Source organism: Anas platyrhynchos, chromosome 18, assembly GCF_047663525.1.
Source record: "Anas platyrhynchos isolate ZD024472 breed Pekin duck chromosome 18, IASCAAS_PekinDuck_T2T, whole genome shotgun sequence".
Lineage (NCBI taxonomy): Eukaryota > Metazoa > Chordata > Aves > Anseriformes > Anatidae > Anas > Anas platyrhynchos.
The window spans coordinates 7533004-7802561 of record NC_092604.1 but is presented as its reverse complement, the minus strand read 5'-3'; the positions used below and the strand labels follow the sequence as shown (position 1 = coordinate 7802561).

Genomic DNA, 269558 nt, shown 5'->3' with positions numbered 1-269558 from the left:
TATGCTCTGATCTCACCTGTTCTCCATGCTTTTTGCTGCTGTCCCTTCAGCTGTGATCCACAACGATGCCCCAGGCAGAAAAAGCACTATGCTGAGCGCTCCGCCCTGCAGCCAGAGAGACCAGCCTCTCTCCGCTCCAAAGAAAATCTTATTTCCTGGACTTTAAAGCTTCAATTAGCACAAGAATCTGTGTTCCTGTGTGGGCAGACCTCCTAGCAGCTGAGGGCCCAGACTCCGCACGTGGCAGATGCCCTGGGGCCATTTCCACCACCTGTGGGCACACGCCAGGAGGTGGCATGGAGCATCGATGGGACCTCTGCACATGAGAGCAGCACACGATGCTTCCCCGACACCATGCTGCTCTGGGTTTGCACCCAGCCAAAAGGCTTTGCCAGCACAGAGATCTCATGCACCAAAATGCCCAGAAACGGATTATTTGCCAGGATCATGCCACAAACGCTTTGATGGCACGCTTGCTTCAAGGATTCACCACTTACTCCTGCCTGCGAGGCCCCATTCATCCCTGCTCATCACCAGATCATCTCCTCCTTCTGCTCCTCGGCCAGCATGGCCATGCAGCACCTCCACAAAACCCACCCTCCCTCTGCCCTCCCCCAAAACAGACCCACCTTAACGTGATTACAAATCTGCCCACCACAAAGCCCTTGCACTTGCCCAGTGCACACAGGGGCACCTGGCCTCCCCCCAGCAGTGCTCCCCAGTGAGTCCATGGGTGGGATGCTCCTGCTGAGATGACCTGGCAAAGCTGGAGATGAGGATAAAGGGGCCATTTTCCCCTTCCTGAGCCATTTCTGACCGTTTGTTCGCACGCCCGGAGCAGCCTTCCCACAGCCTGCACCCACAGGCAGCCTGGGAAGAGCCACTGTTGCCAGGAGGCGCACAGAAGAAGTAAAAGCTAATTATAAGTGATGGCTGGCTTGACAGCAAGGACTTTTAATACAAGCACCACACACAAGTGCCAACACACCGAGCTGTATCCCTTTCTCATCAGCCCTTTGTGCACTGCCGACTGTCCAAGGGAGCTCATCCAAGCTCGTGCAGCCCCAGTCCAACAGAGCCTGACCTCGGGTCTGCCTCTCTCCACAGGATCGGTGGGGAGCAGATGCAAATAAAGTCAACTGAGATATCACCAGCTGATTAAAGCAGTATGTTCTGTCTCAGTTACATCTTTCAGAAATCCTGGCAGCGCAGGAAGACTCGATAGTTCCCCAGCGCTGGAGGATGCCTTGGCCATCTGGAAGAGACGAGGTGTTTTTTGCCAATAGCACACTTACTCCTGAGAGCAGCGGTGAGATTTGGCACACAAGCACTATTGATTGAGTGGCTTTGTCATAATATAGATCCAGGCCCAGATGTGGGGGAAAAAATAAAATAAAAGACTCCTGGGACCAGTGTGAGAGCTCATCCCCTGCCAGGAGCATGGAGCATCCCAGGGGACAGAGGGCAGTGGCATTTGGGGCTCCCCATCACTGCTGCTCCAGGCACAGGACTCTTTCTTATTTTCTCTTTAACACACCTCTCCTCTTCCCCGTGAGCAGGGGAAGGTTGGTAAATAGACCCTGAGCTAGCACTGAAGCACAAGCCTGGCCTGTACAGGGTTGTTTTTTTAGAAACGCTCTCCACTGAGGCTTTTCTGTTCCCTCCAGTCTCTGCACCAGGACCCCAAGCTTTGGCCAAGCCTCTGCTCCTAACACTTTTTTGTTTTCTTAAATGGACTGAGAAGTTCTTTCATAAAGTTCACGTGGGGAAAACACATTTGTCCCAGGGTCCGGGCGGGTTTTCAGCTCAGCCCCTCACTCATGCCAGCAGCAAGCCCATCTCATGACAATGCCCAGGCAAAGACACGCACAAAAACCTCTTTCTGTGAAGTTTTCTGCATGCACAGGGCTGCTAGGAATTAAAGCAGCTCTCTCACTGTCAGGAGTCAGCCACAAGACACTCCCTCTACTGACTGCAGAGAGCCTTCGCCAGCCTGGTGCAGACAGTCTCGGGAGCACAAAGGATTGAGGACATTTCCCCTGTAACCTTTCAGGTCTGGGGACCTCAGTGTGAATGTAAGCATCTGGCTCTGTGAGAGCCCTGGAGTTTTCCCGGTCTTCTCTGTTGAAGGCAATGCTTAAAAACAGATGTAAGCACTTCTGTACCAGAGCAAGGTTTCAACTTTGGTTGTTCTACATTATAACTAATCAGGGTTTTTTTTTTTTTTTTTTTTTTTTTCCCCCCCTCTCCAAGTCCTTCTGCTCAAGGACCTTAAAGCACCGCATAGTCTTAGACATGCGAGACATCCTCACACCATCAGGTGAGCATCATCTACTCACGCCAGAGACTCTGGGGGGGAAAAAAACAACAACACAGCAGAAGTGAGCAGGAACTGGAATGAGAGCTCAGAACTCCCCTGAAGGTCTCCTCCAGACCCAGGGCTAGGTGTGCCTCCCTTTCCCAGGGTTTGGCCTTTGTGCAGACAGAAGAACAGTGCAGAAGCAAAACAGCCCCACCCTGCTCAAACTCATCTTGACACTCAGGCTGTGTCCTGGGCATCAAGACTTAAAACTGGTTCCTCTTCTTGGGTCCAACTGAACGCAGAAGCACCCTCAAAACCCAAAACATCCACGTCCTGTGGTTATTCCAGCCCAACAAACCAGCAGGAGACAACCTGGGAAATCTAGGAGCTGCCAGACACCGCAGACACTGGTGCACTGCTGTGAAGGAGCTCGACAATTCAGAGATTTTAAAGTTTAAAACACATATAGATAATCTATTTTCATCTTGGATGAGCACACTGACCTCCTTCCATTTTATTTACCCTGTGCACTGGACCTGGAAGAGGTATTATCCATAACACACAGACCTCTTCTTAGACCTTCTCAGCACTTGACCACAGGTCCCACCCAGTGTCACCGCTCCTTCCTGCACCTCCCCATTTCCTTGAATGCTTTTGAAGAATAAGCTCTCACTGCTGGTAAAGGAAGGCACAGTAAAGCCTAGACAAACTCAACAACACTTGTTTTATGGGGCAACACATCCTGAGGCAACACACACAGGTTCCAATGCTAACTCTGACCTTGCCACGTGGACCTTGGTGGACAACACCTCCATCTGACACACTAGATTCCCACCAGGAGCTGGGACAGGAGCAAGGAGATGCACAAACACCTGGATGATGAACTATTTTCCATGAAATAAAATAAAGCTGGTAAAAATGAATTTTCCTTCCTGGCAGCCCAGTGACAGGCACCTCCCAGGATGCACTAAACATCAGCATGGGATGGGGATGGGTTTTCCAGCAGCCCACGTCGGGAAGGATGGGGCATGGAGGCGATGGAGAGAGTTCAGTGCCCCAGGGGAGCTGCAGCACAGGGCTCCAGAAGCTGACCTTGCAGCCAGCCCCACTGGGGGGGGGGACTTTAACTCTGTGTGTAACAGCTACCAAAAGCAGTGGGTTGAGGATTTGTTAATTTTCGGGTTTTCCCTCCTGTATGGAGGAGTGTGGGACCACAGGAACCAGAAGCAGAGCTCACTGCAGAGGTGGAGCCTGCCTGAAAACTGGCACGACGCTTCCCTGGGCTGAAAGATTTTGGTTTTCACATGCTCCGTTTTTCCAGCCCGAAAAGATGAAATTTTCCACAGAAGCAGATGCTTTTCTTGAAAGATTTCTTTGAGTAGAAATGCCAAATTCTCCATCAGGAAACTGTTCTGATGGAAGCATTTTCAACAAGCCCTGTTCGAGATCTATTTCAGGACTGGCCTTCGCTGGCCTAAGTCAATTCTTTTAACTCATCGCGGCTTGTTTTTCCTGCTGTTACGTACTTCTAAATTCAGAGTGTCTTGGTTTTAATTGCGCTCCTGCCACCATTTAAACAAGCCCTTGTTCTGACTCAGGGCTGCTTGGCCCAGCATGACCCAGGGCTGGGAGCAGCCAGCCCCAGAAAGCCCCTTCCTCATGCAAAGTGCTTTTTTCCAGCTCCCTCTCTGAAAATCCACCCATTTTAAACCAGCTCTAAGGCTCTTTTTGCTCACTCCACCCATTTCCAGACTGACACTTCCTCTGTCAGGAGGGTTTAAAACCATTGTCTGCTTCCACAGGGTCATTTCCCCTGGCACTGCCGGTGGTGAGCTGAGAATTGTGTCTTCAATCCCAATTCCAGCTGAACTTGCTGCTGCAGTCATGCAGCATCCCTGGCCTTGGAGGCAGGATGAGGATGCAGGGGGTGGTGTTTGCTTTTGCATGGCCTCGAGCAGCCCAAGAAGCTCCACCACATCCCCATGACTGGCTCCAGCATTTGGCCACCCTTCCCAGAGAGGGCTTTTACCAAATATCTGATTGCAACTCCCTTTGCTGCAGTGGGATCCAGGCCATGACCCCTTCTCACTGCTTTCTGCTCCCCATGCATGGACCAGAGCCATTGCGGCCGTTCTGCAAGGGGACGGGGTCACACAGCTGACCTCCAGCCTGTTGCTGCTCCAAGACACGCAGCAATGTAATGCTGACAAGTTCTGCTAGGAAACGTGTCTCATGCCTTTGGTTTCAGCCATTTTACTGCTTTTGGCGTTGACAGATAGTAATTAACAGCACAGGGCACAGTACAGCACGCTAACCCCGGGCTGACAGCAGCAGCCTCTGCATTGATCCACTCGATGCTGAAGCAGTCGGAGTGAATGGAGCCAACGCCAACAGACTGCTCCCCCTGAGAAAGCCCCCTGGGATGGGCGCTGCTGCACAGACACCCACAAAACACACCACCACTGGCAGGTCCTGCTCTGCACCTGGGAAGCGGTGGCTGCATTTTTAGGTTGGAAATGAGGAGACATTTCTGCTCAGAAAGAGCAGTCAGGCATTGGGATGGGTTGCCCAGGGAGGTGGTGGAGTCACCGTCCCTGGGGGTGTTCAAGGAAAGGTTGGACATGATGCCTGGGGACAGGGTCTGGTGGTGACATGGGTGGTAGGGGGATGGGTGGACCAGGTGATCTTGGAGGGCTTTTCCAACCTTAATGATTCTTTGATTTTCCAGCATATCATCCTTCCCCAGATCTACCAGCATCTCCTGGGCTTGAGCAGAGCATTCATGGCCTCGGGTTGCCCTCTTGTGGCACAGCTCAAGTGAGATATTGCAGCAGCATCCAACGATATTCAACATTTCCTGCAACCCCCCAGGAAGTGCAGATCTCTGCATCATGTGTTCAGACCTACTGACACGGATTTGTTCTTCTCTTACCTCCCTGCACGGCTTTGATGTAGCGTGCAGATCGGCAGCTGGGGTCTGCTGTGCTGAGCTGCACCCGCTCTGCAGCACGGAACAACATCCTTCCACTCAATGCTGGTTTTCATCAAAACAATAAAAAAAACATGCGTAAGGCAACTGGATTTCCAATAACAAATCAAGCCAAAAAGCTATTTAAAAGTTTGTTTTTAAGAAAATACCAAAACAGCCGATGCTTTAGCCGGGAACTGAACCAAACGGTTATCCTTGTCCTTCCCCAAATAAGCCCTATGAAACACTAGGTCCTTTCAAACCAAAAATGAAAGTTGTACCACAAAGAAAGGTTGCTTGTTCTCACTTTTATCCTTTCCAATTACAAAGGTCCTTCACCTTTTATTGGGCTGAACCCTGTTAAAAACAAACAAAAAACCCCTTAAACTAGAAATATTGTTTTCCTTGCTCAGCAGTACATACTGGTGGGAGCTTGATAATATCAGTAGCAGTTAGGGCCCCCATGAGCTGTTATTCAGCCAGGCAGTTTGAGCCACAGCCCTTATAGAGGTGAGTTAAATACATTCCTACAGGGGGTGATGGGCACTGCCATGTCTCGTGCCTCCAAAGCCAAGCTCCTCGCCTCCTAGGCGATATACCACTGCAGCGAGCGTGCTGGATCAAGTGCATCACCTCCAGTTTATAGGTGCTTCCCTGGGATGCTTTTCCCCAGCACTGGGCCGGTCCACACAGCTACTTTCATACACTGCAGCACAATCTCAAGAGCTACCACACGGGGTTGGACCAAAGACATCTTTAATTCAGTGTCAAGCATCTGCTGCGAGCTCCCACCAACCCAACCAATAAATACGAGGTTAAAACCCAAGCAAAACAAAGCCACAAAGCCTGCAAATTCAGTTGCAGTCACGATTTAGTAAGAGATATTTGACAAACAAACAGAGACTATGAGGGAAATGGCCAGGTAACTAATCCATTTCCCCTAGACTACGCAGCCTCTAGGTTGGAGCAGGCTTCTCTTCATTTATCAAGCACCAGCTCAGCACAGAGCCCAAAGGACAGAGATGCAAGGACTGGGTTGTATGGGAGGTAAGACCAGATGATTTAAGAGCTGCCTCCAGCCCTGAAATCTGCTAATAGACTTGGCATTTCAGAGAAACAACGGTTCTAGTAAAATCAATGGCAACACACTTTGATGAAAAGCTTGCTCCTAAGAGCCAATCTGTCTTTTTACCAGCACATCAGAAGCACAGCGAGCACTTCAAAAAGCCGTCAGTGCTCCGACTTTTCTTTAAGCTGGTCTCAAAGTGAGAAGCATATTTAAAAGCCTGAGATGCACAGGAGCCAGGAGTGCTCTGCTGCCATCTCCAGTGCACAGGGCAAAAAACACACACAGAAGTCCAGTACGTGCCTTATCTGCTGGCACATACCACGTGCATTTTGCAAATTAGAGAAACCTGCTGGCATTTGCTACAGGAGAAGATCGGTGACTTATGCTGATGTCCCTCAGCAGCATCTCTGTCACTGATGGGGACTCGGCTCTCGTCACTTCTTGCTCTCCAGCTTGTGCACTGCCCTCTCTGCTCACACAGGGGGAGAGGTCACAGCGCTGATGTGCATGATGTTGTGGTGACAAACTGAATGGTGGCAGGCAGTTATCCATGGAGAAAGAGGACATGCTCCCAGCAGCTCCTCTCTCACATACACAGCACTGAACTCCCAGCAGGGGGACACAGGTGGCTTTTTTTTCCCCTGATCTTCACCCATTAATCAACCAAACAAGACACCCCAATCAGTCAGGCGCATGCTTAGGCCAGAGCTTCATGCTCCAGCTGGCCATCTCCTCCATCCTCCCCTCCCTCCAAGCAGACTGAGAGCCACAGGGATTTGAAATAACCCATGGAAAAGCACAGCTCAGGCTACATCGTGGGGGCACCCTGCAGCCACCAGTGCTACAGCACATCTGAGGGGCCAGCAAGGACAAGGAATTGGGGAAAGGAAGCTTGGGAATGCCCCAAGTTTGTATCTTCACCACCAGCCCAGTATCTATTTAAGTTGATGCCCAACAGCTTATTCCACTGCTAGGATTTTTAAAGTTACAACAAACCGAGAAACTTGGCACATTAATGAAATACAGGTCACAGAGTGGTAAAGAAAATAGAGAAGCCATCACTACCTTAAGTGGCACCAGCCCCCTCCACAGTGCCACTAAGCCTTGGAGCTAGGGAACAGGGATAGGCATTTCCATAAAGGAACAAGCCTCCTGAAACCCCATAGGAAAACCTCCAGCCCGCAGTCATTCCCCCACGCAAGGCTGTGTCCTGTGCCACCAGGGCACATCACCCAGTCTCACCTTACCTGCCCACAGCCAAACATGCACTCATCCTCATGCCAGCAATCCCAAGGAACCAACAGAAGGAGCTGAACCCCCCACAGCACCTCACTGGGACACACCTCACACCCCCAGTGCTCAGGAGCAAGTGCCAAAGCCCACCTCCAGCTTCCCCCAGCTGGTGGCAATTCATCCCACATCAGAGCACACAGCTTTGCGATTCGGGGCACCTGTGTCATTCTCAGCACCATCTGCTCTCCCTCCTGGCTCCTAAAACACCCTTTTTATTTTTCTCTCAGGTGTCACTGCACCTTCTGTTGCACGAACATGGCCACTTGCACCCCCTGCATGGACCTGCATGGAGCACAGCACTGCTGTCCCTGCAGGAACCGCTCAGCCATGCTGTGAACAGCCCAGCAGCTCATTTGTGATTAGCTCTTTGCACATCTAACACTTCCTTTCTGGGCTATCAGAGCAGCTTACAAGTGTAAAGGGCCCCAGGTGCTCCCCAGAGCTGCTGAGCAGCACAGCATGGTGCAGGCACCAGCTCTGACCCCAAAAACAGCTGCTGGGGCTGAGCCCTGGATCTTGGCCGCACCGCGTGTACCCTGAGATGTGGGCACGCCGCCTGCAGCTCCTCGTAGCAGTGGTTACACGCCAGCTCCTTGTGATAGCAATCCACCCACAGACAAGACAACAGCAGTAACCCCTTTCCTCCCCTCCGCTTTTTTTTTTTTTTTTTTTTTTTTTTTTTGTTAGACCAGATGTAAGCTTTACAGCCCATTCAAGCCACAAGTTAAGTGTTGAACAATATGACTGACCTGAGGACGTGGGCCACAGCAGTTTTCATATGTGCTAATGAGGGCTGCAGCACCCTGATCCTGATCTTCTGGGTGCTGCAGGGAGCTGCCTGTCTCTGCTGGGGAGCAGGTCACTGTTTCTTTGCAGCACTGTCCTCCTAAATAATAATCAATTCATAATTTTGTCAGAAGGACATGCATCACAAGCGAGCCGTCAGAAAAACAAACATCCTGCCGCTCCCTACGTTGCTGCTGGGGACGGTGAGGATATCCTTCATGTGGTAGGGGCAGGAGAAGGCCCCACCACATGGCTGAGGTCCCTCCATCACCCGGCCCATGGCCCCGCTGCGTCCTGTCAGCAGCCCTGCCATGAGTGGGGCATGGGGCACGTCTCTGCTACGGCTGCCCCCCACCACCTCCTGCAGACAGAGAAGGCCGCAGGTCACCTCCCCTCATGGGGCAGGGATGGACCTTACCCTGGGTCCCTTCACCATGTCTACAGGGGTTGAGGAAGCTTCCACAAGTAACCAGAGCTCGTGCCATGCCTAGCAGAGAGCCACAGGGTTTCACCCAACGCTGTTCTTCTGTAGCGCTTTCTGAGGGGAACCAGATGAGTTCACCATGGGGGATCCTGAAGCAGGACCTCTTCGTACACATGCACAGAGGGAGCGTAGGACAGGAGGCACCACCACTGCTTCCTCCCCTGTTAGAGACCAGGACCTCCAGCTGACACCAGCACGGCCCGACATACCTGCCAGCTGCTCTTCTTCCAAGCTTTTTTGTGTGTCTCTGTGGGCCAGGCTGATGCAAGAACCAACATGTGAAGCTCCCTGTCCCCACGTTCCCCTTTTCCTCCGATTTCTGGCCTCAGCCCACCTTGCCCACATCAAGCAGCCGGTGCCCTGAGCCTCGTGCGGGAAGTGCTGTTGGCCCAAATGAAGCGTAACGTGCCGGGCTGTCCCTAACAATGGGCTCCTCTGTTTGGCTTTCCCCCCGAGGGTTATTATAGCCGGCGTTTATCTTGGACCAGGGCCAAAACACGCATTAGTGCTCCTCATCCTGTGGGTTTCTGCACACAGCTCGGACGAGTGTAGGGGGTTTACAGCCACCGGGCCAAGCTGGGGGAGAGGTTTTCAGGGGGTTGAAATCTTCTCCCTGCACGTGCATTGCTCTGTGAAACAGGGAAGGTGAGGACTGGCCCCATCTGTGCGCTAGGGACAGGTTCAGGGCTCTGCCCCATATCCCAACAGTGCTATGGGGTTGTGCAGGCAGTCATTTTGTTTTCTTATGTTGGGAGGATGATCCTGAATCCCCCTCATACATATTTTGGGACTTAATGAGAAAGGTTCCTGCTGTCCTGGGAGGATGGATGTGCCATGTCTGGAGAGATGCTTCCACACCTGGTACTGTAGACACGTCTCCATGCCAGGCACTGTGTGTGCCATTTCTCTTGCTTTCCACAGAGGCCCAGCACAACTCAGGCAAAGCTGACACCCCAAAACCTTCTCCCTTTCCATCCCCGGCCCAAAGAAGCTGCTGCTGTTCCTACCAACCCCACCAGGGCAGCTCCTGCCCAAGGTCAGAAGACCTCGAATTGCTTTCTGCAGCCCCAAAAGAAGCACCATCAGCAGGGTGTTGGGCAAGCACGGCTTGCAGGAGGTACAGGAACAACACCAAGCTGTGCCACCACTGTGTCCCCTGTGTCAGCCGGTGCTTGCCACAGCTCCAGCACGTTCCTGGCTGAGTTCTGACCGTCGTACAGCCTGCATCTGCTCCCTCTGCTGGGCTGTAATTAGGAAACAATATTATTAAAACTCATTCCCATCTCCGCTTTCCTTTCATCTCCCCTCCTTCTTGTTGTTCATCTATTATCCTCCCTTCACAGCCTGTGGCCTTTGGACTGCATGCTGATGAGCCCTTGTTTAGTCTAATCGGCAGTGCTTGTTAATGGTGCTCTAAGTGCAGTTTGCAACCACCTGCTCTGCGTTTGCTTCCCCCCAAGTCCTGGCCTCAGAGCCAGCTCAGCTTCTGTGCCCCAGCCCCTGTTTCTACAAAGTCACAGGGGTTATTGCTGCTTTCATACCAAGATGCATGTGAGCACCAGTCTCACTGCCCACATGGAAGCTGAGCTCTTCCAGCACTGAGCAGAGGGGCCTTGGGGGGAAAAAGGTGGAGCAGAGGAACCAGAGGACCTTTGAGGAAGTGTTTTGGGGCTGGTGGAGATTGGCAAGGGACCCCTCTTGTGCCCCTCTGAAGGAGGACATCAGAGTTTGAACTACCAAAACTGCACGCTCCAGTGGGGTAATAACTCCTAATAGCAGCATGATTTGGGGCAAATCACTGCATGTAGGTTTTCCAGATGTAGTTTCATACCCATTAGCATATTCTTCACACCCTTACTTGTTTCCACAAGGTTCCTCTCAGGTCATCTTCTCCCCCTGCAGCCATCCATGTGCCACCCCTGGGTGCTGGGTGCTTGCTGTAATATTTCACACAGCAAAGATTTATCTTTGATTCATGCATTGTACAGTCAAATTTCAAGTCTTAAGTGTGGGCCCAACACCCACAAACACAAGTCCCTCTGCTGAATTCGTCGAGTGGGAAGAAACAGATGGGAGCTGATGACAAGTGGTGCTGCTGGAGGGGAAGGGGAGAATCGGGTGGCTCAAGAGCAGAAGTGCTCTGGTGGAGTTACTGAACCAGAGAAATGGATTCTCCTCTCTACAAGACAAAGGGTGACAGCAGGGCTGTAGGAGATGAGCACTATTTATACATGGCACTCCAGAGCATGCCAAGATGTCATTGCAACCCAGGTTCAAAGGCACAGCCACTCTACACACACTGCAGCATGGCAGCGATGCCCTGAGCTCCTGCAAGGGGCTGGGCATGGGAAGTGGCTCAGAGCTGCTGGACGAGCAGCTGGGAGCCATCCACCACCCGGCACAAGAAGCACAGTTCCCCTGCAGTCAAAGACCAGGTGTTTGGGTGGTTAAACCTGGCTCCTTTTCATGGACTGGGCAGCGCTCCCTCTGCAGCAGATGACTTAGGTTGGGTTTTGAAGGCCTCTCTCATTTTGGTGTCTGTGCTTACTGCAAGTAGATGGAAAGATCTAGAAACTGAGGTCGAAAGGAAAAGTTAGTAGTTATTTACAAAAACAACAAAAGCATATTGAAGACCTCTATACAATTTCCCTACCTAATTTTCTCCTTTTGTTTGGCTTCAGCTGGATGAGAACCTCTGTCTCTAACCACTGTGAGCCATCAGCTCCCAGTGACAGGGCGCTTGGAGACGGTTTGCTGGGAGCTGCAGAAAGCAATTTGCCAAGCACAATGCTGTCTTTGAACCTAGTAACTTGCAGACAATAGTACTCTTTTACATGCTAATAGATAGCATTGTTCTTCAAATGTCTGACATTTATAGCAATATAATATCTCTGTCGAAAAGCATGCCAGTAATGGGCACAACTTCCCAACGTGAGTGCTGAGGAAGCAGAAAGATGGAGCGGGAATTAATATATGAGATTTGTTACTGAATTCCACTTTAGGTTTCCTCCAATCACTGCCGTTTCCTTCCTGTATTTCAAAACTGATGACTGCTCTGAACGGTAAGTCACAAAAAACTCAGGGTAAATATAGCTGCAAACGGAGATGGGCTGTAAATCAGCAGCATCCACCTGGAGGCTTTGTTGGCTGGTTTCCAAACGAAAAATCAGGGACAGGCCTAAGCAGCCCTGCTCATTGTCAAAGAGAGACAGCAGGATGGAATAACCACCTGGAGAAGACGTTTGCTTGAACTAGATGAATTATTAATAAACTTATTGATATTTATTATTGTTCTTACTCAGTCTGTCTCACTCCACATTTTAAAATGGATTTTGGCCCTTCCTTATTATGTCTAGTAATGTCCAGATGTGAAATAAAGAGACGTTTCCCATGGGGATGGTACCTAAATCATGGTGTGACCGGCTCTGTGCTCTCCTGCTGGCTGCATTCCCTGTCCCAGCCATGAGGACCCACCTCCATGTCACCAATTGCCTCTTTGTACTTCAGAGGGAATTGCTGGGCATTCTGCAAGTGAGCCCGTGGGTTTGTTAAACTGCCTGGTTGTTGCCTGGCTGTGGTGAGAGGTCTCAGACCTGTTCCCAAATCTACATTCCCCTCAGGCAGCCTGTGCTGGTCCTGCTTGCTGTGGCCATGAAGCTGCAGTAGAGTAGGTTCTCACATATGTGCATCAAAACCTTCATAATATTGTTTGTATTACAATAAACAATCCCTTAACCAAGGGCTGCAGGACTGCATTGTTCTCTCCTAATGTCCTCGGCCTCCTAAACCCACAGAGTCTCTGCCCTGAAGCAGTCTCAGCCAAGCTGATAGATGCCCAGAGGTGGAGCAGTGAGTGGGGCAGGAGGTGGGGATTGGAAATCTGCCTCTCTGCCTCCCTGCTTGCCAGAGGAATAACCCTTTTTTTGCATGGGGTAAGCATCTTACAGGTGGCAGGTCAGTCCAGAATGTCACTGGAAAACCTACGAGGAAAAGACATGCAGCAGTTCAAAAGGGACAGACGAGGTGAAGTGCATGTGGACGAGGAGGCAGAGGGCAGAGCTGGCACTTGACCCCAAAACCCGAGGGACTTCTTCTGGGTCTCGGGTCCATGCATCCAAACAGTCTCACTACTGCATTCCCAAAGGAGAGGAGGACCTGGGAAACAGCAAGCCTTACATTCCTGGTGCTAGTTCTTGGCTGAGACAGGAGCAAAAATGTTGCCATGATGTCTACTGAATAAATATGTGCTACTGTTGCTCGCATTTGTCTTTACAGTTTGGAGGAGATGCAGATGGCCCTTTAAATACTTGCAAGGCCTGCAACTTTTCCAGAACGTTTTTTTTTTCCCCCTTTTTTTCCAAGCTACTTGGCTCCCTACGGTAATTAATATTATCTAATGGGGGAAGAAGCAAAGCGAAGCCTTCATATTTGAGATTATTCACACAAACAAAAATGTAAACAGCTGTCTGAGAGACAGAAAGAAATGGGCTCTGGGACAGGGCCTGGGGGGACCGCGCTGCCCGCAGCCGCAGCAGAAGCCGGTGCTGGGTGGTTGGTGCGGGCCTCAGGGCGGTGATCCTACATAGCCACAGCCTCCTCGGGGAGTGAGGCCACCACATCTGTGGGGTTTTGTTCCCTGGAGTGCCTCAGATCCCATAAATACAGGTCCTCTCCCACGCTGCCGTGCTGAGGCCCAGCGCCACGCTGAGTAGGGCTGGAAGTCCTCAAGAACTCAGGGGAGCACAAGGAGAAAACTCTCCCCCACCAACTACAGACGTTTGGCTTTGGATCTGTTCCTGGATAAGGGAGAGTGGGATCATAAGGCTGGGTGATTTCAGGACAGGTTGGAAGGATGTCTCTGGGGGTGATCATCAGTCCCCATGCAGGGCAGGTGGCCCTGGTTGGGCAGCCCCGGCAGAGGCCCGAGCACAAGCATCCCTGGCTGCAGAGCAGCTCTGTAATGAACTGGGCTGCAAGCTGATGCCCTGCACCGTATTTTTGAAGCATTAATGAAGCATTTCCCTTCATGTTCCCATGTCTGTCACCCTCTGGGAACAGTAGCCCCCTCCTGCATGTCTGTATTATTCATGCTGACTTTGCTTAAATTTTGAAGTGGTGCTTTTCCTCCCATAACACTCTTAAAAAAGCAATCTCTTTTTTTCAAGAGGTTTAACAACAAAAGCTTATGCCTCTGGGGCTTAGAAAAAAAAAAATCCATGGAGACATTTGGCTGGTGCTGGCATCTGCAGGGCTCTTTGCAGGGAGAGGGGCCTGAGGGGGAGCAGCAGGGATGGTGGAGGAGGAGAAGGCACCTGCAGGAGGCTGCTCCCAGAGAGCCCACAGCAAGGATGATATCCCAGGCAGTGCCGCAAGCACTGACTGCTGACTGGGGAGGTTGGGTTTGCTCAGAAATAGGTGGGTTGGCAGTGGCTCTGGGGGAATTAATGGGTATATGCACTGCAAGAGGTCCGCAGGAGCCTGTGGTAGCAGCCGGGGATTTCTCTTTGGCTGTGTGATTTTGAGCATCCCACCAGGGACCCTCAGATTCCAGGGAAAACCAGAGCCCTTCATCTGTGTTAAGCAGAAAGACAAAGCCCTGGTTTTACAAGGAGGAATGCCCACTTCCTTTCTTTCCACGAGGTTGGCCAGTCCTTCAACCATTTGAGCACAATAACCAAACAACCTGCAATATGGCATACGCTTGTGGGGGCCGTGACAGGACTCCTGTAGAAGTCGGGGCTCTTGCTCTTGCACTGGACACTGCCAAAGGGTGTGGGGAAGGGCTAGAGCAGGAAGAGGGGCTGCACCCCTCAGCAAAAAACAAGCAGCAGCAAGTTACCAGATACCAGATACCATCTTATTTTCATGGCTCTCATGGCCAAAGTGGGTCACCAGGCACAAGTTCTGGCTCTCTGCTCCCCTTTCTCTGTGTCAGGGCTGGCTGCCAGGCTGGCTTTAAAATCATGTGTCTGTATTTATTCATGGAGTATTGTCTATGCCTTGCTGAGATGAAATCCCTTTCACAATTTTCCTTGCAAGTCCTGATGGTGGTTAAATAGTGAGAGTGGACAAATCTTGGGAATACCAGCTATGTACTTTCTACTGCATAAATGTGAAGGTGTCTTTCAAGTCCAGTCACCTTCTTTATGTGAAGAGCTGGTGATGGCCCTTGTGCTTCCACCATCCAAGACTTCTGTGCCTCATAAGCCCTGAAGAACAAAATAATTCACATGCTCTGTGTGGATTCTGGTAACAGAGGTGTATGTCATAATGTCTTGCTCTTCTCAGGATGGAGTCTTGGTAGCAGAAGCAGAGGGTTTTAAAGCAACGCTCCACTATCTGTGCTTGCAGACCTTCTCTGAGCTGCTTGGACAGACAGTGTGGGTGACAGAGACCTGGCAGAGGAATTTTGTTCCAGCTGGGAGAGAAACTGGAAAGTTTCGAAGTTCTCTGCGAGAGACTGGAAAAAATATTTAGTGCTTGGTCAAAATGATTTTAATAATTAGAAACATTTTTGTTTTCATGTTAATTTGTTTTATATTCTAAAATTAGATTTAAAAAAATGTTTCAGAATGGAACAACTCAAGGAAACTTGTTCCAAAAGTTTGGGAAGAGGATGTTGTGACTCGGTAGGAGCAATGTGTTTCTCCTTCTGTCCCTGACATGACATTTCTGTCAAGTGGACATAGTCTTTTGATGTAGAAATGGACGCTGTCTTTTGATGTTTTCATTTTGACATGCTAGCATTGGCCGACAGAATAAAGACTCTGTTTCCTCACTTTTCCAAGCACCTGCACCTATTTAAATGAGAGCTGCACTCCTGCTATTTGCAGGCAGTATAGGCGAGATGCCGTGGGCACCATCACCATGGATATTCCTTGCATAGGCACGACCGTGCCGACAGAGAAGCCGTACACTGCAGGGAACACACTTTATATAACTTCAAGGCTCAGGGAATGTTTCCCAAGTTTATGTTAGACACCGAGCAAAGCTGTTGGCTGCACAGAAATGTCTGTGTTGCCCATGTTACCTGCAGGCTGCAGGGCACCACAGTGCATGGGCGATGTGCAGGTGATGCCCAGGGGCTCTCATGTCTCTGCTCTCTGCCTCCAGCACTGTGATCCAGCCCCCCATGGCCATCCTCCCCATTTGCTCATACTTATGGTGTGAGTAATCCGCAGCGGGGCACGGAGCCTGCAAGCTGACCACAACAGGGTCAGGACTTGCTGCTGCTTCCACAGCTCCGGCTTCATTGCTCCCTGTTGGGTTCAGACCCAAAGGGAGCCAGGATCTGGCCCGTTGTTTTCTGAAGCACAGCAGCGTTCTGCTGATACTGCACCAGCAAATGGATTTGAAAGGAGAAAGGAGCAAATTAACCCTCTTCTAGCAGAGCCACTTAGCACAGGGGCATCGTGAGGCTTTCTCCTGAAAGCAATATCTATGCCAGCAGGCTAAGGGTTAGCCACAGCATGGATTTAAGCTTCCCAGACCCCCCTGTCCTGTACATTTTTTGCCCCACTGAGCTCCATCATTCAGATGGCCTCCCAAGAGACAGCTGGGGACGTCTGCCATGTGATGGGGTGGTTGTTGCCCAGCCCTACCTGATGCTATCTGTGCAGGGGGCTCGAAAGGACAGCTTGGTCCAATGTCCCCCCAGGAGATTTTGCCTGTATGGTGACGGGCAGTGTGAGCCCAGGCCTGCAGACAGAACCTCCTGTGGCCATGAGTCTTTGCTCAGCACATTTTAAAAATATTTTATTTTATTATTTTATATTTTATTTTATCTTATTTTATTTTATTTTATTTTATTTAATTTTATTATTTTATTTTATTTTATTTTATTTTATTATTTTATTTTATTTTATTTTATTTTATTTTATTTTATTTTATTTTATTTTATTTATTTTATTTTATTTTACTTTACTTTAAGAAGTTTAACCAGCTGCTCTACTTTCTCAGCAGCAAACGGTGCCATGTAACAACGCTAGGGAAGCGCTGCCACAGAGAGGTTCAACAAATAAATCCTCAGGACCTTCCCAGAGGTCTGGAACGGTTTAGTTTGTTTGGATGCTCGTTTCCCTTTCGTGGAGACAAGGGAAGGGGAGCGCAGGGAGGCGCTGCTGATCCCGAGGATGGCCTCTCCTTCAGAGCCCAATGTTGGGCTTCTTGAACCGAGGGGGGGCAACCCCTGGGCTGCTGGGGCACATGTCAGGCCTTGAGAAACACCTGGGCAGGCTCTCCTGGCGGGCTGTAGCACTCAGGCACGCAGCCAACAAATCTGCAGCTTTTGAATTCAACACCTTCCCCCACCGCCAAGCCAACACGGGCTTTGTTCGCCTGTGGACAGCCCAATTTCCACTGCATAAACCCAGCCCGCTTCTGCCCCTGCGTGAGGCACCACCAGGACTGTTATTCCACTAAACCAAAGCAAAATTGATGTCTTTTGTCTCTTTTTTTTTTTTTTTAACAAAACCATTGGTCTGCCCAGCTGCCCATGGGGTTGATCCCGGGGCTGAGCCTGCGGCTGGAAGCTGTGGGGCTTCCTGGGGCGGCCACGCTGTGCTTCACCTTCCTCCTCCTGCCTTTGATGTGCGTTTTGTTGAGGTGATGGACGCGACAAGGAAACACGTTACCAAGGCAATGGGAGGAAAACCTGAGCCTCAAATTACAGATTTCTTCTCCAGCAGGGCCTGGAGGGGATGGGGGGAGCGAAAAGCACGCCTTGCTGTTGGCTTCACCAAGAGCTGTGTGGGGCTGTGTGGAGGACTGAGCACCCCACGCTGCTCACCCTGGGGACTGTTACCCATCACAGAGGGATTTTGTCTTTGTTCTGCAGTTCTGGGGGGGGGGTTTGTGGGCTGCTGATCCTTTATCCATGCAGCTGTGCTGAGCTAGGCCCCACGGAGGGATGTGGGGGATGCTATGCTGTGCAGGGGGCTCAGCCCAGGGTCACGCTCCCCTGCATGGCCAGCCGCCTTCTCCCGGAGCAGGGATGCAATTCCCAGCCTGGGAGCCTTGGGTAGGAGCTGGGGACCTCTGGCTGGCCGTGTCCCACCACCAGGCCTGCCTGGCTGTCCGCGAAGTGCTGTCACATCATGCTCGGAGAGCCCGGACTGGGAGGCAGATGTTGCACAGCTGCGCACTGCGTGGAGCAACACTGCCATGCAGCGGCCGCTGCTGTCCCCTCCTCAGGGGCTGGAGCCTCGCTGGATGGCAATTCAGCCATTTCCCAGGGAAAAAGGATCCTGCCTGGGAGTCTTCTTCCTGCAAAAGCGGTGTTTGCCACAGGGGGAATCCCCTGCTGGTTGAAGAGGAGGGAGATGTTAGCAGCTGTCCAGTGAGAAGTGTTTTGTGCAAAAAGATTTTTTCAGCATATTTAGCTTTCTTTAAAAAAAAATGTCTCATAGTGCTGCCACAGCACATGGCCAGGGCAATGACAGCAGGTCCCAGAGATGCTGGGCAGGGCCAGTTTGTGGCCAGCTGGCTCTGACCTGGGCTCCAGGTTCCCAGACCTGATCCTGGCTGCAGGCAGTGCCTGCGCCCTCGAGCAGCACCCACAGCGTGGCCCCACAGGGTGCTGGGGGCAGAAAAGGGATAACAGGGAAATGGTTACACCTGGCACAAAAAATATCCCTTTTCCAAGGTGGAATGCCAGCACCTGGTGTGTAACGAGCTGCACGCTTCCAGTAAGAGCCCAAACACCACTATTATGGCCCGAATAAATGTGAAATCACAGCAGTTCAGTGAGAATCACTTGGGAAGGAAGAAGCAGCTCAGACTTTAAGCAAAGGAGGGTAATTTGGGCTGGTTGGGTTCTGTAAAAAGACTTGAGGGGGTTATAGCAGGGCACCAGCTCCATGGGAGCTTCCAGGTGATGGGTGACTCAGCCGGGACTGAAAACCATTCCTGGATGTGTGAGAGGGGAAATGGTGAGCAGGAGGTGGGAGAGGATTTTGTATTTTATGGGGCCAGGGAGACTGATTTGGGAATTTTGCAGCCAGTTCAGGTGTCTGCAATTAAGAGAGGGTGTTGGAGAGTGTTGAAAAGAGCTGCAAAAATGATTGAAGGGATGGAGAACCAGCCATACACAGGGAGAACTTAAAGACCTCCATCTGTTTGTGTTATTAAAAAAAGAGCTTGAGAGGTGACTTGATGACAGCGGATAAATACCTGCACAGGGGGAAAAGGCTGGGTACTGCAGGTTCTGTAACCTATAAGGGAGAAAAACACAAAGGGGCGGCTGGAAGCAAGGGCCAGACGAAGTCAAACTGGAAATAAATCACCTCATTTATTTATTTATTTATTTATTTATTTTTAAAGAAACATAACAAAACCAGGTCTAACATTTTGGAACAAATCCAAAGCAAAATGTTTTTTTGTTTGTTTGTTTGTTTGTTTGTTTTGTTTTGTTTTGTTTTGTTTTTTTCATTCTTGGTGCCTTGGAATGAAGGCTGGGGTCTTTTCTAAAAGGCACGTGTTAGCTAAAGCTCCAGTACTTAATGGCCAGGGCCTCGTGCGGGGCTGGTTGGGTTAAACGGCTGCGGGGCTGCGCTCAGCCCTGCGGTGCCGTCAGGAAGGACACCCCAGCACATGTGTTTGGGCTTATCCACCAGGCTGCTAATAAATGATGTTAACTCAAAAGGAAGTATGTAGGCAAGAAAAGAGGTAAAAATTCCACTTGGGCCTTTGCATTTTGCGTATTGGCTTTTAAGAAAAAAAAATAAAAATAAATAAAATCACAGAGTATCCAAAGCAACCCCTTTACACAACCACCTGCATGTGCAGAGCAGCTGGCTGGGGTCCGGTCGGTCGGAATAGCCCCTTGCGTGCGGGCAAGTGGCTGTCTCGTGTTAATTAAATCAGTTTAAGAAGGGGTTTGCTGTGCTGATGCAGAATGTACAGATAACCACAGCCCTGAGGCCTCTCAGGGTAGAAATATCAGATCTGACTTTTGGAGAGTGGGTTGTGCATCAGCTCTGTTGTCCTGGGGCATACAGAGACCTCTTTGCTCCTGCTCTTCCCACCGTGTTCATGGTCCCATTCATATCTGGCTCAGCTGATTGCCCTTCAAATCTTAGTTCCTGGATCAGGCAGCCCAGAGCCTCCGGTCCCCCAAAATCATGGCTGGGTTTTGGGATGTGGAAGTGCCTGGCTGTGGCTTCTCCTCACAGTGACAAAACTCCCTACGCGATGCTGAGCGCCCCAGAGCTGTTCCCTGCAGTCAGTACAAGCCCCAGCCTCGGTTCAGCCCCATGGGGATTCATTAAAACAGAGACGTGTGGAAAAATGGGAAACACAAAACCTGCTCTGTTTAATTTGGGCTGCACCCCCTCCCCTACCCCCAAGCCCCAGTCCCTGCGTCCCAGGCAGTAATGCGCTTTCAGCATCAGTGACAAAACCCAAGCCCTGCAGTGAAAGGCAAAATGCTTGTACGTGGCAGAAAGTGGGAGAGATTGAAAGCGTTACTGCTGCTTTAGGGTGGGTAATAGCAGGAGATTTGCTGAAGGGATCTGGAAAAAAAGCCCTTTTTTTCAAAGGAACTGTATAATCCCTGGTAGCTCGGTGTCTCATGCTCAAGGGCTTGCCTGCACGATCTGCCGTCAGACAAGGGACGGATTTGCTGCTGTCTTCTGTGGATGTGCAGTACAGAAACTCTCCCACACTGCTTTTCTAAATCTCATTTGAAGGGATGCTCTGCTGCTCCAACCGAGCGACAGAGCTGCTCCCGTCTGTGCCCCACATCGCAGAAATAATCCGAACTGAAAAGGGAGCAGAAAGCAGCAGGCACGGAGGGATGCTCCTGAAGTCAGGAGTGCAGCATCCCTGGGGCTGCTGATGGGAGAGGGGCCGGGGGTGATTCTGGGGGCTGCGGGGCTGCAGTGAGAGGAAAAAGCTGGAGGTGAGGGAAAACATCTGGGTTTGAAACGTGGTGTGTATATGGGAATGATGCTTCCCACGGGGCCTGCAAGCTGCCCTGGGCAGCCCGTGGAGAAGGAGGAGCGAGGATCCTGCTGAGATGACTTTGGTGGAAAAAGATGGCTCAAGAAAACCCACCTCCTCCCCCAAACCCCACAGATTTGACCATCGCTGGCCTCATTTAGCTCAGAGCTGGAGCTGCTGGGAGTGGCAGAAATGCTGTAAATCAGAACCAACCCCAAGACTGTCCTGAATTAAAGCCCGTTCCCTGGAGCATGATGGATTGGGACAGTCCTTGCTGAGCCGTGGGTGCAGCTCCCTCTGGCTGGGAGACTCCTGCCCAGGTCTTGCTCCAGTGCTGAGGGAGGCACCAGGAGCCTGGGGGCCGTGGTGGTGACAGTTCCAGTGCCACCAACTGCAGCTCAATGGGGGGCCCAGCTGCAGGCAAAGCTGTGTTGGCAGCAGGAAGAGGAGAAAGCACTTCAGGAGGAGCAATTTTTATTAGGGAATGCAGTTTTGCTGAAATCAAACCCTTTTGTGGGAGCACGTAGGAAATTATTGACAGGGAAAGAAATCAGAGCCACTCATTTTGACCTTCCGAGGGCTTTTTATATTTTTTTTTTTCCAAAGCAATTTCAATGAGTTGCTTGATTTAGTTTTAACTTCCCTGCTCGGATTGATTTCATTTCAATCTTGTGAGGGCGTGAGCTGCTGTTTCCCGCATCGCCCCTTGGCACCGCGCGCGGTGCTGCACCAGCTGCACCCTCGGCAGCCTCCTGCTGCCGTGCTTCTGTTAGCACAGCAAACGCAGTCACCCTCGATCCAGGCCTCAGAAAACCTTCTCTGGGAAATTTTGGATGACTTTGGAGATGAAAGCACATTGCAAAGTGCCACAGTTTCTGAGCAGTTTGAGTCAGCAGTGCAGAGCTGTTTCAATCCAACCTCTCAGAGAGCAGTGATGAACATATGCAGGAGGCAATTTATTCGGTCTTTTACTTGTGCGGGAGATTTTTGATGTGGAAAGGAGCTTAGCTTTCCGTTTGTATGACCTTGATGTACTTAAAGTCAAGCCGCTCTTTAAGCGCGTGCAGAATTGGGACCTACAAGCGCTGCCTGCACCACCGCCACGTCCCGCTCCGTGCCACCGGTGCTCCCCCCTGCGAGGGAGGAGGGCTGGCTGCTAATTGCATTTATTCGAAATGACGACAGACCTGTGCTCATGCTGGCTTTGTTTATGCCCAGGTTGGGAGCAGCGGCTGCGGCGGCGTGTGGCATTTCGCAGCCCCGTCGGCTGGTGACTTGTGCTGCTGGCTGGGAAGTTGCAAGAAAGATGCCAGATGTTGGCTATTTTGGAGCAAGCACGTATGCGTTTTATTTCTAAAACACACAGAGATATAAAGCTACGTGTTCTGACGTCTTCTTTTTAACGTTAGGCCTGATCATAAAAACAGAAATGTTTTTTAAAATGTTTTGTGTCCCAGCACACATGCTGCTCGCATCTTGCTTGGCCCTGGCAGTGAAAATAAAGCCGTGGCTTTTGCTTCTGTTTTAAATCAGTTCCTGGTGAGGATCATTGTCCGAGCCCTGGGCTAGCTCCGCGCCGTGATGCGCTCGTTCATGAAGCCTCTCGGGAATTCCGAGTCTCATCCATCACGCCTTGGATTGTTTGAGGATTTTAAAAAATGGTGAACGTGCATGTGGATTAATGAAACTATTCACTGTGGAGGTGCAGCCTGGGGAACACAGCAGTGTCCCTAAAACCAGGGCTTTACCGGGCTCTGCAAGGGAGGGCAGGATGAGACACCAGTTCCTACAAAGAGCTGCTGGGTCCGGCTCTGGAGCAGAGCTGGAAAAGTTCTCAGTGCCGCACAGGGGAGACCCTTTGCATTTAAAGCATGATTTTCCCCAAAAAGATGACCGTGATATACCTAAAGCTGCCCATATCCTCTAGCAGCAGGCTTTTAAAAGAAGGGGCAGCCACCTGCCCTCGCCCACCATGCTGACCCCGTCCCATGGGTGCTGTGCATGGTGCTGGCATTTTGGGGCTCTGCCTACCAAGGAGCTGCCACAAATTCAGAAAAGACTCGGTACACCTTGGCCTAATGGGAGGTAATAAGGCTGCTGAGAAGATTCATTACTCCTGCATTGCAATTAATGATAATTAAAAAAAAAAAAAAAAAAAAAAAAAGGTTTTGTCTCGTGAGTTATGCTGGGTGTCAGAATTAACATCTCATTGAATTATCAAAGCTTTCGAGCACTGGGTGGTGGAGGGAGAGAGGCTTGGGGCTTGCAAATAGGTCAGAGAAAGCCGGTTGCTAAATAGCTCACAGAAACTTTCTGCTGGGGAAGAAAATCTTGCTGATTTGATGGAATAGGAACAATTCCAGGGAGGATGGCGATACCCTCCGAACTTGTGCAAGAAGCAGGCACGGCGGCTGGGCTGCCCCACACAACCCAGGCTGCTCTTTGTCAGCTCGTTCCCCGTGGTTCCACCTCGCTCAATGCACACCTCTCACTTTCTGATCGCAAACTGAGGTTATGGAGAGAAGGGAAGCGGGACTGCTGCAGGGCAGCGCTGTGCCCGAGGGATGCCAAAGTGGATTTGGGTTTTGGGGTGCTCATCTTTTGGGGCTCACGTTGGGCTGTGCAGCACTTGCCACCACACCAGACATCACCGGGGTGAGCAGCAAGTCCTGCATCGGGTTCCCTGCCGGCTGCTTCCCCAGCCCCTGCCCAGCATCAGGATGAATCCCCCCGGTGCTGGGCAGGTCACGGTGTCACCGCGAGGGCTCTGGGCCACCAGCAGAGCACGGGTGCCAAAGTTTTCTTTTTGCGACCCTTTCTAGGAGCTCTCATCAGCCAGCGTGGAAGGCAGCCAGCTGGGCCAGCTGTGCAGCAGCCCGCAGATGCCCACGGATGCTGGCCCACATGGGGTCTCCTTGAGCCTCCTCCAAACGGGGCAACGGCACGGGGCACGTGGGGATGCGGAGACGAGAGGGGTCACGATTTGCTTAATATTATATTCTCTCCTGCTTGGCTGCTCCCCAGTAGGAGACAATATAATATTTTGGAAACCAGAGACGCTGTGCTGCTCGTGGCTCCATCAGGAGCTGGGAGCTGGGCTGTCCGTCCCTGCAGCACCGACTGTGGGATCGGGGCAGCCACCGAGGCTGCCCGGCTTTTATTTAAAAGTAAGGAATTTCTTTGTTCCAGACAACCCACTCCTTGATGATCGTTCCTCTGCTCGGCTTCTTCCTTCCAATTTTTGTAGACAATAACCTGGTGGGAAAGGCTGGGGGAGACCCGGGACAGCAAACGGCCCCCTCCGCCGGCTGCGTGCCCCCAGGGGGGAGCCCCCACTCCCCAGGGCCGTGCCCGAACAAAGCCGGGCCCAGAAGGGATGGTCTCCGTGGGGGAAATGGCTCGGCAATAGCTGCTGGGGAATAATAATTATATTATGGGGCCGGAATAAAGCCCCATTCATTTCTGAGAAGGGGATGGATTTGGGGGAAGTGTAGCGAGTTACAGCGCCCGGAGCAGCCACGCTGACAGCGTTTCCCTCGTAGACAAACCCAAAATATTGTGCTAGAGAGGGGCTCACGGCCTGGGATGTGTGGTGGGCCCAGGTGAGGCTGTCTAAGCCCCAAGAGCCCCGTGTTGGCTCCCAGAGGAACGAGAGGCTCCAGTGCTCGTCCATGGACATCCCCATGGGATGGGGACGGGTGGCGGAGAGGTTCTGTGTGCCGCGTGCCATGCCACGATGCCCCTCCTGCAGTGGGGCATGAGGGGTGTATTGGGGTGTATGGGGGTGTATGGGGGTGTATGGGGGTGTAGGGGGGCGTAGGGGGGTGTATTGGGGTGTATTGGGGTGACCACTGCCCACCCAGCTCTGCCTGGCCCCCACGAGCTGCTCCCCAACCTGGCATCGCTGATGCGTTTTCCCCATCCCACAGATCTGTGAGGCACCGGTCTCCGGTGTGCATGAGGTAGCAGTGGCCCAGCGGGGCACTGTTAATAATTAATAATTAATTAATATCCGTATCCCCAGGCTTTCTGCCCCCCAGGCTGTGCTGCCGTAGCTCCTCGGGACAGGCCAAGGTGGCTCCCAACAGGACCGTGTGTGGGCCTGGCTTCGAAATAAACCACATGAAAATATAAAATATATAAAGTATGATATATACGAAAATAAAAAATGCGGAATATAGATATGTAAAATATAAACCATCAACACATAAAATATATAAATATAAAAATATAACATATATAACATAGAATATGTATAGGGATACAGAATAGACACATATAAAATATAAATAACAATAAAAGCCATAGACATAAAATATAGAAAAGGATCAAATATAGAAAAGGATCAAATATATGATTCAATGATTCCATGATCAAATTTATTAAAAGATAAAATATATAACATATATATGTATAAAAATACACAATATAAATATAAAATATGTATAGAAAGGGATCAAATATAGAAAAAGATCAAATATATAAATCGATTCTGTGATCAAATTTATAAAAAGATAAAATATATATGTAGAAAAATAAAAATATAAACATAATATAGACAATAATATAATATAATAATATAAACAGAATATAAACATAAAATATGAATAGAAATAAAGGCCATCAAGACATAAAATACATAAAAATATACAATATGGGAAAAGGTCAAATATATGATTCTATAATCAAATATAGAAAAAAAAATGTATACAATGTATGTATAAAAATAAAAATAGAGAATATAAAATAAAATATGTATAAAAATAAAAATAAAGGCTGTAAACCTATCAAATATTAAGTACACAACATATGAACCATAAAATACATAAACGTACGAGCCATGAAAACGTAAAATATAGAAAAATCTAAGCCCAAAACGTACAAAAAATGGGAAAATATGAATGAAAAATGTGGAAAAAGCCGAAATTCGCACGAGACGCGGGCAGGGGCAGGGCCGCCTGAGGCCGCCCCGCGTACAAAGCGCCGTGCCCAGCGCCCTCCCCCCCCCCCCATAGCTCCCGCACCGCGCGCGAGGCCCCGCCCCTCGCCCCGCCCCCTCCTCCCTCCCATTGGCTGCGCGGCGCGAAGCCGGCGTCGACGCGGGGCCGGGCGCGGCTGCGATTGGCCGGGCGGGGCCGCGGCGCTGTCAGCGGGGCCGGGGCGCGGCGGGCGCCGCCTGAGGGGCGCTGGGGCAGCGGCGGCCCCGAGGCGGGCGGGCGGGAGGGAGGCGGGAGCGGGGGAGCCGCCGCCGCCGCCGCCGCCCGGCCCGGCCCCGCGGTGCTGATGGAGGGCGGAGCGGCGGGAGGCCGGAGCGCTGCGTGACACCATGAGGCGCCGGGCTCGCCCCGCGCCCGGGCTCGCCCTGCTCTGCCTCGCCGCCCTGCTGGCCGCCGCCGCCTCCGCCCTGCCCCGCGGCTCCGCTCCCCCCGAGCCCGGCAGCGGTAGCGGGGGGACCCCGGCTGACGGAGCCCTTGGGGCTCGAGGGGCCCGGCCCGGCCCCGGTACCGCCGAGCCGCCCCCGGAGCGGCGGGAGGAGGGAGCGGAGGGAGAGCTGGAGGCCGAGGGGGACGACGAGGAGGCGGCGGAGGACGAGGAGGCCGCGGGGGGGAGGCCCGCAGGTGAGGGGAGAGGGGGTGTGGGGGGGGGATGCGGGGCCCTTTGTGTCTGATCGGGGGTGGGGAGCGGCGGGGGGCTGCCTGCAGGGGGGATGGAGCCGCCTGCCCTCCCCCTGTCACCCCCCTTCCCTCCCCTGTCACCCTCTTCCTTCCCCCTGTCACCCCTTTCCCTCCCCCTTGTCCCTCTCCTGTCCTCCCTTGTCCTCCCCCTGACCCCTCCTGCCCCCCCCATCCTCTCCTATCCCCCCTTGTCCTCCCCTGTCCCCTCTTGTCCACCCCCTTTCCCTCCCCCTGTCACCCTCTCCCTTCTCACTGTCACCCCATTCCCTCCTCCCACCCTCTCCTGTCTCCCCTTGTCCCTTTCCTGTCCCCCCTTGTCCTCCCCCTGACCCCTCCTGTCCCTCCCTATCCTCCCCTATCCCCTCTTGTCCTCCCCCCCATCCCTCCTTGTCTCCCCTTGTCCTCCCCTGTCCCCTCTTCTCCACCCCCTATCATCCCCTGTCCCCCTCTTCCTTCCCCTGTCCCCTCTTGTCCCCCTCCCCATCCTTCCCTGTCCCCTCTTGTCACCCCCAATCCTCCCCTGTCCCCCCCCACCTCCCATCCCTCCCATCCCTTCCCCACCTCATCCCCTGCTCCCACCGCCTGGGCCTCGCCCCTTTATGTTCAGGCACACGCAGATGCTGTTAGCCCTCCTTCTTTCCACCTCCTTCTCCTTTTTTTTTCTCTCCATATTTATTTTTCTCCAGCACCCGGTGGTGCTGGATTCATTAGAGGTGTGCTGGGTGTCCCCTAACGCCACGAGCATCCTGCTGCCCCGCGAGCTGTAGCGGCGCGAGCAAGTGCCGCCACTCAACCTGCTTTATTTGGCTGGCCTGGAACAGCTGAAGGGCTGCGTCCTCGCGGTTTCAGGCTTTAATTCCATCTCTTTCCATTGCGGTTTGGGTCTTTATGCTTTCCCCTGAACAGAGAGGCTGGCTTAACGTTGGGAGCTGCTGATAAGGACAGCAGGGGCTGCGTTCCCTTAAAGCAAAACTGATTTCAGCCATGGCACTGTGATGGGACCCCTCAGGCAGTCAGCATCCCATGGTGGGTCCCACAAGTGAGCATCGGGTGGGTTTTCACCTCCCGCATCCCCCCGGTGGGGCCGAGCATCGCGGTGGCCCTGCCTGGTGCCCAGTCCTGTTGATAGCCACAGCACCGAGCCCTGAGCTGTTCCCTGGCACCTTCATAGCGCCGGGTGCTGTGCAGGTTGTGCCGTGTCCTCTGGGGGCTAATTGCTTACTCGTTAGCACCGTGGGTTGGGATTAACCCTCAGTGGCGTGGCAGGGTGGGTTTTCAGGCATGTGTTCAGGGTTACTTCTTCAACGCAGGGTAGGGAATTAATGCTTTATATGCCTTTTTTTTTGTTCCATGAGGGAAGTGGGCCTGTTGGGATGGGCGTTAGAAGGGACTGCCTTAATGCTGGTGGGTACTGGTGATAAGGGATTGGGGTGAGAGCCCTCACATTCAGGGTCTGGTCGGTGCTACTGAGACTTCAGTTCTGACTTCAGTTCATTTTCCTCGCTGATTTAAGAAGCGCTTCAGCTACTGCCCAGCTGCCTGCTTGTTTTGTTCTCGTTCTCCCCCTCATCCAGTTTCACAGTGTTTATTTTTCTTTCCAATCCCGCGATCGCGTTAAAATCCCGGATTTTGTTTTGAAGAGAAGTAAATTGCTAATCCTCGTGTTTGTGGAGACAGGCTTAGAAGTATCCCCTGCCTTATCTGCGACGCCGGCGGTGGAGGCTTGCCATTTTCCTCCTCAGCAGAGCAGGAGGGCTGCTGCTCTTCGGATGCGCGGCTCCTGCGGTCGGCACGGCCCCGCTCAGGCTTTCCCTGCCCGAAGAACAAAACTTCTCTGTTCTGCCGTGTCTGCAGGGTGCTGCTGGACGACGAGGGTCTCTCTGGAGGATGTTGCGTCCTGGCTCCGTTCGGTATCCACCCCGTCCCGCTCCAGCCAACTGCCCGACCTCCCTGCCGTGCCCGTGAGCCCTCAGCTCTGCACCTTGAACCCTGCAGCAGGAAGGGCCAAAGGGCATTTCGTGCCGCAGCTGTAGGGCGGGCAGTGCCTGGTTTCGGGGTGGTGAGTGGCATGCAGGCGTCCTGCACCAAGGCAAGGCACGCAGTGGGACACGGGCATCGCAGCGGCTGAAGGCAGATTTGGGAAAATCTTGCCTGTTCTGCCCCCTCCGCAGCTCTGTGCGTGCCCTTGTCCTCGCCTCTCCCTGTTCAGCCTCTGGCACAGGTCATTCTGCCCCAAAATTCATTTTCCCTGTGCCCGCAGTGCTTTATCTCCCATCCAGGGCAGGGAAGAGGGTGCAGAGGGGTCCTGCTGAAGAAGTTCCCTGCCAGGGGAGGTGGCTTCAGCTTCCCTCATGCGAGGTTGTACCTCGGTGTGGTCACCGAGCTGGGCTTCCAGATGTCAGCGGGTTTGGATTTTTGTTAAAGAAATGGAAATGAAGTTAGAGGCGTGGCAGCTCATGGTAAGGAAGGTGTTCATATACATGGGATTGGTACAGGAGCAGCCAGGTCAGAGCCTTTCTTTGGCTGAGGAATAAATCCTGGGGTTTTACCTTGAGCTTAAAATGCAGGGATGTTGCCTACCACTCCCTCATCGCTCCCTTGCCTTTCTCCCTGTGTCTGAATCATTCCTGAATCAGATGCAGCCAACTGTCCCGACTCAGGATTTTGAGACGTTTGGCCTTACCCATGCTCATAAAGATGGGGATATTTTGGGGAAGACCCATGGCGCACCCAAGGTCTCACTTGGTAGCTTCCTTCTGCAGTGCTGGGACTTGGCTTTTATCTTCTGGCTGATCTCTGGGGCTGGGCAGCATCGTGTCGCTGCCAGGGGGAAAACTGAGATGGGAAGAGCTGGCGAGCAGCGGGGCTGTGCTGAAATTCCTCACCAGCTGCTGTCAGTGACACCCGGACACCCCCACGGGGAGGCCCCCGCCAGCCTCTGCCACGGAGGAGCCAAAACCCCAAAGGAGAGCGGCTGCGGGCAAGACCAGCGGCAGAGCCGAGGTTTGAGCCTCGACTTGTGGGTGGCGACGGGGCTGCTGTGGTTTGTGCTGGAGGTACAAGGGTCGTGCATGTCCAAACAACCGGGAAATTTGGGGCAGAGTGTGGGACTGTTGCTGGTTTCACCCCGAGCATCCCACTGGGGTGCAGCTGGACCCGAGGGTGAAGGATGAAGGTGCAAGAGCGCGGGGCTGGCTCATCCCTGGGATGTGACCTTGGGGTATGGATAGCTGTGTCCTGGGGGGACCCCAGTCCTTGTGGGGCTCTGCCATGGGCTGCTGGGTGGTTGTGGCGCAGTGGGGTCTATGTGGACATGGTGCTGCAGGAGGTGATGCTCAGCATCCTAACACTGTGCCCCAGTGAGCGCACGAGGCCGAGGACGGGCAGGCTTTGGGAGCACGGAACAAGCCGGCCCCGAGGACCAGAGGCACGCATCTGCTGAGGTCAGGGGAAAGATTTCGGAGCTTTTTGGTCTATAAATACCCAGGGATAAGTCATCGTGCCACTTGCAGTATTTGCAGCGTTGATGCCACTGCCTGCAGGATGTGCTTCTGCAGCCCCAGACTGCTCCTGGTGCCGCGGAGGTCCAGGCAGCGCCGTGCCTCTGCCAGCCTCCGAAGGACACCGCGCCTGTGCCGGCTGCGAGGCAGGGATTTCTCTCGCAGCCATCTGGCTGGGAGCTCTCTTTCTGCCTTCCCTCTGGCAAATACTTAAAATAAAAGCAGAAAACGTGGAGGTGCTGAAGGGCTGCGCAGCACCAGAGCCTTCGCTCGGCTTTTCAGTGAGGTTGCGGCGAGGGCTCGGGCTCGATTCAGGGGTCTTGGGAAGCCCCCACTGTGGGGCTGCCTTGTGCGAGGCATCGCTGGGTGTGAACGGGGGCCGAGGGGGGGCCGAGTCTGGCGCTTCATAATTAGCAGGGGATGTTAATGTGGTTTGCGACCCAAAGGCAGGATTGCAGGCTCGCCATCTGCCCGGCCTTGGGGGGGCCACGTGGCTCTGCGCCACCCCCAGGAGAACACAGCCTCCTTCAGGCTCCTTCAGCTGGCTGGGAACCAGGGTTTGAGCTTTGCGGGAAATTATTATTATTATTTTTTAATTTATTATTATTTTTAATTTGACTTTTAGGTCGACCCAGACTGAAATAACGTGGTTACGTGGCTGTTCTTCCATTGCTTTGAGTCAAATCGAGGGTCCTGAGCCTTGAGACCCCCCCGAGGCGCTGCCCTTGGACTTGGTGCTAATCCCCGGGGTCAAAAGTGGGGGCTCCTGGGACCCTGCCGCAGGGAAACACACCCCAAATCCCAGGGAAAAGTCCGGGAAGGTCTTTTGTTTGGTTAAATGTATCAGCCTGGAAGCATTTTCAACAAGATGCTCTGGGCTCGGAATAATTGAATCCCTCCTTTGTTCAGACAGAACATTTCTAAAATTGTTTCCTTGTTCAATAGGAAACCTTCCATCAGCGCCTGTCCCCTGCCACCCCTCCCTGGGGGGATGTCACCCGTGCTGGGGACGATCCTCCTGCTGTCCCCATCCATCTCCCTGCTGGCTGGCAGCCGGGGATGCTGGGGACGTGGTCCAGCTCCTGCACCCCATGGTGAGAGCGGAGCCCCCCGGCAGGGGGGTCCCTGTCACCACCTGGGTCCTGGGGGAAGCTCGGTGTGTGCATTGTGACAAACCATGGGCAGGGCTGGGTTCCTGCTCTGGTTGATGCTCTCCTGGATCTTCCCATGCTGAAGGAACTCGTGCTAGCTCTCAGTTCTGCCTTCTGCTGCTGCAGGGAGGACTCCGGGAGCACCTGCTGTCTGAGCCGCAATTTGCCTTGTAAATGGAACCGGTTCGGGGTCTGGGCGTGAAAGGTGGGTGCTTGCCTCGCCTGGAAGAAGAAAAAAGCAAAACCCCCTGAGGTTTTCCTCTTGATGCGGGCCAGCCGTGAAATCAGGGAGAAGCCCAGGCCGTTCCTTGCACCCTTTTTAATTCACTCGCCCCACGTCCTTATAAATAAGCCAGCAGAAACATGACGAGGCAAGCAGCTCTGCTATTTATAGCCCGCGCTGCTCCGCATGCCTGCCTTAAAAACCAGCCAGCTAAATGGCTCTGCAGTCTTTCAGCAAAAGCCTTAATGACACAGGCATTTCACGGAGGGGTCTGGGGGTGTTTGAGGCTGTTGGTGGCGGAGCCTTCCCCGGGCAGCCGGGGTCCCCCCATCTGTGCTCCCACCGCCACCATCCAGCCCCAAACTGGGACCAGTACCACGGGATGCTCCCACCCGGCCCCATCCTGCTGCTTGGGGCAGTCATCGCCAGACCAGATACACCTCCATATGCCCCAAGTTACATTTATTTTCCTTTTTTTCCCCCTGTTTTTATTTTGGAAGCTACGTTAACCCTTCATTTCCATCCGTTGGCATCGCCCCTTGTAATTACGAGGCTGCCGGTAGCCTTCTCCTGTTGAACTGGTCGTGCTGCTTCCCAGCTGCTTTATTCCTGGCGAATTATGCCGTTTTCGGGCAGCTTCCCTCTATTTTGACTGACTGGCTGCCTAAATTAACTGATAGCACTGCTTGGGCTGCTTTGATCCCGCATTATTTATGGAAATGATGCTGTGTGGCTCCGCGTGGCTGATTAATGCTGCATGTATTTTTAATGTGCGACTTCTGCTGTTTGATCTGCGCTAAATGATTATTCTCCGATGCGTTCCCGGGTTCGTTTCTGTTGCTCGTGGAAATGCTATCGAAACGGACTGTTTGTTTTGGTGCTTTTTTTTTCCCCCCCCTTCCCAGTGGTCCCATCTTGTGCTGGTTTTTAAGCTCTCGCAGCTCCTTTCCCCGAGCACCGCTCTGCCGCCCGCACGTGGCACACTTAGGCTTTATTGCTATTAATTTGAGCATTTCATCGCTCAGAATTGCCTGCTCTGATGTTTCGGGGCCGCCGAGGTGCTGCTGCAGCCCTCCTGGTGCTCAGCACCAGCACCCATCCTGCGACGCCTGATTGAGGCAGAAACCGGCCAGAATGGGGCAGGCACAATGAATATTTTTGGTAGCCTGTCACAGGACGTCTGGGGCTGGTCTCTATTAACAAAATGGCTTTTAATTGCCAGGGTGGCATCTGCTGGACCCGCAGTTTCCCTCCCTGTGGGGCCAGATGTGGTCGTGGCCAGGTTCATCCTGGGGAATGCCACCGTGGTGCCGCTGGTGCTGAGCTCACCCTTCCCGTAGGACCCGGGGTGGGAACCAGGAGGTGGCTCCAGGAGCGCCAGCTGGGAGCCGAGGATCCTCATTTCCTTTCCCCGAGGGCAAAGCAGAGGGCGGATGGATGCTTTTTATTTATTTACTCTTTTCCTGCCCTGTCTCCCACCTGCTCGATCCATGGTGAGGGTTTGTCACTGCAGCTTTTCTCGGGGCGTGCCACGTGCCAGGAGTAGCAGGGCTGCGAGGATGCTCTCCTGCTTTGCATCTTCACTGTGCTTTTCAGGAATGTGCGCTGAAAACCTTTAAAGTGAGGCTTTTTTCCCTCCTGTGAACAGGGCTTTTTGTCGAGATCAGCAAAATATCTATCTTTAGGTAAAAGATTGTTTTTCCGTTTGTGGATTTTTCCACTGAAACCAGTTTAATCTCAACACTTTGTTCCCACCAAGCTTTTCAATGCTTCTTGCTCCATGAAACCTTCAGCGATTTGCTTTCCTCCCTCCCTCTTTCCAAGCAGATATACACAGATATATATTTTTGAAGGCTGAACTTCCTGTGGGATAGAAACTCCCTTTTTCTGCCAGCCGTAACTCTTGCCTTTTGTCACTGGGAACAAAGAAAACATTATACACTTCTTTAAAAAACCATCCTTGATGTTCCTCCCTTGCCTCAAAGCAGGGAGGTACCAAGCTGAAGGCAGAGCCGGCTGTTTGGGGATCAGGAGGGAGGCATTGCAGTGAGCAGGATTTTGGGGTAAGATTCCTACAAATGGAGCTCCTGGCTCACAGGACATCTGTGCCATGGGCTGGAGTGTGCTGGCTCCTTTCTGGGCTGGTTGTTGGCTTGTTTGGTGTGAACACATCAGATGTCTTTTGACTGTGGCTGCCCTGGCTCGGAACAGCCGCCCCGTCCTGCTCTGCCTTCCTCCTGGGGCCAGATCTTCCCCAGTCCTCAGTGTTTGGGGGGAGGCTTTAGGGGATCTGCCTCACTTTTGAGCGCTGCCCCATCCCCGTTTTGGGGCAGGACTGGGGGTCCCATGGCACCCTGCGTGCTGTCCCCTGCACCATGTGCCGGGGAGCAGCTGGAGCCAGGCCGTGCCAGTGACTCCAGCTGGTGATAAAGCACCATGACGTGGACAGCTCAGTACCTGTTATCGGGGAAAAGCAAACAGAGGCTCCACCTGCCTCCTGCCTTTCTCCCTTCAAGGGCAGGCTGCATGCCCGGTGTGGAGCTCCCTGGAAAATGTTTTATTATTAACGTGCTCCCTTTGGCTCGGCTGCGGTGTTGAGAAATCCACGCTTGACTCCAGATAATGAACGACAAACATTTGTCTGGACTTAACTATTTTGCTCGGAGCATTTTTTTATTTTTTTTTTCCTCCTGGAAGTTTGCTGTGAGCTGTCAGCAGCGCGCCTGCTGACGTGAGTTATCGCTGACGCCCTGCCGTTGGGTCTTCCCTTCCCTTCCGTGTCGTGCTTGTTTCGTTGCAGAAGCTTTTTGAGCAAGTCCAATCCATTTGAAATGGAAAAGAGACAAGTGATGGAGTTGTCTTTTAAGGGGGCATTCAGATGCTGGCTGCCCTGCCGAGCAAGGTGGGATTTGGGTGGGATGGAGCAGGGGGGACCTGCCCCCAGCACCCAGCTCAGGTGTCGGGGTGCGCAAAGCAGCGGCTGTTGCCCTTTGTGAGCTACAAACCCCTTGAAAAGCTTCTGGAAGAGGTGTGGGTGCTGAGGTTGAGCTTGCAGAGGGGGAAATCAATCCTTTTCTTTCTCTTCTCCACTTTCTGTCCCTTTATGTGGTCCCTCAGCCTTGAAGCAGTGCCCCAAGCTTGCTGAGGTGCGGGGTGTGTGAGCTGGGCGGCTCTTGCTGCAGAACCGATCCCTCGCAGCGCCAGGTAACGCATTTAGGAGTGCATATGACATTGGACATACCAAACCAGAGTCTGTCCGTGTTTTGTTCAAACCAGGGGCATTACAGAGCCCCTGCAAATTGGAGGGTGGTTGGAAAAGAAGTGTAAATGCCCCTCTTATTGCTGACCCCTGGCTGCAAACCCTGGGGTTAGAGTGTGTTGGACTGGGGCTTGACTCTTATAGTCCAGAACCACATCCATTGCCTTCTGCTGCGATTCCCAGGGTGATGCCATGCAGGGCTCAACTCTGACCCCACAGGGCAGTGGGTTGGGTTTGGGGTCTTTGTTCATACGTGGCCTTTGCCTGGTGATAAAGCTACAGGATGGCGAGGTGGGGACGAGGATGGGGAGTGGGCACGGCGAGGGCTCCTCGCTCTGGGAGCCACAGTGCTGCCATGGGCGTCCTGCTTATTTAAACTCTTTTTTACCCATTTCAAGAGGATTTGGGTCTTCTGTTGGACAAGGCTCCTGCATGTTGTACTCTTGGAATGGTTGCTTTGGGTGCTCAGGTGGGTACTTCGCAGCTCCCCACATGGCACGGGCCCTGTGGTGAAGGTTTTGCGGACTTGGCTTGGTCACACTGTTTGGAAGTGCTTTCGTTCTGAGGTTAAATAAATGCAGGCAGGAGCCAGGGCTGGACGTACCGTCAGTGTTGCTAGCAGAACGATGACTGAAGAGAGAAATTAAAAGGCGATCTGCAGCCCTGATGGAAGTCATTAATCTGCTGCAGGGCCCGGGGATTTACAGCGAAGGCGAGCGGGAGGCAGGGACACGTCTCGCCCAGCTCGGAGCGCTGGAGGCACCCTCGGAGCCCCTGCGGATGGGCTCTGTCCTGGGCACACGGTGGGATTGTATTCTGGCCTCGTGCCATCGCTGCAGCTGGAGGAGAAAAGCTTGGAGGAGAGCTCGGATGCACCCAGGCATCCCCTCCTCCTTGGGGACCCTGGGGCAGAGGTCCTAGAAGACGATGGGGGCTGTCCCACTGCAGATCCCCACCTCTACCTCCACACGTTGTTTCTGTGGCATGCCCTGGCCCATCTCCATTCCCTCCTTGAAAGCTTGACGTCTCCTCCTCGGGTTTGCCAGCAGGTTTTGTCTCGTTGCCATATCCTCAATCCAGTTCTGCTGGTGCAGGATGAAAGCGGAGGCCGAAGGAGCTCCGAAACGGGGCGCGAGCGTCGCCGGATGAGAGCCGGGAGCAAGCACGACGCCAGATCCCATGCCAAGCGCAGCGGGGCCGGCACGAGGCCGAGTTACAAAACGCAGGACTGAAAGCTGCCCGGCAGGAGGGCTCCTCTCAGCCCTGCTCGGAGGGCGTTCTCCCTGCGCTGCCCCAGCAGCTCGCAGCGCTTCGTGGCCTGCAGCTGGCAGGAGGCACCGTGACTCCAAACTCGCCCGTGGCGTTGTGTCGTCACGGCCTTGAAACTGAACCCAAATGGCAAAGCCTGCCTGAAACCTGTCGTGGTTACTCATGCCTCGTGCTGTCCCTCTCCCCCGGTGGAGTTTCTGCTGTGGAAATTCCACTGATGGAGCAAGGAGACCAAACACCTCCGTTAGCCTTGGAGCCGAGCTCTCAAGAGCCAGGGCTTGGGGGCTTGGGGCTGTCAGAAGGTTTTCTTTGGTTCTCCTTGGCATGGGTGTTGGAGTGAGGGAGAGGAAGGCAGAGACTTTGCTGTTTTGCTGTGATGAGTAGAAGCCTGCGTTTATTTACTTGGAGTAGGAAAAAAACAAGTAGAAAAGTGTACGGCAAATGAACCCTCTGCTCTCATAGCTCCACCTGATCTCCAAGCTGAAATGCAACGAGCTGAGAGGAACGGGGGGGACTTCCCTCAGGCTCCGTAAAGAGCCTCTTTATTAACGCTTTCAGAAAGTGTTTATTAACACTGTGGCTAAAAGAAGCCTTTGTTCGAGGATCTGTCCCTTTGCTGCTGCAGTGGAGGAGCTGAAGCTTGAAAGGAACTGCCCTGGGCACCTGCTGGAGATGCTGATGGAAGTTTGCATTCCAGATTTTCTCCACAGGCTTAAGCATAAAATAGCCTGTGGCCCTGCAAAGCCAGTCTGTCCTCTGCCTCCTTTTGGAAAGAAAAAAAAGGCGTTTTCACACTGATCCGTCGCACGCCTGCGCGGTTACTTCCAGCATCTCTGTTGAGTGCGAGCAGCTTCCAGGGACTCGGAAATCCTCAGGACTCGGGAGAGGAGGAGCTGCTGCACCTGCAAGTGCTGTCGGCAGCTGAGGTCTGGAGGGGAAAGGCTCTCGAGGGCTGCACACCTCGCAGCAGAGCAGGTTGGTTTTAATCCCTTCAGTCTTGCTCTCGGTGCTTATGTCCCCCCGGTTGGATTTGCCCCATTCCTCCCTCACCGCTGGCAGCTCTGGGAAGGTTGGAGCATTCGCTGGAGGAATTCATCCAAAATATCTCTGGCTTTTGAAAACTGGGGAAGGAACCGGGCGAGGGGCAAGAGCAGAGCCTTCCACACAGGGTCCTGTGCACAAACCCTGACCTGCAGGGGCTGTCAGTGCTGCAGGTGGGTGTATGTACGGGATGGAGCTGGCAGTGAGGGGGAAAGGCAGGTGCTGGGAGCAGTGCCAGCCCTTGCACAGCCTGGAGGAGCCTGGCCGGGGCGATGGATGGGGTGATGGATGGGATTTCCACCCGCCTGGCACGTGTGGGCTGTGTTCCTCGCTGCCTCTTCTGCTTTGGGAAAGCTGCTCGCCAGCTTCGTTCTCCATCTGGTCACATCCCTACCCCATTGCGCCTTCCCCAGGGACACCCACATGTGCCCCAGTCCCCCAAGGCAGGGAAGGAAGCAGGGTTCTCCTTCCTCGGCTCCTAGCCTGTGTTTTCCTGATGTTTACGCTCACAACAAGGCCCCTAGCCCAGTGTGAGTTCTTGGAAGGGTGGCTCCTGCCTCTCCTTCCCCGGTAGTGGTGGTAAAGCTCTGGTATAAATTAACGCATTCGTTCATTAGCTTCAATTCCCCACAGCGCTGAGCAAAGTTTGTGATTTTAATTACTTTTTGCAAGGATCTGAGCACACAGAGACTTCAACAGATGATTAGAGTTCCTATTATTCAGCAGCTTTTCTTAATCCCTCTCTCTGCTAGGACATGGTGGGTAGGTACTAAAATTGAAGCGTGCTAACAAATTCCCAGCCCTGTCCCATGCGAGCTGGCTGATCTCCTGCCCGATGGATTTTGCTGACACGATGACCAAGGCTTCCTGAGGGGTGCTGCAGAAGGAGGAGACACGTATGGCCATGGCGGGGGAGCTTCCAGGGGTGCCACACACAACTCTGGCAGGAGTTTGCCCAAATTATATTTCATCTTCATTGCCTCCAACCTCCCAGTTTGGCTGTGTCACACGCTGGGTGGTAAAAATAAAACCCAACAACGCTGGGGTTTTTAAACAGAAAGACGGAATATTGATGTGGTTGCAGGCGTTTGTGCAAATATTAGTGGGAGAATATGGCCAGCTAAAGGAAAACGCCAGCAGAAGTATTTCTAAAAGAATTAAAAGGAGCTGATCTCTCTTTAAAGTTGTTGAGGTTTTAATCCCGGAGCATTTATTTGCTCTGTTTGAAGTTGCTGTAGCTGCCATAAACATTTTAGGGCCGCGTTCCTCCTCGCAGGCAGCCTGCTTGCATGTACCGCATGAGGACACAGAGGGTCTGGCCATGGGCAGCAGCTCCCCAGGGCACAGGGGCAGCTTGGCACAGCAGCAGCACCGTGTTCGTGGCCGTCTCTGCATTCGCTGTTGGTTTCTTCTGCCCGTGTCTGCAGGGTTTGGTTCTTCTGTCTCACACCAGTTCCACCCCTGCACGTCTGGCATCTTTGGTGCCCGTTTACTCGGGAGGAGCTGGTGCAACGCTTGCCACGCAGGTTGCTGACTTGTTCCGCACCAAAAAGGCCGGGAAAACAACAAATTCCTGGGAGCTTGTGCTGCACGGAGGAGCTCTCACCGCCTGCTAGGAAACCAAAAGCCTGTCTGCCTGATTGCCGGTGCAGGAAGGGAATAAAAATAACGAACCCTACGAGACTTTGCCTTGGGTAAGGCCTGAGGCTCATGGCTGTGGTTGGCTGAAGGAAAGGAGCTTGTGGCTGGTGGGACAGGGTGGCCGAGAGCCATTGGGCAGCAGCATGGGGCCGTGCTGAATGCTCCTGAAATGCAGGGTGAACGCAGAGGAGTGCTGCTGGAGAGCGCTGCTGGGCACCCAGCGCGCTGGCACCTTGACTTTGTGTTTCCTTCCAAGCGATAAGAGCTGGCTTTAATCTGATTTAATTTTCCTCGACAAATATGTTTAATCTTTTAACGACATTACAAGTGGTGTAGCAGCATTGAGAAATCCTTGTCTTTTCTCCCCTGTTGACCCGCGCAATCCTTTTATGGAACAGCACGAGTGATTCCTGTAAAGCTCTTAACAGCATTATCAGCGGCGTGCCTGGCGGCGGGGCAGGGCTGGAGGGGGCTGTGAATGCCCCGAGCCCGATGAGCACCGTAATAAAATGCACACGGAGTAACAGAGGAGTTTTATAGGGATGCATATAAAATTTTCAGGGGGTACTCAGGGATCCTCCCCCTACCATTCTGGCACTGCGCCGCAGCCCCAAGTGGGGCTAACTGGCAGCTCGCAGTGCTTTAATGCGTGCATTTGGCAGTCGTTTGGTAGCGAGCTGCTGTGTGGAGCGGTGTGAAAGCCAAATGCAGAGCTTGGTCCAGAGCTCGAGCTGCTTGAGGTGCCCGGAGAAGGGACAGGAAGGGGTGCAGCGAGGCCGCACGAGGATCAGGTTAGGTAGGGCTTCTCCCTTAGGGGACTGCAGCTCTAGGTGGAGCTCCCGTTTGCTCCTGTTACCCCACATCTCATGCTGGAGCACTCAGGGGCTGTTACAAGGACAAATTCCCCATGGAAGAGCCTATGCTGCTGGAGTAGGATGCGTTGGGGGAGCACCACAGCCACATCCATCCAGTGGGGACGGGGAGGATCCCAAACACCATCAGGGTCACACCAAAGGGAACGGGGCAGGGCATGATCCTGCCCCATACGTCTCCGCCTGGCTGCCCTGCACGTATCCCGTCCTCTTTTGGAGCCGCGTGTATTTTTGGCTCCCAGAACGTCCCCTGACAATGCGTTCCACGGCTTAATTGCAAAGGGAGAGGAAATGGCTTTGGACAGCTTGTTTTAAACCTGCTGCCTGATCCTTTTATTCCTGTGCTGTCAGAAACTGTGCCTGGAGAGGGATTGAGAAAGGGAAATAAGGGAGAGGGGGAGAGAAGGCAGGGCTTGAACTTGGAATGAAGTGCGGGGGACAGAAACCTGTGCTGAATTAACGCTAAAACTGAGACTTCCCAGGGACAGGACAGGATGGGACGGGATGCTGTCGCGTGTGGCAAGTCCGTGGTCAAGGAGCAGGAGGTGGGCTCGGTGCTGCTGTAACGCCCGGGGGGTCGGAGCAGTGCAGCACAAGGATCCATCAGTGTATGCCCAGCCTACACCCCTCCAGGCATGCAATCAGGGTGTTTTCAGAGCTGGGCAATAGTTAGCATCCCTGGGACTTCATGGTCTGTGCTTCTCTACTAAAAATTGGATTTTGTGTGTCTGCTCCCAGCGAGTAGGTGGCTGTTGTCAGGATTTCAGTTGTTTGAGGATGTCCCCAGCAAATAAGGTTTTATGCAGACATCTTCATGTGTTTCCTGGCGATTCTTCTTTTGCTGTTTGTAAATATTTCAGCCGCTCTTAAATTATTTACTCATGAAGTGGCTTGGCTGGAAGAAGGAATCGCGCTTAAAACACATCCGAAGGCTCAAAGCACTGCAAGTCCGAAGGAATACGAGAAAAGGATTCGGGAAAGGATGTTTGTGCTGCAACGAGCCCTTCAGGACAGCAAGCTGGGGGCAGGATGGTTAACATGTTAAAAATCCTTGCTAAAAGCAGCCCTGGGGCTGGGGTGCAGGGGATGGCTCCAGCGCTGCATTCCTCACTTGGCACCGCGCTTTGGGGGTGCCCAGGGCATCGCTGGGGTTTGGAGGATGCCACCCACACGTCAGCCCACGTGCAGCTCCAGCAGGTTCTCCATTGTGTTGGTGCTGCTGAGCGGAACTCGAGGTAATCCTACAGCGATGGCACGCATCCAAAGCCATAAAAACAACGACACAGAAATACCTCTTCGCCAGTTTATTAGGAACCTGTGACTTCGGCGTAATAATTATTCGATTCAGGGCTGCAGCTAACGGTAATTGCACGTTAAATCTGGGTCTTACATGCAGCCGTGCCGTGAGCAGTGTGCCCATCGCTGCAGCATGCTGGAAACTTGCTCTGTTCGTGCTGGAGACCTGCTCTGTTACTCCCCTGCCTCTGGATCCAGCACCGAACGGCGAAGGTTAAGATGCAGCTCACGCAAGGAGTGGCGTTTCCTTTTTCTGCTGAAGGAGTAGCGTGTGGGAAGGATGCACACTTTTATAGTGCCTCTATTCAGGGAGCTCGGAATGTCACTGGGCTGTTAATTAATTAGAGCCTGCCAACACCTTCACGAGCGAAGGTGGTGTTTTTTTAGCACTGAGAGCCGAGAGCCTGGAGCTGCTGCATGGAGAAGGAAGGAAGGGAAACCTCCTCGGTGCTTTGCAAACGGAGCTCGGAGCCCTGGAGGTGTGAACATCCCGCGGGTGGGGAAACCAAGGTAGAGTGAGGGCAAACGGCTGCGGCAAGTCAAGGAGAGCTCAATGCAGGAGCTCAGACCAGAGCCACGGCCCTGAGAGGGCTGTGCCCGTGCCTGCTGCTGGTGGCGATGCCCGGTCAAACCCAGGGCCTCCTAGCAAGGCCGAGCATCCCGGCTCGGGGCTGCATCCACCCTTGTTCATCCCTTTTTATTCTGCAAAAGCTCTCGGTAAGGTGTTTTTGAAGGTTACCTTCAAAAGCAAAACGCACGCTTGGCAAAACGGAATAAAGGCTCCAAGTACCTGGCGCTGGCCAGGAGCCAGGGCAGCGCTCCCTAATCTTTTCCTCCAGTCCTCGTCGTCTTTGATGTCTTCCCAGATCTGGAAGGCAGAGGCTCCGTTACCGCTTTCCCTTTCTGGCTGGGGATTGTGCTCGCCTCCTCCAAGCTGGCTGCCGTCGGGACAACAAAGTGTCTTTTGAATTAAGCCTGGGGTTTTCATAGTCTGGTACATCATCATGTCAAACCCGACGCTGCGCTCGCTGCCGGGTTTTAATGCTGCTGTCTGCTTCTCCTCTGCTTCCCCGCCAAAGGGCATTTAGGGCGCATCGGGGTTGTGTCAGACACTCACAGCAGAGCGGGTCTTTGTTCTGGGGAGGGGACAACACGTGATGCTTCTCCCCCGATATGGGCACCATCCCTTCCCAAAAATCCCCTGGGAGGGTTGGGGGATGCAGGGCAGCCTTCCTTTGGGGAGATCTCTTTGGTACCAACCCCACGGTGCTGTACCAGGTGCCTGGGTCTGATTATTTTGTAGGTTTCCACGTTTCAGCAGCTGCCAGTAGCAGGAGGAGCTCCCCCACCAGTGTCCCCCCCAGCCTGACGACAGAAAGCTCTTTTTGCCTGCGTTATTTTGGATTACTGCAGCATTTCTCGCTCTCCCAGGGAATGTGGAGCCAGTGCTCTGTGGTGCCATTGAGCTTGGCTGCTGGAAATTAGTCGCCCCCAGGTTTTGACCTGAATTTGTGCAATACTGACCTGCAAAAGAGGAAGAGGGGGGGAAAAAAAAGGCACCGTGAAGTTAGCTGGTGTGTTTTTGGAAAGTGGATAGCTCCCCAAGCGTGAGGGACTCTGTGTGCAAACAGCCTTGCCAGAGGAAAGAAAACTCATTTTTGTAGCCGGTGCCATTGCCAAGATCAACCCAGAGTCAGCTGCGCTGTGCAGCCAGGCTGTTCGGGTTCACAGCTCCCGGGCCTGTCCCATCCATCTCTGCCTTCACCTCCCGTTGGGCTCCCGTAAGTACCAGGGACGTTCCCAAGGAGCTGCTCCACAGCGTGGCGATGGCCGGAGCCTCTTTGATGGACACCTGCGGTCCTTCGATAAAGGGCTAACAAAAAGCGAGGCTTTTGCCAATATACGCAGCTCCTCTTCCCAACTTCTGTTTTTTCCTTCTTTGCCATGGCTGGTTTCCTCTAAAGGTAACATGCAGCCAAAATCTTCCCCCTCCTGCCCATGTGCTGTGTTCCTTTGTCCCCTCGTGAAGCATGGCCACAACACCAAGCTCGGAAACCTGCTTCGGCACAGCCCTATCTCAGCTGCAGCACAAAACAAGCTTTGAAAATTTGTTTTGATGTGTTTGACAAACTGCAGAGCAGGTGCCGCGTTGGCTCAAGGCAGGTTTTCGTGGCTCGCTCTGGCTGGGAGAAGCCCAAGTGCCTGAATCACTGAGGTTCCACTCGAATAATTGAGATGGGAATTGGGCTCGTTATCTGAAGTGGGTGCTGGAGTGGCTAATCGTGGATCGCGAGGTGTTTGTCCTATTTGCTGGCTTAGATTGAAGAAAATTGAGGTGCAATTTCGCAGATGTGTAGGTGCAGAATAACTTCCATGGGGATACTCTAGATGTCTTGATGGGGCAACAAAGCTGAATAACTATTTCTGTGATTCGTGTTGGAGGAAAACAAACAGTCGAGGCATGGTGTGGTATTAAGCAGCAAGTCTGGCTGGCTGCTGCTCAGGGAGGTCCTGGTACTTTTGGGAGATGGGGACTGTTATTTCTTGAAAAGTCTACCCGTAATTCATGGGCTTCATAGAAAACTGCCCTATAACCTGCTGCCAGTAAAGGACAGCGACAGCCATCAGGGAAACTTCTACAGTACTTCTGCATGTGGGAGACCCCATGGGTTGTGTTTCCAAAAGCACTTTGAGGGCTTCACTGTGGTCAAATCTTAGCAGGCCACTTACAGATTAATACATGAATCTTCATGCAGTCCCCAAGTTTTAAATGCGGTTCAGTGCAGGCACCTGCTGAAAAGCTGTCCGCCTGGGAAGCCATTCCCAGTCCTCAAAACTGTGTGTGGTGTAAGTGTTTGATGACCTTAAATCCTCGTGCTGATGTGGAGCAGTAGCCTTGGGCCTTCTTGGAGTGATTTGAGCTTTGTTTTGGTCTGATTTTCTTGGGTTGGGGGCCTGGCCTCTCCCCTCTGTGCAGTGCCCCGAATATGGCTCTTCTCAGGCAATAACAAACAGCAACGCTTGCGTAAAGCCCCTGATGCTTTATGTGCTACTTCAGAAAATAATCCTCGTTTATAATTCACACTTGGCAGCGAAAGTCTTTAAATTATTAAGGCACCAAATATTTTGCAATGAAGAAGCGGAGAGAAAGCTCGTGTCAGAAACAAATTGCCGGGGAGGTTGTTCTCTTTGGTGTGTTGGGTACTTTAAAATATTATGAGAAATGCTGTGCGGGGGGGCTGGAAAGGCACCACTTGCTCAAAAGATTTTTTTTTGGGGTGTGTGGTCTCCACAGCCCTGTGAAGAACGAGTGTCCCCAAAGCTTGTGGTGGGGCTGATGGTGGCCATTGTGTGGTGGGCAGGGCAGTAGCTGCGGGTCAGGAGGGTCAGGAGGTGGAAGATGCTCAGCCCCAAGCACATGGAGCTCAAATCCCTCTGGCCTTGAGGGGATTTTGTTTTGTTTCTCAGTGAGCAGTGGTCGTACTTAGTGCATCGTGTAGGTATGCCCTGTATGTCCTTGTCATAAAGACATCCTGTTGGTAAACCTGAGGTGTTTCAGTGCTCTGAAATGCAGGATCTTGTAATTAGGGGGTTTGCCGCCTGTTGCTAATTTCCAGGGAATGGTTGAGGTTGGAAGGGACCTCTGGAGGTCCTGTGGCCCAGGACCCTGCTCAGGCAGGGCTGCTGAGAGCAGGTTGCACAGGATCGGGGCAATTATTTCATCCTCATGTTACAACACCAAGCATTGGCCAGCTCCTGGAGCTGTGTAACCAGACAACGACTGTCATTATATAAATATATATTTATTATAACGTGTACGATATGTACATGAAGGTGGTGAAGGGACTGGAAGGCACGATGTCTGAGGAGCGCCTGAGGTGACGTGGTTTGCTCAGCCCAGAGGAGAGGAGGCTGAGGGGAGGCCTCATGGCGGCCTGCAGCTCCCTCACGAGGGGAGGCCTCATGGCGGCCTGCAGCTCCTTCATGAGGGGAGCGGAGGGGCAGGCACTGAGCTCTGCTCTCTGGGGACAGCGACAGGACCTGAGGGAACGGCATGGAGCTGGGACAGGGGAGGGTCAGGCTGGGGGATAGGGAAAGGTTCTGCACCCAGAGGTGCTCGGGCACTGGGACAGGCTCCCCAGGGATGTGGTCACAGCCCTGAGCCTGCCGGAGTTCAAGAAGCGTTTGGACAGTGCCCTCAAATTTAGGGGCTGATTTTGGGGTGGTTCTGTGTGGAGCCAGAAGAGCTGGACTCTGATCCTTGTGGGTCCCTTCCAACTCAGGTTACTCCATGCTTCTCTGTGTATATCCATGTATTAAAGCAGCTATACCCATCCCCTGGGTATGACCCAAGCCTTGCGTGCCCCCAGCGCGCTGACTTCAGCCTCTCTTTCCCTCTTTCAGGACAGCCATGCAACTGCAGCGCCGTGGGGAGCGTCGACGCGGGCTCCTGCCAGGGCACGCCAGGACCCTGCGTCTGCCTGGAGGGCTACACGGGGCCGCGCTGCGAGAGCTGTGCCCAGGGCTTCCACCCCGACCCCAGCCGGCAGCGGTGCCTGCCCTGCGGCTGCAGCCCCGCCGGTGCCATCGGATCCAGCTGCGATGAGTAAGTAGCTGAGCATCCCTGCTCCAGGCTGCTGTGGGGATCTGGGGGTGGTTTTTTGGGGGGGATTTGGGGTGCCGAGAAGGCAAGAATGGATGGTGTCATCTGGTTGTAGTATATATGAAAAAAAAAAAACAGGAAGGAAGTTAGCTTCACAAAAATTGATGAAGCGTGTTCTTCCTCTCTTTCAAGAGCTGGATTATAAAAATATCCGTAGCTATGGCAAAAGCCCTGGCAGCCCACAGAGGAGCCGAGGCACCATTTGGCCCTGAGTGTCAGCAGGACCTCTTCTCTGTCGCCTCATGCATCCCGCAGCCCCTGCTGCCTTCACAGCGGCCGCCCGGAGGGATGCGGAGGCTGGGCTGGCACGGGAGGCTCTGGGGAGGCTTTTTTCCGAAGGGAGATCAGTTGCAGCAGGGGCAGGCGCTGCGATCTGCCTTCGCTGAGTGTTGTGAAAGAAGCGTTGGCTCCCGCCCTGCCCGGCATTTAACCCAGCCTCATCCGCGCCTTCTCTGCGTCAAGAAAGCTGCCGCAGATGCTCCTGAGCTGTCGTGTAATGAACATGTTCCTCTGCCGTGAGCTTCTGCTGCGCTGGCATCGGTCCTGTTGTCTTCTGGGATTTGGTCTGGGCTCCCTGCGTGCTCAACACCTGCACGTTGCTGCCAAGGCTGGTGCTGAGTCAGAACCGCAATGTTCTGCAGGGGCATGCAGTTTGCAATAACTTCATGCGTTGTTTTTTTTTTTTTTCCGAGCACCCAAGCCCTGTGTTGATGGCCCTCCTTTTTCTTTCAATGCTGCGTTTCTCTGGTGGCACGAGCTGTGAAAAGTCAGAACGTAAAAGCAGTGCTGCTGTTGGCTGCAGTGACCTTACTGAAAAACGGACTCTTGGGGGTGGAAAGAGTTTTCCACTTGCTTTTTTAGCAGTAGGAAAATATTCTTGGAGGAATCAGAGTTTGTCATGGAGTAGGAAACAAGCTTGGTGGGACCTGATGGAAAGGCAAATTGGGCAAGACAGCAGATTGGGGAAATCTCATCCGGGAGAGGCAGGAGCCCAGGGGCAGGGAGTGTTTCCATCCCGATCTGCGTCAGTGGGTGCCGTCCGCCCACGCCAGCGGGAAGCGCCCCAGGAGCTGCGGGTGGGCTGCTCTGAGGTGTCAAGGACAAGGAGCTGGTGCACGTGGTGAGCCCTCGTGCCCCATCCCGACGTGAGAAGGCCCCAAAGTGGCAGAGAATGTCCCTAGCTCTTCCTATTCTTGCTGTATTGTTTTGTAGCCTTGAGGAACGTGGGGAGATGGATCCTCAGGCATTTAGAAGAGGGGCAAAACTGGGAGAAAGTCTTGGGCAGGAGGAGAGAGGAGGACTGATGGTGGTATAGATTGCTCTGTGTTTCTCCTCCATGAGGTTGGCCGCAGGCTGAAATGACCTCTAGATATTTAAAGAGAGGAGAACTGGGTCAGCTGTCTGTGCTGCAGGGCTGGGGTGCTGCCCGCTGTGCCCACACTAAGTCATCAGCGCTCTTGTTCCCACAGCGGTAGGCACTGGTGACAGCCAGAGCAAAAAACAAGTTAAAAACAATAAAACAAAGTCAAGAATTAAAGAAATAAGGAGACAGGCATCCAGGAGAGGGGCTTGGGAGCTGGGCAGAGCAGATGCTGGGGACTGGGTGCGGTGATCTGCAGCACGAGGAGCGCACGGGGCAGCCCCTGCTCGGGATGGGGCACGCCAGCATGGCGCAGCGCCAGCAGCCAGCTCCTGCTTTGTTGATTTAAAAACAAAAAATCCTGACAGCTGTTCGCTATTTTTTTGTTGTTATTATAATATTTTAAAGTGCCAGCCAACCATTACCTTGCACAAGTTAATTCCTGCACGCTGGCTTAAGAAAAAAGTGCCTGCTCTTCAGAAGAGTCGTGGGGAGAAGCAGCAGCAGTGTGCTGGGCTCCGAGCAGCTCCGCCAGGGGCTGATTTCAGGGGCAGCCTGCCCGAAGGCTGAGCGCTCGGGGCACACAAAACATGCCCGATACGTCTCAGCCGGCTCGCTCAGGCTTGTGCAAAAGCGCCTTTTAAAGCACCACCATATGATAGTTATTATTATGATTTCCAGGCATGCTCTATCCTTGTGCCATCTGGCCAGCCAGATACACTGTTTATTAACTAGACCGCAAATGCAGACCATCAAATAAAAAAAAATAAATAAAAAAGAAATCCCTTTCCTGAGGCAGATCGTTGACTTTGGGAGTGAACATTGACCTGACACGCTGTCTCTGTGAATGGGCTCCAGAGCCACTAATCGAAGGTTGCTTTTTTTTTTTTTTTTTTTTTTTAAATTGATTTATTTATAATTTTTATTTGCTTCTCTGGGAGTCCCCCCTGGGAGGCGGAGGCTTTCCGTGCCGGTGAGTCAGTCGCGTTGGGTGGCTGCTCTCGCCCTGCGGCGTGGAGCCTGGCCCGGTGCCGTGCAGGGCTGACACATCCTGCAGAGCAGGAGCGAGCTGTCCCCGCTGCCGTGGCACCTGGGCTCCTCGCACAAAGCCTGTTGCACTGGGCTGGGTGCTGTGCGGGTGCTCGCTGGAGGTATCCATGGCCTGGGAGTGTTCAGAGCCTGCAGGAAAGGAGAAGAAAAGCTGAAGTTTCAGGATCATGGAGCAGGAAAGTGAGGACAAGCATGGGCTGAGCACTAGGGGTTGTCTGAGCATCAGGACCAAAGCCCTGGCTGGGGGCAGGTGGTGATATCAGATGTCTTGTGGTGGCTCGGTGGGAAGTTTCTTCCTGCCACCAAGCAGCAATCCCACAGCACACGAGGAGCTGCACGGGCACAACTATTTCAGTCTGTGTTGAAATAGTTTTCCTGTGCAGACCTGTCCTCTGCCTGGCTTAATTAACAGAGCAGGATTATGTGTAACACCAAGCCTGCAAGAGGATGTCAAATGACTTTGCATTTTCTCCCTCTGTAGCAGCACCAGCCAGCCCCATGCCAGATTGCAGACAGGGCAGGGCCACCCCAAAAGCATCCCAGTGCCTCCCTGCACCCCATGGCAGGGAGGAGCAGTGGCGTTGCCCTCATTTACCTCCTACCAGGCATTTCTTCAAGGCTTTCATAGTGCAGGACGTAGGACTTGGCTTTTCTTCCTGGGGGCACGTGGGCAAGCATCCCTATGCAGCTGCTCTTGCGCCCCACGTTTTGGGATGTGATAATGGAGAAGGTGCTGTGAGGTGGTGCTGGCCTGCAGAAGGGCTCAGGGCTCCATTTCCCATTGCTGTTTCCCCTTTCTATGAAGTTGCCTCTTGTTTGTGTTCAGAGACATTGCTGGCTGATGCGAGAGGGGAGAAAATCACTTGGTGAGGCTTTGGGGTCTTGGGAATTTGTTGTGCTGTTATGGTTAGTTTTGCTCCATCTCAGGGGAGGCAATGGGATGCGCCTCATCCTCTGCTGCAGAACTGCCCGTGCTGCTCAGCACCGGGAGCTGTGGCTGCCATGGGCTGGGTAAGGATTGTTGGTGGTTTGGCTAATGTGGGCTAACTGTCAACCTCGTGCTAGCATTGCCACTTCCCTTCAAAAATAAAAAAAAAACTCTAAATGAGATGTGTGTAATGTACTATTGCTGTCCCTAATGAAAAGTTAAAAGGGGGTAGGTGTATGTCAAAATGGACTTTTGCAAATTTAACAAGTCGCTCCATCAGCCCGTGCCTCAGTTTCCCCACAAGCAGATGGGTGATGGGAAGCAGAAGCTGCGACGTGCTGCCTGGAGCTGACAGCAGCTTTGCTTTGTGCCCCGAGCTGAAACAGGCTGCTCCTCTGCCAGCTGAGCAGCCGCTCCTCGCAGCTCTGCAGCGTGGGGTCCGGCTTCAGCCTCGCTTCGTGCCGCAGGCTGGGCGTGAGGCATGTTTGAGGAGCTGCTGCCGCTCGCTTCCGTTCTAAAAAGAAAGACAAAAAAAAAAAAAAAAGATAAAGCATGCATATAAATGCCAAAGCGTTAATTCAGAGATGTTTTGCCCCCTCGAGGGGATCTGCTGCTTTGTGTTCCTATTAAAAAGAATTAAAGCGGCGCGGCCCCGAGAGCATTTGTACATGGCTGTGCCCTGGAGCTGCGAGGCTGCAAGGGGGGCGCCGGTGGCGGGGCAGCATCCGTCCCTCTGTGCCTTCTTTGTGCTGTGCTGCTGACCCTCACTCACACGGATCTGTGAGAGCGTTGCTGAGGGGAGCAGGGTCAGCAGCACTGCACAATGCCCTCTGTGAGGGTCTTTGAATGAGGGCTGGGGGCTCTGGGGGAGCTGGGCAGGGAGAGCGGCTCGCTGGGCTTGCGGAGGTGTTTGGATGTGGGAAGATGCAAAGGAATCACAGGGGAAAAGGGAACAGGGAGCATTACTGGTCCTGCTGGTGTTGGGAAGGTCGTGGGCTGGACCCAGTGTGGGCAGCGTGCGGCGTGAAGCCACCCGGTGTGGGACCTGGGGGGGTTGTTTGACTGAAATGCAGAACCACCGAAATCCAAGGTTTTGTGGAGCTTCCCTAGCCTGGGCAGGAAGGGGACAGGCACACAGGGTTACCTGAGGGAAGGCAGTGGAGTTTTCATTTTGCATAAAGAAAATTCTTGTTTTATGCCATTCGTGTCGCCACACTCTTGGAAATATCTTTTTTTTTTTTTTTTTTTCTTGGGGGTGATAGATGTGGCTCCACACTGCTGTACCTGCCTCATAGACCACACCGGGCACTGCTCCCTTCAGAGACTGGTCCTGGAACCCCAACTTCCCAAGGACTTCTGAAAAACCATCCCCATAAAAGCACATTTCCCCCCGTTCCAGAAAGACTGGGCTCTCTTTTATAGATCGCCTGAGCACAAGTGGTGGCTCATTATCTCCGAGCAATGCCTCGTCAGCAGCCCTCTGCCAAGAACAGATTTTTTTCGTAGCGGAAATTGTTACGTGTGGACGTCATAAATGCAGAGTACCCGGGCAGAGCATATTTTCCTGCATACTTTAATTGTCTAAATATCTCTTCTATTATAGACTCTCGTATCCTTTGCGTCTGCTTTAGCTCTCCTCCTCTCTTCCTCCCCAGGCAGGTAAATATTGTACCTGCACCCATTTTTATCAGGCTGCAGACAGGAGAGGGAAACGGATGAGCGATCGGGCACAGCGGCAGTGAGCGGCAGGCTGTTATCATCTCCCCTGCAGTAATTGGGGCTTCTCAGAAATCCTGGTATTTTGCTGATTTTCCGACAGGCTTCGCCGTTCCTCTCTTGCCTCTTGCAGACTTGCTGCTCTGGTCAGCATTGACTGCCCTCAAAAACAAAATACCGGCATGGCTTTACAAGCTCTGGTGGCTGAATTCTGGATTTGGGGAGGTGGTGCCCAGCCTGATTTCGGGCCATGCTTGTTGCTCGTGCCTTTTCCTATCCCATGCAGGGATGTGTCAGTAGAGGTCTAGAGGATGGAGGGGCTCCGCTGTGCAAAACCAGTGTGCCCAGTGGAGACCAGCCCCTTCTCCCTGCCTTCCCCACTGGTGTGTCCTCCTCTGTGCCAGGTTGGCTGCCCCATGGCCGTATTGCCCTCATCTCCAGGGGATGCTCTGCACCCTATGGGGCCGGGATTTTGCACTTTGCCAGGCTTTCACTGCTCCTCCATAGGGGACCCCATCCAACCTCGCTCTCCGGGGCCATCGTGGTCTCCCCATTGCCACCAGGTCCCCGCGGGTGGGTGCCGGGGGCACTGGGGCAGGAGATGCCCGGCTTTCCCGTGACGCAGGATGTCCCCGACAGAGGGGGGAGGCGGCGGCGGCTGGACAAGGTGTCCCTTTGACATTTACAGAGCGGCCTTTCAGAGCTGTGAAGGGTCCCCGCTCTGTCGAGGGCGGCCATATAAACAGATGCCGTCCCCCGGCACAAAGCGAGGAATGCAGCGCACAATGGCCCAATGTTCGGCGCGATAAAGCCCCGCTTCTTCTGCCCGCCACAAAGGCGGCTCAGAGCCGGGCGCGGGGCTCGCTGCCTGCGGTAACGCTTCCACGAAAGCGTTTGGGCTTCCAGCAGCGGTGCGGGGAGCCGAGGGAGCGGGGAGGAGAAACCCGACCGTGTGCTGTTACGGGGCTTTTCCTGCTCGCCGCTTCCCCACGTGTGAATATTCAAATGAATGGGCCGCACGGAAAACCAGCGCCTGCGTTAGAATGGTTCTTGGTTTGCTTAGGGCAGGTGTTAATGGCCTGGGCTTTCCCTGGACGTGTCGTTTGCAGGTGGTGAGGAAGACACAGGAGGACTCAGCCCCGGTGCTGCCAGGCACCGTGGAGAACCAGCACAAAAGGAGCCGCGCTCGCTGGAGGAACGCGCCGCGTTTGGCAACATCTCTTCTCAATCCTCATCTCTCGCAGCATCCTTTTGTCTCGTCCCATCAAAGTGTGACAAAGCCTTCGCGCGAGGGTTGGCGTACAGATGCTCGTGGCATTTTTCCTCATTCATACGTTTTGCTGGCAATTGTGTGTGTTACGGGCACACCTCGGCCGGGCTGGGAGGAATGATGCGCCCCTCTTACAGGAGGTTTGCGCTCACCGTGGATGCAGCAGCGGCTGGCAGGGGACAGGCAGGTGAAGTTGGGGACACCGCGGGGCTCAGGGCATGCCATTGCCCTGCCCTGTGGTTTTGGGGCTCGCCAGCTCAGGGGGATGCTCCTGACCAGCAGCATGGTGCTGGGTGGTGCTGTGCCATGGTGCTGGGTGTGCCTTGTGCTCCGGAGTGAAGCAGAAAGGTGGGAAATGTCTCTGGCAGAGCTTTCCTTCCGAGCTGTGGGAGTTTTTGCGTGGCCCATCCACACGGCGTGTCCCGATTGAGGCCCGTGGGAGCTCCCTCCTTCTCTTAATCTGCTCCAAAATCATGCCAGTCTTGAAAATTAAAGTAAAAACCACTAAAAAAGGCACAAAAGCTCCGTGCTGAGCTCCACACTTTGGTCTGCTTGACTTGGTCCAGGAGCTCCTGGGCTCTCAATGGCAGCTGGGCATCCACATTTAGCTGGCAGCTGGGAAAACATTCAGGGTGAATTTCTCCCTTCCCTCACCCTTGGAAGAACAAACAGGAGAAGAAAATAAACCATTAGAGCTTGCGAAGGGTTTCTGTTACACCATTAAGCCGTGCACAGCATGCCTGCAGCCAGCCCTGAAGCTGTGCTCCTGTCTCCCCTCGCTTAGGGCCGTGCACAGCTGCACATGGTGATCTGTCGCAGGCTGCAGATATTGTAAGGCTTTTATTTTCTTGCTACAAGGCCCTGGGTTCCACTGCTGCCCAGTGCTTCGAGGCGCAGCCCATCCCGGCTGTGTGTCTGTCCCTGGCCGTCGGTCCTGGCTGGAAGCGAGCTGGGTGATGCTCTGCGCCATCAGCCCAGGCAGGATTTCGGAGGTGTTGCCTTCAAGTCTTCCCAGCTGGCTTCGTTGGAGTTAATCATCATCTGAAATCGAGTTGAGCAATTGATGTTGCTGCATCAAAACGTTTCATTCCCTTCCCCCTCCTTCCCCCCACCTCCCCCAAAAAAGAAATTCCTGGCTTAGGCTCAAACTCCAGCTCAGTTCTCGCTGTGCGAGTGTTACACTGTGGCTCTTTTCTTTCAAGTTTCTGGATTTTTTATGGGCACAATCGGTCTGTTAACAGGACTTTTTTGTGGTTGCAATGCATTTATATCATTGACCTTTGCTTTAAAAAGTGTCTGACAGCCTTTACTGGGCTGGAGCTATGAAAAGGAGTGTTGTAAGCGGGCTTTATTCTATAGGAGCAATGACCACAGGCAAAGCTTTATATTTGCTGAGTGATTTAATTCTTGCACATGCAGAACCTGGCTCTGGGCCACATGTAACATGTTGAGAAAGGGGCTGCTTGAGAGGCATTAAAACCAAACTTTCCAAAACCGTTTTTTTTTTAAAAATAGCTTTCTTTCCTGTTATTTTTAAGCTAACGAGTGAAACCAAGGGACGCTGCCCCCAAAATGCTGCAGAGAGCTCCAGCAGAGCCATCGGGGAAGGAAACCTTTCCAAAATGACGTGGGAGGCTGCCAGCCAGAGGAACAGGAGAGGGCCACTGAAATAAAGGCCTGAAGGAGGGACAAGAGGGAATGAAACGGGGCACCCAGCCCCCTGGGGAAATCCCCCATTGGTTGTTTTTCCCTTCTTGGCTCTGCCCGTCCCCTGCCTGCTTACAGGAATATCTGCCCAGTAGTGGTCAGAAGCAAATAAAAACAGACTGCTTTTTGTTTGCTCTTGTTTTAAACACTGCGGCAGCGTTCGGATTAATGTCGGGTCTTGTGAAAAGCTTTTTAAAAGTCAGGCAGCCCGAGCTGCTCAACAGCATCCCTTTGAATTCTGCATCTGCCTGCTGCAGTCCCAGATAATGGGCTGGAGAGCAAGGAAACACCGCGCTTCTTTTTCTTGTAACCGGCCCATTAAATGGGCCTGAAATCTCGTGTTCTGAAAGTATTTAATTGTGCGGCCTGTTGGGCTGCCTGCGGTATTTTGGTGTGCCTTTGAGCATCTCCTCTTCCTTCGGCAAGTAAACGAGCGGCAGGAATACTCAATTATGGTAATTCCTCACAGAAGCAGCGTCTTCCCCAAACATCGCAGTCTCCTGCCTTTTAATTAAAAGCACCGCATCCACAGTGCGTCAGGCCTTTTAAAGCCTCGGCCTCGATTAGTTTTAATCAACACGTTTGTTTTTTTTTTCCAGGGGCTTTCAGAAGCAAATGGTGCGTTGCTCGCCCTTCCCCAGGAGGAGCGAGGGAGAACAATGGCTTATCGACGTGCAGGCACGATGAGCCCTGAAATGCGGAGTTGTAGAAGGGGGGTGAGGAGGGTTGAGAGGACAGGACAGGAGAGGAGAGGAGGGTGCATCCTTCTGGTGCCCAGGGATGCTCCATGGTGGTACCCACACTGAGCCGCTGCTGTGGATGACCCCGTCTCCTGCAGGGGACCAAATCGCATGCGTTTAGTTTTTTTTATTGTGGTTTCCCTGTGCACGCAGGGCTGGGTTTGCCCCAGGGCTGTTGGAGATGTGGTGAGGGATTTCTGTGCCCTGCTCGAGTGGTGGCAGCTCCTGGGAGTGCAGGAGGGAAGGGCTGCAGCTGACAGTCACTGTGCCACGGGGCTGACGGGGCCTTTTATGTGATTTCTCAGTGATTTAGGCCTAAATGCTGCTGGCGTGTGAAGTTCCTTATGAAAGCAATAGGTTAGAAGCCTCTACGTGGAGAGACTGGCAAGGAAAGCCAAGGGAACGAGGGTAGCCCTTGCCTCGTATACCCTCCTGGTGCTCCATCACAGCAACCAAGGTTAATGCGCTCGATTTTAGCGGTGCCGTGCTCTGCACGGACTCATGCCCGAGGAAGCAGGTTGTGGTGAGCTGTGGGGGACACCTCGGGGGGACCCCTCTTGTGGTCCTCCCATGGCTCCTTCTGGGCAGAGACCTCCTGAGCAGAGGGGTTTGCCTGGCTGAAAGCGGTGAATGGGATCCCCAAGTGCAGGTGGGTGACATCTGCCTTGGGCGAAACACGAGCGGGGACACCTGAGGACACCATGCGGGTTCATGGCCATTGGGGCATCCGAGCGTCTGCAGGAGCTGGGACTGGAGGCTGTCAGAGCTTCTGGTTGATGGTTTTGGTCCGAGGCTTCCCAGGGGGCCCGATGGTTCCCGGTGCCCTGCTGGAGGCGTTGTAAGGGCGACTGGTTTTGCAGGAGCGTTCCAGACACCGGCCGTGGCTTTGCATGTGGGATGCCTCGCAGCACGCCCCATTTCACAGCTTGTTTCTCTCCGCAGCGATGGGAAATGCCAGTGCAAGGTTGGCGTGACGGACCTCAAGTGTGACCGGTGCAGTGACGGCTACTACAGGCTCAACGAAACCACCTGCGAGCCCTGCCAGTGCAACAACCACTCCACAGCCTGCGACCGCGTAACAGGTAACACAGAAGCAGCCTTCCCCCTGTCACCACAGGGCTGGGCCTCTCTGTCTCCGTTTTTTCGTACTTCCATTCAGCAGACCTGCACGCCCACCCTGTTACCCTGTGTCTTTGTGCCTTATGCGCTCTGGGTGTTCACCGTAAACCTGGAATTAAGGTGCAGGGCAAGGCTGGAGCAAGTCCTCTTCTCCATAAAGGCTGCGGTATTTACTCCAGGCTGCAGTGCAGAGCCTTCCTCCTGCAGCCTCTATCGGAAATCAGTGTTCCATTGTTCTCCTACACAAACACCCAACACAGGCTTTTAAGGAGCTTTTGTTTAACTGCTGTTTACCTGGAAACATATACTGTACTGCCAGTGACGTCAGGTGACTATTATTGCCTCAGACAACATAATTAGTGCTGGAAAATACTGGCAGCACCTAATTAACATTGCTCACTTCTTATGGGTTTGCCCTGTTCATTTTCCGTGATCATTTCTTTGGCTGTCTCTCACTCAAATGGATGTTGGAGTGCAAATATCGAGGCACCTGTGCTTGAAGAGCTTACGGGAAGACAGGGGAAAAAAAACAAATTGCTTTCCCATCCCCGCTGGAAGGAGAAGTCCCAGAGGAGCAGCACTGTGCGACTGCCTGCGCAGCCCCTGCTTAGCAACAAAACTCACCCTGCAAAACTCCAATTCTCATCAGAACTTCCAGGAGGGAAAGCAATTCTGTAATATTTACCCAGGAGCTCAGAAAGGGGCAGTCATTTCAGAAATGCTGCAGCGGGTTTTTTTTGGTAGCTGGCAGAGAGACAGAGCTCGTCAAATATGGTATTTTGGGCAATTTTGGCATTGATGTTTGTTCCCTTGTGGCCTGTGTGTTTGCAGCACATGGACAGGCAGCCACAGGGCCGGCTATGCCCAGGAAGCGCCCTGGTCCTGCTCAGCAGAGATGTTTTTGTGGTCATGGGGGCTGCGCTCCTCGAGGATGAATTGGTGCATTCATTCCTTACTGAATTTTGACTACAAGCTTCTGTCCTGCTCATACTGCAGGATACAAGTTGGACCTAAAGCTGTGTACACATCAGCTGTGTTGCTGATTTGGAGCTGGGCGTGTGGGTTTTGTGAAGGAGTAAGATAATCTGCTCTTCCTTCTCCTTCCCCGACGTTCCCCCCTCTCTTGATTCAAAGCCTCACTGCAGCCATGGCCTCGGGGCTGGGGCTGCTCCAGCTGCCCTGCGACTGGGGTGCTCCAGCCCCGACCGCTGCATGGCAGAGAAAAGCCCTCATTTAGCTCAATGACCTTATTTTTTCCCCTTTTCCTCCATCTGCTTTATTTGCTGCCGGGGATGGGGGAGCCCAACAAAACCAGAATAGAACAGGCCATAAAAATGCGATCCGACGCCTCGCAAGGAACCCAGCGCGCTCAGCCTGCTCTAGAGCCTGCACTTTGTGTGACCTCCCAGCTTTACATCAACTCTGTGCAGTCTTTGTCAAATTTTCAAGGTTTTTTTTTTTTTTTTTTCCCTGCATTAATGCCATACTTTGGGCTCCCTCTGGCGGCTCAGCAGCCGTCCCTGCACAGCCTCGCTCAGCGTAGCTGTGCCCAGGAGGAATACTTAAAATTATTGGGCTGGAAATTGGGCAGACAGAGCTCCCCAGGCGCTTCCTTCAGCACGACCCTCGTGCCTGGAGTCGGGGCTGTGCAGCGAGTGGGGTCACATCCGCCCAGCTGGGGTACGGCCGGCTCTGATCCTTCCCCGGGGCCTTATCGGGGTGGGAAGTGCTATTAATTATTAAGGCTTTCCACATCGACACCCGATTGCTTTGCATGGCTGAGCGAGCTGCTGACTCACTGGAAACAGCCATTTTGCGGGGCTGCTGTAGATAAATGCGGGTAATTTCCCCCGACAGGAGAGATGGTCCTGAACCGACGGCGGCCGTACAGCAAACGCGGAGGTGGTCCCGGATTTACGCCACCACGGCCGCCTGCCGAGCACGGCTCGAGGCACCCTGGTGCAGCTCGGGCCCGGTGACTTTCACGAAGCAGCCGACGCAGGGCTGCAGCTGCAAAAGCAGAGAACAGAAGATGATTTCCCTTCCAACCCTGACGCCTCTCCCACAAAACCCACCGGCTCGTGTCTGACGGGCGGCCGGGCGCAGAGCAAACACTGCGGGGGAGCTGACGCCGTGCGGGTGTCCTGAGTCACCACCGGGCTGCTGCCGGCTCCGTCGTGGTGAATCAGCCTCCTCCCCAAATCGGCAGCTGCCGGGGTTTGCAGGGTTTGCTTCCCGGCCTCGGCATGAGGCTGGGCTGTGAGGATGCGCTGGGGACGCTCGGCTGCGGAGCCTTCCCCATGCAGGGAGAGGAGGAGAGGGCGTGCGGCGTGTTGGGCTTGCAGGGGAGCCAAACTGCTCCGAAATTAATGAGGAAATCTGCTGTGGGGTTTTTAACAGTTGATGTTAGCCCAATTCAGAATTTTAGACGTGGGTCGTGTAGGTAGGAGACTTTTCCATACCCCCGCAGCACTGCAGCTCAGCAAACCTCCTGTCGGTGCTCAGATATGCAGGGAATAAACCACGCTGTGCCCCCCTTGGTTTGTTGTAAGGTGGCTGTTGCCCTTTTAGAGCCTTGTACAGGGAATTCAATCAAAAAAGCATCCCTCAGGTCACTGCCACCTCGACGAGCAGCCTGCTGAATTACAGGATGTTCCTGGTGATGGATGGGCTTCTGGTTGCGGCTGCCTTTTTATAACTAGGGAGATTTTTCTTGTTCTGCTCAGGGTAATGTCGAAATGCAATTTAGAGGGCCATTAGGACACAGCCTCTTCTAAGACACAGCCTGTCGGTTTTATGATTCAGGGGCTTCCCCGGGAAGGGGCGGGGACTCACGGGTGCCCCCGGGTCTCCTCTGTTTCTGCGGGAAGGTCAGCGCTGCTGCGGGCTGGTGCCTGTAGCAAACGGGCCTGTGATGGGGATGGGGGAGCTGCAGCCACGCTGCTGGGATGGAGCCATCAGCCCCCTGAGCAGGACGGTGGCTTTTATTTGCCCCTGGCCACCAGATTTGTGGTGTAGGATCACGAAAAGAGGGCAAAGAGCTGGAGGGACTCCTATTGAGCCTAGGGGAATTTAAGCATCAGGATCGTGGCTTGCTGTCACAGATACCAACCCAAACCCTTTGTGTTGAGGAACATTTAATATTGATATCATGTATTTACCTGCACTGACCTTTAACGGTGATGCAATGCAAACATCTCTGCTAGGGCTGCCTGCTTTTTCATGCTATGTGTGTGTGGGGAGCCAGGGGATGACCCTCAGAAGGTCAGAAGAGGCCAGGACTGGTCCCACGGTTGTGTTTTGGCCGGAGGGCATCCCAAACCACCTGTGAGCTCGGATAATTGCCGGCGCTCCAGGCCCATCCTTGCTCCAAATGTTCTGCTCCAGTTCCTGCCGCTGACCGGCTGCTTGTGCTCCTCTCCCCAGGCACCTGCCTGCACTGCCAGGGCAACACGGAGGGGAAGCACTGCGAGCTCTGCAAGGACGGCTTCTACCGAGGTGCCCGCGCCTGCCACCGCTGCCCGTGCTCCACCGTGGCATCGACCGGCACCTGCCGAATACGTAAGGCTTTGGGGTTGGGTCCCGTTCCTCCGGCAAGGAGCACAGCTCTTCTCAAGGTGCTCCATTGCATCAGCCTAGGGGGTGGATTACAGCCTGTGAGGGTGGGATCGGGGCGTCCTGCTTGAGCAGCCCCAGGAGCCCAGTGAGGTTCAAGGTGTTTTGCTGGTCCTTGCTTTGCCCTTGTGAGAGCGAGCGTGCAGCAGAGCTGTCGGGAGCCCTTTGCTGCTGGCTGCAGCTGTGGCAGAGGCAGATCAGTCACCGCACAGCTTCCTCTGAAGAGCCTGCAGAGTTTTGCAGAGAGAAACCACCTCGCTTGTGGCAGCAGGGAGGTGTGCAGGGGGTGCCCAGCAGCACCATGCAGCCGTCCGTGCCTCCGTGAGCCTGCTTTTGGACATCTGCATGGGACTCAAACCTAATTTCCCCATCTTCCCGCTCTGTTTTGATAAAACCAAGAAAAGTCATAGCAGTAATGAACATATGTAAGAGTTTTTTTTTGATATTTCCTTAATCCGTTTTGCAATCAAGCCTCCTCTGGCTTCATATAGGCCCAAAGTTCCTGCAGATTGCTGACATCCCCGATACGGTTCCAGCTGCTTCCTGAAATTGGCTGCTGGAGATGGAAGCATTCAGGAGCAATCACCCGTTCGCTTAGCAACGTGCTGAGCATGCTCTGTGAGGCTGGTACCAGGCATCAGAAACCCACAAAGCTTTTTTTTTTTTTTTTTCCTCTAGAAACAGAGGATGTAGCAGTTAAATTTTAAGCCAAAAATACACTTCTTAGAGATTAACACTCGGTGGCTGCTGATTTTTGTTGACGTGTTTTATGGTTGGGCCCCACAGAACAAATCCCCCGGCGGGTGTTTCTCCGTGAGGGGCTGTGGCACATTCCTCTTTTGTTTGCTCTCCTCCTTAGGGCCTGGTGAAGCTGCCCCAACGTGTGACAAGTGCAAAGCTGGCTACACCGGCCCCAACTGCAACCAGTGCGACAGCGGCTACTACAACTCGGACAGCATCTGCGTCACGTGTCAGTGCAACGGCAACGTGGACCCGGCGCTGTCCCCCAGCATCTGCAAGCCGGAGAGCGGGGAGTGCATCGGCTGCCTGTACCACACCGCTGGCTTCCACTGCCAGGAGTGCGAGGACGGCTACGTGCGAGACCCCGAGGGCACCAACTGCACCAGGAAAGGTAACGGGCGCTCCTCAAAGCACAGCCGAGGCTTGCCGTGCACCTCAGATGGCTCAAGGCTGGGGAGGGCAGGCTGCTAATTGTTCCCATGGCGTTTTTGGAGCTGAGGAGGAAGCGGCTTTAAGGTCTTCCAAGGTAAACAGAGAACCCTGCGCCTCCGAAAGGGCTGGCTCAAGATGGTGCTCAGGGAAGACTTCCCCTAGGCAGTTTCCTACGCCTCCGAAGCTCTGTCCTCCGTTACCAGGAGCTGGGCATGGCCTACATTGAAACAAGCAGCAGCGATGCTCCTGACATGCTGCTTGCCCCTGGCATTCTGCAAATACCTTGACAGACAGTTTCTTTCACAGGTCAGGACAGTTTGCTGGGGAGAAATCTGTTCGTAATTTCTTTAAATGTAGGTTTTCAGATTTCTACTGAGTGATGTGTTGGATCTCTGAGTGCCCGCTGAATTGTCCAGACGGACGGGTCCATTCACAGGACTGTCCAGTTCCCTGCAAAGGGACCTCTTCATAATAACTTTTGCCACCTCTGACGCCGTGCCATGCAGAACAAGTTTAGATACTCTTCTTGTTGCTTTTCTACATGGGGAAGCTGAAGCTGAGAGGTGAGACCCAGAGTGACAAAGCAAGTCAGTGCCAGCACTTACAGGGAGCTGCTCTGGGGTCTTCCGTCAGTTTTCAGTCCACATCCAAGACACTGCATGTAGCAGTGCAAGCTAGCTCTGGAACTTAGAGAGACTACTGCACAGTAAAACTCAGAGTAAAATGGGAGAAAATAATTCTTATGTTGCCACTTCAGTGGTTATTCGGAAGTTTTTCCACAGGGTGGATCTCCAGCTCCATGCATAGAGACGTTACCGGTGCTCTTATGCATTAGATGAGAGAGCCCAGAGTTCAGGAAAGTGTCTGGGCCCAAATTCATCCTTGTCACCAACAGAGATTTAATTCAGATCTTCCATTAGGAGCTAATGTGGTTTTCACTCCCATGCTGCTCTCAGGAGGTGCAATCACAGAGCCCTCTCTGCGGGGAGATGATCAATACAAAAAAGTTGAATGCTCATTAGCTGTAACTTCACAGTTACAGGCTGGAAGTGGCAGCTTTGTGTCGGGTCATCCATTATCTCCCTCTGCACAGCTCTGACTCTGTGCAAAGAACGACATGACCTTGCTCCATTAAAATCCATGTGGATGATTTTGCTTGTACACTTGCAGTTTGCACTCTTTGTTTTATTTTAGTGGCATCATTATGGTTGGTTCCTGATGTGGGTAAAGACCTTCCCCTTCCCTTTCAGAGGGACTGGGACCTGTGTTCATCCAGCCTTCCTGTTTCCCTGACACCTGTTTTATTCTCTTTTTATTACGCAGTTAAGAAGGCTGACTGTGTCTGTCATTGTCTCAGAAAAGGTGCTTGTGCATTACCTAGTTTTAGGATGGGATTTTCATAAAGCACCAGCGCATTTGAGTGGCCTGGTTTTGAGTTGCTTCTTGAGTGAAATTCTCTCCAGATCGGCAGAGTAAAATTTTTGGGCTCAATGAAGCAGCCGTGGTTGGTATGATGGGATGCTTTGGCCAGCCTGGGCAATCCTAAAACCAACCTCCCATTTCCACAGGGACCCCTCTCAAACCTGACCCTGGTTTTGATGCTTTTGAGGCTGATCGGGACAACATCCAACAAATGTTTGGGATGACCCAAGTGAGGAGTTTTGACTCTGAGGAGTGAGGAATCCTTGCCCCAAGGGTGAGGCTCAGCAGGCAGCATCGTGGCACAGCCCAGCACCGTGCTGCCCCGCACAGCACCGCTGCCTTGAGCAGCTCGCTCACGGCACGAGGCAGCAGCAGCTTTGCAGAGGCTACGGTCGAACGGAGCAGCTGGATGCGGCGCTGCCAACAAAGCTGCCAAAGCAGCCCGTTGAGTGAGCAGCTGCTGCTCTCAAGGAGCGGGCTCAGGACATCTGGAGGGCTGGCACGGCCCTGGGGAGCGGAAACAGGCGCCCTTGGATCAGCCCAGAGCCGCAGCCCGCCGTCAGAGCGCGGCACTGTTTCCCCGTGATGTTACCGTCAGTGCCAGGAAATGTTTTCACCCCTGTCCCCCTCGCCAGCGCCTAGCTGATGCTGACTCACAAATGAAGCCCAAAAAAGTCCCGTTTCCTTGCTGGTGAATCAGCCATTGTGTCGGTTCTATTTTTTTTCTAATTATAGCTGCTGGCCGGATTTGCCAAGAATTAAGTGTTGGTGAAGGAATTTGGAAAGGATGAGTGAATTCCTCGTGCCCTTCTCCCAGAGCCGTGTCCAGGAGCCTCTTGCTCCTGTCACGTTGCTTCCTGCTGCTGCATTCTGCCCGTTATCCCGTAGAGAAATGCCTTCTGGCAGCCAGCATCCTGACCATCCTTATCAACCTCACACAGCACCTGCAGGGAAGGGAGAAGCTGCCGCAGGGAGGGACTCAGAGCAGAAGGATGATGCCTCCTCCAGAGGAGTTTCTGGGAACCTGGCAGCCCAAATTTAACACATGGGAGCTCTCCCAAGGGCCCATGGCAGGAGATGTGCTCCATATTCACAGCTCCTGTTGCCACTGGAGTTGCAGCTTTGTGCACAGTTGGTCCTTCGGAAGTGAGTCCCCTCCTCAGGCATCGTTTGTAGGCATGCTTTGCAGGAGGGCTGGCTCCACGCCGCACGGCACCATCAGTAGTAAATCCTGCAGCTGCAAGTGGGTTTAAGATGATGCTGCATTTCTGACAGCAGAAGGAGAAATGAAGGAGATGGGAAGGAGAGTGCAGAGTCCTATGGAACAGTAGGTATAGAGCATGTTTTGGTTGGTTGAAGCTTCAGTTTCTGGAAGGTTCTTTTTGCTGATTCAGCTGCCTTCTGGCCCTGGTTATGCCAGCTGGGGGTTTCTGTGAAGTTTCTGTAAGGCTTCATTCAAAAGCAGGACTGGGATTTTACATTCCACAGCGTAAATACTGAAACCTGGTGCAAAACACTGTGGCAGCGGAATACTGAGCTTCATTATTTTCACTTCTGACCTCGTTCAAGTGAGTCAGGAACAATCCCATACTGCTACCACAAATCCTACACGTAGTGTGCTGTGAGGGGTGCGTGCTCCTGGGCTCCCAGCACCCTGCCAGCCTGGCTGCACAGCCCATGCAGACAGCGAGTGGAACTCTGCCGTCCTCAGACACAAAGTCCAAACTCCTGCTGAGCTCGGTGGAGCCCCGTTTTCATGAGTGTGAGCTGGACCAGGTGGCTTGCTGTACTACCACGAGCTCATGTATCTAACAGTCTTGGCTAGTGCACTTACTCACCCATGTTCGGGTAGTGAACAGCCAGCCACCACCAGATTGAATGGGATCTCTGCAGTCAGCGAGCACTTAGCACACAGAATTATTTTAAAAATCCCTGGCCAACCTTGTTTGTGAGCTATTTTGAAAAAAAATAATCCAGCTTTAACAGTGTAGACTTGATTGACATAAAAACCGTTCTATAAAGGCATGTGTTTGATTCCATCTTACCATGTTTTTATTGTTCACTTTGTCTTTTCTTTTGTTTTGTAGAAGCCACTCTTGGCCCAGAAGCAAGAGAGTTTACAACTTCTGCTCCAAGAGAGTTTACAACTTCTGCTCCAAACGCTAGCAAGGCAACCTCATTCCCAACTGCAGTGATAAACAGCACATTGGCACCAACAACTATCCAGACTTTATTTCCTATAAGTTCCTCTGACAACAGCACCTCTGCTTTTGCAGATGTTTCTTGGACTCAGTTTAACATAATTATTTTGACAGTTATCATCATTGTTGTGGTCCTGCTAATGGGCTTTGTGGGTGCCGTCTACATGTACCGTGAGTATCAAAACAGAAAACTGAACGCTCCTTTTTGGACCATTGAACTCAAAGAGGACAACATCAGTTTTAGCAGCTACCACGATAGCATCCCCAACGCTGATGTTTCGGGGCTGCTGGAAGACGACGGGAATGAAGTGGCACCGAACGGACAGCTAACGCTGACGACTCCCATGCACAATTACAAGGCTTAGAAGAAGAAGCAATCCTCTTCCAAAGTTGGCTTGAAGAAGTTACAGGGCTTGTTGGAGGGGTGTCAGGATCCGTGCCGAGGTTCCATGCAGAGGAATTTGCTCTTCGGATACTCGTATGCTGGGCATGCTGTAGCTTGCAGGTGAACAGAAAAAAGGTGTAGTACATCTGAATTTTGGGCAATATGGTGAGTTGCGTTCGGTGTCTTGTTCTCCGTAAAGACCCACTGAGTTCACTGCTGTTAAAGACTTGATTATGCTGATCTTAAAATGTGTTATTTATAAAGAGGTGATGGGGTGGCAAAAGCCATACCCCGGGATTAATCAGAAGCTACTGTATTTCCAGCCAATCTAACACTTACGCCTGCATCCTTTAGCTTGAAAAGTAGCTTATGAATTAACAGTGGATTTTCAGGAAACAGACCTTTGTGAAGGCTTCATCTTAGTTCCTGATATGAATTTGTTTGAAAAGGAGGACAAAAAAAAAAGGGAAATGGTTGTTCACTGTACTACCAAGAGGCAAGTAGAGGAGTGAGTTGCACAACTGAACAAAAGTCACCATTGTCTGTTCCCACTAAGCTGGGAAACAGGAAAAAGTATCACAAAAATATTGGAGTTAGGGAGGAGAGTAAGCTTTTCCCTTTCTGAGTATTTATACAGGGTGATGATGCTATTAAAACATAGCAATCCGCTTTTTTTTCTAGAAGAAGTTAATGAACTTGTATAGTTTCCGTGCAAGGGAAGATGACAAGACATCTCAGGGTTGCTGTGTAAAAATAAAAGCTAGGCTTGATACCTTACCCTGATAGAAATGGCGTGTTCTGTATATAAAATGTAATATATCTTCTTGGAATTGTATTTGTAATTATTTGTAAAAAAGACAACCAACCAAAAAAACCCAACAACAAAACCATGGACCCCCTCCCCAGCCTCCCCTATTCCTCCGTCATATTTTATCATCTAGATTTTAATTGTACAGCAGTTAGTGGCATTGTTTGAAAAGAAAAACAAACCCTGAGGATTGTTTAAAATACTGTAAATTAGATGGCAATATTGTTGGAGCTGGGACTCTGGCAAACACCCCCTGCTTAAAGCTTTTCTTCTAGCGTGTCATCGAAGAACTTTCTTTTCTAGAGCAAATGTGAGTGCTCTCTACTTGCATCTGTCACATTTCCCTGTTCCTTTAGATATAAACAGCCAGCGACACCACGAGTAGGGCCTAACGGGTGTCCAGCAGTCCCATGTACCATTTTGTTACTGCTTTTAAATCTTTATAAGAGCTGCAAATACACTGTTGTGGATGCATTGAGAGCCTGGTCTCGATGGCTGAGCTTTTCCTGCGTGGATGCTCATCACATTGGGATCTCACTGCCCTCCCTCCTGTGCCCACATGGTGCTGGGGAGGGCTGGGCGCAGCCTCGTGGCCTCTCTCGAAGGCAAAAATCTCCTGGATTTGGGTGGAAATCTCAGCTGCAGAGCTCGCACGAGGTGATCTGTACTTCCAGCCCTAAAGCTGGCGGTGCAAGGGTGCTTTCAGGAACGTCACGTAGCACAAGGTGGTGGGGAATCAGCTGCCAAAAAACCTACAGGGGACTATAGGTTTTAGAGATTCCCCTAATTTTTGGGGGGAGCAGCAGAAGGAGAACAGCAAACAGGCAGCACAGCACAGGGAGGTCGCTGCCACCCGCGGCGCGTGTGCCTCAGGGCCGGCACTGTGCCTGTGCCGGGGAGCCACCAGGTCAGCCCCCAAAAAAACAACCCCATTACACCGAAGCAGGGCGTGAAACTCCTATTTCACCAAACTCGTGGCCAGTCTCAGAAGGAAAGCTGCGTTGCTGTGCGTGTGGGTGCTTTGCAGGCGCTTGGTGCTGAGGAGGAATGAAGAAGTACCTGCTCAAGGTCAGCAGGAGCTGACTGACGCATCCTCAGAGCTGGGCAAGAGGGAATATTTCTCCGTGTGAGAAATGGTAGGAAGAATGGTGGTGATTATTTATTTCTGCATGGAGCCTTTTCTTATTGTTGGAGACTTTTTTTGGGGGTGTGGGGGGAATAGGCGCTTTAAATACAGGCACAAAGATGTCATTTCTGCCTCAGAAAGTTGCTGCGTGATTTAAAGATGAGGCAGAGCAAGGAAGGAAAGTAGCCGAGGATGGCCAAGGGAAATGGTGAGAGCACAACGAGATATTGCTTACAGGCAAACATGGAAAAGCTCCTGCTGCCTGCTAGGGGCCTGGGTGAGGTTCTGTGGTTTCGGTGATAAATTGGGCTGAAGTCACTCAGAACAATCCTACTTTTAGGTGTAAAACAGGGGAGGAATGGAGGAGAAAATCTGCATATTGCTAATCCCTGAGTTACTCACCCAGCTTTTAAAGAGCAGAGTGGCGACAAAAGAGAGGATTTCCCCAAAATCGGAATTGTTTGGCAGTGCTCGTTTTGTGATAGGCTTGCACTTGGTCACTTCATAGGGTGGGGAAAGGGAATTTGGGAACTGTTAGCTTCTGGGAGTAATGCGAGCAGGCAAAGTGAAGGACAGGCTGTTCACTCCAATGGTTCCAAACCATTTTAGTAGGTGCCACAAAGCGCCTCTTCCCCAGCTTTGGTAAAGCTGTAGGCTGTTTTAGGATGTGGCACTGGGACACTGCTTGTCAGATGGCGAGATGAGTGAGCAGGAAAAAAGCTGCCCTCTCCAGCCAGCCAGACCTCCGGCTTAGGGGAACGACATTTGTAAGGGGAGATCGATGCCTCAGCAGGGAAGAACAAACAGCTTCATGTCAACTTTGATCTGAGATCAGATCCTTGCTGCCTCTCAGTCGTGCAGCCAGCCCCTGGGCACGGCAGGGGCTGAGACATCTGGTGAATGGTGCTCGGGTGAAGCCGAGCTGGTTACATCTCCGTTCAGCTTGGGTTGGACTTCTAGGGCTGGCGTGGCGATACAGACACCCCGAGCTTTCATCTTTTACCTGGCTGTGGTACTGTCTGGCTGCAGTGGCGTGGTGTTGTGGAAAAAAGCCCTTGAAGGGATGGTACAGAAGCTGTAGAGCGTAGAGAAGGTACGATGAGGTGGGTATGGGTGGGAAGCCAGCTCTCCACACATGATCCTCGGGGCTGTGTGGTCCCTCTGGACCTGGTCTGGATGGGGTGAGTTCAGCTCCACAGTCAGATAGCTAAAGGCAAGAGGATATAATGGAGTGGTTAAAGGGCAAAAAGCAATGATGTGTCAAAGGCATGAGGCAGCCTGGCTGGCTCACAACTTAGGAGAGCATTTGGTAAGCACAGAGTGCAACAGACATCTGAAAGTATGATTGGGTTAACGCGAGCAGATGATCTTAAATCTTCCGAACCACTGTAGCTAGAAATAACTGCATGGAGCACTAGCCCTGGGGAGCTGTCAGGAGCTGTCATCCCTTGGAATGATAATTCCCTTGGACCAGGCTGAGCAAACTTAGCGCGTTGGAAGCCATTTGTGCAAGTGGAGGGGATGTATTCAGCATCCTCCAGATATCCTGGGCCAGTTAACCGCTGCTGTTCAGCGCCTCTTTCCGAAATGTTACACGCTATGTAAATGTGGCAGAAAGTTCGCACAGTCTCCTTTAAATAAAAGATATAAGATTGGATCCTAAAAATATGTTTCTCTTTCAAGTGAAGTTTGAAAATGAGCTCCCCCAGGATTCTGCTCTTTGTGTGTCAGAGGGATGGAATAAAATAAGAAAAATATGGGCCTTAAAGTTGTACTTGCTCCCAACTGAAACCCATCAGTCTTACTATACATCCAAATAAGGCGTCTCCTAAGCATATGCTATGCTTACAAATGCATTTCTAAAATGAAAAAAGTGTATGATTTGAATATATGTCAGAATTTATACAGAAGAATGTTATTTAAAATGAATAAAAATAAATGTATATAATTTGTATCTATGCCACTTGGATTTCTGCATTTGTTTTTTGTTCATTAGAGTTCAGCAGGAGTCCTTCCATGGATAGCAGTCAGAGCTGGATTGAAACCTACGGGATTGAATCTGATCTCATCCCAGTAATGACATTCGTTCCGAGAGAATTATTCCTTCATTATACCTCTGTATGTGAGATGAGAACCGTGGCCTAAAAATGTTTTTTAACATCAGATATTCATTAGTACAGCTAACGCTGTGTCAGATAATCCCTCTAAAAAATGAACCCTATGATCTCTTGTGTCTGTTTGTTAACAATTCCAGCTTTCAGCTTTCATTAAAAATGTTTGGTAGCCGGGCAGTCAACACGTATTTCCCCATTATTGTGTGTAATATTCACATAGACATATTTTGTCAGAGATCTATGCAGTCATTAAAAATGAAACTGATAGAGCAAAGCTAGAAGTTGGAAGAGAATATTATATCATCTATTTCTTCATGACCACAATGGATCTTCCAAAGATAATTGATGTTCTTCAGATGCTCTGAAATCCACAGCCGTGGATTTAGTTTTGAACATGGTTTTGGTAATGTCTGCAAAAGGAGTTATGAAAAACTTGCATTTCTTCCTCACTTTTCAATGTTAAGAAATTTTCTTATTAGATGCAGATATGAATGCTAAAGGCTAGCTTTGCCTGCTGAATGTTATATCTAACTCTGACTCCTATTAAGCAAAGAACTTGGAGGTAAGTGAGTGTTAATTAAGTGAGCACTTAAGAACTATGCATTCATTCAAATGCTTAACCGAGCCAGAGCTATAAAAGCAAGGGCCACACTGGTGAAATTTCAGGGAGTTTATTGAAACCTGATTTGCATTAGCAGAACATTTGGATTCTGCGTGACTTAGCTGAGGAGGAATTTTGTTCTGAACTGTAACAGGACTGAATATAACTGAATGCTGAACTATGTCCCCGGTGTTGGGACTTGAGAACAGGCCCCAGGCTCAGCTGGTGGTGACATCTGTCCTCCTAGCACCACTGTCAGGCTTCAGCCACAGTGCTCGGAGCAGCTGGCTGTCATAGTGCCCCCTGCACGCCCCTTACAGCACCTTAATGTTGCTGTTTTTTAAACATTGGGCAGTGACCCGGGGAAGCTGGATATCTGTATGCCTTTGTCCAACAGACAACCATTGCAGGAGGTGGTAACAAGGAGGGCCCTGCTGATTTCCTTTCAAAAGGTACAATGGGACACGCACCACGGCTCTGCAGGCACAGAGGTGCTGCACCAGCACACAAGCACCGAATGATTATTACTGTATTTGTGTCTGATGGATGCCGATCTCATGGCATGCATCAGGTATGTGATACCTTACAGTAACCAACAGCATACCAGTATCCTCCCAGTGAGTAGCCTGCACTTGTTTTATGGAGGTCTGCTTTGTAAGCACGAGGAGCCACACTGCGGATGGGCTGCCCGGATCCTGCTGCCATATGGCAGAGCTGATTTTGCAAACGACTTCAGCTGGGCAGGAGGTGAGGGCGCTGCAAAGGGGGAGCCAGTCACCTAAGGTGACAAATGACAAATGTCTCTCGTGCTGTGGGGGCGTTGAAGGGACCAAGCATCTCTTAGGCCCCTCAGAGCCCAAAATGCGAAGCATCAGGCACGTCCGACTGGAAAGGAGATGAGATTAAGAGCTCAGTGTGCTAAGCAGAGCCTGGCACCTCCTTGCTGTCTGGGGCACTGACAGCTGCTCCTCCACACACTTGTGCACATCAGATTGAGACAGGAGCAGGGCTGGGAAGCCCACCGGGACCACACGCATCCAGGGGGTGCAACCCACAGCGCCATGCCGGCTCCCACAGGCCCAGGGCATTTTCCAGGCTTACGGCTTCTCTTCGTACTGAGGAGCCGTGGGCAGGTACAGCAAGAAAATGAAGGTAACGGGGCACCGCGACAATTTGCAATTAACAAATCCGTAAAATGGCCATGGCCCAGTGTCAGCCTGTTTCATGGCCAGTGTAATAAATGAGTCCCAAATAGGATCGCAATCAAAGTTTTAAAATTTATTAAACAAATAGAGGCAAGCAAACAGCGCTGGGTGTGCCGGGAGCCTCCGCTCCACCAAGACACACACACATTACATCAGGCGGCTGTTTTTTATGCTCCTAGGCTAATACATATTCATTCCTACAGGCAGAGTTACTGTAATTGTTCCCGGGATCCGAAGGGTTCGGAGGGAGCTGCGTGAGGCACAGCCCCGTGAGGGGAGCCCGGGCTGCCCTCAGCAAAGATGGCGGCGGCTGCTGCTGCCTCCATTCCCCATAGGAACGCTCCGCTGTTCCCTGAGTAAAGATGGCAGCCGAGCAGCTCTCGGCCTTGCTTTAAAAAAGATGGCGGCTTGCTGTCCCGGCTGCTTCCCTCACTCAAGATGGCGCTCGGCCTCTGCGGCCCAGCTGGCAGCCTCCACAGCCCCCGCCCCGCTCTGCCCTCACTCAACATGGCGCCCTGCCCGCCCACCTCCAGCCGGCGCCCTCACCAAACATGGCGGCGCCCCTTTAGTTTCTACCGTGCCCAACCTTGGCTCTCCTCCGCGGCGCCTTCACCGGCTTCACCCCCTGCCGACGCAAAGATGGCGGAAGCGGTTGCGGCCGTTTGAATTCCAGCGAAGCCGCCAAAGCGGCGCACAAAGGAGCCGCGGCTGCGGCCGGCGGCGCCATGGACTCGCTGCCGGGGACAGACCCGACGCTGCCGGTGGCGTTTGAGGACAGGTAGGCGGCTGGGACCCCCGGCGGGCTCCGGGCTGAGGCGCCGGGCCTGCTGCCCCCCCCCCATTGCCCCCCACTCTCCCCCTTCTCCTCCCTGTGGCGGCGGTCCGGGGGTCCCCCTTTTCTCGCCTCCCCTCAGCGATGTCCTCTCCCCTCGCAGCGCCTCCCAGCTGCCCGACATCTCCCGCGAGGACCCGCAGCTCGGCCCGGCCGGCAGCCGAGGTAAGGACGGGGAAAAACCCGGGAGGCGGCTTGGGACCGAGGGGGGGGGGGTCCCGGGGCATGGCGGGCACCGAGCCCCTGAGGCAGCCCCGGGGGGTTGGGGGGGTCTCCGCGGTGCCTCCCGCAGCCCCCGGTGTCACCGTCGGGGTTTAAGGAGAAAATCGCTGCTTGAGGAGCGGCTTTGGGTGCTGTCTGCGGGGTGTCCTGTGCTCCGGGGTCAGCACCACGCAGCTCGAGTGTGCACCGGCCCTAATAAACCCCTTCCTGAGGGCAAAAAGGCAGAAAACGGGTTTAAGTTGTGTGGCTTCTTGTTGGGGGGTCTCTTTAGTGTAAAAAGCCGGTGGCTGCTGCTGCCCAGCGAGCTGCCTGTGGCCAGGTTACGGCCGTGAGCCTTGTGGGATGCTCGGTGTCCCATATTGAGAAGGCTTGGGCTGCCTCGCAAGGCTTTAATATTCCCATTTCATAGCCTCAGGGAAACTGCCTGCTGTCTGTCATTAAGTTTTCCAGTTTTACTTCAGCTCTGTTTCATTAATTTGCTGTCCCAATGCCTGGGATAGATTCAACCCTTATGTTTCATCTCTTGCGTTAAAGAGCCCTTCCTATCCAGGTGGCTTCTGCTGAACAGAAGCTGTAATTGAATATATTTTTCTATTTGATGAGTATGTAATTATGTTCATTGTCCTTCAGGCTGGCAGACAATAGCTTGAAGCGCTTACTTTGAAATAAAATGGCTGAATGGTATTATTTTGAAACCTACTCTTTGTCAAGTTAGCCGTTCTTTGTTCTCTTCTGTAAATTTGAAGCATATGGTTTTGATTTCTCTGTATTCGTGCATGCATCCAGTGATGTAACTTGGCTGACTTCATCGTATAGAACAAGTAGTTAATAGGAACTGAGACAAACTTACTAGGAAGACCCGCTCGCTAACAAAAGCAAGCAAATATCAGGGGCATAGTAGTGATGCAAGACAACATGACTGTGCTCTGCATGTGCAATGTCAAGATTTAAAAACAATTTCCTGATATTCTTTGGGATTTTCTAAAGGCAGATCTACATGGTTGCATAAGAATTTTGGAGGTGCTTAAATGAAATATTTTAATTCTTATGAGAGTCAGTCTGGGGCATCGACTTCTTGATATTTGAGGTGCCGTAAGTGTTGTATATAATCTCATTCACAGGGGCTTTAAGTGGAAACAGTTACATAGCACTGTTAAATGCAGTTGCTGCAGAACACATGTGCAGCAGAAGTTCAAGTACATATGCATTCAGAAGGCTTTACGTTTTAGAAATTGAGATGTTGCACACATCTCCTGTCCATTGTTTCCCTGAGTCTAAGGTGGAGGTCTCTTCTGTGACCTGCAAGATACTGTGAGATTTGAATTGTTTTCTGGTAGCTTAATAGGACTTCATTTCTAATATCGGTCCCTTGCAGTTGCTCCCAGGACTTGTCTTTAAAAGTCCCTTTCGGAGGCTTAACTTCAGTGTAGTTCTTGATTTAACTGGGGGATGTTGGGACTTCCTTCAGAAAGAAGCGTAGATATTAACAATGTGGTAATACTAATACTTTGTCGTTTCCAAATTGAAACCTAGCTCAGATTCCTCTGCCTGAGCTTATTCTGTTTTCTCTAACGTGTAGGGTTACCGGATGTGGCAGAAGATACGATCTCACCAACTAGAGCTCGGACCATGAAGGACTATGAAAACGTAAGCAGACTTTTAATATAAGGCTCAGTGCCGGAGTTATGGATCGAGTTCTTTGTTCATGTCAGTCAAGGCAGATCTGTTACAGGTGTGATCATAACTACCTGTGCTTTGAAATTTCCTCTCTCTGCTTTCAAAAACAGGGGCAGAATTTTGTCATTGAGACTAGCCAGCTGCTGCTCTTAGGTTGTGAAACAAAAGCTGGCAACATCTGCTCAAAACTACATGTAATCACCGGAAACATAAGAATGTGGTTTGCGAACCTGCGGTTGATTTCTTGTATTTCAAGAAAGCCTCGACCTTGTCTTTGTTTATACCAGTATAGGACTTAGTATTTTAATTCACTGACAGCTGTGCAATGCCTTTTACTTTTTGTGCTTACGTATAAGTGTGTTTGAAATGCTTTTGTTGTGAAGATCTGATGTCACGGTGACAATTCTGTAGGCAGAACTGATTTTGGTGCTTACTGGAATACAAAGCACGATGTTAGATATTTTTTTAATGTATTAACTGCATTGGTTGTTTCCACTGAATAAGCCATTTAAGTAATAAGTGAATTGTTTACAACTGCTGAATGATGGCTGGTTATATAGCAGTGTTGCAGGACAATGCTTCTGTTAAAAGAAAAAGAAATTGTTTAACTCAAGTTCTTATGATTGGTTTATGATTTGTGGCTTGCTATCTTCAGGAAGTGTTTGAGTGCAGTTTTCAATGTGGTTCTATAACTTCTGTTACCTTATATAGCATTGCTAAGTTTTAAATGAGCTTTACTTCTAAACTCTTTCTATTTTTGTTGCCTTCTTCTATCCCTAGAGAAGAACAACGTTCTTTGTTTAGAACTTAAAGCTTGTTTTGGGAAGCCTCAGTGAGGGATGTTTCTTACTGTCTCTATTTCACTTTCCCTTTTATTTTCATTTGTTGTTTGGGGTAGAAATGCTGCTTTGGAATCGGTATGTACTTAAAATCTTTTGTGAAAGACCTCAGTTTAGAATGCATTCTGCAAGCTGTTTACTCTCTGCAATGTCCATTTTCACAGGGAGAAAGTTGTAGAAGTGAGGAAAACCTGTTGTTGGTTCTGTGTGATGGAGTTCTGTTTTCCTTTAGGAACTGACAGAAAACCTTTGATCTCTGATCCAAATTCTGTGTTGTTGAGGTATGCTAGAGATGAGCTATTTCAGTCTGAGCTTCTATGCTGATGTGGAGGAGAAGGGGTCTCTCCACAGATCTGACTTCCTGGTACATACGGACCCCAGCTGTAGAACTCAGAGGCTTTGTGGTTGCCAACAGTACAATGAAGCTCAAAAATCCATTAAAGTAATAGCAGAAGAATCCATTAAAGGCAATTAAACACAACTGGAATTTCTGGAACTTCTGTTTTTGAGGTTGCTGGTAGCTGGAAGGCTAAGCTTGAGAAAGGGATTGCTTACTTCTGTGGTCCTCTTAATTTTTACCAAGCATCTAGAAGCTGTTAGATGTGCTTTTGGACTGACATTATAATCCTGTTCTTATCCTGCTTTAAAAGAAATCTTAATTGGCACTTTAAAGGCGCACGCACACGAAGTTACTGGTATCTGATGCTATGTTATCTGCACAGGACATAGAAAGGAAATAATGAAAAGATTGGGCTCCTGGCCTTGCAACTCAGAGAGTCTGGGATGGATGTCATGGCCCTTGAATGGGTTAAGGATGGATCCATGTAGGAAAGATTCCTTTTACATTTAGACCTGGATAACATACTGAGGTAGATTATCCTAAAGGTGTAGGTTTATTGGTATTTGTAACGTGTTCTGCTTTCTTACAATATGGAAAAGGAGGAAACACTTGAAATTGGAAATATGATTATATGGGCAAAATGAAAGATATTAATCGAGGACCTTGTTATTAGGTGAGTAGAAAGGATGATTGGTATCACGTTAGGGAACTTAGCAGTATGTGGTTGCTTTTTTTTGTCTTGTCCAAGCCACTTTGAGTTTGCTGTCTTGCAAAATGGTTTCTGTTGGCAAAAAGCATCGTGTGCTGTGAAACCACAGCTTCTGCTGACAGATGCTGCTCTGCATACAAGTGGCTCTGTATAGATTTGGAAAGGATCTAAACTGAGCTAGGGAAGTGGTATTTGCTGCCATGGTGTCTGTGACGTGTAATTTTCTGTGTAGAGTGTATTGCGTTGTCCTATGTTTTCATGAAGTCTCTCCTGCTTCTCTTTGTTTCTTTAAACACAGAAATCAAAATGCATAAAAGAATTAAGCCTGGGTCCTTAAATGCAGAAGTTGAGAGCATTGACATTAAAATTCCTTTGGTGTGTAAAATATGAGCAAGCTGTCTTTTATTAAGCTATAACTTTTTAATTGTAGTCTGCCTGAATTAACTTTGCTCTAAGAAACTGAATGTCAGAGATAACATTTATTTATTGCTCTTACTGGCTTATGTTTGCATCGTGTTCTGCTTGCCTTTTGGAAACCGTGCACTTAAACTCTTTGGTTTAATTCTGTTGCCTCTGAAATAGATGGAAGTAAAATTAAGGAAGGCCGAGTTCTGAAATTATTTTTCTTTTAAACTCAGAACCCTATTGAATGTGTAAAGACCAGCAGAAGTTCCAAGTGATACAGTTTCAAAGCCTTTGGGCTTTTCTGAATGAACAGACACAGACCAACTGTTAGGACTGATCCCCTGAGGGCTTAAAAAAAAAAAAAAAAAAGGCTGTGAGGTCTGCTCTCACTTGTTGCACACAATGCTGAGCCTGTTGGGGCAAAGCTAAGACACACACAACTCTTGCTGCACTTAATAAATCGTTAAATTCCTTTGTTCAAAATAAAGATTTCGATTTTGAGCAGCACTGAGAGCATCGTGCTCTGTGACTTGAAGCAAAGCACAAAGTTCTGTTGTCGCAGTGCTTACATCCATCTGAAGGCTCCAGAACAGTTGCTGCAGTTACTCGAGGAGCCTCGTGATCCTCATGAGGTGCGCCGTGCTGTGCACTTGGAGTTCATGCTCGCTGCTGTCTGTGGTCATCCAGTTGGAACTGCAATGAGTTAAATATGAGCACTGCATTCAACTCTGGGCCCCCAGCACACGAAGGATGTGGAAGTATTAGAGTGAGCCCAGAGGAGGCCACAGAGGTGATCAGAGGCTGGAGCACCTCTCCTGAGCTGAGAGAGCTGGGGTTGTGCAGTCTGGAGAAGAGAGGGCTCTGGGGAGACCTTACAGCAGCCTTCTGGTGCCTAAAGGGGGCTGCAGGACAGCTGGGGGGACTCCTCAGGGGTGTGGTGGTAGGATGGGAGGGAAATGGCTTTAAACTAAAAGGTCCCTTCCAACCCAAATCGTTCTAGGATATCTTTGAACGCTGCTACTGCTCGTGAAGACAGCCTTCTTCAGGATGTGCGCATGGGCCCCAATAGTTTGTGTGTTCCTCTCTGTATGTTAGTTGCTTGGGTGATATTTACTTGTGTGAATAATGAAGAGGCATCTTGCTGGGCAGAGATTATTAAGCTGAGGAATTGTTTGTGAGCGCGAGTTCAGAGTGCAGCTACAGAAAATAATCTTTCTAGGCTTTCACGAGCCAAGTATTTTAAAAATTGTATTGCTAGTAATTTTTACAAGTGGTACTCCACTCTTCTGGAAAAGCTTACATAAATATTTTATTAGTAGCTCTGTAGCATATTAGATTTCCTTTTGCTGAGAGCATCTGACGGGGGCACAAGTCTTATTTGACTTAATGTTTTATGCTTGGTCTCTTAAAAACTTTCAGAGGGAGACTCTTTTTAATGAAACCATCAGCTATGTTACTGCTTCTGCTGGTTCAAAAATCCTAAGTCCTGGAGGACTTATGTATGAAGCAGTTTTTTTTTCCAAAGAATTGTGCTATGAAATATGCGATTGGATAAAGATTTTATCGGTGGTTGATTTGGCTCTCCTGCCTTGTGTGCCTGTGGCTTTTCCTCCCGTGAATAGCACTGCCATCCTAAGCTTTAGGTGAAGAAATACTTCTGTTTCAACGTATCTTCTATAAAATAGAACTTGAAGAATTTTTTTTTTATTATTTTAAGACGATTAAAAAAAATCTCTTGGTTTCTTTTTGTATGAAGATGGAAATGTTTTATCACTTAGAGAAGGAATATTCTAAAAAGCTCTGTGCAGCAGCATGCTGACATGGTATTACGTGTGTGTTTTAAACAATGCTGGTTTATAGTTGTTATTTCAGTGCTAGTCTCAGACTGTTGCAGGGCTAAAAATAAACATATGTATGCACACACATGCACATCTAACTGTCCAGCCGGTCAAATTCTGATCTATTGCATTGTCTAGCACATCAGAGAGTAAAAAAACCAAAAAACAAACAAATGGTAGTCGCTTTCACTACTTGCTTTCCTTGGTTTGAAATGCATGATATAATTTGCCAATTTTCCTATTTCACAGCAAATCAGTGATCTGAAAAAAGAGAACTTCAACCTGAAACTTCGTATCTACTTCCTGGAAATGCGAATGCAGCAGAAGTTTGATGGTCCTACTGATGAAATATACAAAATTGTATGTGTTTGAAGTATAGAATTACATGTCTTTTGAAGAGATTATTTAATGGGAAAGTTACCTGCTTTATGTGAGCTTCTAGAAAAAAGTATTTTTTTTTTTGAAGTTTGAAGAAGGATTTGAGTCTAGTGGTACGCCCAGCATCATTATTTCAGGTTTACAAGTGCAAAGCACTTTGCTTCCTGTCTACAAGGGAAAAGAAGTAATTTTGGTAATGCAATAGCATTAGGTTTCTTTCCTGTAATAGGATGGAGACTGAAGTCTCTCTTGATGGTTGTCATAGTAATTAAATGCATAGGTGTTTATCTAGGTCGTGGTTTCAACTGAATACTGCTAGTTGGTCTTCTGTCCTGCTCTTCTACACCAGTGTACTTCTTGTAAATACTCATGTATTGAAAAGTATGTCAGCTTGTGAGCCAAGTAGTTCTCTATACAATGTGTTCCTGGGCTGAAATTAAATAATTTTAAGATTATTAAAAACCTCAAAAATTGGAAAAGAAAATCACAAGGGAAATATAGCTCACAGATAAGGGGAGAAAAACAAAACAAAGCAGGCTTGTAAGTTTTAGAAACTCCCAGGTTGGTCTGCACCACTCCCCATTATAACAAAGATACCTATACGGTGCCACTTGTTTTTGTGTATGGTGACCTCTGAACTGTCTGCAGATACTTTACTTTCATTCTTATGTTCTAGAACATTGAGCTGAAAGTTGAGATAGAAAGTCTGAAGCGAGATCTGCAGGAGAGAGAAAAACTGCTCATCAAGGCCTCGTAAGTACCAGTGTATTTCCTAGTGCCTGTTAATTAAGACTTCCAAGATCTGGTTCCTATTTGCACGCTTTTTGCTGATACTTTAAGAATAAGATGATCCCAAAGGAGTGCTTTAGGGCAATTTATGTGGAAATTGCTTCACACATTATTGGAGCTATACATGTGAATTCTTATACATACAATGATGTTGCTGTAGTTATCCCTAAAGGTATAAATTAAATACAGTTGAACAAAGCATCTTATTATTCAGATAAATAAATGTAACTCCCTAGTTGAGAATGGGTTAGCATTCCTATTGTAGAAGTTAAGCTAAGGCTGACGATTGCCAGTAAAACTATTTCCTTCCAGATACCTGGTTCAAAACTAATCCAAGTGGGCAGTGAAATACAGCTGTTGAGTGCCTTGGTTTCAGTGGAATTTTTTTGTGCTCTACCTCACGTGGCATTGAATTGTTCCTAACTAGCCTTTTTTCAGTGGTTCAGAGAAGCCTAGTTTCAGGTCGATCCAGAGGACAGGTTTAATTTGTGCTTGGTCTCTCCAGTAGTTGTCAAAGGGTTTTGCTGGGCTTTGAATGGAACATTGCACAAATTGATAATAGGAAGCAAGATTTAGGGGAAACTCATAAACAAGTGGTCATTCTTCCTTTAATAAGGAAACACTGGCTGTTCTTCTCTAACAAATTAACAATTACTAAAAATGCAATTAGAGAGGTCTCAGCAGCTAAGTATCTTCAGTTTATTCCAGTGCTGCTTTTTGTAGCAAACACAGTTCCATTGAAGGCTTGATACTGTATTTGGAAGCTTTATAAATGTGGAGGAAATAGTAACACTTTCATTGCATGCTTATTCATTGTGACAAGGCTTGTGTGGAACTCTCATTGCTTTACATCAAGCAGAGACTATACCACCAGAATTGCTATATAGCATGTAGACGTTTGTATTTAATCTTAAAGTGACAAGCAGGTACAGATAAAGTGGAAGGAACTTGCTTCTGCATAATCCATCAGCTGCTTGTACGTTAAATGTTTTCTACTGTGATAGGCAGTGGGATTTCAATCTATATTATGGTCTTTCAGTAAGGCAGTTGAAAGCCTGGCCCAGGGTGGTGATGCTGAAATACAACGTGTGAAAGAGGAGGCACAAAAGAAGTTACAAGAAATGGAGGAAATCCTGACTGGCAGAATAAACCTTCTGGAAGAGGTGAGTGCCTGAAACTGAATGCATAGTTAGAAATCTGTACTTTCTTTGTACTGTTGTCTGAAGTTTGACAGTGCGATCTGCTTGTATTTTCAAAGTTGTTTCAACTTTCCTGGATAAACAGCCAGTACTAATCCAGGGAAAGGGGGGAGGAAAAAATAGGAAGGGGGAGAGCAACGAAAGGGAAAGTGGTGTTAGCCGCTCTTGAAACACTAAATAGGAGAAAAGGAGTTCTTCAGGAAATTCCTACCTGTTGGTGCTGTTCAGATATGTTCAACACACCTTTAAATCTTGAACTCCAGTGGGGAAGATTCATTTTCAGAACTGCACTCTTCTTTAGAAGAAGATGGGCTGCATTTTGAACGCATCTTCTGATAAGGTGTCAGCTTCATAAATAGCTGCAACTACTCTTAAAGGGCTCCTGTCATTGTCATATCATCTTTCGCATGGGAACTTAGTTTACCACTGTAAATTCGAGATTCTGTTGCTTTTCTTTATCTCCACTCATATGTTCATTATAGACTGAGAGATGCTACCTTCTTATGGCAGTTCCTGTGTAAATGTGCTAGTGAAAACTTCCTCTCCTTGTTCCTGCTTGTCTTGTGATCCTTTGTCGGTGATCTGCCAAAAGTTACTGGCTTCTGCTGTCACCAGGTCACCATTTTACATAACCTTTACTTGTTGCAGAGGATATTTTTTTTAACGGTGTATTTTGGAATTCCTTGCTGTCTGTGGTTGCTTATTCCTGTATTTATTGCTGAGCTATCTTAACAGGGGAATTGTTTTCACATTTTCCTGTTTTTTGTAGTGTACAGGCACCATAAGAGGAAAAAAAAAATCCTGTATAGATAACATGCTTCCTCAAAACAAGGGGAGTACTGTTGTGTTTTTTTTTTTTTTATGAACAAATTTGGTATTGAATGGCCTGTACTGGAAATATTTCTGTAAGTTATATAGATACAAAATCCCTTACCAAGTGCATACAGTGAATGATGCAAAACAATTGTGGGTATGTACCCGTGCTTGTGAGGAACAGACAGAAGTCTGGTGCTCTTTTGTAAGTAAATAGAAATAGCAGAAGGATGGGGTTTATATTCCAATTTTTGCATTCCAGTCCCTAAAGAATGAATTGGTCCTGGAAGCTACTGGTAGCATGTCATGATGGCATTTTCTATCAGGGTGACTTCACAGTGTATATAAAACAAGCAGCTCCTTCAGAGCTGATACAGGGAGAATCTCCATGGCCTGTTCTTTAGTGGAATTGGGGTTTCTCAAAGCATTCTTTGTCCTATTGGATAGGCAGAAAAGACCCCAGATTACGTATTCAGTAGCAAAACCAGCCTGTCAGACTGGTGTTTCCCACATCTGACAGGTAGAGTGGCAAATACTCTTATCTCATGATGCTATAGTACTTTCTGCAGTCTGAAGGTACTGTTGACCTCTGATGTTAATTTTATTTTGTTGGTAAATGTAAGCACTGCAGAGTCACTTGCTTATGTAGTGCTGTATGATTACACAGATCCAGGTAACGCTAACAAAGATGAATTTCCTTTGGAGTTTTTAATTGAAAGATGAATACTGGCAGAACAGCTCTTCAGGAGAGGGAGGAAGCAGTGAATTCTAGTAGTGAAGGGCTTGTTCTTCATCCCCTTTCCCCAAGAGAAATGCTTTTTAGTATAGGCTTGAGGGGGAGTTACTCATTAGACTATATGGAGGCTTTTAGATTATAGAAAGCAAAATTCAGTGAGCACAGCAGGGAAGCTTGCAACAGAAAAATGAAGATCTGAAACACATTTTATGAAGTTGATGTCAGCTTGGCTTTGTCTTTTTTGTTTGTTCCCCATCTCAATGGGTCACTAGAGGAAGCTGGGTGGAATATCTAGGTGTTACCTCTGTTTCTGTTGCTGTTCAAGAGAAGAAAATCTGGTTCATACTTACCAGTTCTTGTAAGATATTATAAATTATCTTTAAAAGTTCCAATTAGCTACAGTGAGCCTATGAATATTAATTTCATATCTGAAGGGAAAAAAAACACATCTTTTTTAACCTCTTAAATTTAAGTCCAACTATTAGTTCTGATAGCAGAAGGGAAGTGGGATAAAGCCTAATTATATTAAAGCAAATTCTAAGAGCTACATCTGAAGTCATAATGCAGAGGTACTTTTGTTCCCTGTTCCGCTGTTGGCTAGGAAATTTGATTTACGACTTTGAAACAAACTTCCTTTTATGTACCACAGAAAATGGATTAATCTTGAAAATGCAGTCATGAAAAGTTCAGAAATGTTTGCAAAGTACTTGAAATAATTAGTAAAAATTTTTAATATAAACATTCCAACATGTTTGGTAGAAGAAAATATATGAAAAATTTTGTGAGCATTTTTTTTCTTGTAGACAACAGGATTTTTTTTGTTTGTTTTAATTACAGAATCTTAAAGCTGCCCAAGAAGAGGCAGAAAAAGCCATTGTTATGACAGAGAAGGAGAAAGCTCTAAGAATGGCTGCTGAGCAGAAACTTTCTTCAATTCCAAGTGCCCCTGGAAAGGATCTTCATATGATTGCAGGAGCTGACAAAGACAGGTCAGAATTCTTGCCGGTGGTATTTCTAACGAGTGGAAATTTTTTACTGTTGAAATGTGAAGAGTCAACATGGATAAAGATTTTAATGATTTGTTTCTGCGCTCAGATGCATGATTGAGTGTTACTGGATATCTAATCAGCTAGTAAATGAATGCAGCAACCAGTTCACATACTTCATGATAGCAAAATCATCTTTAAAAGCTGTCTGAAAGTGTAAAAGAATTGGCATGCATGTGACATGCTCATGTCCTGCTTTAAAGCTTTGCAACTTTCCTAACTTACCTTCTGCTTCTTGCCTGAGCCATTGCTGAATAGAGATCGACTCTTCCAGTTGTTCGCTTCCTGCTTTCATGGTGTTTACATGCTCTTCAGTCCCAGTGGTGTGTTTGTTGAGGTTGGGAAATCAAATGGGAAAAGAGAAATCATGTTTGAGCTTCTTGGTTTTGATTGTGCTTTGCAAAACACTGGTTTTGGTTTGTTTGTCAGGTAGCTGAAAGGGTGCTTGAGTTGTTCAATAACCTTAGCTGGGGAGAATGTGTACAGTTAGATCTCAGTGCTTTGGAGAATTGACTTTTTTTTCTAATATTCAAATACATGTAGGGTGAAATATACATCTGGTTAACCTTCTAGTAAATGTTGGTTAACTTGGGTGCACGAGTCTGGGGTGGAGAAGAGAAGATTGTTATGACTCATAATACTTCAGAGTATCCTTTTCTATCCTTGTGTGACTGAACCCTGCAGTTAACTGCGCTGAGTCACTGCGTAATGGGACTATCCTGGTAATGGAAAGTTATGTTGGCCTGAGGCTTTCATTTCATCGGTTTTATATTACAGTAGGACCAAAGCAAGGTTTGCTGTATTTTCCAGACAGCTTTTGTAAAAGCATACAGATTGAAAACTGCACATCTGAACTCTATAGTATCATAAAATTATGAAGTTGTTCTAATAGGTTCTGCTACTGCACCCTGAGTGACACCACAGTAATTATAACCTGGCTGCCAGGCCATCTCCCTCCCTTCCCCTTTATCTTTCCTGTCTTCCTCTTTCAATCTGTTAGACCTCTGCATGAACGCAGTTGCTCCCCTGAGTGACTTGAGTTGGGAAGGAGTGCATTATGAAAGCAGTCCCTTTCAGATGTACCTTAGTTGCCAGCTCTGGAGCTTGTGAGAAAACAGCGTTTGAAGTGTGGAAAGAAATTTTCAGTCCTGAATCACTAAAGTGAAGACTGTGGAGTAAGGAACCTTTTTTGGTGATTCAGTGTTGGCAGGATCTTCTATAATGACATGCCAATAGATCAGTGTAAGTATTCACAGGACCAGATAAACAGTGCTGATGGAGGAAGATATTTGACTCCTTGAAGTGAGCCACACATTAATGTGCAGCTCTTTAAACTTGTCTGGCAGTAGCATATCCGTAATGCCGTTGTATTAAAAGATGCTTTTGCCATCTAGATTACAAAATACTACGAGAATCACAGCTGTGAAACTAGAAGCAGCTTTAGCCACAAATACACTTGAAAGTAGGTACTTGATGAATGCTTCATGATAGCATGTAAGGATACAGAGCTCTGTGCTCTAGGAAGTGGAATGTATTTGTAAGCTTTTTGTGTATCATATAAAGGACAATGGAACTAAAATACTGTAGCTTAAGTGTTTACATTTAAAATGGTACTGGAGGAAAACAAAATAGAGTGCTTTGCAGATAGCTCAAACCTGTTTGTTGCTTGCTTTAAAGTGATGTGACCTTTTCTGGCTTCTCTGGAGGACGAAGAGGTTCCGAAAGTGCTCCCTTAAATTTTACAAGCGTTGTCTGGAGTCTTCACCTAGGAAAGCTGTCTGTGAGATTTACTGCAATGACTGGAGAGTTGATGGTAGATGATGCAAGATTAATATTAAAAATTTTATAATTTTAGACTTATAGAGCAACTGAATCTGTCTTTGAAAAGTAAAGAAGCTATAATTCAACACCTCGAAGAGGAAAAGTCTCAGAGTGGATCTTGTGATGGGAACTTATCAGCAGAAAAAATCAGAGAACTTACCATTGCTTTGAGGCATGAAAAAGATAGTGAGATAGAGGTGAGGAAACTGATGGAACAGTTATACCTTATAAATCTCATGTGGTCTAGGATTTTAAAGGTCTAAAAGGTCTTGTGCATGATGGTGTATGAGTAACAAGTCATTTAAAAAAATCCTTCTCCACAGTTATTCTGCCCTGCTCTTCTCCATCCCCTAAACATTCATTGTTTATATTGTGGTTTGGCAGTCAATATTCATCCTTATTATCCATGCTTACTGTTCTTTCATTGAGAGATCATTTTCTGCAGACTTTATACCTGTGTTTTATTACAGATACTGTGCAATCGCTTTATAGAAATAAGTGTATACATGTATGGGGTGGGTGTATGTAAAAGCTATCTGTCGATACACAACATCTTGTAGTACATATAGCTGTATTATAACTTAAAATTATAGAAGTTAAGAATGTGACTTGAGAATTTGTTTTTAGAGTTTTTCCACTGTTTTTTGAGTCTTGAGAATGATCCATTCTCAAGTACCAAAACACCTTTTTGTTGTTTCTGTCAAGAACAGACAAAAGGACAAATAGTTCAGTCATGAACTGATTGTCCTTGTATCATTAGTTGAATGAAAAGTTTGAGGTTTGGGTCTTACTACGTCTAAATCAACTTGTCAGAAAAACCTACCCTAGTTTCACAAAAATACTTGTGTCAAGGTGAAAAAAGGGTCATCTTTAATCATTTCAGAGGTGGACAGACTATATAATTCTTTTGGGGTACTGTACTGAAGAGAGAAATTAGAATACATCTGCACAACTCCATTTCTATGTATGATTACTCTTAAAAAAAAAAATACAACCAAACCAAACAAAAAAACTTCCCCAAGGAAAAGTCCTAACAAACATCTCCCGTAATAAAAGCATCCTGCTGATATAAGTCTTATATAAATAATGCATAAATATGTGTTTTTGTTAACTTGTACAGCTGAGTTATCCTGTCCCATTGAAGGGTGCTTCATACTGTGCCCCAGCAGACTTTCAGGAAGCACCTGATACAATATATTCATGCCAAAATGTTGAATATTGTACAGTTCTGAGGTGTATATGAAGTTTGTTCCTTAAAGCTTTGAAGCTTGTTTTATTTCATTTTAATGCTTAATGGGTTGCATTTGTGTTTAGAGTCTTTACTTGACCATAGGAACTGTTTTGTTCTTATAGGCTATTAGAATGGAGCTTAAAAATGAGAGAAATTCCTTTGAAAAAAAGATCCAGGTAAGTCCTAATCTTGCTTCTGTATTTTTGGCCACTTAAAATGCATGTTGGGATTTCTTCTGTTATGTCTTCATAGATACAGAGAGGCCTTGACTTGAAAAGAAGCAAAGCAGGTACTTCGGTAACTTTTATTTTTTAAAGGGAGGTGACAGGAAAGATCCCATTTTTTGAAGCAATTTTCAGTAAGTTAATAGGCATGTTCATCAAATACTGAAGCTGTATGGTTGATACTTGTGGCCAGCACATGAGATTTAGCTTCTTTTACTGTATTCCAGGCATATCTTTAAGACGATGACTTGCATTTGAGACTATATTTAATACAAGTAATTTGAGTAATAAGATATAAGAACTCCGAGAGAATGTACTTCTTAATGTGCAGTTACAATATGTCTTAGTAGAAAGTTAATGCAACTTTGACATAATCTAATTTAGTCTCTTCAAGAAGAGCTGCAAGAGAGAGAAAACGAGCTTGCTGTTGAAAAGAAGAATGGTTTGAAAAGGGATAAAACCATTCAAGGGCTAACTGTTGCCTTAAAAGCAAAGGAAAAAGAGGTATGACGTCTGCGATCTTGCTGGTTTTGTAGAACTATCACTGTCACGGGGGTGCATGTTGTATGTGTCACAGGGATTGTTTGATCTCACTTGTAACTGTTTAGGAAGCTTCTAGTAGGTCCTAAATTGCTGCTGTCATGTCTGTAAGCACTTCTGTTTGTTACCTAGAGTTTTGTGTCTTTGACTGGAGGGAGTGGGGAAGATACTTAACTGATTCTTTGTCCCTTAAGAATTTAGAGGAAAAATGTTTTCAGTTGCACACTGCTTTTTATCAGCTCTGAGCACCACTTAAAAGGTATGAGAAGTATTTTTTTGTTGTTGAGTAAGTGGAGCTGTCAAAGAAAGGTAAAATAGTAGGTCAATGTCAGATGAAATTTGGATTTTATGGAAGAGTGGGAAATGTTTAACTTGAGTGATAGGTAGTCTAGTGAGTGCTGTATAAGCCAAGTTGCTTTATGTGAGATTTATTATGATGTATTTGATGTTTTTGTTCTTAAAAGTATTTGTTTTGTGTAGTTGGATGGATGGGTAATGAGATGGTGGGATAGCTATTACTGAATCCCATCCCTTGGAAATAACTTTCTAGTGTTCATTTTACTTTACTTAAAGAATGAGGAACTTGGTTCTGAAATTGAAGATCTAAATGCTTCACTGACTAAGGCAAGAGAGGCAACTCACAAAGCACACATGCAAAAATTCAAGGTAAGAAGCAAGCAGTTAATGTTTTTTTCTTCCCTGCAGCTCCCTTTTCCATAATACTGTATAGCAGGTACAGCTTTGTACATTTGAAGGTAAAGGAATGGAAAGTAATTTAAAGTACTTTTTTGAATGCTTAATTTTCTTATGAAACAAGTTTCCCCAAAACATTTCTGCCTAAATGATTGAGTCTTAAAATGTCCGATTTCTTATCTTGTTTTTTCTTCTGTAACAACTGAGAAGGGAGGGAGAAATGTGTAAAAGCAAATGAGGGGAAAAAAATAAAGACATTTGTGAAATTGAGATAATACTGAGTTCTTTATTGACTTAAGAATGTTTTGGTGGTTCTTCAAAAGTATGCTAACAGCACACTCTTCCACATAAGCAGAATTGAACCTAGGTATGAGAGACTTGTATTTCTTCATATAACGAATACGAAACCACTATCTATAAAATAGTGGAGTGTTGTGAAAATGTGATTTAGTAATGCTTTTGTGTGTGCAGAGGAGAGAACTTTATCATAATCTATGCATTATAAAGGTCTTAATATGTCAGATGAGAGAAAGAAGTTTGATTTTAAAATAGACTGCAGAATATTTACCAACTCATTTCAAAATGAAGTCTATTATAAGGTGGACTTGGAACTTTCAGTAATCATTACTGATTAATGGCAATAATGACTCTTTCATTATGATGATTGTTCATCCACTTGGTCTCTTACCTCAGCAGGAATGGAAGAGGTTCCATATGCGTGCTTCCAGGCTACACTCTGCTGCAGTTTTGTGACTGTATAGTTTTTTGTTTTGGAATAGTGTTTAGTATCCAGAGCACCTCCATTTCTTCAAAAGCTACTTAATTTGACTTAAGCCCAAATTTGTGTTCTCTATGGAAAAAAGTACATCCTGTGTCATCTTAAAGTCATTTTGGCCTGTGTGTGAACCTGTAGCTTATGTTTGTTACTTAACACCACAGAAATTCAGTGTTTTTGAATTACTCTAATTTTAGCCCTTTTATTTTTGAGAAGTTCTAGGTTTAAAAAGTATGCAAGTAATTCTTCCTGTCTACAGGATCCATTTTGCTCTTTCACAAACTATGCAAGCCTTTCTCCTCATGACTCTGCTAGTTAGCTACAAACTCTTGTTGAAGGCAGCTTTCTGTGATTAGATTGTTCTGCATAGCCTTCTACCCGTCACCTGTGTTGTGAACTTCAGGGAGACCAGTTATAACAGTATTTGATAGGGAAGAACAGAAATCACGCTTGCTATTTCATATACTAAATATGCTTATGACTTGGTAACTACTTGACCTAGTCTGGATTCACATTGACCCCAAAATAGTCGTCATCATCTAATGGGAGCTTTGGGAATCGATAACAATATGGTCTCATTTGCCTTATGGGCTCCTTTGCAGATGAACCTTTATCTAATTCTCAGTTATCTCTAAGACTGTCTTATGCTGGATTGTCACTTTTGACATCAGATACTCAAGAAAATTTTCAGTGTAACGTTTGCCTTGTTCAGGTAACTGTAATTTCACTTTTTTACCTTAAGTTTGGTGTGCTAGAAGGATCGTGTGTGTGGTGGAAGCAACAGAAGTAGAGACTCCTAGGTTATACAGATTACCCTTATAGGCTTTGAATGCTGCTTTTATGTTTCAGGGTGCTGAGGATTATCAAGCTCTCTTGATAGAAAAAGAGACCCTCTTAGCAGAGCTGCGTTCAGAAAACCTTACAAAGGATGCTGAGAACCGTAAACTACAGAGGAGGATTAAAAGGACCGATCAAGAGCTAAATGATTTGAATGTAGAAAGAGAGAAAATGGAGAAAGAGCTGGATGAAGCACAACTACAGAAGAGCAGAAGTGACAAAGCTATTAATGTTATTATCACTTTTCCTTTATTTCATAAAGTTTAAAAATATTGTTTTTATATGTTACTAGCATGTCCTTTTCTAACAAATTTATATTTTTAACTTGAAAGCTTTCTTGAAAAGCAAATGCATTTGTCTGAAGTCAACGTTCAAAAGAATGTGGCCAAGCAGACTGAGGAAAATTCTGGCACTTAGTCTGCACAGAAAAATATCTTTTTATAACAAATTTCTTTTTGGTAGCCTTAGCCAAGTCCTAGATAAAATGATTAACCTTTGTAAGTGGTAAATGTTAACTATTGGTTTCTAATTCTTGATGGTAGTCAGAACTTGCACGACAATGTCTTATTTCTGCTGTATTTGCTGTGTTACGTCTGTATATTGTCTTAGAAGAGTTAAAGTAGTGCACTTTAAGTTCTAAGACAATGCAGGAGTAAGCCACTTGTGATCTTAAGCCAAACTTCAGCTTGCTTTTTGCTAACATAGCTTGGGCACTGTAAAGGCTGTATACTAATGTCAGTTTTTGCTTGTAAAATCCCCAAAGCACAGGATTAGTCAATCACAGTTTGCTGTAAAAAAAAAAAAGTGCTATTTATGTTTATTAATTTTGCTTCCTATTCTTTTTATTTTTTTTAACCTTAGTGTAAATGTCTGCTTGAGCTCTTCTGCTTCTAACATGCACAGCTCATTCAACAAAGTGAAGGATCAGGTTTCTTGTTCTCATCCTTTCTTCAAAGGATGCACTTGCTGCTGAGTGCTTGACATAATGTACTTCTCACCTGTATGTCATGTCATGTGGATTTTTCTGAAGTCTTACAGTTGCTTTTCTTAGGGCAGCATCTGCATAATGAGTGGACTCCTGCCCAGGTTGCACAGGCTGGTACACTTCACTTAGGGATTAGCCTCTTGCTGTATTTAGTAACATAAAAGATGAAATGAGGTTGTATTTCTTCACTTAATATTTTGCTCTATTTATTAAATAAGCAGCTCATGAAATAAAGCATGTAGACATGGAAATTGCTGCACTGCAATATTACATAAAACCAGTAGAGGGATCTCTTTACCTACAAACAAATAAGGTCCCTTCCTCCCCTACCTTCCCCCTGCAGTTATTTAACTTACCGTTTTCGTTGATTGTCAACTGCGGTTAGGCTGCCGTCACACAGTCTCTATCTTTGCTGTGCTTTGAAATTTCTTCTGGGTGTTGAGGTTAAGGGGAGAAAGAACAGATAGCTCCTGTCAGTAAAACAGCCACAAAGAACATATTTTATTGATTTAAAGTATTTTATCTTTAACTGTCTTCTCCATTCAGAGCCTTTTTTCATCTTTCAGGGGAGCTAGAATATAAATCTTTATAGGAAAGGCAGGAAAAATAGGACTGAGTAGGGATTTGCCAGGGGATTCGAAGTTGCTTGTATTACAGAAGCCTATTTGACTCCATTATGTCCAAGTTTTTCATGTAAATGACTAGTTCCTTGGGGGAAAGCATTCCTGCCAAAAGATGAGCAGTCTTTTAAAAATTATATCCCTAACCTGTTTCCTATTCCTTGCAGAACGGCTGTTTCAATTTCAGAGTTGCTAGTACATTTAGATATAGCAGCCCTGCCTGTGAAATGTTGCCCATTAAGTAGTAGATATGTGGGAGTAAAAAAATATGCTGTGATATTTTGCTCTTTGACAAATAGAAAACCACTTCAGTCATCTGATGCAAAATTCTTATGAGACAGCCCTAAAAATCCTATTCTATTTATTCTCTGAGAAACCTACTTATCAGTGTTTCTGCTCTGTTAGGATGAAGCTAGCACAGGTGTGTCTAAACTGTAGAAATTGCCATTGACATCTGTAATGAACTGCTGTCTTAACTCTTCCCTCACTCCCAGGGAAGGTTTTAGACTTTTCCTATTGTGTTGTTGGGGTAATCTCAATTTTTTTGCATATATCTGTCTGGGCAAATGAGCACATGCAAAACCTTAGAGAGCCAGAAGAGGTACTTCTGCCTTGTTGAAAGCCAGTTTGTCTGGAGGTGATTAGTCATTACTGTCCTTGGATGGAAGAAGGTTAAACTAAGTTAATTAAGATTGCTAAATGTGACCTGATCATCCACATCAGACCAAACTACTGCTCAGTAGCAGGAGGCTTTTGCAGCAGCACATGTTCTTGAGTGCTCTCCCTGCCTAAGGGGGGGTAAGTGCCCTGCCTTTTTACTGAGTCAACTTCAAAAGCAAAAACTTTCAGGTCAGTGCTTTCCAGAAGCTGCTGTTGGGCAGTACTTCAGTGTCATTTTAAGCTCTCTGAAATAACCTTTGGGCATGTGTTCTCACAACTGATGAGCAATAACCATCAACACACCCTTAATGCTGCATCCTTGGCCACGTTGCTGTGTCTGTAACAGCTCAGTATTTCTTCGTCGAAGAGTTTGTTCAAGCTCAGATCATTTAAACATGAAACCGTTCTTTCTCCAGATCTAAATGCAGACAATTAGAGCATGTTTACTTGTTTTTCATAGTTGATCACTTGATTAGGGGAAATGCAGAGAAAGTCATTAGGTAGACTTTATTACCTAGTCTTCCTGCTTGCCGTTCAGCCTGAGAGGGAGGTTTTGGAGCCTCATGACTTAATTATTCACCAACCTGTTTCCCATCTGACAAGGAGGGGGAGGCATCTGCTCCAGTCTTTGACATTACACTGCTTCGCGTTCATTTTTCTTAGTTCAACTCTCATTAATCATAGAAAAGTCTCTTGGGGAAAAAGGTTGGCAGAAGGAATAGGGAGGTTTATGCTCTGAGAACCATAGGTACTCTATTATCCTTGCAGCTCAATGTATAGAAACCAATAGATTTTCTCCCAGACAATTTGAGTGGTCAATGAGTTCAAGCAACCTGCTATGGTGATGGATAGTTTTGTGCATTACAGAATTCTGAGTTATGCAAAGAAACTAACTCTCAGTGTCAACTCTGACTTGTTTGGGAAGGATTTAAGGGAACTTTGTGGGCAGAATTAGTGGAGATGAACTCAAACTACAAGTCTCTTGCAGGCTTTTCTTTTTCTGTTTTCTGCAATAACACGTGTTGTCAGTCCAGCTCTTTCCCTAATCCTTGCCATAATGTTTGTGCTGTTTTAAAGGCAGAAGCTTGGTCTCTGTACCTGACAAGTGCTGCACACTGAAAAGTCAGTCTAGGTCATCAAGGGTGTAGTACTGTTATTGCAACAGCATGCTTACTATCTGGGCATGCCTGCGTCTTCTCTTAAATCTGTTTAGGGTTTTCATAAAGAGAAATCATGGAGTATTGATCATTGAAGTTACAATACAGATCACGAGTATTTCTTTGAAGTTGGGTTACCTAGTAGTGGTACAACAGCACAAAAATGATGCAAAAATAAAAAAGAGTGACCTTTGCAGTGCATCATGAAAACCATAATGCTGCAGTTAGTCCTTTACTTTCACTTCAAGTGTTGTATGTGATGTGACCCACTTGAAGAGTTGCATAGCTTGAAGCCAAAAGGCTCAGTGGTTATGAGATGTTACACAACTTCCAAAAGAACTGCTCTGTGCTGCAGTCTACGGTTTTAGCTAGTAGTTAATAGAAATAGAAGCATATTTGAGACTTTGAACGTATACACAAAATTTGGAGTTGGTTTTGCAGTTCTTCATTTTTCTTTGGCAAACAAGCAGTCCTTTTGGTCATGAAAAAAAATACCTTTATTGATTTGCAGAACAGAGGGTATAAGCATACAATAACATTTGATGAGTTTTTGGGGGGAGCTATTAGCGATGTCTTAGCTGATTCCTGGTAATGAAGCTAAGATTAAGCAAGTAAACCAAAAGGCATCGCAAATGACAATTTGTGTTTAATGTGCAAAATAAACAGAAATAAAACACTGCAGTAGTAAAGCGATGTTAAAGATTTGATGTGAACCTGCATGAAGCAAGGTAATTAAGTCAAGAAAAGGACATAAAACAGTTTGTAAAGAGAATGCAATTAAAGTGTCACTAGTACTATTTCCCTGTACTTAGAATAAGAAACAACTATTGAATTTTAAATCCCAGCGGAGGCAAATGGAAAGTTTATAGGTGACTACCATATGTGCAAACTATTTAAAGGGCTTATGGTACCTCACAAATGAGCCCTTTTTGGAAATAAAAGGAGCACATTTATTTGAAGATGTAGGCTGTGTTACCCAATTCGTTGGGTCTGAGGAGTTTAGATAATACAAAGGCTTCTGTAAGTTTTAGTTGTTTAATTTTAAGCAACAGTGCCTTTGTAAAAGGCTTCTACTTCCCCTTTTCCACAGTCTTTGCAGTAAATGTCCTAGGTCATCTTGCAAAATAAAAACTTAGAAAATGAAGCTTTGTGTATATACAAGCTATGTATTTTTCAGTTTGAAACTTCTAACAGATCAGCAAAAAAGTTGCATTGACACAAAGGGTGGCAGTGGGAGAGAAGCTGAAATGGTAGAACGTTATCGGAGCTTTATTTAGCTTTTCCAGTGCTCTGTGTGCCCGCACTTTTCCACTCTATAACTGGAAACTGGCTATTAATAACACGCTAATAATTTCATCTATATTTTCATTGATTCAGTGATTTTCCCAGTTAGTAGTAAAATGTAAAGAATAAGAACTATTTGATGTTATTGAAGGGAACCAAAGGTTTTACCTGGTGGGTAGATTTTCAGATGGCAATTTTTCGATTGAAATAGGACAGCATCAGTAGGAACACAGATGAGAAAACTGTAATTATGGTCACCATCAAGTGTGTGACTTGCGAATTAGGAGATACTGCTTTTTACATCACAGTAGGCCGTGTTGATCCCAACAGATACCAGGGTCCTTTGGATTTGCTACTGAATCAGGTTATTGAAAGAGATTTCTGTCTTTTCAAAGTAAAATGGACAATAAGTGGGTGTTTACTGATAGTTGTGTTGTTTCCTTGTCTTAGTTACCTAATCTTGAAGCTGCAGGAAAGGAAGAAGAGCAAATGACAAACCATTTTTTTCCTATTTGTAGTAATGGATGAAACTGACTCAGAAGTTAGTGTTTGTTTTGACAGTGGCAGCATGATATTTCTCAGCGTTGGAGTCCAGTCATTCTTTATGAAAAGCATGTGAACAATAACAGTTTAGATTTTTAGAAAGCAATACTGACACCTTATCTACAAGTTTTCTTTTATTATAATCACTGATACTAAGAGAAAGATACTGGCTTAAATACATTCTCCAGACTATTTGGTGATATGCGTAATCTAAAGTAATGAAAAGTTAAGCTATTAATGTGGCTTGTCAATCTTAAACATTTTTAAAGTTGATTTGCTAATTATTCAGTTTCATTTTTTGTAGGACCTTAGAAATCAACTAGAGAAATTACACGGTGAAATGACTGAGAAAGAAAAAGCAGTTGAACGTTACAATATTCTTTTGAGTGAAAGCAATCAGAAGTTGCAGAGCCAAGAACTAGTTATCAAGCGGCTAACAGACAGTGTCAATCAAAAGGATCTGTTGCTTCAGGTAGGTTGACTTGAGTTGAAATTAAAAAAATGAAAAATTATAATTTGATTTTGCATGAGGAATGATTACAAAATCCCATTTGTATTTGGAATTACTGCTGATTTTGATGGTAATCCTTCACTTATAATAATGTATTTGCAGAACAGACCTAATTTTAGAGATCTGTGGTGTTAAAAGATTTTTTGTTAAGGTTTTATTAAGCACTTGTACAAAGGGGAGAAAAAAAGCTTTACTAATACTTATGTAGATTTTTCACTGATGTGTTAGGGTACTTTAAAAGCTCTGAAGTGCCTATGATTTACAGTTTGTTGTGCAGAAACTAGAAGTTGAGGAATAGACATAGACAGTGAAATATTTTCTCCTTTTTTTTTTTTTAATGAAAATGAGCACTTTCAAAACAAGGCATGTGAGAAGGGAGCTGTCTGAATCTTTAAAGAACCTCTGCTTCAAACATTTTGCAGCTGGAGGTATAATCCTGAAAAGTACTGGTGGTATTCAACCAGCAAAGCAAAGACAAATAGTTGACGTTGTTCTGTACATGGAGACCAAAGTATATTCCTTGACTTAATGCATAAACACTGCTAAGTTTTCAGATGTAATCAGATTTTTATTTTTTTATTTTTTATTATTTAAATGATTGGATAGCTGCCCAAAGCTTTTGTTTGATCTTTATTTTTTTTTTTTTTTAGTTTCTGTTTTGGTATGCTGAGCTCTTCTTTTGTGAGATTTGTATAGAATGTTTGGACGTTTCCTGAATTTTGTTTGTGTACTATTTTGCAGTATAACAGCAGGGTAAATTTTGCAAAACCATATTGTTGTTTTCTTTTGTTAGAACCTTGATGAAACAATTAAAGAAAAGGATGGAGAATTGCAGGAGCTGCTGAATAAGAACAAGAACCTTCTAAGAGCCAATGAAGAACTTGAACTGAAAAATGAGGGTTTAGTAAAGGAAAAATGTGCTGTACAGTCACAGTCAATCATCAGGATAGTCAGAGAGGTAGAGGTGAGTTTCACAGAACTGTGATCATTTTCAGATAAATACTTTGACGTTAAATTAATAAGAATTTTCCCTTTGACTTCAAACTTTGACTTCAATATGCTTTGTAAATCATCCATGTAGCAAGGGGCAGTTTTTCCTGAAGATCAGAACCATCTTAAAATGTTCTGTAATATTAAAACTATAACAATGACTTTATTAATAATAGAGTTACATTTTTAGGTCACTTGAAATGTTTTAAAAGCATATGATTGTGGTGGTGTTGATATGGCATCAAAAGTGTATGTAGTATTGTACGCTGATGGATTTATATGGCATCACTAAAAACTTTACTTCCTGAAAGTGCATCAAATACTTTGCCTGCCTACCATAAAGATGTAGAGTTTTGTGGCTATTAGGGCAGATGTACTTCCCTGAATGAGAGGGTATCTGCACCTGAGAAGCATTGTAGGGGAAGGTTTGTGAGCTTCTAATAGATAAGGGGAAGGGCTGAACTGAACTAGTGACCACAAGAGATACGGGTAGGAGCAAAGATGTGTTTAGAACAAGAAAAAAAATAGCTTAAAGCAAGAGGAGAAAGGAAATAGCGTAGAAATATATATATGTATATTTATATTAAAAAGATGAATAATATATGCCCATTATTTTATTTGGTGCCATAAATTGAGAAGAATTGTAGATGCCTGAAATCTGAGGTCAGAATTCGAAGACTCAAAATGTAGAGTTATTTTTTTTTCTCTTCTACTTTTGTACTACCCAAAAAAATAAAAAATAAAAAGAGAGATCAGGAGCTGGTGGGAAGGTTTGATCACTTGCTGATCCATCCATGCATTTATTATTACTGTGTACAGACTACTGGACAAATAAGCCGCTTTTAGAGATATGCTACATTTTTTGTCTTTTTTTTCTGTTGTTTGCAGTATGGTCTGTTAAGATTTCTAAAAGCATCAGGCAAAATAACAAGAATTAGACTAGTACCTCCTAGTGGAAGAGAAAGCTATTTAGTTTCTTTAATTATGTATCAGTCATTAAAGAGGTTTTCTCAAGGATATTTAAAATAAAGAAAGCCAATGACAAAGGAAACACGAGTACTGTTTCTACTGTCACAATCTGAACACACTGGTGATGAGATGTTTAATATGTTATGAACACTATTATTAAACAAGGTAGGTGTAAGCACAGTTTGAGACACAGGTGTTACTTGGCAAGCTAGGAGCAAAGGAGCCTCATCACTGCTTGCCAGGGTACCAGTGCAGAGCACGTTGAAGTACAGATGGATATACAGACTGAGAAAATGAAGTCTGGGAAAGGCTAGGTAGAAATTTTACCTCTGTAAAACAAACCGCAGTGCATGCACATAACTTCTGTCATGAAGGGAACCAAGGCTGATGGAAAATCATACAGAATTAATGAAAATCCAACACTAACTTTCCTCTGTACACCGCACTTCTGAAACAGGTGCATAACCAGGAGAGAGAACAGTGGCAAGTGAAGCCATGCATGGTAATGACCCAGTACCCACCTTCTAATCACAATCTATTCTCTGTTGCTGGTTCACTTAGTGATTGTGAACAATACCTAATCACAATCCATTGTCCTCTCAGCTCAACCTCTATGTAAGATATCACCTCTGTGAACCCATTTCAGCATATTAATCATAAGTTTTTGGACACAGATTATCCAGAGCTATGCTCTTATTGGCTGCCTTGGACTCTTTGATGACTTTGCAGTGCTGCACCAACTCTCAACAAACGCACAGCTGGATCCTCCCCACCAGAGAGAACAGAAACCAAGCTCTTCTGGCCTCACTGATCTCTAAAGTTGAAGAAACTGAATTGAGAGATGCAGAACTTTCTCTCTTTCATCATACCTTTTAACTCTATTTTAATGTAATGATAAATTTTAAAGCAACCAACATCCAAAGCTCTGCTGGGTTCCTCGACCAGGCCAGGGAAGATAAATGACAGTTTCTAATTAAAGTTTGGATTCTTGAGCCACTGTCATGGGCTAGAGAGAAAGAAAGGGAGTGTGCAAAAGCACTGATGATTAGGTTAGTCATGCAACTGCTGACTCTGGTATCTGTGAAGCCTTGGAATTAAATATTTTTTTCTAGCCAAGGAATTTAGAAGCACAGTGGACTCGATATAATTTTGAAGACTTTATCTGGTTTTGTGCTTAATGCTCTTCTTTCACCACCAACACTCCTTTACTTACAAAGCTCTTCTTGTTGGAACATTTGTTAGGCAAATATATTTCTAGCAGTGGTTTAGACCTTCGCAGTTCATTTTAATACTCAGAAAAGCAGATAAATTGAGAAAGGTGCCTCTTGCTCAGTCCTTTAGCTATGCTTCTGGGTTCTGTTATGTTGCACGTGTAACCTTGCATACAGCAGTAAGGGGCCACAGTGATGTGAGTTTTAATTCTAAATTGACTTCTCTAAGTGCACAAAAAGTCCTTGGATTTGCTGTAATATCTTTCCTTAACGTCTGTTTCTGAGAAGGGGAGCTTATATACCACTCGAGGGTGGAGTAGGAGATGAGGTTGGCTGCTGCATTGCAAGGCAAATCTGATGTTTGTGCAAACACACCACACTTGGTAATTCCTGCACGATCAGCATATTGCTTGGCTCTAGTTTTAATTACTCCAGTATTTGGGGAGTTAATACTGTGCAGTCAGGGAATTGAAAAATACTGTGTGCATACAGTTGCGATGTCTTGTTTGCTGCAGTTGGAGAAATTACAGCCAAAGCATGAAAGTCATCGATGTAGCCAGAGCATTGCAGTTGTTGAGTGTCCTGACAGCTGGAATTGGTGCACTTGTTGGGATACTGCAGCCGTGTCTTAGCTGCTGGAACCGATGCAATGTGCATATTGTTGCTGAGTCACTGTGATTTTGGAAAGTGAGGTAGTTGACTTTTTTTTTTTATATACAAGTGTCCTGACTATTAATTGGCCATCAGTGCACTGTAGTTGTTGCTTGCAGTCTCTTTAAATTGATGCTGTGAACTGGGAGGTAGTTCAGCTTCTGATCTGATGAGATTAGCTTATGAAAACAGAGAGCATTTTTGTCAACATCCATGTCTTCACACCCCTCAACCATGTCGCTTCTTACCCGTTACGCTGAAAGTGGCCTGGTGAGGGGAATGGATGGGGTTGGTGTATCTCACCATTTCCTTACCAGCAGAAATTTCATCTTACAGAAATTATCCTGATGAAGTGACATTTGAAGATATGTTTATAGTCCAGCAGGTTTGCCTTACAGAGCGGCGAGAAGGGCCATAAGTTCCTCAGAGCCATCATCTTTTTGACATTTTCCGTGTTGAGATGACAACGTCCAAAAGTCACCAACAGTCTTTAGCTGCAGCCATTTCCCTCTTTAGATATCTGACTCACTGGCCTGTAGCAATTTTGATCTTATTAGCGATCGTTTCATTTATGGTGGACCATCCACACAGTTCACTGCAAGGTTAGAAGAAATTACCAAACTGTGACACTAATGGATGGAGGGATGAATCAGCGGCGGGGTGTAGGTTATGACCTTCTTGCAGCCATCCATCCCCTAACCTTCAGAGGTTTTGAAATGATCCCAATGCCTGTTGCAAGGAAAGGAGGGTTCAGTGAGGCAACCAGATATTTTTGTGACTTTGCCAGGAAGTTACTTATTGTGGAGACATAAACCTTCTACTTTCGTTGCTTACAATTTGAGAAACCTTTTAATGAAAATAAGTTATGTTTTCTACCACTGCTGCTTAGCAATAGTATTTCAGATTTAAATATAGACTTTAATGTATTAGATTGCCTGCTTTCACGGGAATATAAATCTTTCACTGCAATATGGTCCTGGATGTCTTGCAGCTATCTCTTCTAACACATTTTCCCTCACACCATGTGTCAAGAGGTTTAATGTTTCATTAACTCCCACAGCATTATGGTCTATGTAAGTTACAGAGCTGCCTTATGTTTTGTGTACCTTTGGGGAGTTGATTGGAATAATTCACTCCTACGCTTTATTTAGAAGTGACAGTAATAATGTACCAAAAAACCTTCATGCTGTATCTTTTCATCCTTATTATTCATGAAAAATTCTTAAAAATCACGAACAATGCTTCGTGGTTTTGCTCACCTCTACCTTGCTAGTTGAATTTAGGGTTTGTAAGAATTTACCTACAGCCTCTGACATTTGGAATTGGGAAACATCTCACGTCTCCTGTAACGGAGGAAAACAGAGTTGGGAGGGTTTCGTGAGGTTACGCGGAGTTTGGTGTAAATGTAGAACTAAATTAACATGTGAATTTTGAAAGAAATGTAAGAGAAGGAGCACGGTGCTGTGTAACACCACTTTGCTAATGCAGCACTCATAGCCCCTGAACAATTGGTGACAACCGTTATCTAATTTGTGTACCGTAAACTCTTCAGAGTGACATTACTTTGCCAGTGCTTCAGAAGGAGCTTTTAATTAGGATACAGTTCTGTAGTGTCTTCAGTAATAATTGCGAGGCTTATATCAGACATATGGAAGGGTTCACCAGAACTTTTAACAGACTGTTAACCAACTAAATTAAGTCAAAAGAGTTATTTCTTTCTGTTGCTTTCTGTGTCATTGATCAGTGTTGTTGTCAGTGATCAAACTTTTTCCAAATTAAATTGCAATCTGTGTATTTTCTGTCTAGTGACTGTTCTTAAACGGCTGAGACTCCAACATGGTGATGAGTCTTTAGCTCAGTCTGTAAGATTTGCTTTTTGATATATTTTTTTCTTAATTTTTTTTAATTAATGGACTCTGGATTGCCTATCTCAGACAGTTTGCCCTTGTGTTGCAGTCAACAGAAATCATTGCTTTGTGCTTTGTCTCTGCTCATCTTGATAACTGACTTGATATTATTCACATATAAAATAGTATTTAATGTATAAACTGCACCAGAACCTGGGAGCATTTGTTAGAGTACAGCTACCACTCGGGATAATGGCAGCAGAACATGATGAGCACATGCAGAGGTCTCTTCTACAAGGAATCTGCAGGGTTAAGTGGTAGGAGCTGCTCTGTCGGCAGTAAGATCTGGTATGCAGATTATCTCAACGGAAGTAATTTGATCAAAACTTGATTACATTTGCAAAATATTATTTAACATGTTTGCTAGCACACTGAAGTACGAGCGTAAATAATTAAAAGTAAACAACAGTTGTCCTTGCTTTTGTGCTGTTTACTTTGCAGAATACTGAATTTTTCAAATTAACAGTGTTTGCATCGTTAGTGTGAATTAACGAGATTCTACTATAGCTGATTTTTTGTTGCAATTCCTGGCTTAGCAACTGCAATTGGAGTAATAACAGCTGCTTAAAACTCCTGGGTGTAGATTTCTTCCCTGTTAATGATCTGTTCACTAATGATTTAGTATCTCTTGAGAGTTTAGTTTCCAGTCTTGAGGTTGTAATATGGAGCAGACAGAATTACCTCTCATTCTTGTTCTCTGGAGTTATCGTGTCATACTAGAGCCATACACATCCCCACTAGCTGGGGTGCTTCTTTGTTCATTCTTTCAGTTTTCAGTCCAAAAGGAAAACAGAGAAGCAACAAGGCCCGTTCTTCTCAGAGACAGAAGATACTGTGCCTGACATGAATACATCTAAATTAGATATAAATATCCCAGATATTTCCTCTTCTGAGCCAGCTGATATCTTAGATGTTTTTATGCAATAAGTGCAAGCTCCTTTAAATAGCTGCATTTTTTGCCTCCTGCTGAAAAAGTGGCTGAGTGGTTGTTTTGGATTGAAAAAATCTTGGGAATTTATAGCGGGTATTTCCTGAGCAAGGAGCAGAAGAGCCTGGATTTGTTCTAATAGTGATATACCTTCTGTGAGTAAGGCTGCAGGTAAACAATTTTCTTTGCACAAGCAGAGAAAGCAGCTTGTAGTGACCCAGGTGAGTGCTCAGAAAGCGGACTCAGTGAGCACGTATCTGGCATATCCATCCTTGGGCAACTCAGTGCAATCCTTTTTGTTCAGAAATGGAACAGAATTAGCAGATCCCCACCCAATAAATAAATAAATTATCCAGAATATGGAGAGGTTGTTAGGCTGATGCCTTAAAATGTGTGCTTGCAGCTTGGGCTTCTCTATTTGCCTTTCCCTTCCCCTATGGTAGCCAGCAGCCAGCATGTTCCTGGCTTGCTGAGCTGTAAATTTAGGAAGTGAGGATGCTGGGGGGAAAAAGGATTTTAGGCTGTCAGAAAAATGATGCACTGGTATTTCAATATGTAACTCACTTATGGTAGGTAAATAGCAAAATGCTATTAGCTTCCTGCAATAACAGCAGATTTAAGTATCCTGAATAGTTTCCAGATTCATATGAGGCTATTGAGGTGGGCAGTCCTCTTTAGTGACTTTTGAATTTCTCCTTTTAGATTTTCTCCTTTGCATGTCTGCACATAATTGTACACAGGCAATCTTAAAATTACGTTGCATGTTTACTATTTTCTTTTTTCCATTTAGGAAAAGAAAGAATCTGAATATGAAAAGCTGATACTTGCTTTGAAAAAGGAACAAAATATTTATTCTACACTAGTGAAGACCTTTAAAGAATCTGATAGGTAAGTGCTATTTCTATTTTGGTGGAAAATCTAAACTCAGAGGACCAAAGTTAGATGTTGTGAAAAAAGGTGAGTGGTCATTATATTGTACAGGCCAATCGTTAATGAAGCGTAAACTAGCTGTTAAAAAATAGATACATTTTTTTCCTTTTTCCTTAAAATAGAGCTATTTTTTGTAATTAAGGTTGAGTTATCTCAATTACCTAACTGCTTCTGAAAATATTTCTATTTGGATTGGATTCTCAGCTCAGCCAGATGTCCATTTATGTGGACAACATAAAAACCAGCCAGATTTTTAGAGAAGGTACTTGTCCTGTCTTGGACTAGAGGGGAAAAATCAAAGCACAGGGAAATGTTCAGCATGGGACTGATTTACCACAGTTTACTACTTCTCAAATACAGATAATGATTATTTTCAAAGTGGCACCTTGAAGATTGTGATATAAACATAATCAAGAATATAATCAAGTAAGCTTTTGGAGAAGTTCAAACAAAACAGAATAATTGAAATTTTCATAGGATATTTTCAATGCAAAGCATTCAAAAGCATATTAAATTTTCAGCCTTTAAAAATTAAACCCCAACATTGTAGAAAGAAACCTCAGGCCTACTTTGTGTCCTACTATTGTGTGGTAGTCAAGGAGATGTATGAAATAAAGAAAATTCTTAGCCTGTGGGTAACAATCTTACTGGTTTTAGTAAAATGTGGTTTTACTGTTATAATTACAAATATCTTAATTAGGTATTTGGAGAATTTGGGAGATGGCTCCTAGCTCTTCCTGCCTGAAGGCTCATACCTGCCAGCTTTGTGGGAACACGTTGGTATTTGCAGTCAGGGTGTAGACCCCTATAGTTTGAATGCCAGCAAGTGAGTACTGCTAAAGTAGATGAGATCTCGTATTTGAATTAAGTGCATTAATAGTAATGCCATCCTGTGCTTGGCCACAGCTCAGCAGCTGATAATAGAATCTTTTTCATTAGAAATAGTGATAGAAGTCAGATTAGGGAGATTATTTCTTATCTTGAGGAAAAGAGCGCTGTCTTTTGTGACTGGTTTCCGTTGAACAATCGCCAATGAAGGAAGAAGCCAGTTTGTCTGAGTATTTCATAGAGAGGGTGCCCTGCCATTGAAACACAGTCTGTGGGTAAGGGGATTGTGGCTACACTGTGTAGTAATGACAACACCAAGTAACAGCTCTGCTACCAGTTTTTCTTAGGATATCCTTGAAATGCGGAAAATTATTACTAGTTGACTGCAACTTAAATGGGTATTTTTCAAAATAAGCTACCTGATGTCGGCACCAAGACATTTTTTTGTCTCTCCAAGCAGAGAATTGATGCTTTTTCTCATAAAACCTTTAACACAGGAAAAGGAGAAAAAGCTTACTTAGCTTTTAGTAATGTGGTGGTTTGTTTTTCTTCTTAATTTTTGCTGAGTGTTTAAGAGAGCTCTCTCTTCAAAGATATTCCTTAGCCAGGGAGAACTGGTTAAAGCAATGGTTTCTTGTACAAAAAAGCCCGACAACAGCACACTTGTCAGAAGACAGACTGAGAGTCTTTTCATATATGCTGCCTTTTAATTAATGCATTTCTTCAATATGCTCTTCTTCTCATGCAAGTATGATATACTGTCTGCTTCTGTGTAGTCTCCTGTAAGACAGATTTGAATTTTGTTTGAAAGATTCCTGGATTGTCAGACATTTCCCTGTAGTGGATTGGAAATTCTACAGCAGCTTAATTTAAAGTACTGAGCTTTGGAGTGAATTAAATGTCAAAATAAATAATACAATGAGTTCAGTAACACCTTGTTATTTTTTATTAAATCCAGTTTATTTCATACTATTACAGTTTCAGTTTTTAGTGTGCTTAAGTCTTTTTATGAACTGATCATAACTGTGTTGTCGATGCTGTTGAAGGGTAATGGGGAAGATCTAGCAGGGGACAGCTGGATGTGCTGACGCTGTGAGAACTAGGAGGCAGTGACTGATGGTAAAATAAGCACTTCGGTGGCTACATTGAAAAAAAACCTGCTTAAAGAATTAATTCATATTGACAAATTGTCATTTTTAAGTTTTGGAATTTATACTCAATTGTGATAATTGACACAATTTCAACTTGAAAGGTCGTTTTACAGATTGTTGGCTACCTGAAGAATTAAAGTAGTTGGATTGTGCCTGGGTCATATTTTCAATGAAACGTGATTTTTTTATTATTATTTTTTTTAGTGGAGCATTATATTGTACAGCATAGTTCTGTAGCAAGGGAACAAAGTTTCCATGGTCACCATATAATGGAATACACAGAAGTTATTCATTTTAGTTTTCCTTAAAAAAAAAGTACAAAGAAATTGGCCCTTAGAATGTATCTGTCATGTTTAAGCTGAAACAATCAGCACGGTTCAAAGCAGCAAGAAAAGGGAGTGGATGTAAAGGTTTAGTCTCATCTTTCTGTGCAGGGATTTGTTTGTTCCTATGCATCAAAATGATGTAACTGTGATGAAATTAGTGTTGGCTACTGTGAAATGGTATCTTTGTGGAAGCCTGCGCATATAAAAGAAACTGCAATACCCAACGAAATTTATTCAATTGAAATCCTAAAGTTTTTTTTATATATATTTCTGTTTTCTTCTTTTTCCATAGTTTAAATAGCTTGCAAACGGAGTTAAACAACATCTTCATGTTACGAAAACAACTAGAAGACGACATTCTGGCTAATCGGAATCTACAGAAGATCTTAGAAGATCAGATTAAGGACGTCAAAAACCGACGAGGTCTGTATACATGTGAAGACCATCCCTTTTCTTGGTCTTCTTGTACAAAAGAAAACTGGTTTTATTATAGTCAGTTTGCTGTGATGGAGAAGAAATGTTTGAAAGTAGATAAAGGTGTGAAAAGGCGTCTTCTCGGCCTTCTGTACTGAAAATTATTTGAGGGATTTGTAACAGAATGTCTTCGAGCAATCAGAGCATATACAGAGGCACAGTTTTTCGCTTTCCCTGCAGCAAATGTTAGTAATTCTATGGCAATTCTACTGCAGGGATCGTTTCAAGCTGCCTACAATTTTGTACCTGTAGAATTTACTGTTTTTCTGCAGAAATCAAATTTCTGACTTTGAATAAATCTCTGGCCATGGGATCACTTTCTGTCCATGGAATTTAATTATTTCACAATGCTTCGATAAAGAACTTTTGTGTCAGGAAATTGCTAGACTCCTCCTAACACAAGAAGTATTTACAGAGAAGAAAAAAGTAGTTGGTAGTTTTGTTATTTTGTATTTTATTCAGAAATAGTAGAACTTTTTTGTTCGTTACACTTCTTTGAAGGTGTTTTTAATATATACTTAAGTAGAGCATGAATGATGTAAGTGGACATTGTTAAAGATAGTTCACTGCACGTGTACAGACACATCTGTTTTATTCTGTAGGGGATATATGCAAAACAATAAAGCCTGTCCACTTACCTTTCACTTAAAGTTTCAGTTTTGGCATCATTCCCTTCACAGCTTTGATAAGTGACAAAAGGTAAGCTTCTGCCATTTCAGAGTTTCCGACCTCAAAAGTAAAGAGGTGATGAACAACCAGGGGAAGTCAAAGGGACCTGTGGGCTCTCCCGGGTCCAGTTGTCAAAAGCAGTTGAGCTGTAGTTGAGGCTGTTAGGGAGGAAGGCTCTGAAAATTAGCAATTATTTGTGAAGCTTTGAGTCTTTGCAGCTGCCATGGGATCGGTGTCAGAGTGTGGAGTAGAATTTGGATGTCTCTGTTGTAATTTAGATATGCTTTCTCACTATTTAATGAAAGAATACATATATATAGGATAATACAGAATTGTCTATGTTGAAAATGAACAGGTGTTTCTTGAAATGTAACAAACCATTCGTATGGCTATAGAGGAAATGAATAAGTATTTTCAATTCCATTAATTCTCAATTATTTTGAGCCAAAAGCAAAATAAATTCCATAACTTTGTCTAACCTGGCTTTTTGCATTGAGGCTTTGAGTTTGTTTTCATAAAAATATGGTTAGAATAACTATTGTTGCCTCACTTATCCTTCCTAAAAATTATTTCTAATTGCAATGCTAAATATGCAAATTATAATGCAGAATTACATTCACAACTCATGCTGATAACTACAGAAAATACAGCATGTCCAAGCATCAGAAGCACAAACAAATGTAAGGATAGAATTTGTTCAGTTGAACAAAAAGCTAATTTTGGGGAATGAAACATTTTAACTGGCCTCCCTGAGATTTACTTGTAGGCGGTTATTTGGAAAGTTCTCTCTTTGCATTTTATGTTTTGTTTTCCTACAAACAAATAAGATTTTCTGAAATAATGTCTGTCATTGGTTATTTTGACAGATGAAACACTATCCTTCTGTGGAGATCAGACATCCTATATGAGTATTTGCTTAGGAGAGCAAGATCATTTAAACCTACAGATAGACCAGCTGTCTCTTGAAGAACTTAAGAAAAAGGTATTGATCTGTTTTATTATTTACTGGTTTCAATGGCTTAATTCTGCCTCATTTATAGTTTGTGCATCTCTCATGGAAAGAAGCATTGTCTTTATTTAGGTATGGCTTGGTAGTTCTGAAAGGATGTGATATTCTTATCTGTGTGGTTTGTGATCCACCTTTTATGAACTGTTTGTTCTTGTTATACAACATGAGCTTCAGAGTTAGATGAAACGTAGGTGGGTTGCTGCAAAGCTTTTATCCTAGTTAGCTGCATTCAAGTTTCAGGCTCAATACCATATTTTAGTCATCATGAAGTATACCAACTCCAAAGAAAAGTTTTTGTATTAAGTATTCAAGAACACGTACCTCATCTGCCTTTATTAATCATGAAGATGGTAGTGGTGTCTGTAATTTATTCTTCTGTATAGAACATTCCATCCCAGGCTTTACAAATCTTTTGATAAATAGGGCATGTTATAAAATAACCCTGAGGTAGGTTAATATTATCTCCATTCTATATAAGGAGAACTGAAATTCACAGAAATTAAATGTGCAGGCTATTGTCAAACAATAAATCTGTATTGGAGTACAAAACCCAGTTCTCTTGATGGTCCCTGTGCACTGATTTCCGATCAGTGCACCAATTTGTGATAAGGACCTGTGCTGAATGCGATTGTTTGGGTGTGAACGTAAGTGAAGTTTTACCTTTCTCATGGCCAGCTGAACTGTAGGCAGGTGTTCAAAGTCTGGAGGTGGGTAATCTGACGGAAAGAAGCTTGCCTTACACTGAGCAGGTGTCAATAAAAAAAAACAGTCCCATCCTGGGGTTATACCACATTTATCACTGAAAGTATTCCCTTTGGCATGTTCTGTGACACTCATCAGTAAACGAAGTTTACAAACCATTTCTTACCTGAAAAAGGGTTTGTATGCCTGAATGCTGATCTGCCTTTTCCAAATATATTAATTGGTCTCATAAAAAGATTTCACTTTTTTCTGCAAACACTGCTTTCTTGATATACTGCAAGTCCGTGACACTAATATCTGTTTGAGAGTCTTGAACTTGATTGTCCTCTCTGGTATAGATTATATATTTGTGAAACTATTCAGAGTGGTAGTGTTTTACAAAGGGTGTCTGAGATACAAGAACAGGTTGTTTCTGAATGTTACTATCGCCCTGTAATGGTGATTTCTGCTGCACCAAAGTGTTTCTTCTCAAATCAGCCTGTTGTGAGGTGCCCTTGGGTTTCTTTTTGCTACTGAACTATAAAAATGGTATTTTAACTTAATTACATGCCTGGGAACTAGTCTCCCAAGTTTAGATTTTTTGAACACTAACTTACAAATATGTGATCATGTTTTCATACATAGGGAGGTTACCTCATGAGCACATACAGAAGCCCAGGCTTTCCAGCTCTACTGTGTAGATTTGCCTGGAGATTTGTATATCATAATTTGTTTTTGTACTAGTATGGATGTTACCAGTTTTGCTTGTTCTTGGGTTGTTCAGGTTACTGATCTTCTCTTGATGGTTAAGGATCTGCAATCAATTAATCAAGAACTTAAGAAAAAACAGCTCGGACTCAGTACAACAGATTCTCAAGGGAAGGAAGCACTAAAAATATTAAACCAGAGTAAGGTAGGTTTTCTGTGTTAAAATAGTGGATCTAATATACCTTGTGGAATCATTTACATTAGTGCAAAATGACTGTAAAACCCTAGGAGCTTAGATTGCTAATTCCTTATAATAACTTTTTAAATTAATGATGTAAACGACTTTAAGAGGTTAGCACAACAGAGAATCAGCTTAATTCAGCAAGTGTTCAGTGATGTGTTTAGTTGATTTTAAGGAAACAACATACACATTAAAATATTTATGGCATCTGTGGTCTCTTGGTTTTGTCTATTGAAAGGGGAAGAGTTAATTTTGCTTTACAAAGAAAGCAATATCTTATATAACATTTTAGCTATTACTGAATGTCTGCTTGTCTACTGTTCAAGAGTTATCCTCATGCTGTGCCTAATTCTGTGACGGCTTAGTTCACGTCTCCTCTGCATAGGCAAAGGGTTCACAATGGCTAAAAAAGTAGGACTAGCACTTTGGGCTGCTTAAAAACATGTTTGTTCATTCATGTAGAATGGAGAAGTGGACAGCATTGTGGCAGAGTGCTGAGAGATGCAAGGAAGTACCCATTGCTGGGTGTTTGATGCTATTGCCAAAAGTTACAACTACTTTAGCTCTGGGGAAGAGGAGTTCTGGGTAAAATAGCTCCAAGGATTTTGTGTGCTGGATCTCCATGTATCTTAATATATGTGAATATTGAAGGATGTTCAGCAGGCTCTGGTAGGTTCTAATGAACCCCCTAGCTTGTTACAAGGTATTACTGGAAATGTGGCTGGTATTACTTCTCTTTATATTCAGTGGTGGTTTTTGTGTTCAGTTACATTGTTCTTGTATGCTACATATTGAATAGGAAGACAAAAATATAAAAGGAACACTCATGGTAGTATTTTCTGTCTTGAATTTCTAAATCTGAATTAAAAGAACAAGAGAAAAATAGGAATAGTTTGATGCAGGTGTGTGTAGGGATTGCATAATTCGTGAACTCTCATGGCTGATGATTTTTCTGCAAGACTCAGGAAAAAGGGCCATGTCTGTTACCATATGTGCTGCAGATGCACAATATAAGTCACAAAAATATTCTTGCTTTTTCATCTTTAAGATGTAGTCACGTTACCTTTAATTGAAATATGTCTTAAATTATAGATCAGCCTTTAGGGGTGCTGTGTATTTTATTAAAATAATGAATTTGCATGTTACTTAAATAGGTTTGCTCTGTAAAGCTTGTGGGTGATCTGTTTCAAAGTGCTTGCACTTTACATCCTTTAATATTTCTAGTAATTTGCTCTGCCATCCTGCAGAGGGTGCTGCACCCCCACTGATGCAGTAGTTAATACCAAAGGAATTTTTGTTCTGTACTAAGATTATCATGACAAGCTCTCATGCATTTTCATGAGCATGAAAAGAACATGTAGGGCTACTTACTTAAGAAAGTGCCTATGTGAAATGAGACACAGAATGACAAAGAGTGAAGCTTGTAAGATATAAATAAAGCCTCAAAATTCTGGTGAAGGAAGTAGAAAAGTAAAATATGGTATTTAACCTGTGCCGGAATGATGACGGTACTATAATGCTTAAAAGTTAAAGGAGCTGTGATTAAATGTTTTTAGTTTAAAAGGTACCAGTTCATCAGTCTTGTTAGTAAACAGCTACCTGGCTTTCAGGCTATGGATGTGACAACCTTATATTTCGTGTATTAATAACCATTGTCAGAAAGAACAAGTTCTATTTTTTGTGTGTATTTTAGGCTAGAATTTGTTGGCAGGCAGTGCTGAGATGATGCTAACATGTGCTATAAGAGGAATTTGGACAGACACTGGAAGATGTACCCTTCACAGGTTCTTAAAATGAACCCATCTTTCTCTTCCTTCACGAAGCTGGAGCACAAATCAGATGAATCTGCATGGTGGGGTCTCTGCAGAGCACCCCCAAAGGTCTGACAGCCCCTGGTACTCTATTTCTTGGCTTCATGTTTGGACAGGAGGGAGGAGGAGTATAGAAAAAGGTTGGTTTTGTACTGTCCTCTGAACATCTGCTTTCTCTGAGAGAAGCAGTCTCAGTGATTTCAGCCTCCAGGGCTCCAGGGATCTTTGCAAACCAAGCATATCAGTGGTTCATTTAGGAAAAACATTCTCAAGGTTTTCGGTCTCCAAGGAAATACTTTAAACAGGCAGCTTATTCTCAGTAGACTTTTTTTCTGGCCTTAAGCCACATATTTTCTTTTAATATTTTGTTGAACATTAGATTATATTCTGTGGAGAACAGAAAGTTTCTTTTCAGCCTTTTAGACATAGGACTATAGGACCAGGCTCAAGCTGCAGCCATGTCTTATATTAGTGTGTGATAATCTGTTGGTCTGATGTAATAGTTTCATTTCTGAGAAGCATCACTTATGAAGCCCTATATTGGCCTGGGAAACTCATGCACTAGAAAATGCCGAGTCAGAAAAAGTGGTTGCATTGGATAGATAAGTTATATGTGCAAACAAATTTAATACACAAATGTATTTAATGCACAAATGAGTTTGACCTGAATCTGCACAAGGAAAATTAAACCTTAGCAGTTTTTTTATAATAGCTAATATTATTGGCTATGATGTCCCGTGGTTACAATGAAAAAATATTTTTTAATGCATGTCTTTGCTATGTACCACAGACCTATCTGTGTCTACCTCTAGTTTTCAGACTGTCTTTAATTAGTGTTGTCCAAGAGAGCCAATTTCTAAGTGAAAATGCCAAAATAATTAAAACATGACTCAGAAATTAGTTTTGCACATAGGTTTCTAATAGTAAAAGGAAAATACATTAATATGCTGCACCATTTTACCATTCCCTTTCTACCTTTTTTAGTTCTTACTTAAACCATTAGAGTTGTTTATAGTGCTAAGAGTTGGAAGTTAAAAAGGCTTTTCTCATTTATTTCATATATACATTTATGTGCCCACTTTGCACATGCTTAATTAAAAAAGAACAACAAGCCCCACACATGCATTCAATTCCCAGTGTTCTTAGGAAGCAAAAATAACACTCCTGGAGCATCGTGTTTGTCTGCAATTGGGCTGATGTGCTGTGAGCCCAGACTTTACAGCATGTGATGCTGGGGAAGCAGGTTTTTCTTTTCATGTCATAAGTTTCAGCAGCGTACTTTATATCCATCGAAGCTATAAATATCACATCCACGACCTCTAGACACCAGTTTCGTTCCTGCCAGTGTGTCATCTGAGGCTCTGTACCTATAATCTCAATTTACTGCTTTTTCTGTAACTATGCTCAAGATTCTGCTTTTCTTGTCTTAGGGTAATTTTTCTTTAGCCTCAGTCACACCAAAATATGACTGTTATACACAACAGTGCTATATTATTGCCTCTAGTGCTTTAAGACTAAAATTTTTATCTAATGCAAGGTTGAATCCACAGTGCCAGTGCTATATCCTACCTGTGGTTTAGGCACGCTAGGTGTTGCATCATTGATATTCGCAATCACTCTTGCATGTTTCTAATATTTAATGAGGTTCCAGCAGCAAACATCTTAAATAACTATCTTTTTCTATTAGGTTGGGAAAAGTTGCTATAAAACAAGTTGATATAAATGTCCAATCTGGTTGAGATTCTATTTTAGAGTTCCCTAAATGTAGCTGTTTGGATGCCGTCTGCAGTGATACAGAGGCTTGCCTTTGCTGTGTTTTCACGTGCCTTTACCCATACCCCCTCTGTCTCTTGTTCTGCTGCTCATTCCTCCCAGCTCGATGAGTCTTAGCTGCTTGCATGGTTGGACCTGCTCTCTGCCTCAGGTCTGCCACACTTTGGGAACCTTTGTTGAAGTTTAGTAGCAACGTGTGCCAAAACCACTACATACTGCACAAATCATACCACCGTGCATTCAAGAACTCCCCCAGAAAGCACGAGTTTTGCTCCATAAAGTACCAGAATGTAGCGAGGAACCTAAATAGATTGTTCACGTTTTTCCTTACTGTCTACATAGTGGTAGATGTGAAAACAAGAATAGCAAAGCTGGGTTATGGAACGCAGCTGCGAGTGTTGCATCACAGGTGAGCGGTGGAACGTGGTGACTGCAGCTCCTCTGGGGTGCATCCCACCGCTGGTTGAAAGTCATTGTACTCAGGTTGTTGTCTGAAAGGCTTTGCCAGAATATGACTCCTGAATATAATAATTATTTTTAAATAGAGGTTTCCTTATGCCTAGTATTAAACCGACTTCACTAAGGTTAGATTCTGTACTCTTGCCAAAGCAAACAGGATTAGGAGGTAAATTATAAAAGAGGTGAAAATATTCTCTTCTCCATGAGCTGGGTGTAAATGAAGCTCACTCAGGAGTGGTCTGTACTGCTGTTGAGTGATGAGCAACCTGTGGCTCGTTCCTTGCTCAGCATTGTTCCTCAGGTGTAACACCAAGCAAACCAAAAGCCATCATGGTCCTGCCATCTGCTGCGCTGTAGTCAGGGACTCGAGTTCTGCTGCTGTTCTAAAATAAAGTTGGGGCTTCCTCCTCTTTGCTCAGGAAATATTAGTGCTGGCATATGGACTGGGTTCTGTGAAAAATAGGGAAAACGATGATTTGGCACCATTTGCTGCAAATTGACAAGTTTAGGCAAGACAAAGCAGATGTAACCTTTGTTACAGTAAGTCTTTTTTTAGGAAGCTACATGTGTTTTCTTTTAGAAGTGTCTATGTCTTGGATGCTGGAGAAGAGCCTTAATTGTGTAGCGAGTGAAAAGGAATTCTGGAAGTGGGAAAATAAAATAGGCACAGTGAGAACACGGCTGAGGATAGGGGTCCTTTGTCAGAAGAGGTTAAATGATGTTCATTTGTTTTGTAAAAACTGAGGGGAGGGGGGAAAGTGTTAAATAAAAATGAAATAATGTGAAAGATAAGGTTTCATTGTAATATGAATCTTTCCTGTTTTTTTTTATATTAATTTCCTTTGATCTTGTGGAAGAAATCTAATTCAGTGTTTGTTACTTTGTATTACAGGCTTTTTTTGTTTTCTTTTAAGACATGTCACTGACTTATTTATGCATGTTTCATATCACAGTATTTTTTTGTGCTACATTTTCACGTCATTCCATACTTTGTGTAGTTTCTTGAAACAACAGAAGAGCCTGTGATGCAGACTGAAGATGGTGACAATGACAGGAAGATGCAGAACAGTCAGTTTTATGAGAGGGTCAGTCAGGTAGGACTCTGCTCTGGATACATAATGTTACACTACTCTCTGCATAGCCTTTAAAATTCTTGCATTCTTAGAACACAATGTCTTTTGCAAAAAAAAACATACTTTTCTCTGTATCTGATTTTGCTTTCAACTGATTGTTATACTAAAGAGTTTCTGAAAGCTTCTGCCTGTGTTTTTCTGCTGCTAGGGTCTTCCAGTCATGATAATTTAAAATCTGGTCCTTATTTGTCTCCTGTGTGAGTACTCATAATCTTCCTTAATGGGGATGATAGCAAGTTCCATTTCTTTATACACACACACTCAGTTTCTTCCTCGCTAATCTTCAGATTCCCTTACAGTCAGGCCTCTAGTACAAATTGTGTGAGATTCTTCTGTTGATGAGAAAATATTGGACATCCTTCTTCAGGGTTGAAATACTTGATATCGTGGTAACTTGCTGAAGACATTTTCATACTTACGTAAATTTCTGGAATCAGCTTTCCTCTGGTCATTCAAAATAAATGTAGGAGAAAGCATCACAGGATAAGAAAATCACAGTGGAATGAACCTCAGAAGATCACAGATTGCAATTAAAGTTGAATGTTTCTAGTTGTTTGAAATTGTTAACATGTTAAAATCTGACACAAGTTGGCACATTTTGACTGGTTATGTTGGCGAATAATGATGTTCTGTTCTTTGAAATTTGTAATTTCTGTGTTTCTCTGTTTACTAGGTATGCCTTCAGCTATCCGTGGATTGTCCTTCTGAGATGGATAAACAGGTAAATGATGTATTGTAAAGATTCTCTTAACCTCATAAACATCTTAATCTCTTACTGCTGATGTATACTGATGGAACTGTATCCAAATGGATCCAGTCTGAACTCTCATGTAGTTGATAAAAAGATTCCCGTTGATTTAAATGGGGGTAGAATTACTGGAGAAACCCTATGTAGAAGTTGTCTCCGGTGTAACATAAATGAAGTTGGCAGCTTGTAAATACTATAAGCTGCATTCTGTCCTTGCCATCAGGGTTTGCAGCTGGAGATCCCAGGACAGAATTTGGTACTTTTAATATAGATGTTTCAAAGGTAAACTAAAAAAAAGTTAGCTAAAATCTGCAGGCAACATTCCAGAAGTTTCGTACGTATTCAAAGATAAATACCCTCAGGGAAATCTACTTAGTACTAAACAACTGATCACCATGAATTAATCATATGAAATAGATGTTCATTAGTTTTTCTATTAATAAATAGTAAGTGAAATGTCTGTGGATGCTTCTTAATGTAGATAAAGGTCATCAGAAATTACAAAACCTGATTACAAAAAGATTACAGCCATAAATTTAATAGAACATTGCATACCTGTCTAATAAGAAAATGTTTGCAATTTTTTAACAGATAACTCCATCAGGCTATTCAGAGAGTTTCTGCAAAGATAGACATTATAGGAATCCAAATAAGCCTCAGTTTGAACATGATACAACTGGCAAACACTTTGGCAGAATAGGGATGAGTGAACATGAAACAGAAGAGATGAACTTGCTCACATCTCTCTTAAGAGAAAATAGAGCATCTGTACTTGAATCTACGTAAGTATGTGAGAGATGCACTGCTTTTGACAGTATTTCTATTTGAGAAGAGAATAAAGTAATTTTGCTAAAGTGAATTTAGATAATGGCACTGTCTAATTTACCTGAGAGATTGGCAAGGCGCCTTCAGAGCCATTTTAGTCTATCATGCAATTAAGTAATTAGGAAACATACTATCAGTCGAAATCCTTATGAAAAAACCATTACAAGAAAAAAACTCTCTGAAGTTATTGATATATGGAGCTTTACTGTACAGAGGAGTTGTTTTCAGGATGGGGGCTAGCAGAGCTAAAGGGCACAGATGATAATATGTAGTACTGAATTTTTTTCTTTTTTTTTAATATTAAAATATCTGAAAGCACAGGCCAGAGAGTGGTGGTGTGGTGGAAGGGATGAATCCATATTGCTGTAGAAGTGATACGTGTGAGAAACTGAGGATGGAGGAAAAGGAGTTACAGTGACTGCAGTGTTGATTTTGAATGGACATTGCTGGTACACTTCATGGCCTCTGTCCTTCCCTCTGAATAGCTTGGAAAGAGGCTTGCTTTCTGTTGGCAAATCTGTGCCCATGTGCTGCAGTTGACTAATGGGTTATTCCAGTGTAAGCCACTTATAGGGCTGCTGAGGTGAACCATGTTATAAGTACTTAGGCCAGTTTTGAGTCTAGTTTAACAAATGTACATGTATGCGCACAGGCACTACACTACGATGTAATCCATTCCCAGGCAAAATGCTCCTTTCTGTAGGACCTGGACAATACCAAGAAAGAAGTTGTAGAGAAAAAACGCATCATCATTACTTTTTTTTCCCCCAATTTTATGCGTTTAAACCACTTAATCTCCTGCTTGAAAACTGAATTACAACTTTGCTGGAGATCACTTTCATTTTTCTTTTTGTTCTTTCCATGTTCTAAGCCTATATACAGTATGAGGGGACTTTTTTTTCCAGTGCCCATCAGTGTCATTCCTTCAGCGAGCCACACCACAGTGCTTTCAGAAGAGCAATGGGAATGACCTTCCCCATACAGAGTGCAGTGCTGGTAGCAGCATGTCCTGTGGAGTTACACAAGTCAAATCCTGTTGTGGGTTCAGGATGCACTGTAGTTCACTTTACTTGAGCAATTCTGTGTTTTCACATTACTATCTAAAAATCTCCAAGAGGCATAAATGGACTTAGTTGCCAAAGCACTAGTTAGTGACAAATGAGGGGATGTTGCTCTTAGAAGATGAACAGATAACATTGTTTTATTTGTTAACATTACTTAAAAGTCTGCTAATGAGTGATTCCAGCACCATCATCTTTAGTATTTCAGAGTGTAATCTTTTCTATATCCAAGTATAAATGTCCTGACTGACTGGTGATGAGCCTGTGCTTTGGGTAACAATTCTCACTAATGACATTAAATGCCAGACAAAGACATAAAAAGCCTAGTTAGTTTCTACAACTTCAAATGCTAACTGTATAAATATAGTTGTTTTAATGCTGGTTTATATGTTTAGTGGCACAAACTGCTCTTTATTGGAGACATGAAATCATCTGTAGAATTTGAGGACTTGCTTATGCCTTAAGTGCCTCTTATTTGGCTTCAGTTTCACTTAAAACATTGCTTTCTAAACAGCTGTTGATGGACCCCTGGTTATCTGTGAGGCAGTTTGTTGGTCTGTAGTGAGTTGTTTCTGCAGGCTTTTGGCTGCTTTCTCAGTTTCCAACTTCTATGTTACGCTAGAAATACATGAAGGGACACATTTCAGCAACACTCAACATCTAGAGTCTCCCGTGTTTTGGTGGGAATTTTGTTTTTAAGGTATTTCAATCAGTGAGTAAACTCATTTGAAAACCCATTCCTGTTTCCTATATTACTGTTATGTAAGCAATTGATTTAGCTACCAGAGGTTTACTGTTTGTGGATGAGGAAAGGAGTGATAGAGCATATATGGTTACGAATTCGAGAAAAACATTGATGAGATAATGTGTTATAACTCTTGCTGTGAAAATGTTTCAAAACCTCTGTTCATTAGTGAGTAATTCATTAGTGAATAAAAGAGTCTCCTGGGAATCTCAAGTATGTCAAGACACTGCAAAAGTGTTTCTTAGAAGGTGTTCTTGTTTGCTTACATAAAAATAAAAATTCATGCCTTTTCTTTCCTCCTTCCTGAGTATAGCAGACAAGAACAAATGAAAATTGTAAATGAACTGTTAGATCATCTGAACACAACTGAGCAAGAATGTTCAAGTGAAGATATAGAGAAAAAGGATGAAAAAGATCTTAGGCAAATGATTATTCAACTAAGAGCTGAACTCAAACATTTCAAGCAGGTCAATAAATTCTTAAAGCAGCAAGTAGAATTGAAATCAACTTTTGATGGGAAAGAGAAGCTTTATCCAGATGCAACGCCACAGATTAATAAGGATATTGAGTTGTTGAAAGTGGAATTGAAAGATGCAGCTACACAAACAATGACTTTAGAGGGTAATGTCATGAGATTGAAACATGAAGGCAAAAAAGGAGCCTCAGAAGAAAAAACAAAATATTCAAGATTAAATGCAGAAAGAGAACATCAGCAGGAAAATGTGTTTAAGAAGGGCGAGCAGCATGAAAGAATTTTTTTTTCAAGGAGAACAAATGAAGTAAGTTTATTTAAGATTCTCTTTTTACTACTGAGGGGATAGATGTACAAAAGAGAAAAGTATGTTTCATTTCTAATATTAAATCTTGCTTTTGTGTAATTTTTAAAATTAGGAGAAGAGATATATGCCAAATATATTTAAGATAATTGTTCTTAATATTTGAATCTTTTCATCATGCACTTCAGTGTGCCTTAGACCATTAATTAATTGAGTTTCATTCCTCACTGGGACTAGACACTAGTGAATATTATTAGCTATTTGGAAACAGAGAAAGTTTATAGCATAGTGGCCTGATTCTGTACAGCCTTATATCTCTGCTCAGATGCTCATAAAGTGCACAACTAAGAGACAAATGAGGTCTAGAAAATTGAAGACGTCCATAATGTCTCAGAGCATGCTGGTGAAGACTTACTGGTAGATTTCAACAATCTCAAATCTTAATTCTGTGCTTTTATTAGCATCTAGCTTTGTGTCTTGCTCTTACAGAAGTATGACCAGTAGCACTCTATAAAACTGTGGGGGCAGTTCTTCATATTTGGTTTGGAAAGTAGGTGCACAGAGTCTGCTTTGTGAATACAGACTTAATTTGCTTATGCCAGTTCAGTTTTCAAGCCTTTTGTAGGCAGGCAGCCTCTGATCCTAAACAAAGAGGTGGAACAATAGTGTCTACTAAAGAGTTCATGTGTATTGTTTCAGTAGCAGTTATAGAAGCTAAGTTGAAAACTCTTTGAAGATCTTAGATCTAGCAGGGGATACAAAGGAGAATCTTGCTTTTTGACTTCATGCACTTCTAACAGAGAATGTTGTAGCACCTACTGCAGGAATGGCTTCCACGACTTTAGTGATCAAGCGATTTCTGAGAGCTAGTGATTTGTGTTCCAGCTTGTTCTTATTCTCTTCATTTTATTAAAGGAAGCTGCTTGTAAACCATGAGATGTTGTCTGTACTGGAATAAGCATCTCTGTATGGGATTTTAAGGAGAGGATTTTGGCATGCATGGTTGGTCCCTGGAGAACACCCTAGGGAATTCTTGCCAATCTTAGGAATAGGTTGTGATACACCTGAAAATCAAAATCCAAGTTACTCAGAAAAGCAACGTCTTGCTTCACCAATCAGCTTACATGTAATCAAACTCTATCAGAGCATCTTCACTTGCTAGCAGAGATTCAGTTACCTTCTTCTAAGCTTTCCCTATCGGCGATAAATTTTCTATCTTTAATAAAAAAGAAAGGGAAAGAGAGACAATAATTAAGACAATAAGAGGGTATGTGGTCAGTTGTTTTTGGCAGGCTACTGTGATAGCTGTGCCCATGTCTTTAGGATGCCTTGGCTAATCTGACCAGGCCCTTCTGATGCAGAAAGGAGTGGATCTGTTTGCTCTGTGCTACCCAGGGCAGCTGGCTTCAGGAGCACATGAAGAGATGAGGGCAGGTGGAAATGAGGAAGAATAAAGATGGTTAGTAGGGGGTGGGTTTTGAGATCCTAGCTGACCTGTCAATGAAGATCTGTTTGTGATGACTTGCTTAAAATCATGAGTGATGTCTTTGATTTGCTGGTCTCACCTCTCAGGAACGAAGGACAATCTCTCTGAAGGCAAGCAGAGGCCTGTCTGCCCTCCACGGGGAATACCAAGAGTTCTTTCTGCAATTCTGGTCACTGAAATCTCTTTTTTTCAATTTCCTGTTTTCATTAAGTTTCAGTATAGTGTTTTGGTTCATCATGGTCTAGATACCTCTCTACTTTTATGAGTTACAACATCCATGCAGTTTAAAAGTCTTCTTGTTTGGTCTAATCCGGTGTATCGGGTATTTCTGAATGGCTTTTATAAATAATTTCAAATAGCCTGGTGAACTGGACCTTAAGTAATCTGGGCAATGTGTACGTATATACAACAGTCCCGAGACAGGTGGAAATTGTTCAATATTATTAGTGCATTTTAGTAAAACTAGCAGGAAATTCATCCCAACTGGATTTATTTTTCAGTTTCCAAATGATATTGTATTCACGTATGTACGAAACGAATTGAGTATGTCATTAGGAAAATGGAACTTGCTTTTTATTATTTTAAATTGTGTAAAGACTATAATTCCAAAGAAATGAATGTGAAAAGGTATTTCAGAATACATTGGGTGGTAAAAGAAATTACAGGACTTTCAAACTGGTGGAGCAAATGAACGGTGAACGAAATAAACTAGATCTATTTGAACATGCCATTATTGATTTTTATTATTATTACACAGCATTTTATAACTCTCATCAGCATATTGCATGTTTTTATCTTTTTGGAGATAGCATTACTTTATGCTCTGTGGTTTAAACAAGGACACATTTATTTTGTGTGGAGTCTTCAAGAGGTGAGGGGTTAACATGTAAGCATTTCCAATAAGAAATTTAGCTTCTTCCAACTCCAATGATGTAATGTTGGTTATAGTAGGAGATGGGAATCCTACAGGAGCAATGCATAAGAGTGTATTGGTAATGAACTATTTTTGTTCATAAAGAATTTCTCTGTGGTAGAGCAAATTTCCTCTGCAGCTGGTGGAAAGCTACGTTCATTTGCTCAAAGGTATCAGAGGGCTGGTTTGATTTAGTACGTATTGGATGGAGAGAGAGGAAGAAAGGAAGTATGTTCAGAAATTCAGGAAAAATTAGAAAGATCCTCAATTTTTTATATTTAAAAAAAAAAAAAGGATTTAAGGGAAACACAGGGCTGTCTGATGTGATACAACTCATCAGAGTGGGAAGTAGTTAGAAATGTCAGTTTAGGTAATAAACTATTTTCCTAGTGCCTATAAAAATTCAGGGTTAACTAATACACCTACTGATTAAAACCCTTTGCTTAGTTGATGGTGATTTCGCTGCCTTGCTTCATGGACTGGAAGCCACTCACCGTGTGGTTGTGGATGCATAAACAGCACTCACTCAGAAAATTGAACCGGTGGGGTCGGCTCACTGAATATATGTTTTCCACGTTGCAAGGGTATTACAGTCTTACTATTTTATGTGACAGTTGATTGAATCTTTATTTTTCCTGGAATACTAGCTTATACTTCCTTTACGTGACTGCTACATTCCCACCTGCCAACCTCTCATTTTATTCAATACCTTTTTCAGACTGATTCTGCTTTTCTGCCCAAGAAGTCCCGTCTGCCCATTCTCCTAAGATCATCCAGACCACTAGGAAATGTGCCTTTGAAACTTCGTGAGCAGAAATCAGATTCACAACTACAGCATCATACCAGGCTACCTTATGAAGATCTGAAAGCATGTGAAGTAGAAAACAAACAATTCCAAGCACAAACAAATGGAGAGTTACTATTGAGCGAGTTGGTAACTGAAAACCTTGAAGAAGAGCCTGCAGAGGAAAGCACATTAGTGAGAGGTAGATAAACAATTGCATATAAAAGCAGACATAATAACTTGTAATGCTGCTTGAAATAGAGTATTCTTTTCTTGTAGAAAGTAAAAACAGATCACTTTTACATAAGTACAATGCTGCTTATTCTTAATATTTATCGGGTAGGCAAATTATATATAGATGACTATATAGAAAACACTGTCGTTTTTTATTTTTAGTTAAATTTATCTTTGCTGCTAGAATGTTTAACAGCTTTGTATGGAATAGAAAGTCCCTTGTATGCATGGCATAATGTATATAAGAAATGACAGTTTGGGAGGGTGCCCACACATGCACATACATACATCAATGTTCAGGTAAATAAAAAATTTCCTTCATAGGATTCCAAGCCTAATGAAAACAGTAACGGAGACAGGAGAGTATAAAAATACGCTATTTGATTATGCTGCATAAACAAGATTTTCCAATATTCCACTGATCAGTCAAGTCATCTGTGTCTGTTTCCAGTGCAGCTGGGTTAATTTAAATTTACTTGTTGACAAAGTATCTGGATCAGCAATGTATGACAAATTTGTAAGGCAGAGAACAATGGGTATCATATAAAGATCTGGAGTGGTTAAAAAAATACATGTAGCAGTAAGATTAAAAACCGGGTAGAGATGTAACAGACAGATGAGGGACAGAGAAGGTGTAAATATAAAAGTAAGATTAAATCAAGCACCAAGTGAGCCACTGTCAAAAGCAGAAGTTGCAGAGGCTTTGCTGCCAACGGTAACATTATCATGGTGTGAGAAAGATATGGCATGACTCAATGGTACATACTGAAGTTGATTGGACTGTAGCAGTTAGTTTTGGTAGGTGCAAAATCCATGGAGAATTCTGAGAGGGAATGTACTTTTGAAATTGTATCCTGAAATTACCCTAATCTGTTAGCACTAAAGTCCTGAGATTTCATTTTCATACTGGTTTCTTTACTCTGCAGTAGAGAACACTTGTACTACAGACAGTAATTGTGAGACTTACTGCAATGGAAGTTTGCAGAAGTTTATAATGAGTTATAATTGGATGAACAGTATTGGATGAACTGTTTAACCTTTTCTCTAAGTTTAACATGAAACATTTAAAAATACACTAAAAATGATTAGCTGTTATATTGCAAGGGAGACTTGCAAATGTTTGTCTTCATTTGTTGGTAGGATGCTATTCACATCTTTATAGTTCAAGTATTTTTAAAAATGTGAAAACACTATTTCATACCACCAGTAATGTTTGTATTACATTCTCAATAGTTGCTCCTTAAGTGATTTTTCCTGTTCTAAATTGTCAGAGAATCAGGTTTGTGTGTGGGTTGTGATTTTTTTTTTAATTTGTTTTTAACTATCTCCACTTGATTATTTTTTTTTTCATTCACATACTGCCTTCTGTTGTCCCCCCTGCTATATTCTTCAGTCGCCTCATTGATCAAACTGGACAATAGTGGGGACCAGATAGACTTGCAAGATGTTGAACTGGATACAGGGGTCAAGAATGAATATCTAGTGGACAAAAATCAGCAAAACTGTCAAGGTAGAGCATTTAAATTGTGTGTGTATATATATATAAATATATATAAAGAAAAGTTAAAACTCTAGTGTCTTCTAAGTTGTGTAAAATTGTAATTTACTGCAGGCAATTGTCTCCTTTGCTGTTATATGTCAGTTTTAAATCTTGCTTATTTAGCTGGTATGGATTAACTGCTCTAAGAATCCCAGTTAGTCTTTTAAGGGTTATACTTTCAGAAGGGTCATGGGGATTTATGAGTATGGTTACCAGTAAAAATAATGAGTTGTGTGCCTAACCCTGATCTCTACTGCTAATGTCCTCACTTCTGAACACTTCTCTGTATTAAATATGTTTATTACTTTATGCTTCTGCATCTAGTTAAGAACTATTGCAATGAATCAGCTAAATGACAGAATTTTGCTTATCTGAGTTATTTGAAAGCATTCAACTAGGTTGAAACCTAATGGAATCATTTAATGAAAATGTAAATAGTCTTAGTGCTGTATATTAGGTGTTTCTACATAACCCTTTAGTCAGTTATGGGGAGGCTTGAATAACCTAGTTAACCTGTTGTTTACAAAATACAGAGGATTTGGCCAATTTTGGTTGCATCATTACTTTTACTGTAAAAGTGGTGTCATTGAGGCCAGTTAGTTAGTTTGCAGGATCATACCCTGCATGTGCCCTTTGTGTATATGGACACACATATGCACAGAGAGCTTATTAGTTCTTCTTTAATTAAAGGACAGTGTCTCATTAAAATCTGTAACCCATATTCTAATCATAAACATTTCTTCCCTAATACCTATTTTTATTTCCTGCTTCTGTTGTCTGGAACATTTGCATGAAACCAGGATTACAGAGTTTAAGAGTTCCTCTAGTATCTGAGTCTTTTTCCTTCTCAGTCCACAACCTTCCTTGACATCAGTGTTACTGCAGCAACCAGCTACAAAATCAAGGGATTATGCCTTTCAGGTAGAGAAGGAGGAAGAGAAGCTAATGAACTTAATGTCATACTCTCTTATTCCCTGTGTCTTCTTGCATTCATACATAAGTGTTTTCTGAGAAACATTTCTGTCCTGTGATTCTGTCACCCTTGGAATGACATAAATAATGGTGTGCAGCAATCTGTGTATCACAGAGAACATCACCCAGCTTTATTTTTGAATATGATGATATTCCAGTATTGCAGCTTCATTTTTTTTCCTTCTTTTAGGCTATATTTGTTTTGATTTGTCTTGTCCTTGTGCTTGTCTTGAAACTTCATATACAGCTGTCCCCTCAGACATACTGCTCTGAGTCAGATTTTGGACTGATTTAGAGCTTGAACCTGGGCATTCAAATTCTTCATAGAAACCAAGGGGATTTGAAAGTATTAAGACGTCTGCAAGATCAATGCAAGACTCCCAAAAGGGAGTTTCTAAGTAGCTGTGATCTTTTGCAGAACTAATAGAAGGCGAGAATTTAATTTACTGGTAACCAGAAAATACCATTTTCTTAGATGCTTACAGCCCTCTACATACATAGAGCTATTAACATAGAGTATATGTAGGAATATGTAGCTTTTATTGGTCTGAATCTGGGTTGATTGCATTACTTAGGAGCGGCAAAGTCAACTAAGAGATGTGCTGTGCATGCCAAATGAATGCCAGTAAAACCTTTAACACTGAACATTTGTATAGATTTTTAGAACGCATTTTAAAAATAAGTTATTAAAGACCCTTTTTCAAATTTTACTATTTTGTTGATAATCTTTTTAAAATTCCATTGACTTTATGCTCCAATTGGTTTTGTATAGATTTTGAAGTGAGAAGAAAAAGAATATTTAATTAGAAGTTTTAGGAAGAGCCATATAAGGTCACAGAGTCTACTTTTAAATCTCGGTGCCTTACATTCAAGGTTATCATTTTTTGTGGCTGGAAAGGACGGGGCTTCGTCAGTGTCTCCGATTCAGAACTGAATATAGCAACAGTAATTTTCAATCTTTTTGGAAAAGAAAGCAGATTTATTTTGAATATTGCTTGTTTGAAAGCTTATAAAGGGTTTGAAGTGTTTGATGTTCAAGTTGAGTTAATGGGCAAATCACAGAAAGAGGTGAAAGGTCCAAAACAAGTATAGTACGGTTCATAATTATTCTGCATTTTTATTCTGTTATTATAGAAGTAAATGAATTCATTCTAGTGCTGTTAAGAACAGAATGTCAGATAAATAAATATTAATATTCACACGCAAGCCTCCTGTTTTTCAGAAATGGAAAATCATCATAACATTAGCAATGTGAATATCCAGCATTCATTAAAAGAGATAAATGAAGACTTTTATTCAATGGAACATGAGGACTTTGACTCAGCCACTGCAAATTCAGGTTCCAAGTGCCTGTGTTCTCTTAAATTGAGTGTAACAAGTACAGATGCACTTGATGACTGTGAAGTCCTAGATGATAAAGAAGAACTGAAACAAAGAATTAAGAATATGAAGTCTGAGCTTGAAAAGTACAAAAAGTTCGTGTTTCATTTACAGACCTCTGACCAGCTTGTATCGAGTGGTATTTCCAACATATTTTTGAGTGACACAGCCTTGCCTGTGGAAGGGCATGTTATGCAAGGGCAAGATACAGCTATGCAAGAAATCAAACCATTTTCTAGTTTACATCAACCTATGGGTTACGAGATCCACGCAGAAAATAGGAATTCACAGTCTTCAAAAGTACCTGATGCGTGGACAGCACAAAACCTCAGGGAACTACTCTCAGCAAATGAGGAAGGCCTTGGAAAAGAGCAAGTTGCAGATATTCATCTTGATGAAGTGTATTATCTTCAAAACAAACTGAGAGAAGCATTGCCATCCAAGTGAGTAAAGTTGTTATTGCTTCATGTTCCTTTTTGTAAACAGCACTACCAAATAATATAGGAAGGTAATATGAAGGTAATTTTATTCATGGACGAATGTGTAACGGTAAAGGATAAATTTCACTAACATTAACATAAAGCAGCTGAAACATTTACTTAAGAGAAGCCTTGAAGTACAAAATATTATTTCTCTTAGTACAGAACTATTTCCGATAAGCTCATAACATCCTCTGTGCTATGCCACACTCCTGTGTCTCTCCCCACACCTCAGGCCCACAACAACTCTTTGCTGCAAGATGTCCTCTCTAAGCAAAGTCAAATACCCTTAGGTCACTCCATGGGTTGGGATGACCATGCTAATCAAATATTTACAGTTTTGCAGCTTTTCCTTTTTTTCATGTGACAAATAGAAGAAAATGGAACATCCCATTTAAGCTATAAACATTTCTGTGGGGAGTTGGCTGACAGATTTATGGTAGCCCTTCTGTTTGTGTGACCACACTTTATGTGTAAAATAAGAATTTGAGACTATTTATAATTTATTTTACAGTTGTGTGCTGTAGTGCCTCCTTTGAAGGATGTGAAAGTAGATATATATTGAAATTAATAAATGAAAGTTTATGCCATAAACATCTAAGCTAGAAAATCATTTATATGAGGCTGGAAAGTATCAGTCCTGTTTTTCATATGGAAAGACTGGGGGCAGCATTTCTGATAGCGTATGTACAAATCACAGGCATAAAATGTGGTCTCATAAGACAAAACTTTTTTTTTTTCCCTGGCTTTAGTATTGTTATTTGCCTGAGGGCCGTTAGAATGACAGGAAGGTATAACAAAGAAAGGGATTCATCCTGTTGGTTTTCTTTGGAATGCTTGGATAGAAATGTTTGGACACGTTGAGCAACCAGCAGCACAGACAATTGTATATCTCTTAGTATTACTGTCATAAAATACGGTCCTGCTACCTAGTGCATATAAATTTACATACCTTGAAAATACAACTCTGTCATATTACAAAGGGAGATCTGACTGTAAATTAAGCAATGTGGTGGCGTGGATCGCTGTGAGGTTTTTATGGCCACTGTCTAGGACAACAACATGAGTCACAAGTGAGAGACCCAAAAATGAGTTACATATCTTTTCCTATACAAATGACAATAAGAATTGCATAACAACTCACACCGCCATACATTTTGTTTACGTACTCTTTTGTTTGACTTTGTGCACTTTTCAGATCCTTTCCCACTTTTCACTCTTTCCACTAATGGATGAATCTGTAAAAAGATGTGTGATACAGACAGTTGCATTATAAAGGGGATGTCTATAATCACAAGTGCAGAATAAATTCAATTGATCTGAATTGAAATTTATACCTTAGCTTGTGGAGAAGAGTTTGGACACTACAGTAGTTGTCATGGGCACATCTCTGGCAATAAGCCCTCAGAGATATGTAGGATTTGTCAGACTAGATGAAACCATGAGCTCAGAAAGTCCAATATTGTGCTCCTGGCAGCCACTATATACAATTTCAGAAGGGACAGCTCCATTTGATCTTCTATACTGAATTAAAAAAACAGGAAAAAAATAAGTGTAATTTTAAAAATTCTCTTCATGTATTCAGTCTTACTTGCTTTGCTTTGGCACCTTTGCATGCCATCCAGGTTACTTCCAGGCAGACAAACAAGTTCATCATTTTAGTTTCTGCACATCTTACAAATGAAGCAGTTAAGTGCAGGATAATAACCCCCAAGTTATGCCCATAAATACAAAACTCAACAGTTAGAGACAATATATTTGTCATTGTGGCTGTAAAAGCATTTTAAAAGAAAATTGAGTCACATAAAATTATAGCTTAGAAATATAAGTTTAATTCACTTTTTATTTATATTTAAATGTTATTTATGGTCAGAAAATTGCTTTCAAAGATAATTTCATTTTCTCAGATATGATTCATTAGTTCATTCGCAAGCTCAAGAGCTTTCCTTTCAACACCAACAAATTAAAGAGATCCGCGGTGGTTGTGTCACTTACCATCAACATCTGACGAGCCTTATTAAAGCTTTTGAGGAACTGCTTCAAGCCAGTGATGTAGATTATTATGTTGCTGAAGGCTTCCGTGAGCAGCTGAATCAAAGCGTTCTATTGTTTGAGAAGCTGGAAAGGAAATTCCTATATGGTAAGTAGCAGTGTTTTGTGCTTATTGTTTGAGGCGTGGTAGTGTTCTCAAAATGTGTAGATTTTTTGTTTGTGTGTAAATAAAACCTTTACTTCCTCTTTCCAGTGCTTTAAATGTTTTATATGGAGGACTGCCTTGGAATATAAAATTGTAATCCTCCAAAAAGACTGGATTTTAATTTGGTAGTTGCCCTCCATATTGGCACCTTCCATTTTGAATTGTTTATACACATGCTTACTTGAACTGTTCAAAACACAGTGGTTATGGTTTAATAAAAGTTTTATTTTAGCCCTAACGTCACAAGTGTGGCTGTTTCTCTCCCAACAGCTGGCAGTGCTTCCACAGATGTCAGCTGCAAAACTGGCATCTTTAGCCAAACACTTGAAGTGGCCTAAAATAGGGACCCTGACCCCTACGTCTTCTTGAAATTGGTTCTAGAAGATCATTTTGCTCTGAAACATTCAGGTCCTAGCCATAGAATGATCTGTATTCTGCCTTTCTTTAAAGATAGTGGCAGCATTTTGCTGGTTTTGATTGTTCATAGAAGGAAGCTGTATATGAGAAAAAGGTATTACGGCTAGTGTGTCATAGCAGTGTAATAAAAGATTGAGTGTCTTCAATGATTTCAGTGGCTACAGAGATTCTTTGCATTACAAATAAGAAGACTGTGTTGTGAATAAAGATTAAATGTCTTTAAAAAAAAAAAAAAAGGCATCAAGCCAACAGATGGTATCCTATATACTATGAAAAGTCACTGACAACTGAGACAATTCAATATATCTAACACAATGGTGTTGCATTGAATCACACATTAAAATAAAATGATGTTTGTAGGGCGATAAAGAACATTCAGCTTACTAAGAATTGACTGTAAAGAAGAAGCATAAACAACCGTCTGTCTCTGCATTTCCATCCTGACCTTCAGTTCATTCCCCAGAAATTTCAGCTGTGCAACTCTTGCCTGCCACTTTTGCTTAATTGCACAAAAATTTTGCAGTATGGGGAGCCAAGGTGACACCACACAACTCTTATTTCCTAATTCAAATTAGTGTCTGAATCCCGGTCCCTAGCACCGAGTTGTGCTTATGCTGACTCTGTGCCACTGAGAATATTGCAGGAAGAGTCCTGTGCATGCCTGTTTGCTAAGGACAACTGGTTAGCCTGGCTCCAGATGGAAAAAATCCAAGCAAGATGGAGTTGTTCTTTTGCAATTTTTAATGCAGTAGCAGTGATGTGTACCCCAATCCTTTTGCAGTATAGCACAACTTTTCAACTCTGTGTGCTAACTAAAACACTAAGGCTGTAAAACCTGGCACATATGTTGCACAGTCCTTCCTTTGACATTTTTTGAACCCCAATGAAAGTTTTGCTTTCTTGCTGTGCCATAAATAGTTTTGCTCACGTACAGTATTTGACATTAATGCACAATGTGTTGAGTGTCTGTTGGCTTCTGTAAATTCTCATTAATTTACCATTCTATATATAAATAGTTTAAGATGGAGGGGAAAGAAGTGTTATTCTTAATATCTGTTTTTAATCAGATGTTTTTCCTTTGCAGAAGAGTCAGTAGGTGCAGAAGTTACTATACTTTATGAATTAGCTCAAAGGTAAGAGTTAACTCATGTTACCTAAATACCATGTTATTTGATAAATTGGTAAGGATGCTCTATATGTTGTAGTCCACCTTCAACTGTCTTACTTTTTGGTGAGTGCTTTGTTTACGGTGCCTGTTTCATTAATATCCATTCTGTTAACAGAATATTCATAGAAAACAAACTTGGGCTTTTTTTGCTGCTTCTCAGCAAAGGACTGAGATACTGAGATGAGACTTCATGCTACCAAGCTTTTTCCTTTCACGAACAAACATAAAACGTTCATTCTTGTGCTGAATACACCAAGGTGTGTATTTAGATATAATCCTAATTGCAGCTGCCAGGAAGGGTAGTTCTTCTGTTTGCGTGACCTTGGGGCTGGCTCAGGATCACCAGAGTACAGTGGTGTTGAACTTCATTTTCAAAACACCCTCATGCTGAAGAGAGAAGCATAAGGGTGAAGGTGAAGAGAGCCTGTGTTGTTGTTATGCTGCTCATGTTGGTTTTATGCCAGCCTGGGATTCTTTTGTGCTACAGAAATCCTCAGCTGCCTGTTTAAGGCAATTTCAGGTCCCCTTAATGCAAAGCAGACTCAGCTAGCACTGGAACGTGAACACTAGGCTTGAGGTTTATTGATTATTCCTGCTGATGTAGTGAGGTGTAATTTTCAGACCTGATACCTTCCTCCAATGCATAGTTCTTTGTCATATTTGGTCACATAAAGTCACTTGCCTAACCTGAGTCCTGTAAACATGACACCGTGTTCTCAGTTTATGCTTCTGAAACAATAAAATAATTTTTGTAATTTAAAACATTTTGCTTTGTTCAAAAGGGAGAATGAGAAGAACACCACAATGTACCAGCAACTTAAGGATGAATCACCTGTACCATCTGCTCTTCATAGCTTGTCTGACTTTGATTTGTCAGAAAAGTCATCTCTTGGATCACCAGAGCACAGACACGACCTAGGAGAAGGACAACATGGCACACTGGCGCTTCTGTCAAATAAGTTTCCCCCAGGTAATTTTTTTTCCCAATGAAGATTCAGTAGATATTGGGAAAACGTGATAAATAAGACACGAGGGAACTAATTAAGAAATAATGAAGAATGTTTGTCTGCTTCAGCTTTCTAGTATCTTGCATAATCATTGCAATTTCAGTAATAAGGCATACAGAGATGACAGCGATTTGAACTACCTCCTGTTTGAAACAAAATTAACTATGATATTTTGTCTTTGTTGTTTTATACTATCATCTTTTACAGTACTCTAGACGGTCTTTAAATAGACAAGTTATGAGGGAAAATAGACAATTGTCAAGAGATTATTGCATTGAAAAAGAGAGGTTTTCTAATTTTATAAAAGCCAGTGTTGTGTTTCCTTGAGAATTGTAAGTGCTGCATAATTAATAAGCGGTGTCATGTTTGACCTGGATAGTTTCACTAAGCACAAGCAATACTTGCAGTAGTTTGTTATAGGCAACGATGAAAATTTAATAGCTGAGATAGCATGTACCGTTCAGGAGAAAAATATTGCAGAGTAAACCAGGAGTGTATGACATGGATAAACTGACAAATAAGATAGTGACAGTTTGAACAGATAAGTTCCTGAGTAAAGCTGAAACTTACAGCCAATGGAAGAAAAATTGTAGAATGGCAAAGCGAGAAGGAACAGGTACAGTAATGAAACTTGATAGAACAGATTTATTTATTAAGGTATGCATTGTGTAAGCCAAAGTCAAATTTATATCTGAGTTACTCTGGTAAGCTTCCTATTGTTATAAGGAAAAATGTGTACTATTGCTGTGCTGAGTCTGAACTGAAGCTGTATTGCAGAACTTAGGATATATTCCCAAGTCTAGGCAATGTTTTAACTACACAAAATTGTGATCTGCTACAGTTTTGTAGGAAGCTGATGTTTAAAAAGCCTTAAAACTGGACTATTGTTTAATTTACATTTTGGAGTAGTTTTCAGTGAATGTGTGTTTTGGGCCCTATATGGAAAAAAAAAACTTGTTATGGAGCCAGATATTTAGTGTCTAACATTTTGAACAGTTCAGTGTCATTTTTTAGTATTAATGCATATGAGGTTTGACAAGAGTACACAGCGGAAAGGAATACGATCATTTGCTCTAAATAAGAAGTGGTCTCTTGGTTTATTCAGAGTTATTAATGGAGCATCTTCAAGAAATTCGAATCCTGAGACAACGTTTAGAGTACTCCATAAAAAACAACGAGAGACTGAGGAAACAGCTTGAGAGACAAGTAACAGACAAAGAACTAGATCAAGGTAAGATATTTTTCCTGATAAATAAATCCACCTTTCCTGCTTAAAGCCTGAGGGAGTAAATGCTGTAGGAAACGTTTTGTGTCCTTTTTTGCGTAAAACTCATCCCATTACAGCTGGAAAATTATATGCCTTTCTCTGAATACTGCTGTGTCTTGAGCTGACATCAGCAGGCACAGCTTTTCCGTGCTTCCAGATGCACCCTGTGCCTTATCCTTGACTCCACTGCTTGCAGTGTGTCCAGTAGAGATGCACAAATCTTCTGTGGGATACAGGTCCACCTCAAAGCTGCAAACCTACAATTGCACGTATTGCTAAGAGAGCAGGACTACAGGTCTGCAGTGCTACTAGGTAGTTTTATGCCATTTGATGATACTGTGGTTGAATTTCATCCAGAAAATTGAAAGGCCTTCTAGTTCAGTTATCAGCAACCAGCCTGTTTTCTTTTGCCTTTAGGATATCATTATTGTTATAATGGACTTGGATGTTAGGATGTCACCCTCTTAATTCTCTGCTACGTCCAGCCAGGGGCAGATGCAGGCGAGAGCCAATTTTATCAACATAATTTCAGTTGGGACTGGGCCCAGAATTGCAAATTGCATTGTTGCTATTGGTACAAGGTAGGAATGCTGTGGAATAACTGCCCTACCTCTAGTCTCTGTACATTCAGGGTGGACAGTACACCGCCCCTGTGAACAGGACTGGTGGAGATGACTTCTCAGGAGTTCTCTGTCTGCTTTAAAGGCAGATTTCGTTAAATACAAAGTTGAAATAGCTGCAGTAGAGCACAGAGCCTAGTCCATGGTGTTCTGTCATTTGAATTGCTTGGTGTGATAAATATGTTCTACACAAAATGACATCGAGCGTTTTTAATGAGAATTATCTGACAAACTGATGCAAATGTCAACATAGAGTTAGTTGGTTTTCATTCCAAGCTCTAATATAAAGCAGTGGATGAAAATACTAAAAATAGTCATGCAAATTCAGAGTCACTGCTCACTGTTGTTAGCATTCAGCATCTTTGAAAGCTGAGCTCTGTGGTGCATTTGGAACTTTCCATGAAAAGGTAGCCAGGCTCTCAGTAAGGATGGTTTTGTAGCACCTTTTTGTGCCCACAGCACCAGGCATACTTTCCCACACGTTGCTCTCTCTATTCATGTTCTCCTTCCCACATTTCCCCCTATAGGAGAGTTGATTAATATGCAATATTACTCAGAGTGGAAGCAGGCGATAAATACATATATGCTTTCCTCTTACTCAGTTTCACTAATATTGACATTAGATTCATTATGTTTTACATCATACCCGTGATCCATTTCTGTTGTTGTTTAAATGGGTACTACCTACAAATAGCAGTTTGCTTTCAGGAATAATTTACACTGATGGAAAGGTGTATAAAAAAGCATCCATTTCATTCATGAAGTATTTACGCTGCTGGAAAGGCATACTGTTCTCTAGAAATAACCACACTGAAACACTTCCAGCTCTTTTACAGCTTCATAAAGATTCTGGCAAGGGCATCCATTAATGCAGGGAAAGTATATTTTCTTTATAAACTGTCTTATGCCTTCCATCTGTCTTCTTGTTGCTTAGTGCATCTACCAATGCATGGAGGAAAAAATTCAAAAAGGAAGGAAAAAACAAGTATGTGTTACAACAGTTCCTGTCTGTTACTGTGTTCTTTCAGCACTTTCTCTCAGTTTTGAAGATCTCTTTCATGGTATCAGATATGTGTGTTCTCTCCTCTAGTAGTGATGCTATTTATTTTTGTATTATATGTATATGCATATATATTTTTATATATTAATCGACTTTCAGTGTAAAAAGAAGTTCCTAAGTGAAGTTCAAGGAGATTTTAGCTTTGGGGCAGGCATAATCATTCAAAAGAGTTTTTTTTAACTTTTAACTTATTACCTTTAATCTGTTTTCCTTTAAAGAGGCCAAATAAGGTGTAATGTACTTAATTGTTGATGGGAGCCTGTTAAATTCATTTGATATTGAGATGTTGGTTCAAAGAAAGTCAATATATTGAATTACTCTTGTCTATCTGATAAATATTGTATGTATATACACACACCTAGCCACTATTTTTGCCATGCTATTTTTATTAAGCAGGTTTTCTAAGTATTTAAATGCCTCTGGGCTTCTAGTATTCTATAAATGACACAAGAGCTGGTAATGGCTACATCATTACTATAGAGCTGAGATTTGCAGTGCAAGTAGATCTGAAATAATTGCTTCAATCATTTCAAATGTGAGGCATCAAAATAAAATCAAAGGTTTAATTTTGAATTTCCTATGTTTCAAATGTTATTAACAGCAGTTAGCATTAAAAGGGAGGGGGTTGTTTGCTTTTTTTAACCCCTAAGTAACTAATGTATATCCTCAGACTTACCTTCTGCTGTAGTTTGCCTTTGTTTTGCTTTGTTTGGGAGTGAGTATTTACTTCCTTCCTCCGTGCTGTGATTTTCTGTAGTGCCTGCCCTTCAGTCAGTGCTTCCTTTGAAACCCTCGAGGTAGGCTTCCTTAGCGCTCACTTTTTCAGCATGTAACATAATGAAAACTCAAGTGTTTCACAATTGTAGGCCCTGATGCTTCACTGTACTCTGCTTGGATGGACCTTTGCATCTATGGAGAGCGTAATTGATGTCAGCAGGGCTCTGCACAGAAGTAGTAGTCTCAGTAGTGGGTCAAATTGCAGGATTGTGGCCTTATTACCACTGGCTCTACATTATCCCTTATTATGTAAGATAACTAATAGTTATATTCTAAAGCCTTTCAGTAGGATTGTGATAGCATAACTTTTCAAATAGAATAAAGCTGGGTGATGGGCAATAAATTAAATTAGAATCAAGATGAGACCATCAAGCCTTGCCACTTCAAGTTGAATTGCTTTGTTAAAATCTGAAAGGAAAAAGCCTTTTGAGTTCACATAGCTACCTCAACTCTTTAACATATAGATAGTAAAATGCCATTAGTGCCAGACTTCTAGAGCCTTTGAGTCTTTCAGTAACGACAAGAGGTGCATATCATGGCACACTACATCCCAGTTAGGTAGTTGGTAAAAGCTTCAATTGGGATTACAATAAAACGAGATTATTCAGAGGAAGTGCAGCACATCAAATTGAATTGAACTGCCAGAGCTGAAAGGCATCCTCCTCACACATTCAGCTAATTTTTTTGCCAGCTGGTTATTTCTCTATTAACCAAATAGTTGACACTCATGCAGTTATCTCAAGCACTAAAGCATTGTAGATACTGGGATAACCAATCAGCTGAAAAACACTTTTAATGGTAATGTTAATTCCAGTGGGTCCTGAAGTGTTTTACTGACTATAAATAGGTTAGAAAGGGCAATAGCAATTACTTGACTTTCATTTCAGAGGCAGTTGCCTTGCGAGTGGAATATGGTAGCTCTCAGGATGCACTGTACACACCGCTGGGGGATAAGCAGTGTAAATACAGGACGTAATGAGGATTATCTAGGCTGGAATTTGACTGATTGGATACACGATTTAGCGCTTATATTCATATGAATAGTGCAATGAGGTCCTCTGAGTAGGATTCATCAGCCTGAAGTTTCTAAAAGTCAGGTGTTAAATCCAAGCATTCCTCTTGGAGGCACTGGAGCGCAGGTACATCCCTTTGGAGCACAGCTCAGCCTCGGAGATGTGGAGAGGGTAGGGCGGGTGGATCACGCTCTGGAGGTGCCTGTTCCTCCCTGGGGTTATTGATGGAAGCCCTAGGTCGATCAACACTGGCTCAGTTGTATAAATCTAAATTAGCTGAAATTAAGGTACCAGTCCTCATTCCTGCAATTATAAATGGGTTCTCAGGTTGTAATCAGAAGCAGAGATGGTGACTCCAGCCCTATGCTCCCAACTGGCATGGTACCATATGGATAAAAAGGCTTGTTACTTCCAGCATTACCCACTGTTAATTAGTTTGTAAAATCTAGCAGTCCTCTGCAGTGGTTTCAGTGAATACAACAGAGTATGAACCAAGCAATACAGAAATATGGGTGAACCTTGGTACAGTGTGCATTATTTTAAAAGAATAGCAATGTCACAACGTGATCCTGTGTTTTGCCCTGTTGCATTCTTGTCTGATAGTTAAAGACTTCTAGGGATAATTTTGCAATTTTGGTAATTATTGTCCAGCAGTGGGAGGTACTTGTGATGCAGGGCCTTGGGTTACTTGGCATTAACCTGAACTGCCTTTCAGTCTGTAAGGATAACCTTCAAAATACAGAGGGGATAAATACTTTCATAACATGTTTTTCTGTGATTTTTTAAATTGTTCTTGTCTGGAAAGTTTAATAGTTAACGACCTAGAGATGACTCATAAATCATCTTTTATGTATATATTTATAGGTTCTGCAAACATCTTCAGCCGTGGCTCAGTGCAGGATAATTCTTTGACTTCTGAAGTACGTTTCCTGAGGAAGCAAAATCAAGTTCTGAATGCAATGCTAGCAAAAGGATCCAGAGGTAAAATGCAAAACTGTGCTTTACAGGAGTAGACTACAACTCATTCCAAATCAGAAAACAATAAAGTATTTACAGTCCATTAAATTGGCTTCTCCATTCTTCCCACTCCTGAAATTCTGTGCTCAACCGTAAGCATTCGTACTGAAGTTAACGTGATAAAGGAGTGGCAGTAATGTTCCTTCTCTCTGTTTATTTGTAGTGTTTTCCATTTGATGTGTGATTTCATTTCTCCATTCTTTTTACATTCCTTTCTTTTTACATGTTCTTTTTCTTCCCTTTGCCTTTCATTACCATTTTCTTAATTCTTTTTTCTCCGTGCCTCTGTTCCAAAGTCCTCTCTTTTAGTGCCTCTTGTTGCTTATTGTTTTGTTTACAATCTGCTTTTTGTTAATGTATTACTGCTTTTGTTTGTTTCCACGTCTGACAATATGATCTGATAATATCGGAGTTTCTTATTTATTTATTTGTTTGTTTGTTTGTTTGTTTATTTATTTATTTTATAGGAACCATAGTGAATAACACATTGTCAACCTTGAGATTTAAAATAATGTCAGTGTCTCTGGAGTTTGAGTTCTTTTCCTTTTATTCCTGGAGGCACTAGAGAAGAAAAGCCTCATGGATACTTCCTGCTTGTTTTCTTCTCAGTTGCTTTCTGTCTTGTCTTAGCTTAGCCTTTTAGAAGTGAAAGGCTGAGGATGCACCTTTTCAACAGCACCCGGGGATTACCGTTTTCATAGCCTTTCATAGAAGATGAGGAAATGATTTTCTAACAGCTGGGAGTTGGAATGACTCCGCTCTGCTGTTTCTTTACCAAGGGTGCCTCTTCCTTTTCTAATACTGAATGTAGGGTCACAACAAAATTAGGGTCCTTATAAACCTCTCTGGTTGCAGCTGTTCCAGTTTGCTCAGTTGCCCCTACCAACAATTCTTTGTCACAGGGAACTGCTTGTGCCAAGGAAAGGACTGCTGGCATACAGTTGGCTGGGAAGGAGAGGACAGAGGGACAAAGAGGAGTGTGGATTCTGCTCCCTGGAGCAGTCCTACTGACTTCTTTTCTTCCAAAAGAGAAGTCAGGTTTATTATTTTGTGAGGATTAGCAAAGTTCACAGCCTTCTTTGGGAAACTGCTGCCGCTGGTTTTTGAATGCCATCCTTCTGACCAGTTCCAGGTAGCGGCGGCATTTGGCGTATGAAGCCATACACAGTTGTTTATTGAGCTCTTTTATGGAACCCTTTGTGAATCTTGGGAGTTAAATGTTGCACTGTTACAGAAAATGTATCTAGCAAAAATCAATAGAAAATTGAAATACTGAAATCCTAAAACTCAGAAGAGCAGCTGTTATTTTCTGACAGTCTCTAAAAAAGCTGATTTTGTTAAGGAGCATCGCTTTAGTGGGTTGTGGGCATTACAAATAACTTGTGTTTCTTCTTGTTTCAGATAAACAAAAGGAAAATGAAAAGTTAAGAGAATCTCTTTCTAAAAAGAATGCAATCATTGAGCATCTTCATGAGGATTATGAATGCATCAAGAAAGAAAATGAAAGGTTGCAAAAACAAATTGGCAAAAAGGAGGATGAAACCAAATATCTGACATGTGAAATTTACAGCAGTCGTAATGAATTAAACAGGTATTGATTCTGTCCACATTTAGACATTCTTTTAGGGAAGAAAATTGTCAGTGTGACATGCATGTGTTTAGCCATAGCCATTAACACTAATGAGGTGCATAGATGTATTCAAAAGGCAAGGGAAGAATTGTGGGGGAAGGGGGAGTGGATTCTAGATTTTGAAATAAAGGATAAAAATTCAGCTGTTAACTTAGCATTTTATTGGAACTTAACAGGTTGCAAACAGAAATGAACATAAAGCAACGTCAGCTCTCTGAGAATGAGAAGTTACTGCAGTCGCTGCGAACTGAGATCAAGGTTTATGAAAAGCTGGAAGAAGCAAAAAGGAAGAGCACAGGTATAAATGCACAATGGATGTCTTGACCCATGCATCCCTTCCCTCTGAGTAAGATCTTGTCAAAAGACAGTACGGCTGGATTGCTATTTCTTTGTTTCTGCTTGGGTCTGCTGTGCAAAGCAGAAGCAACAACTGGATGATAAAATGCTGCTTTTTACTTGGAAATGTAACTGTGAGGTTGAGATACTTGATTATGTTCTGATTAGGCACACCCAATTCCCTTTACCTTTTTAGTTAAGCTAAGCCCGAATATTAAAAGTACAGTTGCTCAGGCTGAATAAACTTGGTGGGGGTTGTTGAGTATTTAGTTTTCATCTGAAAACATGCTGCTCCTTCCCCACGGGTAGGGCTTACTCAGGTAGCTTGTGCTTACTCTTGCCTAAATATGAGGGTAGTGTCTTCTCCCTGGGGCTTGAGAGAAGCGCTGGAACTGCTTTCTGAATAAGACATTTAATAATTTCCTGCCCACTTGTCTGTCATGGAAGGTGAGGGGAAGGAATGAGACTTACATGAGTTCTTTCCAGTGCTTTTAAGGAAGTTAGAGCACCAAGCAGCTGGTGGCATGGGTAGGTAAAAAAAGTGGAGTGCTGCTCAGTACTGCACACAGGATCCAGCTAGTTTTCCCTGTAAAGTTCTTATAAAAGGTGATTATTTTCTTCTTTCTACCCTGCCACCGCTGTATTTCATGCCTAGCTGCAGCAGAGCAGCCCTGTTGGCGTAGGGCTTTAAGCCAAGGCTGGCTCAGGGATAGAAGCAACCTTCCTGCAGAACTAGTAACGTAATTAGAGAGCAGCAGCACCCACCTCATGCTCTTGAATCCTTTCCACTATGTGGAGAACAGTTTGATTTCGGCATGGGGGAATACATGGAATTGTTTGTGTGCTGACCGCCTTCTATGAAAAGACAAATGCAGCCCTTGCTTTTTTGAGGTTCAAATTTGTTGCTGTGGTTGCCAGGTGATCACTATTTTCTTTTTTTTTTTTCTGCAGTGTATAAAATTAAACTCACAATTGTATTCTATCCCTCCTCCACACTCCAAGATCACCCATTTCTTTTTTCCCCAGACTGTGCAGTAATATAAAAATTTTGTAAATCCTCTTCCTTCTCTTGCTATTATATTTTTGCTTTTGGCATGAGACTTATTAGCTTTTATGGACAAAATAAAAAATAATTTTCAGCTCTTTAAATCTTTTGAGGGTTGAAGCAATTAAGATGTGCTTTTTTGTCAAACCATTATCTTAATGCTGTTTGTAGTTAATTCTTAATATTGAGGATAAAGCTGGCTATAATTTACTTGCTCAGCATTCTGATAATGGCTAATATTATTTTAATTGTTGAAGATGTTAAGTGTTTCTTTTGAAATTGTCTCAGATCCCAAATGTGATGCATCAGAAGAATTTCGAAAAGATCAGAATAATCCAGTTGACTTACATGAACTATTGACTGAAATACAGAGTCTGCGAGTACAGCTTGAAAGAAGCATCGAGACAAACAAGACTTTGCATGAAAAATTAGAGGAACAGCTTTCAAAAGAAAAGAAGGAGGAAGTGGGATCAGTGTCAGCTGTGAATATCAACTATCTTTTCAAACAAGAATCTCAGCATTATGCAGGAATGAATGGTACTGTGCCACACATGCTTTTGTTATGCTGTAGAAACTGTACCTTGTTCTTTAAAGATGCTCTTAGTGCTTTATTCAACATCAACTGTACAATTTGGGAGCTGCCCATCAGCCTTTCAAATCCTTTTCCTGTTAGAGCTATTAGCGCATGGGGAAGTAAAATGCATACTGTACTCTCTTAAAGCCTCCAACTGTCACTTCTTTTTCATTCAGGAAAAGCATTTGCAGAAAGTATCTGGGATGGAAGGATGCCTATGTTAAATTGCAATAATTTTTGCTTATCTGGAGGTTCTTTTTTTTTTTTTTTTAATGCACAGCTCTATAGCATTTGCTATGGTGACTCAAGAAGGATCAATAAGTGCACTAAATGGTCTTTGTATAAATCAGTTGTCCCCTTTATGGCCTTGAGGAATATTTTAGCTTTATTTCAATCACTGTTAAGTGATACTGTTTTAGCAAATCAGGGAAAATGTACTCCTTATGCTAAGGCTTAGGTTATGGTCCCAAGATGAATGTACAGGGAATACAGGGGACACAGGAATGTTCTTCCTTGCTGCTGAAGCACTCTGCATAGTAACAGCTTTCCATATGTACAGCATTAAGTCTCCCTTTCTACTGCTTGTGCAGGTATACAGCACCTTGTGGGAAGGAATAATAATGGGGCTTTTTAACTCCATGCACTTCAGCTGCACGTGCCTACCTAAATGACTTCATGCAGCACACAAAACAAGCAGCACTGGAAGGGGTGGGAGAGCGTGTGAGACACAAGAATTGTTTTTTTTCTTACTGTCTCACTTCCAATAAGAATCACACTTCGGCTGAAATATGTAGTGAACATAATTACCATGTGCAAGTCAGAAAGGTGCTGAACATAGCTGAGAACCTTTATGGACAGCTGCCATTCTCTGTGGGCTTTCTGCTTGGGCACTCTCATGTGCTCTGTATGGGGATGGCTTCTTAGGGTCATCACAATAGGGAGTGTCATACTTGTGGAGTTGATTAAAATATTTTCAGTATATTTTGGGTTTTCTGATGGTGACTTGATTTTGGGAGCTGTCTTGAACATTGGACAGATGCTAAAAAATGAATGTAGGTGCAGGCTGGAAGATATATGGCATGGTAGTAGAAAACTAGCTGTGTTTCTCTGCTTCCTGAGTCTAAGTGCAGCATCAGCAAAAAGAGGAACAGAAGTAGAGCTAAAAAGATTTTTTAATGTATGTTAACTTATACTGCTCTTCTCCCATTTTGATATGCAGAAAATCTTTGCAAATGCCCGGCTGCCAGCAGAAACATTTGTGAGCTGCAGAAGCACGGACACTGCATTTCACTAGCAAAAACAGGTACATCCAAAAATATCTTATGCACGTATGCTATCAGTGTCCCAGCTTGTTTGTTTGAAAGAAGTCCTGTGTTAATTTGTTCTACATATAAGGATTAAAAAAAAGTATATACTGTTTTTCTGTCCCAGGTACGCAGTCAGCCTCTAAAGATGATTTAGACAGCAGCTCATCTTCCAGTACAGCATGTACCCCTCGTCTTGTTCCTGGACATCGTATGTGGGCAGACAAAAATGGGCGTCACGTTCTTGGCTTGATTGAGGATTATAACGCTCTGCGGAAACAGATTTCAGAAGGGCAACAGGTTTTGGGAGAAATGGAGATTTCTTTGAGAGAGGTCACTGGTACGAAAGTGCAGGAGCCTGGCATAAAGGTAAGCAGTTGAAGCTGTTAGAAGACGGTGAATTTTACCTAGAGATGCAAAATGTACGAATTACAAAAACAAAGAAGCAGGTAAATGGTGCAGCAGGCACTATTAACTGAATAACTCTGTTGGGACACCTCAACCTTGGCAGTCAAAGTCTCATCTAGATGCAGACTCCTATTTGTGATTCTGGGTTAATGAGGCTATGGATAAATTAGTTAATTCTGGTCCTTTAATAAGCTATCTCACTTTTACTTTAAATGAGGTGAAACTACTTGCTTTTACTACAGAAGCTGGTAGTTGTTAAATGGAAATGATATAAAACAAACAAAAAACCCTCAAGAAACAGATACATCTCTAAAATGCTTTAGAAAGGGCTTATAGTGAGGGTATGTATCAGTAACCCAAGCATAAAAATACTTAAGGAAATTCTCTTGTAATGGAGGATTGGGATAAACCAAGGAAATGAGACAGTAAAAAAAGAAATCTAATATACAATTGAAGATAGCAGATAAAGTTCTCCACTTACCTGTATTCTGCCCTCTAGTAACACCAGGTGATAACTGTACATTAATGATTGATGTATGCCAATGAGGGTTGTTTTACATTAGGGAAGCTTTTAGATATTTTTCCACTTCCTGGGAGCAGTTGAATACTTTAGAAATACCAGTAGCTAGTCTAGGAACCTGGATATCTCATTACTGTTCAAATCTTATCTTCTGAGACATAGTGTATCAGCCTTTCTGCACCATGCGTGACATAGTGATGTCAAGCCATGGTGCTCTTTCTTGCTGTAGTATTAAGCACAATGGTTCTTAAAGCAATGAAATGTTTGCTTTGTATTGAATAACATACCAAAGGAAAACAAAAATCAGATATTTCATCCTTTTCCTCTAGAAGCAGGAGAACAACAAGTGTTTGCTTATGCTGTCTTTTTCTTATTTAGTAGCGTTAGTATCTGGATAAAGTAAACAGCCTGATAGTGTATTTGGGGTGGATGGAGTAAGACAAATCTACCTACAAGTTTCAACAAAAGGGAAGGAACATTCCTTATACATCCACGGCAGCTAATAATGAACTAAAAAGGAGGTCTTCTCCAACCTAAATGCTTCTCTGATTCTATAAGAAACTGCAGCAGGAAGGGATCGGATCAGAAGGTTCAAACAACATGCCAGTGGTGTAAAACCAATGAAATACTGGAATGGAGACTGCTCATTGACACTGTTGAATCACTATAACTGGAGATATTTTTAAAAATGCTTGTATTTCCCAGTTATAAATAGTAAGGCTATTGAAAATGCAGCCACAACAATTCTGAAATACTTTGTATCACATGCGTACACTAGAACAATGTCAGAATGACACTTAAGACTCTGTGAAGTATTGTATGTTTTCAAATGACCTAGTTAAGATACTAATAAAGACTGAAAAAGTAATCCCTCAAAGTTTTTAACTTCTTTTGGTGGTGTAGAGATAAAAGCAGTGAACTTCACAATTTGCAGTTCCCTATCAAGCTTTACATCACTGAAGTTTCAGACTGCGTAGCAAACAGGACGCTTTATGTGACAGGAGGATCCAGGTTAGATAACAATGCTAAATAAATATTCAGATGATATGCTGGATGTGGGCAGAAACTGTAAATGCTTTTCCTTCAGTACCCTTCCCCCTTTGGTATCATCATTGCTTCAGTAATTCATTTGCTCCCCTTGCATTCTTTCTCTCCTTTATTTCACATTCGTGCAATTCCTTCAATTTTGTTTTCTCATCTGTCAGCAGAGGAATACATTTTATGTGTGTCATGATAGTTATTTTGGCATTAGATGGAACAGTTTAAAGGGTCTGTTAAGGAAGAAACATCTCTATTGCTTAAATTGATGTCTGTAATCATTTGACTTTCAAATAACATGGCACAAAATGCATATGGAGAAGGGAGAGAGTTGCCAACTATTACCACGCGGCATAGCAGATCTAGTAAATGTAACCTATTATTAATCATGGTTATTGATTAGGATATATCCCCTCCCTCCCCCAAATTCTCAGATAATGTGTAATTCAACAGTCTTTGTAAACTAACAAATTACCTTCTGTGGCACACAAGAGCTGTGTACATCATCTAAAATATGCAATACCAACTGGATTTAAGCCATTAATGAAGATTACATTTTAATACTTTTTAAAAAGTAAAGTATAATGTGTCTGATCCTTTGATACAGGTACCAGACCAGGCGTCCTTGCATAGCTTTTCTGCGAATACGAACACAGTACAGCAGATTTTAGAAGAGGCTGCACGTTTATTGAAACTTCTCTGGAGAGTTTCCCTTCCGATGAAAGCTGTACACAGTACTATTCATGGCACTCAGGTACTATTATGTTTCATTTTGTTTGATTTTTGCCTTTTTGAACTGTTGTAATGGTTCAAGGAACATACACCAGTTAGGAACATGCCATTTGGGACAATCTTTTGAAAATCACAAACCCAGGATGCCCAGTCTTTAGGAGCTCTCATCACTGAAGGCTAAGGCTGAATGTGTGCTGGCTTTCTGTCCTGATCATATTGTACGTTTCTTTACAAAATACTGTTTATTTACAAAACGCTTTATATTAAGGATATAATCTGCAGCCTTGTTACGTGATATTCAGGAAACCTAGGCAGGTGGCAAATGTTTCATTTCAATAAGAAAAGGTTTGGACTCCCTATTGTAGAAGCAAATTCAATTTGATTATGTATATACCAGTAACAACAGAAACTTCAGCAACTTTGATGTGATCTGAGCTACATTTTTCTTTTACGGTTTCGATGCCTAAGCTGTAAAATAGGATGCTTTTTTAAAAGTGTGACAAAACCCCAAGACAAGTTTTATAACGTTTTAACTAAAAAGGATTGCACTATGCAAATGAATGAAAATAAACTGAACGAGGAATGAATTATCTGTACTGTCATGATAGCAACACAACAATGAAACTGTTTCAAACTCTGGCTCTAAAGTAAATTTGATTTTTTTTCCCCTGATTTTTTGTATGCTTTTCTTAAGGAAAGTGGGATATTGCTGAAGAAAATAAAGCTCTAGGAAAGCAAACACTTTATATATCATTTTAATAACATTTTTGTTGTTATTTTCTAGCATTCTTAAATGTGTAAAATCAGAAAAGCAGTATAATTCTCTCATGTTTCAGCTCCATATTTGGGCTGTCTTGAGAAGTGTGAATACTTCCATTTTTATCCTCGTGTATAATCTGTATAGACAGCTATATGTAGGGCTGGGCTGCAGTATCAGAACGTATCACAGATACAGACAAAAGTGTCTCAGTGTACATGTGATGCATCTGATGCTTTATTGTCATACTGATCTAAATCTTCTTCATCTGGATCAGTCTGAAAACCTGACCTCATGATTTGAGCTTCCAGTACAGCACCTAATTGGAGTCTGATAGAATCTTTTTTAGATTTTCTTACCAAACAAACTGAGGACATCTTAAGGACAGTAGAGTGCTTCTGATATCTTCAATGCAGCATATGAAAGAATGTCTCCTAAAAGATATTGAGCATTCGCTGCCTTCTGTTTAGCCCACAGGAATTGTGAGTAATTAGTTCTTCTACAGAGCTAAATGCTAGTGGAGAATTCTAGAAGATGCTATTATTTAACAGGTAGCACAAGAAGAAAAAGGTACAAGCTTAGGTTTGCATGAAGAATCCAGATCAGTGGTACTAACAGAATCAGGGCTACTTGTTGTCCTGTTTTACAGGATACCGACCATAACTTGGTTGGAATTGGTGGTAGAAATTGAACTTTGAATAATGATACTGTCAAACAATTTTGCAATAAAACTGTCACAGTCACTTGTTCAATGCCTTTCAGCCTTTCAATTAAGGCAGCCTCAACTACTAGCAGAGCACTGAAGAAGGAAGCTGGATGTTCTCAACCTGGCAGACAGGATACTTGCTGATCCTGTCCCATCGGCCTTCATTATGTTTTCCAGTTGAGAGCAAAAAATGAAAAAGAGGAATGAAAATTCAAAAAGAAAAACGAGTGCTGGTGTTAAGACTTTTCTCAGAGAGTAGCAGAAAAACGAGTTGCACTAAAAGTCAGCTAAGAACTGAAGTCTCTTGTCATTGGGGAAGTGAAGGTGGAAGGACAAAGGAGTTTTTCATTCTGTAAGGAAGCTCAAGGAAGCTCTTGTACAAAAGTATTTAGCCATTAACATTGTTTAAACATTAACAATATTTAAAATAATATATGTGATGCTTTAATATAGTATTTTCATCTCTGAATTTAGGATGAAGGAATGAAAGCAGAAATACTGAGATTACGTAAGAAACTGTCTGAGCAGGAGAAGAAGTTACACAGCACAGTGAAACGCTTGCACTCCACAAACCAGCTGAAGGAAAACATGGAAAAAGTCATCATCGACCAGTGTAAGTTCGTGCTTTCTTATGGTTCTTATTTTTGTAATTTATGGCTTCCGCTAAAATGAGGGAAACAACAAAATGAACATAGGTGCCCTTTCTTTTGCACTCTCTGCAAGTGGCATTTCTCTGTGTGCTCTCAGGTGGTAGGAACAACCTCTGCATGAAGTTCAGAGCGTGCAGAACTGCTGGAGCCTCGTACAGATAGGAAGATTTTGTGCAACTGCAAAAGGCTGCATAGAATGCCATGAAAAGCAGTTCACAGTTTCACACACCAACTGATAACGTGTCAATCCGTGCAGCTGCCACTCATCAGTTGAGTTGTTCCTTTTCAGTTACTGCCATTGCACATTAGTTTCCTGTCCTACAGCAGTTCCTGACTGAGGCAAAGTTACTGTTGCTGTAGACCACTCCAGCCAAACTTTTGATGCTGTCCTTCTCAAAACTGTGATTTTGCCTCAGTCTTGATAAATATGCAAGTATGCTCTTAGTTAGCATTAGATGGCTGAATACTGGGAAAAGCCAAAGCAGCAGCAGCAAAGATCTGTCAACACTGCACCAGAGTGAGAAGAGTGAGAGAACAGAAGGCTTAGAACAAGGGAAACAGAAGTTTACGCTAAGTCTTCTAAGGAAAAATTAGGACATGCTGTGAAATGGTATTTTACCCTTAACAGCCATATCTAGAAAATAATCTGGAAACATAATGATTAGGACAGGGACTATATTCTAGCTGTGCTAGACCAGCTGAGTGTTCTGAGATCCATTTCTTCTGCTTTAGAATTTAATCTGTTAATCAGAAGAGATTTGATCGGAGCTACACCTCTCTTCATGCTATGGCAATATGTGTACTGCAGGAGGAGGATTTCACTTCAGTCTTAAAAAAAAATATATCTATCTATCTTTACCTTCTCTTAAGAGACAGGACTTAAAAGACTTGTTAGTGTGTGCTGGAATGGCATGTGTGTTATCAGTAATTAATCTAGAATGCAAAATGTTACATATCATACAGAGTTAGGAAAATGGCTGTAATACTATGCTAGTCAAGTCATTAAATGCAATGCAGAAGAATTAAAGTTATTTTGCTCCATAGCCTATAATTTTTATATCTAGGTTACATGAATCTTCTGCCTGCAGATTGTTTTTTTTTAGTATTTATGGGCAGGGCTTTGGTTGCTTATTTCAGAATTGTTATATCAAATGATGTGCAAGCTACTTACAGTAAATCCAAAATTAGGTTTTCTGTAGGTTTTAAAGTTAAGTAACTTGGTTTGGTATTGTCATATAAAAATCAGAGGTATCTATTATGCCCATCCCAATAATATCTCAGGGATACATTTACTGATTCAGTTTGGTCAGTTCCTAGCTCTGGTGACATCTCAGCCAGACACAAAGGGTAATTTCAGGAGGGCTGTGCAGAGTGTAACCCAGCAGAGATTTTAGCCTTAGGACCAAAATCTTACCCCCACAGCCACTACCCATCCACACTTTCAAAAAGAAAACAGTCCATCTCCCTCTTATTTTGTTCGCTCCTTTTCAACACATCCAAACTCTTCTGAATTAGGTCCCAATAAAATGAAACCTGAATTTTCTGAAATCTTCTTAATGCGAAGTACTGCCTGGCTAGCAGCAGCTTCACTATTAGTGTCACACACTCTAAATTCTCTTCATGTACTGAATTTAATATTTTTGATTTAGAAAAATCTAGTTTGCCGGGTGAAATGAATTTAGCAGTAGAGTTCTTTATGAGCAGAGAGCACTCTGCTACACAGAAAGACCTAGATACAATTTTCTCTAAGTTTCATTGATTACGGGAATTAAGGATGTCAAGTTACCTTTGCCTTAAAGAGCAATTCCAGAAATGTTTCTAAATTGCATCTGTATACAAATTCCTGACCAAGCATACAACAAAACTGGTGAATCATAGGAAGCTGCTGGATTCTATTATGATGCTTTTACTTGTTTTTATTTCAGCCTTTCTCCTTTTGCTAGCAAGCAACCACAGGCATCCCAGTAGGTGACCTTGCCTTCCTTCATTCTCCAAGCATCCTGTTAGCTGGGCACACCACTGAGGATTTTCAGGTTCCCACTGTTATTTAGTTGAGCATTCCTAAATATATTTAGAGGCAGAGACTGGAACGTTCTTGTGGATCAGAGTCTTCTGTCTGCTTTCTCTGGGCAAGAGAACGGAATGCTTATAAACCTCATCTGAACCTCTGAACATGTAACAATGCAGTGCCAAATTGCAGTAATCCGCCAAGGGTATAATTATCTCATGACAGCTATACCCTTGGAGTTGTTGGGTTCTTATTATTGTAATGAAAAATCTTTATTATGGCTAAATTGTTTATTTTTGAGACTGGAATATTAAATTGGTACTTGTGAATGGTATTTTTCAGCAGTTAGGAAGCTGACACAGATTAGAGAATCACATATTTAACCTGACATTTCTAAATATCAGTTTTGTTTAGAAGCATCCCCTCCACCATTCACAGGTCTTGCTCTCTCCCTGCAGAGGCAAACTAGCTGAATGAAGAGAGACAAACTTGGACCCCTTCAGAAGAAGCCACTGACAAGATTTTCCCTAAGCACATATAGGTTGCTTTGTCCTTGAACTGCCGGAGGAGCAGGCTAACTTCTTATGCCATCTGTTGTCTTCCCAGCCCATCATCCCATGTAACCTCTCTGCTGCACCATTTTCCTCCATCTCCCCCAACCTCCATTAGATCACGCACCAACTCCCCTTACAATTAACAAAAAGTGTTCCTTTGCCTTGGATTGAGGGAATTGGGTCAGCTGGCTCAGGGGTCTGTTTGTAGCGGCGATGTTAAATGTAGTGGTGAGCTATTTGTGTTTTCACATATATCGTTCTTGTTACAGCAGAAATACTTTAAAAACACTTCCCTGGAGTTTAGATTTGAAAAACACATTATGTGGTAGCTGCAAAGCAGGGGCAGGAAGTGGCATTCTGGTGCTGGCGCTGCTTCTGACCTGCCTGTGGTGCTGAGCAAGGCCTTTTGCTCTTCCCTGACTGAGTTTGCTTGTACAGCATCGCCCCTTTATCTCGGGTTTTGCAGCTGGAGGTTTGTACAGCAGCCTGAACTTCTAAACAGAGCTTGGGATGGAGTAACAGATCTGGATTTTTTAAGTAATAAAGTTGAAGTGGTGTGGAGGGCCTGTCTATAATTGCCTGGTTGCTGCTCATGTTGTAGATGTGAATTTATACTTACTTAATATTTGGTCATAAAAGCCCCGGATATGGAGAATATAGGAAAGCTCGTGCAGTATGTAATCATCTTTTTGTTTCCAGTGGTTTTAACTCACGATGTCTTGAAGAAGGCCAGAGGAAACCTGGAAGTAAGTAAAATTTCTGCTTGAATTTAATTCCTTGGTACATTAGAAATAGACATTGCAATGTCAGTAGTATTTGTAGAATTAGTCCAATTTGCTTTGGATTTGCAACTGGAACAATGTTAAGATCAAGTCTGGGTGGCAACAGTTCAGTGTGATAAATATTCTGCAGTATTTGATGTTTAATTTAGAGTTTTATGACTGGCGAAGCAACCAGCTAAATCCCCTCTTTTCTGATACTTCCCCTAAACTAATATCCATATGTCCTTCATCCAATAGTTTATTTCCATCAGATCAAAGTCCAGTAAGCTGGCTACTGTCTAAGTTCACAAAAAGCATCCATATTTAAAGCTTGCGTATGTGTTAATAACCAGTGCTTCTGCTTTTTTAAACACAGACCCAATAGGCAACGCTTCTACAAACAGCTATTTGCTAATGCAGTGCATTAAATTACTTTGAGTGTTTAAGTATCCACAGTTCAGCTTTGATTTCTCCCAGAAGGTTCAGGCTTTACTCCCAGAAGGCTGTAATATACTTCCTGACTCCTAAATCCCCTCCTTCTCCTCACACCATTCCTCTCTGAATGGCTGTACATTTCCCAGCCTGCCTTTAAATTTTCCTCCTTTTCTATGAATCTCTCCTCCATTACCCTCGTCAGCAGTGCCTTCCTGAGCACTTCCTTCTGCTCTGTAGCTGTTCTGCTAAGTGGCTCTGCTACTGTCTCAGTCCTACCTGAGTTAGAGATTGGTGACATAAAAAAGTCTTTATGCTTACAGGGGCTTTATCACTTTAATTTGAAGATCTGCTGAACACAGGCGCTCATATTTGCAGATCCTTCTGCAGGATTATAGCCCAGGGATAAATTGTGTGCATTTGAAGTACTGTAAAATAGTAATAATTAATGCTTTTCTAACCAGGTCCCATCACCTGACAATCAAAAATCAGCTTCCTATACCAGCAAAAAAAGGATTCTCTGAAGGAGGAAGTTCCTATAATAAAGACAGACCATCCTGGGATTGTTGTTTGCTTCTTTATGCCTTACTATTTATTGATGTAAAAAGTTTCATTCAGCTCCTTTAACGGAATCAGCCTTTGGAGAAAAGAAAGAAAAAATGACTAAAAAAAAAAAAGTATTTTGGTAAAAAATAACTTATTTAACATTTTCTGTAATGTAAAAGATGATGGTTTTTAATATTTATTACAGAAACAAGGTACTGGAGGTATTGAAGAAAAATCCAGATTTTTTTTTAAGTTGACTTGTTTGAAATTTTATGTTTGTATGTTATGCAGCTGTTTGTTGTTGTAGTCAAACAGGTCCTGAAAGAATCAAGAGCACAACCCACCTTCCAACCTGTTTCTCCACTGCTGAAATTACAGAATGTAGGTTAAAGAAAAATAGTTCTGCCAGCTGCCAGCATTTTATAATAATATGTAAAACGTTCAATATTTTAAATCATTTTAATCTTACCTGGAAGATTCTTCTGGAAGTTGTTTGATTCTGAGCTTTCTCACTGCCCTGTTAAAACCTTAGACTGATGCTAGGTCTGAAAATACTACTCAAAATCAGACCATTAAATTTTAAAATACCAAGCTGTTTGTGTTGTTTTGTTTGAAACGCCAGAACTCTGAGCACTTATTGAACAAAGCCATCAAGGGATTGAAATCTTCATAATGGCTGGCATGGATCACTTCGTTCCTGCCCATGACTGAGATTAATCCAGCCCTTACCAGGTGCAGTTATTGGGTGCTGCAGAAGTGCTTGTCAGGGCTGAGTTCAGAGGGTGGAAACTTGCTTTCAAGGAGTCACAATCAAAAGGCAGTTTGCTGGTGGCAGAAACACTGCCTTCCTCTCTTTGGTCCCCAAGTCTGTACCAAGAGAACAGAAGGTCACAGCAGGGACAAAGCCAAACAGTTTTGAAATCAATTTTTCTGCTAAAAGTGCTGAAAAATGTTACTTAAATTTAAATTAATCTTTTACTTTTTTTTCCTATCCCATGTTGATATATCAAATAGCGATGCTTTGGCCAGGCCAGAAAACACCGGAATAGAACATGCTTACTTGTGCTGCTCCTGTGCTCCCCTCGTCCTGCCCGGTGCCTTTCCAATTCCACTCTCGATCCGAGCCCACCATGTGCAGCCTGCTCTCAGGGGCACACCAGGACCAGGGGAAAATCGGTTAGTTTAACCCTACCAAGCACATAACTGGAGGTGGTTGTTGGCTACAAAAGTAGACTTTATGTGCAATCATGGCCCTGTTGAACTAAGTGAATTTCGCAAAGAGTGATTGATATTTTTTCAAGTTGATGATGTCCCCATTATAGAAGATGACTCGCCCTCGTCATCCAGGAAGGTGAGCGCCAGGTCTGGGAAACCTCAGCACAGGGCTGTGGTTATAGTGGGTCCTTGATATCACACTCTGGAGAACAGCCAACTGCAATAGTCTTTCACTGAAAATGAATTTGTGCTCGTTGAAACATGGATGTGGAAGTGGCTATTAGAGCTACGGGGCTGGCTGAGGGCTGTGAACCACCACCGAGTCTGGTACTGCAGCAGTAGCTGCCCTCTTCCCACTAAAGCTTTTGTTTGCTCCTGGTTTCCCAACACTTGTTGACAATCAGATGTTGTGCTCTGAATAACACATAGACACCCTTTTATCACTTTGCTCTGAATTTCAACTTGATCCTAAAAGCCTGGAGCTGCTGCACCCTCCCTTTGGGCAGATCTGCAAGCAAAAGTGCTGAGTGATCACCAGCCCACCAGCCATCCCAGGGGCTGCAGGTAATCTGCTCCTCAGAACTGATGGGATGGCAGAGCCTGTCCTCCCACACAGCCGTTTCTCCCCACACCTACTCTGCACACGAGTTTTTATTAAAGAAAACCACCAACGCTGTGCACTTCCAGGCTACACGCATCTGTGCTCCCTGGTATGACCTGCCTTTGTGAAGTACACAAAAATGGGCTCTCTCTGAAGTATGAAAAATGATTTAATCTGGGGTCCCAGTGCCTTCCTGCAGGTCGCATGCTCTAATAAACGTTACGTGCCTTGGAGATCCCAGCCTCAGCTGGCCCCTACCTGTGCTGGCCCGAAGCTCTGTCCCAGGTTCTGGCTGCTGAGCACTTGCACCCTCCAGTCCATCACGAGAAAGGCTCAAAACCAAAACGCTGTCTTCAGCTGACAGCAGGGGGAAGCAAACTCATTTGTCTGTATTAGAGGAAAGATGCTGGAAAAAATTGAAAAAGTTAAAAATAAACTTTGCAAATTGAAAAGGGGGGGTGGTAAGGGAAGAGCATGCAGTCAAACTTGCTCTTCAGTCTCTTCACACATTATTGTCCTCACAGCTCACTAAAAACGTCAAGTTAATTTTACTAAGTAGCTAAATTATAGACACTCAGATGTAATCAGAATCTGCTATACATTTCAACTTTCAAAATTAATCAACCTACGTTTTTGAGTTATAACACCTGAAGGAAACAGCTGTACATCTATATATAGTGCACCCATGTCTCTTGGTCTTCTTGCAGCCTTTCCCCCCCCCCAACACCATCTGTACTTAAAAAATAAAAATTAAATGTTTCCTTTTCCTGAGATGATTTGCCACTTACTTCTTAATGGTCCCTGCTGTGCCCACTCAGAGCTCTTTTCCTGACCCCTTCTCTCTCCCTGCCAGCTCTGATTGCTGCCTCCAGCTTGCAATGCAGCACACGTCCCCGCCTGTGCAGGGCAGGTGGGGGATAGATTCGTATTGAAATTGGGTTAGTTGGGGAAAAAATTGTGGTATATCATCATGTCTTTAAAAAGAGATGATCCTATGAGATCAAAGTATTTCATCTTAATGAGAAGTGCCTCTTAAACACACACAATTTACTGGGCCAGTTTAAAAATAATTAAAGGAAAAAAGCTAACCAGATGGAGGGCTGCAGAAGACAAAGCTTATGGAGTGTTAAACTTTGTTCCCATTAAACAAAATTAAATTTTCCTTTTAAAATAATTATGCGGGAGAAAAATAAGCAGCGTAAGCAAATGGAATTAAAGGAGGGGCTCATTTGCTTAGTGAGCTCCTGCCTGTAGTTTCACTGTATGTGCAAGGTGATTCGGAACATCGGTGAGAGCGGTTCAGGAGCAAGCATTTGGGAGCCCTGCGGGTCTGCCGTCCTCACCGGTGTCCTCGAGCCTTGCTGCTCTCTTCCCAACGCTGCAGGCAGGAAACAAGCATCCGTGGTGCTCCTTGCAGAGGTTGATGAAGGCCTGTTGAGATTAAAAAGAAAAGAAAATGCTTTTGCCTTCTCCCTCGCCCCTACGATGTGCAGCCACACGCGAGCAATGAATAAAGGAGCTGCTCGGTGGCACTGGGGACAGAGCAGCGTGTCACAGATGCCCACTGCTCCCTACCACCGATACGTGGCACTGCCTGAGGCGTTGGGGCTGGGGGCTGCTGGAGAACCACGCTGCGATTGCATTCACCAAAGAGAACGAAGAAAAGTAACAGTCAACTCGCAGGTGGTTGGTTGTATTAAAAATAAATCAATGTTAATGCAGTCGAGCGTTTAAAAACAAAAGCACCGTAAAGCGGTGTGCTATTTTAATCCAGGCAAACGCGGCTGGTCCGCTTCTGGGAGGGAGCTGGCGAGGTGTTGGGGTGGACAGGACCAGGGCCATGGCACGGAGGTCCTGGGGGGGCTGGGGCAGAGCCGAGCACCTCGCCTGGAAAAGGACCCACGCCGTCCTTGTACCCTGCGCACATCTTAGATGCTCTGGATCAAGGCACAAAGTGCCTCCTGGCCTCGCTTTCAAATCCAACAGAAACAGCAATATGGAAAGGGAAAAAAAAAAAAAAAAAAAAGCATTTTTTTGGGGGGGCATTCTGTTGCCGCCAAAAGGCCTCTCAGGCTGATAACCAACACGAACCCTTACCTAGCAGCGGTGCTCTGCAGGATGATACACGCTGGTCTCGTTCTTGTGTCTGTAATGTGAGAAAAGCTCACCCTGGTCTCATCCCCACCTCTGCCATCCCCACACACCCCAAGCTCCCTGTCCAAGCCCTCCCCCAGGACAGCCACCAGGAGGCAAGAGCCTGCCGTGCTGCTGCTCCCCAAAGACATCCCAAACCTAGACCTGGGGTCATGAGCATGAACAACATCAACAAGATGAGATTTAGAGCCAGGACTTATTGACCTTATTTCCTAATATTGACCGTATTTACTCAAATGGAGTAACAAGACAAAAAAAAAAAAAAAAAAAAGACAAAAAAAAAAAAAGAAAAAAAAGAAACCCAGTCTTAATATGTGCCCTCCAGAGAGCATAATGAACCAGAAGCCACCGGTGTTACGGTTGAGGTGACATTATCAGTGTGTTTGTGCTTTCTGAAGTGTCTGTGCTGGCAGCATCACCTGCCCTCTGCTTGCTGTAGTGCTCCAGGCACACGCAGCAGGCCCTGCTCACTGGGCTTTGGATTTGAGAGAAGTACTCACGGGTGCCCTGTCCTTGGCACGCAGGAGAAGGAAGTCAGGTTGCTTACTTTGTGCCTTTTTGCAGAGGAAAGTTTCCCGAGTACCTCCACCAAACAGCAGGGTTGGAGGCTTCCAGCTGCGTCCTCCGGCTTCCCCAGGCTGCAGAGCAGCGGCTGCTGCTGATGCCAGGGAGACAAACAAGGCCTCGGGCTGCTTTAGTGGCCTGCTCCCACCTTCCTTGCCCCCTCCTCACCCTCCTCCCACACACAACACCTGCATTTTGCACGGCTCGCTCCTGTCTCCAGAGAAGCAGCACAAAACCAACAGAGTTGCAATGCATCACCGCAAACCAGCAAATCGAAAGCGATAAATAAACCAACAAATAACCTCTTCTCCTGGCTAGCTACGTGGGAAGCCTCTCCTCTAATCCCAACAACACAAAATCAGGTCCTGAGGCACCGCAGCTCAGGGCTCGCTCTGGCCACCCCGAGGCTGCAGGACCAGCTGCTCAGCGCCACATCTGGTTTTGAACGGTCCCCTCTCGAGGAAATCTCTGCAGGCCTATTTTTTGTGTGTTTATCTTGTCGTTTCTTTAGGAAGATACTTGCTACAATATTTTTTTTCCTCCCCTCCTTCCCCCCTAGCCCCATCAGAGGAATCTACTTGGGTAATTTGTTAAAGCGGGTTGCTGGGGCATGCATTATGCATGAGATGCAATCTTTATTTTTGCACTCCACTGTGTGCATTCAAAAACAGGATTGGAACCGCATGCCCGCACGCAAAATGAACATTAGCAGCTCAAAAAAAAAAAAGGAAAGAAAATGCCCATTTATTTAAAGGAAGGAGGGAAAAAAAAACACTCAGAGCAACTAAACAGCAAAAGCAGTCCCATTTATACTCTGCTGAACAAACCAGCTCGGAGGTGCTGTGCTCAGCACGACGCACACAGCGCTGGTGGCGAGGCGAAGTTGTTCACCACACAGCGTCACCAAACAGCCACGGAGCTCGCAGCACCTCCTAGGAGGAGGCACGAGCCCCCTGTCCCTCTCGGTATCTGTGCTTGCATAAATATATAGATATATATACGCACACATGTGCATGTATGCGTGTTTTTGAGCCCATTCTCTCTTGCTTCAGGAGAGAAATCACGCCTCTCTTATCCATTCTTTGCATGCCCTGTGCTGCAGCTGCTTTCAGAGCATCTCATGTTGCTGAACCCAGATGGTCACCATCACCAAGTCTTTGAGCCTTTTTGCCTGATCCACCCTTCTTAATCCACCTTTCCCCTCCGCCACACCTTTGCCTTTTGCTGCCTCAAGGCTGGGTGTCCCCTCGTCCCCCTGTCTGGGGGCACTGGGTGCAAACAACTTGCCATGCAGTGGGAGCTGGTGACACCGAAAGGTCACCGGACCGAGGATGCGAGCTGCTGAGCACAGTGTCAAAAGCCCGTGGGTTAAATTCACGAACCAGAACCACACAAAAAAAGGCGCAGAAAATTCATAGGCCAACAAAAGAGCCCTCTCCCTGCCAGATTTCATGCTTGGAGGTCCCCTGATACTATTTTTAGAGCAGTGAAATGCATTCCTCGTCTTAAAGCCCTTTTAAAACGCCACGGCAGTGCTGACATCCTCCTGCCAGCCTCCACTGCCCTGCAGCCCCCTGTTGCACAGCACCTCCCCTGCACAGGGCCACAGCGGTGGGCAGGGGCTGGCTCCAGCCCCCCCAGGAGCCCCCTCCTGCTCCACCATCTGCAGCAGCCTGAGACAGCTCCAAGGGAGAAAATGACGGACAAGCAAGCCCGTCAGTGCCCAGGTGAGCACAAGGAATGGAAAAGCATCAGTAAGTGGCCACCAAGGAGGAATAAGAGGGAGAAACATGTTAGAGGATGAATAAGAGAGAAATGGGCCACGTGGAGAGGGAAAAGGAACAGTGGATAAAAGAGGGACCAAGATATAAGGCCAATTATTTTTGATTCTTTGGCTTAAGGGCTAATTTATTATGGCAGTAAATCACACTTAAGACAGGTAATGCAGCGGCCAGAGCCCAGACATTATTTAGACAGAGCAATCATGGTATTAATGCTCAGAAAAGTGGAAAATTTAATGGCCTGCAGGCCACCTCTCGCTCTTTATGGCTTCCCCTCCGCCTGGCATGCTGCTGCTACCCCGGCGAGGGAACGGGGCCCAAAGCTGCGGTCATACTGGGGTCAGACTGGGAGGGGCAGGAGAAATGGGGACAAAACAGCCAAAATCTGGGTGGATATCCACTTTCTTAGAAGATGTAAATGCTGCCCTGCGTCTGTCCCATGGGCATGGGGGGTATGAGTGCTTCAGTCATGATCTCTGGGGTGGACACCGGCTGCACAACGAGGAGGGGCTGAGCCTTTCATCCCACCACCACATCTCATATAGGGAAAAGCAGCAGGCAGGGGCCCTGTGCTCAGCTCTGAGCCCTGCTGGCCCTTGAGGCAGCAAGACATGTTGGCAGCCTTGAAAAATGATGTCAAAGATGTGAAAAAACAACCTGCTTCGCCTCAAGTCATCAGAGCAAATTATGCATTCTCCAGCAGTCACGTAATGAGAAGTTAAATAACTCCGTCGTGGGCCGGTCCTGCTGTGAACAGGAGAGGCGAGTTCTCCGCTTCCCCCGAGCACGATTTGAGCCCCTTTGCTCGTGATTCCCCTCCAGCATCACTTCTGCTGTGAAATCCACCTCCTGATCCCAAAGCACTGCTTGGCGAAAAGACACAACAGCCTGCTCTGACAGCCCGATATTAAACTTGCAGGTCCCACTGCCCTTCCCATATCCTCCTGCCCTCAAAGCACGAACAAAATGGGAGAAAAAGGCCGCACCATCACACCCACCCGTACCAACACTGCCCATGGATACACACCGGGGCTCTGCAGTCTCCATCAGTGCTCCTTTTGCCTAATGTCCCTGGCAGGATATTTTTGTGTGGTTGGGAATAAATTGAAGCAATGTGTTTACTCATATCCCATAAAAGCACAATAAACTTATCTCCAGACACTGCATTAAAGAAAAGCTTTGATTTTTAAAAGTTACTTTGTTCTGAAACTCCTCCAGGCAGAAAAGATAATAAAAAATAGCAAGCCACTGGTGGTTAAGGGGGAAAAAAAGAGAATCATGTGGTTATAATTTCACTCAACAGCCTATCCCTAACAGAGAGCCACACAAAATACAGATGTGGGATAATACATTAAAATATCTTGGAGAAAGCTGTTAATTTATAACAGTGGTAAATAAGGGTTGATGGGGACAGCAGAGGCATTTTAGAGTGCGGTGCGTGTTACCGAGTCCACCAGATGTCACATTGGCACTTAAAAGCCTTAGGTGGTTTGAAATGCAGTACAGATTGTCTCGCATTTGATCTTCTAAACCTGTCTCCATCCATCATCGTCAACAACTGTCAAGATAAGAAGGGACAAGTTTTGATTGGAGCCTGATTATTTTTTGTTGGTGCAGAGGCAGAGATGTATATGGTCCTGAGAGCTGACATTTCTACCTCTTCTACTGGAAAAATGTGACTTTAAGCAGAAACAGGGCTAGCTTCCACTCCAAAACCAATTTGTTTGATGGAATTCACCCTGCAGAACAGGAAGGAGATTTGCATTTATGTCCGCTTGAATGCAGGCTTGCATGCACACGCTCCTTGATTGTTTTTAGTTACACCTGATGCTAATGCAGAGAGAAAGATCGATATGCAGCCAGTTGGCCTGGTAACCTCCACAAACGGCGCAGAATTTACACCAAGCCTCGGCACAGGGAAACTCGGAAGCATCATGAAAGTTTCATGCAGCCGGAGCAGCCCTGTAACAACCCGCTCTCTGCAGCCCCTCAAGGTCTCTGGCATTGCTGATTTCCCTCTGGGCTCACAGCTCGGGAGCAGTTTTGCAGCTCTGGCCTGCGTCTCTCGGCAGTGCCCTGCCTGCTGATGTGGCCTCCAGACACCTCCACGCTGTCCTACGTGGAGAAATCACCCCTGGAGCTCTCTCGCCCAAGTACATGGGACGTATCGACCCATATAACCCACCCCACTGCTCCTCCACCAGAGGCCGCAGCCTCCAGGCCTCCTTCCCCACCAGGGCATCAGCCACCTGTGTGACGGTGACAGGATCTGGCCCCATAAACCCCACAGCCTGGTGCCAATTAAAGGTTTTATTAGCATGAGGTCACGCTGTGATTGCACCAAGTCCCAGCACCACTTACACCACACTTTTAACCAGCCTACATATGCCACGTCACCCTTCTGTAAAATACTTCATAAAGTGTTTAAATTTTTCCGTCACCTTTCTCCCCTTGGCTGTAAAAGCAGGCTGGGTCTAACAACTGAAGGCTCTAACAGGGCTGCTGGGAGAAGGAAAATACTGTCACTATTTCACTTTGGCCATGGCCTTAAAATCATCTTTAGCTGCAAAAGCATGAAATGGAGTAAAATTAAGCACTGGGATCACCTGTATAAAAATATTCATTCTGAAATGATCCTGTAGCTCCTCATAAGCCCAACAGTGAATTCTGGAATTATGGCTGGTGTTTGGATAACCCTTCAATTTCACCAGATTCATGGGGGATGTTCCAGGTGAACCTGGGGTTTAAGTCTACTTTCATGGAAGACCCCAAAGGACCAGCTCAAAAGTGTGTGTCTAGAAACAGGGGGACCCATCCCCAGCAGGAAGGGGAACTATCTGCAAAACACCAGGGAAGCAGACCAAAAAAAAAAGAGAATACAGCCCAATGCTGAGACACACACAACCCAGATGACCCTTTCCCACAGTTCATCAGATGAGCACCTAAGTTTTTGAGAATCTAGGAACGAAGAACCCCAAACACAGCCTGTGGTCCGTCACTACAATCTGTCTTCTTCCTGGGGGTTAATAAAGCAATTACCTTTAAGACAAACCACGCTCACTTAGCAAAAACCTTAGCCAAGGTGCTTCTGCAGTGTCACAGGGAAAGACGAGCATGCCATCGCTCCGGGTCTCTCTGAAAGTGGAAACATCAGGAGGCAGGCAATGGGACACAGTCCTCCCCAAGAAACTTCAGGGACCTGCACGGGCACGGCTCAGCCCATGGTTGAGGTTCTGCTGAGGAAAATAGATGGACAGACAGACACAGTGTGCAGCCACCAGCTGGCACCGGGCACCACCTGTATGTCCAGCATGGGTGCCCTGCCTCGGGCTTACCCCTTTTGCACCCTCCCTGCTCTGTCATACCCAAAGCTGAGCTGTCCCTTTCCCAAATCACCAGTTTTAAAACATTTCCTCTTCCTAACCTTGGACTACAGCTCCTAGCATGCTGCTGTAACCAGCTCTTCTCCCCCCTGCTTTGGGAACTGACACACTTGAGAGAGCGGAGAAATTAAACTTTGCATTGCCTCCTGCACCAACAGACTCAGGTTCTTATTCACACAGACTTAAAAAAAGAGAAAAACAAAAAAAAACAACAATAAACAAAACACAAAGAAGTCATCAGGATCTCTCTTTGCTCAGAACACTGTATTGCATTAACTCTGGCATAAGGCACAACGCGAACCAAGAGAAAAAGAAACTCACACCGCTGGAAGACAGAGGCAGAGTAAATTAGCATAGCCAGTGTGCGAAGCGAGCAGAGGATCTTGGCTCACACGAAATGATCCTGAGAGGAGGAACAGTCAATCCCTCCTCTGAGCCGCAAATAAAAGCACGTGGCTGAGGGGCTGCGTGAATTTGGTAGCAGAGATAAGAAGGAGCCAAACCGCAGCAAGCATCTCTGCCTGGCGATTGATGAGCTGCTCTACTTGGGGCTGGGGTACGTGCGCTGCGCTTGGAAAATGCAAGTGGTTGAGAGCACCCTGACAGCAAACCCCCATGAATGGGCATCAAAAGGAAAGCTGGGAAATGAGGAGATTGTGATAATCCCAGTACACAATGGCAAAATGTTGGTTTCTGCCCCACAGAGGGGAGATCAAGTAGGGGAACTGAGCAGGACCCATCCAGAGCCACTGTGACGGCGGCTCCAACAAGCTGGGACAGGGGAAGCTGAACCATGGAGGGAATTTCAGCATCTGCTGGGTGCCAAAACCCCCAGGTGTATGAACAAGCATGACCAAGTGGTAAACCAGGGCAACTGGTAAGGACCTGGCTGTGCCACACTCACAGCCCTGCCTTTCCTGATGGTACCAGCATGGAGGAGGACAGTGCTCACCCCAGCACAGGGCTGAGAGGTGCTCGGCACCGCAGGGGCATTGCTGAGGCCTCTGGACACAGCCAACAGCTGCCTGCTGGGCAGTGGGTGGGGGTTGAAGCCAGGACCCCAGGCAGGTCTCAGTCCCCCCACACCAGACCAGTGACTGGTGGGCACCAACTAACATCTGCCATGTGAAATACTTCCTATTTTCCTCAGTGGGATCCCCCAGGTTGAGAACACCACCCCAGCAGCACTGACTCTGATGAAGGATCACCTCCCTGCGCCCTGGGGCGAGCTGCTAGATCTGATGGAAGTATTGCAAACAGCTAGGAAATGGCCCTTCCCATGTGGATATTCTGGGATCTGATGGATGGCTGGGTTTGTGGGGCTGTGCTCTCCCTCCAGTTGGGGCATGAGTATCGTCTCTCTGCAGTGTGCCCCTTTTCACGAGCACTGATGGGATATAAAAATATGCAATGTTTGCAGGTACACAGTAAGTGAAGGATGGAGGCTGGGAGAGGGAGGTGTGAGGTGGCAAGATTCTCCTTGCCTCTGTGCAGGATCCTACTGTTGAATAACACTGGCACTACGGCTAGGTGCCAGTTTGCAGAAATGCACTGGAATTCATTTGTGTGTATTAATGAAAGCATCATATCTGGGACATTTCTGTCAAATTGGGTTGAAATCCAGAAAAGCAATTAAGACACACACATATATGTGGAGACTGATCACAGCAACCTGTTTCTTACAGCCAGATGTCTTTAGAAGATGTCTAAAAAAAATAATACCCAAGGTGTATTGCAGAGCACAGCTTCCCTGTCAAGGACTTCTCTTCACATGCAGCACTCGGGGCTTGTAGCGCTGCGATGAAATTCTGCACAAGGGGGAAATTTCAGCAGAAGGAAGAATGAAAGGCTGCAAATCCCTGAAAGACACTTGCAGCCCCAGCAGTCCTCATGGGAGCCCTGTCAGAGGACAGCCAGGAAGCAGGACTGGCACACGAGGCAAATGGCACGGTTGCCAGTGGTCCACGTAGGCAGAGGTGATTAAGTGACACGAGGCACGGATCTCTCCAGCTGGAGGTATTTTAAACACATACAAAATAATGTCAGAATCATAGGACTGCAATCTTTAAATTATATTCAAAAAAGATGCTCAAAGCATATATCATTGAATTATGAACAGCTTTGGCAGCTTTATTGATGATGTTGAATCTGGTTGACAGATGCATTTACACTGCATAAGCATTTGAGATGCTAGAGTAATTGCTTATTAGTCTTGTTGTGAGGCAAAACACCAGATTGAAATAAATAGGAGCTCATGAACACAGAATTTTGCTGCCTCTTTGATTATTTTTTCAAGCTAACCATCTGCTAAGCATCTGGGATTCTTAGAATCCAAGATCCATACCACACACAGGTGGGAATTAAAAAATACAAATAGAAGGAGCTTAAGAACCCAAACAAACTATAACATAAAATTGTCCAAAGTGACTCAGGACTTTCTTCCCTGACTTGCATACCGATGTAGGAAGCCCAGGTTTTATAGGACAGGGTCTGCCCTACATGGGGAAGGGAGACACAGCCAAACAGCTCCATCAGCTTCATCGCACCAGTGCTTTGCAACACATGCCAGGGGCAAAAAGGATGAGCCAGGTACCCCAGGGTGGGGCATGGAAGGGCTGCAGGGAAGCAGCAGAGCAGGCACTTGGCAGCTGTGGTCTCCGCAGGGGATATATTTAAAAAAAAAAATCCTGAGTCACCAGGAAAACTTCCAGGACTCTCTAGGGCTGCTTTTGCACGAATTTTGGCAGGCACTGTGATATTTCAGGTTACATCTCTGTCTCTTGCTAATATGTTTTTAAACCTTTACCAAATTTAGTTTGTGTTTGGCAGGAGAAAAAAAAAAAAAATCAAAATGCCCATAGAGAGAGCTGCGTGTGCCTACAAACCACCCACGATGCAGACCCAGCCCATGGTACCAGCTGCCCTCCTGCCATCTCCAAGTGTCACAGGCACACCCAGCCTTGACCTTGCCAGGGATGGCCACCCAGCAGAGGATGAGATGGGCCAGGGGGCCAAGCACTTGCCCTTCACAGCCTTTTGTGCCTGGACTGAAGACCCCAGGGAAGAAGCACTTGGCACATTAGGATCCCAGTCTCAGCTGAGTTGGGGTAAGCACTACAATAAGAAAAAAAAAAAATACCACTCAGGAGTCTAAAACTCATACAGGACAAATTCAGGAGTCAGGGTAAATCCTGCCATGCAGTTTATTGCAGCCTATGGGATAGCAGCTTTGATAAGAACGTAAAACTGATATTTGAATTTCACCCAGCTGCCAGTGCACTTGATGCTGAGAACATGAGTTAATAAAAACAGCCAGTTAACAGAACTGTCAAACTCTGGCAAATACCCATAAAGCAAATGTTCTTTTTAAAAAAGCAAATTAGACATGCATTTTTCTCCATGAAATAGTGCAATTAGAGAAGCTTTATAACTAATATTTGTTTTTGGTTCTAAAATATTAAGGATCTTTCCTAAACATAGCGCAGTGAAGGGTTTCAATTAATCCCCTTTGAACACACACGTTCAGGTGTTTAAAAGGAAAAAGAAGAAAGAATGATTTGTGCATCATGATCTGTCATCTCCAAAAAGCTGTAAACAGTATCTTAGAGAGCAGAGTTTGTGTGACAAATTTGAGATTAGGCGGATTCCGATCTAAAAATTAAATTGCTTATCAGAGAAATAATATTAGAGTAAAATAAATTAGAATCTCTACTGAAGACTCTAAAAGTAATTTTTAAAATTAATTAGAATCAAAAAGATGGATCTCAAAGGATAGGACAACTCTAATTTAGACAGACGGTAATTAATTCCTTATTTCAGAAATTCATTAACAGGCTGTAAGAGCAATTCATTCCTTTGCTGGAGTTCGACTCCAGAGAGAGATTCATCTGGAAGTGGGAAACGTGAGCTCCCCTGCGGGCAGCAGGGCAGTGGCCTCCTGATATGGGGCACATTTGGGGCAGCAGCTCACTAAGGTGGGGCCTGATGATAGTTTTTTTTATTTTTATTTTTTTCCTCCCAGTAGGTGACACATGCCCAGATGCCCCAGGTGCTCAGGGTTTGTACCCCCAGCTGTCCACGCTCCCAGTTGGGTGGGGACTGCAAGCACAAAAGCTCAGCTGAACCCTGGCAAATTGGGAAAATAAATTAAGTACAGAATTCAATCTTCGGCTTCAGGAAAGCGTTTCCTTGCGTGATGGGGCCTTTCTGAAGGAGGGAGCAGAAGCAGGACCCAGGCACTGTCCTCACCTCCAGCCAGCACAAGAAAGCCTGCAGAGATTTCCCATTTCCCTTCCCCATGTGCATCTCATTAAAATGATTTGAGAAGAGTGCCAACACTGCTCTTGTTCCTGGAGAACAGCAATACAGGATGCTCACCTGCTGTGCCCTCAGCTGGGGTGGCAGATGTCCCCCTTGCACCAGCCTTCTGACAGGTGAGCACAGATCCCACTGCAGGATCAGGCCCTGGCATTGGGACCAAGAGCCTAGAGATCTGGAGGGGATTTAGGGTTGTGGCGTAAATGCCTGAAGTAACTAGGAAAATAAAACTAACATTCACACTTTTAAGGAAAAGGTACAGCATTGAAGAGGCTTTCAGGGTAGGGCATAACTGCATTATCTGAGCATTCCCTAGGCTCCCAACCTTAGATGCTATCGCGCTGGGGAAACTTGGTGTGCTAGCCCTAAGGAACACCACGGAGCGTGGAGTGGAGTGGAGACACCACGGCTAGGCTCTGTAATCAGGTGGGACCTCGATTGTTCTTGTGCACAAAGCAGCACTTTTTGCCACCCTAAGCCAAAGACCTGTCATGTTTTGACAAATGCTGTACCCTAGTGTACTTTTTGCTCATTATAATATCATTATAATACCAAAAACACACCTCCATCCCAAAAGCTACCCGCCTCCAAGGTGCGACCACCCCTCACTGAGCATGCGCCCTGAATTTCTCGGAGCCTATTACTTTAAACGGAGACGGGAAAACTTTACACCAATCATAACTAAGATATGCTTGACTAGAGCCACTCAAGCTCCACCTAAAAGATAGAAAATAATATAAATTGGCCCAAGAGAGAGGGGATGTTAGGGAAGATACCATCGTCAGGGGAGATACCATCCCAAGGACATACAACATCCTTAGGACCTCCTGACTCCTGGGATCAGTCGACAGGCTGAGCCTCTCTTCCCCCCCCCATTGGGACGCCTTTGGGTGAGATCTGAATATTTGCTTATAAATCTCTATAGAGTCTTTGATCCTTTTAACACGTTTATTTCTAGGCTGTGCACCTGGAACACCTAGAACCCACACCTAGAACCCACACCTAGAACCCACACCTAGAACCCACACCTAGAACCCACACCTAGAACCCACACCTAGAACCCACACCTAGAACCCACACCTAGAACCCACACCTAGAACCCACACCTAGAACCCACACCTAGAACCCACACCTAGAACCCACACCTAGAACCCACACCTAGAACCCACACCTAGAACCCACACCTAGAACCCACACCTAGAACCCACACCTAGAACCCACACCTAGAACCCACACCTAGAACCCACACCTAGAACCCACACCTAGAACCCACACCTAGAACCCACACCTAGAACCCACACCTAGAACCCACACCTAGAACCCACACCTAGAACCCACACCTAGAACCCACACCTAGAACCCACACCTAGAACCCACACCTAGAACCCACACCTAGAACCCACACCTAGAACCCACACCTAGAACCCACACCTAGAACCCACACCTAGAACCCACACCTAGAACCCACACCTAGAACCCACACCTAGAACCCACACCTAGAACCCACACCTAGAACCCACACCTAGAACCCACACCTAGAACCCACACCTAGAACCCACACCTAGAACCCACACCTAGAACCCACACCTAGAACCCACACCTAGAACCCACACCTAGAACCCACACCTAGAACCCACACCTAGAACCCACACCTAGAACCCACACCTAGAACCCACACCTAGAACCCACACCTAGAACCCACACCTAGAACCCACACCTAGAACCCACACCTAGAACCCACACCTAGAACCCACACCTAGAACCCACACCTAGAACCCACACCTAGAACCCACACCTAGAACCCACACCTAGAACCCACACCTAGAACCCACACCTAGAACCCACACCTAGAACCCACACCTAGAACCCACACCTAGAACCCACACCTAGAACCCACACCTAGAACCCCTGTGTATTTCATGCATACTAGCTTGCTTTTGCAGATAGTCACTATCACCGGCAATCCAAAAGAACCTGATTATCTGTTGCTGTAATAAACCATACTTGATTGCATTGTGATAGCTCTCATTAACGCAACTAGGGTGAGGGTGGTTATCCGTGATAGTTCAGTGTTCTGAATCTAACCAGACCCCCAGGTGGTTATTACGTTTTTGGTGAATGTCCGAACGGACCCCCAGTTTTGGTGAATGTCCGACTGGTTCAGTACTCTGAATCCAAACGGGCCCGTGACGGTTAATCAGCTACACCCCTTTAACGCAACAAGGGTCAAACTCTAGCACGCAGCAACACAGAATGAAGCTTAGAGTGGACAAGCTTGCAGCATCTCTGCTCATCCCTAAAACCAACAGGCACATCTAAAAATAAACAACCCCCCGCAATTCACAGAGCAATATCCAGGAAGAAAACAGCTTGGGCACCTCAATAGACTTAGTGCAGGAGTTTCGGCCACTGATAAATAAATGTGCTGTCAGCCTGGTCTGCTGCCAGCCCCAGGAGCAGCTCCACGACTGCCACTGCACTCCGTGATCCTTCAGAGAGGCCAAAGCACAGCGCTGGTCCCTGCCAGAAGCCGTGCTCCGCTCCTTGTCATCTGGATCCCTTTGATAACCAGTTAGGCTTGGAGCTTATCCTCCGAGCTGGAAGCTGTGTTGAGGGGAGGATAAGCAAGGCAGGAATCTGTTCCCTGTACCCAACTGGAGAGAAGCCCAAAGCTCAACCCTTATCTGAGAAGACCTGCACTCCGGAGCTGGATGTGAGTCTCATGTCCACAGCGGGGTGAGCAGGAGAGCCCCGAGCAGGGATTTAACCCCCAGCCCCAACCCCTCAGGGAAGGGCGGCCACAGGCTGCACTGCAGCTTTCAGAGAGGAGGATGTAGAATCACAGCAGGTTGGAAAAGACCTCTGAAATCACCAAGCCCAACATCTCACGTGGCTGTGGGACTTCAGCATCTGGGACCAAAGAGGAGCTATGCAGCATGACCTCTCTAGTAAAGCATGCTCAGTACAGGATCCCACAGTTTGTTCACACCTCTCTGCCACACACTTAAGGATGATTTTCCTCCAACCCCTATGTCTCTTTTAAGCCCAGTGGGGAAACAGGTTGTGGCAGGACAGCCAGCACCAGAGAAGTTCAAGACATTGCATTCAACACAGCATGGGTGATGATATAGACGTCACCCCTCCGCCAGTCCAGCTGCTGCAGAAAGCCATTTATATCTAAAACACCATGCCAGCAGTAGAACCGAACATATTTTAAGCAACACTTGCACTGCAGATTTAATATTAGCTACATTTGGCTATTACCTTGCCCACCCAGCCCTGCAGACACCCCAGCACCTGATGCAGTGAGCACTGTTAATGTGCATGGTGGCACTCTTCTTCTCCTCCTCCTGCCACCTGCTTCGCTCCATTTTCTTCCAGCCAAGCACTTGAACATGGTGCTGCGGGCAGCTGCCTTTACAGTTCAGTGAATCAAGTGCTCTGCACCCTGCTGCACTGTCTCTCTCGTTTACTCTGTGACAAACGCCTGGAAATTGTTTAGTTTTATGTCACCGTAATCCAAGGATATTAAATTTACATCAAGCCAACAAGAGCATAGCTAAGGAAGTGAGATGTTACCTCCAGACTGAGGAAGGGGCAGACATCTCTCTGAATACATGGGGTGAGTCTGGATTTCTGCTTTTCCTCATCACTATCTCCCAGACTGAGGGCAAACAGCTCGCTTTTGCCTTTGAGAAGAGACCTCGTGGTCTGGACAGAGCCAGAGGGATGATGCTGGAGATGTCTCCATTTCAAATCTCTCTCAAACCCTGTGTGCCCCAAGTTCAGAGGTGCCGTTCCCCAGCCAGTGCTGCATCACATTCACTGTCACCAAAGGCATAATTGTCAAAAAACTAAAACCATCAAAACCCACAGAACTGTCATCTCATTTGCTTTCTGTCAGCTGTGACTGTCTGAGGGTCTCCAGGAGGTCTCCCATCCATAGCCAGTAGGAAAACCCAGACCTGTCCAAGCACAGAGAGCTGCGGACAGCCACACATTCTCCACCACGTACAGACAGAGCTGGTGCTGCATCTCAGGAGCCCCTCTACTCCTTCTGCAAGTCATCAGGTAGCTGTTAAATTGTCTCCCCACCATCAGGAGGCCTCTGGATCTGTCTCGATACCAAAAAACACTTTCATTTCAGTATAAGCTTCTTATCTCACCGAAGAGCATGCTCAATGTCTCTTATCCTGTTACCAAATACGAAGAACTCCTATTCTTCCACCTAATTTTTTTTGTGTTTACAGCTTTGTTACCAAGCTATCTCCCTCCCACTCACCTTCCCCTGATTGTTGATAAACATGGAAATCCATTCCCCTCCTAGCATGGGGAGCAGGGGATCTTTTATCCTCCTCCTGATAAACAGCAATAAGCTTCTTATCCTCTTACCAATAACCGAGAGCATTGCAAATCCTGTATCAGACACACTAGGGTTAGGGTTTGTTTGCATTACGTGAAGAGATTTCGTAAAGCGGCAAATAAAAGGCATATCATTTTGTTCTTTTATCTGAAACTTCCTTCTAGGAGGGAAGGCAGAGTTGTTTAGAAGTAGATTTAATTGGGTATTATTCAGTATCAGGTTGAGGCAAGTTCTCCAGTCTCCCACAAAGAACTTCTGCACTAATTTGTTCTTATTCGTGGATGAAAGGTCATTGTGCTGACTAGGAAGTTAAGTAAACAAAATTAGCATCTGATTTAAGAGACTTCTTATTCCCTCTGGTGTAAATTAGTGTAAAAATTAGCAAGACACTCAGTTGCTGCTGTTTTCTGCATTTGAAATGCATCAGTTCCTTGGATTTAATGGTGTGAAAGCTTATTATTTCTTTATTTATGCAATTGCATACATATGGGTGGTGAGCTGGAAGGGACCAAGTGTGTCAGCTTCAGAAGCAAAAGTCATTCAAGGTTAATAAGAGCAGGACTGAAGAGCTCACAGCAGTACTGACACCTGGATGCTGAAAGAGCAACAATTCTGTGCTCATAGAGGGGAAAAATATTTTAAAAATGCAACACGGACTGTAGCCATGAAACTCAGTGCCACACAATAACCCAGGGGCAAAGCAAATCCACCTTTATTGTAAAGGAGAACAGGCTGCCTTGTTCAAAAGGTTAGGCTACTTTTATTATAAAATTGAAATAAAGAAATGTTCTTAGATGTTCATATCACATTCAAGTCATTTCAAGTTCTTTCAAGAGATTAAAAAAGCAACTATTACCTTGGATTAAGGTAGAAGATTCCAGAAACATAATCCTGATAAGTTGCTAATTAAAAGCTTCAGACTTCTAAATCACCTATTAATGATTATTGCTGCCAATTCTAATAAGCTACCTGGCAACATTTCACTTCAATGTCACTGCAGCTTTCCATGAATGCAGTATAAAGTTACATTCTTCACGGAAAGAAAACAACAGGGACAAAGGGATGAAAAATGAGGCCACATTAGTAGGTGCAAGTAACTTCAGATAAGGAAGGTGATAGAGATATTTTTTTTGTAATACATGTAAATGCTGGGAAGAACATCCTTCTGAAGAGGATCTGGTTAGCAGGGAATGAGCACCTGAGCCTGGGTCTCTCCCAGCACAGGTTTTCTTCTTTGTTGGTTTGAAGGTTCTTCCCAGCACATCATATATTGTACTTCAGCAGTGGATAAGAGGCATGAAGGTACCTGTTAAATTGGCATGTTGGAAAGCAGGTCTAGATTTCTCTTTTGAATGCATTTGGCACAAGCCTTCAGTGACTACTCTGTAGCAAAGCAAGGAGCAGTACCTTTGGCCCTCCCAAAGCCAATGGACTTTCACTGCATCTACAGGACCTCTCAAGATACTCTTGGCAGATACAAGAAGCACCCCTCCTCCCACCCAGAAATCTACCTGAAGTGACCCAAAAAATCAGGGCTGACTACAGATATTGCCAAAACTTGTTGGGGGGTTGCCACTTCCATGCACCTGCACCTAACCCTCCTTGCACTGACCCCCCCGAAAAGCATCTCCCTCAGAGAGGTGTGACGCTGCCTGGCAGCAGCACTGAACAGGGATGCTCTGGGCTGGTCAGAGCCATAAGCTTCCCCAGGGACAAGCCTTACACTAAGGAAGAAAAAGCAGCTGCCCCCAAAGGAACCTGATCTCAGACATTCTCCTTGAGGTGGGGCTACACTCACCTCCAGTGAGGTCCTCCTACAGCAGTAATTTTAGTCTTGCATGCTACTAATTTTGATGTTGATTTTCTACTACACAGTTCAAACATATTTCCACTTTAATTGGTAAAACTCAGTCCCCAGACCCCAAAGAGAGGTGCAACATTTTCAACCAAGCTCATCATTTCGAGTCTGCAACTGCTTGTTAAACCAAAAAGATGTGGAACTGAGAGCAATATGTTAAAGTTAATAACATGAATATTAATTCCCTGAAGAATTATGGAATATATCTGTTCTACCAACTAAGCAAAGGTAACATTCCTCCATCCCTGTAAGAGAAATACAGGCACCGAAGTAATAGTTTGCATTTCTTACTGACTTGGGTTTAAAACGTGAGCAGAAATACTGCTTTCCTGGCTAAGAAGAGAGCAGCTACTGCAATGGGCATGAACTGGAGGGCCAGAGCTGCAGTGAGCAGCTCCAGGTGGGCTTGCAAGTGGTCAGTGCTCATCAAAGGCTGAGGTACCAGCCAAGCAGGACAGGAGAGGTCTCTCAAATAAGCATAAACAAACATTAATTGAATAAGATGTGAAGAGCAGGGAACATAGCATGCATTCAAGGACTCAAGTATTTTAAGTTAACACCCTGCTGAAAGCTGACCGGCTTTACTCACCACACTGGGCTCAGCACCTTTGGTCTTCAGAAGTTTGGGACTGTATTTCACAGCAACCTTGGTTTGGGCACCTTTTCTCTCAGCTGCAATCCAGGTGACCAGAAGAGGAAGCCAGAAGGCACGCAAAAGGAACAATTTAGATTTTCAGCCCCAGCTCCTACTTTGCCCAAACAGTCCACAGCTAAAAGACACAGACAGGCTGGGAGCAGGAGTCCCACTGACAGAAAAACAGTCAGCAGCAGTCTGAGAGTCTCCAACCAGGTCCTTTGTACAACAAGCCTGGACTCCTTCCTCAACTTCAGATGCCGAATCTCCCTGCTGAGCCACACCATGAACTTTTATACGGAGGGAGGAAACTTTTATAGCAAGGGAGACCTCATGGCGGCCTGCAGCTCCCTCACGAGGGGAGCTGAGGGGCAGGCACTGAGCTCTGCTCTATGGGGACAGTGACAGTACCTGAGGGAACGGCATGGAGCTGGGACAGGGGAGGGTCAGGGTGTGTGTTAAGGAAAGGTTCTTAACTGAGAGGGTGGTTGGGTGCTGGAACAGGCTTCCCAGGGCAGTGGTCACAACCCCAAGCCTGCTGGAGTTCAGGAAATACTTGGCACTCAGATTCAGGGTGGTCCTGTGTGGAGCCAGGAGTTGGACTCAGTGATCCTTGTGTCCCTTCCAGATCAGGATATTCTATGATTCTAGAGTTCCCTGGAAACACCAAGGCTCCAAATGAAGGTATTCGAGCACTTTTATACATAGATGAAGAGCATGTCTTCCTGTACAGCATCCCACAGCCAGAATCAAGCAACTCATTCCAAGCACTAGAAGGTTCAGATTATGGACTAACCCAAATTTGTCTTCTCTCAGCAAAAGCAGTGAACTCAACTGTCTCTGTAGTAGCTGGAATATTTTCTTAGCTGCCCAGGTGATGCTTGGATCTAGCAACCCCTCTCATAAGGGTCTGCCCTTGATCACACCAGCCCTCATCCAGGACTTCTTGTCACAGCCATAGTCCTCACTACCCTGTTTTTCTTCAGTTCATCAGACAAAAGCAGTGCTAGAGGAGAGGACAACAGTTCAAAGCCTGTTGTTAAAGGGACACATTACAAGAAGTTCAGTAAACCTTGCAGAGAAGATAGTTTGCAACTGCTGTGGCCACAGTATATTTGAAAAAGAGAGATTAAAACCACAGCAAAAAAAAATAAAAAAAATTGAGCAGAAGAGCAATTAAGCATATGTTGGGTACAAGCTAGTAAACACATAAACAACAACAATTGCCAGTTAACCACAGGCGAGAACTTTCTACAAGCCACAGGTACTGGGCACAAATTGGCAATAATCAGGTTTAATGGGTTTGGTTTACAGTCTCACTGGTTTGCATGTTTTATTATTTTCTGTGGTATTAGCCAGTAAAATAAAATCTCTCCGAACTTGCAAATCTGTCAGGGTGGAAGAGTCCCAGATGTTACAAGAGTCATATTCTATAGAGACCCCAAGGGACTGGGAATTTTTGTTCCATTACAACGCTGAGGCTTCAGGCAGAGTGTGAAGAGTGCAATAACAATGATGGAATTCAGATCCAAAACAGACGTGGTAACTAATGAAAGTGATTAAGTCCAAGGGAAATAAACTCCAGCTTTTATTTCCATTCAGATACCTGAAAACCCTTTGCACTAGAGAAAAGCAAGAATTACCAAACAGAATGATATTTAAAACACAGTGACATTATTTTTAGTATAGAAGTTGAAGCTCCGCTTTCCTTCAATAAGAAATAGAAGCAAATGAAACTCATTTGGAAAGGAGCACAGCTCTTTTAGCTCAGACTCTGAAAGAGGCTTCAGAGCCCAAGACAAGCTCCAGCCAGGACCTCTGGGGCAGCTGCACGCATTTGCAGCTTTTCTCCAAGCTCACATGGAAACAAGACAGTGCTACACTTTCCATTCCCAAGGAGGAACAAAATCTCATTCCACTTTCCCAGCACGTAGCTGGGCTGCTTTCCAGAGAGGCAAGGTTACAGGTACCTCAATGCACCCCAATGCCTGCAGCACAAGGAGCTTAGCATTCTGTGTAATCAAAGCTTGGAAGACACACCGTAAGAATCAATACAACAGAAAGTTATTATTGTAAGACATTCCTATAGCACAACAAGTTTAGCTTGTACTCCACAATCAAGGATCAGAAACCTCTATCTGACCCAGAGAGACTTTAGTCAATATAGGGCAGAGCACACAATCAAGACAGAATACTGGTGGAGGAGCAGTGGGGAGAGGGACTGAAAAGAAAAGAGGAAGGACCAGGTATTCATCAGAAGCTAGCTTAAGAACCCTCAAATGATTTAACTCTTTTCTCAGTATCCCTTGCAGAGCTTTGCTAATTAAGCACCTATGACTACTTCAACTTTCTGATGAGGAAACTGAGAATGATGCCATGACTTACCCATTTTCATGAACTGAGGCCAGGTTTCAGGTAGGTCCTTGCTCCAGGCTAACTACAGCACTCACAAAATGGAGGGAAAATACCCAAAGCAACCTCACATAGCCCCCTCTCTCACCACAGATCAACTCCTTCCCACCTCCCCTCCAAATGTTTTGCCCTTTGCCTCCTGATTGGTCCCCAGGCCCTCACACAGCAGTGAGTAGGGAATGAATTAATTACATCCTCCTTAAAGACTCCTGATTAACATTTCCATCACATGCTAACAAGACACTTCCTGGCTTCAATCTGCTTTTCTTCATTACAGCTTTCTGAAGACAAACTTTATACGTTTATGAGAAGCATTAAATGCACAATCATCTAACTGCGATTTATAGTCGTCCTCTCTCTGTGAAGTTTTCCTAAAGACTCAGTGTATTATGGCATGAAATCTGGAATGGGCTCCTTAGATTTAGATCTCCATCCACAGCTTTGTCTGAAGCCCCTTTGGAGGATTTCATCACAATAAAAATACAGCAGCCAAACCCAGAGACATCGATTTATTCAGCCTGCAGAAAATGGAGGGGAACGTCCACCTCAAAAAATAGCATCAAATAGCAAAAATATTGCACAGTGATGCCTCCAGGATTTCGAGCAGAAGCACGGGGCAATCTAACCCTAACTCCAACAGAGAGAGATTACTGGGGAAAAAAGCTCAGATTGGCAATTGGGGCTTTGTGGAAAAAAAAAAAAAGAGAGAAAAAAGAGAGAGAGAGAGAAAGAAGTAAACAAAGCATACTGAGTAATAGATGGAAAGATGCAAACAGAGGCAGGCACCTGGGATATTTCTTACATTTAATGTGAGAGAAAGGTTCCAAAGCTTGAATAAAATGACTTGACTCCTATCAAGGGTTTTGCAGTTATACTGACTGTAATGCTTATTAGCCTTTGTATTTAGCACATACATTCAGCATCTAGAGTCTCACTCCAATACATATTACAATAAATACACAAGAAGCTTACTGTAATAAATACAGCACCACTGCAAATGAAATAGTAATTAGGAACATAATTCAGACAGATTTTAGTTAATACCTATTTACTAGGAGGTGCTAATCTCTCAAATAAATGTCACAAGTATACAAAACATGCCTCCATGCTTCCAGCTTCCCTCTGTCAAAAACTGTTCACCGCCTAATTGGAATTTAAAAAATTGCCCCATTCTTTGGAGTACGTTGGCAACAGCTGTACCAGCTTTTGGAAGCTAAAATGCTGCTGAGGTGAACAGTTTAGCAGCTCGCTTCTGAAAGCCAGTGTGGCCAGATCAATCTGTTCCCCAGTTCCCAGCACAAACCCTCGCCCAGGTAGCACATTAGTTCCCTGCAAGGTTGGACTTTGGGGACAGCGTGACACCAGCCTGGCACATTGCTGCTTGTTGAGTGGCTGGGCTATGGGGGGAACAGGGGCTCCTTCCCTCACTTAAATGCACAGCCAGTCTGCGGCAGAGAGGGAAACAGCTTTTCCAAGTTCCAGCACAGCATGTTCACCCCCAAATTATTTAAGCCCTCAGTGATGCACTGCTGAGCCAACAAAATTGAGTTTCAGCCTTTGCCCAGGGCTTGACCCTTGTTCTTCAGAGAAAATACTGACAAGTGTAACGCACGGTAGCTTTTATTTCTCCATTTCTCCATTTCTCCAACGTGCAACTGCACGTTGCAGCAGTGCCTCTGAAGCCTTGCCCAGCTGGGGATGAGAGCACAGGGTACTGATGTGACTGACGAAGGCTGTGCTCAGCAGCTGCATGTTCCCACCTTTCTGGGTGACTCTGACTGGGGATAATCCAAATCAGTCCTATTTCCCAATCTCAGTACCTGGAAATGCCCCAAGGCACTCTCAAGCTGGAGGGAGAGCAGGCTGTGCTGCAAGGAAAGCCTTCAGGCTCCCGGACATGTCTGCACCAGCAATTGCCACGGCAGCTTGAGCTGGACTCAGAAGCTCCTGTCACCCCTCAGTGAAGTAAAAGCACAAATTGACGCCAACTGTGACAGCCCAGAGATTGATCTGGCACAAAGGAGACAGCGAAGGAGAAGAGTGGAGAGTGTTCTCCTACAAGGACCATAACTCTGCAGACCCTGGCTGTGCATACATTGTTGTCTTTTCTCACTCCATCACGGAGGTCATGTGCAGGAAGGAATTTTATCCTGTGGAGCTGCCAGCCTTTTAATCCAAGCAGTTCATTTTCTCCTTGGAATTCATCTTCTGGACCAGGACGCACTAACTGCGAGCCTGCATTTGTGATAAAGACCATGAGGCATAAATATTTTACACTGGTAATGAGATATTTAGCATTGATATACAGCTCAAAGCCCAGTGCAATTCCAGCTTTGTTAATTATAATGAACTATTGGAGGACTCGACTTCATCTGCTCCTTGTAAATCTTGCAATGCTGGTGTGATGTGCTGGTGGCTTCCTTCCAGGGTGAGGCTGGAGCTCAGCGTGGTGAATGTTTAATCAAACGTCCAGGCCCACTGTAAGAGCAGCGTAATAGTGTGAACGGTGCATGAGTCTTGTTGTGCTACTGTCTGGAGGCGAAGATATGGGCCTGAGTAAGGGGCATGAGTTCAACTATATTGTAAATCCACTGTTTTCCTCTTCATAAGTCATAAGCAGGGACTGAAGCTGTTAATCATGAGAACAGTTTTCTAACCCCTGAGCCGCCATGACTGGTAGGCCAGTAAGGCAGCTTTGCTCATTCAGCTTGACCTCTGGAAGAGGACACGCACCTTAGCCATCATTTTATGAAGTGTTTTGGGCATCTCCTGCCAGCTGCCTGCTCTTATTGTGGCAGTAATGTTAGAGAGTTGCCACCCCTCCCAAAGCCAGTGATGGTCCCCATCCCCTAGCCCTGCATCTGACACATCCCATCCCAACTTTGGTGAGCTTAAAGCACACTTTCAGGCATAAATTTATTGTGCAGACACAACATATGTTGGGATAAAAAAATCAACATGACGAGCAAAGATCACCCCAGGTCCATTGGTTCAGGTTGAAACCATTGGGTTTCACTCTGAGCCAGGAGCATTCCCCTCCAACATTTCCTTTGTGTTGCCTGCTGAGGAGGAAAGATCTGATATGACACAGCTCCTCTGACACTGGATGGCTTCCCTGGAGGGGGGGAAGCTGTTGTATCCCCCTCTTCCTCCTTCCCTCACTGCCTGGGAGATGCTACCAGTTCCTTTGCTCCTCCCTGTGTCTTTTGGGGCACTGGCTGTCTTGGTCTAGTCCAACACAGCTGCTGTGGGATATTGCAGGGTGCTGGTCTATTCCTCAAGCCAAAAATACTTTGTGGCTTTTTATCTTTAGAAATGCTGAGCCTTTAGAGAATCATCCAGGATCAGGCCCTCTGCCCTGAAATGGGTGTAGGACATGGGAGGAGCAGAGGAAAACATACTTTTGAGTTGATTTCGCCCTGAAAAGCCACATATCTCTGTCCAAAAGAGCTAGCCAGCATGGATCAGGCTCTGAATAAATCCTGTCTGTGCTGAAGCACCTGGAAATGGAAGATATCAATGGCAGGAACAGCATCAAGTTAAAAATGTGATGGAGTGTGAAGCTGGCATTGCGAGCTACCATGCAGGAATGGCACGGTTCTGCCTTTATTTAGAATTAGTGGATACTTGAAAAAGTAGCTTAACATTTTGTCAGATGCTAAGCATAAATCTGGATAATAATTCACGCTACACTAGACTCTTTATAACAGTAGTTTGCTAAAACAAATTGAATTCAAACCTATATTCATTTACTAACTTAATGCATGGCATATCTGTGAATAATTTTTCATACTCTAAAAAATTCTAGACACTGGCTTGGCTGGAAGAGGGCCAGCAAATCTGAAATTAATGTACATTAAAGCATAACTGGTATTCTAAGTGCATTTGTTATATGCAACAATAACTACTTTAAGCTTTTTTTTTTTTTTTTTTTTTTTTTTTTTTTTTTTTTGAGAAAGAGATTATTGTGGAATAGCTGAAAGAAGTTTAGATCTGAAAATCCTGGGGTAGAATGAGAAATCAGAGCTTCTTCTATTTCAGACTGCCGTAGCGCAAATCTGGGAGGAGGGAAAGACCTAAACAATTTGGCACTTAGAAAACTCAGTAGTATTAATAGAACAACTTAAAGAAAAAAGTTTTTTTTTTCTTTTTCTTTTTTAAGTGATAACTGGGGGTGGAAAGAATGAAACTTCTTTGCTTTTGAAGATGTGTTGAAACCTCCACTCTATCCCCATCTCTCCCTCACATGGAAGCATCAAACTTCAAAAAGAAAAAAAAAAAAAAGGAACTAAAAGGAACTAAAAGAAACTTTTACTTCTAGCATTCCAAAAATTGAAGCAAAGCCAATGCTTTGGAGGGGAAATAGGAAGAAAAGTGCTAAATTCTGTAAAACTCAGAGCCCACTTCTACACCACTTCTGTATAGAAACAAGCATGGCAGCCCTGCAGAAACAAACACAGAGAAGTTTTCTCTGCCATCCATTTGCTTAGGAAGTGAAAGCCTGCCCCTCAATGTGACCTACTATGAGGACAGGACCATTTGGACAAGAACAGTGTAATTTGTCAGGGCCACCCGGAACATGAAGGATGGAAGACACCCAGCAGTATCTCGTGTTTTATGTTACTACCTCCTACGAAGATCCATATTTCAGAGAAGAGGAACATTCATTGCACACCATCCAAAGGCTGCCTTACATTTCACCTCTGTGGCATCCCCTCCAATGCACATGAATATTAATTTCTTCTTCCTCCCCCATCCCAACAATTATTTACTTTGCAAAGGATTTACTGTGTGACACTTCAGCTGAAGGCAATGTGCATAAGCCCCACTCCTGTATATGAATTAATTTTTAGAATTCTTAATTTATTACCAATTAATTTCTTCTAAATTATAGGAGAGACGACCTGCTGTAGATAACCGTTCCTTTCTAATGCCTTCCTAGAAAATCTCTCATTAATGAGACCATTAATTTAATGGTGGCTGGGGCAAATCATCCAGAGAGAACCCTTCAGTTGCAATCTGTATGTCCCACCTTATATTCTTGAGAACGTGGTAAGAAGAAGGCTGGGTTTGTCTGCAATAAATGCTGGTATAAAATATACTCGTATATGTATGTATGCAAATAGCCTGATCTAGCATCATTAAACCTCTTAAGGAAATACGAAGTTTTGAAGCCATTTCCCACTTTAGAGCTCAGGCAATGACTGGAGCATCTGCATTAAATGCTTAATGTTCAGCGGAAGTGCAAATCACCATTTAATTAACTTCTTCCATAAAATATGATAGTTTAGCAAAGTGAACACAGATGAATTATCATTATTCAAGAGGATGCTGAATGTGCCGGTGAATCTCAGACTTTGCAAAGCTGACAACAGTGGATCAGGGGGTTTGTGGTATCTAAAACAGAGTGTGTTTTTTTAAGGGACTATTTATTATTCATGTAACTTTGCAAACTTCCATTGTGGCCACTGCTATCAGACCCAAGCATGTGAATGCACAATTACAGACAAAATAATTTTTGCCAACAAAAAAAGTGTTTTTTTTTTTTTTTTTTTTTTTTTTTTTTCCTGGCAAAAACCAACGTCTTTGAGCAGCCAGTGCCGCTGCAAATGCTACAAAAATTCACTGTCATTCTCTCAGTCACTGTTCATGGAGATCATCTGATGCAATGCATATGTGTGACTGAGGTTTGAGGTGGGACAAACTGTCCTTGCCTTCCCTCTGAAGGGTACTGCTGCAGTGCCTTCAGGAGAGACCAGGTGGAGGAGTGCAACCCAAAGGGCTGGGAAAAATCCCCTCTCTGCCTAAAATACCCCCCTGTATTGCAGCATCAGCCAGAGCTCCATGGATGAGCTCTTGGGTGGTGGTGAGCATGGATATACAAGCAGAAACCAGGAACCCTGCTGCTGGATGCTGTGGTGCTGCCTGTTTGAGCAGTCTTTTCTAAAAACTGTGTTGTCCCTGCCTGTACTTGATCTTCCTGGAGGATCGGAGAAGCAATGACCATATCACAGGTCTTAGCTAGAACATCCCTGTTCCTCCCTGGTTGTAAAGGTCCAGGGTGTTCACTAGTCTCACTGATTTCTTGCTTGAACTCCAATTTTGTGGACTTCTGTTCAGCTCCAAAGTCAACTTGAAAGGATTAACCATTCTGAATGGATTCATTTTTTGCCATTTACCATCATGCCACACATCTGTGCTCCTTTATCATCCGTGAAGATGGGGACAAGTCATTGAGGGTTAGACATAACTCATGGGAAGCCCCTCCTTGAAATGCCTCTCCCTCTCTTTCTGTTAATGGCAGATGGATTCTTAAGTGCTCGTTTTGTGCAGGACAGCTACCATTTTTATTTATTTTTATTTTTTAATTTTTATTTTTAACTAGTACTGCTATATCACACTGCCAAGAATCCACGTCTGCAGGGCAATGTCTCATCACTGGGGAAAGAAGAGCCTTGAGTAGATTTTCCCACAGTATGTCACAAGAGTGTTTCCTGAATAGAGAATGCAGGGTGAAATACAGAGCAGAGGTACAGCTGCCACAGCTACAGGAAGGTTTTCAAGGCAGCACAAAACTGAGCAAGTGTGGAGGGAGAGTGCCCCTATGGAATAATACTCAAAATGGGGGAGAAAAAAAACTGTGCCAAGATAACCTGAGGCACTTCTGATAGATTGAGAAATGAAGAATAACGAAGCCAAATGTTTCAGAGTTGGACTTCTGTTTTATTTTCATCTTCCACTAACAATGAACTTGTACTTCATCTCTCGGGTTCTGATCTAACAGTGCTTCTGCTTCCCAAGATCTTTCTTCCCCTTTTGATAGATGTTTCTTTGAAACAGCCCTTCTCAATATAAAAACACATTCCATTTGAGCAGTCACTAAAACTGTCTTAATGTCTCCACTCTTCACTTGAAAAAAAGCCCAGGTCCCAGTCCCAGCGAGGAGATTCTCTGCTTACCTAGAGGTAAATACATCTGTGTCAAAACCAGCTTAATTTAATGTCACTTCAGCAGTCATTTAACTCTGGTTGGCTGTCAGAAACCATCTCCTTTGCCTTGAATACTTGCCATTAACTTCCCATCGATAACTCCCCAATCTGTAACAATCTTGTGCTTTTCCACCCCGCTCCTTTCATCCGCTCTCCCTGGTCCCTTCTTCTACTCTGCGTGATGCCCACAGCTGTAGGGTCACAACCACAGCGGCTACAGATCAAGAACCAGCACTGATCTTTCAAGATAATTTTTATTATGTCTGCTGCTGACATGCTCATGTGCTCGCACATGACCACCACTTCTTGCTGGAGGAGCTGACACTGAATTGCCCTTTGACATCTTTAACTGTTTTTTTTTTGTTTGTTTGTTTTTTTTTTTTTCCTTAAGAGCTGGTTCTTATAGCAAAGAGAAAAGAGATTGACATACACGGGGGTACAAAAAAGATTATTATTATTTATTCTTTTCCAGATTGGAAATGGGGACAGATGGAAACTGAGATCAACATCCAGAAAATAAATCAAATGTTGTAACAAATGTGCGTTACAGTTGTGCATTATATTGCCCAAGACAATCCTGGATTAAATTTCTGGAGGTCCACAAGGCACGGGGACAATTAGATACTTCTGGAAGGGATTTACAAGACCCAGCAGGCTAAACAGGCTTCCTACTGTTCAGCCTGGTTAATTGAGAATACCAGAATTCAAACAAGGGCAAGCAAGGGATATTATGACACAGCAAGCCCACCCTGCTCATCATTATGAGAAGGAAAGATGCAAATTTCCCACAAATGCAGAGGAGAACAGCAGGTTTTTCCGTACTTGCCAGCTTCAGAGAAGCTCTGAAGATGCCACAAACTCAATCATCTGAAAAGAGCATGAGAGCTTTTATGCAGGTGGCAGTTTATCAATCGATCATCACTTTCATCAACAGCTTTTCATTCCTTGTTCCCATCAATAGGGACATCTCTGAAGGTTCGTTCCGATCAGGACAGACTAATTGGTACTAGAAAGTTCAGTGTTTGAAGATTGTATGATTAGGGAAATGTACAAATTCAATTTCTTTCAACCAGATTCAATTCTAATCTAATCAGAGAGATAGAAAACTCCAGTGTAATAATGACAAAGAAAATGACTTTGTTTCAGGCCATTTAAATGTCCCTTACTGCAAACACTCCAACAGAAGAGGCTCTGTTTAGAGTCAGAGACAGGGTATTTGCTTTGAATTCAACAGCAAATGGGCCATTTTCTGTGTCTAAATTAACATTCTCTCTTTTTGAGAGAGAGAGAGAGACACCATCTAAGTCAAATGAGCATTTGTGACATTTAATAAAGCAATTATATCTAAAGGCTAGGGGCTTGAGATAGAATAGACTGGCTAATGTTGTCTCGAAATAGTCTTTCGATAAAGGAATGGTGCTCCTCTACAGGCTTCCAATGACCTTGAACAGATTAAAACTGGTAGCGGAGGGTGCCTTCCATCAGCACTGTTTAAGTCAAAACCAGATCTGAATAGAAGTGGGTTATCATGCACTCCCAGGTACGTATTTCAAAAAAGCCTAAGGGATTGAGGAGCCTTGCTGGCTCCCAGGCTCTGAAGAGCTTGGTGGCATGGCCAACCGGCAGCCCCACGGTGGGTTACAAGAAAAGAAATTGCAATACAAAGTTGTAATACAAAGAAATTCCTACCAAGTGCCGTGTCAGCAGAGCAGCATCTATGCTGAGAACTGCTGGAGTGTCTCGCCAGGTACTTGTGCCTGACTCAACAACAATAAAAATCAAGGAGGGGCCAAATTACAAGACCATGTTTGAGATGCTCAACATACAAGTGACTCAGAGTTGGCTGATGAATCTGTGGCACAGCTGGATATAAACTCCAGGAGTCTTGGCTGCACGACCACTCTTTCCTTGATGTGACACCAGTTATTGTTAGAGCTGTGAAATTCCTTTTGCTGGCCTCGGAAGCAGCAGCTCATTTACTCGCAGCACATTCAGCCCAAATGGTCCCGCATCACTTCAGAGCAGTCTCTTCACAATACACCTCGGCATCAACTGGAAATAACAATATGCATTGTCTTGAGCTGGTGTGCAGCCAGGGTCAGCAGAGCATTTCTTTTCCTTTATACATTTTTAAAGGTTTTTTTTTTTTTTTTTTTTTTGGTCTTCGAGAGGATCTGGATTGACAGGTCTGGAGACTGAAGTCCTTAATTTAGCAGCAAAATAGGGGCAGAATAGTTATAATATGAACTTTAGTCCCATTCTAGCTTTTTGTTGGCCTCAAATTTGGGCTGAATAGAGCAATGCTAAGTATGGGGAGAATTTTCCTTTACTTCCTGGCCTATCCAAGTGCAAAAAGGTTGGCTAATAGGGAGCTTGCCGGTTTTACTGGTGACACCAAGGTTTGATTTCAACCCAGTTGTCTTCAGCTGAGCTATTAGTCACAAACTTCTATTCTTGTACTTTCTTTTTCCAACTAATAAAATCCCTGGCTGACAATAGGAACCCAGCTGTGAGCAGCTCAGTGCTTCTCCTATGCTCCTGCACAACAAAGTCTGCTTATTGCTCCTTGCGGTGTAGCCTTGCTCGCAGCAGCTTGCTCACCAAGCACCAAGACCTGGGAGCCTCAGCAGAGGAGGCTGTCTTGCTCTGGCAGCCACAAGGACAAAAAGACAAAGCCACCGTGCCAGTGTGATGGCAGTCAAGCCAAAACCTTTAGATCTGTCATGCGATGAGAACTTGGCCATTGCACAAAATCTCTCCTTCTGGCAAGTAGCAGCCAGGCTCAAAAATTGGCAAAACGGGAGAAGAATTTGTCTAAATGACAATAAGTGTCTCTGACTAAATGTCAGAGATTTCAGAGAAATGACCCCTGATTATCGCATTGCACTAGAGCACCCAGGCGGGTGTGTGATCATGAGCAGCAATAATAACACGCCGATACCTGGCAGGCAGTGTCCCTGTGTGTGGTGCTGTGCAAATGCATGGAAGTGTTGCCCTGGCCATTAGCAACCTCCATTTTAATGCAAAACCTTGGCAAAAAGGGCTTTCCCCAGGTAACTTGTCACTTGTTAGGTGGTCTGTGGCTTATATATTACATATATTATATATATACCATATACCCTCCCCAGCCTGACTTGCGCTGCGCAACCCTCGAGCCTGGGTATCTCTCCTGCAGAGAATTCTGCCTAAACTCAGCCCACAATGAGTCTCCAGCTGGAGTGAATGCTGCTTCTATTGAATGGAACAGAGATTTTCTAAAAAATATCCTGATTCTGTGCTGAGAAAAATCACCTTCCAATCTTAGCGTACTTTAAATCAATAAATATTGCCATCATTTAATGACACTAAAAGTCATTTCAGAAGAGAAGGTAAACTAGAACATCCAAATTTAATGGCCTACGAATGAGTCCAGATAATCTGTGACTTTGATATGATCATCTAGATTTTATTCCTTACAATTGTTTGTTAATAAACACTGGCCCTACTATAGCAATTTAATGCTCCCAAATTATAGGTGAGGGTAGGGGCTACCTGGGCTTTAAATCTTTAAATTATTATTTTTTGGTTATAAGGATTTCAATGCCCCAATACCATATTCAGGAGCAGTTTTCATAAGCTTCATTTGCATGTTGATTTTTATAGTAATTATCAGTAAAAGGTCAAATATTTGCTTTATCTATATAATTCAATTTTAGAAATGCCTTTGGGATTCAAATTAACTCCCTTGTAATATCTTCATTGAAAAAGAAGATTAATTATGCTTACAAGAAACCTAATTTGGCTTATCAGACCTTTAATGTTACAGGGATCGTTAATGCATTTAAATTTAGGATTAGTAGAGTGATCTGGTTCCATTATTTTGGTGACTTTAATATTTGTCATTATTTTTATGCATACAGTTCCTTTTCCCTAAAGTGAAATTATAACGTCTATTATAAAGGAAATAAACATTATATATTGACCTTAGTAATTATGCTTCTGCTTTTTAAGAGTGCATAAAAAGATGTATTTGTGACTCACATATAAATTCAGCACTCGGGCATTAAGTGGACTCCTGGCAGTAACACTGCCAAGCTGATCAGCAGAGGAGGATGTGGGAGCGCCAGCAGGGCCAGGAAAGATTTTTTTTTTTGTTTTTTTTTTTTTTGGGTAGCTGCAAGGGTTAACCCAGCTGGCAGCATGGGGAAGAACTGGGAGTGCTCCAAAGCTGCTACTGCAGTATAAACCTCTAACTGCATTAATAACCACATCTCGGTGCTTTTCTACCTGTCTCCTCTCTGCCTTAGTTATGCCATGCTTGTTGGTATGGGATGCGATTATTCATGCCATGCTGATTGCCGGGATTTGGGGTTATTTATGCCAGGCTAATTGCTGTGGTATCGCAGTGTTCATGCTAAGCTAATCACCATGGCATTGGATTATTTATACTGAGCGCACTGCTGTGGTATTGGGTTATTTATGTTGAGCTCATTGCTGGGGTATTGCGTTATTCATGCCGTGCTCGTAGCTGTGGTATCGGGTTATTTATCTTGTTCTTATCCCTGTGATATCTGATTATACTGATTAAACCAGTTGCTCCTTTTGGTAGGTTATTCCATTGTCTGATCCAGTATCAGAGAGGAAAAAATATCCCTTCTCTGCTCTTCAGATTAGCTTCACAGTAATGTTTTCTTTTGGTTGGCTCTCTGTGAAACTTTCTGGCAGTGCAGCTCCAACATCAAGCTCAGATTTAAGGTCTCTGGGAGGCTGAATTAGCAGTGAGGATGTGCTAGCACTGTTGAGACTGCCTGCTCCTGTACCAGCTCCATCTCAACTGGCATTTCTGTAGCCACATGATGGAGGTTAGGAGCAGGGTCTCACTGCTATCTGGACATACGGCTCTGCTCATGTTCTTGGGTACTGCTTTCTAGTACCCAAGCCACTCTAGTCCTTGAGTAATGATGGCATTACAGGCCCGCTTTGTAAGTGATGATCCTGTGAGTGACCAAATCATTGCACACTGGTGTGAGTAAGGGTATTTGACACATTATTTTTCTCCTCCAGCTCTGCAAATGCAGCAGGCAGAGGGAAGATGCTGTCATTTGCAGTTCTAGGAGCAGGGGATGCTCCCTTGGCAAAAGGGCTTTTATTTGCTCGTGGGTCTTCAGCAAAGCAGCAGATATTTGATCTTGAAAGATGCCTTTAGATGCATACACGCATTACACTGGCCCAGGAGAACTGAGGCTTAAATCCCTTCATCTACCCTCTTGCTGAAACTGTCCTGGGTGTCTATGCACAGTGGCAGGAACTGCTCTCTGCAGTGCTGTCCTCTCCTTGGCTTTGAGAAACCTCACCGATCACCCTCACCTGGATGCCTAACTCTGTGAAGAGATGAATTTAATCCCTAATTGAAGTGCCCAAGGTCAGGCAGAAGGACTCTGTCCCTGCGTTGTTCAGTCTCTGCCAACCCACTCTGTTCCTATCCATTGTTCCAGCTTGAGCTGTGGCTGTTGGTCCTCTCTGGCAGTTACATGCAAATAAAAATGATCAGCTTAGTGGCGCTTGTGTTCCTTTAAATTGTTTCCAGGATTTTTGTGCATCAGTGGCTCAGTACTATTTATGTTTCAATACAGCAAACTTTAAAGGTGCTTAATACATTAAAAAAAAAAAAAAAATCACTGCAAGAAATAAGCACTGATGTTAGCTTAGGAGAAAATCTTTTAAAGTGTTTTTGTTTTGCTAACAGAATGCTGCTATGTATTATTCATCACAGCTTCTGAGATTTAATTATTATTAGTGCTAGTGATGATTGCTAGAAAAATAAACTGTAGCAGAAGGTGTCCGTCATTGTGTGAAGGGCATATATATGTTGTATAACTCGGTATACCCATTTGCATTAAGCTCATTAGTTGCTCTCCATGCAACTTCTGAACTGCTCCTTGCTGGGGAGCGCAGTGGGCATAGAAGAAGGGAAGGGACACATCTGCCCCGCTGCTCCCCTGCAACGCAGAGCTGAGGATGAGCTAACTCAGTCCATCCCCAGCTTGTTGCTCACCCTGCATCTGTACCTGGGGCTTCCCAGCTGCTTTCGGCCCCCCGGGCAGCCTTTCCCATCCCGGAGCCTGCTGTGATGCTGAGGCTCTTGCAACAGATGAAGTTGTTCCAGCAGGAGCAGCCCCTGCTATCTGGCTGGTGGCTTGAGGCAAACACGGGAAACTGCTGGAGTGAGTTTAAGAGGAAATCTTGATTCAGCAACAAGCAATGCCTTTTAGCACGCTCTAAACAAGACACAAAACCGCACAGGTAGAGCATTCAAAGGCACTGCCGTTCCACGGTCTCTCCCAGCCTCAATCATTGTGATTCACAGATGATTGGTATTTTCCTCACTACACTTCAGTGTAATGCAATCCCGTGTAGCTCGGTTCAGCCCTGCACAGTGCATTATCCCTTATCACGCCAGCCACACAAATGACATCTTGCAGCATTTCTTGGGATTAAATAGCACAGGGCTGAAGATGCTTGTGTCAGGAGCCGTGGCAGGGAAGGAGGGGGCAGCATACCTTTAGTCCCTCTTTGCTTTGGTGCAGCTTTGCATCCACCCTTGTCATTCACCCCATGCCCTCCATGGAGCTTGGAGCCTCTCTGCCAACACCTAATTTACCTAGTGACTTGAAAGTCTCATTAATTGCCTGCTAGATCTTGCATGGCCTCCCTTTGAGATACCGGAACCTCCTGTGATCTCCGTGAAAAGGTTTTGGCAAAAATACTGAAGAAACATTGCCTTTCCATTTAGGAGCTCTGACATCCTTGGCTCCATGTTTTCGGCTTTCATCAGAGTCCAGAGTGAACATGAGTTCTTCAGGCTTGAATTCAGCCTCTGCCCATTTAGTCTTATTTGACCTTGTTAAATCACTAGGTCACTAGATCCTCATTTTTGCCACCTGCTCCATCAGGAGAGAGGGAGCCAGTTATGTCAGGCTGGGTGTGCCGGAGTTCATGAGCTACTGGGACACAAGTGGGGACGGAATAAGAACCGGGGCAGGGTGAGCACTGTCCTTTGAATACCTGCAGGCACACAGGGCAGCACTGCAACAGATAAGCTTGGTGTTAATCAATGGATAAGGCTTTGTGGGTTTAGTCTTTCCTACTACATAGCACTTTGTCAACCCTGTCCTAAAGCCCCCTGTATGTCTCGAGGGATGATCTCTTAGATGGTCCTGTGCCACTGTGAGATCCATTGCCTCCCCTGTACACCCCATATCTTCTTCTTAAAGGCAGCCCCATCAAGTGAACAAAATAAAGGCTGGAAAAACAGAGATAGGAGGGTACCATGGATCAGGAAGTAGCCTGAGAGATGCCCCCCTATGATGGGTACATAGATGTTAACAGGTCCAAGTGTGTGCAGTCCCTATCTGCAGAGGCTGAACAATGTTCAGTGAGATACAGAGGTCTATAAGGCCCTGAAGAAGGGAAGAGTGCTCTCCTAACATGCTTTTCCACTCCAGCTCCTACTGTGACACAAGTGCATTAGCTGCACAGAAGCACATCAGAAAAGAAAAAAAGCAAGAGGTGAATCTTGTAAGAAAGACAACAAAAGAAATCGTGGGACAGCTGGACTGACCCAAACCAGGTATCCATCAGGGAGGTGGGATACAGAAGAGATTTGATGCCCTTGATTTGCAGTAGAAAACTAGAACAGAAGGACATGTACTGAAATCCTAACTATTTCAGCATGCTCATGCAACACAGAGTTTGATGCTATTTACATTGTGTGATTACAGGGATGAGTTTTTAATAGTTAATATCCTGTCTGCTGTACACAGACATGGGGGGATGCTGATAGTACTACTCCCATGTGGGCCCAAATATTTGGATCCAGTTTTCCCCCCTCTGTGCTTTATGTAGGTTTCTGGGCTGCTGTTTTTAGCCTCCCTGGTGGCAGCATAAAATCTTTACTGGATTTTACATTGCCCTTCTACACACAGAACAACTGCTGTCTTCAGCAAAGATTGAATGAAGATCTCAAGATTTAGCCCAGCAGTTTTCTAATCTGCTTCTGGGACCCTTTAGAGCGAAAGACGGTAGATAAATATGAGATGCTTGGCTGAGGGGAGCGCGGGCGGCAGGCAGGGTATTGCTACAGGTCGTAACTCAGCGCTTCTCCGTCGCTGCAAGTAGCCCACTCCGTCCTTGGAGCCGTGACGCCAAACGTTTTTATTGGGACTTGCGTGTTTAAAGGCTGGAGCTAATCTCATAAAACGGACGTGTAAAGTGCTGGACATTTACACTTGGATTGTTGAAAGCATATGGTCATGGGGCCGTGGAGGGTGTTTCTCTGATTCCAACGCAAAAATATGCATTGCATCTAAATTGACACTGGAAACTGACCCGAGCCTGGTATTAGAGAAGATTAAATTAACCCCCAGCAATAGCTCCATATTACAAAAATGGTTAGATCTTAATAAATTGAAAATGATAACAGCGGCAAAAGCTGTACATTTTCCCTCGTGTTCCTTTATTGCTGTAACACTTCTTTCCAGTTTGTTGCTTCCGTGGGTTTTATTAGCACATTTCAGTGGAGTAGATTTGCTCTGAAGTGATAAAAGCCGACTGTAATCAGAAAGCTTTATGTTATCTGCAGCAAACAATGGTAAATGCCACCTGAGAAGGGCTCCGTTCAATGCCTTCATTACTGTGATTAGTCTAAGACGCGGGAAGATAGCAACAAACTTCAAACTTGCAGATAACAGACTTTGTTAAGAGCACAATAACCATCGAACACCCTGTACTTCACCCAGCAGAGAGACATCTCCGCTCCCAACACACCTATGCCTAATCAATACGCCACAGAGCTGTATAATGAGGTCTCCACCTGTGCTCGTGGTGAAGCCACCTCCTTGCAGACAGCAGCAAGAAGCTGTTTGCCATGCAGAGAGCCCACGCTCCATGCAAGTTGCTTGGTGCAACTTGTGCACTGCACTAAATTTTCTCGTGCAAAGGAGGAAGGGGGATTTGGTCAGTGCAGGGGCCACCTGCTGACTCCCTGCAAGGGAGGGAATATTGTTCCTGGGGGTTAGGAGGCTTGGAATGAAGCAAAATGTGCAGCTATACTGTGTTAATGAATTCTGCTTCCCCTTTTGTAATTTTTTTTTTTTTCTTTGAGTGACTGTATCAATACAGAAAGTTTTAGTTTTGTTTTTGTTTTGGCTGGAAGGCCCCATTCCAGGTGAACATGTTGCTATGCTGGCTTATAGCAAGCATGGTTTGGCCTTGGGGGGGAAATGGCAACCCCCCAGCCCAAAGCCTTTCCCTTGTGCTGGGGGTGGCAGGGCATCAGCACCAGCCAGAGCCAAGGCAATGCCGGGGAGCCCTGCTGCTGGAGGGGAAGGTAACACAAAGCAGCAGGGCTATGGCTCCTCTGGGCACTGCAGCATCCTGTTGGAATAAAAATACTCCAACTTCCAGTTGAAAAAAATAATATTGTGTCTAATTTTTAAACACAAAACTAGCATTACCATAGAACAGATAAATGTAAGTGAAATATCCCTTAGAAAAACAGCAGTCAAAGCTTTTTGCTGAAAAAGCAGCTCCTGTGGAAATATTCTGCTCAGGCTTAGCTTCAGGCTGTGCAGAAGTGTTTCCTCTTAGTCCAGGAAACTGTGTTTGGCTTTCCAGCCAGCGCTGCCTGCGCAGTGGTGTTTGCACGCTTGCTGCAGGTAGTTGGAGGGTCTGTGCCTACGTGTTACGAATGGCACATTGCCCTTATTGAAATACACTTGCTTCCTCGCTCTGTTGACAAATGCAAAAGGCAGAAATCTTAAATAGATCCGGGAAGAGCAATCCCGCTGCCAAAAGGTTAGTTTTGAAGTGTTTGACATTTTCTACCAGAGCTGAGCAAATCATTTATCTGATTAATTTAGTTTCCTCTCTGTTCACAAGTTGTCCAGGAGCTGCTGCTGAGATTTGCTCAAATTCATTTGTTATCTGTAGTTCCTGCCTAGGTCTGCAGCTTGTTTATGGGCAGTTTGTTATAAGCAGTCACAATATTTAGAGCAGCGTTGATTAATCTTGATTGGGCATACGAGGCAGGATATTGTTTTAGCTCTCTGTCGGGGTGATCTAATCCTTTGAATTAGATGTCTGACGTGACTGCATGTGAAATTTGGTTTCTATAGGTCACTGCAGCTGTGAACACTTCTGCCAGTTCCCAGAACTGTTCTTAAGACTGCACAGGGCTGTCCTGATAATCCAGCCTGACTGTTCAACATGGATCATAGTTCGGATCTGAATGTACTAAAGCAAATGAAGAATTATTTAAATCAAAATTTAAAAATTATTTAAATCAAAAATTGACAGGCCATTTGAGAGGGAGAAAGTATTTTTCTAACTTTTTTTTTTTTTTTTTTTTTTGTCACATTTTCACAACCTACACATCCTGCTAATTGACATGGTAACTTTCAACCCCAAATTTGCAGTTTTCCATAGAGAACTAAAAAGTAATGCTGTGTGATGTATGTGGTAGGAAGAATTACAGCTACATACTTGAACGCAGTGTGACATCAAAGTAGGGATAATGAATCCAGGGTTTGCATAATTGGGATGTTATATACTTGGGCTGGAGGGCTTGTCTCATTGTTCAACACTCAGCAAATAATTTTATAAAATTACATCCATATTTTTCTGCTTTGTAAGAATAATTTGGGTAACTTTGTTTATCCTTTCAGTAGCTCTTGGCACGTCTTGCTGATCCACGCATTCCTGCAGACTCAGTTCTCAACCGTTTGGGTGTAGGGGGTGTAGGCTGAGGCACTTGGTAAAAGAGGCAGAAAAGAACAGGAATTTCTGGTCTGTGGAAAGTTCTGACATTTTGAAATAAATAACTTTTGCAAAGCATGATGAACAGTCATACTTGTGAAGTTTTCTGCCAACATTTTTGTCAGGAGTCTTGGTTCAATGCCATCAAGACATGTTTTTTCAGTAATGTCCAATCGCTTTAGCTTGGTAATACTAAAACAAAATGAGCAAAGTCCAAATGAAAGCTGCAGACCTTTTAATTAAGATATGATAGATTACATAAACCTGCTACTCTTACTGCATTGCAATTAGCCTGCAAGTAGTGGCTAGAAGAGAGGTGACGGATCAGAAACAGAAACATTTCCCTTTCTGAGGAGTGAGCAGAGGCTTCTTTGGGTCGAACTCCCTCCCAAGCCTTGTGCCCTGGCATGCCCAGGCTGTGTGTTGTAGGTGGGATGAGCGGTGCCACCAGGGCATAGATGTGATCTTAACTCTTGGGTCCCTTAAGACCCATGGTGGCTCTCAAAATGGAAAGGTCACCTCCATCTTATGCCACAGCTCCACGTGGAAGTGTTACCCCAAATTATGCTGTTTTTATGCTAGATCCTTGGAACTTCAAAAAGAATCATCATTAGAAGGTAAACTGAGCCCTTTTAATTACTTTTTTTAATTAATCCTTCTTTTTTTTTTTTTTTTTTTTTTTTTCTTCCCTAAGATCCCATTTTCTTGCCTCGCTAAGTGACATTTTTCATGCATTCCCTAGGAAATAATACATCACACGCATTGAAACTTGGCAGCTTCCACAGACATTCACCAGGACCTCCCTTTTACAGCATTCAGTAGGATGTCACCCAGCAATGGGGCCTTTCTCGTGCAGCTGGTTTTATACCCACAGCGAAAGAGAAGGTGTTTCAGCCTGCTCTGCCCATACTGTGAGGATTTCTGTGAAAAGCCACAGCTGGGCTGACCCCATTGCAATAACAAAAACTGCCTGTTGAACAAAAAAGTCCCAGTAAGCATGCAGTATATTACATACACAGCCTCTCTCCATCTGCTACGCATTACTCTTTTGCTCTGTGATGTTATTAATATCAAGAAATCTCATATGAAATTTTTTATTGCTTTTGTAATACCAGTGGGAGAAAATCCCTTGAAGACTCCATTATAGGTGGATCAGCATTTCCAGCAGAACCAAAATCACTATGTATTTAAATAGTTTGGCATACATCTTAAATCATATTCACAATACATTATACAGAAGAGTGGCATTTGTAGTTATTAAAATTGCCTGACACCTCTCATTATAAAAACACTGTTGTCAGTTGATTATAATTTTGCCAAACTTTAACCATTTAGGCTGACATTTTCCTTGCTGTCAGTCTTCCTGAGACAGGTTTGTATTTGATTGCTTTGATTTAAAATATCAGAAATACAATTCCAAGGAGCAAAACAAGGACATATACTTCCTCTTCTGCTACCGCGCCAAACCAAACTCCTCAACTTCTCCAAATGCAATTTTCATTTAAGATGTGGCTGATTATTAAAGATGGTTGAAATGAAGGGCAGAGTAAAAAGTTAAACAAGGTTAAATAACCCAAAATGTCTTGTTTCACTTTAACTTGTATATTTTTATCCTGCTTAAAATAAAAAATAAGCCAGAGCACTGCCTTTCTTTTTCTCCTGTTCTCCTTTCAGATCCCCTTGTCTGTCTGACTCCCCCCTGCTTGCTTCTAGAGTGGCTTTATCAATCTCTGCCTCTTTTCTCTGAAGTCCTCATTGCCTCCTTGTTGAGCACACTTTGAACAATAGTTCTCTAATTGCTCTTCAGAGAAAACTCCTGAACAACCTGGAAGGGCCCTCTAGCTGTTTCAGGGGAAAGGGACCTTTTTCAGTAAAGGTTGTCTTTTAAAACTGAAGCTGAACTGATTTTCTAATATTCAGACCGGGAGCTATTTGTGTCAGTGAGAGCCTTTTTGTTCTGCATACGTCCAGCTCCCAGCACAGCCCACGTGGAGCCACCGCGCCTGAAGGTGGCCAGACAAAAGGTGCCAGGGTTTCCTTCAGCTGACCTTGGGACTGTTCAATTAGGGCTCTCCAGAGAATATCTCAGGCAGATGGAGCTCTTATTTTTCTTTGATCAGGGCATCAAAGGACATAATGTCACGTGGAGCTGCTCTAATACCTGATCGGGGTGATCAATCGCTCTCATACAGACTGAGAAGTGCCGCTCTGTAGTTTGGTCACCTCTGTCTGACCTTGAAAATCTTCTGTTGAGGGTCGATAGGAAAACTCACATAGTGACTGGTCTTGGAGTGCCTTGGTTAAGTGACTGAACTGAAATACAGTTTTTTTTTGATGGATAAACTGCAATTAATCATTAAAAAAAATTGCAATGGAAAAGTGGAGGAAAATTCCTTACATTGTTTTGGATCAATTATAATCCCGATGAGCTGAATGATTTGGAGAAACTTTATTTAATACCTGCATATTTAAATTTGATGAGGATTTATATTAAATTTAAATTTGACTGGATTTTTTTTTTCCCCCCAAATAGACCATCTTGCAGAATTTTAATTTAATTATCCCAGTTATACAGGAATCTGCTATAATTTTTCTGATCCCCATAGGAATTTGATGCCCCTGTAAAGCTCTAAACCAAAACAGGTATTGGCTCCAGAGGGCTGTGAAGAAGCCTCTGTAATGGGAGTGTTTCCTCAAATTCCACTGGAGGTCAGTGCAGCATTGCAGTTCTGCCTGGAACAAGATGTCCTTTTTACTCTGATCTAGTGCTACAGCTCAACACAAACCCCTGTAGAGCTGTTTTTAAACTAGATTTGTATAGTAATAAATATGGGCTTAAGAACTGTGTTTCATGGTTATATTTGGAACATCCTAGCAGGGATGTGAGAATCTAAACTCGTTTGGGTGTTATTCTTTTTTTTGTTGTTGTTGTTGTTGTGGCGGTTGTTTTTCAAGAGCTTAGGGTGTTTTCTCTTGCAAAGTAAAAATACTCGGAATACAAAAGGAGCACTTTTTTGTGACATGTCATAGCTCCAGAGCAAAGCATGTCTTCCCACTAAAGGAGCAAATATAAGAGCAGTCTAGCACATGGCCTGTAGACTCGAGGGCTCTGGACCACACCGTTTTGTACAGCTACTTCAATGGGAACTCACTGAAGTCAATGCTTTGCTCCCTTTACTACCTCCCTCTCTCTCCCCTTTCTGGTCATAGGGCATGCACACACTGTACTTGCTTCTTTTGACTGCTGCATCGTTAGCTTTTGGGGGAAAGCATGGCCCTCCTGCTTCCCCCATGGCTGTAACACAACAGATCCCCCAGCCTACAGCCCTGTTCTGCTGCTGGGAGATAAAGACAGAGCCTCAAATGTGCAAGAGCAGAGAGAAAAGCAAAGAAAGGAAATGCGGAGCCCAAACACTACAGCAAGTGCTACACCCAGGGTGAGATGCATTACAGGAGCTAAGATAGGAACGCCAAGTAGACAGGAGCAAAGAAAACTCCCAGCCAGAGACTTTGAAGTCCCACCAGTACAACCAGTACCAACCAGTAACCGACACGTCCTAGTCCAGCCAGTAAATGTGCCAGCCCTGTTTCAGAAAACCCAAGCACCACCAGCCAGATAAGACAGAACAGGGCTTGCCTGAGCTCTGTGTGGCAGCAACAGGCCTGGCTTGTGCTGGGTTTGCTCAAGCACATCACAGGGCTGCCCAGGGATTGTCTGCCTGCTGGCCAGGCACCGAGGAAGAGGAAGGCTGCAGGATTCAGCCCGTGCTCTGATCCAGCAGCTGTCTGGGAGCAGCCTAAGCTTAGCCCCTGGGCTTGCTGCAGAAGTACTACACAAGGAGCAGGGTGTTCTTGAGCTACCCTTGGGGTTATCAGGCAGGTCCCCAGTCCAAAGTTTTACGGTTTCTGCTCCAGGTTTAGCTGAATGCAGCCCAGAGCTGTGCACAGAGCCATGTAACAATCAGCAAGATTAATCTGAAGCCACAGATCCTGCACACGGGGAGCAAGTACCTTGCTCCTGCTCACTGTTTTTTTTTTTTGTTTTTTTTTTTTTTTTTTAAATTTTCAGCTACATTGACCAGAAAGCTCATTAGGAAAAGGGGCTGCAAACATTAGTTGTCCCCCCACGCCTCCTTTAAGAGTAATACTTTGTATCTTTGGTTTTGCATCCTTTTTCTCCTCCCTGAAGGGGGACGAAGTTGGAAATTGGCTCTGGCTGCCCAGGCCTTAAAGGGCACTAAATCCAGGAATTTTAGGTTTCAGGTTAATTCAGGGTACATTTAGCTGAGTCAAAGCCATGCTGGCAAGCATGAGCAAAAGGGTGAGCATTAGACAAGCTCAACCTTAGTTATGGACTCAGATACAGATATTTTAAAACATGCTGTTTAGACCATGGAGGACTTCTTTTGTTGGAGCAATCTCATAAAAGAAATGCTGACAACTGTATCCACCAGTTAATTTAAAACCCAGCTGGAACAAGGCCTGGCCAAAATATTATTGGGAAACTATTCTTATCCATCAGCAAAGCAACAAGTTGTACTGCAGGCTACCCCCCTGTGTCCTTGTACCCTGCATTAATTTCCTGCTTGGTTCCTGTAGGAGCATACTTCTGCTCCAAGCCTGACACTGCTTGGCCTGCTCTGCTTGGCCTGTTTTTGCATTCACAGCCCCTTTTAGTGGCTCCAGCCTTCCTCCCGGAGGGCTCAGGGAGGTTCCCTTCCCTCTCTCCATCATCCCCAGCTCACCATGGCTTTGCCATACAGAAACCTCTGATGTGGGAAACAGATCATCTCTCCTACTCTTACAGGTCTCTGTAACAGTTGATTAACACAACAGCATTTTCTGTTCTAAATCCTATGATTCCCATGTCTTTCTCATCCTTTCATTCAACAAAAAGCTCCTTATATACCAGAATTAGGAAAGCTGGAAGCTTTGGCTTTGTTTTCAGAATTAACAAGTCTCTTTCTCCCAAGTAATTTTGTACAATATATATTAGTTTTATATTTCTCTGCCCCTTTCCATGACTTATTTTATGCTAATAGTTCCCTAAGTATTATTAATTAGATTTCTTTAAGAGAAAGTTCTTGAAAGTTAATTAAAAGTTGCACACAGTAATTGTGCAAAAGTAGCTTTTCCGTTCTGAAAATTAAACCTTTATAATTAAAATCCGATATTCATTTAAAGATTCAAATGGGGTGTTTATTACTCATTTATTATTATTTATTTTTTGCCACTTTGGAAGTGTAATCGCTCCAGCAGAAGGAAATCAATCCAGCCCCAGTGCTGAGCCTCCTCCCTGCTGTCCCCTCTCTGGGAAATGGGACGTTCCCATCACCCCGGTTATGTCATCCTGCCTGGGATGTGCCTGAATCCTGAGCAGAGGGACAGGGACACGTGCTTGTGCGTATCTCCATCTCCTTCCCTAACAGCCTGTCACCTTGTTTCCCTGAGACGTAAAAAAATATTTTTGTTATCTCAAGGTTGGAATATAGATTTCAGGAGCTATCAGCATCTCCTAGTTGCCAGCAAGAGGCTACTTACTGTACATTCAAATAACACTGAGGCTGCAAATCAAAAATGATACAGAGCTGGCAGCGCCAGGGTGACAGACACATTAGGGAAGGGTTTGGATGCTGGTGTAAACCTTGAGTGGCTTCTTTTGGTGTAGCACATCTGTCCATGGCATGTCGGGGTGCACCAGGATCATGCCAATCCCCAGCACCATGGGCAGCTGGAGGGGAAGAAGCTGCCCTAAAAGCAACGACAACCAAGCTCTAAGGCTGGGCTCCCGCCTTGTTTCCAGGGCTGAAGCACTCAAAGGAGATTTTCAGAGGTGACTCCTGTTTGGTCATCAAACCGTAGGCACCAGGGAAGGGAAAGTCATGTCTTTACCTACTTGGTATTTCTTGGATATCAAACCTGGTCAAGCAAGCCCAGTTGGCTATGCATGCTTAGACCTATCTTTAGATTCCCTTGAAAGTCCAAGTGTAAAAGTACTTTGTGAAAATCTGCCTGGCCCAAGCCCAGCCAACCTCCAGTAATTAATGGAGACTAATTATCATCTTCCTCTTTCAGCTCTAGAGGTGGCCCAATCTCAGTGGCAAAGTCATCCTCTCATGTATTGTGCATGGTATGAACAAGCTTGCATAGGACTTTCTGGTATTTCAGAGGTCAATAAATAGATATACATGATTATCATAAAGTTATTAATCATTGTGCTGAGCTAATGTCACCCATTTCTCTTTGAATGGCTATTGCCTCTGTAAAATGCATGGCATGCCAATAAAACAAGAGAGAGCTGTAATAACCAGCATATAATTAATAACTATCAATAACGAATGCACAATCAACACAGAACTTCTTGTGATATGTTTAGGAAACAGCTGGGTCCCTTGTGCACCTCCTTTAGTACGAAAATTAGTACAACGTATATTTATCGAACAACTATTTTGAGGGCAGCAGAGGCATAAAAAGGAAGATACTTTGTTTGAAAGCCAAGAGAAGTGACTTGAAGAAGAATTACCTTAGTGTTTTAAAACTGGAAGCATTTAGGTCAAATGCAAAAGAAAGGCTTTAACAGCAGAGAGAGCGCTGTGAGCAAACAGAACGAACTCCAGTATCAGGAGTGTCACCAACAGAAATAATCAAGAATAAACAAAATCCTTGTTGAATTAGCACAGAGGGATATCTCATTTGTCCTTGGGCTGGAGGATACAAAGGAACTTTTCTAATGATATTATTATTACAGCGCACTAGAGCGGCACACTGAGTCCCTTATCAAGATAAGGGCTGTTGTGGCAGCTTTCTAGGACAGGATGCACAAGTACTGCAACAGAGACCCAACTTAAGGAGCTTACAGTCAAAGCAGACAGGGCTTCAGCGGAGGGGCTGTCAGCTCAGCTCGCCTCGCCCAAGGTTACGGTGGCACCTGATACCTGATCTGGGAAAGCAAGGTGCTTGCATCCCCTGTGAGCACCAACCGCACTGTCCTCCTCCTCCCAGGGTTGTGCTGCACCCCAGGGTGGCCCTCATGGCGTGGGTGTCACTCATGTCACCAGTGTGTGCTCCATGCTTGGGGATAGGCTGCTTGCTACATGTGCCCTAGGTCAGTGCTCTCCTCCCACCTAGCCTCTGGCAGGTGGTGGCAGGGAATGGGCTGAGAAAGGGTAAAATAAGGCAAGTGCAAAGGTATTTTGCCTTTTTTAGCCCAAATCAGGTTTTCTGGTTTCAGCACCGCAGCACAAGCCCAGGTATTTAGGCTGTCTAGCCTTCTGTAAGCAGCTGCCTTCAGAGGCACTGCCAAAGAGTGGCCTTTCACCCCAGAAAGTGGCTGTAGAAGTCCTCAAGGACTAGACACAGATTTCTGAACATGACCTTTGGGTGTCGTGAATCCCACCATTAAAATCCTTGCCTATGTGACTCTGGAGAAGTCACTTACCAGTCCTGTACCTCAGTTTGTCTCACCGAGGAAGATATTTCTAACTTTTGAAAGTGAGAAGAATCATTCCCGAATATTAACTGCTGTGGAGCAAGGACTCTGATAAAGATGATTACAGAAATAAACCACCAGTTGATAACCAAATGCAAAAAAAAAAAAAAAAAAAAAAAAAAAAGGAAATGATTATTCCCCCAGCATTATCTGTATGCTCTGCACCAGTACATTTTAAGGCAATCTCAACCGAAAAGATAAAGACATAGCCATCCTTATAAACAAGGATATTTCATTCAATAGATAGAAAGCTCTAAAGGGTTCCAGCTTTGCTGAAGCACTGAAACACTGAGAATTGAAAGAGGTGGGGAGAATTAATTAGACTTCTGATATTATCCTGGTAAATAAAAGTAATAAGGGAAGCTCTGAAAAGGAAGACCTGATTCATATTCAAACATTTACAGAATAAACAGCTGCTGATTCTCCTATCTAGCCCAGTCCTTATCCTTTAAGGCTGCAATAAGTGACCTCTTAATCCCAGGCAAAAGACTGCATGAGCATCTGGAATTGAAAAAGAGAGCATATTTCCTTCACTATTCCAATTTCCACTCAATTTCAGTATAAAGTTGTTTGTGTCTTCCCTTTTTTTTTTTTTTTTTTTTTTTTTTCTGCTTCCTACAGCAATGTGCATTTGATGATGAGATTTTGTGGATCTGAACACTTTCGCAGCCTTTTTTTTATTTTTATTTTTTTTTTTAATTTTTTTTTTTCTTTTCTCTAAGTAAAGACGTGCCTGACCTCCCCTACATTGAGCAGGAGTACTGCAGTCCTTCAGCTTGGTTATATCTCCATTGTACTGGCCATGCTCTTAAAGCACTTATAGCAATAATTTCTTGGAGTGATGGACAGACTCAGCAATAACCTGATCCTGCAATGCACTAAATAAACACTTTAGCATTTAGTACATGGACACTAATGTGCTGGGAAGTAATTGCTTAGAGGTTCCCAGCTTCAATATAATAATGCGGGGATTGCATTTATACAGCATATGGCACAGGGAAAAAAATTGTTATTGGCCAAACTTCCCCTCTCCCATTTTGATTAGTGCAGTAGGAGGGAGATGAAGGTAAGCATGGGGTGATCCGAGGTTACCAGATCCTCTGAGCATGAGGGCTGTAGTCGGATACAGCTATGCTTTAGGTGTGGAGCAATTCCACTGACTTCAGCCCATTTACTCTGATTTTACACCAGTGTTGCTGAGAGAAGGGCTGACCGTTAATATCCTCCTTCACAATAGTAATGCTGAAACCAGTGAAAGATTAAAAAGCCTGTGCTAGCCTGGCAAAAAAAAAAAAAAAAAAAAAAAAAAAGTATCTTCTACAGTAAATACATAAACATGCAGGCAGCAATTCCCTGGGTGAGCTGAGCTTAAAAAAAGCTCAGTGGAGTTAGCAGAACTAGAATCAACTGTGTAGAAGCACCAAAGTTTTGCATTTCCACTTATGCGAATAATTACTCTAGCCCTCATCAACATTTCTCTGCTTAAATAGCGTTTATAAATTAGAGACGCCTAAACTTTAAATGGAAACTAATTTAGGTATTTCCTTTATTATTAAAAAGTTTTTCCCTGGACACTTTGGGCTCATAAATTATTATGAAACAGTTTTGCTACTTCCCCCACCACCACCACCCTCACCCCCCCTTTGCCTTTCCCCTTTCCTAAGCACTGCAAATGATTTCTTAATGGCTTGCAGAGTGTGGTTACCTCTAGGATACAGAAAAACTGTTTGAAAACATTTTCTTTTTTAAATATTTGATTTTAGAGGTACCAAAAAAAAAGATAATCAGAGGACCAAAATAAAATAAAAAGAACAGCTTTCCCAATGTATTATTAATACCAATAAATGGGAGCTGGCGGATTTAAAAGCCAAGATGTAGTGCATTTTCCTGGAGCAGTGAGCCTTTAAACAAGTTCCAGTTATTGAGATTGTGTAGTAAAAGCTGGTAAAATGAAATATCTTCTCAGATAGGCTAATAAAGACAGGCTATATTAACATACCCTTCCCAGGAAACACAACCACAGAGGAAATGTTAGCTGCTATTCTTTATAGACTTGGTTGTGGGAAGGCTGGGAAGTGACCTGCAGAACTTCATTTTTTAACTCCCTGCTGCAGTCTGGAAACACCCTGATGAAAACACACAGACGGGGAAAGCCATGGCTCTGTCGGCGCTGAAGCTGTCCCTGGGGAGGCATTTTCTCAAGCACGCACGCTGCCTCTGGGTGGAATATTTCCTCTCTGTCTGGAGTGTTGGCACAAAGCCTTGCATCATGCCGACGTTTTCCACCGACACCTTCAAGGGGCTTCAGCGTTTCAGAGTCAGTCACCCACTGTGCAGAGAGGGATGGGGTGAGCACCTTGTAGGAACAGAGGTAACAGGATGCAAGGGAATGCCTGAGGATCCTCACCTTATTCTCTCTGAGCAGGGACCACGCTCCTGTGCCCTGCTCCAAAGCAGAAGCCAGCATGGCACTGTGCCCTCCAGGGAAACTAAGGGAAGAGGATGAGATCCCCAGGACATACCAAAGACCAAGTTAAACTCTTTTTAAGCCTTTGCTAGACTGCAAAGCTCTCAGAAGGACTGATGCAACCAACAAGTGCCAGGGGCAGGTGTGCAGAGGCTGTGCAGGGGAATGACTGAAGGATGGAGGAGGCTGGTGTGGAGCGAGGGCAAGAAATGCCAGAGATGGGAAATCGTTGGATGGCAGCGGTGATGACAGTGGGCTCCTTGACTCAGCTGCCAGAGCAGCATGACTTATTTCGCACCTGATCTCTCTGCCCTGTCCCACATTAAAATGCATGTTCTGTAGTTGTCAGGGTCTCCCTGATATCCTTGGCAATTTTCTGCTGTTAAATTTGTTAGTTCCAACAACAGGTATGACATGTTATCTGTAAGAACATTTTTATTCTAATTCCTACAACCTCCCAATATCTTTACAGTCCCCTCTCCTTTAAAGACTGATGCAGAAGCATCTCTAAGCTACCCTGTGCTTTCTGTACTCTTCTTAATTGCTCCTCTCCCCATAGCCCTGGAAGATCAGTGCAGGTGGGCTGCTCCTGGTGCACTGAATGAGTCTCCTGTTATGTATGTTCATTTCCAGCATTTTTTCTACATGTTTCCAGACAACCTGCTCTGTTTTCATCCCATCTTTCCTGCTGCAACTCGCAATCCCACTGGCCTTACTAGGAAATCTATTCAGATCTGGTGTTGCAGGAGAGGATAATTAATTTCTTCTAGCTGAGATGTCCATCTCATAATGCCTTGGCTCTCCAGGTTAAGCTAGGTACCAACCTTAAGCAGCTACGTTCAGCAAGGAGCACCCCACCTGGTATCACTGGGGAAGCTGGATGCCTGGATCCTGCTGAATTGTGACAACTTTAATCACTTGTGTAAAGCTCATCTGTGATTGCACAGGGAGCCTTCCTGCTGAGTCTGAGAAAATGAAATCCATATTTTTGACTTTAAAGACTTTTTAAAATATAAGTTCCTTGCCTTTTTTGTTATTGTTATTGTTGCTATTATTGGTATTTTTAAGCTTCTTTTAAAAAGCACTGTCCTGCTGCTTATTTCTGACCTAATTCTGTCTCCATGGGAGGTGTCTGCAGTGCCATTGTGCTTGGTGGTGCTTAAGGCTGAGGGTCAGCAGCAGCTGCATCCCGGGTGCGGAGAGCGTCACAAGCAGACTCCCTCTGCTTTCTGAGTTGTTCAGCTGCATGCTAAGAGCACAACGGCAGTGATGCATCTGCAACTGCTGGGGGAAAAGAGCGTTTTAAAGGTAAAGAAAGAGATTTAAGGACAGGGAAAAAAAGGAGCGGCGATAAGGCTGAGACAGTGTCAAAGAGATGGAATATACATTTCAGAGAAAATCTGAGCAGATCGTTACCCAAAAAATACTAGCTGTAAGCAACAGTTTGCAGTGCAGAAGGAATATTTATCCATTGGTGTTTTGATAGTCTTTCTGTTTCTTACTGTGTTCTTCCACTGAGGGGTGATATTATTCAGAGGTTAGAAATGAAAGTTTGGAGGCAACTGTGGTGGGAGGTTGGAGTCCAGCCCTAATCCTGTCCTTGCTTTATGATGCTAGCTGACTCATTAACCCTTCTGTGCATCAGGGACCAGGCATTGCCTGGGCTAGGAGCTGTATGCACTCAAAACAAAGAGAACACTTGAGCCAAAGGGTTTGTATACACACAGGAGTTAATTTGGATGACCACAGAACGACTGTTTGGGGGTCAGACTCAAGATACCTTTGAGCATCGACTCTCTAGCAGTAGGTGCATTGAACAGGGTATTTACTGAGTGATTCTTCTCCTAGTTCAACCCTCCAGCCTCCACTGCTTTGCTGTTCAGGGGCCTCTCTGACCCAGAAACGTATTTTGAGTTAAAAAAAAAAAAAAAAAAAAAAAGCAACAAAAAAAAACAACACAAGAGATAGGCTGTGAATTTAAATTTTGTGGCATCTTTTCTCTTGCAGGTGGCATGCCTTATTCATGTTTAGTTTAGATCACTTTCAAGCAGATTAAACTAAACTGGTACACAGCACTCTTATTATAGAATAAGTGCTCACAGAGAGAGCTATTCAGGAATAATTATTCTGATTTAAACATTTCTGAATAATTCTATGCAAAGGCAAGTTCTGAGCAGAGAGACGGCGGGTTGATGTGGCATACAGATGGGGGAGTGCAAGGAGCCGTAATACAGCATACGAGTATTCGTGCTGGAGTCCCTGTTATAAATGTTAACACATCCAGTCGGGAACAGAAACACACCAGGTGATCAATATGTCCAATGAAAACTAACAGGATCGTGGTGAATTCTGACCATTAAATACGCCCAGCTAACTCCTCCTGAATGAGACACAGAGCAGAGCTTCCTCCCCCAAATAATTTAGCAAATAGGTTTGAATAATGAACGCAATCCAGAAAAATCACCATCTGCTTATGGACAATTTGCAAACAGAAAAAAAGTGGCAGCATTCTTTTAATAAGTGATCTGTTATGAATTATTCACCCAGCTCTAATTAACATTAAGATTCCTAATTTTTCCAGGCAGCCCTAGCATAATGATACAATCCTGTGCATTTTCCAACCAAGACCCTCTAAGCACTTTCCAGACATTTAGGAATGAAAACTCACAGCCCTCCTTTGAAGGTGGTGTTGTCTTCATCTGGCAGGGGATAAAATAGAGACACAACTAATAATGTGTTGTTTTGCAGCTTTCCCTCATCTGTGTCAATGTGTGTGCCATTTTCATTTGCCATCGTATTCGGTCTGTGTTTGCACTGCTACAAAGGAACTCTGCAGGTGAGGGAAAGCGGTGATTTTGAATATGCTTGAGTGTCACAGGGATATAAGCTTTGTCCTTTATAGCTCATTTGGTAGGGGATTGGTTTGGCTTTAAGTGCAAATCTGTCCATGTAATATCTAAGGTCCAAATTTTCAAAGGTGTTTTAGAACAAAAGCACAAAAAAATATGTGCCTAAATTGCCATGGCAATGTAAGTTGAAATAAATAATAAAGTTGGAAATAAATTCAGAATAAAATGGATTTTTTCCATTTTTAATGTATATGAAACAAGTCTATTTTACCTACATCCTTTTACAACCACTTTAAAAATGTAGAGGTCTCTATATGTGAGAAATAGTCTCTTTTCACAAACCTCTTACTAAAGCAATGATACCTTTTTAGCCATGGTATTCCCAACAATGGAAGCAGCACACTTGTGGTCTGGGATTACGCTGTATAATGAGTTATGAGTCAGCATTACCCATTTATTATAGCAAGGGGATGGCTCCTGTATTGCTATTAGAGCAGAGAGATTTACACCATAGAAAAAACCCTAATGTGTTGAGAACACTAAGGTTAAAGTCAGCCTTAATTCTAGCTTTATGAAAATTAAATGTTAGGGTTTTCTATTACAGACAAGTTGGGCTAAAAATGAACCTTCATTAACAGAATGCTGTGATCTACGGTTATATCTTCCTTGTTGGCCAGAACGTACTGTCTCTGAATTTAGCTTAGCAATTTCATATGGCATTTTCCTGCTCACTCCTCCTCCTTCACAGTTCAAGAATAGGAATAGCTCTTATGGCTGAAGGACAGAAGTTGTTTTTCATTAAAGTATCATAGTTTAGAAAAAACGACCCAATTCATCTACTCTTGACCTATGTTGTTAAACAGATTTGGCATATGGCATCTCAGATGCCTTGCAGGTGATGTCCTCAACCATCTTCAGAATCAGGTTTACCACTCCACCGGTGTCTCAGACTCCCCAGCACTTCCACCTGGGCTTCTCATTTCTAAATCTAACACATCTTTATTAACCTCTGACTTCCCTGAGTAAATTGTGAAGTTTCTATGGGGAAATAAAATCAAAGCCTTGCCATACCTCACAAAATATTTGCCGCTGGTAAAAATGAAGGCACAATCTTGATTTTGTACCTCAAGGAGAAGGGGGCAGAAAAGTTTATAACCTGGGTGTGTACCAAGCCCCAGAGTAACCGAGGCAGTCCAGCATCTAACTAGGAGTGTTACAGCCTTACTGTAACTTACATGGCTGCCTGACAGGGAAGCTGGGATGATTTAGTTTGTAAGATAAGATGGAACCTCAGGGTTATGAATTGTACCTATCAAAGACCTATCCAAATAATACTTTATTTGGAAACTATTTTTACCTCTTGGCAAATCTGGGCCTCTATCCTTGCACCCTGTTGCGATGCGAGCTAAGTAACAAAAGCCCCACAAGAAGAGACAGCGTTTAAAAACCAAAACAGCTCAGGCATTAGCCTTCTCCCCAGGGCTATGACAGACAGCACCAGAAGACTGCTTTCCAGTCCTATCTGGAAATGGGAACTGTACAGAATACCTTTTGTTCCCTCCAGATTTACAGAAAGTAAGAGGGCAGAGAGTGGTTGCAAAAGATGGTAACTATTTCATATTGTTGGCATCCTCATGGAGGTTTGGTACTATGAGGGTGAGGGTCTGGCTGTGGCACTGCTTCAGCTTTTGCATGTTACTGGCATCTGAGCTGCCTGCCTGAGTCTCACCTCCTCTTAAAATGCTATGGTAAATCAGGATTAAATCAGGATTACAAGTGCTCTTTACCACCAGTAGAGAGGCAGTACCACACTTTGCCTCACCAGGAAAGGTTCCCTTTTACAAATGTTCACTAACCATAGCTGTCCCTGTCATCTCTCTTCCCTACCCTCACCCCCTGCATCAGCACAAGGTAGCTAGCACTGCATTCCGAGGACAAGTGATGCTAGAAGGATTTTTTATTTTATTTTATTTTATTTTTTTTTAAGAAAATAGACAACAGCCCATAAATCTGGTTCTCCTGCCTGATCATTGCTTCCCTCCATCTCCCTCTGGCATTGTCGGAAAGTGGCTCTTGGAACAACCTCTTAAAAATGTATCGGCAAGAAGAAGGGAAATTGTTCTCAGTGACAACAATACTGTACACATATTTGTATATTTATTCTGAAGATCAAATTGATAACAACAGGTCCCTTCATGCCTGCTGATTTATCTGTTGAACAGGTATCTATGCCGTATGCACGGCATGGCTATAACTGTCATGGCTGATATAGGGATAAGATGAATAACCTCTACAGATTTCAGGTACAAGTAGGAAAATGTAATCATAACTCACTTTAGAACCAAGTGATACATATTTATACTTTGCCTATCACAGGCTAGCAAGCCTTTCCCTTTTATTTTGCATTCATGGACCTGTGATGCACATCAATCTTATATTCAGTTTGTTAATATTGTTGTCACTCAACTGAAATTTATCGTCACATGACTTATGATTGGAAGACGGTTTCATCTGAGGAACATTCTCTTAATTTACCGCATTCAAATTTCCTCTCGTGGCTCAACTCTGCATCACAAAGACCTATACGTTGCTTGGTTCAAACCTCTTCTGCTTTTTTTTCCACTCAAACTAAGAGCAGTAAATGTCAAAACTATTTATAAACTGAACAGGAACAGAAGTCAAAGTAGCAGAATAAAATGGATATAAACTCTTAATCAGCCCCCAAGGATGTAATAGATGGGCCTGAATGCACATGGATTGTTTCTCTTTGGAGGTGTGGTCTTGAAAGACCCTCTGTGGGTTGCGATTGCCTTCCCCATGGTGAAAAGGGTGGAAATGACCAAGTGCATCAGCCCCATGCCAGCCAGAAAAGTATTTCTGCCTCCTTTGGGCATTTTCTTAGTGCTTCAGAGGCCTCCAGCACACCCAGCCTCACCTCACTGACTCTGGTTTAAAGCCATGAGTGAGCAAAACGGGGGGCTGCCACCCTGTGGGGCCATACCTGGGGACACAACCATGTCACCACAGTTCATTTGGCTGGTCTGGACTCATCTGGGACATGGGGGCTGCCCCCAAGGCAAGACCAGTTCTGCTGGGCAAAGTGAGGCCTTCTCCCCTGGCCCCTGTGCCAGTCCCAGTGGCCCACAGCAGACAAGACTGGACTTGGACACTGCAGAAAATATTCTGCCGTCAAACTTCACGGAGGGGAGAATTTAACTTTTCTTTCTTTCAGGCTTTTTTTAGAGATCATAAATATTTATGAAGAGCCTGTCAGTCATTTTTAGGGTTTCTGACTGAGTGTGTCACAAGAGAAGGGCTTTTATGAGGATTTATAGTAAATTGCAGTAAATTGTATTCCTGTCAGGGAGCAGAGAGGAGTTACGCGGTGTCAGGGGAAAGCAAGCAATCTCCACAGTACAGCAAAGATGCTAAAGGGGGAGTCTGTCCCTGCCCCGGGGGTCATCACAAAGCCTATGCACTTCTCAAGTGCCACTTCAGTCCTCAAACTTCTGCAGGCACGGACAGGAGAAACTCCCTCTTCTTGGGCAGAAACCACGGCACACCGTCCTAATGCTCAACGTTGACCACATCATGCGATTTCTCCATGGTACCTCCACACACAACTGTAATGCATGCCAACACCAGATATCTTATCCAGCTCTAGCACACCATATAGTACATCCCAGCAGAAACATAAGCCAAGACCTGAATTCTCACCCCAGTAGGGTTTTGTGAGCTTTAAGGGGTGTAACAATCGGCCTGAGATTTCAGTGCAACAGCAAGAATTAAATAAATGCTTTTCCAGTAATAAAGCAAATAAAGACAAAGTCAGCACAATCTACAGGAGTACATTATTATCTCTATCTGAGGTGAAAAGATGGCGGGAGACAGGCTGCTAAGAAACCTCTACCTTACCACACCACACTGTGGCATGCTCCTCACATACAAGTCATCCATCCTCACGAATCAAGTTTTTAACAATAATTCCTCAAAGCTATGTCCAATACAGCCCTTGCAGCAAATCTCTTCTTCCACTGTAATGTCACTTCCAGAACACAAAAGCAGGATAGCAATGCATTTTGTCCCTGGTATCGTAACCAAGGACTGTCTGTCTCCCCCAGGCTTCATCCCAGTTGTACTACAGCACACCATAAACTCTGTTTTCTCCTTGTCTCTCGGTGCCTCAATACTATCAACTTTAAAACAAATGAAAAAGTAAAGTGCAACATTTTTTAAACCTGCCACAATTTCATCTGATTTTGCTGCTCATCATTAGGACAACAAAAGATTAAGGGAAAAACTGATGGCACCCCAACACTGAAGTAAATCCTCCATGGATCACTCTGCACATTAACCTGAAAGTGTTTGATTGCATTATCCTATCAGCTCTGGAGCCATACTATTATTCTTTGTCTTATTCCATCACTTTATATTTTGCTCATTAAAGTTGGGGGGAGAGTGTCAAGAGCACATTTAGCCCAACAAGAAAGAAGTGTGGGGAAGGGAAGTGTGGTTGCATTAATTGAATCAAGGATGACAGTGCGAACAGCTTTGAGCCCCGTAAATCTAGACAGGCTCTTGTCAGATAAAGTATCAATGTGCTTTATCAAACTTTGTCCATAGATTTATAGAGTGCTCAGACCACAGATCTGTAGTTCTTCAATGTAATCACTTTGGCATTTTCTAGCTATGCTACCAACCTCCATGTGAAATAATGGAATTTATTGACAGAGAAGCAGGCACTGCAATTTTGCTGTTGTTTAGAAAAATTGCCCATCAATGAGGTGTCGGTGGAGAAAGACAAAAGATATTACAGTAAGATGACTATCTCCTGACTCCTGCTGAATTGGTAGATGAGTCATTAGCTTCCTTGGAGGGAAAAGGGTGGCCACTCTTCCAGAGAACTGCTCTAGTTTTTACTTACAAATTGTACTGCTCCAAGAAAAAAATAAATAAAGTCAAACCCCAACCCTTGGACTTGTTCCAGTCTGATGAATTACTACTGTCACAGGTTTGAAGTCAAAAGTCTGGATTTTGCCAGTGTTGTTTTGGTTAAACTATCACAATATTTAACCTCCTGATAATGTAGGTCTTCCTTTGCAGAATTCCTGTTCACACTTCACTGCCTATTAAAATGTGCAACTACCACAAATTGCATTAGGTAAATGTATATCGTTTTGTCTCCACATCAGGGGATACAAAGCAAAAGACTGTTGAACTAAGGCTGAGTATAACTTTTTTTTTTTTTTTTTTTTTTGTAGTCCCCTGACTACATGGATTTCAGAAAGGAAACAGAAAAGCCTTGCCAGGAATTCTTAACAAAACAGGGTTTGCATTTACTGAGGAGAGTGGGAATGCATGTTCATGTGGGCATCAATTTATAATGTACTATGTGTCCTGAAGCATCCTTTCCAGGGGTGGCTACATGAGCTAGCGCATGGTCTAATGCTTTGTGAGTAAGACTTCTGGGTCTTGCTGTGATTAAAAGGGACAGCAGGATGGAACCGTGCTTTTATTTTTTTTTTAATTTATTTTTTTTTTTTCCTCCAATTGGCTTCTTGTCCCCTTGATTTCAACAATTAGTATGACCTTCCTGTGCTTTCACTGTCCTCTAGGAGTACTCGAGCTATCTTAAAATCTTTCCTTAAAAAAAAATATCTGTTTTCCACCAACCAATACCTGAAAATACATTACAATTGAATGATGTGGCTAGAGCCTAAGGAGGATGATGAGCCCTCCCTGGAACACACCTATGCTTCTGTTGAAAGGTCCTGATCATGTCATCAGCAGATAATGATGCAATTTCTCTCCCACCGGGTTCCATTAATCCTGCTTTCCCCAGCACACTCTGATGCCTGTTACAGCACAAACTGTTATTGCAAGGTGCTCAAACAGATCCATGGACTACAGATTCTGCTACTGTATGAACACCTTGGGATTCCAGATGAGAATTCTGCTCCTTTATTTCCAAAAGGACAGAACTGATGCACATGAGCTGAAAGGCATGCCTAGTAAGTAGACTCATCATGTCCCTTATTCTCCCTTGACATTGACTGCAAGACAACATTGCTTGCTCATTAAATGCCACTTCATTCTGGTACCAAAGCACTTGGTGGGAGACAGAGGCAGGAATGAGTTCATTCTTCTGTGCTACAGTAGCTGAGGCTCCAAATGAAATCAGTGCTCTGTCGCTCTAGGCAAGATATGCACCCTTAGAAAAACTGCCTGGCCTCAAGCATGCACCGTTCAAACAAATGAAGGAAGGGTGGAAGGGGAAGCAGAAATTCTGAAGAATGAAGTGACTTGCCTCAGGCTGCAGAGAAGGTCAGTGGCAGAGGCAGAGCCCAAGGAGCTTTCTAAATGCTATTCCTGCTAGCAGTGACCTTGACCTAAAAGATAATCAAGAATGAAGTATAAGCAATCTCTACCCTATGTCTCTGGGCTAGGATGAATTCCATGCTTTGATGTGACATTTTAAATTGCGTAAAACTCTTGGCCTTCTCACCGTGCCTCAGTGACCCTTAGGGAACAAAGGGGGATGTGCAATAAAGGGCAGCCCAAGCAACAGAGGCAGGTTGAGAAATAAAATACCAGAACAAAACATCATGGCTTCCTAGTATCAGAAAAAAAAGAAGAAAAAAAAAAAAAAGAAAAAAAAGAAAAGGAAAAAAAAAAAAGAAACACCAACCAACCAACACACCACAAAAACAACCTAAGAAACAAAGAAAAACCAAACGAAACAAAACCACAAATCCAGCCCAGACACATTCAAGAAGTGCATGGCAGGAAATATCTATGAGGGCCATTGCATAACACTGCCATGTTGTGGGACAAGTACATAACACAGAACGAACTAATTTCAGGCAGAAAGTTCCTGTTGGAAGAGAATGACCAGCTTGTAACATGCTCCTGCTACATGAACATTTCCCAGTTGTGAGGCCATTTAGAAGCACAGCCTTCAAAATCTTGTCCTGGCATGGTAAATTGTCATGCTTAAAAAGACATCGTGCAGCCAGGGATGGGAGGGCTGCTCAACATCTCGCAAGGAAGGCCTGTTCTCACAAGATTTCCAGTCAGACTGAATAAACCTAAGGTTCAGAGAATTTACATGAAATGAAACTCCCTGTACATAGGGACAAGGCACATCCTTGCTTGAATTTGATTAAGAAGTAGAGTCCTCTTTTGACCCTGTTGTACTGGGCTGCCTTGCCTTAGTTCTACTGAAAGAAGCTGGACAAACCTTCACTAGCAACCACATTAGAGTAATTTAAAACAGTTGTGGACCTTCTCAGGTGAGGTTATATCTGCACAAGCACTTTCTGCCTTTGTGTTCCTGCATGGCACTGATGAAAAATCCCTCAGACAGCCATTGCCCTTCCAGTGAAGAAGTGGCAATAACTTAAACACTCATCCAGTTCCTTTGTGCTAGCCTGGTTACACTATAATTTCTAGAGTGCTCCTTTAAGCATTTTTGGCTCTACTTACTATTAGTCAACTAATTCTCCTGCCTCAGTGACTGCCTGCACACCCAACCGTCCTTCCTGCCGGAGGAGGGAAGACACATTGCAGAGTCCCCACGAGCTCTCAGCACAGCCCTACAGGCAGTACAAGAGCCTAAGGCAGCCATCTCCTGAGTGACAGCATGTTCAACAGCTCAGAAGCAATTTGCCATGTTGAGAAACTACCTGTGCTTTCCCCACTCCCATTATTTTGGTTCCTTGTGCCTGACTGGGCAGCCAGGTGTGTCACGCTCTGGCTTCAAATTAAATTGTAACTCAGCTGCACTTGCAGCAATTTGCTGCCAATGTACCTTGCTATTCCTGTTCAACCAACGTGTGCTTGAATATTGGGGAAGATACAGGTGAACCCCCAGCTGATAGTTCTTGCAAGAACATCCACCCACTCATTCAGATATTATTCTGGTCAAAATATATTTGCTTCATCTAGCCTCCACCTTCCTGTGGTGAACCAAAGACCCCTCATCACGTCTGCATCTCCTATGAGCTTGCTGAGTGGGACTAAGTTTAGTGTAATTTTGCCTCTCTTTTTTCCACCTGTAAAGACAATGCTGGTGATGCTGTGATGTGCAAATTTATACTGTGCAGTCTACAAATGAAATGGTCATGAAAATGTTTAGCAAAGGAAACAAGGACAGATTATGTATTCTGGGGAGAAGCACAGCGAGAAACATCATGGAACAAGTTAACTAAGATCTGACGTGACCATGAGATGCAGAGAGGTCATTATCACTTAAATTTCAGTGTGGTTCCAGACAGCAGTGAGTTAATGCTGCTCTCTCTTTGTTTCTGAGGTCTGTAAGCCTTGCCAAAAACCTTAGTCATAACTGCTTTTACTGTGGACAGTCACAATAAAGAAGCCAAGTCCCAAGAATAGTGGACCAAATCTTTCCCAAATATTACTGGCCAATGTCAGCATCAAAACACAAAGGTGGGCAAGTATAATAGGAGAAACTGTGCTGCACATTTTTCCTTGATTAAAGTTCCTTCAAATAAGGAACGGACAACTCATATCCTTTCATTAGCCCAAAATTCACTAAATGAATGAAATGAATGGAAACAGGTTATATGATAGGAGTTAATTTCTCGATTTAGCTACCAAGTATAACTGCTTCTCACACTTAATGGGTTTAAAATGCAATATCCAAAATACGTGTTGCAAAGAGATACAAGCAGTGCTTCCAGGCACACATGCAAATGCACTCACACATGCAATAGCTTCCTTCTGTTTTGTCATGACCCTGAATTAATTTTTACATTAACTATGCTCTTCATAACTAGTCTAAGCTCTTAAAAGGTTTGTGTCTAGCTGACTAGGGCTTATTATATGCTTCCTAACCCTTCTCCATGCCTGAAATTACCATCTGGGTCTGTCCATCACTGTGCCTATAGAATTGATAATATCCCAAAAGCCTCTTGCCTGGCTCTCTTTCAGCACAAATTGGAGTTAGATGTGATCCAAACAAAACAAGAATGGTTCAGAGGTCACTGGTTGTGACAGTGTAGCAAGGCTTTCTTTGGATAAGAGTTGATGCTGAAATGTTATCCAAAAGCTCTGGTCACTTTCAACTTAATTTGTAGGTTTGTAACAGTAGAGTTGAATTGTTAATTCACCTTCATCAGCTTTATTCAACAATTGATGTATAGTCCTGGGAAATTAAATAATGGGGATCAGTGATGTCTCACATTTATTTTTAAGGGTATGAAAAGATATTAGCCATCATTTATTAGAGAAGCAGAGTAATTTTTATAATCAGAGACATGCAGAAATCACTTGATCCCTTGGGCTAGGAAACCCCCAGAGCTCGACCAGGATAACACTTCTAATGAAGAAAAGTTGCAGTTCTGCTAGACAACTATGATTGGCATTTCTAACTTGAACTTCATTGGAAAGAAGCTGCACAATGCACTACAGAATCACAGAATCATCTAGATTGGAAGAGACCTCCAAGATCATCTAGTCCAACCTCTCATCTAACACTAACAAGTCCTCCACTAAACTATATCACTAAGCTCTAAATCTAAACGTCTTTTAAAGACCTCCAGGAATGATGACTCCACCACTTCCCTGGACAGCCTATTCCAATGCCTAACAACCCTTTCAGTAAAGAAGTTCTTCCTAATATCCAACCTAAACCTCCCTTGGCACAACTTTAGCCCATTCCCCCTCGTCCTGTCACCAGGCACATGGGAGAACAGACCAACCCCCACCTCGCTACAGCCTCCTTTAAGGTACCTGTGGAGTGCAATAAGGTCGCCCCTGAGCCTCCTCTTCTCCAGGCTGAACAAGCCCAGCTCCCTCAGCTGCTCCTCCTAAGACTTGTTCTCCAGACCCCTCACCAGCTTCGTTCATACAGGGATGGTTGAAAATGTGGTGTTAATACATTGACCAGTGCAAAGGCCTGGGCTTCGTCTCATGGAAGGCCCAGATCAATGTGATACTGGCAAACTGGTATGCAAATGTGTACACCAAAAGAAAAAGAGGCAGAGTAGAGGTTTTGGGCTAGCAAGGATAACATCACACAGGGGATTTATCCACACAGGGCTGTTGAAGCTTTCTAGAGTATTTGTTTCCAAGTATTCCTTGCTCATGAATACTGTGAGCTCTCCACGTGATCTGATCTCTGCTGTGAAATAATTTTCTCTGAACCTAACAGCTCTTTTAACACCTTGCCTCCAAGCCAAATGAATGCAAAAGCATCTTCTGACAAGATCATCCAGCCCTCCCATTCACCCCTCCTGATTTAAGTGGTTCTGGGTGAAATTTTCGCTAGTCACCAATTAACCATCCAAATATGGAGAATAAAAATATAGTGAAATTTTCTTTCATCTGTGAGGTTCTCTTCTTCCACTGTGTGTATATATATGTCTTTGATATTCTCAAGAGAAAGAGCAGGCTCATGTTATTTGTTTACTGTCTATGACCTTAGGGCATTGTAGATGATACATTCCCATCTGCTAGTAAAAAGGGTCAGGAAAAAAGGAAAGCGTGTGAGATAGGGAAGGAAGGCTGATCATCAAGACCCAACAGGAGGGAAAGAGAAGTAATCCATAAGGGAAAGTTGCAACTTTTTTTTTTTTTTAAAGTTCATTAGTGAAAATTAGATCATCCCTTTCATAGTAAGTCACAAGCTCTTAGTGTCATACTTCCTTGCACAATGCACATCAAGTAGGCTTGGTCTCCTGATCAATAGAGATGCACAGATTAAAATGGAGCTATTTCTATTAAAAATCAAAAATAAATAAAAAAAGAAGAAGGGACATGTTTGCAGGGGAAATTGGATAGCTCAGGGGTCTATTAATAGGATAAAGTGTTGTTTACATTTCAGGGTCTCTGTTCTGATTACAGACCAGGTCAATAGGGAGAATGAAAGCCATTGTATTTAATGGATAGTTAGTGATGGATGTGAAATGAAATGATGGTCACAATCCAATTCAGAGCACATTTCACAAAAATCCCCCCTTCTTTTTTAAAATAAAGATGTAAAAATCTGATGAAGGAATAAACTGAGATTGAAGTACCCAACTAGGGCCCCTTTTGTCCATTCCCACCTCAGCTCTTCAGTTTCTCCCAACTCCGGCATATCACCTGAATCCTCAGAATATCAGTTCTCTCTGGATAAAACAAAGATGGAATCTGACTGGATTTTATTAAATCATGAAGGCAAACACCTTAGTGTTGAGGCTGTGAAGCAGCAGGCTTGGGTATCCCTCAAGTCCCAAGGAGATCCACATCTCATGCACCTCTGCCTTCAAAGATCATCCCATTGCCTGGAGGTCAGACAGCAGAGCCATGTTCCTAAGATGCTGCTTCAGAAAGCCTCAGTCTTCAAGGCCATCAATCAGTCACCTTTCTCAAGAGCTAAATTCATTTAAGGGAGGGAAAATAAAAAGCAGAACAAAGAAAGAACTAGATTTCATAATACGGGAAGACTGTGAGTGGGAGTCTGCCTTCAAAGTGCCTACAAGAGAATCTAATCAAGGCATTTACTATAAACAGAGAAAATCGATCACAGAACATTTTTAACATTTAAAACATGTCTCTGTTTGGACAGCTGAGACATCCCATTACTGTGAGTGACACCACCAGATCAAGGGTCTACACAATTTGAGAGAGCTGTAAATCATCCCCAGACCTCCGGGCACACAAACATTTACAGAATTGCTTTAAATTATTTGTAAATAATGGGCCAAATTCAGCCCCAGGCACAGAGCGGTCTGTATGCCACTGTCTTCGATGGGAACTGCACTGCCTTACTCCAAGGCCAAGATGGGTGGATGGCTCCAGGGGAGGCTTTGTACTAGGGTGGCACATGGGCAGCTTGAAGGTGATGCCTCAAAGCCAAAGACTGAGCAAAACACCAGGCAATGAGCAGTGGGAGTTGTACAAATATGTCCCAGGCACATAGGTGTAAATGCAAGTCGGGGCAGTGAACACCTCTTGTGTTTCCCAGGGTTGTAAAAATACATTTGTCTTGTCCAAAGCTTAGATGAACCAGATGCAAAGATAACAGAGCAGGGACTAATTTACAGACTGATAAATGAGGGTGAGAGTGAGGGCATATCAGAGCTGGATTGCACTAACTTGGGTGGACTCTTCACTTACCAAATGGTGACCTGCAGTCATGCTGGAAGGTGACTTCCATGCTCTCTGGTTAACAGCTACTAGATTGACATGGCTTAAATAATAAGTCATAAAACCCACCAGGTCTCGGACACTGATGGTGAAGAGCTCTCAACACTTTCTGAGCAAGGTCAGTATCATTGAATTTCACAAGTGGGGCATGGGAAGATGAAGTGTCTCAACCAATTTCATCCAGGAGGACACCTAGAGAGTGAAACCAGGTCTCCCAAATACTCTGCCAATTGGGTCACACTGTCCTGCTGCTATTCTGGAATGAAAGCTTTCAATGGAGACTACATTAACTCCTGCAGGTGAAAGGGATGGGATCTCAGGAGCTACCTCCTACTGCTCAGCTCACGCAGAAAAAGCTATCAATAGCAGCACGCTCTGCAAGCATGGATGTTCCAGCGTTGAGGATATTGGTCTCAGATTTCCAGAAAGTGCAGGGGGGTGGGGGGTGGAGAAGGAAAAAGAAAAAAGGTTGTGGCTTGGTAAGCAATAGGACCTGAGGCAAAGGCTGCACTATGAAGACAGCCCATGGGACATCTAAACACAGTCAGCAGGAGCCAGTGGTGAGACTTAGCCTGGCCCTCACGTCCTTGACCATATCTTGATGATTCAGATTAGAGTTTTTAATAACAGCGTGCTCTAAGTGAGTTGAGATGGGATCGATGGGGTTACCAATATGTCAGAGCAGCAGTGGGGAAGGAATCCTCCTGCTTGGCTCCGTACTGCCGGTGGATGCCTGATGGCTCTTGATGGCAGTCACACAGGTGGTATGTTAATGGACTGATGTAACTGTTGTCTCGCATGTCCAGGTCTGCTAATCCAAGCAGGAGCTGTGCTAAGGAAAGTCCTATTAAAAAGGATTCTAATAAAGGGCTGATTTGTAAACAAACATGACCCCGGTCTCATTTGAAACATAAGGAATATGAGTGCTCTCACTTTTTTGTCTGTCTGCTAAGCTTTAAAGAGGCCATTTGCTGTGATACATTGCCCTTAGAAATCTCAATGGATTTTCCTAGAACGTTTCCTATAGACTTTCTATAGAAATGAAATGGGACTATCTGTGTTGGATTACTTTATAAAATCTCCCTAGAATTTCCTGATGATGCTTTATAGGCACTGCCTGCAAGCAGTGAGGAGAATGAAAAATCCCTGTTTTCCTCTGCCTTCCTCTGGTTTCTGCTAAAGATGGAGGCAGTTTTATCTCTGAGGGGAGCCCATGGAGTTTCTTTTGAGTCAGAGACATCTCAGGACATCTGGAAAGAGTATTTATTGATTTGTATTTGCACATTTGGAAAAGCAAACTCCAGAATGGATATTAAATAGTGAAAAGTTTTTTTCATTGGACAAATATTAAAGGGCCGTATTCTAGCCTGAATGACATCCCAAGCAATCCTATTGGCTCTTCAGGAGATTGCACTGAGGAGGTGTAGAACAGTAGAGAATTTGGCCCACTTATTTTATTTATTTATTACTTTGTTATTATTATTATTATTATTATTATTATTATTATTATTTAACCTGTACTGGTATTGTCTGGGCTGCTCCTGTCTGCAGGACGGATGAAGAATTCTTCATAGCAACACTATTTGTTATTTAAGGACTTGGCAATATGCTGTCTGTATACTAACACAAAGTATAATCAATATAATCCACAGTATCTCAGCTCTCAGTCCAAAGAAATCTGGGAATATATTCGGGGCACCGTGGCAGAATTTTAGTGTTATGCTTATTTGGGGATTTGTAAGTAAAAAGTAAAGGATGCATTTCCTTCCATGGTTCCAAAAGAGAAACTCAACATCGTCACTGACTGTATACAGCTTTGGGAGGTTGCAGCACTGTTGCTTTCCATGCAGGTAGTTGGGGCTAAAAGTTTGGAAGCTGGTGTAGGTGTTTCATGTGTCCAGATGTGCCTCTGGCAGATGCTTGGCTGCACAGGTCTGGGTGACAATCCCAATGGCACCTGGGTGGCTTGTGGGGTGGATGAACTGCTCTGCTGATGCAACACTGCAGTACTTTCTCCCCAGTCCCTTTTGTTTTTACTGCATCTGTGATTTACACAAATACAGCAGCGGAGAAGACAGACAGCAACCTGCCAGGCCATCCCTTTCTTTCCTAGGGGGCAAAAAATTCTCGTGATGGCAGCCCAGGTCCCACCATGTCCCCTTGTGGAGATTCCCCAAGCTACATGTCTGCACATTGCTGGAAGTACATGTGAGAGCAGAATTAATATGCTCTGCATGCTCAGTGAATCTGGAGCTTGCTGGGAGAGCTGGGCAGGTAGCACATAAGCTGTTTTCATGGGGGAATTGACCTTTTCCATCTCTGGCCAAGAGTGGCTCAACCTGCCATAAAGCCTGGGCTCCTCTGATTTATGATAGAGACCCATCTTAGTTATAAAGCTCCAGCTCAGAGTTCTCCTAACAATCAGAGAACACTGCAGTTATTATTTTTAATTTGTGCCTAGGGAAATGTTTTGTTGGAGGGGAAAAAGAAAATAGGAAATAAATATTTTTTAAAGAAATCCTGTTGTCGTAGTAATGCTGAGAAACAAACATGGCTCAGTTCTGTCCAGGGAAACCGTGCCATGTGTTTCTTGCCATGGGGGATTGGCTTGTCAGTACACAGCATGATAAGTTTGTTAGCATTAGTGCTACACGCTTTTACGCTGATGAAAAGTCCTACTTACACTCATGCAAGAATCTACGCTGCGGATGACCTTATTGAATTTCCAAATATGTGGGCAACATCAATTCCTTCAGGCTGCTGGTTTCAGCCTGGCAGAGGACGAGTGGTCAGGGCTAGATCAAAGTACAGGAACTAGCATGGCTCAGCTGAAGTCAAAAGAGGGCTGCTGCTGCATACAAGCATCTGACTGGGTTTACAAAGCCAACAAGCTGGCCCTCTGCTCACACATATCTGAGCAGCATATGCTTCCAGAAATGATGAGCTGTAGATTAGCCTAAGAATGACCCTTTCCAAACACCAGCACAGAGCATGACATCGGGCTTGTGCAGTCCTTGTGATGGACCCATGGACACGTGGATACAACCATGGGGAGCAAATGCCAGTGGGGAGTAATGTCCCTTAGTGGGTGACATGGGAAAGGCATCACTCATGGTGGAGCCTCTAAGCAGATGGCTGGCAACAGGATAGAAAGTGACTTGAGTGTTCACAAAGGAAAGTGGGATCATGCAGCAAAGCCGTAATCGTTATTAATTATCTATTACCAGATTAGAGGTGCATTAGCGACCTGCACCACTTATTCAGTGCACTAAACCACACGGAGGTTCTCATAACATAATAAGGTTAAAGCAATAATGAAACGGTACAGGAATGTAGCACACCACAGCACAGAGCTATTGGCATCAGTTGGGCTCCTGGAAGAGCATTTTAGCTGAATGACATGAGTTCTCGCGGAAGTGAATCAGGTTACATTACGGGGATGGAAAGGGGAGTGGATACCACAGAAATAATTGCTCACAAACACACCTAACATTTTCCTTAGGTGATGCTCTGGGTTATGTGAATAACACTGGAGCTAATCAAGCTCCTCTGAATGCTCCCATTAATTTCTGTGGCTGAACTCAAGCTGCAGAACTTGCTCAAGCAAGAGGTCATTAAAACAGATAGTGAGCTCGGTTAAAATGAGAGGGACTCGCCCTCGACCAAATCTCGATCACTACAGTAGCTTAAGAAGATTTTTCTCTCTCCATCTGTACCCTGGTAAGGATTTGCAGAGAAGGTGATGGAGAAAATTGGAAGAGTGTATGAGCTAATGCTAAGCTATGTGATGTGAACTGGCAGCCATGGGAGTCTGGCCATTAGCCCCACAGCTCAGCAAGGGCATCCCACGAGCACAGGTCCCAAGTGTTTTGTTATTAGCACGGCTGGACTCCTGCCCAGACATCCCCATCATCAACCCAGACCCTGTTTAGGGGTGTGCAGTGCACAGAAAATTCTCAGTTCTTCCTCCAAAGAGCCAATGGTCATCAGAGCATCTCCCCTGAGATCTCCTTGTGCTCCTGAATTGCTCCCCCCAGTTCTGCCCTCTCCTTGGAGTAGGGAGCAGAGCCTCGGACCAGTTTGGAAGCAGCACAGATTAATCCCTCACACATTAATGAACCTCAGTGAGAAGGGCTCCCTGCACATGACCTCTGCTCCTGACACACGTGCAGACACAAACATGCACAGTCATCAATGTCCAGGGCAGAAAGCATTTCCAGAAAGATCACTTACAACCTCAGACAGCCGGCACCAGCAGCACATCAAAAGGCAGTTTTGACTTAGGCAATGACTACAAAGCCATTGGAGAAAAAAAAAAAAAATCAAGTCTTAACCTTGTCTCAAGCCAGAATAAGAAAGATTCAATAAATCTTAAATTGTTTTCAACAGGGATGGACAGCAAAGAAATTAAATATTTTGGCAACTGGCCAAGTGCACATTTAACACAAAATGATGCCAGGAAAAAATAATATTTTCTCCTTTTAAACCCCCTCTCTAAGCTGACTATCCCCCCCCCCCCCCCCCCCCCAAAAAGAAACAAAATAAAAGAAAACAAACAAAACACACACAGCAAACAAAAACCAAAACACTTTAGCTCGGATACATTTACTCTGAATAACAACCCAACAGAGTTTATGGCACAAAACATGAGCCTTGTTTAGAAAGCATTTGGTTGGGGTTGCTGATACACAGCATCACCAGAGACCAGTGCAGTCTGCTCTGCTGCCTGTGGCTGAGCTGTCTTTCATCTACTGCTGATTTAGAGCACAATTAAGACAATGTCTATGAGATCTAAAGCAAGTACCTACTTCCAGGGGGATACTTCTAGATCTAGTTATTATCATGCCAGCACATGAAGTATCTCTTTCCAAATAAGCACCCACGCCTGCTGATAGTCTCCTGACAAAAGGAACAATCCTGCAAAGTGCTGAGGATGCTCAATTCCCACTGAATTCATCAGAGGATGAAGGTGTGTATTGCATTGCAGGTGTTCAAATACTAACATTCAGAGCTCAGCATCTTTCAGGATCTGGTCCAAAGCATATTTTCACTCGGAATTAAGAGCAAATAAGGTCATCTTTTTTTTTTTTTCCTTCATCTTTTTTCTTTTTTTTTTTTTTTTTTTTTTTTCCCTTCCTTCTTATGAGTGAATCAAATAAATGGACAGAGTGTTATTTTTCCCCTGAATATTATTTGTGCTTTTGAAAGATTCTGCTGGCAGACTGATTGCTCTGCAATATTTAATTTACTTATTTTTTAAATTTATGCTGCATGCTCATTCACTATTCTCTAGGTACACACACAAGGAAAATACATACATATATTTTTTGAAATATACCACACCACAGAGATCTAGGTAAACAGAAATAAAGGGAAGGTGGAAAATACGCTGAAATGAAAGGCTGAGCCATAAGCACAGCAACATTCAGTTCTTCTCATTGCTTGGCAATTGTCAGTATAAATACAGCCACCATTACCTATTGGGAAACAAAGGCACAGAGCATGTCTGCAACCTAGCTGATACCTCTGAGCACTTGGAGCAGTGTTAGGAATATAGTTGAGTGGTCACTGGTCCTAGTATCAAAATCTTGTGTTTTTTTCCCTCCCTGTTAGAGGACATGAATATGTCCTATAAATGTTCCCAGCCTTGGGAACACCTGTCTTTTCCAGTGCTCCATTAACAAGTTGTTCTAAAAAAAAATACCAACAAGCTACCTTACTTTTGCATCTGTAATAAAAGTTAGGTACAAATCAAAAATCAGTTACGAAAATATTGGAACTGCAATATAATTAAGTACACAGATGTCTAAAAGCCATGCTTGTGCCAATAAGCACCAAGAAAAAAAGAAAGTAAGTTTGGAAAACCTATATGTGTGTATATATATATGTATATATATATATACATACACAGGCACCCAAACCTCAAAAGCTGGCCTACAAAACCAACTGCATTTAATCTTCTTGTAAATTCTTTCCTTTTTTTTTTTTTTTCCCCCAGATAAAATTAGCAACATGCTTATTGATTTTTGTGTAGCTGGAAATGTATAGGTAGAGCTAAAAGAAGGGTAAATAAAACATGATGGTCTCTCAGGGTTAGATAAAAGAAAGTGCTTATAAATGCAGAAGTCCATGAGCAGAACAGAGAACGTGAAGGGTTCAGGCAAGAGGCCAGGAAGCCGCCTGCATACTGTAAGCTATTATTTGTGTTGAAAATCTCCAGGAATTGACTGAGTATCAGCTTTCTTAAGCAAGACCTTGAACCAAGATCTATATAGTTATAATCATTCCATATTACTTGTATCACTGGAATTTCCATAAGAATTACCCTGCCTCGTCTTTGTAAACAAAGGAACCAGTGCAGGTACATGTGGACAGATTAAGCAAATTGGTTAACAGGGGTGACATGATGTAATGTTGTTAGTTTAAGTGATCTTTGATCAATAGCATTCATGACAACAGCTGAGATTGTTTGTCCTTAATGCCAAGAGGTATTTTACCACTTCAGTAATCTTAAAACTAGGGGGCTGAGTCCAGGAAAATCAATGTGGAAATGAAACTCTATGTCCGCAGTGGAATTTGCAAAAAGGTGGGATGCAAAAATGGTCTAAAGCTCAACAAGAGATGGGGCTCCTTGGATGCATTGTGCATTCACCTAATTCTTCAGTTGACAGGGCAGGTCATTTATCTCCTCGTAGCCCCACTTTCAAAGTCAATTTAAGAAATGAGGTAGTCACAGGAGTGCAGGTGCATCAAGCCAATAAAATCTAGGGTGAGATTCAATATCTGAAGTAGCTAGACCCCAACCACGTTGGGATTTTTATAAGTATAACACCAACATACTCCAAAGGCAACAACTACAACATGTGACAAATCAGGCTTTAAACCTATACAGATATTTAAGTATGCATATGTATGGATATTTAAAAAAATAAAGTGTCTTTATCAAAACTAGCATAAGGAGAGAGCTGCCTGTAGCTGATAGTTCTTGCGGATCAATGTTGCCTTGACCTTTGCGTGTCATGTTTTTGATGCTGTTACATTTTTTCGCAGAATCAGACAAGCTCAAACTTCTGCAAAGGAATTTACTGTATCTCAGTGATACAGACTGCAGAGCATTTAACCTTCCCAGCCTGAGTTTAAATGGGGTTGAGCAGGCACGTGTGTTTCTGCATTGCTGGGCTGTGGATAATTTCTACTTCCTCAACCAGTCTCATAAGTACAGGGCAGATCTTGCATGCAAAGTGACTTCAGAGTCAGTATACACAGGACAACATGAGCCACAATGCACAGAAGTTGAGTAAATGAACCATTTAGAGCTGTTGGATTCACATAAAAAATTAAATGAAATCCAATATTTTTACATGACACAAAGATGGCCAAGAACTGGAAGACAGTCTATTGGCTTGTCTGTGAGATACCCGGCTCTCCTGCACAAAGCTCAGTCATTTCTTTGCTTTCCCCTATGTCCCCTTACTACAACCTCAGAACCTCCCTGAGACAGACAGTGCCCAGTCAGGATGACATGAAGGACTAATTGAGACAGGCCCATTTTGGGGCCTCTGGTGGTTACTGTCCTGCAAATAATTATTAATGTGATGAATAAAGCAACAAACATGAATAGCAAGCTCAAGTGGGTAATGGTCCAATCCTGTATTTACGCGCTCACCCTGCTGCATATTCACTGCACGTGGTGTGCACACCTCAGCTCTGAATGCTTGATCCCACCCCTGCCACGGGGAGGTAACTCTACCAACCAGTGTTCCTGAAATACTTGGGGGTGCAAGTATCAGGAGCTTTGAGATGTAGAAGTTGTACCAAAGACTGCAGTATTATTCAACACCCAGACATAATCAGCAAGAAGGATGACTCAGATATGGCTCTCATTGCTCCAGAGCAATAAAAGTATCTTCCAAGGTAAATTTTAAAAATTAGTCTGTGTCGCTTCTGAGTTACTGGAAAAGTAACTTTGCTTGTTCTGTTCTCATAAATAAAATGCCATCAAATTATCACAAACAGCGTGAAATGTTGTTCAGCAGAGACAATCCATAATGAGGGGTCTTTTTGCATTCGTAGACTTGGCTATGTGGTCCTACTGCAACTCACTTGTGGATCGAACCCTCTGCAATTAACTTAGTTCTGGTGGTAACCAATAGCTATTAAATTCACCCATCAAAAGCATTTCCTTATGTAGAGCATCAAGTGTTTAATCTCAGACCTGAACAACAGCACCAGAAGGTTTTATTTATCAAATCAAGTCACACTGTGTAAGTGTCAAAAGAGAGATTTAAAAATAAGGTTTTAAGACTATCGGGAGAAATTGGAGCGTTCCAGGTACAAATAGAGAAACACAGTCTGTCTGTCACATGGCTAGCAGCAGAGAGAAATGTAATCTACAGTAACAGAACTGCTTTCTCTTTATTTTCACTTTGCTCAAAGGGCACTTTTCATCTGCAGTTTTCAGCCTGGTGGGTGGCAGCTGCAACACGGGCTCCAAAGTTGGACCCAATCATTCAACAAAATCCTAATCTCACCCTGCAGGACCTAGGCTCAGGTGAGAGACGGCAGGTGACTATACCTGGCCCCAAGCAATTTGCATCCATGTAAGGAGGAATACAGGTGAAAAACAAAACAAAACAAACAAAAAAAACCTTTCTGCAATGAGATCTGCATGTGCAAGGACTGGGCTGCCATGACCTGGGTTTCCCTGTATTGGACCCCCTACAAGCCATTATGTGGCTCTGCAGGGAGCTGTCTCCTGAGCCTACATCTCCTGTGGCATTGCCCTGAAGCTGGCATCCTGCCTATGGCATTGCAAACGCTGATCAGTTCTGCTGCTGTGCATATAAATGCATTCATTTATTCCCTCTATTTATATTTTCATCTCTTCTCCTAGGCAAGAAGCAAGAGTTGAGCCCATGAAAGTCACCCAAGAGTGCTGGGACTGATTTTCCTTACCAGTTTACATTAATTCCCCCTTCCGTGCTGTACTCCCCTACCAGTCCTTCATCCAAGAAGTGCTGGGGAGCACTGCCAGCTGCCCCACAGTCACCAGCTCCCCCGGTACTGGCAGCAGGGGCTGTTGCAGGTTCAGCTCCCTCCAAGGGGCAGAATGAGTTGCATTTTGTCCTGGAAGTTAAGCGTGACTTTCAAGCTGAAGATTCTGTTTGGTTTGTAAGACCAGAAATAGGACTGTGGATATTAACTGCTAGCAAATAATTTGTCTGATACAATAAAGCAGAACATCACCTGCTCCCTCTGCAAACTTTTCCTTTTCCTGATGCCATTGAAAATCGTCTTTTCTCCCCTATTTCTGACAATGCAGCAAGGGAGACTAAAGATTTGCTGTCGTAAGGCAGATACCAGGATCCATTTACACCTTCTGTGGGGAACGGGGTGCTGGCGGCTGCAGATCAATTTGAATTAGCAGACCCTTTAATTCCAAATTTCCAATTTATTTGCTGTGCAATCAAGGCAAGAACATAAGGGGAATGAAATAAAAATCAAGGTCTCCAGTCAACAGTATTTGGGAGTAGATTACCTATGGTAATGTGCATAATTTTCCATCCCTTATCTGTCTTCCCCAGACAGGTGACCCAGCATTATTAGCACAGTTTATATCATTAAGCACTGGGCTGGGATTATACTCCTAGCGACTGCACAACGCCATGCAAAATTCAGATCTCCTGAGCACTTAAACATCACCCACTAATCAAGCTCACTTGGGCTGATCTTCCATCGCCAGCTCTGGCTAATCTGGGTTGTGATAAAAAGGCAGGTAGCCTCCTCTATCCCCTTCCCAGCTTAATCCACGTAAGCAAAGACCATCAAAAGCACGCACACGCTGCGAGGAAAGGGGAAACATCACCCACAGACGGTCAGAGCTGGGGCAGGTGGTGAGACAGCACAAAGACGTTCCATCTGTGCCCTGTGAACGTCGTTCAGTGACATCAGATTAAATTAGGGGAGGAAAAAACATGCAAATACACCTGGCTGAGAGGCACCGCTGGAGGAAGAGTGCTCTCTTCAAGCAGAGCAGAGCACCAAGATGTGGCAGCGTGTGCCATTTTGTGCATCTGCTTTATCAGTTGGAGGTCAGGCCAAGCAGGTAAATAGTGCTTATCAGCAAGGATTCATTAACGTCTTTTCACTGCTGCCACAGATGCTCTCCCGTGCTCAGGTTTGTCCCTGCGGTGTGCAGGAGACAAATATTTGCGGTGCAGGATGGGCTGTTTGCTTTTAAGTGAGGCGTGCTGTGGCACAGGCACTGCTCAGACATGTCCCTGGCTCTCTGGCTGCACGTCTACGTCCCTGGGGAGGTAGGAGAAAGGGAAGGAAGAGCTGCTCTATCCACAGCATCCTGCTGAGCGAGGGAGCCGCCTAAATACTTGCAGAGCATCTGAGGTCGAGAGTGGGGAACAAACTAAATTGGACAGCTACACACCGTCCTCTGCTTCTTCTCCTTTGACAGCAGAGAAAGCCAGGGTGCAGCCTCTTTTAACAGAGAGCAGTCCAAATTTATTTTTTTATTTTTTTTTTTATAACCCCCTAAGGTGTGATGGGATAACAGCTCCATTTTAGGCACCACAAAGCAGTCTGAAGTGTTATGTCCCCAGACGTTTGGCAGCACAGCAAAGCAGAGTGTGCACCACCCAGCCTGCTTTGCCCATAGAATTGACTTCCCTGTATAGGATAACTTTATTCTGGTTTTGTTAAGAATAAATCTGTTTCATACATAGATTAATTTAAAATAGAATAAACCATACCGCTGTTACTATAGAAATATACTAAGATATAAAATAAACATCATTGCCCTGTAATTATATTTCAGAAAAAAATATTCTATATTTAAAAATCAATGAAATGTCAACTAACATATGTTTCCAGAAAGTCAGGGGTATTCCAGGCCAGACCTATTGCTGATAGCTGATGGCTGAACTCTGGCATCCTCCTCCCACGCTGGGAGGTCTCCTTCTCTTTGAGAAATCTTGCTGAACCTAATGAGGCTCCTCAAGATACAAGGTACTTCTCAAAGCAACAATATCAGAATATTAACACTGAGCCCGCTTCTTGGAACCACTGATATCAGCAGGTGCACTTAAAGGGAAGTGTTTAATCAGAGATATAATGAAAAGAAATGAGGTATGAGAGTCTGACCCCTTGGCATGGAAAAATCTGTTGATTCGAATGCTGATAGCTGGGCAATGAGAAGTACTCAGCATGGGGAGTCACAGTGAGCAACTTTCCTCCCCTCTGCCCCAAAGCCTATCTGTGGGACAGGGGTCCTGTGCCCGCAGGAAGGGTAGGGGAGATGTGTCACACAGCCCCTTGGCCTGGCCATGGGATAGCCAAGCTCTTGAAAGGGTGCTGAGGTCTCACTCCGAGCCCAGGTGATGCCTGAGGCAGCAAGGAGGGATTTTGGTGTTTCTGCATGAATATCCGCTCACTGAAGAGGTGACTGGTAAAGTACCCACAACTCACAGCTCATTTCTTAGCATATCAGTAGCCATTGCCTCAACAGAGAGAGCTGCAGTTGCACTATGGATGGCTGCACTCCACGTGCTTTTGTCTTCACTAGTTGAAACAAGTCACTGACCACACTGCACGCACAAACATTTTCCTACAAAACATAAAGCAGAACAGCAACCACAACAGCCTTCTGTGCATTTTCCTCCAGAACAGCCACTGCCCGAACATCCCTATACCTCCCTGGGTCAAGCTCCATTTTCCACCTGGAAGTACAAGAAGAGGAAGGGTTTGCCTGTAACACTCCCCAGCAACATGCACAGCCTTAACCACAGCCTCCTGTGCTAGGGAACCATGGGGTGTGCTGCTCCCCACTTCTGCCTGTTGTCCTTTGGCAGAAGCCCCTCACCCCAGGGTGCATGAGGCAGGGGGTCTTATTGGGGCAGATTTGCCAAGGGAATGGATTTTGGCTAGATAAACAGATCTGCAATGTTCAGCTGAATGTGGACATATAAGAGAGCCCCTCCTCCCTTCCTTGTTTCTGAAGTTAAATAAATAAAACCCTATTGTTGCCCTAGGCATGTTTCTGCTGGATGTTCAGCTGAAACCTCAGTGATTTGCTTAACAGTTGTGAGTATGATAATAGCGATAATAAAAAAACAAACACCACAAAGGCAAAACAGAAGGTTGTGCAAGACTTCATATCGGTTGCTCCAAATATCTGAAATGCCATCACACTTTTTTTTTTTTTTCTCATAGGGATGGGTGAGTTGGAAAGAACTGGCTTGTTTCATTCTTATTCTCTTCCTTATTTGACATTGTTTTGATTAGACAAGAGAAGCTATTGGCACTGGGTGTAATAGCTTTTATACCTCTCTTCAGTGTCAATATTAGATGCAGAATTCTGCTCGCCTACCAGCACAAATTACTCTAACTCACTGAAAAGAAAAAAAAAAAGCAATTTTGGTAAAAAATATTGCTCACTTGGAAGTTATTTTTTATGGATATTGAAAAAGTCTTCATCTACACTGCAATCCCACAACCTGTGAAAACTTCCAGTTTGAAACAGACAGAAAACTGCTAGTCTATGGCCAATGTGGTTTATCTAGTATCTCCCTGAAGATTCCTGATGTTCACATTGCTTAAGGAATACGTTACAGCTGTAAGCATTATAGCTCCCAAAGAAATTGCTAAAATGTGACAGAAGGAAGCCTGCAGAGAGCCCTGGAATAATAACAATGGGCTGCGAGACCCAATCCCTTCATTTCAAGGAGCGATGCATGTCATGAAGGTGAGCACGCAGGTCTTTGCCACGTCCCCTCTCCAGCCTTGACAGATACCACTGGTATGGTTCTCATGTTTGAGGCACACATACTGTGAAGCAGGAGATGGTTTCAGGATGAACCCTGGCTGATTCAACAGAAATGTGGTCCACTGACTGCTGCTCTGAGCAAGAGCACGTTTGATATTGTCATGGACAAAGTTTCAAAGTCTGCGGGGCCGGGGCTGGTGCCAACATCATGTCTGTGCCACAAAGAGCACAGGACAGCTCACACATCAGATATGAGATGTTTCAGCATTACCCCCAGACAGCTCTCTGTGCATCCACAGCACACACTTGTTATTTATCACACTGCACTCAGCGAATACACTACCCGTTGCCCCATGTGTGCTGATTGTAATGGACTGTGTTTCATCTGCTCAGGTGCTCATTTTGAGCTCATTGGGGCTGATGTTTTCCTAGCTGCATCAGAAGCAGCAGATCTGGCAGGATACATTTCATTCTTCATAAACTGTAAATGCTGACACTTCCCAGCCTTGGCGTAGAGCGACGTGGATGCAGCTGTGAAGGAGATGAATGAAGCCTGCATATTCGCCAAGGTGCTCGCTCATTTTCCCAGTGCACTCTCCCTGCATGTCATTCTGAAAGCAACAAGCATCACTGCCTCTTTTGGGCTGTCAGTTTAAAATCTCACTCATGTAGGTGCTCAAACACAGGTGACAAAAGGGAGCCCTTTTTGAGCTGACACAGCACAGCAGCACCTAGCAGAGCTGCACTGGTGAGAGCGCAGATCAGAGGCAATCAAAGCCCCGCAGCACTTCAAAGCATTCAGATTTACCAATGATGACAATGGGGAAGAGTCCTAAAAATAATGGGGTGGAAAGGGCCGTGTTACCTTGTTATACTGTATGCTGGGAACAGACTAGTTTTAAAAGCAATTTGCATAATTTAGCTTCTCCACTCTTAGAATAGCAAATTAACAGTTCATTTTATGACTCTACCAATCAACACCTATAGCCCATTAAATTTAACAACAAACTTGCCTCATGAAGGAGGTTGCAGCTGAGTCTTTCCATAAGGCCTCCTTATCACTTACTCTTTCCCCTGAATTGTGTTTCTTTGTTTTATAAACTAGCATTTCTATTTTCTCATTAGCAAGCATGATGCTAAATTAATTCCAGGTGTTAATTTACACATTGGGTGCTAAATTCAAAACTCAGCTCTATTGGTGTCAATGGAGGCTAACCGTAACACGTTTTCCAATCTCCAGAAGAAATCCAGAGCGACCCCATGCTGCTCCCATTTACTGCAATGCAAGCCTCTGCTACATCTCCTCTGCTCTCTGCTACTGCAGAGGAAGATGGTGTAGCTCCACTAACCTCATTCTGTCCCCAGTTACTGCAGTACAAAGTGAAAGAAACTTCGCTGAAGGAAAATAAATAAATAATACTCAGGGTGTACGGTGAATATAACTGGAGGCAAAAATTGGCACAAGAACCAAAAGCACACAAGAGCTTGTTTTAAAAGGTTCATTTTCAGGACCAGCTTCTGAATACGGGGTCATTTTAGTAAACAGATGAACATGCTGCTAATTGAAGGGAACACCACACCACATGGCTTCATTTGCAAAGCCATTCGGAATGAATTATCAATATTTTATAAATACGTTAAGGTGGTAATAAAAGATGCATGATGTAGTGTGTAGGTAGGAAGCCCTCCTGAAAGGAAATGAAGAAATTATAGATAACCTTGACACGTTGAAGTTTTGCAGTTGGAATTGCTAAGGAGAAGGGTTTTAAGATCTTTCAAGGTAGGAAAGTAATAAGAATTCTTTAAAGGAACAATGTCACATTGTTTAGGCTTAAAATCTGGTTTGCTAGTAGGGAAATGCATCATCTCTTACAGGGATGAGTTTAAGCTGTGAACTTCTGATAGACATGTTTCTACTCTACTCCCTTTTTCATCTGGGCATAACTACCTGCCCAGAAGTATTTGGATAAAATTGTGCTTTTCCCAAAGATCTGGGAAAAAGGACTGAGTGACAGAAGTGGGGTAACACAGCATAGACTTGCACAAAAAGGCAATGGTGAGAATGGTTTCCCTGGTTGTTCTATTCTTGGCTGGTAGGAAAGTGTATTTTCTGTGGAGCAGAAGCGATTTACTGCAGGTCCTCATGAACTACAAGGAAATCCATGCAGCCTGGGCTTGGTGGCTCCATCTTACTTCTGCTACGATGAACAACGCGATAAAGACTACACACAAAGCTGTGTTTGCTGTGAAATCTTTACAGCAATAACCTTCACCTTCAGCCTCCAGACACTGGAAACAGACAATTGCTTCCAAAAATTACCAGTCAGAAGGTTGTGCTGGAGATCAAGTTAAGAGCAGTTGTGGAATAAAGACCACAGCTGATTTGCTATGTTTGTGCAAAGAAAAAGGGAGGCAGAGGTGGATTTGGGGAGGAGGCAGACGTCTAGTTATCAGTTTGGAGTTTGTAAATATCTCCAAGTCCTTCTGGAGATCTGCAGCATGGTGTAAATTTGCTCTCTGGAGTTATAAAGGCACGTCTGAGCTGTGTCATGGCTGTGTTTGCTAGGGTGATCCACCTGGGATCACCTTCCTTATGGTTCTTAAGCTAAGTGGAGACAGCCCTGGCAAGGAGAAAAATTCGGAGACAGCTAAACAGAGAGAGACCCCTTAATGCAGATTTCTTGAGGGTGGGAGACGGCAGGAGGGAAAGGTGCCCTTGCTGATCCACACCTCCATTCTCGAGACCAAACAGCTGGCAACGGGGCTCTTGGCTTCAATTCGGTTTGGCTGTTCTTGTGCCCTTCCACTCCCCAGAGTTAGCTTTGAATTTTAGATCCCATACTTCCTTCTTCCAGAAGAAGAAACTCAATTAATGAGCACGTCCTTTTATCAGAAGGATGTGAAGTGCACTTGTCTTCCACCCACAGAGCGAGCGTGGACGTGCCTGAACACCAGCCCAGCCACACACGCTCCAAAAAAGCAAATCCAGCGTGGATGGGGATTAGAACTTGGAAGGATGTTAGAAATCGGTCTTGCTGCCAAAGATTGCTGTAAACAGCTTCAGCTTTTATTCTTCCATCCTTTGAACATACATTGCCGTGCGTTCGACCTGCATGTTTTTAGAAGAGGTGGTGCGCTTGGTGAGAGCCTCGCTGGCACAGGTGCATGTAGCTGAATGCAAGCCAAACCATGCCAAGTTTTGTGACTTGACTAGCAGGTTAGCTGTGTTATTTGTTAAATAATATATATGCATAAGCATGCCATACAAAGCACAAAGATGTGCTTCTTCCTTGGTCTAGCTAATAACATCTCCTGGCCCAGGCAGGCACTAAAAGCTGATGCATAGCTGCCATTTGGCCACTTTTGTCTAGAAGTAAATCAGGGATCCATGCAACATGCTCCATACTTGGAGAAATGGAATCCTGAAGTGCAGTCCCTACATTTTACCCCATATGTGTTATTCCTGTAGGAAACTATATCTCATGCAGTATTTTGTGTATTCAACCAAAACACCATGAAGAGGCAACACCCTAGATTAAAACAGCTATTCAAAATGTCTGAAACAGTGGAGAAAAGCAGGATGAAAATGTGTTTTGTGAGACATTTGTTAATTTTCCACTTTGTTTCAAGATTTTCTGCATTTTTTTCAGGTTTACTAAAAAAATATTCCTATCAAATCCCTTTCAGTACTCAATTATAAAAAAGTTGAACATACTTGTTGCCTTTTATTTTAAGGAAAAAATCAAAAATATCACTTTGAGTCTGCTCTAGCAGAGATGAAAATAATACCGTCACACAAAAACATAGGCTTCTGCTACATGAATAAAGTGCTTTTAGCATTATAGAACAGATGAGGCAAATGAGCACAATTAAGTAACTTCATATCAAGCAGCGGGGGGCCATGGTAAATACACACCAGACAATTTGTAACAGTGCTCGTGTTTAAACATTCTCTGGGTCTCTGAGTCCCCAGTTTTAATTTAAACAAATACTTCAGCGTATGGAGATAAATAAAATGAGAACGATAGCTCTCAGTCTGGCAGGGCCCAAATGTGAGATACAGTCTACACTAAATAAAAGAATTATTTATGTAGGTAAATAAAATATGGTTGGATTCCTTCTCTGTATGCAGATAACTCTATCCATCACTTTTTTTTTTTTCATGATTTTAGTTGAGAGGTAAACAATCCTGAAGGAAAAATAATGGGAGGGACATTGATTGTACATTGTAATTTTGGGACTAAAATGATTGACAACTCTAAAAATGAGGGATGTGTCTGAAGTATGTTCCCCATAATTATTTTTCAACATCCTCAAGGCAGTTATTTCTTTTTTTTTTTTTTTTTTTTTTCCTTCTAAGCAAAGGGAGAGAAGACAACACCACTCTTGCTATTCTCCAGCTATTACCAGCAAATGGTGACTTTTTAAATGCTGCTGCTGCACTGGGCACTCTTCCAGGGAGGTGGCTGAAATTATACATTTCCTCTTGGGAAGATGTGTTTTTCCTAAACACACTGCTAGAAGACCTTCTCTGCACGATTAGCTAACCTGAATCTGAGCTGTAGAAATGAAATGGCAATGAAAGAGACCCTCCTCCATGAAGCTGGGATAATGCTGACCAGGTATTAAATTCATGCAAAACACACCAACCACACCAAACAAAGAGATTAGAAATTGAGTCACTGAACCAGGAAAACTGCTGAGGAGCAGAACAGGCTGATCAGAGCCAAGAAAACAACCAGACATGTGAACAAAACAAAACTCACAACAAAAAATACCAGCCCAAACCCTGGAGAGAAGGAGAAAACCTAAAATCCTCTAAAATTGGGCAAGGCAGCTTTTGAATGTCTCAGAATTTGCCTGTCTATATATAAACCCATAATGAGATCATTCACATATCTACAAACAGTAGGGTACATAAACACTTCCTTCCTAGAGGCACATCAGAGGAGGTTCTCATCATGCTGGCTATGGTATAAACATATATTTGACATGCTCCTTCTCCCCAAAAGCTCATTTAATTCCAGGGCCAAGTTTTTCCTTTCTGCAGTGCTTTAAGCAAAGGATTGGGCTTAGTTTGCAGCATTTGACTGAATTTGCTTGTGCAATGCCAGAATCCCTTATTTGCCACAGGTTTGGTGCAACACGTGTTATCCAAAGCAGGGTGGCTGGGATAGAACATGAATCCAAACTCATTTTTACATTGGGAATTTCAGAATTTCTAGGACTACCCAAACAGTAATAAAATAGGTAGGACTTTCTTGTGCCTGTTGAGCTTCTTTTTTTGAAGGAGGAGTTTGGACAAATCTTTCCTTTTCTCTTTTCATGCATCCCCATGGTGCTTCCTGGTCCACTTTAGGGAAGGTTTGAAGAACTGGAATATCCCCAGATCATCCACCCTCATGAGATTTTAAATTACAGGGAAATTACAAGCAAAAAAAAGAGTAGAACAGGTTCCTCAAAGAAATGACTACAGCTCTAATCCCTCAGAACTTTGTTCCCAGCCTGGTTATGACAACTGAATATGTTTGGAGGTATGCTGGTGCATTAGGAGATGGGGAGAGGTAGTAGGCCAGTCAGAAAATTCTTTGGGCTTTACTCCACCCATGGAAGAGTAGGACCAAAGAGGTAAGTATTTCTTATCACACTATTGGGAAATAGCATCTTCCGTTGAGAAAAAAATAAAACAAAAGACAGCCCCTTTTTTTTTTTTTTTTGGCACATCTCCTTCTGCAGTGGACTTTTCCTAGAGTCCAGATTCTCGTGCTGCTAAAATCCCCAATTATAGTAAGAGGTACTTGCAATACAGGTTATTTTGATGGACATAATACCCAAAACTAAGCTTTTTACCATCTGTTCGTCCCTAAAATTTGAAAGCAAAAGGAACATATTTCACCACTACGTCAGTGAAAAGTAAGATAAATGCTATTTAAATGCATGTACAGCATATGTTCTTTCTTCTATGCCACATTCATCTGTAATGCTTTACTCATTTCTCTAGAGACACAAATCAGTGGGAAAAAAAAAAAAAAAACAAAAAAAAACTTTTTCCCATAAGAAGCCCTTACACTAAACCTAGTTTTCTGAACACAGGTGAGAGATGGGAACACTATTCAAACTGCAATGAGACTGAACTAGATGTTTTTACCCCTCCAATGCTTTTTCTTCCCCCAACTTCAGTGACAGGATACAAGAAGGCCTTGGGAATCTCAACAGAATAAATCACAGATCAACACTGGTGTGGAAGAGTTTGTGTTGGGACTCAAGGGTATAGCAGGAAGTTTTTTTTATTCCCAGCTGATCCTCTGGCAGTGTCACCAGTTTGCAGGTGGAGAATAGAAGGGAAGTGAGCATCACAAGTGTCACTACAGAGCTGCTAAATCTTTCAGCACAGGTAGACTGACATCTGCCTGGTGCATCTTTGCCTCTCCTTGCACTAGCAGCATCAGCATGCTAAATCACATGCAGGCTGCTACAAAGGAGAGGTGTGCATGGGGAGACTTTTGTTTTTCCCTGCTTCTGAGGCTCTCCACGAGCCCTGTTTGCAAATGGATCTTGTCTGGCATGCATGAGAATTTGATAGATACCTGACTCCAGTGATAGGCATGCACTTGCACAGCAAATCTTGCTTCAGAAGAACAATGATAGTACAAGGTCAAAGCTAGGACATAACCCTCAAGCAATGTTATTTTGAATGCTCCTTTCCCAGTCCTTCCCTCCCTCTACCATATAGGCACCTGATACAGTGGGTGGTCCTGATCTCAGATCCACGAGGAGCCCTGGAGGAGGCACCAGTGCTATTAGCTGGGAACATGAGAGGAAGTCCTGTGCAGTGTGCTTAATTAGTTTATCTTTGAGAAACTCATCTCTTTAGGCTATATTGTTGTGGGTTTGTTGAAGCATTAGCATCCCAAATCACTTGTCAGTTTTGAAAATGTAGGTTGATAAGATGAAGGAATTTGGTTATTGCCTCTGCAGGAAAGCAAGAGTCTTTGAGTCCTGCCCATTATTTCCTCAAATCCACAGGCTCATAATCTGTATGCAGTAGCTTTGCCAGGAGTTTTAAAAGCAAGCTGCCTCCTGGCTACATACACAAGCACACAGATCTTGCACACTGCTTGGAGACTCTTCAGCAAATCTTCTTTGGTTCATTGAGGAATGCTCTACTTTCAGTTCGGGGTGCTTGCCCACTTCCCAGGCTGCTCGTTGTGTCAGAGGCAAGACTGCATCTGAAGTTTTGTTACTGCTGGGTCAGCCCCAAGGAGTGGCATTTGGGACTTGGAGAGCTTCAGCTGACTGAGCCTGGACAGATGCTCTTGCTCTCATCACACTGAAATGCCCAGCATTCATGAAGTCAGGTCTTTCAAATGTTGGCTTCAATTGACAAACACCTCCATAAATACACCAGATCAGAATGCCTTTTTTTTTTTTTTTTATACAGGGCAGATAAGTGCTTGCAAGGAAGCACTATTTTATTTTTTAAAAAGTTTGAGAAATGTAACATGATTATATTTCTAGCTCCACTTCCCATCTGTTCACCTTCCAAAGTGACATTTAAGGGAGCTGAGTTTACTATGCTAGAGGCATCAGCAGCACTGGATTGAGTGGATCAGATTCCAGACTGACTCTAAAGCTACTCAAACCTCGCCTAAAGCTCAGCTCTTATTTATTTGTTTTTCTACAGCAGAAGTACCTTGATCTCCAGAAATGCTGCCCTTTTCTTGTTTGCATCCCTTTCTGCTGAGAGCATTTGCTGTTTTTTTTTTTTACAGTACATGACTTGGGATAAATGCTCAACCCCCCTTTACATACCTGAAAGCACTTTGGATGATGTAAAGGGTACCTCTGGCACCAGTTGTATAGGGTCCAGAGTTTAGGACCTATAGATCAACACTGTGAACCAGGTCCAGGGTTGCTGTACTCTCCAGCAGACACAGGGGTACAACCCAGCATCATGCTCAGAGTCAGCAGTTATAAAAGTGTAGACTCCAGGACATGTCTAGACTCCTACATCTTCTGAAACAGTGGTGTCTAATGTAAAATAGGAAACTAGCACATTCACTTGCTCTGTAGTCTAAGCAGGAGAGTTTGAGCTGCAGTTGATACAGACAACACAGGGTTTTTTTCCAAGCCTAGGAAGGAGTGGGAGCATTGATGCTGCTATGTCTTGTGCAGTACAAAAAAGTCCATCTCAGATTTAAACTAAGGGGTCACGAGGAATGAATGTCTGAGGAAAACAAAACTCACAAGCGCTGCAAAAGGTGATAGCAGAAGGCACGCCTGGATAATCTGATGTTCAGCACAGGAGAAGGAAAAATAGCCTTGCGAGGACACAGGCAGAAAGGTGAAGATCATCTTTGCACTTCACAGCTGTGAAGGCTGAGGAACACAGAAGCGTTTTCTCAGACAGTGACCTAGCCCAACAGCAGTGGGGATGAACAAAAGGAAGGCACGCACTATTTAGGTAATAGGTACTCAACTGGGATACATGGTGATGCAGTGCCAAGGCATTGCCTTCTGTTTCCTTTCCAGTAAGAGCAGGAGACTCATTCTGCACCTTCTTCAGAAAGCATTTCTGAAGAAAACATTTCAGGTACAGAGCTCTGAGCAGACAAATTCAGAGCTCAGGTTCCAGTGTACATGTATCCAAACCCTACAGTTGCCTCTGCAAATGTTTGCTTTTATTGACTAATGACAAAATTAGGGGGGAGAAGGAAGCAGCCACCCACTCTGCTTCTGTCTCTTTTCTTCCATCTCCCACAGTGGCAAGGCTCTCGCAACATTTTATAGACCTGTAATTTCCTGGCAGTTTATATAGCATGAAAGTAGAAGAAGTGATAAAATATGCAGTTTAATTGGAAAAAAAAGAAAAAAACATGTACTAATCTCACTAATGTGAGAGATTAAAACTGTAAATGTGTGAGTCTTCAAGGTGGTTACACAGATTTTAAGCAAATTTTCCTTCTAAGTGTTTCTATTCAAGCTCATATTTTATGGTATCCTGGACCTTACAATTGACTTTTGTTTTATTTTTATGAATGATATTCAAAACATAATATTGTCACAAGGGATCCTCTTACTCCAGATTCTTTTATCATGCAGAATTTCTATTACCTTCTCTGAGACTTTTTTTTTTTTTGTCACACTACACTGCTTTAGTGGCTGCAAGCACTATTGTGTCACACTGGGTTGTGTTAATAGCTCAAGCTGTAGTTTACCCTTTGTGCAGAGGGCTAGTACAAGGACTGCGTGTTGAAAATCTGCTAAAATACTGCTTTGAGAACTTGATACCAGCTGGAAGACTCCTGCATTTCTCCTGTGAGGTGGTGGCAGTGCACAGCACCCCCGTTCCCTTCAGGCACTGTTCCCCTCCCCCAATGTACTCTTTGGCACAGGACATGTTCCTCCTCCTACATTGGAGCAGTGCCTGCTCCATTTTATAGAGACGATTAATAGGATATCCTATAAAGGGTAAGTATCTGATGGTGCTCTAACAGAAGTGGCTGTAGAAGTTAACTGCAGTCCTGGAAGACACTCAGACTGGTTCAGTATTAGGAGCTGGGATTTTAACAGACTGGTGATACCAAACTGTGATTTTGCTAGGATAGTTGTTAACCAGTTACCCTGGAATAAGAAGGACTTTCTTGGAACAGTAGCCATACTACAGATCTGTTTAGTTTCCTAAGCAAAGAGCTACTCAATCTTTCTCTGTTCACAGCAACTTCTTAGTAACAACTGTGAAATTATTTCAGAGTCTGGGATGGACACTGGCAATAAGTCTGCTGCCTAATATAACCTCAAAGTAAACCTGTGGTTAGGATAGCTGTGGTCCTTCAAATAGCCACAAGCTCAAGTGAGTCAGGCAAGGGCACAGGCGAAGACCCCCTCACCACCCATGCAATGCCTTCATGCACCAGCACAAGACATGTGAGAGCTCCCAGGGCTACACCTGCTTTGTCCATGCCCAGGAGCCCAAAGCCTGACAAGGAAGAGTCAACAGCAGAAAGGACCCAGAGCTCACCACAGTGGAACAGCTGGGGACAGGAGGATACCTCTTAGATATCTCACTGCAGGAATAAGCACCATTTCTTCTCTGAAAAAGCAGCTATCTGACTTATAAGTCCCTAAAAACCACAGATCTATAACCCACCCCAACTCTTATCGCTCTCTACAGATACCTTAAAGGAGGCTGTAGCGAGGTGGGGGTTGGCCTGTTCTCCCATGTGCCTGGTGACAGGACGAAGGGGAACGAGCTTAAGTTGCGCCAGGGGAGTTTTAGGTTAGATGTTAGGAAGAACTTCTTTACTGAAAGGGTTGTGAGGCACTGGAACAGGCTGCCCAGGGAGGTGGTGGAGTCACCATCCCTGGAAGTCTTTAAAAGACGTTTAGATGTAGAGCTTAGGGATATGGTTTAGTGGGGACTGTTAGTGTTAGGTCAGAGGTTGGACTCGATGATCTTGAGGTCTCTTCCAACCTAGAAATTCTGCGATTCTTTCAGACCTCGCAGACCCCTCCATCTGTAACACTACCTGCATCCACCACTAGGACGTGCTGAACTGTTATGAGAATTGACTTTGGGACTTGGAAGTCCTCCACAGATCTCTGTGTACCAGTTATATTTTAATGCTAGAAAAGGGAAAAAAAACTCAACATCATTTTGCAAATGTTAAGCTATTAAACTAGCAAATGATTTGAGACAAGAGTAAGTATACAGGGTCAGCTTCTCTTTCAAACACTTCTAGGGTACATTATGTGTAGCATGCTTCATGCAAATACCATGGCCTTGAGGTTTTCCTTGTGGCTTTGTTCATTCTCTCATTTCTGCAGGGAGGCAGGATGAATAAATAGATGTTTTTATCACCACTTTTTTGCTTTCAGAAAGTTCACATATTGCATTTTTGACATTATGTAAATTAAAAATCACCATGGCATTACCTGAAATAAACTATTATATCACTCCTTTCACGCTGCTCTAGTTAAGATACTGTCAGCACTTCCATTACTAGCCCTTATTTCAAGGAGTTTCGAACTTGGTGGTAGAAAGGTGGGGAGATATTTTTGGATAGAAACTTTTAACAAGTTCCCAGCCTGGGCAGAAATTTCATTTTCTTCAGATTTGAGCAAAAATACTTGCTCATTACAGTTAAACAATAAAATGGGAAGATTCACCCTCCAAAAGTTGGGAGGTCTAGCAGAAGCCTGATGAAAGTTTTTGAATACTGAAAACTCAGCTGGGAAGTTTCATTGGAGCAGTTTGTGGTAGAGGCTTAGAGCCAGGAGTTGGACACTTACCACAGCACAAAGACTTGTCCGTAGCAATTTATTTTCCATAAAATTAAGACAACTGAAGCCTGATTGAAGCTCTGGTCAGTGGTACAGATCACCTCCTGTGTTAGGAGTCCAGCTGCCCCAGGAATTTCCTCACCACACAGCTGTTTGGAGCAGTAATTAGCCCCATCTATATGCTTATAAACCCTAAGAGGCTGGACATGTTCCCCACACCACCCTCTGCTCTGAGGCCTGCCTAGTCACAGGGTTTGTCTGGTATATTTGCTAGGTTGCAGGACCATGAACTTCCCTTAATTGGCCTACATACATATACTAATCACATGATTATCTGTGTGCATGAATCTTCAATAATATAATAAAATGCATGATGTATCACTACATGTCTTGTACTACAAATTCCATTTTGCTTTGTGTGTACTTTCTGCACATGTATGCACACACAATACAAATGCAATCAAATGTTTAGGACACTGTTAAACTTGAACCTTCTCTTCAAAACCAGCATTTGGGTCACCAGGGTAAGACAACACCTCTAGAAGCCTGCACAGGGCATGTTCTCATTCCCAAAGAAAACTGAAGATCCCAAAGCAAGAAATTCTAGTGACCAGGTGTCCCCAAAGGCTGACATGCAAAACCCACCCACCGTACTGCCTGCAATGTGACTCAAGGACTACTGGCTGATTTTTGTTTCATAGCCTCATGTGACTATCCAACTTCTGGGCAATTAGCTTACCAGTTCTGGCATCACCAATCTTACCGAAACAGTGCAAAAATCAGCCAGATTCTGGTGTTGGGGTATCAGAGCCAACTACCTCAAGGAACAAGGGCCATCATGACATGCAAATGCACTGATTTAGAGCAACCACTTGTGGCCCCACTCCTGCTTGCACACTCCAGGCTGAACTCTACACGTGTCTTTTGGAAGACATCTGTTTTCAGAAAGTCATGCAAAAAAAAAAAAAAAGAGTAAGAATAAATTTCTCCTCCATGTCGGGTATAACAAGGAATAATGGACTTAAATTACAGCCAGGGAGATTCAGACAAGACATTAAGACAAACTTCCTAACAGCAAGGGTAGTTAAACACCAGAAAAGATGGCCTGGGGAAGGCATGAAATCCCCACTCTGGGAGGTTTTGAGCACAGATTAGACAAACGCCTGACAGGAGTGACAATTTTGATGCTCCTTTGGGGCAGGGGATTATATCTTGATTTCCCTTTCAGCCCTGTTTCCCACAGCAATCTGGAAATCCTTTAGAAATAGAAAGAATACATATTTTGACATCTTACGTCCTATTCTGCATTCTTCCGTGTAATCATCCAGGCTGGGCCACTGCACCCCAGCTGTCTCCTCTGAATCTGTGTGTAAATGCCATTAGCTCCTCAGATCTACCAGCTCCCCCGCTACCATGCAAACCCTCCTTAGGCAACCATCACCTGGGGCTGGCTTTAAAGGGTTCTTTGCAATGGCATCTACCAGGAAACAGGCTTCACAATGAGCGAGCACCAGTAGTCACAGATTTTTATTTTATTTTATTTTTTAATTAATAAAGCCTTTAGGTATGTGGAACAGTCTCTTTCTGCTGGCTGCAGTGGAGGTTTCTGCCGAGTTGCTGCTAATGCGGCTGCGTTCCCTGGTGGCAAGGGGATGAGAGCCCAATTTATGAGCTGCAGGAAGTTTCACAAGCAAAATGCAAACAGCCAATTTCAGGCTTTGTTTGGAAATATTTTTCTGTTTCCTGCTGCTGCAAGAAGCTAAGAAGAGGGGGAACAAACCCAAACAAGAATTCACTCAGCCTTTTCAGTGCCACTCATTTTTCCACCCCCAGTAAAACAAAACTCAAGCTACAAAACCAGAAAGTGACAAGCGTTAGGAGAAGCAGATATCCTTCCCCAGCTGTGCTTTGCTCTGCAGCCCCTCTTCTTCCTCACATTTCCTTTCTGGTCTGCCCTCTGCACCATCCCACCCCAACTGCCCAGAACCTGCAGGGGTTCCTCCTGCCTTTAAACCCCACAGCACCAGAGGTTGCTTTGCACCCTGTTCAGTTAACACCCTTGGGTCCCTAGCCAGGCTTTTAACTACAACTTTAGTGTAACCACAACAAAGTAAAACAGTATACCCCTTTTCCTAGCCTGGGCTGGAATTATGGTGTGAGAAACTGCTAAGATGGTCTTGCCTGTTGAGGTTTCTCAAGGCACATTCCTGTGATTGCATACTGCATGCTGACAACAGAGAAGACCACAAAAGCAAATGACATGGAGACCCATACCTTTTAAATTAATTGCAGATGGACTGATTCTTTGGCTTGTGCAAATTTCAAGGCCTTTCATTCTGTCTTGCCCTTGAAACCCAAAGAAAAAAGTGTTTTCTTCTCCTAGTATCAAGCACCCATCTTAGTATGTACAGCACTTACAAGAGCAGAGCCCATTACACAGAACCTCAGCTACTGCTCAGCCTCTCTTTGAGTTGCTTACACAGATTTCATGTTCAGAACACAGACTCAGAGTTTCATAGTAGCTGTTCCTCCATATTTCTATCAGCAGCAGCCATAACGCTGGCAAGTATAGGGACAGACAAAAGGGACTCAGACTTTTAAAATATATGTATGTAGGCACATATATATTTTTCATTTTTGGATGTTTCCCTTAATCATATCTTGAATTAATGCAGGGCTTGTTCATTCGGAGCTCTCATTACCCTCTTAATTAACTGTGCACAGATGGAAAAAGTCGGAATTGCTTCACTCGAGTTGTTCTGCTAGTTTTAAAATGAGATGGCAGATGGAGGACAAGGCAGAAAGGGCTCAGCTCAGAGGTAGGAGACAAGTTTTCAAGCTGTCACAGAAACGTCAACAAACGCTCCATCTGTTTATGAGGAGTACCAGGCAGAGGCAGTTTTAAGTGCCATCTACAGACGTGAGTTCAAAGAACTCCAAACAATTAGCAGCAAAATGAAAGTTGCAGTTTCAGTTTGAGATGTACCAGGACATTGTCAGCTCAGATTGCTGATGGTAGAGTTGGGAGCAGCCAACATGGTGCTTGCAGTGATATTCTCAGACCAGAATGAGCTCAGGATCCTCAGGGCTGTGTTGGTTTGCAAAGAAAGTATCCCTAAAGCTCTGCATACAAGCCTCAAAGGAGAGAAGCCCCCAAAGGGCCATAAAGCAAGTGAATCTCCTGAGATCAATAAATTACCCCCAAGGAAAAAGCTGTGAGATGGTTCTCTAGGAGCCCATATAAAGGGAGGGTCCTCAGCTGAGGACCTCAAATGTAGGAGCTACCTTTGTGGAAAGAGCCTCCTCTGGTTTCAGCTTTCCAGAGGTTTCCTATGTGTGAGGCATCCAAGGGGAGAAGAATATTAGTGCTGGACTTTGGGAATTATGAGCAGCTGGAATAGCACATGGGATATAGCTGAGGATCCTGATAGTTGGGATCTAGCTGAGGATGCATATGCAAAGTCATACAGGTAAGAAATAATAAACTTCTGTCCTCCTCCTTCCCAGAAAAGCCCTTCTTGAACTGCTCCAGTGGGATATTAAATTGTTATTCTGTCAGAGATAACATGCACATGCTGATCCTAATGCAGGAGGGCACTGTACAGTTATTAGTGCTTTAGAGAAGCAGTAGTGTTATGTAAGATAACCATGTCAGGGCTATGTGTAGTACAGTGGCAGTGGATATTTAAATAGCCTCAGAAACCTACAAGGAACACATCTGTTTCCTAGTGCAGAAGCCAACTTACGTGAGCAGTATACATCTGCATCTAGGCTTCATTGGCTTATATATGGTTAGCAGGCATGGTTATTTGAAACTGAATGGTACCCATGTGCTTTCCACAAAAAGCTGCTAGAAGAAATACACACAAAAAAAGCAGTTATGCACAGCTTTCTGAGGTATACCTGCTAATTCTTTTTCCAGTAAATCATGTTCTTTTGGAGTAAGATCATATGTTACAATGATGGCAAGTTCCAGGCCCCCCATCTATAGACCTTTCATTTCAAAACCAATACTATGGACTTGAATTCCATCCAGCTTCAGAAATATCTGCATCTGCCTCAGGTCTTTCTAAGACTTTTTTAAAATTATTATTATAATGAACAGTTCCCCCATGTAAACCAAAAGTGAGCCTCTGACAAACACTTATGGAGGATATTCCCAGCAAAAGCCTGAATAGAAGGTTTTCTATTTCCTTTGATATAGAGATAACTCTAGCTTGCTGTGGTGAAGCAGGACAGCTGAGGAGGTACCTTGCATTGCAGGGCAAGGTGCACAATTTGTGTATCTAGTTTTGCTTAGAGGTGGAGAGGGTTAGAGTTAAACCTACATCTGAAGCAAGACATTAAAGGTCTTTAAGCAGGGTGTGGAAGATCCACACGGCCAAGGAGAAACCGTCGTCTCAGTTTTGCCTTCAGTGCTATTTTTACTTCTTTCAGGCCCCCTAAACGCCATCAGCTCATCAAGTGATGCTCAGACCACAGGGCTAATGGCTACTGAGAATTTAAATATACTGAACAGTAAAGTTTTGTCAAGAGCAGACCACCACAGGTGACAGTAGGACACTACAACTGCCTGCAGTTCATCAGACAGGAACCCAGAGATGTCCAAGACCCTGCCAGAAGAAGGATGTGAAAGTGATTTTCTTCAGACTGCCGCACAGGAAGCTTAAAAAGCACAAACCTCACAAAGCTTTTCTGTAGGGGAAAAAAAAAAAAAAGGCAAGAAGAAAAAGGCAAAACTAGAATAAGAGCAGAAGCTAATCTCCATGCATGTTCTTAGTCTGACAGGAGAGTACCCTTCCCAGGGGCTTCTTATCAGAGCCTCAGTTCCCTCAAGGTCACAGATCAGGGTAATTACACTCTGATAAGCATAGTCCTTGCTCATTTGCAGTTAGATACTGTGGTTCCTCATTTTCTGCTCTGAATACTGGGACAGCATTACCACCCCACAGCACTTTCAATAATATACCTCTCCAAACTGGTTGGAAACCAAAGGCATGACATGCAATTCTGGTATTTAGTGCTTTAGGACTCTTAGGCACTAAACAGGGACATGAGATGCCAGTATTGTGGAGTATGATATTCTCAAAGGCTTGTAGCAGACAGATGAAGTCATACAATCCATATTTTGAAAAACACACCACAGTACCTGCTGTAATCATCCTTCCTGGTCTTGTCATAAAAACCAGAAGTATCCCATCATGGAAACACCTTCTATGACTGGAAAGGTCATTTTCTTGTCCTGGGAACCATGCAGGGAGCTGAGAGATGAATCAGTCCATGATGTGTCCTCCCATGCTGCTCACATTTCTGGTAGCTTCCTATGCACCTTACAAATTGCTCCACAGAAGTGAATTATACTATAGAGCCCGCATGCACTCTAAATACAGGACAGTCCCTCAAGGATCCCACACCAGACACTTCTCTTGGCCCTTTTCACCCTTGCACACACAGGCTGAGGTAAAGTAAAGGATAAGATTTCTTCCTTAGTCATTACCAGTTCTCAGATTCAGCAGATACTCCCCCTAAGGATGCTCTCTGTGGAAGAACCCAACGCACACAGGCCTGCTGTCAGACAGCCCAGCCCCAGAGGCCTTCTGCACACTGGCTGGGCTGGAGGTCACTCAGGAGGACACCCTGAGCCACCGCTGGGTTATGAATTCATTTTATGAGTGAGCAGAACAGTTTCAGTTTAGAATATTTCTCCCCCCCTTTACTCTCTGCCTTTTTCCTCTTTTCTAAAACAGGTACTTAAATCATTCCAATGAATAATAAGGATGCTCACCAACCCAATTTAAGGCAATTTCCATTTCAGTCCCAATATCATCCTCAAACATACTTTTCCCTTTATCTGTGGAATGGACTGTTCTGCACAGCACCTTAAATAGAAAGTGCTACGCTAGCTAAATGCTGCCTTTCAACTATTACAATAAATATCTGACAGTGAAGAAAATAAGAAAAGAGGCAGGCGGGGACTGATCTGCCTTGTCATATGCTAGCAACTTGGCACTGAAAGCTTTGTCAGTCCATTAGCTGCTGTTAATTTCCTTGTTCTTCATGGCAAAGGTGGCCATAATTGGTGGAGCTGCTGGAAATATCACATAAATGGGGTGATTCACACTCAGAACTGTCACTGTAATAAAATCCCATTTAGAAAATGTCCCCTTCACCCAAAGGAAAAAGCAAGCTTCAGAGCCTGCCCTCCCCCTGTTCCCTTGTAGGAACACAGAACCCATCAGCAACAGACAGGAGCGCAGATCTGTCCATCTCTGAGGACTGGGCATAATTTGAAAGGGACATCAAGTCTGATGGCCCATAATCAGCTCAGACAACAGTTTTGTTGTGTGTGTTTTTATTTATTTATTTTCCAAGTGGGACTTTGCAGACTGGACAGAAGCCAAGAAAACAGAGAGAAATATAAAATGAACATGAAATTCTGTCCATTACCAGTATCATTATAGTGTGCGTGCAAGCATGCATGTTCTTGAGGAAGCAATGGATGTGAAAAGAAAGAAGCAGAGTTGGCATGGAATGAAGCAGCACACCAGGAGTCAGGCTGCATTACTCAGCAGTGCTCCCTCTCAGAGGTCAGAGCTAGACTATAAAAAACATATTTCACAGGTAAATGAAGAGGTGGGGGCACACCTTACCTGAAGAGTGAATCATACAAAGTTGCAACAAAGGGGTTGAAAAAGTGCAACCTTAATTTTCAGTATAGTCCAAGATTCGTTCAGAAAAAAATCCTGAATATTTACTTCTGACAAATCTCGAGAGATTTGTTTAGAAATAATCATAAATGTTAGCTAGCTTTGGTGGAGCTAGAAAAGTTCAGAGCTGTTGGATTTATTTTGGAATGCTAAAAAAAAATTATTTAACTCCCATAAAGAAAGCATGGTAGAGAAAGGGATGGGATCTTCTCTGGGCTTACAGGCAATATTATATTAATTTCCCAAAATTTTGGAACTACTTGCTGTGCACAAGGATTGTCCATGCTGAATTCCTGCCCAGAACCTTGGCCCCCAACAGTGAAATCTAACTTTTCCATTAAGACAGTTAAATATTTGAGATATTCAGTACCAGCAGAAAGCTCAGACTCAGTTACATACACAACATCTGGGTCCTGATTAACTCTTAGGAACTTGTCCATACATACAACAAATTCTGGGAAAAACTGAAATAGGATGTCCATCCCTTCTGGTCTGCCAGGCAGAAATATGTAGCTGGCTGGTAGCTCACTTATGCACATGATTAATTCTCCATACATATCACTAGTTAGTGGGTTTCCAGTAATCAGAAAGAAGCACAGGTACCTCCAAGTATTTTAACCCAGTGAAACAGGGGTCTTTAACATGTCAGAAGGATTCATGCCATGCTGACACCAAGCATCTAGCTGGCAGCCCAGGTACATGCCCACCTTCTAACCTCATGTCTGACCAAGAAGCACAGTACTGAAGACATCAACAAATCAAGGCTTACTGGTGATAAACATCTGAGCATGACTCTGGTACTTCTTATGAGGAGGAGGATTTGTGGTCATGGGTTTGGTGTTTCCCCTTCTGACTGGGCTGGTTAGGTGAAGCCTGTCATTGAAGGCACTGGATTTTGAGTGTTTTGCAGCTGTGTTTCCTACAATATTTACTCAGTGTCCACTGGAGCAGTTTGCAAAACCATCAGCAATCACTCTAACCTTCCTGAGCAGCCTGAGTGAACAGTGAAATGAAAGACTTTACTGAAGTCTTCAAATAGCTGGTGAGATTAATCTTGTCAAGTGTAAACACTTCTTGACTCAGCAGTGGGGTGGGGAATATGAGGCCAGTCTCTTTTTTTTTTTTTTTTGACATATACACAACTGTCAGTTTTCCCAAGTTAATTTTCGCAGAAGAAAAGGCATTGTCTGGATGATACGGTAGAAAAACCTAATGTCAGGGAGAAAGCTACCCTGCAGTGCTGTGATGTTAAGAGGGGCAGTGTGTTTGTTAGCTCTACTCAAGCAGACATTACTTCAGTAATGAAAAACTTTCCTGGAAAACAGCATGCAGGGGAAGGGCTCTCTGAACTCCCAAAGGCTTCTACCTCCTTCTCAGCAAGGAGGTTCAGTAGCAGATATGCATGGACAATTGTGTTTTCTTTGTCACAGTTCAAACAACTTGAGAAATGTGCTGCCCTCCACCAACAGGACTCTGGTCAAGGGTAACCCAATAACTTTGGGAAGCTGTCACCAGTTTTTAACCCTTTGAAGAGATGAGGTTTGTTACAGCCTTGGCTGTCACTCAGGAGTCTGGACCTCATCTCCAAGCCAGGAGCTGCACTAATTACCAACAGCACCAAGTCCAGACAGATGAGTAACTTAAAGGCTCAAGGAAAACATGGAAATTCAGAAAGAAAACTTCATCAGATTGCAAACAAAGGCAGGTCTCATTGACTTCAGGAGACCTGAAGTGTGCATTATGAGTTAAGGATGCACAGAAGTGCTTTGCTGCACACTAGTATTGTGATCTGGGGAGTATCATATGACCCAAACAATTCTTTCTATAAACCTGAGGCTCTGGAAACTCTCACCAGCTCAATAAGATACAGCAAATTAAGACCACCTGAATGACACCAATGAGCACTAAATGCTCCAGTGAATGACTGCAACAGCTCATGCCTCTCAGCATCGCCTACACCAGACAAACAAAGTACCTGCAGGTCTCCTGTAAACAATACCCTGAACTGGGGCCTTAAGCATGGCCCTAACAGTTGGTGCCAACTATTGTGATAGCTGGAGTGAGCCAAGAAAAGCAGGGATCTGGCTTGAAACCAAAAACAGGTTCTGAAGATTAAGATATTTTAACCAATGTGGAGGTGTATCAGAGAGAACAAGAGAAAGATACAGAAGCAGTAGAAGAGGAAAAATGCACGATGAATGAAATGGAATTCTTTACAGGAATTCACAAAGCCTTGGAAGAGCTATTGTGATCCTATTGTGAAGGGACACAGCAGGACCAGGCTGCAAAGGAAGAGCGTCTTTCATAACATCATTGACCTCCCTTCCGCAACATACCCTCCTTTCTGCCAGGATGCCTGTGACTGTAATGCTGTAGCCCATTTACATATCCTTCACAAATCACTATGTCTTTATGATGATCTGAGTCAAATAAGAAGTACCACACTAAGAATAATCCCATTTCTCTCCTTGACGGCATAAAGAAACACAATTGGGCCCCACATCTCTTTGTATCAGGAGTGCTGTAATTTTTTTAAGTTGTTCTAAAGTATTTATTGCTTTACTATACCCTCTTCCTTTGCAAGAAGTATTTATCATCACAAGCAATCTTACTGCAGTGTCACAGATAGTCAGTACTACTTTTGACTCTTAACAGTATACACAAAACCAATTCCCCAAACGCCCAGTAATTGAACCATCCTTATCCAATGGTTTTTTCTCCTTTTGACAATCTGCAAAGATAAGATACAACCTTTGAGTTTTATTCATCCCCCTCCCTCTATTTTAGAAGTGAATTGCTATTCAGGGCTACTGAAAAGTGCCAGATTAAGAGAAGAGTGATGGATGATACACTTTAAAACAGGTAACAGCATAAAACCTTCATGCCCCTATCCCCCCACAGAACAGTATACAATAATCCACAGCAGGTCTTTAAATAGTTTGAGTTTTCTACTGGGTCTTACTGCCTTTTATAGTGCTTCTGCAACAGAATACAAGTATGGCTTCAGGATCTTGGTAAGCAGAATGATCGTAATATTACAGAATAATTGAAGTTGGAAGGACCACTGCAGGTCACCTGATTCAGCCCCTGACTCAAAGCAAGGACAACTTCAAAGCTATGTTAGGTAAGCTGATAATAGTGATTATTTAGGACCCCTGCGGTCTATCTGTATAAAGGCAGCTCAGTCTGGCTTGCTTTTTGCTACTCCTTTAGCCTTGCTCAAGTCAGACCACCTCTTTATCTCAGACAACTCCATCTTCTCTCTAGCTCAAAGACACTCACTCAACTCCAAAAGAACACCATTTATTACATTTCCCAAAGGGTTTTTTAAGTTTAGACAATCTTGTCCAAAAGGGGGAAAAATGCATGAAAGAAAGGAAGAACCTCTCAACCAGAGCCAGCAGGCAGAACTGGACTAGAACCAAGACTTCATCCAACTCCTCCCAGCCTGCCACCTGCTGAGCACACTTTCTTCTCTCCCAGCTATACCCAGCTTCACAAAACCAACAATATTCATTCCACTGACCAGTAAACTTTCCAACTAAAGACCGACAGAAACCAGCATTGTGCTTTACCTGACTAAAGTTTTTTCGTCTCCACCAGCTCAGGGTAGGCTGGAACCAGATGCTCCTACATGGGGAGTGGGGGGAGGACTATAGACAGCCACAGGGCTTCCCTTTAAGGGCTGATAGGGTTTGGTGCCTCCCTCTTTATAGGAAAGAGGCTAATCTAATTAGCACCTGAAAACAGCAGAAATGAGGTCACTTGCTTCCTGTGTAAAGCTTAATTTTGTATAATTTATTTTTACATTTTCTAATTGAATGAATATTAATTAACTGGAGTTTAATGCAGAAGATGAAGACATTAAACTCTCATTAACAAACACTGAATCCTATTCATCCCCAAACACTTCACATCTGCAGCATTAAGTTATCAAAGGAAAAAATCTGCTATGATTTATGTCGTTTTCCGGTGGAAAAAGGGAGGCAATGAATCTGCTTTATCAGTTAATTATCTGCAGTGTGACACATGGCTCCTCAAGCACCCATAGTTGGGACATGGGTCCTGGTGAGGCACTGGCATGCCAAAGCCTTGCATGCAGTGGTAGCAGCGAAGCTCCAAATGGGGCTAGAAATAAAACCTTGGCAACGTATGGCATTGTTTCTTATAGCCTCCACCATGTGTAGAGGCAAGACCCTTTGTGGATCATCCACCAACTGTCAGTCACAGGGCTATTTCTCCACCAGCACAATATGAAGGGCAGTAGCTCACTTCCCACTTGTACAAGTTCCCCCACCTACTAAATCAGCTGTAGCTGATGGAGGCATCACGGCTGGTCCAGGCAGCGTTACCAAGCAGGGAAAGCTCTTAATGAATTGAGGAATGAGCCCAGGCTGTTAGCAGAGATTCCCGCAGCTCCTTCAGCAATCACCCTAGTTTCCTGCGAAGGGAGACGTGTCAGATTCTTTGCTGGTTCAATTTACTTTAAATATAAACACTGGGAGATGTCACTCTGTTTCAGAAAATAGAGCATAGCTGGAATGTACTAAAAGTGTCCCAAAAAGTAATCCAGTGATTTTAAAGTGTTTCTTTCTTGTCATGTCATTTATAATTTAATTAGTGGCAGGTTGTCAAGCAATAACTATAATCGATAGATTTATGCACTGGAGGAAAATAGCTACCTCATTCTTAAAGCAGCAGAGCAGTTTCCTCTGGCTCCCCCTGAGCTTGCTGCTGGTGGAGTTGCCATCTGCTGATAGTTCTCTGGAAAATCACCTGTTCCTTTAAGTACGTTTATATAAATGAAACAGAACACCTTCAACACTTTTTTTTTTTTTTTTTTTTCCCCCAGCAGGTTTTATATTTCAATAGCATTTTCATTTTTTTCAATAGAAATCTTTTCTGAATGTGAAACAAGAGTTTATTTTGAAAGTAAACATAATACTAAAATGTAGCAGCAAAAATAATCAACTATAAATTGTAAAAATAGCCCAGAGAAATATGTCTGAGAACCAAAACCAGAGGTGACAGTGAAGACACTGAAAAGCTTAGAGAGAAAAACTACTAAGATGCTGAAGTCTGTTTCACATCAACAGGAATTCAATAAGCTGGAGGAAAGGCAAGGCAAGAATATCTAGAAACCTGGTAGAAAACAAAGCAAAGAAAGCCCAGCCACAACGCCCTGCAAACATACCTCAGCTGAAGCAGAAAATTGAGCTGTTGATAACAAATAGGAAACTAACACCCGAACAATAACGGACTGTGACACCCAGCAACCTGAAAAAGCAAAATTCCTCTCTTTTGGAGAGGACAAGATACAGCAGCAATTTAACCAGACTCCAGTTTTATTGATTTGAGTATCTGCTGTCAGACCCAAATAGCATGGCATTGGATAAGAAGCACAATGATGAAAAATTCCTGGTGAGAGCAGTGAGGGACGTGGAGCTGGCTGCAGCGGTGGGACTGAAGCTGGCCAGATCCTAGGGCAGGCTGAGCTATACCTTTTCGTTGGTGTGAACGCACCTGGAAAGCCAGAGGGAATTTTAAATAAATATTTGAATTTAACCTGGTAATCTTTGAAATAGAGAAACTTAGAGTGAGACAGTAGAAAATAGGTTGGAAATAGACTTCATTTGGGCCAGCTGTTACAGTTGGGAGCTTCTTCAATTGTATCTAACTCCACTCACACTGCTTCTCTCTCTGTGAAGAGACCCTGCAGCATTCAGGTCCGTCTTGTATATGGCAAGCTCTGCTGTCCTTCTGGGGCTGCTTTCTCCCCATCCAAAGCACAGTGCTGCAGCAAGACAGGCAAGAGACTTCATCCTTGCTCCCCAGCCATTCCCTTTAATCTGAGCAGAGCACACAGCAGACAGTAAACAGAAAAATAAGCAGCTGCCATCTGTCACGTGGATGGCAGAATTGCTCCTAGGAAGGCCAATTGTTGCTGATTTCCACAGCAGTGCAAAGGGATGCAGGGAAAGGTGATGGATGGTATCTGAGACCTTTGTGTGGTCCTTTCGGTATACTGAAAGATTTTTGGATATCTTTTTTAAAATGTTGCACTATTTAATTTTGAGGTAGAATTTCTGAATCCAAGTAAAGTGACATTGAACCATGAAAATAACTAAGCAGTCAGCTTTAAAAAAATATTCTTCTTTGTTCAAAACAAAACATTCTGACCAACTGAAAGCAACTTGGCTGTGATATTTCATTGAAAGAGAAGAGATAATGATACCAGAGGAGCTCATCTGCTTCTGAATTTATTTACTTTTCTCTAAAGGGATTTTCCCATAAAGCAGAAAACTCTGCTCCTGCCCAGCTCCCCGCCTCTGTCTGCACTCAGTTCTGTGACATGACACAAAACAGCGGTTCTCCCCTGCTTCTTGCAGTGATGCAGTCTGCTTGGTTTTAATGAAATATGAGTAGCTTAAAAAGAGCATGTTAGCACTGGCAACATAATCCCTACTCCTAAAAATCACATCAAAGTGACTGTGCACTTGGACTTGCCATCTCTTGTCAAGATGCAAACACCGGCTATTGCTTCCGTGTTTCAGGATTTTACAGGACACCTCAAGGATGCTGCTGCTGAACTGAAAGGCCCTGAGGAAAATAAAATAAGGATGTTCTCTGCTGTAGTTTCACAAAGGCAATTGTACCATTCAAGGACTCACTGAAGATCAGCTGCTATAAAAAAAGGCCTGCTGGAAAAAGCCAACTAAAACCCCATAGTTAAATGGACAATTTGCCACCTACAAAGCTACCAGCTTGCTAGATAAATGTTCAGGCTTACAAAAAGAGATATATGCTTGTAGTCTTCGTGAGGCAGGAGATCTTTCAAGAGTCTGATCAGGTAAACTCATGTTTCTATAGATGATGAAAGCCTGGTGTAGAGCTCAGCCAACAAAGGAGCCACCAAATCCATCAGTACTTATGGGCAGATGGGAAAGATGCAAAGATAAGTTGGTGGTGTCCAACCAAAGGATGTTCAGACAAAAGCAGGCCTGAAAGAAGCCCGGTTGATAGATGTGAACAGGTCTTTCACAGGCAAAAGGTGTCTTTGACATCCAGAAGCACAGAGCCAGAAGCACAGAGGAGAAAGCTGCAGTGGTACTAGATGTGTCTGGAGGTGACCAGAGGTTGGACAAAAAGCAACAGTAACTTACACAGTGAAGGATGTACACATACAACACAGTTCCTGGTGTCAGTGCTGCACCAAACATGGAATTACTCCAACAGAAGAAAGGAGAGTTTTTTTATGGAAAAATATAATTCTGAGTGAGTTTCTCTAGCCTTCTTTATTTTTTGAGACAAATCTAACATGTCACTTTTTGAAAATAGAGTTTAATAAAGCATTTCTGTAGTTGAGTTTTCAAAAGATGAAAAGCATTTCTGAAAATCAGATTTCAAAAGACAGAGCAAAAACAGGTTTCATGTTTTCACAGTAAAGTGTTTTTTTTTAGCAGATGTAGGGAGAGTTTTGAAAAATTTTCAACAATCTCTGCCAATAAAATGAAATATTAAAAAAAAGAATTAGCAACACATCTGTTAATCATGACACCTTGAATGTTTTCTTATTTTATTTTTCTATTACATCTCTTTTCCTCTAAATGTCTTCTCCTTTCTCTGCTTCAGTTGTAAATTCTTCACAGCAGGTACTGTTTTCTTATAACGCATTTGTCCAGCACCTCACATGTTGTGAACACTAATGTGACGTGAATAATATATAATACTCCTCTCTGGAGTGCAGGGTATAACTCAGAATCAAACGCAGATGATGATGGCTTTGTGACAGTGAAACACAAATTCAAGACAAACCTCACTGCAGCATGGGGTCTCCATTGTGGCTCATGAAAGTAAACGCCAAATGGTCTTCCTGTAACAGAAAATCTCTAAATCATTTCAGGCTATGCAATTGCCACACATAATGCTCTTAAAAACTAATAAAAAAAACACAACCCAAACTCATCTCCATCTGAAAGTGTAGTGCAAAGTTTTATTTGAGTTAGCTCCTGCCAAGAATAGCATAGAACAGCCTGGATGCAACATCTGCTCTCATAGTGTGAGAGCCAAAACATCTGGCAACAGTAGCTTGCACCCCCACCTGCTTTACCTATACTAATTTTCTGAAAAGGTGGAAATAACATGGTTCTGATGTTAATTCCTTGGTGGTCAGAAATAAAGGAGGAGAAAGTATATTTTCTCTCAGGTATCATATTCTGAAGAAAAACATGTCTTTCAAGGAAAACTGTGGATTTTCCTCTGTTGTTATAATACAGCATAAACCTAGCTTCCTGTGCCTTTTCCACTGGGCTTAATGGTTTCTCTCGTGTCAACGTTTCTCCATGATCAGCAAAATGTCTGGGTCCTGAAAACACTGTAATTATGGAGGAAAGCAAAATGTCTTTGCATTTTAGAAGAGATATTGCTGCATCTTCCTCTGGCTAGAGAGCAGTCTTGCTTCTGTTCCCAGTAAATTCATGTCTTGCTTTGCAGTTTACCACTTCCAGCTTAAAAGATGGACACAGGTGAGACAGACTCAAAACTGCTGCAGAAGACTTGGTTGCAAAAATCAAAAACAGTTGTAGACATGATAGGGTTTTTAGCAAAGGATAGAGGTGGAAGCAGACTTCTGAGTGCAGCAGACAGAGCTATCATTTAACAAGGATAAATGAGTCCAAGATACCTTAAATTTGTCCCGTTGTCTAATTCTGGAAGAAAACAGATGACAACCATCCTGCAATCAGTGTTTGGAAATATACAACAAAAGGAAAAAGCTTTATTAACACTGGAAATGTACTCTTAGCTTGGATTTCCTTTTCAACACCCAGCTTGTTCATCTCACAGTTCAATGAACTGTTAACATCACATATTTCTTCTGTTCCAGCAGCAAGTCCAGTTACTTTGGTTTCCGCTAACTGCAGACAGATGAGATTCAGTCTTCCCAGGGAGACAGAGGAAGGGGGAGAGCTTTGGAGGGTGGGAGGAAGGGGACGAGAGAGACTAGGTCTCAATAGGTAGCTAGCAACAGTGATGAGCTGTGAGTTGGACTTGCTGAGATATGATTGAGCCGAACGCTGCAGCTTGTCTGTTCTTTGTGCATAACGTAAATCTGGCTTTCTGCATTAATATGTTTTTTTTTAAACCGAGCCAATCTCTTAGTATTTGGTAGAGTTGGAGAGCTCTGTATATATAGCTTAATAGTGGAATACTCTTATGTGTTTCATGTTCCAAACCAGACATATTTTCCTGTTCCTTAATAGCCCAATCTAGTCTACCCTTCCAGACAAAGCCCGAGAAATGTCCTTGTCCAGTTATGCATGAGAAGTACAATGGGCAACCACTTTCCATAATAAAAATGTCAGACTCCCTAAGTAAAAATGAAGTCTATATTCTGTGATATCAAGAATCTTTAACAAACATGAGGGTCCTTGTGGGACAGCAAGTAGTCACAGCTCTAAACTGCATCTGTAAACAGGAAGTTCATAGTTCAAGTAAAGGGAAAGATGCAAGGAAGTACACTGTCATTATCTGTATTTCCAAACAATTTTATTTTGCTTTTATCCTTTGTCCTTTGCCAAGGTGTCCTTTGTTGTATACATAATTGGGCAACACATGCCTGGAGAATTTAGACAACTCATTTGTAAAGTTAATATTTAAGGTTTGAGAGGTCTGGCTAAGAAATCTACTCTCACTAAAGGAGCATTCCTTATGCCTTAGCTAGCAATCCACCAAGAACCACCTCTCTATACACATTCACTGTTGGATTCCTGCTTAGAACTGTGGCAGTAAGCAGTCTGTCTCTCTCAGGGATGGGTGCTTGGCCTTGTTAACACATAAATGATTACCTGGAGCCCACCCTTACCATGAATAGATACCTGCCTTTGCCAATATTGGAATGATTGCTTGTCCTCAGGAAGGCAGGTGTCTTTGTGTCTCCTCTGGGTCCACCCCTCCTCTGGGACAGTTCTGATAGAATTGGACTTGGCAGACATCAGTTTAGCTCTAAGCATGCCAGTTGTGGATTCAGTCTCTGGCCTCCAAGAAAAGAGTAGAAGAGAGAAAGGAGCAAGAGACTGGGCTCCCTTCTTCTAGGAACAATACAGATTTTTCATACAATCTTCAACTGGTTCAAAAAGAAATGTGTGCTGCACATGAATTTGATAAACACAGACTTGTGTTGACTTGCCAGGAACTCCAAAGGGTGAAACAGATCCATCCTTGAGCTGACCTTGAAGGCATTTTGCAGGTGAAGCCAAACTCCATCTCAGATCTTTTATTCTAACCCTAACAAATGCCCTGTCAAAACTTGTGTCTTGTCCTACACTTGTAGTGTTAAGTATGTGAAAATACAAATTAACTTTTATTTTCAAATGCTAACTTTGGTCATGACCAACTGAACTTTCCTCTCATTTCCAACACTGTCTGCCTTTAACTTTCACAGATGCATCCCATGGTTTTTATGTCATTAACCTGGGAAAGATGCTGTTAATCCTCTATTTTTGATCACTGAATTGAAAGGAAATGCTGGTGACATCCTACCTCTCTGCTATGGTGACATTTGACTGCAGTTTCATGCAGAAGATGAAATTCAGCCTCATGTGGGAATTGCAAAATCTAATATTTTTTTCTAAACATTAGTTCCTCACACATTTCTCTCAGGAAGAGAGAGAAAAAGGAATAGCCACTTAGCATTCAGGAGTGAAAAAAGCTGAAATCTAATGAATTCTTTTTCCCCTCTGGAATTAGAGAGCAGTTCAACATTTCTGATTAAGGACAAGAGAAAGACACTCCTGTGCAATGCCATAGCTGGCTGTGCTGTCCTTCTAACACAGAAGTGTTCGACATGCCGGAGGATAATCAAGAGAATAACAACACTACCAGCAGGCAAGAGTTTTGGACTTGTCATCTTACTTGGCTACATGCAGTTAGGTCTCAGTAAAGATGACTTGCTAAAAATCTAACTAACGTATCAAGGCTCATTGGGTTTCGCTGAGCTCCTACCTCTGTAATCACCATTTACCAAATTAGAAGAGGGGGAAAATGAGCCACTTCATCTCTATGTCATATAATGAACTTTTTGTGTGTGTACCAGAGAGGGTGATTGCCGCTAGGTATAATTATTATAATAAAGATCAGTAAAAACTCAAGTTAAAAAGGAATTGTAGCTATCGAGCCCACCAGCGCGATTCAAATGGAACCAGTCCCTGTCTTGCACGGAGGAATTCAATCCGCTGATCTCACCCACCGTAACAGCCCATGAAAACCAAAGTAATGATCCTGTCCAATGTTTGTTCATCTGTCTAATGCAATTCAGATTATTGATTCTATTTGATGTGAAATCCACTGATTTCACTCAATGTAATCAAATCAATTAATCCCATCAACTCCAGTCCAATCCATGAGATTCGTCTAGCACAGTGATCAGACAGAGAACAAGGCAGGCATAAAGATAAATAATAAAAATCAATAATTCTGTAAATAACGTTACAGCACACTAGATGTTTTGCAAACAAGTGTAAAAGGCAAAGTTGATATTCAGCCCACATACATTTTGCAGCTACACCAAAATCAGTAAGATTTGTGCCATATTAATGTTGGCTAGGAGTGCCTATTCCAGAGTTTTTAGGATGGTTATGGTCCCTCTGAATGGACTTTGGGCCAAATTTTGAGAATTTTGTTAGCCTTAAAAGATCATAATGTATGTAATAAGCATGGTTTGGAGGATGTGATGGAGACAAGTGGTTCCATTTTGAGGATATGCTGATTAAGTGGAATGGAAGATGTGTGGCTGGAATATACCTTCAGGATATTGTCTGAGAGGGATGGAGTGAGCACAATGAATCCTTGATAACTTTAACTTAAAATTGTGTTTTTAGTTTTATTTACTCCATTTTAACATTTAGCACAGCTTTGCAATGGAAAAACTGTGCTGTTGCCTTCAGATGAATGGAAAGGGGCAAATACATATTGGTAATTGTGGATTTTGGTTTACAGTTCCCAAGACTATTTTCCTTGTCAATGTGGAAGCACCAAAACAATTTCTGAGAGTTTATATTTCCAGACATACTGTATTTGGTAGTTCAGGGTTTCCAAAAACAGAAGCTGTCAGGCAGAGAGTCAAATTTCATGGCTGCCTTATTGAAAAATGATATGGAGTGAAATAGCTGAAACCTACCTTATCCCAGTCAGCACTGTAAACTCTGAGGCTGGAAATTCCTGGTGGAAATTTTCAAGTTATGCAGCAAGCAATGATATGCAACGAAAATATGGTCACCAGTCTTAGCATACCCAGTGGCACATGAAAATGGGGTGTCACTTCGATGTACTGGCATGAAGGGCACGAGTGAATTTTTGGACTCAGAGGGCACATCCTCAGCCTTAGGAGACCTGGATTCTTCTTTCCCAGTTCTGCCACTGGCCTTGACCTTCAAATCACCTCCCTCTTTTGTACAATAGGGGAAATTATACTTATATGGTCTGTGAAGAACTATGGAAACATTGTGTACAGTAGGTATTATCAAATATCTCTTGCCCTTTAATGCTGATGAACATTTTGCTTCTCAGCATAAAAGGAAACCTTCTGCAAATGTTTCTATTTGAGAATAGAACATTTAACGGATGAAGAAAAAAAAAAAAAAAACAACCTCTGTTCTTTTTAACGGAGTTAAGGACTTCTCTGGAACAGGTTTTTTTCCTGACTGCAATCACAGCTGAACAGGAGATCTACCACTTGTCTGTCCACTGCTTCCTGGGCAAGCAAGACTCTTAAACACAAGCACCATAAACAGCCTAAAAAAACATTATAGGGGAGAATTTTAAAGGCGGTAAGGGCAGGTAGGTGCACTTTTCTTATCACAAACTGATCTGGTCTAAATCCCTAGCTCCACATATTCCTGAAAAAACAGCTTCCTATATAAAACAGATAGGCCACATAAGAAAAACAAGACACAGAAAAGAACAGAAAGGCCACAGTATGCAAGAGTCACAATTCCATTAGAGGTCTGCTCTCCTTTTGCCCCTTCCAAAATGTCTTTCCTTTAACTCTCTAATTAATAACATTATGTGCTAATAAAAGATCAAGGAGGTGGCAGCTGTACTCTAGCCTCTAATCCACTCATACGTTATTGATGCTGCTGCTCCTGGTGTTCCATCTGCTTCTCTAATGTTTGTTCCATGCTGCATTGCTGGAGACATTTGAGGCCAACATCTAAGATAACTTACAGGAAAAAAGAAACCCAGTCCTGTGCCATGCAGAATGAGCTGGCTGTGTTGTTTTTTTTGCTCATTTGGATACAAGAATTTGAATTCCCTGCAAGCAAGGTCCAGATGAGGAATGGGTGATGGATAGCAAATATGGTGAAGGTGATGTGGTTCAAATTGTCTGTCACCTCTTTGTGACTGCTGCATTGAGTAGCACCCTCGATGGCTTGATAGGCTTACTGCTGCTTTCTTTCAGATTTAGGGCTCCCAGGAAACATTTTTGTTTATTTCCTTCATTTGTCCTTCAGTTTTCTGTTTGCCGGAGTGGACAAGCAGACTTTTCACTCTCTTTTTTTTTTTTTTTAGTGTTTTATAATAAGGTCAAGGGAATTATGTATGCTGGCCTTGATGGGAAGAGTGGCTCAGGCTCATTGTTGTAAATTGTTGTGAATTAGGGTGATACCAATGCTAATTGTCTTTTCCTTGCTTCACTGACTCTTTAAATAATTGTCCTCCTCCTTGGTCAGTTTTTTCCTTGCACCTCTGAGAAATTTGTACCACAACTCTTATCAGTCTCCTTCCACCCAACCAATGTAAAGTACATTGCAGCCACTAAATCCAATTAATCCTCCCAGCACTCCCCAGTGAATGAAATTAGTTACATTTTACAGCTGGGCAGTCAGGGGTGGAGGCAGCTTTCCCAGCAATGTCTGCATTATCTCTCCTCTATGGAAAACCTGTCGTGCCTCGTGAATAGTTGGGTCTTCAGGGGTGCTGAGTGCCTTCAATCACAGCATTCAGGGTGAGGAAGGGAGCACCATGGAAAAAACAAGTGATTTGGTTGGGGTCAACGCTGATCTGAGTTTGAGAAAGTAGTTCTGACTTGTCTTGTGTGAGGGGAGATAGGATACATCCATAACCCATCTTCAAGCACACACAAAAATCACCCTCCTCACCTGCAAGGGCTAGCTCAAAACCACAAACACATAGGATTCCATTTATCTATCACTCCATTTCTATAATATTGTTACTCTATCATTTCCCACAGGATTGCACATCCTTTGCAAGAGGAGTGGAAAACGAGGTGTTGAGCTTTCATTCAAACAGTAGGTTTTGCTAGTTTCAGATCCTCAATACTGGATGCAATAGCTATTTGCAAATGAGTTGAAGGATTTATTTTTTTCTTACCTTAAAAAAATAAAAGTTAGTCCCCATGAACTGCAGACAACCTTCTCAGCTTCTATGTGTTGAGTATATTCAAGTTTGATTTTTAAAAAATTCTCCCAAGCGATTAGAAGCTATTGTGGCCTAATCAACCAAGAAATTTAAACATAAAGTTTGCTGAAATCTTTCCTTAAAGTACAGCTAAAGCATATTTCACTTTTACTGCTCTCAGATATTTACGTCTATTTTAAATACAAAGAGCCAGATTCTCTGTTGGCACAAATCAGCGTAGTGTTACTGGCTTTATGATACACAACTTGAGAGCTTGGCCCTCTATTTTATGATCTGTCTGCCTTTATAATGATATTCTCTATTCTTCACAAATCTTCCAGTGGATGAAAGGCATGGTAGATGGCTTAATACATCCCATGAACTACTTAGTGAGGTTTTCAAATCCCCTGGGTATGTTATTATGTTATTATTACTTTTATGTTTGGAAAGCTAAATGACCTAAGCACATGAACTCCAGAAAGAGGGAACCTTGGCTTTTGAGATATTTAACCTACTGCAACTCATTCCAGTCTTCCTGAATCAAACAAAACTTTATAATGGATAAGTGCTTGTAGAGTACGTAACAGCTTCCATTGTGCAGCATAAAAAAAAAAAAAAGCTGCTTTTGATATATTTGTGACAGCTTCACTTCCAATAAGGAATGTTCTGTATGGTCCAATACAATTTCTAACTCAACCATACACTAAACCATGTTAATAAAATAATTATATGGGAGTATGTGTGTGTGGAAATAAAGCTACTCAACAAAACTAGCAGAAGACTTTGACTAGACTTGTAAAGGGTGTAAATATCGGCATAATTAATACATTTCCCATTTCATGAGCTTTATTAGCCTCAGTCAGAAATAATGGGAAAAAAGAGTGGGCAGGAATGGAATAGAATAGTGGGAGCCTTTATGTTCCCCATGTTCCCATATGTAGGCTCAGGAAATTGCAAAGCAGTTGCACTCTAGGTGGACCTGCTTGCAGCAGTTCTCAGGGTTGTTAGGAGAACCACAGCATACAGACAGTCACCAGGTTTTGAATAGGCTGTAGTTAAGCTGTTCACTCATTGCATGATACCCTGCTAACGTGTGAAGATTTTAAGGGACTTCAGAGCTTTCATAATTTATTTATAGCCAAAACCCAATGAGAACAGTAGGAGGATGGATGACAGATCTTTTATAGAATTAGCATGGATTTGTTCAGTTGTTATTGAAATGTTGCATAAATTCTTGATCCTGGGAGATGCTTGGCTAGACACTTGGCTTCAGGCATATGGGATACAGGAACATAGGACTGCACATGCTACAATCCACTAAATATTTTCTAGTATTTGGAAGTTAAATCCTGCAATACAAAAGGCCAAAAGACACAAAACCTTCAATATGCCACAGGAAGAAAAGCAGATGAGACCAAGGGGATCAGCAGGCTCTTAGGTTTCTGCCACAAAAGGAGGAAATATATATATATATTTTTTTCAGAATGGGTAGTTCTCATGTTTTAAATTAAACCCACAATTAAATGTTTTGCTGGCCTGACTTTTGCTTTCCATCATCCCAAATGGACGGATCTGTTATTAGGAATAACATACAATTTAAAGAGCAAACAAGACAAACGAGATAGAACAGGGAGCACAGAGGAGCATGGGCATGAGCAGCACCACATCGGGCAAAGAGCATGAACAAAAGTGTAAGGAATGCCTTTCGCTAGGACACCAAGCACAGAGTGCTGGTTGCCTTAATATCAATTTGTGTTGATGCGGTTTCCCCAGAGCAACAAGTGGTGGGACTTGTGGAGAAATGGCAGCAAGACAACCGGGGGTGGATTACAACTGTGAACAGCAAGGGCTTTTCATTCTTTTCATCTTGCCAGACATGCTGTCCCTATTAAAAGTTAATGTTTGAAAATCATCTGTTTCTCTTAACCTCTATTTGTATTCTGTAAATGGAGCAGTAAATGTAACTAGTGCAGTTGCTGTGAGGGATGAACTCCTACTGGCTTGGTCAGTATGAAGTCAGTGTGCTAATCGCTTACAAGCCACCCGCAATCCAATGCATTCATTTAAATAGGATTCGTTGTCCTCTCTGTTCAAGTGCTCTGCATCTCAGGCTATCTCCTTGGTAATCCTTTTTAGATTAGTGTCAGAGCCCCAGATGAAATCCTTGCTCATTCTCTTGCCATGTTTACCAGGCTGATTTCCAACACTGTTTCATATGGATTAGGCAGAGCAACTTAGTGCTCATATGTTTTTCAGTGCATCTCAGTACCTCATGAAATTACATTATAGATTCATTGTATAAATAGAAGACTGAACACAATTACAGTCCAAAAGCCCCAAAGCAAAGGACTAGAATCTGAAAGTAGATGTGACCAGATCTTGCTGTGTGCAAATATCTCATATTAAATTGGTCACACATTTGTTTATTTAATCTCTGTTTTCAAAATTTCCATTTTTTTTTTCACAGAAAAAATAACCTTTCTTCACACTTCAGCGGAAAGACAAAGGCAGGCAGGTGCACATTGGCATAATTGCTAGGTCAGATCAAGGATGTCAGTGGTTCAACTCAACTAGGGAAAACAAACTGCATAAAGATGGTTTAAAGAGAATGTTCCATTGTTTTTCAAGGTCCCAGCATTTTAATCATAGGTATTATCACTGCTTCCCTCACGGAATCATAGAAAAAATTGAGTTGAAAGGGACCTCAGGAGGTCATCTCCTCCAAGCCCCATCTCAAAGCAGGTCCAATTTTGAAGTTAGGTTCATCCACATGAGGATTACACCAGCTAAAGTGCTGTATGACACTGTGAGAATCATCACTAAAGAGGGTCATTGAGCTTTCTATTACTTGTAAATAAAAAAGTTTGTGAAGGAGATTAGTAATAGTGGGGCCTATGCTGCTTGAGGATGCAGGAGGTCATGTTTCTGATGGAAAACTGCCTTTTATGTTAGTGCTGGACTGCACTGACAGACCCATACTTTTAAGCTACTAATTGATATCTGAAATTTCATTGCTGAAGATCATTGGGCTTCCAGTTGTTGCTAGAAACATAGGCCTTTCCCGTTGATGAATATAGCTCCCTGAGTGGAGATTAGCAGAGACAGCTATCATTGGGCCTGTAGGTGAATGGATTACCCTTGATTTAATAAGAAGTAACAGGCCATTATTTCTAGAGCTACAGGATGGAAAATGACATCTGGATTCTCGATGTAAACATTATTCATCATGTCGGATGCTTTGCTATTCTTGCCAGTACACTATGCTCTGACAAGGCTGTTATTTCTAGGGCAAGTGAGTGGTGAGTGCAGCATGGATTTATTTGCACATACCCATTGAGTTTATAAAGTCTTGTGTTCCTTGCTACAGCTGTGTATTGGCCCAGTCAGTTGGCCTAATCAAGAGCTACCCCTTGCTACTTAGGGCTGATGGGCCAGATCCTCTGCTGGTGTCAGATAGCCCCAAACCATTGACGACAGTGCAGCTGTGCAGAACTGCAGGCTTAGAGGTTTCACATCATATACAGGCTTCCTGCAAACAGGCAGAAGAGGCAGTCACTGCAAATTGCCATCAAGAAGTACTGGGATCAAAGCAAAACAAGATGAGAAGAGAGAAGCTGCCAAGGAAAAGCCCGGTGTCACAGGTGTGATGAGCAAGGACTAAATGACTTTTGCTAATGCATACAAGAGGTTTTCAGGTTCGTGTCACAAAATCCACCTCTGCTTTTTGGAAGGAAGAAGAGTTGGAAGGTACATCCATAAATCCTATCGGTGTTAGTTTACACTGAACACCCAGTGAACCTATTGAGCGGAATGTTTTGAGTTATTTCTGTGCAGCTTGGCAGCTAGAAGGCCTCAAGATGGTAGATCATGAACGTGGCACTTCGAGTGTATATTTCTGACCTCATGAAATGGTAATTTAAATAAGGGTAAAGCCATTCATTTCTACAGGAGATGAAAGTCTTCGGGAGCTGTTTAAACTCAGGTGATTCAAGAAATCCCAAATGAGCAACAGAATGGGTTGATTTTTATGTTCTGTTAAAAAAAAAAGAAAAAAAAAAGTTATTAGAATGAATTCCATTCTTTGTTTCCTCAGTAACATGCAAAAAAAAAGTAAATGAAATGTTGACTTGTTAATACAATTATTTATTCTCCCTTCTCTCTTTTCTGAGTGGCAAATTTGGAAGGGAAAATGAAAAAGAAGGGATAAAGGGAAGAAAAATATACACACAGCAGTTGCAAGACTGGAAATGAAAATATTTTGCAGGAATAATAATTTAAAAGGTTTTGCAAGGGAAGCTAACACTCTGTAAGTTTGTTCAGGTGCAACTTTTCAACAGCGTAGAGAAAATTTCTGGCACTGGACCTTTTAGGAAATGAAATGCTGGAGTGCCAAAAAGGACCCCTGAACATTACATTTCGTCCCTGGGGGTGTTTAAGGAAAGGCTGGATGTGGTGCTTTGGGACACGGTTTAGTGGGTAATATTGGTGGTAGGGGGACAGTTGGACCAGATGATCTTTGAGGTCTTTTCCTACCTTAATGATTCTATGATTCTGCAGGTAAAATGGTGTGCCAAAATTTTCTGAGAAAAATCTGGTAGCACAGGATTTGGCACAGATTATCCCAACCCAGTGCAGAATGCTGTGAGTTTCTACTGCTGTGGCTGATATTGGCTGTAAATGTCCATCCCACAAACACTTGCATATCTACTTACAAACTTACTGGTGTGGCTAACACTATGAGTACCTGTCACTGTTGAAATTTGGTTAGTGCTAAGTTAACCTCTGTGCATGGTGGAGGTTTGTGCATTCAGGCTTTAGTGCTGGTGAGGATGGAGGTGTTTATATGAGATCTTTACCATGCCTCCCTCATTGTCTCAGCAGATACAAAATGCTGAGTGATTGCTTACCTGTCTATAATTTCCCACAAGCTCTGCTGTTGTGGGCAGATCAGAAATTGCAGGTGGTCCAGAAGCCTTTGGTAGCAGTGTTTGCAGTAGGTGTGCTCTGCATATAAGCCCACCACAATTGCAGATAAAGGCCACAAATGTTTCCATTACACACAAACACCTCCTTGAACACTGAAATGCCACTAGACTGCAATCATTTATAACAGCACAAGCTTGTTTTTCCCCCAAGTATTACTGTCAGCGTGTAGTAATGAATTCATTGATTTTACCATTTTTTATCAAAACAGTTATTTCAGAGATAAATGTCCTTCATTTGCAGTTATTAACTCTGCCACACATAGGACAGCTATTGGAATAATTGTCCAGTGTGGGCAGAAGAAGAAAACACCCATGTCCTTCCCTTATCTGGGACTGTTAACTGAAGTGAGAATGACTTAATGAGACATTTTGGAGTCATGAGCCACCCCTTTTCTCCTACTTCTGGATATGAGCAAATGGGGAAAATATGGCATTTCCAATCAAGGAGCAAAGCCAGCCCCTTCCCTCTGGATGCTCTTGTTTTTAGTTTGTTTAATTAGCTGGGTAGCAAGTTCTTCCTAGACAAGGAGAACAGAGTGATGGTGGCAAGTGGTTGAATTGTGTGCAGTGGACCCCTAAATGATCTAATGGGTGCAGCCTGTGTAGCACTATGATGTGGCTGTGGTACTTTGTGAGCTGCTCTGGGACTGATGCATCCTTGTCTTTTGCTCTTTTGCTGCCCAAAGAAACTGATCCCTCCCTGTGTTTTTGTGCTTCAGTACTGCCTGTTTGCAACTCAGAAACAAAACCCAGAAAAGCTGTCTCCCTGTAAAATCACAGAAGAGCTGTTTCCCAGAACTGGGCTGTCGCCGTCCCTTTAATGAAGCAGTCACCAAAGGTCAGCACTTCGGAGATCCTGATTCTTCACTTCTGAACCATTTGTTCAAGCTGTAAGTCACGCTTTCCCCAATGCCTGCCCACTAAAAAAAAACCCACCCTCCAGTCTGCATTTGAAGGTTTCCTATAAGCTTCACTGAGATGGCCAGACAGGAGGTAATGGGCTGAGACTGGAGCACCGTGGATGCCTGCTTTCACGGCGCAGCGGGGAGGCAGCAGACGGAGCTGCAATGCCGCTGTCTGGCACTAATTCAAATCGCTTGGGTCCACTGAGGCATTTAACTCCAGCACCTGGGTTAGGACTACCAGAGGGATCTGGTCTCTCCGCTGGTACTCGAGGCAGCCCCGGAGAAGGCGCTTCTCTCTGAATAAGATAATGAGTTGCAATCAACAGCAAGCTCATGGGACCAGGGAGAGAACTCTGGATCCTCCAGCAAAGTGAGAACATTTTGGTCATGGAACCAGATCAGAGAGTGAAAAAAAGCTGCTACTGAACCCAGGTTCAAATCCAGATCATTTTGACACTGCCTTAAAAATTGGAGACAGATAGGAGTCGCTGGCATTGCCAAGGGGCAGGAGTCTGGGTGTATGCTCCCTTTGCTGGGCAGTTGGGAGCAGGAGAAAATTTCTGCCTGAGATCTGACAGTGACATGCACAAAGTGCCTGAGCAAAATGCCTCTTCTGAGCAAGACCCAGTTCCACATTGTTAACCTCTTGCTATTGTTGAACAGTTGGAAGCTGAATGTTGCAAATTAAAATTACTTCCTTGACTAGCCAGAACAATCCTTCCTCTCTTCAAGGCTCTGATCCTTTCCACTGGAGAGGCAGTGAGCACTTTTTAATAAGGCTGGGAATGTGACACAGTATGGTCCCATAGCTAAGCAAATTGCTGTGGATACTCTGAAGACCCTGTTTCCCACACACATGCTCTTGCAATGCTGCCATCTTTATGCAAGGTTCAGTTTTGCAACCACTCACCCCATGCATTTATTTTGCTCAGCTGAATGAATGGAAACACTCAACAGTTACAAGAAGCTCTGATATATTGCTTTGTGCTGGTTCTATAGAGGGGTGAGTATATCCCAGGGAAAGCATCCATTTTTCTGCTCATTGCTGGGCTTTCTCTACCTTAAAAGGCCATCATGGCATTTGTGTCTCCCTTACTCATAAGTGCAGCTTGCAAGCTGGAAGGCTTCTGTTCAGTTTGGACCTCATCTAGAGCTGGACCGCATCCATTACAGACCTGCAGCGAGGCAGTGGTACAGATTGTTCTCACTGCAAATGGAAATGGCTGTGAAGATGGCTGCCAAGCCTGGTACTGAAATTAAAAGACTGTTGAAAACAAAACAGCAGTCTTACACCAAAAGGGGTGTTGTATGCATAGGAGATGAGTCTGAGCCCAGCCCCATCAGCAAGGAACAGCTGGAATATGAGATAGGAGCAGGATACCATACCTTGCTTTGGCTTTGCCAGGACTAGACATCATCAATGCACCAGTAAGCCACAAACCTTTCAGGGTCAGAGGGATCTTCCCAATAGCAGGAATCAGAACAAAGTTATGCAAAAGGAATAGGGAGTCTAGGAGAATGAACAGAGAGGAAATGTGGACTGATCTGCATTTCTCCATGGTTCCCTTCGTGCTGGCTGACCTGCACAGTTTCTTCCCATTGCACCTCAGAAATACCTTGCACACACCAGGTCTATGGAAGAACCTGTGACGGCCTGATCTTGCTCCACTGATGGAGCACAGCTAGAGTTTCCAAGGAACTGGAGTCCTGCTGGAAGGATCTGGAAATGGGAGGCTTGGGGTCTATCATCAGTTTATAGCCTTTTCTGTGTTCTTAGCCAAAACTCATCTCTGTGCTGCCCTTTTTCTTTCTACCTTTCATCTATCCTGTCTTGTTTCCTCATCAGTTCCCAACTGTCCCTTGCCTTTCATTTCTTTGGCTGGATGTCAGCCATGGCTGAGGCCTGGACAACCTTGGGTATTTGACCTTGAGGGCTGCTCTCTACTAAGAGGGTTTCCCTTATTACACAGCTTCTGTGTGCAATATATGACCCACGTTATAAAGTTGTAGGCTTCTCTCCAAACAAGTGGCTATGTGAAGACAGCAAGGCTGATGTTACCATTTGGTTTAGGGTCAGCACATCACTCCCAGGTTGCTGTACCTCTTGAAGATAAAAGATTACTTCTGAAAGATCATAAAGTTCCCCTTTCAGCTCAAGTCTTGGCCATGCCTGCAAACCAATGGTCATGCCACAGAGAGCCTCATGTGGCAAAAACTACAGACTGCTGTTCCCTTCCAAGTCATCTTCATTCTCCATTCCTTTTGCTGTAGCAAAGAAGTCAGGATCTGACCACATGAGCAAACATTCTCTTAATGATGCTGAGCGCTGATACCATGGTATGCAGGAACTGTACTGCACAGCTACACAAGCAACGGATAAATAAATAAATAAGTGTATACTGATGCCTGTGCAAGGAAAATTCCGCATATTCATCCCCCTGTTTCCTTTATCACTTATTCTGTAACAGCTGTTTAATTAATTGCTTGAGTGATTTCCTAATACATCTTATTTACATACAAAATTACAGAATAATGGTTTGCCTTTGAGTCGAGTGAGAATTTAATGTCTGCTTGCCATGCCTCATGGAATATGGTTACTCAACAAGAAATAAAAGTTCTGGTTGGTTTTGGCTTTTTCTTCTTTTATTTTTATTTTTATTTTGTTTTCAAATAATATTATTCTTTTCCTTCATGTATTTTGTTGTTGTTTTTACAGGCATTACCAGATGATGCTAGGATGATAACAGCAAAGAGGGGGAGGATTGCTTTTGAAGGTGACTCAAATCCTTGAGGAAAAAAAATAATAAAAAAGAATGTAACTGAATAGGATCACTTCTACTGAAAAAGTCATCTAGCATCAGTGGAAACAATACAACTTTATCTCTGCTGTTCAGGTTTATTCCCTGGCTGGTGGAGCTTGTCCTGGAAGAACAAGGCTGTGCAACCAGTAGTGTCCCGCTTTGGTGGTCTTTTCACTAAAGGACGCCCCTTTTACCTTCTGACACAGAAACCTTTTCATTGGATCACATGAGCATCAGGCAACCGTGTCACTGCTGCTGATAAGCTTGTGTCAACTGATGTTTTTCTTTCACTAACCCGATTGCATTCAGCCTGCAGCCGTACCCATGGACACGGACCTGTGAGCTGAAAATTCCCTCCTAGAGAAACACTGGACAAGCACATCCTTCCTAGTTAACATAAAATAACTTAGTTTTGGATTTTGTTTATTGCCCAAAGCTTAGCGTTCACCTAAATTAACTTGGGGCACCTTTATGATGTCTCTAGGTTAAGGGACTGATTCACTGTGACCTCTTGTTCAGTCAACAAAAAGAGCCAGGCACCCCAGGGAGTCAGCTCACCTACATCTCTGTTGCCCTCTGGATGTGTGTCCTTCTCTTTGTTGACTACAGTGAAAATCTTGAGCCCTGAGGTTACCAATTTAGATGCCTAAAT

At 44.1% G+C, this 269558-nt stretch overlaps 2 protein-coding genes and 3 long non-coding RNA genes across 8 annotated transcripts in view; 2 read left to right on the top strand and 3 right to left on the bottom strand.

Moving 5' to 3' along the window:
* Nucleotides 1-7716, bottom strand: part of LOC106016565 (uncharacterized) — a 17980-nt gene extending 10264 nt beyond the window's left edge. The window contains exons 1-3 of one of the 2 annotated variants that reach the window (XR_002401298.4): nt 7587-7716; nt 5235-5336; nt 921-1255 (exon numbers count right to left, since the gene is read on the bottom strand). This is a non-coding gene — a long non-coding RNA (uncharacterized lncRNA). Of the gene's footprint in view, nt 1-920; nt 1256-5234; nt 5337-7586 lie in introns of those variants that run through there. The other variant, XR_011804041.1, reaches the window with a different exon arrangement.
* An 18316-nt stretch (nt 7717-26032) lies between these two features.
* MEGF9 (multiple EGF like domains 9) lies at nt 26033-68015 on the top strand. Its single transcript, XM_038164915.2, has 6 exons — nt 26033-26460; nt 45174-45375; nt 55146-55285; nt 58749-58883; nt 59797-60069; nt 63620-68015. Exons 1-6 carry the CDS (start codon nt 26169-26171, stop codon nt 64096-64098), a joined length of 1521 nt encoding a protein of 506 aa, XP_038020843.2. The 5' UTR covers nt 26033-26168; the 3' UTR covers nt 64099-68015.
* Nucleotides 68016-70464: 2449 nt separating this feature from the next.
* CDK5RAP2 (CDK5 regulatory subunit associated protein 2) lies at nt 70465-149027 on the top strand. The gene is given in 41 exon segments (XM_038164899.2): nt 70465-70602; nt 70604-70680; nt 70682-70750; nt 70908-70969; nt 72606-72673; nt 77084-77194; nt 77889-77965; nt 79041-79164; nt 81587-81738; nt 83651-83813; nt 84970-85023; nt 85456-85575; nt 86185-86277; nt 87929-88147; nt 93470-93637; nt 94470-94640; nt 101123-101220; nt 103860-103990; nt 105577-105692; nt 107185-107313; nt 112391-112486; nt 113199-113246; nt 113865-114055; nt 116218-116683; nt 119798-120065; nt 121491-121607; nt 123832-124432; nt 126376-126608; nt 128167-128215; nt 129033-129220; nt 130363-130488; nt 134859-134975; nt 136413-136602; nt 136818-136939; nt 138311-138559; nt 139816-139899; nt 140028-140269; nt 142474-142620; nt 144536-144674; nt 147973-148019; nt 148931-149027. Coding segments are annotated over 41 exon segments (6105 nt in total). The 5' UTR covers nt 70465-70479; the 3' UTR covers nt 148991-149027.
* LOC113845438 (uncharacterized) lies at nt 140174-152302 on the bottom strand. Of its 2 annotated transcripts, XR_011803968.1 has the most exons (4): nt 152172-152302; nt 151087-151234; nt 149742-149879; nt 140174-140307 (listed from the first exon to the last, which is right to left on the bottom strand). It is a non-coding gene; the product is annotated as an uncharacterized lncRNA (long non-coding RNA). The 2 variants fall into 2 exon arrangements; XR_011803967.1 differs by lacking the exon at nt 140174-140307 and having other exon boundaries at nt 149737-149879.
* A 7404-nt stretch (nt 152303-159706) lies between these two features.
* LOC113845437 (uncharacterized) lies at nt 159707-172527 on the bottom strand. 2 transcript variants are annotated; one of them, XR_003500992.3, is made up of 3 exons: nt 172268-172527; nt 161670-161824; nt 159707-160720 (listed from the first exon to the last, which is right to left on the bottom strand). It is a non-coding gene; the product is annotated as an uncharacterized lncRNA (long non-coding RNA). The 2 variants fall into 2 exon arrangements; XR_011803966.1 differs by lacking the exon at nt 172268-172527 and adding an exon at nt 163088-163238.
* Between the last annotated feature and the right edge of the window lie 97031 nt (nt 172528-269558).

Coding starts and splice junctions, on each gene's coding strand:
- MEGF9 (XM_038164915.2), top strand. CDS start 26,169: ATGAGGCGCCGGGCTCGCCCCGCGCCCGGGCTCGCCCTGCTCTGCCTC. Junction 55,286..58,748: donor AGCCTGCGACCGCGTAACAG/GTAACACAGAAG, acceptor TCCTCTCCCCAG/GCACCTGCCTGCACTGCCAG. Junction 60,070..63,619: donor CACCAACTGCACCAGGAAAG/GTAACGGGCGCT, acceptor TTTGTTTTGTAG/AAGCCACTCTTGGCCCAGAA.